The sequence below is a fragment of the Heptranchias perlo genome, chromosome 13 (assembly GCF_035084215.1).
Source record: "Heptranchias perlo isolate sHepPer1 chromosome 13, sHepPer1.hap1, whole genome shotgun sequence".
NCBI lineage: Eukaryota > Metazoa > Chordata > Chondrichthyes > Hexanchiformes > Hexanchidae > Heptranchias > Heptranchias perlo.
Genome location: NC_090337.1, coordinates 52,259,391 through 52,503,183, shown reverse-complemented (window position 1 = coordinate 52,503,183; position 243,793 = coordinate 52,259,391). Strand labels below are relative to the sequence as shown.

The following is a 243,793-nucleotide window of genomic DNA, read 5'->3' as shown; positions in this document are numbered from 1 at the left end:
TGGCTATATACCAGTATTTCTGTTTTTAATGCTTGAACAGCAAGCATAGAGTTCATGCGAGAGTTAGGATTAACCACCTACTCAATTCATGGAATTTTTTTGGTCAGCATACAGAAATCACATTACACAAATACAAAGAAACATAGCTTTGCTAAGACATTAATCTACCACGGACGTCAAAAAATTAAAAAATGTAGGTGCCAAAAAAGACAAGAAAACTGAAGAAGCATTTTCCACCATTTACTCTCATTATCAAAAATAGTTTTCAATTCTTCTTGCAAAACAAAAAAGGGAAAAACAAAAAATTAAAGTACAGACTGGACACAAAACATCACATTATTCCTATGGCTTCAAAACGCTACTTGACCACATTCACAGGAAATGACACCAGCTACACTATAAAAACAAAAAGGTGCCATTCGATCTCTTTCTGCATGTGAAAGTTTACCTGCACATTTACACTATGTGAGTAACCATTGTTGTGCATGCTATGTGCCAAACCAGAAGTGAGGCTGAGGAGTAATTTCATATACATCATTACAATGGTGGACAGTGGTACAAGCAGTTCAGCCACATTGACACATGTAACGGGATTAAGAGATATTATTAATGATAAAATACTGGATTTTTTAAAAAAAAGGGATGAGGGGGAAGAGAAGAGCACATGCACTAGTCCCCATTTCTGAAGTGCCTTAGTAAAATTTATGGTATTTATTCCTTTCAATTTTATATGAACATGTGGACCAAATTGCACATTAAGTCACAGGTGCTGGTTGTTTTGTTACTCAGCTGGGTTTGTGCCAATGTGAAACCTGAATTTGCCAATGTGGCTAAAACATATAGCATTTACTTTTTTCAGACATGCTGACATTTAACTGTCAGTTGCAGTACTAACTTTCTGGCACTAGAAGGCACGGGTGCACTTTGTAAATATAGTACTACACAATAAGTGCTATGCTACCCAATGGCAGATAGTCAGTAATGCAGAGGCACTGCCATAATATGCACATTTGGGGGTGAATAAATGTCATTCTTCACCGCTTTGCTTGTCATATCACCACTGGAGACAGTGGCGAGCTGTAGAGTGCATTCAGCGTAGTATCAAATTACACACCTCTGTAAATTCATAATAGAATTAGCCCCTCAGATATCGAAGAGAAATGCTTGCACAAAATATTTCTGGCCAGATTAGCAGACACTTGTGCACAACTCAGCCGACTCAATAAACTTCATCTGTACACACTTCCGTTTACATGGCTCCAACACCCTCTCCAATTGTAGGCATCTAAGTGCATGTGCAGGGTGGGGTGGGGTCTTCCAGCAACCACCATTCATGACAGAATTACATATTGAGCACCAGATGGTTCTCCTAATGAAACAGCAAGCAGACCTGAGGGAAGAAAATATATATCATGTGCGTCTAAAGTGTCATCCTCATTTCTACTTGAATCTGTGACTACACAGGTGTAATGGGAGTGTTTTGCTTTGTGCAACTGATCCATGCTAATGCAGTCATTAGAAAATAATGAGGCATTTTGTTTTAAATATATTCTTGGGTCATCTAATGACATTACCAAAATAAAACAAAACCAATGTTTTTTTTTTGATTTAGAGAACACAAAAATAATCTGCATATAAAAAAGTGACATTATATTCTACATGTAATTTTTAAACTGTTCGTACTGTAGTTCACCATTTTCTGCTTTTTTAAATTACACCTTAACCTTTTGCGATTATGCACAATGCATAAGCAGCAACAATGAGGTCAAATTTCTCTTGCCAAAGATCATTCAGTATAAACCACTTGCAACAGTTCATTAATTACATCTTATTCAACAAATTAACCTATTCTCCCTTTTTGGAGCCAGGCCTGATGATTTACATTTACTTCAAGTGATCTATACCCAAAGCACTACGGCAAGTTCAACTAAGATTTCCCCCCCCCCCAAAAACAGAACTATAGCTGCCTTAAAGTTGTAGCCAACCCCATGAACAGGGACAAGCCCAAGGTCTACCAGATCGATTCCAATCTAACACTCATATCTATAGTCAATAGTTTCATCCAAGCTTTTGTCGTCGTGTGGACTGGCAGCAAGGAAAGTTGGTATGGGCGACCCAGTTGTCACATTGATGACACTTGCGCTCGTGCTTGCATTCCGCACCGCATTGCTGATGCTGGTTAGGCTGATGCCCACAGTAAGCCTGGTCTGCTCCAAGGCCTTTTCGGGCACGGCAAAAGCCTCCAACTTTTTCTCGCCATTGGCCATGTATGAGTTCTGGCAACCACGGCAAATGCAGTCCAAACAGGCCTTGCGATTTGAGTAACAAGGGCAACGTTGCCCACGACACGTAAGAACACTTGGGTTTTGTGTAGCACGTCCACACTTGCACCCCTTCTTCTCTTGGGGTTTTTTGTATGCTATTTTTGATGGGCTACCAGGCATTACAGTACTGCTATGAACTTTCTCTTTAGTTTTAGATTTGGTTGTTCCCTGCTTTACTTTTGAGTGCGATTTCTTTGCTCCATGTTCTGCGTGCTTTTTAACACTTTTACTGGCCGCAAGCAAGGATTTGCCCACTTTTATTGTGCCCCCATTTGGCACTGTGACTACAGTTGCTGTGGACAACTTGGTCTCTCGTTTGGCAGGAACAGGAGCAGCAGCCCCTAATGGTGGGCCATGTATAATGCTGGAAATAGGTAGGGGCTGAATTTTTTCACTGTCACTCTCCGATCGAGATCGCTTCCGATTCACCCGTACAATTTTAGGTGTTGCTGCTACACAGGGAATACCATGAGGGGGTGCATTGCTAGAAACAAAAATACTGCTTTTAGGAGGCAAGGAGATGGGTTTGGCATCTATAAGAGGTCCATTGGGTACACTTGCCTCAGAAATAGGTTGTGAATAATTGCTACAGGCCTCAAGATTGTTTGCAACAGTTTCTAAGTCTTGAAATACATGTCCACCAGTAAATAACAAAGAACCAATAGGCTTTATGTCTTCACCATAACTACAAATGTCAACTCCCACTACATCGACATTACTACAAGAAACTGCTTCGTTGACTGTCTGCAAACTGTCAGAAATGTCTCTATTTTTGAAGTCCTCCCCAGTGCAGGATGTATTGAGCCTTTCTGAATTTTCTGAAGAAATAATATTTACAGTAAATTCACCAGCTGAAAGTCCATTGCAACCAGGCAACCCATTGATACTAGAGCAGGTCAGTTCAGCATTACTTGAAACTCGCTCACTGTCTTGAATGTTTTCAATGATTTGAGGTGTTGCTGCCATTTCCAGGTCACTGGTGGATTCCGAGGTTGAGGGGGTTGGGGAATTTGACAAATTTAAAGCACTGGCCAAAGCAGAAGTCCCCTGCCTCTCTTCGTCTAACGATAGCCCCTCTTGCAGCAGGGTTAAGATGTCAGGGGCACCATCCATAACCGTAGCTAGGTGCTGTGAAATTGGGGATTCAGCTACATATTCACAAAGTTTCTTGTAGCAGCACACCAGGATGCTCAGCTGTTTATTTTCCTCAAACTGTTCATAATCTTTGCACCAGCTACAGGAGGGCTTCATCATCATCTTTTTACCTTTACATGTTTTGCAGACATAGTGCTGGCAAGTGGAATTTGTAGGAGCAATTGGATCTTTCAGTAGGTTTCCTGTAAAAGAAAAAAAGTATTAATATCTGTAAACTACTGTTGATAAGACTACTGAAACTTCAGTAATGTATTTTTTTTTAAAGTTTGAAGCTTTTTCTTCAGTTTTGTTTCCCAGCTATTTTCAAGACAATTTATCTCTTGCGATTTTTTTTTAGCAAACTGCTGATACATTACTTCTCACAGAAACAATTCCCATGGCTCTATCTATTGGATAAATATATTTTCTCCCAGGGTGAAGGAAGAAGATAAAATTTTCTGAAATGTATTCATTTACATTTTGCCATTAAACAAAGTTGATACTTTTTTGTAGCTGCTGAAACATTTTTTAAGAATCTGCTGTCACTCAAGCAATTCTCAGCTCTATTCCAATTTATAGATTACAGCCTTCAGCATTATAGTGATTACAGTGCATGTAAAAAAAAGTCACAAACATTAATGGTTCTAGTGTGCCATGTTAGTAAGTGATTCGATGGGTAGACATGTGTAGTTCTTCAGTCAACTGTTTCCTGTACCAGAACTACTGTTAATGTCTTATAAGTGGGCTTTCATATCCACGATTACAATGCCAATCAGATTCCTTTTTAATAGGGTGGCAAGAGCTCATAACATTTGCCCTATACTCTTACTTCCTACTCACATTTTGCCTTCATTGATTGTGAATAAAGATCTCTTATTGTAGTTTGCTATGTCAAGTAATTAGCATTTTGCACCTGAAGCTATACTAGCACTTTGGAACTGGAGAGATAAGCTGTAGGTGAGAAGTGTGTGGGGAACATCCTGCTAATCATAGGGAAGGAAATTAATACCAGTACATGACCAACACCCAAGTGACAAACATTCAATTAGCACCCCATCCGCATGCTCACCTACAAACTATGCATTCAGTTGAGAACTTTTACAGCATTAGGCTAATTACAACATAGAAAGAGTGAGGAAGAGAGAACAGATGGGCTATTTAAATGCATAAACAATTCTTTTGTGAATAAAGCAATTTAAAGTCAAAAAGCTAATCTTTGCCTTTGCCCACGTTAAACATAGCCTTGTACATTTCTTTTCAGTGTCACCTGCTTAAAACAGTGGCAATTCAATAATGTACACTGGGTATCCATACATTTTAAAGACCACAAGCCCCGATTTGCAGAACTACTGAAGTCTGCAAAATATCAGGCATTTCCCCCAATAGCTTCAGTCATAGACGATTTCCAGAAAGTTGCTCAAATGAATCAATTAAACAAGAGAACGAGACCAATTGGTTGACTAGTATCACATCCATTACTTACTGCCATTCTAAAATGCCCAAGACTGCTACAAATTATTTAAATTCCAGCTTTAAGTTCTCAACACTTGTTTTGCAAAACTGATCTAATATGGACATAGAGTCAGAGAAAATAAACAGTTATTAAACGTGTAATGATGTGCAACATGATATCGAGCAAAGCACAAACTGACTGCAGCATTACATAATAAAGTTCAAAATTCAAACTCAATAGTACACCAGCTATTTTACAAGAAATGATAATTTAAATATAAAATTTGAAATTATTTTCTTAAAATGTATTGTTCCTCACAAGGGACAGAAATGTGCTATTGCTTGGCTGCCCAGTAAGCATAAGCAAAAACATCCCGGGACTTCCACATCAGCGTCTTGAGTAAACACATCAGGGATACATTAATCAATGTCTGATCATAGTGCAAGGGTTCAGTCAAAGTTAAAAAATAAGGAGTATCTGCTGCAATTTATAGAATATATTTGGAAGCTGACATTGAAACTAATGCAATAAGATGGAGCTGCTGAACATCACAGGCTAACTTTATGAAGTAATGCACGGACAAATCCATTTCTCGTTAAAGATGTAACAAAATTGTTTGGTGTTTGCACACTGAACTGAATTTCCGTTTCATTAAAACCAGGCAAATGAAAGAGATGGGATAGGCATGTTTTTTCTCAACTGATAAAAAGCTAAAGCATTTCTGCTATTGATAGTAGCACTTTGCTGGGTACATTTTAGAGCAGAAGATGGGCCAAAAAATTAAAAACATTTTTTTTTTTGCAGCTTTCTTATGTGGAAACCTATAGAGTAGGAAATGTGCCAGTAAACAAATTGTTACTACATTATCTTGTTTCCAAGCTGTCTTCTGTTTCCTTAGTGATAAAATCCCAAGCATTGCTCATCTTTTAACTCAACTTTGTATCACTGCCCCCTCACCAACAGGCAATATCTTCCAAAACCTGGTACAGCTGGCTTTGTCTGAAAGACGAGTACATACCTCCTAATAAAGCAAGTTAAATATGCACTATAAACACTTAACTCACTCATGACTGAAGACATTCTACTATTGCACAGTGAAAAGTCTGGCATCAGGTCTTTAGAACAGCGCTGTGTTGTGTGCTGGTAACTACCATAACAATGTAATCTCACCTTAATTGCTTTCATCTACAATTTTCTAGTTCAGGTGCTAGACAGTACAACAGAGTAAGAGTTGGCCACAAAACCTCAGAACTTCCTAGGTTCCTCTAAATAACTCTGAACCATGTAATAAAAAAAGAGAAACACATTAACAGTACAGCAGTAGGCAGTGCACCACACAGCTAAACCCAAAACAACTCTTTGTAAAAAGAAAATGATTGCACATACTGCTACATCAATCAACAACTACAAATTATAACTCAATTCTCAGATGTCAGTGAACACTGGCAGAATACCATCCAACTTCGAACTAAACTTTTGTTTTTCCAACTCTGAAATAGCAATTGCCAATCACTTGAAGATGCAAGGAGTACTGCGTTCAGTTTTGGGCACCGAACTTCAGGAAAGATATATTGGCCTTGAGAGGGTACAGCGCAGATTCACCACAATACCAGGGCTTAAAATATGACAACAGGTTGCATAAACTTGGCTTGTATTCCCTTGAGGTTAGACGGTTGAGGGTTGATCTAATAATCTTTAAAATGATAAAAGGATTTGTTTGGGTAGATACAGATAAACTATTTCCTCTGGTGCGGGAATCCAGAACAAGGGGACATACTCTTAAAATTAGAGCTAGGCCATTTGGGAGTGAAATCAGGAAGCACTATTTCACACAAAGGATAGTTACAATCTGGAAATCCCCCCACCCATTAAAAAAAGGCTGTGGCTGCTGAGTCCATTGAAATTTTCAAGACAGATTGATTTTTGTTAGGTAAGGATATCAAAGGAAATAGAGTAATGGTAGGTAAATGAAATAGAGGTAGAGATCAGCCAGGCTTGAGGGGCTGAACGGCTTACTCCTGTTTGTATCTTTCTAGGACCCTATTCCAGAAATCTTCAAGTAGTTTCATTTAACATTTGTAAACAATTTTACAACACCAAGTTATAGTCCAGCAATTTTATTTTAAATTCACAAGCTTTCGGAGGCTTCCTCCTTCCTCAGGTGAACGTTGTTGGAAGGAGGAAGCCTCCGAAAGCTTGTGAATTTAAAATAAAATTGCTGGACTATAACTTGGTGTTGTAAAATTGTTTACAATTGTCAACCCCAGTCCATCACCAGCATCTCCACATCATTTAACATTGTTACCCCCCCTTGGTAACAAAAATATGCTACAACCTATGATGTAATGCTTTTCACACGAGTCTCAGTAATGAAAACCAAATAAAACACCGTTTCTTCAATGGCTCACAAGATAGCCTCATTTCTATGGTACAAAGATGCGTTACAGATCTCATTTAATATTGCAACAAGCTGATCTAGTGAAAGTCTACTGCAAGTCTTGCAGGATTGTTAAATCAATTGTCTTATGTAAGGTATTTACTCCTAAAACAATATTGCAAAGCTAGGTGGAAAAGTAAGCTCTGAGGAGGACACAAAGAGGCTGCAAAGGGATATAGACAGGTTAAGTGAGTGGGCAAGAAGGTGGCACATGGAGTATAATGTTGGGAAATGTGAAATTATCCAATTTGGTAGGAAGAATAGAAAAGCAGAATTTTTTTTAAAAAAAGGTGAGAGACTAAGAAATGTTGGTATTCAGAGGGATTTGGGTGTCCTTGTACACAAATCACAGAAAGTTAACATGCAGGTACAGCAAGCAATTAGAAAGGCAAATGGTATGTTATACTCCTATCCCTTTGCAATAAAGGCTAAGAGTAAGGAGGTCTTGCTGCAATTATATAGGGCTCTGGTGAGACCACACCTGGAGTATTGTGTGCAGTTTTGGTCTCCTCACCTAACAAAGGATATTTTTGCTTGAGGGGCTGCAACGAAGGTTCACTAGATTGATTCCTGGGAGGAGAGATTGAGTTAAATGGACCCATATTCTTTGGAGTTTAGAAGAATGAGAGGTGATCTACTCCTGCTCCTATTTCTTATGTTCTTAATGTTAAAATGAACTATTTTCTGGTATTAAATTAAATGTTAAGGGTCACTTACATTTGCTATGACTGTCACTATCCTGTCATTGAGTATCGTGTCAATAGCACTGAAGGTACTTTTGTTTTCAACTTTCAAAATCTCAAATTTGTACCCAATCTTAACTTTTACTAATCTAAAAATCACCCAAATTTATATTTACATCCCAAGATTCTTAATATGAGCACTAAAAATATTGGGTAAATAGAATACTGGGAAATGTAGTAAGATTGGTTTAAAAAATCTCAACTGCAGGAAGTAAATCTGGATACATTTTCTCTTTGTCATTTCTGATTTGGACTAATTGCATACACATTTTGCAGATTATCCTTGCTATTTTCCCTAATGCATACTAAATGACCTGACTCTTGGCACTTTGCCCAGAGCTCGGCGCCCAAACAATGAGGCAGACATATAAACCATATCAGCCACCAACCAACTAGCCATCTCTTACAAAAACTGCTTATCCAATGTATGAATGAGAGAAGGTGGGAATTCTCCTCCAGAATTATTAAAAAATTAAATCTCAAAAACATTTTACTGCACTTGAACTCCAGCAAGATAATGTATCAAGGGGATGAAGTTTCTTACCTCACTTTATTTAAAGAAAAACTAGTGCTGTCCCCTGACATTGATCACACATAAAACGTAAAGGGTTTAAGTACGCAGGAATGTAGCACCTTATTTTGCTTTCCTTCCTCCCTTCAGGGCACAATGCACCCACCTCATGTTGCTCAATTCAGAAGCCAAGTATCTCTCCCACTGTTGACTTTGGGGCTGAAGCCCTTGTGCACACACACCATCCTCACACTTAGATAGGGCACCTGAGGGGGGGGGGGGGGGGGGGGTGGAGGAAAGAGAGGGGAAAAGGAGGAAAGGAGGTGGTGAAAATACCCCCCCACACACACTGCATGAGGGTCTCTCTCTGCTCCCCCCACGCCATGTAAAGTGGTGTCTCTTGCTTTCTCATCCAACACTGTCTGTCCCTCAAGTGGTTGGAGAGTTGGAAACAGGGCTTGGAGGTGTAACTTTTCTGCAACTCCCGATAGTTAAACCTTACTCACCTACCCCTAAAAAAAACTGCTCTCAATACTTCCATGAATGTAACAAGTTGAAGGAAATAAATCAAAAACCAGACATACTGCAACACAGTTACCCAAAGTATTATCTCACATACTTTATATGCATAGGCCGAAATCAAGAGCAATAGCCAAGGGTCTCACTGAGGATTTAGCAGCATGTCACTGTGCACCAGGATGGATCCAAGGGTAAAGGAAACAAAACTGACCATCGGGAACAAATCTCTGGCTTCATTCAAACAATACGCTCCACAAGCCTACATCCCAGAAGCCACAGTCCAAAAATAAACTAAACTATTCATAAACACTGGAAGCACACTCGGGGCCCAAAAACAATTACCTACATTAAAAGGGTGGTGAGTGTCTGGAACGAGCTGCCAGAGGCAGTAGTAGAGGCGGGTACAATTTTGTCTTTTAAAAAGCATTTGGACAGTTACATGGGTAAGATGGGTATAGAGGGATATGGGCCAAGTGCAGGCAATTGGGACTAGCTTAGTGGTATAAACTGGGCGACATGGACATGTTGGGCCGAAGGGCCTGTTTCCATGTTGTAACTTCTATGATTCTATGATTCTTCTATGACTACTATTTTTTCTTTAATTTGTCACTTTTAAATTTCCACCCCCTCCTTCTGGCCCTTTGGTAAAAGCTATTTAAAACTCACATTTGGATGCTCTTTCATCTTTGTTCAATCATTTGTATTTTACCGTAACCATTTACCAAAACTACTATTATGGTAATTGGGTGTTATGATACCACACTTTTCTTTCAACAAAACTATAACATACTTGCCTTTTCATATTTAGCTGAAACGAATGTCAAACACTAGGGAGTATTTATCACCACGGCCACTTAAATGCTAATAAAAAGGTATTTTATTACTATTTAAAAATTTAATTCATAATGGCTATATAGTAAATTCTACATATAAATAACATTTAAAAGAGAACTTTCCCAAGTGTGCCCTTAATTTCAGTACACTTGATGCAAGTAGTCTTTATCTTTAGATTGAACTGCAAGAGCCATAATGCAAGACAAAAAACACTTCTCACCCATGTAGAAAACTTCAAAACAGCCATCGTTGCTCTGCAGGGCTTTTATTCAAATCCACTTTTAAACACACCTTCCTCTGGCTTAAAGTGACATCTTTTGTGCATTAAAAGTGCCTAGATAAGACCCAATTAGTGCAATAAGGAATCAGCATCCAACATTAGGCAGTGTAGCAAGTTAGTATTCCAACAAACAGCCACTTGATTGTCAGGATTCAGGTGTACACCTACCGATCCCACACAACGAATCCCAATTTTTGTTTTGTGATCAGTAGAGTACCTAGCAGAGGCTTCCCTACAAGAACAAAAATGTTTCAAGCAGAGGGCAGGTCACCCTTGGCTGCTCTAAAAAGTCACAGAGGTGAAGAACAGATGAAAGGTTACTGGGAGGCCCAAATAGAAACATATTTGAAAAGATACATACAAATTTAAACATGAATTGAAAAAGGCCTATCGGAAATCAAACGGCATAATAATAATGGGAGAATTTTCCTCCTCAATACAAAAAGTTACCCTTCACGTAAATCAATGAAAGAATGCAGGAAAATAAATGGGAACAACTGTCAATATACACTTTTCGAGGGTCTATTTTTCTATACCTCAATCACTTCAAAAGATCAGTAAATACACCGTCTTATGAAGGCTGGGATACAATGAAGAGTATGACATTTATCAAACCATAGCTCAAGTTCCTCAAAAACTGTCAGATTAACCATTCTACACAACAAAGTCGTCCAAACTTTATAATATAGAGGACAGAGGTTTTAATGTAATTTTAGGAATTAAATCGAATATATGGACATTTAAAAAAATCAAAGGGGAGGGGGACGACTGAAAGTAATGGATCCCTATTAGGGAGCCGAGTTGCTCACTGGGTGAACTTGCTGCGTCTCTAGATCGAAGCCTCACACCAAACACGTGCGCGTGTTTACTTTTGGGCAGAATACAAAAGCGTCCCGGGATTGTGGGCCTATTCCTCTTGTCGGGCCAACTAATGCAAAATTGCAACTTTTAATAAAACAAGCTCAACGAAGATATCTCCACGATTGGTAACAACTGGCAGTGAATTACTTTAAACGATTCTCCAGTTTGTAAGCAAATTATAAAAGGAGCTAACACTCGCCGACGCAATGACGCGGGGATTTGAAACTACCAGGCTTCCCATTCAAATTTATACAAAACAACAGCTGGGGTCAATTGCAAAGAAAATGGGGGAAACATTTAAAAAAACATTTTCTTGGATTCTTAAACATGTCAATAATCACAGATTCATATCTAATTTAATGATGTTGCTCCACATTAAAAACCAAGTGAATCACAGATTAATAGAAATCATCTATCTAGAAACACATACTATTACATGGTAATGAAACCATCGATCTCCCCGAACACGTGGTAACTTTTGTTTTCAAGCCAGAGAAATGCAAATTACCAACCTACAATCTTTTTTCTTGAGATCTCGGATTACAACAGATAGAAATGCACAAAGAACCGGTACAAATGAATTGGGTGTTCGGTGAATAAAGGACACTCAAATAATAATGTCATCTTTATACTTACAGGCTTCTAGCAAAATTACAAATTGTGTTTGTGATCGATATTATAAAAAAGTACAGACCTGTTGCAACGAAAAACGATTAATCAATACAGTAACTGTTTAAGCCGCACTGAAGCCTCATAACCTCTCTAGTTTTAAAGGCATTTTAATACGGTCGAGTTATGGGTGAAAACGCTAAATTCAACAGCTTTGACAACACGACAGGCCTCTGCTGCGATGCAAACAGTGAAAAACACATCACACAAAGTGCAATTAATAAATGCAGCCTTCTTGTGATTCTGATAAGAACGATCCGATCGTACGGTGATCACTTAAAATACTGTATTGAATTAATCGCGAAAAAAACCAGCGTTTTCGGCAAACATAAAAACGCACGGTTGGGACCAACACTGTAAACAGTTCAGGCCTCTGCTGCAATGCAAGATAAATCTTACCCAGCTAGGAAGGGGAAAAAATAGTATATTCCTAAACACCAATGTACAATTGCACAACAACATTGATCTAATTGTGCTGCTTAAAGATTTGAAACTCAAGTCGGGTTTCTGCGATAAGGAACGCAAATTCCAGATTTGCTCCCCTAGTACTGTAAACGGTACAGGCCTCTTGCTGCAATGCAAAGGATACATCTCAACACAAGAGGAGGAGTGGGGTAAAAAACTACGCCGTTTGCACTCGAGGAGAAAAAGGCAGATCAAAAACACACACACATTTACTATCGAACTTGCACAATCTACAATTTGCATCGAAAAGCTTTTTAAAAATTCGAATTCAGATGTAGTTACGGTGGTGAGCAGAACAGGCCTCTGGTGCAATGCACAAACCCTCCATACATAATACACATGCACTAGAGATTAAAAAAATCAGACTTAAAAATACGAGAGGAGCGCACTGCTCGTTATATAATTTCACAGATCTCTCACCCCCCCCCCACCCCCCCACACACACTCCTTTTGCAATAAAAATAAAGACAGCGTGTGCCTTCGTTGCTTTTTTTTTTGCATTTCATTTTTATTTTGGTGCTTATAAACACTCACCGCAGACACAGCAGGAGAGGGACTGGCGCAGGTACGGCAGCAGTTTGTAGAGCTCGGAGAAGGAGCCAGGCTCCTGCGGCTCGCACTGCATGATGTAGCGACAGGTCGACACGTACAGGCTGGTGGCGTTGACCGGATTCATGGCGGCGTCGGAGCGGGCCAGGCCGTTGTGTCGATGCTGCCGCCGACGAGAATATTTCCGATTCCTCTTTCTCCGACGCCCAGTTTCAGCGGCGTTGCCAACGTCCATTTAATAGAGCGAGGTGTCAGCGGCGGCGCCGCTGCTGCTGTTGCTGTTGCTTTGCTCCTCGTCGTGCTGTAGTTTCCGGCGGCTCGGTTCCTCTCCCAGAGCCATAATAATAACAACGGCGGCGGCGGCGGCGAGCCTACTACCCGCGAGTGGCGTCCCCATCCGAGCTGCACTGGCTCCGGGCTCCGCGTCCCTCTCGCGATCGGCACCTACTGGTTAACTCGAGCACAGGGGGCCTTGGCCGCGCACCTCTCGCCATTCGCGAGAACTCGCCTCCGCTCCTTCTCTCTCTCTCTCCCGCAGCCCTTGGGCTTCACCCCCTCACCAGGGAGGGGGAAGGAAAGAGGGGGGAAAGGCGGGTGGGGAGGATAGAGAGGGAAAGCCGGGTTTGGGGGGGGGGGGGTGTGAGAGAGGAAAGAGAGCGTGCGAACGACAGAGAAGGGAGAGCTCAATCCCTCGCAACCCGCCCCGACATCGACACCATCCTCCTCACGGCGGCGGGCGGGCGGGCGGCGGCGGCTGTGCCCCTCTCTTTCTGTCGCAGGCTGCCCGCTGCCGGTTATATCCCGCCCCCTGTTTAAATTCTACCTAAGATTCGGGAGGACGCGCGAGAGGCAGTGGGAGCGGGCTGCGATTTTTTTTTAAATGGTGGAAACGTTCGTTTTAAGAGGAAAAAACGGAAAGAGCTCGAGCACCAGTCACGTGACTGGAAGAAAAAAGAAGGTAATACGAAGCGTCTTTGGAAATGCCTGATCGTTTTCATTTTTTTTTAAAAAAAACGTTGAATTGTTCCTGACAATTATATTCCACTTTTTCTCTGCAGGTTGAGGCACAAAAATAATTATCTTCGGTTTAAGTTTTATTTGCCTACTTTTGTCTTAATAAAGCCATGTTTTGAAACCGCCTCCCGTTCTTTGCACTCGCAATGCTTTTTGGATTTTATATGTCCGACTGGCGTTAATCCCTTTTTATATGGAGGCTGGTTGGCTCGTGCACAGCCGCTCAGCCAATAATGATGGTAACCATCGAGGTCCTTCGTGAACGGGCTGGGCTCGCTAATGAGGCACGCTGGGATTTGTAGTTTTCTTCGGGCGATGATGGCGAGCGCGATCATTTGAACGCTTCCCGGAGAACCGCAACTCCCAGAAGACAAGCCGCCCACCGTGTAAAAAAAGAACGCATTGCGCATGTTCGATTTACCGCCCTCGCAACCTATCCTGCTATCATTGAGCCCGCCTTCTTCTATTTCATTGGCTGAGATCGTCTCCAGCGACGCAGCTGAGAAACCGATTGGTTGTCCGGGGTGCCAATCAACTGATGTGCCGCAGATCGGAGGTGTGTTAACCAAGCCGGGAGCCTGAAACTCATTCAGGATCATGGCGGCCGGCATAGCGGTGTTAAGATGCTCTCGGCTGCTGACAGGCGGGTTGCGGGTTAGTAAATTCGTTTCATCTGTTTCTGCGGCGATCAGAGCTACCGAGGAGCGGAGGCGATGGTATTCAGTCAGCAACTTGACCGTGCAGGAGAGAATCGAGAGGAGGTCTCAAAGGGCGATGTTGGGAGGAGGTCAACACAGGGTAGATGCCCAACACAAGAGGGTACGTTCGAGATATCATCCGTGGCAGTGTTTTACCGGATTGGAACTGTTGGACAATTTAAAAAAACTAAGTTCAGCTTTTATCTTCTATTTAATCTGTGAACCTCGCCATTACAAGGAGCTGCGATGCAGTCCCCAGTCTGGTGGGGACCCTAGTCCTGTCCCACAGGCTGGACAGCAGGGTCACTAATCCCGGATTGCAGTGAATTATCACTTATATTTCAGTTAAACAATGTAACCCGTCACGATGGTCTTGCAGACCCCTTCTGTTGACCAAAGTGTGTCATCATGATCCCTAACAAAAGGAGGTGAAGGGTAATTAATGGGACAAACGAGTGGAGCTAAATCGTATTTAAATTAGTTTACAGCCTAACTCACCTTTTGTGGGGGCTTCGTTCATTCTCTTCCCAAGTGAGAGGCTATCCTTGGTGTGTGTGGAAGAGCTCCAAAATCACGTCAACTATTTTGTTGGCAAGTTAGAGGTTTATTGTGACCATCCACCAGATGATGGTGTAAACTAGATTTTAGTAAAATTCTGTGTGTTCAAGCTTTTAACATTTAATAAATTACACCTTGTTATACGAGCATTTTCTCCAGCAATAGGCCACATGCTTCACAAGATGGTTGCGTAACTTGTTTGCGAGTTTTAATTATGTTTATTACAAACTAGAAGAATTCTTTACTGTAATTCACATGCTTGTATTTCAAATTAAAAATGGAAATACAAGTTAAAGATTTTTGTTTTGTAGAGGCAGTAGGGTAACCAATGAGAATGTGCTCTGTTCCTGGTTGCTCCTAATATTGACTCCTGTAATGACAATTTGTTCCTTGCAAAAGTAAGGATGCCGTCTCTTACAATTGAACAGATTGGCTTGGTTGGTACTTTACATTCCTTTTTTCACTGCAGTTTTTCTGCAAGAAATTCCCTATAATAAATATATTTAAGCATCTATTCATTATTCACCCCATGTATTTTATTTTTTTGGTGCTGTGTTCAATCATCATATTTTCATTGGCTGTGCATCATACAGCAAATTTTAAAGAACCATAACATTGCAAAATATTCCTAGAGCTGCATGATTCAAAAATTTTTCTTAGTTCTGTAATGTAGAATCTAATAGTTTTTAAACAACCACAAGTTACTTTTGGCTGCTTTTTGTGGGGTGCCGCAAGGATCGGTGCTTGGGCCTCAGCTATTTACAATCTATATTAATGACTTAGATGAAGGGATCGAGTGTAATGTATCCAAGTTTGCTGACGACACAAAGCTAGGTGGGAAAGTAAGCTGTGAGGAGGACACAGAGTCTGCAAAGGGAATATAGACAGGTTGAGTGGGCAAGAAGGTGGCAGATGGAGTATAATGTGAGGTTATTCACTTTAGTAGGAAGAATAGACAAATAGAATATTTTTTAAATGGTGAGAAACTATTAAATATTGGTGTCAAGAAAGACTTGGGTGTCCTTGTACACGAAATACAGAAATTTAACATGCAGGTACAGCAAGCAGTTAGGAAGGCAAATGGTATGTTGGCCTTTATTGCAAGTGGATTGGAGTATGAGAGTGAGGATGTCTTGCTGCAATTGTACAGGGCTTTGGTGAGACCACACATGGAGTACTGTGTACAGTTTTGGTCTCCTTATCTAAGGAAGGCTATACTTGCCTTAGAGGCGGAGCAACAAAAGTTCACTAGATTAATTCCTGGGACGAGAGGGTTGTCCTATGAAGAGAGGTTGAGTAGAATGGGCTATGCTCTCTGGAGTTTAGAAGAATGAGAGGTGATCTCATTGAAACATATAAGATTATCAGGGGGCTTGACAGGTTAGATGAGAGATTGTTTCCCCTGGCTAGAGAGTCTGGAACTAGGGGGCATAATTACAGGATACGGGGTCGGCCATTCAAGACTGAGATGAGGAGGAATTTCTTCACGCAGAGGGTTGTAAATCTTTGGAATTCTCTACCCCAGAGGGCTGTGCATGCTGAATCATTGAATATATTCAAGGCTGACATGGATAGATTTTTGGACTCTAGGGGAACCAAGGGATATGAGGATTGGGTAGGAAAGTGGAGTTAAGGTCGAAGATCAGCAATGATCTGATTGAATGGCAGAGCAGGCTCGAGGGGCCGTATGGCCTACCCATGCTCCTACTTCTTATGTTCTTATACTCGATGGCAAGTCATTTGCTATTTAAAGCATGTGAGCGAGGAGGAACTGAATGACTTACAGTGCAAACTGAAGTGAAAAATGAGAATTTGAAAACAAATTGTAAGAGATATTAAGGTAAACAAGTTTTTGGGAGGATATATTTGGAAAATATTGAAGAACAATTGTAAACATTGCCTGTTTTCTGGTACCTGTAGGAATTGTAACCCAATTTTTAAAGATTAATGAAATTGTGATTATAAATCTGGAGCACTTGAACGTTTATAAATATTTGGAATAATGTGCCAAGCAGGTAGAGAGAAGAACATTAGGAATATTCAATATGTAGTTCAATGCTAAGGTGGGAGAGTTAGGGTACCAGAGAGAGAAGTTTTGATGAGCCAAATGGCATTTTCTCATCTTTTAATTTTTCTTATGATGTAACAGGAATGCAACCTTATGGAATGCAATCAAAAATGCTTAGATTTTTTTTTTAAAAGTGAATTCAAATTTTTACACCGCCATGGTGGGATTTAAACTTGCATTTTCTGGATTACCAGTCCAGTAACACAATGACTGCACTACTGTACCCATAGTTAGTAAAACAACATTTGGATGATCTCACTTTATTAATAGTGATCCCTCTACACTGTTTCCTGCTCTCAAATTTTCTTTGTTTGACAGCTGTAAAAGGGTTTATGTGAAATTAAAACAAGACAGTAAATTTGAACAAAGTTTAAACACAACCTTGTTCATACTGTTGTTACGTCTATCGCTGCTTCAAACTTCAGTTAAGCAGGAGAAAAGGCATGCTACAAATTTTCATGATACTATAGTGATGTTTGAAATCTAAAAGCAATGCTGCTGATCCTTGAAATTATAACAGTATATAGATTGCTTTCAAGTTGTGATATTTCACAGTGCTGCAGTTTAATGACTATTACAGTAGTATACATTTTATTGAGACTATTACCCTCAGTGTACTGGTAGGTTCAGAAAAACTATCTCTGTGTTGATTGGTTATGTAAGTTCTCAGTTCACTTTGCTGAAATTAACATTATATTACAGTATTAAAGCTACAAACATCAGGAATAGCATTACTATAATATTAACACTAAATTATTAAATCAAACACCAAAAACAATTTAATTTAAAAAAAGATCTTATTTCTTCCATTCTCTTTTTTAAAGTAATTATAATACTTTCTACTTATTCAAACCCTTTTTTACTTTTTATTTCAAAATAATTTGCATATCTTTAGATTGTTTGCCTTTCTGTCGCTTTTGGAGATGGGAGCAACTTTTTTTTTAATAAAAAGGGTGTAATTGGCTGAAAATCAACTTTAAAGTGTAGTTTCCTAGCTAATGGAAAGCCTAGACTTGGCAGCTTACCAATGCTTGGACAAGTAAACCTTGGGTGAGTGTGTGGTACTTTTTGAGGGTTAAACAATTGAGTTTGTGCATTGTTTTACAGCCCTGTGTTCTTTAGCCTGTGAATCACTAACATACAATAGTACATTTTTTATCAGTAACAATAAATAACCTTATTTAAAAATAGTTTTTTATATATAGTATAATCATTGTCTAATCTTCTGTCAGATTTGTAGCACCTTGTATTTCCTCTCTGGACCCATTTTAAAGAATTTTTATGCCTGAATAATGAATACTTAACGAATAGAGAATATTTCTTAATACTCAGTTGGGTGCTTAACAATTCAGTAGACCATTTTGCAAACACTAACATTACAATTCTTATGTAATTTACATTCCAACAGTTTTGAAGTTGTTGCTGTTTACTCAGCACCCTCTGCCTTCAATGTATCCAACCAGACCATCTTTACTTTGATGTTTGAATCTAGTACTGTAACAAATAGTATGGGAGGAATGTCAAGTGTTTCATAATGTACATATTGCTTTTATTATCATCCAGTAACACTTTTTCCACTTGGGTATGTATGTTTAGTGATTCTTCCCTCCTATCTTTCTTTCCAATGCTGTGTATTTGTGTGCTCCTAGGAGAGAGTTTGTATGCTGCTGCTGGTCAGGTTTGTACCACCTTTGCGCTGATGCTTCCTTGTAGAAATTACAAAATTGTTTAAATTTTTAGGTGGCCAAAGAAGAAAGAAGTTCCTGTTGAGAAGTGGGGAAACGCATATGACATTTTAAGTGGATAGCTTAAATAGTTTTAAGAGGGAATTAGATATTTTTCTGGAGAAGGAGATTTTGAAGAATATGGTGAGAGAGTGGGTAGATTGCATTGAATTAGTGAAAAAAGGATAGGCTTAATGGATCGACTGGTCTTTTCCTGTTCCTGATTGTTAGGTTGAATGGCCTTTTTCTGTTCACTTCTCAAATTTACAGTAATAGAAATAAATAAGATGACTAGCAATGGTGTGCTAATAAAAATAAGTTTATGGGGGAGTGATAAAGGGCTATATTGTTTATTGCACACCTCAAATTTCCAGTAGATAGTTTATGTATTTCATGGTGATAATGTACAATTGAGATCATACCGCACTGTGATGTCACTGGAACTATTCCACAATTCAAGTTTCGATTTGGTTGCTATTTAAAAACACTAAAGGATGTAGAAGAACAAAGGTATTTTAGGAATCTAGGTGTGTGACAGTGCAGCACTTACTTAGTACTGTACTGATGTGTAAGCCTAGATTATGTGCTCCGGTCTATGGAGTGGGCTTGAACTCACAATCTTTGGACTCAGAACTGTGATTCCTGCCACTGAGCCAAGGCTCATGCCAGAAGGTATGAAATTAGAATTTAAGAGATGGAGTTGCCATGGCTAACAAAATAGTGGAGCTGGTTTGATGGGCTGAATACTGCTGTTCCTGTAAAAACTTTAACTAATATGAGATTCTTGTCACTTTTTTTGAGAAAAGGAGGGGAAGAAATAGAGACACACAAGATTCAGGTCTTTAAAATGACGAAAGAGGTAGATAATCAAAATAACATATGTAAGCTGTAGACAGTCAGTGCAGAAACAGGACTGCAGTTGAAAATGAACAAATATTAAGCAGGTATTTTTTGTGCAGTACTTCCTTATATTCTCTTTGTGTATGATCTTGTATGTTACGCTTACATAAGTGTATACAAAAACGTATTACAATCAAAAATATAAGATCAATATCTTGCTGTATGAAGACCTCGGGGGTTAACCATTGTCCCACTGTTCCATGGTGGAGTGCACAAGTACACTGATATTGTGTACCGTTGGTCTGTTTCTTGCATTGTTTATAAATTTAGTTTTCTGTAAGGGATGGTCTTTTAAGCTCCTAATTGCATCTTCCACTTGAACAGTCCAGTTTCATTTACGATTTGGCAAAATATTTTTCTGAAATCCGCAGCGTACAAAGTGATGCACGCCATATGCACCAGCAACTGGAAATCCAAGTGTGGTGTCTTCCTGACACTTGGCTGATGTAATCACTTGCTGTCGGTTGTTTTATTTTACAAAGCACTTTAAATTTCCATACCTCCTGAGCTAATCTGATTCAGATAAACATCTTTTTAAAATTCCCCACATAAATTTTTTTCTCTTTCGTTTTTTTTTATTCGTTCATGGGATGTGAGCATCGCTGACAAGACCAGCATTTATTGCCCATCCCTAATTGCCCTTGAGAAGGTGGTGGTGAGCCGCCTTCTTGAACCACTGCAGTCTGTGTGGTGAAGGTTCTCCCACAGTGCTGTTAGGTAAGGAGTTCCAGGATTTTGACCCAACAACGATGAAGGAACGGTGATATATTTCCAAATCAGGATGGTGTGTGACTTGGAGGGGAAACGTGCAGGTGGTGTTGTTCCCATGTGCCTGCTGCCCTTGTCCTTCTAGGTGGTAGTGGGTTTGGGAGGTGCTGTCGAAGAAGCCTTGGCGAGTTGCTGCAGTGCATCCTGTGGATGGTACACACTGCAACTACTGTGCGCCGGTGGTGAAGGGAGCGAATGTTTAGGGTGGTGGATGGGGTGCCAGTCAAGCGGGCTGCTTTGTTCTGGATGGTGTTGAGCTTCTTGAGTGTGAGTGTTGTTGGAGCTGCGCTCATCCAGGCAAGTGGAGAATATTCCATCACACTCCTGACTTGTGCCTTGTAAATGGTGGAAAGGCTTTGGGGAGTCAGGAGGTGAGTCACTCACCACAGAATACCAAGCCTCTGACCTGCTGTAGTAGCCACAGTATTTATATGGCTGGTCCAGTTAAGTTTCGAGTCAATGGTGACCCCCAGGATGTTGATGGTGGGGGATTCGGCAATGGTAATGCCGATGAATGTCAAGGGGAGGTGGTTAGACACTCTCTTGTTGGAGATGGTCATTGCCTGGCACTTGTCTGGCGCAAATGTTATTTGCCACTTATCAGCCCAACCTTTCGGTTCATGATACTCTTAATGTCCTTGTTTTACCATATGTTCTTACATTGACTTTGTGTCCTCACAGTATCGCTTGTCCTTGTGTGTGTGGTCCTTATCTCCTTTTATGTGTTGCTTTGTTGTCCTTGTGTCTTTTGTTTTCTGTTTTAAAAATACAGTGTGTACTATGCTCATTATTTTGAGCACTCATGTATGTCATGGGCTGAAATTAAATACAGCCAGATGTATTTGACTTTTTTTTAACCCAGTGGTGAAAATTTTCATAATTTCTTTTTCTAACACTCTATCGAGGTCCATTTGATTGAGATTGGACTCCACTCCAATGCATGTTTTATGGTCAGGGATTTTTTTTTAATATCTGGAGACAATTGTAACAAAGGTAGTAAATGTCTTTGCAAATTTTACCTAACCTTTTCTGGGAGCACAGAGTCTTGGAGAGCTTGTAGTGGAGTGCCAAGGGACAAGCTACAGATTTACCATGGTCTAATAAACACAACCATAGCTTAGCAAGTGATGAATGAACTCTCGAGTTAGCACTTTCAAGACAAAGCAGGTCAGAACTCTTCTAGTCATTCCAACCAGATTCTATGGAAGTGGTTGCATTGAAAATATTTATAAGAACATCAAACTTCCTAAACTGATTTCCAATTGGGATGATACATCTAACCTAACTGAGTTAGAAGCTTAGAATACTATGGTAGTGAACTCTTGACGATGTAAGTGTCAAGAATCTTGACGTTACAACTGATTTGGCTGTATCCCAGGTCAATTGGATTAAATGGACAGTGGTAAAAGGTACAAAGGGAAAAGGTGCAAAACTGTATGAATAGCCATGTGGGCTAATGCATCCATGCTGTTGTCACTCTTATCAAATGTTTGTAGCTGAACAAATTTCTGGAACTCAGCCATCAGTTTGTCAGCAATACAAACTTTTTTTTTGAGACCTTAACCTTTGTGTATTTTTAGCACCACTTTTTATTTTGCCTCGGTTATTTTGAGTAATGAGGCATGTTTATAGATTACTATTACTGAACTGGTTTGCGCAACTTTTCTCAAACCACACCACATCCACTTTGCTGTGATAGTCATCTTTTTCCTTTTTTGGTACAGAGGGGTGATATGCATTCTGCCACAAAGCCACCTTCATTACCAGTTTGCTTCAGGTACTTGCCTTTCCCCGGGAGCACTTTAAGGTCAAGAAACCATCTTTTATTTTAACTAATGGATCTCTTGTGGCGTTGCTTATGAATAATTTGGGGTCTGGAGCACAGTTGTGATGTTTAGTTGCTAAAGTTGAGTTTTTTTTTCCTCCTGTTTTTTACACCTTTAACAAGGTGTAACAACTGAAGTATGAAGTCAAAATTATATATGAGAAAAGAAAGCCAGCAATTTCCTGCTGATTTACAAGTAGCTACCAATCTACAGAACTGTCCCTAAGAAATCAGCCTCTAGTTGATCTCAGGAAGTGCCTGTTTAGATCACTTCCCCACAGTCAGCACCTGAAAAGTTGCCTTAAAGGGACAGGCCAGGTTAAACACAACTCCAAGTTATCTCTTAAACATCACAATGATGCTTCAGACACAAGATTTTTTTATGGTAAACCTGTTGATGGAAGATCATCTAGTAAATAAATAAATAACATATGCAGGTTTATGGTGAGTTGAAAGTTACATTGTTAAGAAGAGGAGGAGGGGATGCACACGGTCTCTAAAAAGATTTAGAAATAGGTTTGTGAGAAATGTGCTGAGAGACAGTGAAGTAAGTGTTTCTGGAATGAAAATAAATAGCTTTTCCTTGCCCACTGCATATAGATAAAGAAATATATTTGTTTCCCTTACATACCACAGTTACCTAAATGTGTCACAGGGAGGAGCAGGCTTGTCCAATCTTCACCACAAAACTGGGCAATTGGCTTCCCATGAGGGTTCTCTGCACAATTTCTGTACTGGTTAGTTACATATCCTCACTGTTTCTGTGACTGACATTTTGTGCATCCCTTCTCCACGCACACACAGATGCACACATACACCCCGTGTGCCGTTCAGGCCCCAAGCTCTGGCATTCCCTCCCTATATCCCTCCATCTTTCTACCTCCCACTTTAAGGCCCTCAAAACCTGCCTCTTTACCAAGCTTTTGGTCATCCCGCCTTGTATCTCCTTCTTTGTCTTGGCATGCATTTTTGTCTGATGAAGCCTTAGAAGTGCCTTGGGATGCTCTTCTGCGTTAAAGGCACTATATGAATGCAAGTTGTTGTTGTTGTACTGCATGCTTGTATTGTTATCCAAGGCCTATATTCACAAAACATACTGGTGCTTCTGTAAGTTTTAATGTTCAACTGTCTAATTAAATTAGTTGGGGAATTGCATAGGGTTTTAGGAATACATGAAGATTACAATAGTTCATGAAACTTCTGTGGAAGAAGGGCTTCAGGAGTGACATCTAGTTGCCAGTAGTACCTGAGGATAAGGAGGTAAACTGCACCTTTCTTTTCTGTTTAGGGAGTGTCGCAAAAATATTACTATTAAAAAGGCTTCAAAGTGGATCTTAAGACGTGCCAAATTCTTTGTAGTTTCTATATATACAGCAAACACATATGTAACTTTTAGTTGCTCTTGTAAAAGTACATTGGATACAGTAGTTCTTTGTTTCCTTTTCCCCCTTTCCCTTTTTTGTATTCCTGGAAAGAGTTGTGTCTTTAATTAATCTATACAAATGACTGTTATTGATATTTATGGTTTTATCTACCTAGGGAAAGCTGACTGCCAGGGAACGTGTCCAGCTGCTCCTGGATCCTGATTCCTTTGTAGAATATGACAAGTTTGTGGAACATAGATGTTCGGATTTTGATATGGACACAGAAGACAATAAGGTAACGTCGGGGTGTGTGGCCATGGCATGGCCTTTTTTCTGTCTAGGAGTATAAGACCTGCCCTTTTTTCTTTAGGAGAAACAACAGTCCTGCCATAAATTTTGGTTCTAAAAACATCTGTTTTCTTGCCAACATTGAGTAGCATCCCCTTCCCTACCTGGCCACTCAGGTGATGTCAGTTACAGATTTTGTTCCAGAGAGGCAGTGGCTGTAACTTCAAACTGGCTTGAAAGTTGTCCAGGAGTTGCCTGGCCCCAGGAAACCAAGCTACTGCCTGAAGATGTAGATTTTTTTAGAGTCTTGCCTCCATGGCATCAGAAAAATTGATGCTTTAAAAACTAAAATCAAATTCATGGTACGAATATAATTTTCTTCTCTAAAAAATTGAATACTTTGAACAAAAAGTACCTCCCCCCCCCCCCCCCCAACCCCAAGCCTTTCATTCCCCTTTTAAGTTGTTAAACTTATTGATTATGACTTTATTTTCAGAATTCCATTTGTTACCTCTTGGAGAACAGGAGGGAACTGCACATGAATAAAGTGCTGAAACAGTCCTGCACTAAAATGTCTCTTTGGCTAATAAATAGGGAGCGATCCTTTCTGTGCCCTATAGCTGCAACTTGCAGTAAATGGTGTTGTGCTTTAGCAGGCATGCTCTAGAAAGCCTCTTCAGTCTGTCACTTTGTGGAATGCACTTGGAAGGAAATTAAATCCCAGCAATCTGATCACATTAAAGATGGTGTGTGTCTTTCTTTGTTGTGGAAATTTCTGTGTGTATTTGAACATTGAACAATGAGTGTGTACATTGGTAGTGTAGTAGTCATCTTACTGGAGAAGCAACCCAGAAGTCATGCTTTCAAATCAAATTCAGTAAATCTGGTTATTTTTGGACTGGCAGCAGTAAAATGAAGTCTGTGAAAGTTGCTTGGTTGTCATTAAAACCCAACTAGTCATGAAGGTCCTCAGGGAAGGGAACCTGGCAATCTTACCTGATCTAGCCTCTCGTATAACTCCAATTCCACACTGTGATTAACCCATAAGGTTTTCTGAAGTGGTGTAGCAAGTCACCCAATTGTAAGCAATCCTGATAGAAAATTAATATAAAAAAATAGTGAATTTATTTTGCTTATTTTTTATTTTTAAACTGTGGCCTTGGAAACCAGCTTTAGGATTAAAAAGTTCTTTGTAAAAATCATTTTGAATGTCTTGTAAAAGTTTTTAAGTACAGGATAAATCTTATTTTGTTTCTATTTAAAGAAATAGGCAATGGAACTAAAATCCATTGTACATATTCTGCATTGTAAATTCCAAATTTGTATGTTAAAAATGCAATGTTTGGCCCATTCATCATCGACTCATTTTTTGTAATATGTTCTTTAGGATTCAGAGCAGGGTTTGAAGGGTGGCTATGGTTCTTAATTTTGATCACCTATAATGTAACAGACCCCACTTAGATCTTGTTTGAAATTGGTTTCAAGTATTTTTTAAAACTTTTTTTGTTAAATTTGTGCTCGTTACAGTTGAGGATGTCGAGTGGGGTACAGAATGAAGCTCCTGTTACTCTGTTCATCAATGCATTTCAGTCTCAACTTAAGAAGAGCACCCTGTGCTATACTTGTATCCTGCATGCTAAATAGTGCCAAATTAGGAGCACTGTTATACATTTGCCCACAAGGAACTGGATTGATACTGCTCCAACTTATTTCACTGAGGAATTTTATAGCCAGCCGACGGAGGAGATTTTAGTCCCATTAGTTTAAGCTCAATTTGAACCCGAGTCCCAGAGGTGTAAGAACGGTATGTAATCCAATGCACTACTCACTTCACCTTATTCCAAATCTATCTCTTCAACCATGCCTTTGGTAATGTCGCCAGTCTTCTACTGCTACTGCCAATGTCTTTTTTTTTTTTACCTTTGTTATGGATCTTGAGATGTTAAAGGCAGTATATAATTGTAAATAATTGCAGGAATAAGGAACCGAAAAAGAAGTGAGCATGTAAAAATACAGAATTAGAACAGAATCTCTGCTCTGTGTTAGTGTTTTTTTTCTTTAATAAAATTACTGTCAGTTTTGGAGTTTTAAGCCATCACTGCTTCATAGAGGTACAGGAAATGCTGTTGATGCAAAGCAGTATTTGGGAGCAGAATGGCTCTACTTTCTGCATGGGAGAATCTGGTACTTCAGATGCTCATCACATTTACATTGATTTCCTTTACCACCAATAACTGACAGTAAAACAATGAAAACTGCAAGAACTGAATAATTCGTCAGCCCTTTTCTATAAAGCTGCATTTTGGAGCTATACAAAAATCATATTCTACCAAGGGTTAGTTTATAGGTTTATCTTTTGGAGAGGGAGCCAAGAGCAATGTGCGATACTGTGATAAACTTAACATTTAATTAAAAGCCCCATCCTTTCTCTAATTAGTATTTTTTAAAACTTGTATAATGATATCTTGTCTTCTGAGATGTCATGCATTCTGGGTAATTATGGAGGAATTTTTTGACCATTCTTAATAAAAGAAAATACCCAATACACCCGACTAATTTTAATTATTACATCTAAACATTCTAACTCAAAGCAGTCATTATGTAAAAGTTTCAGTGAGGGTTCTCCTTGCATACTAGTAAGTAGAGACTGCTCTTTTGCATATTTTTAAAAGTTTAGGTTTAAAATTATAACTTAATACTAGACTACCTTTTTAAAAATCGAACTTTTGTTACTGGCTGAATGCATTAATATAAGTTGAGATACCCATTAAAGTATGATAAAATAGGATATTCACAGCCTTTGTTCAGTGTAAATGTAGGCAATTTTAAAATGCAGTTATCTCACCTAAACCAAATATGTCAGGATTGATTGAAATACATCTTCAGGGAGTTGATAAGAGCTTTCGCAATTGTCAATACCGCTGAATGAAGACCTGAACTTATTCCAAAAAAGTGGTGGGGGAAGTTTATAGGGAGTTAATATACTGCCCTCTCTGAGAGAAAATTAACACTGAAACGTATGGCTGGCATGAGAAATTAAAAATAAAATGACATTGAGAAAGAGAGGGGATACTCTTCTGATGATGGGCTTATGGCACGTTGTTGGAGTAAAGTAGAAAAGAACTTTATTTCTGCATCCGACAGTCCTTTTCCTGAAATGGAAGTGCTTGATGCTGATGTATGGTGTGCATATAGAAAACGCTTTCCATTCACAGCAATGACACCCCTCACCTTGATGAGCACAAAAATGTAGTATAGTGCATAATAATTAACATATCTATCACTCTGCAAAAGCTTTTTGTAATGTGTAATTGTTTTTATTATTTTATTTTTCTTTACCATGTTCAATCAGCTCCTGAAATGGGATCTGGAGGATTGAAGAATCTGGGTGGGTGCTATCTCAGCCCTAAACTCTTGTGGCCCTTTACAAGATAGTTTGGTTGACAAACACCTAACTTCACTATGCCTATTATGACTATATTTTGAATGTTACTTCAGTGTTTTAGTTTCTTGTTTTCTTTTGCACCTTTTCTTAGTTTCCTGGTGATAGCGTGGTGACGGGTCAGGGCCGAATTAATGGGCGACTCGTTTATGTCTTCAGCCAGGTAATAAGATTTGTTTTAATTTGAAGGTTCTCTTCTTGAAGGAATTAAGAGTTACTGGAAGTACTACTCCCTTATGGGCCAAAACCCTGGGGGGTGGATTTTTCCCCATTGCGGTATACGGGCAGATGGCCAATGGTCCTACCAGGAGGCCTGGTCCATTTTGAGGACTGGGCCTTATTTGCATTGTGCTGGCGGGCTGTGACCAAAACTGATTGCCCCAGGGCAGCCAGTTGGCTCCAGTTATTTCTCCGCCCTCATTTTCTTGGCAATAAGATATTGGATTTCTCCTGGGTCGCTTTTCTTCACAATAATGTATCTGGGGGTCAAGAAGAAATGAGAATTGTTGCCACATTGCACTCCTGTATAGCATTGCATAGTACAGGATGAAGAACCTCCGCAAGGCTTTGCTTTAAATCTCAAAGCAACTTCATTTGAAGAATGACAATGAGAAGACCTAAAATGAATAATCTCACTGTTGCCATTTATTTCGCGATTGGAAGGGTCAGCAAAAGTGTCTAGCTTCTTTCTGGAGGTCATTGTGAGCATGAACTTACTAGTCTCCTTTTTGTCTGACTTAATTTCTTTTGTATTGAGATATTGAATACATTCCGTGGCTTAGTGTTAAGATTTAAATATTCTTCCAGTAACTTAGATTAATTTCTGCAACCTGGATCTGAATGATCACAAAGCTTTGACCTTTTTGACATCCTGGGCCTTGGAGATTCAAAATAAATTTTTTAAATTCTGACAATTCATTAAGTTCCCAAGTAATGCATAAGGTAATGTTAGAGTAAGGGTAGAGGATATATGAGAAATTACAGAAATGTACATTTTTACTGAAGTATTTTGAAAACTGACCAGTTAATCCACTAGGGAAATTTTTCTAATGCCAGCTTTTAGTGAAGATGATAGATTGGCAACCAAATAAAAATGGGACAATGATCTGTTTATTTAAAAATACATATACCCAACTTTCCCCCACATGGATAAATTCTGTCTTTTTAAACCCCTTTGCCTTACTGATTTATCCCTACTCCTTCCTTGCCCCTGTTAGAGTCTGACCACCCCCCCCCCCACCCCCCGATGAAGTGCCCTGGAACATATTCTATGTTATTAAAGCTAATGTGTAAGGGCAAGTTTTTCTTTTTAAATGTGGTGTCAAAGTGCTGCAGTATCCAGACTTACTAGTTATACAGTGTGAAAAGTAAAACAACTTCACATTTTTGTACAAAATTGATGCACATTGCATGTTGTTCACAATATGATTTTGTTTCCTTTCTTTTGGCAGGATTTTACCGTGTTTGGGGGAAGTTTGTCAGGAGCTCATGCTCAGAAGATCTGCAAGGTAAAGGGATAAAAGATAAATGACTGGAGGTGATATTTAGTTTGAGGGCAGGCCATTCAATCATGCCTGAGTGGACCCTAGTTGGTGGAGACAATGATCGAGAGGTGCATTCAACCGCAGAGAAGAAGTGCTACAAATATAGAAGTTATCTTTTAAACTGAGCAGTTAGACTTATCAAAGCAAAAGATACTAATGCTTTATGGTTTAATAGGATAGCAGTCTTGTTAAATTAAGGCTGGCATAGCAGATGTGATCTTTTAGGCCTCATTCTTTAGTTGTTCTGTTTACAGTTGCTTCTTGTTCCCAACCACCATTCTCCAAGATAGCCCACACCTACTTGCTTAATATAACTGCTACACATTTCTATACTTTGTTTTTAAAAGTCTTGATGTAGTTAAACTATCCCATATAATATGGGAGTAAACCAGGAAAAAATAACTTTCATGGGAATTGTCTCCTGCTGAGATTACTTTGTACCCACATTAATAAATATATAGCTCTAGTATAACCACTGAATACAAGAGGATGGGAATATTTGACCATAAATTTTAAACACACAGATTTATTAAATGTTATCTGCGTGACTTTCTAGATTATGGACCAGGCTCTGCTGGTGGGAGCACCTGTTGTAGGACTGAATGACTCTGGAGGAGCACGTATTCAGGAAGGTGTGGAGTCCTTGGCTGGTTATGCTGACATTTTCCTGGTGAGATTAGTAGTGTGAAAAAATTCATCAAAGATGGGGAAAGTCACACTCTTGTACTTTTCTGGGTTTGTAATCTGGTTTAATATTTTATTTAGAGTGGGGAGGGGAAGAAAATAAGTAACGTATTTATTATATTTCTAAGATGCTGGATGTTTGTTTTTATTCCACCTTGAAAAATACACTTTGTTGAACCATTTTAAATGTACAACAGAAAGCATATGCATCCAGGGTATGTTTACCTGCAGTTCTGACGGTTTAATCACTTGTAAATACAAAAATGATTGTCAAATAGCATCCATGTATTTAGAGCTGATTACCCATTTTTAATGCCCATTCTGAGAGCTCAATTTTTAAATATTCATTTTTGGGATGTGGGCATTGCTGGCAAGACCAGCATTTATTGCCCATCCCTAGTTGCCCTTGAGAAGATGGTGATCAGCCTATTTAAATGCTATTGCTTATTTCTTGTTAAAGTTGAAGTCTCTTGCCAAGGGTAAGTAGGTGATGTGCTTGCGGGTCTCTGCTAATGCTGCTCTGCCACCTGCCACTACAGTGGCCCGGGTAGATTTAGATTTTTGTTCCTCTGAATAAAAGACAAATTTACCCTGACTGGCCCGGGCTAGAACTTATCAAATAGGGAAGGGAGATGTGACTGGGAATACTACCACTTTGATATCTCTGCATTTGTCATATTTTCAGAACCTTTTTGCAAATATGATAGTAAGGAATAATTTGCTACCAGAGTTATTTGAGGGTGTGAAATTTTGCACACAAGCGGATGCCCCATGGCATTGCTTGCACCAAGTCAGATGATACACTGTTCCATAAGGACAGAAGTGTTTGTAATGCAGAATGTATTCTGCTAGTAATGTGGATCTGTGTCCCTTTAGGCTACAAAGTCTAATTGTTAAATAAATAGAGCCTTGGGTGATTAAGAAATTAATTGTTTAGTCAGGAAATGTTGAAAATTAAATGCAGAGCCTTATGTAATCGAGTTTAATTGTTGTTTGCTCAAGGAACTTTGCAAATTGGAATGTGCTTGTCAGTTTCAGGCTCCAGGTGAGAAGTGCAGAGCATTTTAAGGCGGTCTTGCCTCCAAAAAAGTGATGCCTGTGTGTGCTGGCATACCACTTCCAAAATATAAATAAAATGTACTTAATTCTGTTATCTTAGCCTGTTGCTCTGTATTTCCCTCCCCTCTTAAAAACAATTGAAAGAGTGGAATGGCACATCCTGTCTCTGGAGGCTGGTGTCAGTGTTGCTCCCTGGTTGGCCTGTGCAGGAGACATGTTTGAGTAATGCAGGAAGGGATTTCCTTTGTGACTGTTCTCTTTCCCTCTGCCAAGTGACAGATGAGGCTGGCAAACCAACCATGTACAATAATGTTTTGATCGTGGTTTGATTTTGATGAGCTTTGACCTACACCATGCTCTCTTGTCTTTGGTGTCTGTGAAATTACTACACTTCTGATTTGTTATGCAATTTATACAGTGAGTCACATTAAAATTTGCAACCATTTTTTAACAATTCTGATTAACTACTTTTTATATCATGGTGGGTGCATTTAACATAATAGTTTATAGATAGATAAAACTGATTTTATCAACTATAGCAGTGAAACATTCTTTCCAAGAGTGTTGATGGCTGTGGGATACGTAATGCTTAATTGATGTTCCTACAGGATAGATGGCTTGGCTTATTTTTGGACAAGTTTCCTATAGTAACGAGTGTGTTTTTAATATATGTTACAGAGAAACGTACTGACCTCAGGCGTCATTCCGCAGATCTCCCTTATTATGGGTCCTTGTGCTGGTGGTGCTGTCTATTCACCGGCCTTAACAGACTTTACATTTATGGTGAAGGTAATGTGCATTAGTTGGTGATTCAACTACAGAAATCCCTTGCAGTTTGCTGTGCCTTTAGTAGCCGAGAAGTCATATCAAATATTTCTACAACACACTCCTTGCTGCAGTGTTTTTTCTAAGCCTGCCAAGATGATTGTAGAAAGTCAGTTTGGGATATTTGATAAACAAATTGTTTTCTGTGTTAATTATGCACAACAATGAACCACATAATTATATCAGGCCTGTAGCTCAGCAGTCTGAAGGGGAATTGTTATCTGGGTTGTCACTGATTTTATTTTTCTGTAAACTGCTGTGGCTCTCTTGTGTGTGCTAGAACATGCTACCTGGTTCAAAGGAAGGATTGTTGAAACAAATGTGCTTTAGATAAATAAATAATCTGCATATTTGAAAGTTTTTGTGAAGTATGTTCTTTTGAAATGAAGTAGCCCTCCATCACATCCCCTTTGAAAGCAAAACTTGATTCTGCTCAGGTGTCCAAGAAGTTTGAATTGGTGGAAACTAATGTAGGAGAAGGAGAAAGACTTTAACAAAAAATCAATGGAGAGTCAATGTGAAGAAAATTTCAGTATTTCAGTTGATTTTTTTCCCCCGTCTTCAGATGGATGAATATTTTTTTATACAGTGAGTATTGTTTGTATTTGCTAAAACCATTCAAAATCCATTTCTTTGGTATCGAAGATTTACAAAATACAAATAATTTATTTGTACCCATCTTTCACATTGTCAATTTATAAAAGAGTTGAGGTTGGGACTGTGAGGAAGATATTGGTGAAGGAGCTGAATTAAATTAATGAACACAGCCTTGACTTAACACTGTCCACCTTAACACATGAAGAATAGTTACCACTGAGCAAGGTTACAAGCTGCTGCCCATGTAGCTGTACCCCAGCATGACTCACTGCCTTAAGGTGAGAAGGGGCGAAGATTGGAGGAGTAGAAAATTAAGGGTCACATAAAATTGCCTCAGCCCCAATCTCAACTTTTTTATGAAGTAAAAGAATGAAAGGTTAGTATAAATAAACTACTTGTATTTTCCCAGTCTCAAAGGTTTACAAATGGTTTTGGAAGATACCAAACAATCTTAGGTAATGTACATGTTTTTACTATGTTTGAATAGTCTAATTAATCCACAAGACAGCAGGAATCCAATTTAAACGGGAGGTCAGGTAAAATAAACAGGAGAAGTGAAGAGGTACGTGAACCAGTGGTGCTTTGTGAAAATGCGGAGAAAAATGAAATCTCCTTTCAAGTAATGGCTTAGTATTTGAATGAGAGCAAAAGCAGGATCAGAGGTTATTCGTGACTCAACTGACTTGCGTTATTGTAATGCTGCTCCCTAGACACTCAATGCTGATTTCCACATAAATGTTAACATGGGTTTGCTGCATTTACTGCTGCATGGGTGGTGCTGAGTTTTTGGTTTACAATTTGAGTCTGTATCTTCCATGATTGCTTTGTGATGCCAAACCAGAAGTTTTTTTTAAATAAAGTAAAATATGTGATCTCACTGTATGAGTAGAAGGCGCTGTTATTCACTAGCCTGTGTTTTAAAAACTGTCTGTACATTCATGCTGCCTTTCCCTTTATCAGAATTGACTCTAATTAGATTACAGTGGTGTGGTTTTGTTTCATGCTGCAGGATACCTCTTACTTGTTCATCACAGGCCCTGATGTGGTGAAATCTGTTACAAATGAGGATGTGACTCAGGAAGATCTCGGTGGTGCTAAGACGCACACTGCAGTTTCAGGTTAGATGGCATTCATTTACAGAGGAGATTTTTATTGGATGTATACTGTACTCTGAAGTGTCAACATGACACTGGGAGTCCTATATTATGGATCTAAAATATGCTGAATTCTTGGTTGCCATTTATTTCACACAGGTACTGGTGTTGTCACAGTCTCTCCCATGTAAGTGGCAAAGAGGGGGAGGAATTTTTGAAGTGTGTTCAGGAGAATTTTCTTGACCAGTACGTTTCCAGCCCAACGAGGAAGGAGGCATTGCTAGATTTGGTTTTGGGGAACGAGGCGGGCCAAGTGGAGCAAGTGTCAGTAGGGGAACATTTAGGGAACAGCGATCATAGTATCATAAGGTTTGGAATAGCTATGGAAAAGGACATGGACCACTCTAAAGTAAAAATACTCAATTGGAGGGGGGGGTGCAATTTCAGTGGGATGAGAACAGATCTGGCCCGGGTAAATTGGAATCAAAGATTGGCAGGCAAAACTGTAATTGAACAATGGGCGACCTTTAAGGAGGAGATGGTTTGGGTACAGTCTAGGTACATTCCCACGAGGGAGGGGCAACTAAAGACCGAGCTTCCTGGATGACAAAAGAGATAGTGTGTAAGATGAAGCAGAAAAAAGGGGCGTAGGACAAATGTCAGGTTGATAACACAAGTGAGAACCAGGCTGAATATAGAAAGTTTAGAGGGGAAATGAAAAAGGAAATAAGAGGGACAAAGAGAGAGTATGAGAATAGACTGGTGGCCAACATAAAAGGGAATCCAAAAGTCTTCTATAGGCATATAAACAGGTAGTAAGAGGAGGGGTGGGGCAGATTAAGGACCAAAAAGGAGATCTACTCATGGAGGCAGAGGGCATGGCTGAAGTACTAAATGAGCACTTTGCATCTGTCTTTACTAAGGAAGAAGATGCTGCCAGAATCTCAGTAAAGGAAGACGTAGTTGAGATACTGGATGGGCTAAAAATTGATAGAGGAGGTACTGGAAAGGCTAGCTGTCCTTAAAGTAGGTAAGTCACCCGGTCCAGATGGGATGCATCCTCGGTTACTGAGGGAAGTAAGGGTGGAAATTGTGGAGTACTGGCCATAATCTTCCAAATATCCTTAGATACAGGAATGGTGCCAGAGGACTGGAGAATTGCAAATGTTACACCCTTGTTCAAAAAAGGGTGTAAGGATAAACCCAGCAACTACAGGCCAGTCAGTTTAACCTCGGTGGTGGGGAAACTTTTAGAAATGATAATCTGGGACAGAATTAGCAGTCACTTGGACAAGTGTGGATTGATTAGGGAAAGCCAGCACAGATTTGTTAAAGGCAAATCTTGTTTTGATTAGGTAATAGAGAGGGTAGATGAGGCAATGCAGTTGATGTGGTGTATATGGACTTTCAAAAGGCGTTTGATAAAGTACCGCATAATAGGCTTGTCATCACAATTGCAGCCCATGGAATAAAAGGGGGCAGTAGCAGCATGGATACAGAATTGGCTAAGTGACAGGAAACAGAGAGTAGCAGTGAACGGTTGTTTTTCGAACTGGAGGGAGGTGTACAGTGGTGGTCCCCAGGGGTCAGTACTGGGACCACTGCTTTTCTTGATATATATTAATGACTTGGACTTGGGTGTACAGAGCACAATTTCCAATTTTGCAGATGACACAAAACTTGGAAGTGTAGTGAACAGTGAGGAGGATAGCGATAGACATCAAGAGGATATAGACAGGCTGGTGACATGGGCAGACACGTGGCAGATGAAATTTAATGCAGTGTAAATGTGAAGTGATACATTTCGGTAGGAAGAATGAGGAGAGGCAATATAAACTAAAGAGCACAATTGTAAAAGGGGTACAGAAACAGAGAGATCTGGGGTATATGTACACAAATCGTTGAAGGTGCAGGGCAGGTTGAGAAAGCGGTTAAAAAAGCATACGGGATCCTGGGCTTTATAAATAGAGGCATAGAGTGCAAAAGCAAGGAAGTAATGATGAACCCTTATAAAACACTGGTCCGGCCACAACTGGAGTATTGTCCAGTTCTGGGCACCGCACTTTAGGAAAGATGTGAAGGCCTTAGAGAGGATGCAGAAGAGATTTACTAGAATGATTGCAGGGATGAGGGACTTCAGTTACGTGGATAGACCGGAGAAGCTGGGGTTGTTCTTCTTGGAACAGAGAAGGTTGCAAGGAGATTTTATAGAGGTACTCAAAATCATGAAGGGTCTAGACAGAGTAGATAGAGAAACTGTTCCCATTGGCGAAAGGGTCAAGAACCAGAGGACGTAGATTTAAGGTGATTGGCAAAAGAACCAAAGGTGATATGAGAAAAAACTTTTTTACACAGCGAGTGATTAGGATCTGAAATGCACTGTCCAAGGGGGTGGTGGAGGCAGATTCAATCATGGCTTCCAAAAGGGAATTGGATAAGTACTTGAAAGGAAAAAATTTGCAGGGCTACGGGTATAGGGCGGGGGAGTTGGGACTAGCTGGATTGTTCTTGCATAGAACCGGCGTGGACTCGATGGGCCGAATGGCCTCCTTCTGTGCTGTAACCTTTCTATGATTTTATGTTGCAGGGTACAGTTCCTCCTATAGAAGTGAAATCATGCATGAACAAACTATATTCAGATTTGATTTCAGCTGGATTTAGATTCTGGTTTTGATTTGATATATGGACTGTGTGGCATTGAGCTATACAAATCACAAAAGTCCTGGGATCTCAGCAGGGTGGTGGTAGGAATGTTACAATTACCCTTTCTCACTGAATTTCGGGGAAGGCGGGAGGGGAAAATCAGCTGGTTTTCAGACTGGGGTTCCGAGATCCTAAGCCGTCTGTGAGGAGATTCTGAAGTTTCATAAGGACGTCTGATTTCTATTTTTGTTGTCTTACTAGCACATTGCTGCAAATTAATAACTTTTTCTACAATAATAGCACTGTTTTCACTTGAGTAGTTGATATTGTTTCTCGGAACTTAGGATGGGGGTCCACAGGAGTGTGCCAGCATTCGCAAAGGTTCCCAATATGAGTATTGAGATCGCATGCCCAACGACGGTGTCTATTACTCATTTTTTTATTTACGAAAATGTCAGATAGGAAAAGACCAGCTGCTCCATCTAGCCTATTCCATACAGTCATGATGCCTTGTGCATCTTAGAGACACTCCCAACCCGCCATAGAACCTCCTGAGAAGTGAAAAACCCAGATTAAAAATAAGAGACTAGATTGTGTTTGCGTGGACAAATTATTTCAACTGAACAGATGAGGGAGGACCAGGGATCACGCTTACTAGTTAGGCAAGGGCAGGGCTAAGTTGGATGTTAATCGATTTTTCTTATCCCAGAGAATAGTAGACCTGTGGAACAGGTTGCCGGCTCATGCACTGATTCGTTGTATATGTTCAAGAGGGTGGAAAAAATCTGGAAAATTCCTCTCCATCCCAGCCAGAAACACATTAAGCTCTCTCTTGAACATATACAACGAATCAGCGCATGAGACGGCAACCTGTTCCACAGGTCTACTATTCTCTGGGAAAAGAAAAATCGATTAACATCCAACTTAGTCCTGCCCTTCCCTAACTTGTAAGCGTGATCCCTGTTCCTTCCTCACCTATTCAGTTGAAATAACTTGTCCACGCAAACACAATCTAGTCTCTTTGTTATTTTAAGAAACCTAGATGAAATCGCCCGAGTTTACACTTCTCTTAATGTATAGAAACAGCTACGGCGTTTTAAACTGGGAATCAATCTTGTGGCCCTCTTCTGTATATTTTTCCAAAGCCTCAATATCCCCGACCATGTGAGGGGTCCAAAACTGGACACAATTCTAAATCAGGCCTAAGCAAGGTCAAAATAGTATGTTTTCTTTTGTAGTGGATTGTCCTGTGAATGCAACCTAGTATCCTGTTTGCTTGAGATATAGCTTCTCCGCATTAGTCATGAATCTTGAGAGTGATGCACTACAAGCCCCAGATCTTTTTCTTTCACCACTAGCTTCGATTCTGTTCCTTGTAGGGTGTATATATTTAGCATTAGACCTGTCCACGCACATACCACTACACTTTTCTAAGCTAAACATCATTTGGCAAACATGGGTCCATTCCTCCAATACATCGAGATCTCCTTGCAGTAACTTAGCTTTGTCTACAGACGAACATAGCTTTGTATAGTCCGCAAACTTGCGGATTTTCCCCCAGCATCTACATTTAGGTCATTAACGAAGATGGTAAGGAGCAAAGATCATAACATTGATCCCTGTGGGACATTGTTGATAACCGCTCTACAAGCAGATCCAAATCCACTGACAACTTTTTGCCTACGGCCATTCAGCCAATTCTTAATACGCCGCAGCACATTACTAATAATTGCATAAAATTCTATCATGTAGGGTAGCCTCTTGTGAGCAATCTTATCAAAGGCTTCCTGAAAGTCCAGGTAGACAATGCCTGCCGGATTACCATTATCCATTAACTTAGTACCTTCTTTAAACAATTCAATTAAATTAGTAAAACATGACATCTTTTTCCAGAAGCCATATTGATTGTCTCTGATGACACCGTCTCTATCTAAGTGGTAATACAGGGCATTTCTAATGATACCTTTGAGCATCTTAACTATTTCTGAAGTCAAACTAATGGGTCTATAGTTAACTGGCTTTGCCTTATCACCCTTTTTTAAAAAAAAAATTGGAGCTATATTAGCCTCCTTCTAGTCTAAGGGAGCTGTCTCTGACTCCAGCGAGTTACTAAAGATACAGACAAGGAGCTCGCATAGCACATGTCCATTTTTTTTATTAAGGACCCTGGGGTGGATATCATTTGGTCCAGCAGTCTGATCTATTTTAATGTTCCTTATTCTATCTAAGATGGTATCCTCATCCATTTTAATATTAACAATTGTACTGTTAACAGCATCACTTATTGCTGTCAGTTGAGCATCGTCTTCAAGAGTTAAAGACTGATGCAAAGGACTTGTTTAGTATCTTCGCCTGAGAGTCCTTTCTAATCTGTCCTAGAGAATCTTTCAATGACCCAATGGAGTCTTTGATGGCCCTTTGACTCTTAACATAGCTAAAAAGGTTTTTCCCATTACTACCACAATTGTCCATTATCCTCTTTTCATTAACCTTTAGCTGATCTAATAACAGCTTTTGTTTTCTATATTTGTGTGCGGTATTTGTCTTTGTTTTTCTGGGAATTATCTACTTTTAATCTATGAAAACATTTTTGTTTAGGTCTTATTTGTCTCTGTACATGATCAATCTATTTACTAATCAACAATGCAATTAGTTACATTTAGACTCCCAATTAGCCACATGTGGCTAGTGTCTGACACTGATCTAAAGATAGGGGAAAAAACTGTTTGGGAGGGGGGTGTATGATTTATTTCTTTCACCTTTTGTTTTCTGTGAAAGATAGATCACCTTAATGTGAGACTGGACAATTACAGGCATTAAAAATTGAAAATAGCTTTACTCTCATATTTCCTTGTGTTATATCTAAACTGGGTTTAATTACCCTATCTTATAATCATTGCCAAAGAGGCTGCAGAATTGCAAGACAAAATTTTGGTTATTTCATTAATAGTAAAGCAGTTCTTATCAGTTGCTTGAATTAAAAATAATGATTCTGATGTTTGAGCAGAAAATGTAGTTAAAATGTTGTCACAAAATTTGTGCACCCAGCCCAGAGTTCAGATCAGACCACTCAATTGTTGTCTCTGACTCTGCTGTCGCATATGAAGACCATCCTCTAAATAACGTTGCAGAAACATTCCAGCTCTTCGATCGCTCTCTCCGATGCCCCCTAACCTCACTTTAAGACAGTTTCCGCATCTGAACCAGGACAGTTCCTGTGGTGTTGGGTTTATTTTGGACATGAGAGAGACTCCAATAATAAATTTTGTGTCTGTACAAATACCTGCACTCAAGGTTGCTACCAGCTGAGCCCGAAGGTACACTGACCTGACACACTGAACTGATGAAGCATTCTCTTAAACATTACACATGCTGATTATAGCTCTTTCTGCAATAGAGAAACAACGTAAAACACTCATCCATGTAATGTGCCTCTCTCGATATTAACAGATGGTGATTCCCAAAGACTCTTGGTGTACAGTGGGGCTGATGCAGCATCGATTTTGTTCTGGTTTGATGTAACTGATCAGGCTGGTCCTTTCAGTCATAGATAAAATGTTCAATTATGAATAAAACTCTGACATTCCTGACTGTACTATGATTTCTTGATGGTGCAGTAATAACCCTTATGAAGTATCACAAATACCATGATATAAGATTTATTCCTGTAACTGTTTATTTAATTCACCTTTGTAGTAATAGTAACTAATTTGAAGATTTAAGCACCAGATTTTTAGTAATGCTAAGGTATGTTTATGCTGCAGGTGTTGCACACAGGGCTTTTGAAAATGATATTGATGCCTTATTGAATCTGAGAGAGTTCTTTAATTACATACCTCTGAATAACAAGGACCCAGCTCCTATCAGGGAATGTCAGGATCCATGGTAAGTAAAAGAATCAAGCCTCACATGGTACCCTACAGCCTGTATACAGTTACGGAAGATTTTGTACATTACACTGGTTTGTCAAACTGATTTCCCAGCATTTAAATTACAGCAATCCCCTACGTAATCATCTAATGTCCTGAATATTGATTATGGCTCATTCTCTGATAAACTACAAAATGCCCCTCACTGAGTACAAGTCATACTAAATCTTGCACTATAGATTTAATCTGCTGCACTGTCACTGAGCAGAAATATCCTTTCTTTGACAGAATACTGACCTTACTAATGGTTCCTTCCACACAGCCCATATGATTTGCATAAATTACCTCTATGTAATAACTACTTTGCATGTACAGAATATACAGTATATATATCAGTTTTGCATCTAGCATACAGCTGTCACACTCCAAATGCAACACTTTGTTTCAGATAAAAACAGCAATTGTCCTTAAGGTAGAGCGGTGTCCCTTTAGCAGCTGAATAGCTCATTATGTGGTATAATGCTCATGCTGTTATAAAATGGCGTATCTTCCGACTCTACTGTGACCAATACTATGGGGAGATTCGTCACTTTATTAATATTGTTTCCCAATGTTTGGAGGTGCACAACATGATGCATACCGTGAACTTAGAATGGGAGCAGCACTGTGGTGGCCTGGCTCGTCACATTAGTGTGTCACAGTATGCAAGATATGTAGGTTTTTGTCCAGGGTGTAAATTATGTATATGACTGACCAAAGAGAGAAAATAGATTTCAAGTAAGATGTGGAAAATAAAAACATAGTCAGGGAGGTTGCTTGCAGAGGTCACTAAATGCACAGCAATTCTACTGGGACTTGCCTATTCACTCACTAGTAAAATCTCTGGTGTTACTTATAAATACACATTCGAGCACTGACTGGATCTTCATTAGAGTAGTGGACTGCGCCACATAACTGGGTCAGTTGAAATTTTTAAGTCTGAGATAAATAGATTTTCCTTTTTTTGATAAGTGTTTTAAGGGATAGGGAGTAAAGGTGGGTAAATGGAGTTGAGGTACAGATCAGCCATGATCTAAAAGAATGGCAGAACAGGCTCGAGGGGCTGAATGGCCTACTCCTGTTTCTATGTAACTCATTAATTATACGATTCTAGTAAGTTTTGTGTAAAACTGGGAACTGTGGCTGATTTTCCCCCCTGCCTCTTGACCCAGGGACACTGAGGCATATTTTACCTGCCTTTCCACTGCACCATCTGAAATCACTAACTCAGCACAGGCCGAGGAACCTCTAGTCTGTATGGTTCAGCTGCTGAGTCATTGGAGAAACCTGTCTCAATGTTTGTAATAATTCTAGACGTGGCCATGTGTTCCAGATGTTCTCATTTGACAATGTATCAATGCATGTCTTACCTTTTTTGTTTTAATCCTCATCACATTTCAGATATTTTTAGTTTTATCATCTTAATGCAGTGTTTGTGCAATTTTTTTTCTGAATGCTGTTCACGTTCCTGGTTTCAAAAGGTACTGCAAACTAAAGAACTGAAGTTTTATGTAGAAAATTGAAGAGAAGCAGTCTGTTGCTGATCTTGTATGAAAGTGTTAGTATTCTGAGTAGCTTTCAAAATATTAAACCTGTGCTTTCAGGATGGCATCTTGTTAAATGTAGCCTGTACTTAAGTTTTAATATGAAAGTGATTGCTGCTGACAGTGGAATTACAATGTTTTAAGTAAGTACTAACGGTTTAGTTTTCATTCATTTTATTTGTCATTTATCGTGTGTTAAGAAAAGGATCTGACTAGATCATGCATGGCTTGATGTTTAGTCATGTTAACATGTTAAAAGTCTTGTACATTAAGCTTATGGGTAGCTTTTTTAGGAACTGACTGGTCTATGGTGATAGGTTGCCCTCTAGTGGCTGCTGGGGAAAACATTTCTCTGGCGTGTGATGGTGTGGTGCTGCCCCACCGGTTACAAGGGAAAGGATGTCATCTAGTGGCCATTTAGAGTTGTACATTCCTACCAGTCTGAAAAATTACCAGGTTGTGGCTGGAGTTTTTGTAGAATATACCCTTTTTAACTCTCCATATGAAAAACAAAGAATAATTTTGTAACCTTAGTGTATATACATAATGATTATTCACATTAAAGGAATAAATATTTTGATTGGAAATTTGCCATTTGTAACCAAGCTCTTACATTTTTACAGAGGCAGAGAAATGGTTTTGGAGAAACTCCTGTATCCGTGCTACATTTCCCTGTGTGTGGCTAACCATTTCAATTTGTCAGACCCTGAGGTTGCTCCTTCCAATTATGGTATCCCCTCCCTAATATTTAATGCTGACAGTTAAGTTCAGGAGTAATTTGTTTAGCTTTGCAAATACGTTAGTTTCCAAATCTTGTTGGAATTTTGGTGCAACCAGCTATGCTGATTAAAATCTGTTACCAGAACTTGCGAGAAATGGAAAACCTTTTATAACTGTTTAATGCTGTGGTTGTGTATGTGATTTAACCTGATGTGGTAGAAACCAGTAAAAATCCAACTGGAAGCTTTGCTCTAGGCGTGTGCCTTTTGAAATAGACATCGAATGACAGGTGCCTTAATAATATGCAAAGCCTATAACATGCTTTGTTCCCATATGCTCCTACGACATCTTTTCGGTTAATATGATTTCATACCCTGATCTACAACAATGGGGCACTCAATACATACACATGTGTGTGTTTTACATTTTGGCATGCAGTTAATTACTGCTGAAAATGTTGAGGTACTACATTGTAAAGCAATCAAGTAAGGTGGTAGCATTGTGATGAAGGAATTGGTTATTTTTGAAGTCTGTTTTCTTTTAATATCTTTTTGTGCATATAACATATAGTCTCCACTAAACATTATACGGTCCAGAATCATTGTAAATCCTAATCCAACAGCGCTCATTCAGGGTGATACTCGAACCAATGTTTGCTTGTGCTGTGCTTCCTGAGCTGCATTGCTTGCTGTGCTATTGAATGAAGTGTGAGAAATGTAGTATCACCAGTGCCATATCTGATCTTGTATTTTTATAGGTGAATCTAATATCTAGTTCGATTTAGAGGGGAAAATTGAACAGATGAACTGAATTAACAAAAATCAGTATCTTGGGCTAGTGATGGCCACTTTTTAAAGACCTGAATTTGTTTTTTTTTAAATCTTTGTTGAAGGGAGAGGATAAACCAGCTGTGGGCAAACTCTTAGAATCCATAATTCAATGTAAAATTAGTGAGCATTTAGAAATGCTTGGGTCATCAAGGACAGTCAGCATGGATTTGTTAAAGGCAAGTTATGTTGACAAATTTAATAGAATTTTTTGAAGAAGTGACCAATTGGATAAAGATTTATATGGATTTTCAGAAGGCATTTGATAAGGTGTCTCACAAAAAGACTGTTCGAAAAATTCAGGCATATGGTATAATAGGAAATCTAGCAGCATGTATTAAAAAGATGGTCATCAGACAGGAAACAAAGCGTTACAGTAAATGCATGTTGGTCGGGTTGGAGCAGGGTTGGAAGTGGTGTACCCCAGGAGTAAGTTCTGGGTCCATGTTTGTTCTTTGTATATTTAGATCATTAGGACTTGGGTATAGGTAACACAATCTCAAAATTGTAGTAAGACTTCCTCATTCTTGTACTTCAAACCCCTTGCAATAAAGGCCAACGTGCCATCTGCCTTCCTAATTGTTTGCTGTACCTGCGTGCTAACTTTTTGTGTTTCTTGTACCAGGATACCCAAGTCTCTCGGGACACCAACATTTAATAGTTTCTCACCATTTAAAAAATATTCTGTTTTTCCATTCTTCCTACCAAAGTGAATAACCTCACATTTCCCCACATTATACTCCATCTGTCACCTTGCCCACTCACTTAACCTGTCTATATCCCTTTGAAGACTCTGTGTCCTCCTCACAGCTTACTTTCCCACCTAGATTTGTATCGTCAGCAAACTTGGATACACTACGCTCGGCCCCTTCATCCAGGTCATTAATATAGAGGCCCAAGCACCGATCCTTGCGGTACCCCACTAGTTACAGCCGGCCAACCTGAAAATGACCCGTTTATCCCTACTGTCTCTTTTCTGTCTGTTAACCAATCATCTTTCCACGTTAGTATGTTACCCCCAACCCCATGAGGCCTTATCTTGCATAACAACCTTTTATATGGCACCTTATCGAATGCCTTTTTAAAATCCAAATTTACTACATCCACTGGTTCCCCTTTATTTACCCTGCTAGTTACATCCTCAAAAAACTCTAATAGATTTGTCATGGGGTTGGGGGTAATATAATATAATATAATACAGCATGGATAATGGATTGGTTAAAGGACAGAAAACAGAGAGTAGGGATAAACTGGTCATTCTCAGGTTGGCATGCTGTAACTAGTGGGGTGCCGCAAGGATCGGTGCTTGGGCCTCAGCTATTTACAATCTATATTAATGACTTAGATGAAGGGACCGAGTGTAATGTATCCAAGTTTGCTGATGATAAAGCTAGGTGGGAAAGTAAGCTGTGAGGAGGGGACAAAGAGTCAGCAAAGGGATATAGACAGATTAAGTGAGTGGGAAAGATGGCAGCAGATGGAGTGTAATGTGAGGAACTGTGAGGTTTTTCACTTTGGTAGGAAGAATCGAAGAACAGAATATTTTTTAAATGGTGAGAAACTATTAAATGTTGGTGTTCATAGAGACATGGGTGTCCTCGTAAAAGAAACACAAAAAGTTAGTATTCAGGTACAGCAAGCAATTAGGAAAGCAAACGGCATGTGGGCCTTTTTTGCAAGGGGGTTGGAGTACAAGAGTAAGGAAGTCTTACTACAGTTGTACAGGGCATTGGTGAGACTTCACCTGGAGTACTGCGTACAGTTTCGGTCTCCTCATCTAAGGAAGGATATACTTGCCTTGGAGGCAGTGCAACAAAGGTTCACTAGATTAATTCCTGGAATGAGAGAGTTGTCCTATGAAGAAAGGTTGAGTAGAATGGGCCTATACTCTCTGGAGTTTAGAAGAATGAGAGGTGATCTCATTGAAACATATAAGGTTATGAGGGGGCTTGACCAGGTAGATGAGAGGTTGTTTCCCCTGGCGAGAGAGTCTAGAACTAGGGGGCATAATCTCATGATATGGGGTTGGCCATTTAGGACTGAGATGAGGAATTTCTTCACAGAGGGTTGTGAATCTTTGGAATTCGCTACCCCAGAGGGCTGTGGATACAGAGTCAATGAATATATACACGGCTGAGATGGATAGATTTTTGGAATCAAGGGATATGGGGATTGGGCGGGAAAGTGGAGTTGAGGTCGAAGATCAGCCATGATCTGATTGAAAGAATGAATGGCAGATCAGGCTCGAGGGGTCGTATGGCCTACTCCTGCTCCTATTTCTTGTATTCTTAAGTGCGTGGGGCAGTGGGATTAATTTTGGATTGCTGTAGCAAAGAGTAGGTACAGCCATGATGGTTGAATGGCCTCCTTCTATGCTGTAATGTGACTGAAAGCCAATAAATCCCCAGGGCCTGATAATCTGGATCCCAGAGTACTAAAAGAGGTAGCCAAGGAAATAGTGGATGCATTAGTTGCCATCTTCCAAAATTCTATAGGTTATGGAACAGTTCCTGCAGTTTGGAGGGTGGCAAATGTAACCCCACTATTTCAAAAAGGAGGGAGAGAAAACAGGGAACTACAGACCGGTTAGTCTTGCATCAGTAGTGGGGAAAATGCTAGAGTCTATTATAAAGGATGTGATAACAGGACACTTAGAAAATATCAACGAGATTAGACAAAGTCAACATGGATTTATGAAAGGGAAATCATGTTTGACAAACCTACTGGAGTTTTTTGAGGATGTAACTGGTAGAATAGATAAGGGAGAACCAGTAGATGTGGTTTATTTAGATTTTTCAGAAGGCCTTTGATAAAGTCCCACAGAAGAGGTTAGTGTGCAAAATTAAAGTACATGGGATTGGGGGTAATATACTGGCATGGATTGAAAATTGGTTAACAGACAGGAAACAGAGTAGGAATAAATGGGTCTTTTTCAGGGTGGCAGGCAGTGATTTGTGGGGTACCGCAGGGATCAGTGCTTGGGCCCCAGTTATTCACTATATATATATATATATATATATATATATAACTATTTGGATGAGGGAACCAAATGTAATATTTCCAAGTTTGCTGATGACACAAAACTAGGTGGGATCGTGAGTTGTGAGGAGGATACAAAGAGGCTTCAAGGCGATTTAGATAAGTTGAGTGAGTGGGTAAATACATGGCAGATGCAGTATAATATGGATAAATGTGATGTTATCCACTTCGGAAGGAAAAACAGAAAGGCAGAGTATTATTCAAATAGTGATAGATTGGGAAATGTTGATGTTCAAAGGGACCTGGGTGTCCTTGTATACCAGTCACTGAAAGCAAACATGCAGGCGCAGCAAGCAGTTAGGAAGGCAAATTGTATTTTGGCTTTCATTGCAAGAGGATTTGAGTACAGGAGCAAGGATGTCTTACTGCAGTTATACAGGGACTTGGTGAGCCCACACCTGGAGTAATGTGTGCAGTTTTGGTCTCCTTACCTAAGAGAGGATATATTTGTCATAGAGGGAGTGCAGCGAAGGTTCACCAGACTGATTCCTGGGATGGCTGGACTGTCGTATGAGGAGAGATTGGGTCGACTCTGCCTGTATTCACTCGAGTTTAGAAGAATGAGAGGGGATCTCATTGAAACACATAAAATTCTGACAGGGCTAGACAGACTGGATGTAGAGAGGATGTTTCCCCTGGCTGGGGGTTCCAGAATGAGGAGTCAGTCTCAGGATACGGGGTAGGACATTTAAGACTGAGATGAGGAGAAATTTCTTCACACAGAGGGTTGTGAACCTGTGGAATTCTCTACCACAGAAGGCTGAGGAGGCCAAGTCACTACATGTGTATGTGTATGTATATATATAATATTTAAGAAGGAGCTAGATAGATTTCTAGACAGAAAAGGCATCACGGGGTATGGGGAGAGAGCAGGAATATGGTATTGAGATAGAGGATCAGCTGTGATCATATCGAATGGCGGAGCAGGCTTGAAGGGCCGAATGGCCTACTGCTATTTTCTATGTTTCTATGTAAACCTCTCTGAATCTAGGACAAGATTGTTGTTAGCACGCTATGCGATGAGGAAAATCCTTGTGTAAGACTTTGTCCTATGAAAATTGTGGTTGATAGTTTGGAAGGTAGATAATTGGAGCATGAATAATAAAAGTTCCACTGTAAACACAAATAATTGACATATTATAAAGTAGAATTCTACTTTTATTCTTTCTCGGTTCGTAAAGTGACCGGTTGGTGCCAAGCCTGAATACAGTGGTTCCTCTGGAATCTACAAAAGCGTATGATATGCTGGATATTGTCAATGCGGTAAGGAGATGTTTGGTTTTAATTTCTCAGTCTTAATGTGACACAAAATTTACACTCCATGCAGCATGCAGGGTTGTTTGCTGAAGGGATTGTACGCATTGCCAGATACCTTTCATACCAAGAGAGGGGACAGCCCAGCTACTGCCTTCACATTAGTGATTGTAAAGCCTCAAAGTATAGCTTATTTCAGAAAACTGCCAAACTTTGTTTTATAGAGAATGCACTGTGGAAAACAGTTGCTGTAGGAACTAGTCACTATTTCTTAGACTTGAGGGTTAATTGGAAGTGTGTCTTTCACATTGGGTGGTCCTTGTAGGATTTTGGGAGAACATAGGACATTAATTTAAGTGGAAGTTTAATCAGGCATTGCGGCCTACGATTTCCTGGCTACCACTCCCATGGAATTATCCCTAGAATGTTTAGTGTAATCCCTGTGATGAGTCATTATGTTCTCAACACATGGCCTTGTTTTGAGATTCAGTCAGCGCCAAAGTGAGCCAGCGAACATGTATCCATTTGGCTTTATTATACAGCACATTTCAAAAAATGCTTTCAAAACTCTTGTTTTAGATTGTGGATGAAAGGGAATTTTTTGAGCTCATGCCTAATTATGCAAAGAACATCATTATTGGATTTGCCAGGATGAATGGATGCACAGTGGGAATTGTGGGTAATCAACCTAAAGTGGCTTCAGGTGAGTGTTTTATTTGTGTTCCAGACAGTGATTGAAAATTCAACCTTTAATGAGATTGCAATATTGTTAAATATAACACAATTCAAGAGGCTAGACAAAACCCAGTGTGTCCTGCACCTCAATTCATTTTCTGTTCTTTTCCCCCATTCCCCAAGTTGATTGCAATCTATGTTGTGATGAAAATTGCTTCCTGCCCTTGTCTCTATACATCATTTATGGCCATGTTTATTATTGTAACTACTATATAAAGAGTCCTATTTCACCCCACCCCCACAGAATTTGACCAAAATACAATGGAAGTAATCACTGAAAAAGCCATTGCAGTGTCTCTTTCCACAACATACAAACATAAGAAAATGATGGATGGAAAAGAGCAGCTGGTCCACTGAACCTATCTCATACATTTTGTTGCAACTAAGCATCATAATCCCCAATGCCCACCACCCACCTACCAGCAGCCATGGAATCTCTTGGGAGCAGTAAAAAAAATTAAATAAACCCAAGGCCAATTCTGGAAAATTCCTCTCCAACCCTCAGAGGTGATCAAAACAATTTCCAAGTGATCACAGTGACCACGAGGCACATCACCCAATACTCCACCTACCTTTTGTACACTGATGTCAGCCTCAGCCAGCAACTTGTCCATCTCCCTTCTGAACAGTTGCAGTGAATCCGCAGTCACTGCATTAGCCAGGCCAATTGTTCCAAAAGTCCTTGAACTCTAACCTAGTTCTTTGCTTATGTAATTTGTATGCATGGTTGTCCTTAACCTATCTAATTCAAATAGTCTATCCACATGGGGACAGTCTAGTGCCTTCACTATTTTAAACACAATCAAATACCCCTGAAGTCTACGCTTGTAGAGTTAAAAAAACCAGCTCTCTTAAGCCTTTTGTGGTAACTAGGTATCTACGTATTGGCTCTTCTCTGAACCTTTTCCAAGGCCTCTATCACTCACCATGTGAGGGGACCAAAGCTGGACACAGTAGATAAGGCCTAACCAAGGTTCTTGTATAAGAATTTATAGTACTTTACATTTTATATTGGATCATTCTAGCAATACTGTCTAATACTTTATTTGCTTTTGCTATAGCTTTGTGACAATGTTGTGAACCTTGAGAGACACATGTACTAAAACACCTAGATCTCTTTCCCACTCAACAGACTTCAGTTTGGAACCCTGCAAAGTAGCCATTTAAAACCTCTGTCATGTCCTGGGAGTTCACATGAATCTGCCCTGAGGAATCCTTTAATGGCCTCTGACTCCTAACATAACTAAAAACAATTTTACTATTGCAGAACTGATTGAGGGTGAGGGGAATGCAGGAGAGTCTGAATTGTGGACACTGATAAAGAAAGGAAAACATGATTAGTTCCATAAAACAGCAGGGCATGATGGTGCAGTGTGATGAAGTATTTGTTTTTGTTCCTGCTGAATTCCCAATCTTGGCTGCACTTCAGCTGTGAGGAAGCTCACAACTGAGCTACTGTTGCATGCTTCCTTACAGCTGGCTAAAGAGCAGCATTAGCAGAGGCTTGAGAGCAGGAGGTGCAAGAGCTGAATTGGAAGAAAAAATGGGGCATGGCTAAGAGATGTCATACCCTGAATTATTGATACATGCAGGTCAGTGGGGATTACAATGGATTATGACTCTTTAGACCTGGTATGTTGACAGTGGGCTGGAGAATATTTTGCCCCCCATGAGGACTCCAGTGAAAATCCAATGGAAGAGTGTTTTTATAACTAAAGTCAGGGCTGCTGGGTATTTCTTATAACTGAGATAGCATTGTAACCAAGTGCTGTGGGCAGGCGCTACTTATTTGGGATATTTTCTTTGAAGAATATTTGATTTCGGTAACTTCACTGTAGTTGCCCTTCAAGGTGCCCAGTGTAATACTCTTAACAGTAACATTGCCATAATACATTAAAACTAATTCAACAAAGGGCATTAACTGGAGCTTCCCTCAGTTTTCTCTACCTCATTGGGCTTTAAACCTAAGCTTGTCGACACTTAAACATTGCTTCTTCTTTTACTTTTATCTTCTTAACTCCTTTCATTCTTGGTTGTATCCTGCCCTTCACTGAGGATTTTCAATTTTAACAAAAATACAGGAATAATGTGATTTATTTAGGACTGAGTTTTAATTTAATTTTGTTTTTTTTTAGGCTGTCTGGACATCAACTCTTCAGTAAAAGGAGCTCGTTTTGTCAGATTCTGTGATGCGTTTAATATCCCTATCATTACATTCGTGGATGTGCCTGGATTCTTGCCGGGTAGGACCTAAAAACAATGCCAGCAGTTTAAATCGTTAAAGTCCGTGTTCGACAGTGGTTCCAAATGATCGCACTTCCATTCTGTTAGTGCCAAAATCATAATGTGGTACTGTATTCAAATTCTAATTTGTGCATATGAATGCACTTGTCAGGGCAAGTCAAAGTGGAACATCTTTTGTACTTGATAATTAGCTAATTAGATACCAAAGTTTTATTACCCAGCATCAAAGCTCAGGCTCCTCAGCAATTTATTTTTGTTGTAATGTACAAATTTGGGATTAACTCCTTTGCTTGTATTATGAGTAGGTAACTAATGTTTTACTTTTCAGGCAGTTAGAGATACTTTGGACGCCTAAGTAACTTTACTTCGAGCACTGCTCCAATAAGTTATTTTATTGTTCCACTTACTGACTTGTAGCCTCGAAGAATTGTGGACAGATTGTTCAAAGCCTTTTTATTCAAAGGTACCTTTCTCCCCAGGCTGCAGGCCAACCTGGGAAGAAAGGTACCTGTGAATAGGCAGCCTGCAATAGTACCACACTATGTTGTTTACCTGCAGTGATGCAACAGCCATGAGTAATTCATTGTGTGGAATGAATATGTGTGAACCCTTGTTTTAACACACCAGTGAAGCACTATATTACTACACCATTGTAGAAGAGCAACTGGAACTTAAGTTGCTTCTATCCTCTTGTATGCCAGGTCTCGTGCTGCCAACGGCACTCGCAAGCTAAACTGGTCATATTTTTCATAACTGGCGGCCAGCAGCAGTCCTTTTTTAAACTGGTTCTGGTGGTAGCACAATCCCTGTTGTGACATCAGTACTTCGAGCAGGCATGATGGTCAAACTGCAGCAGCCAGTCTCCACATGCACAATGTACAGAGATCCACTTTGTAGCTGGTTCACATGGAGCCCTCCCTCTTATCTTTGGAATTTTTCTTCCCCCACCTACCTGGTATTTTTTTCTCGTGTACTAAAATGTGGAAATGCACAGCCTGCCAGCTGGCATCTGAATGAAAGAGATAAAAGACAATGTTTTTGGGTGAAACCCTTTGGCACTTCTGAATAAGATTCTCTAGCAGATGCTCACAAACCTGCTGCATATCTTCAGCATTTATTTTGCATTCATAACAGTTCATAGTTTCTTTTTTCTGCATTTGTTTCCTTTTCTGATGTATTTAATTTGAATGCACAGGAACAACCCAGGAATATGGTGGAATCATCAGACATGGTGCAAAGTTACTCTATGCATTTGCTGAGGCTACGGTGCCCAAAATTACAGTGATCACTCGAAAGGTAAGAGAAGGTGGGACTGCTGAGTCTTTATCGGAAATAAACTCTGCCCGGTCAACCTGGGTTGCAGTTACTACAAAGAAGTGCAATCCTGTGAGTTTCAAGTAAAGTCTAAAAGAATGCTGTGTTTCTGTACCTGTGGTGTTTATTTTATGCATGCCCAACTGAAGAGGTACAGAAGTACAGTAAAATGGATTAGGTGGTGCAGTGAGCTAGACTTTGCCCCTTTAACTCTGGAGCTTGGGTTCAAATCTGGTCCAGACTAAAGAGATGAAATTCTTCACTCTGTTGGATGTAAGGACAGTGCAGTCTAAATTGTCATCTAAATTGTCTAATTAGGCCCCAAATACACAACTACCCCATTTGGGAGAAACTGGCACAGGTGGCTGGTGTGAGCCACAGGAGAATTTCACATTGATACAGTAAATCTGAGGTGCCCAGTTCGATGGATGTGGCCCATTTCGGTGTTTCATTTGGTCCTCTGTGGCCTAAAGAGCAGCTCCTGGTTCTGTTTATTGTGCAATGTGCGCCTGATGAGCAGTTTGTGGTTTCCACGGAGGAAGAAAAGCTGTCGCTGGTCCCTCTCCTTTATATCCCCGCTTATGGCTACAGTTCTGTTACCGCATTGAGATCCCAGCAAACTAAAATCTGAAGTAATTCAAAATGTAGTATATTTAGCTGGCTTGTGACAGTGAGTGCATGGAATGGATCAAATTGGAACCAGGAGCGAGTGGTCCGTGCACTCACATTGACTGGCTTAATGTCAGCTGATAAATCAATAATATGAATTATTTGCCTGTGCGCGCGCGCGTGTGTATAAATACAGTCATCCTATTTTTCTTCAATTAGTTTTCCCTGCAAGTTTGTGGTTTTATTGTCTGGGTTTCTTTTATCTTTTTCACTGAATATTTTTGGCTTCAAAGATTTAGACAACTCTCAGGTGAGCCCCTTGTCCCAGAATGTGTTTCCACTTGCCCTAAAATCTAGGTAAATTCTGTCGCATGCCCAGGTACTGAACAGAAAACCTGTTTCAGATTATTTTGGATCTTAAGGATTCTCCTTGACTCAGAAGGTGGTAAAATAATACTATACTAGACCATGCTTTGGGCTTCTAACTGCCAAACAAATTTATTGAACAATAATAAGCAAATACTAGTAATCACACAACATAAATTTTTACAGCAGTTGTAAACTTTGCTAGCTTCTTGTATAGTTTTTTTTAAAAAAAAGTTAACTCCTGTGCTAAACTTGGATGTAAGTAATTTTCTTATAGTAATTCTTTTTCTGTTTCTCACCAATTACAAAAGATATCTTGCTTAATGAACCCTGTTGGGAAGTTCCAGATAGACTCACTGAAAAAGATAGGCTGATAAATACCATTGAAGCAGAATTTAAGTAACTACCAGTTTTGAGCAAATCTTACAATATTTGTATTTAAGTCGTGTGGCTTGGCCCCTTAGACACTGCAACAATGGTAGGCTGGGATATGATTTGAATGTGAGGTTGATTTTGGTTTCTTCCATGTACATAAGGATTTAAAAAACAATCTTAAAATAAAATGCTTATTTTTTGTCATAGTGGTGTGATTATTGAACTAGAAAATAGTCAGTGAGGAGCAATGAACATGGTGTTGCTAAAACTTGCAATTGGCTTGAGAGTCTAGAAATTTTTGCCATTTAAAAAAAAGTTTTTTGAATGCTTCCAAGCTAGTAAGTAACTTTGTGTGAATTGTGAATGTTTTTTCCAAAAAAAAAGAAAATTATAGGGCGACATAAATCAGGAGTGCTGAGGTAAAATTGGTTCCATGTAATAATTTTGCATTCTGAACAGAAGTGTCATGGATTAAGGATTTCTGATGTCTACTGGTTGCACGAAATGTCATTGTGAGAAGATGGATCATAAAATGGTTACAACACAAGGTGGCCATTCGGCCCATCAAGCCCGTGCAGGCTCTTTGTAAGAGCAGTCCAGTTAGTCCCATTTCCCTGCAGCTCTACAAATTTTTTCCCTTCAAGTATTTATCCAATTCCTTTTTGAAAGCCATGAATTGAATCTGCTTCCACCACCCTTTCAGGCAGCACATTCCAGATCACAACTAATCGCTGTGTAAATGTTTTTCCTCATGTCGCCCTTTGGTTCTTTTGCCAATTACCATACTCTGTGTGCTCTGGTTCTCGACCCTTCCACCAATGGGAATAGTTTCTCTATTTATTTCATCTAAACCCTTTGTGATTCTGAACATTTCTTTCAAATCTCCTCTTAACCTTCTCTGCCCCAGCTTCTCCAGTCTATTCACTTAACTGAAGTCCTTCAATCCCTGGAACCATTCTAGTAAATCTTTTCTGCACCCCCTCAATGGCCTTCACATCCTTTCTGAAGTGTGGTGCCCAGAATTGGACATCCTACTCCAGCTGTGGCTGAACCAGCGTTTTATAAAGGTTAAACAAACTTTCTTGCTTTTGTATTCTATGGCTGTATTTATAAAGCCCAGGATTCCGTATGCTTTTTTTAACAGCTTTCTCAACCTGTCCTGGCACCTTCAAAGATTTGTGCACATATACCCCCAGGTCTCTCTGTTCCTGCACCCCCTTTAGAGTTGTCCACTTAGTTTATATTGCCTCTCCTCATTCTTCCTGCCAAAATGTATCCCTTCGCACTTCTCTGCGTTAAATTTTATCTGCCATGTGTCCACCCATTCTACCAGCCTGTCCATGTCCTCTTGAAGTTTATTACTATCCTCCTCACTGTTTACAACACTTCCAAGTTTTGTGTCATCTGCAAATTTTGAAATTGTGCCCTGTACACCCAAGTCCAAGTCATTAATATATATCAAAAAAAGCAGAGGTCCTAGTACCAACCCCAGGGATAGATTTGCCATTGCAAGAAAATGCTCCTCCAATAACTGTGAAAATGTCCCACTCTAAACATGTTTAATATGGTGTTTAACCCTGATTTTTTTTTTTCTAACCCAAAAGCAACACTTAAATTATCGGTGGTTCATTCATTAGCTATGATACATGGATCTGGCTCCTTCCTCCAGAAAGCTGGACCCCTGCAGCGGAGGATGCTCCTTTAAGTTGGGGCTGATGTACATTGCTGAGACGGAGTAGGGGCAGCTTTACTCTGCAATTTGCCTTCTTCAGCATTAATATCTTCGACCTTTAAAAATACAATTCACAAACAAATGCTTTCATCTCAGCTGGAGATTACTACTCATATGCATCCTGTGGATCATATTCACTAGAACTGTGAATATACTTAGCTTTCTGTTACTGGTCCTTTTCAAGCACCGACACAGTAACAAATTAACAAAGCACTGGGCACTGCACGTTAGTTTTGGATGGTCCACTCAATTGTCCTAGTTACATAAAATGAAGAAAAATTCTGACTTTTTCATTGACTGTATGTAAGATGCTGCAATGTGCTTTTCTTGGTAGGCCTACGGTGGTGCATATGATGTGATGAGCTCCAAGCATATCAGAGGAGATTTGAACTATGCTTGGCCAACAGCTGAGGTTGCAGTTATGGGGGCTAAGGTAAGTGACACCTCTGTAATTCTGATTCTATTCATACTTCTAGATGTTGTATGGCTGGCTGGTCTTTCGTTACATGACAACAGGCAGTTCTCCTATACTTACAAGCAAGCCTCTGTGGGGTGTGGATGCAATTTGCAGAGACTGTGTGTGAAATTTAAATCCTTTGAAGTTAGGACAAACACATGATGATTAGTAGCATGAACTATCTAATTTGCTGAAGACTTATCTTCTACTTTTGTAGGAAAAACCTGATTTCCTGTAATTCTTGAACCTGGACAAATAGTGAAGCAAAGAAAGTCACCCTCACAGTTTTGTTAACCAAAAGTAATTATTTAATGTTATAATTCATACAAGCATTCATGAAGCAAAATCAAACCATATATATAACCTTCCTCTACCAGTTATACACTTGTCATTAAATAATAATATTGCAAATTGTTAACAATTCATACACACATCAAGCAACTCACATATATACAACCTTTAAACCAAGGATTTTGCATCATCAAGGCAGCTCCGAAGTGATCAGCTTCTTGTCTCGAGATTTTTGTCTTTGTTCCGGACATCCTTGTTGTAAGCAGAGCTTTCTTCCAAGCTTGCTCCTTCGACCAGAGAGAGACTGTTTTCACATGAGGTTCTCTTTTTTTCTATTGTTTTTGACCAATAGGATTTTTAAAAAAATTATTCATTCATGTGATGTGGGCATCGTTGGCAAGGCCAGCATTTATTGCCCATCCCTAATTGCCCTGGAGAAGATGGTGGTGAGCCGCCGCCTTGAACCGCTGCAGTCCGTCTGGTGAAGGTTCTCCCATAGTACTGTTGGGTAGGGAGTTTCAGGATTTTGACTAAGGGACAATGAAGGAACGGTGATATATTTCCAAGTTGGGATGGTGTGTGACTTGGAGGGGAATATGCAGGTGGTGGTGTTCCTATGTGCCTGCTGCCCTTGTCCTTCTATTTTAAACAATTTTATAACACCAAGTTATAGTCCAGCAATTTTATTTGAAATTCACAAGCTTTCGGAGGCTTCCTCCTTCACCTGAGGAAGGAGGAAGCCTCCGAAAGCTTGTGAATTTCAAATAAAATTGCTGGACTATAACTTGGTGTTATAAAATTGTCAACCCCAGTCCATCACCGGCATCTCCACATCTTGTCCTTCTAGATGGTAGAGGTCGCAGGTCTGGGAGTTGCTGCAGTGCCTCCTGTGGATGGTACACACTGCAGCTACGGTGTGCCGGTGGTGAAGGGAGTGAATGTTTAGGTTGGTGGATTTGGTGCCAATCAAGCGGGCTGCTTTGTCCTGGATAGTGTCGAGCTTCTTGAGTGTTGTTGGAGCTGCATTCATCCAGGTAAGTGGAGAGTATTCCATCACACTCCTGAACTGTGCCTTGTAGATGGTGGAAAGGCTTTGGGGAGTCACTCTCCACAGAATACCCAGCCTCTGACTTGTTCTTGTGGCCACAGTATTTATGTGGCTGGTCCAGTTTCTGGTCAATGGTGACCCCCAGGATGTTGATGGGGGATTTGGCAATGGTAATGCCATTGAATGTTAAGGGGAGGTAGTTAGACTCTCTTGTTGGAGATGGTCATTGCCTGGCACTTGTCTGGTATGAATGTTACGTGCCACTTATCAGCCCAAGCCTGGATGTTGCCTAGGTCTTGCTGCATGCGGGCATGGACTGCTTCATTATCTGAGGGGTTGCAAATGGGATTGAGTAGATTGAGAGTAGAATGATGGGGTGGTAATTGGCCGGATTAGATTTGGGGATTGGGGGAGTGTCATCTTGTCTAATTACCTCCCTGTTGCTAGGCCTTGATCATTGACCACCTCAATTATTGACAGTTTAGGCTTTGATCATTGGTATACCTCAATAATTGACAATTTTACAACACCAAGTTATAGTCCAGCAATTTTATTTTAAATTCACAAGCTTTAACTTGGTGTTGTAAAATTGTTTACAATTGTCAACCCCAGTCCATCACCGGCATCTCCACATCATCAATAATTGAGTTAAGTCAATTAAAACTAGGTGCAATGATCTTATGTGACAGGAATGTGAAGGCCCTACTTCTCTTGTGTGGAAACTTTTTTTTTTAAAAAAGGACTGTTTTCTCTAATTGTGTGTGGGATCCTCTTCAAATCCTTTTTATGTCCTTAATGTCTTGTTTCATGTGGTATTTGTCCCTTTCTTATCGGTCATGTTTACAAGCCAAAAACCTATTGGAATCTTCTGAAAGCTTTTTCAATGTTTCTTTTTGCAGGCTTATTTCATACTTCTTGTAGTTACGTGGCTGGCTCTTTATTGGATTACTTTTGTTAAATTCTATTTAAAAAGTGCATCATGAGCCAGATTTGACTTGTGCTAACTGGGGCTTACATGACCATGCATGCATCTGCCAGGGAGAACAGTGTTTAAATGAGCAATAGAACATAGTACAAACCACATAGAAAATGGAGAAGTATGCATTGTTTAGAAACTTTGTACAGTTAGTTAGCTTATAGTAGGGAGGACTCAATGTTTGCAAATTTTATCCCAGGAAGCTAGACCTGTTCAAATCTGCCCTTTGACCTTCCCAGAATTGGAAGTGACTGTTTTGCATCGAGGGTTATGGGAGAGTGATTTTATCTTTCTTGAAGCTGCTGATAGTTGAGTGGAAAAAACAGGAATACCAAAGGATTTCACAAAAGATGAGGGATCAAAAGAGATTGGAGTATAAAGTAAGAGACTACTAAAAATAAAGAACTGGATGGCTACTCACAAGGAAGAAAAGGATCACTTGTATGATTTATAATTAATGTTTGCTTTCTGAAATTGGTCAGACATTCCCATGATTACACAATAATATTGTTATTGTAAATTTGAGTCTTTATCGTTCCACATTTTTCTTTTTTTTTAAAAGGGTGCTGTGCAGATTATCTTTAAAGGGAAGGGGAATGAGGTCAAGTCGGAGGCAGAATATGTGGAGACCTTTGCAAATCCATTCCCAGCAGCTGTGAGAGGCAAGTACCAGAGGGAGGATATGTTGTGCATTTTCTAAAATATTTAATATTGTTTCTTTTTGAGTAATGAGTTCTGGAGTATCAATTTTAAATAACTTTTTTAAATAGATTACCTAATCAAAATTTTGCTGAGTGTTACGTAGCCTCCAATTTTATTTAAAATTCAGGATCTTAAACATAATAGACAATGAGAAGCAGCACAGTACTCAGGGCATCGTGGCACTATGTCTTGTCACCTGTCTGTGCTGGTAAGGCCAGGTGTGTCCCTTCCTCTCATAACTGAAGCAGAGTTCTGTTGATAGAGTTTATTGAGATCCAGTAATTGTAGAAAGTGCTTGATAGCCCCTGTAGTGCTACAGTGAATTATTGAGCACTTCTCTCAATGCTCAAGAGCTTGGGTAAGCTTTGCTTTGGATGGGAGAGGAGAGTAAACATAAAACCAGAAAGCTAATGTAAGGCAGGGTAAATATGGATATGAGCTAAGGTCTGAACCTGGTCTATTTTTTTGGACACTGCCCAATAAGAGTCAATTAAATGTACAACACTAACCTTTACACCTAGCTATTGTAAAATAAATCTTTTATATTGCAAAAGTTTCTGTTGTAATCTATTTTTTTGTGTTTTCTTCCATGTATTCTGTTTAGTGTTAATATGCAGTATCCAGCATTGGCTCATGAGAAATTTAGCTCTGGTTTCTTTGTTATAAAAAACAGTACTGATCTCTGCACACATCATTGCCATTAATTATTTTACCATAGTTTGTTTTTTGCTATTTCCCCCTTCCCAGGTTTAGGATAGTTAATGCTGTTTTTATACTTGAATGAGGTGGATTTAGCCTATAATATACTTAAGACTGATCTAACCTGCTTGTGTGTTCCATGCAGGTTTTGTTGATGACATCATCGAACCGGCAACTACTAGAATGCGTATTTGTCGAGACCTAGAGACGCTGGCAAACAAAAAACAGACTAACCCTTGGAAAAAACATGGCAATATTCCCCTGTAAAATACAAACCTTTTGAGGATTACAAGATAATGAATAGAATTTTCTTTCTGCCCCAAAAAACTTTTGAAAAGAATTGTTTCATTGCAGACTCTTAAATCATAATGCTATCTGGAATCCTCACAGCACTCAGCAAGAACCATGAAAATTTATTTTAGAAATAAATTTGGAATTAACTATTTTGTGAAGTCTTTATTTCTCTTTCCTTCATCAATAGATGAGATGCATTTAATTGAGAATGTATGTTAAATATCAGTGCATATTGAAATCTGCAGGTCTAAAAATTTGGTTACAATATTGTTTAAGTGCTGAGGTTAAGATGAGAAGATTTAATGCATGGAGAAATTGAGGCTAACAAAACATTTCGAAGAAAGCCGTTTTAGTTCATACTGCCACCTGAAAATAAATCAGAGATACAGAAAAATACAAGAATGATGAAAAGGAGAGACACCAGTAAATTTGACTGGTCTTGAACGTAGACACTCTTAAGTCCCAATTTTAACCTAACTCTGAAGTCAATGAAGCGTAAAACAGACATAAAAGTAAAATTGGGTAGCGTGTAAAACAGACGTTTGACCCAAACTCTGTTCCTGTTGGGCAAGTTAGGTTAAAATTGGGACTTGAAATTCAAGTCCTCGATAGTAACAAATTTGGCTAGTAGTACAGCATAGTAAGAACACCCTGAAAGGTCCATCACGAATTTGAGAAACCATGCATCAATTTTGTCACTATGAAAATGCAGTTAATGGGAATTAGACACTTCAAAATGGCACTTTTATGCCTTTTCAAAAAAGTGTTAGCTTTTAGTGTGTCAGTTTATACTTAAGACTGCCAGCAGCTCCACAAAATAACTGTCTCTCTGGACCAGACAGTATCAGCTCAGGATGAAGCTGCAAAAAAAACCATACTAATGTTCTGATAACTGGAGTAGCTGTGACAGTTTCCCTAAGCTAAAAACACAATTTTAATTGAAAAATGGTTCCAATCCCTCTTCTCCTTGTAACCCTACATTTGAGTTTAATTTATGTTTGCCCCGTCTGCCCTCTCGTGAACGTAAAAGATCCCACGGCCCTATTCAAAGAGCAGGTATCCTGGCCAATATTTATCCCTCAACCAATATCACTAAAACGGATTATCTGGTCATTATCTCATTGCTGTGTGCAAATTGTCTGCCATGTTTCTCTACATTACAACAGTGCAAGTTCTTTCGTTCTTACCTTCCTCCTTTCTAGTCTATTGTGGAGGTGAAAGGAATTTATCAGGGGTTCTACATCGACCTACAAACTATTAACCATTCTGTATATTGGTTCCTCAATGACAAATCCTGGTCAATACAGAGATCCTGAATAGAGCATTTTCCTATTCCTCTTGGTAACCAATAATTAGACCTGGAGAAGAAGAAAATTAATTTTAAAAAGTTTTAAATGATATCACACCTTCACTAAGGGATGAAAGCAGCAAATTTAGAATTGTATACACTTGCAAATGCTGTCCCTGTTCCCCCTTCCAAGCTTAATAATGCATACATTTATAAGGGGGGTGGTCTGGGAGCATCCCTTGAGGAAAATTTTACATTAAAATAGTGCATGTCAATTTTTAAAATCTAGAATAAATTATAGGAAAAATAAGTGACAATTGGGATTTATCAATATTCAATAGGCCAACCAATACATCACTTTCCCAAGAGCTACTTAAAATAACCACTCTCTTCCCCCTCGGCACTCTCCATTGAAGAAGAGAATTTTAACCGATCGTGACAATGTCGGACAGGCAATCTGACAGCACAAAAGTAGTCATGGGGAAGGTGGGGGAATCTGGATAACAAGGGAGATGAGGAAATGGTCACAGATAGCCTCAGTGATTGAGATCTCAGAAGAGGATGGCCCATGAGAGTTTCGAGGTCAAGGACGTGGCTGTGAATTTAGGTAGGAGGGTTTATAAGAAGGATAAGACCAAGTGAGGATCGAAGAGCAGAAACGTCAGATGAGAGGGAACAAAAGGAGCTTAACTGTAGGTTGAAATCACAGGATAAGAAGTCAATTGGTGCACAGGATTAAGGGAATATAGACAGAAAGCCCCCTCGGTTAGGATGCAAGATATAATCAGAGCCTGCTGGTGATCACAGGAAGTTGTTCATAAACCATTTGATTTGAGTAGTGTGGTGACTGATGTTCAGTCATGGTCATGTTATAAGTACTTAATAAAATATTAAATCTGTATAGTTAGTCAGAAAATCTGTTCCCAGTCTTGTCACATTGAATAGGCATCAATACCAATAAAGAAAACATTCATCAGCATCCTGAGATTATTTCCCAATTTTGTATACAGTCAGCGATTATAAAAACAATGAAAGTTGGACTTTTACCGCATATTTTTCTTCTACTCAGCACCAAAGACCACTCCTACAGACTGGACTGTGCCTTTACACCCCCCAGAATAGGACAACAATCATACCATAGCAAAGAGAAACATGTTTACATTAATGTACAAAACATAGCTATTTCACTTTGGAATATGGAAAACAACAGTTATGCCTTCTCCACTAAAACTCAGTAATACTGGATCTTGAAACAAGGTCCTGACCATAATTTGTGGGGGATTTGCTGCTCAACTTCCACAGAGCCTCCTGCAACCACCCACCTCGTCCCTCTCATGGCTTCAGAAAGACTGCTGAATTGGGGCAAGTCAACCCCAGACATTGTTTTTATAACACATTTGAAATTTCATTCAGAACAGAACAAAGAAATTCAAACTTGTATTTGACAAATAGCAACAGGAGTCTGAGCCAGCCAGAAATTTGTCTCCAAGGTGATAACTCAAGAAGCTGCTCAAATTTGACAGCCTGCATGTAGACAGATAACCAGAAATGCATGCAAATATCACCTAATTAAAACGCCAGGATGGACTATCCAGCTAACAGCTGCTGCAACAATCAAATTGTCACCTAGTTGCAGCAGCCCACCTCATAACTACGACGCTGGATACCAACACCTGTACCGGTAGTGGGCATTAGTATATCAAAACCACTTTTTGTTACATTGCATCAACCTACATACAGATCCTCTCCCTGTACCGTGCTCGTAACCAGAGAGAAGCAAATAATTTAATAGATCACAAAGAAAATCTTCCAATGCTCGAGCAGCTCCAGAGCAGCCCTCAGGCCAGTTTGAAGTCATGTCATCTGGTGCTTACATCGGAACCTTTCTGAACACGCCCCATAATTCACATCACTAGAATCTACTAGCAGGGAGAAACTGTACTTAAGATGTCTAAGCCAGGAGAAAAATTGATCACTAAAATAAAGTTTATATTTAAAACATCTGCATAGCCTATGCAGAGGCTTGGCATTCACCTTGAGGTCAATTCTTTTTCTGTTTTCAATCTTCCCCTTTGATCAATTCTGCACTTTTAATTAATAAAATTGTCAATAAAAAGGTCCCTTTCCCTCCTCGTTACTTGTTAAAATTTTATTTTTGTGTGTGGCTGTCTGTCTGACTCACTAGTGGACCACACTCCTACTGCCTCCTGCATGATGGTTCTCGCTGGACACCATTTCCCATTCCCTACTGCTGCTCTCTCCTTGCCACTCCCCTAGCAGGCCTCAGTGCTGTGCATGCAATCCATGTGTCTGCCCAATCAAACCACAGGTCACAACAACCCATTCAGCTAATTAGGCAATTTGAATACAAAGAACAGAACCGCATTTCAGGAATGGAATAGCCACACGTTGCTGGTGAGCTAGCCATTCCTGCTTTAGAAAAGTTCTATGAATTGTTACGAGTATCTGTTAAATTTATTCCAATCACTAAACTAATGATACAACAGAAATGTTTGAGGTCAGAGAATTTTTTTCAGCACTTATCTTTCTCATTTCCATAGGGAATACACTGCTGCTCAATAATTCTTCAGATGATGTCAGGCTCAATGCTTAATTATTTCCTTCTCCATCAATAAATCAGCTGAAATAGAAAAAACCAAGCAAAGTTAATACATTATCTTAATTTAATTTCGTAGGAGTTCTTACGAGGAAACCCCCTCAAAATAGAATTTGATTTTATTAAAGTTGATCTGAGGCAGTTGTTAACTGGAACATATAGTTGGGCAAAGTCTGATAGTACCTGTGAAACAACATCTCAGCAAGAATCACCACTGTCTTCTATGCAGGATGTATCCTGAATACATGCAGCTTTATTGACTGTTGACATATTATTGAGCTACTATGTTTAGTCATAATTTCTTTTCATTTGTGGCATTAATTCAGTTATTTTCCTTGGTGTGAAATATGAAGCTGGGATGGCGGCGGGGGAGGGGGGGGGCGGGGGAGAGCAGGGAAGGAATGTGAAAATATTATAAAATAATTAGTTAACATTGATTAGCAGAGGTTTAAGAACAGTTTTACAACCCTGCAGTATTTCTGTATGCTAACAGTGACAGATATGGATAGTTTGCATCTCACTATAGAAAGGATATTCATGGAAAGGGTACAGTGAAGAATCACTAGACTGATACCAGGAATCAGAGGTTATAGTTATGAAAAGTTTTAAAAATGGGGCTTTTCCCATTGGAATAGAGATTAAGGAGAGGATCCAATAGAGGTTTTCAAAATTATTAAAAACTTTAAATGAGAATTAAATATTTGAAAAGGATACAGCGAAATAATATTCCAATAGGTAGTTGAACAGCTAGTACCAGCACAGGCACGATGGGCCAAATGAGTTCCCTCAGTGCTATAACTTCTACAATTCTATTACATCAAACTGATGGGGGTGGGGTGGGGAGATATAGTACATTTACTCAGCAAATTCACTAATTTCTTTTTAATACATTTCAGTGCTATTACTGTTAAGTGAAATGAATCCACACTGACAGTAGCATTGAAAAACAACTTTCTTGGTATGATAGAAATGCTGCCGTCTCCTTTCTAGCCTCGGTACTGTTTCTTCTGAGCACTCAATCCTAATTTGCCTATTTGTGGCTGTTACCAAGTCCTTTTTAAAAAAAAACTTTACTCCCCAATTCCTTTTGTATTTTCCAACTCTATCCCTTGACTGCTTTCACTTTCTTTCCCACACATATTAAGGATTTAAAGCTGCGTAATGCCTACTGCTTCAAAATACAACTACTGACTCCCAGGAGATATAAAGCACATTAACCAATGAGTCAACTACTGAACCTTGCTGGTTTTCCTAAAATAACTTTTGATATGTAAAGGATGTCAGTTTATTAAAAAGCGACTAGGTGACACACTCAAGTTATTTTCAGGTAAACCTCTGAGACCTGTCACTTACCTGCAACATCCGAGAGTTTTATCCATCAGACAGGATGTAATTCTGAAATTAAAAACCTGCTTGTTGAAATTCTACTTATTCTGGAAATATTTTACTGAAGATTTTAGAAATAAAAGTATAATTGAAGTCAAATGCTGGTTGTCAGAATATAAATTAAATTTCATTCCAATGGTGATATCAGTCACCTTGGTCTCCTGGAGTTTACATGATTGTCTTTAGGGGTTGGAGTGGAATTTCCCTGAGTCTTTTTCTAAATTGCCCTAAGGTTTTTTTCTGCCTCTCCCATAAGATTACATGACTGTGAGGTGGGGAATGGAGGCTAATGGTGTGTGTAGGTTGCACCATTTTGGGTTGGGTCAGGCTTGATGGACCAGCTGGTCTTTTTCTGTTCAGTTACCTATGTTTGTATTAAAGGCTAGTCTATACACATGGTATGAACAATGTTAAATTAGGCAAAGTGATTTTTATTTTAAACATATTGTCACATCTTCTATAAATTTGATTGAATCGAACTTTATAAGTTCAGTTCTGACACAAAGGTATTGAAAGATTTACTTGGTATTAACAACACTACTTTAATATCTATTTTCAATTTGCACAAATAACATGTAATAGGGATTTCCAAATTAAGCAATCTGTAGGTTTAAAGTGGCTGGAGTATTTAACAGCTGCAGCAAAAACATTTATAGTTATAGATTCAGTCTGCCTCCTTGTGCAATGAAAACTATTTTAAAAGTGGAAGATGCATTGCCAATGTTCATTCGCCCATAACGCATTGTAGTGCTAAGACTCAGACTTTAAAAAAAAAAGGGTGGATAGTCTTGTGTAATACTCTCCTATCTACTGTTATAAAAAAACAGATGATCTATTTATATTGTACCCACAAGGGGTCTTTGTTAATTCCGAGGTTCAAAATGGTGAATCAAATTATCGGTTTAAAGAACCCATTATTAGCAACCAGGAATCAATCTACATAAAGTTATTTCAGTTTTAAAGAACAAAGAAGGTCTGTAACCAATTCTTTCAAACAGTTTATTAAAGGAAAGGTGAAGCATCAGCTTTAAAATGTACAAAAAGAAATTTTATACTGAAAATGTACAATTTACAGTATTACTAGTAAAACCGATCAAGGTAACACTCAAAATATAAAACTTATTAACTTCAAACTCAATTTCAAGCCCAGCGTGGAGGTACCCAGACATGAAACCATCGTTTCACATTCTGCTACAATACTGCCGAAGAATTCAGATTTAAATAGTTGACTGCACAGCGTAAGTTGATGCAGAGATGGTTCTAACCATGCAGTACCTATCGTCGCGCCACTCAGTCCACAGAACTATTTTCAGATCATTGACAATTTAGTCTGAAAACTGTACAAAACTAACCAATATCGCATATTTTCACAACTGCTTACTAGCACTACCAAAAAGTCAAGACCTTTAAAATCAGATTTTCTGTTCATCTAAGTTACTTATTGGTAGATTAGTAAATGACTCGTATGACCTTAGAATTTAAGATCTAAAGTTATAACTACTTTCAAAATGTGAGCAAAAGTTAAAATTTATAATGCAATATTCTTTCCATTTACTACTGTAGCTTTCAAATATTTTCTGTGAACAATTTCACGCAACATTTTTTGATTAGTTTTTGTTTTGTGAAATTGCAGGTGTCAAATTGTCAATTTCTACATTGGAAACTGTCCACTGACCAGCTAAATTAAAATGATTAAAATGTTAAAACTGTAGTTTGTGAAATTAATTTGTTTCTGACACTATCTTAAATATATGATTAGATGGAAAAAAATGGCATTAAAACAACATTTCAATTCTGCAGGTAACTAATCAGAAGCAAGACAGATGTAACACACATTCTAGCACATTGGGCTAATCCTCCATTTAGTCAATTACGGAACTCTGTTTTGTATAAAATTAACATTATCTGTAAAAGTACATTTAAACAATTGTGAAAGTCAAAAAGTGGGCATTCCTCACTACTGTATACAGTAAATCTGGAATCAAGGGCAATTGCGCACCAAAATTTAACTGTGAAATGTGCTCTCGACCTAATTTTTACACTTCTGGGAGTGTACGGCATTGATTTATACAACCTTTTTAATACAATGTACTGTATTGTGAAGTGTCTTTTAATAACAAACACCTCTCAACCAATTGAATTTTAGGAAGCTATCCCAAGCTTCTAAATTTCATCTGCTGGGTTCTGAGCATTAAAACTAAAAGCAAAATGCACAGGACTATGATAAGAGTGTACATCTCAACTCTCTGCTGAAGTCAAACTTAAAGCAGCTAATGAGTAGTCTTCACAGTAAATAAGGCAGCTTTTATTATGAAAGGAAGTAGCTTGCTGTAGACATATAAGACCTTAGTAATAAAAAGAAAGGAAACCTCTGGATTACTCTGTTACCTGTGATTTGCGGCAGCAATATTTCACATTCCTAAAAAGCCCCCGCAGAACCTACTACCCATTTATACATGTACTGTATATAAGTTTTTGCAATTGATTTCCAGTTACCCATCCCACCCCCTCAATAAAATAAATGCGTACCACAAAGAAACCAAACTCCAGTGTGAGAAAATTGCCTTGCTCCTAACCTAGTTTTTCAGCATCGCTGCCTTCTGAAAAATTTATAAGCTTGAATTAAAAAACATAACATAAACTGCTGATCTCAAAAGTTCTTCTTTATATTAAACTGTACAGCAGAAAAAAATTACAAAAACTCAGGGATCTAATCTGTACTTTTGGTGTCATCTGCTGTATGTGCCACCCTATCTTTTTAAATATGCCTTCATGGTTTTAATACAATTTATTCCTGGTTGATATATATAATAATTTTTTTAAAATCCTACTGTTAGCACTCCTCAGCAGTGGTACAGTCAGTTTGTCAGATCAATTTTAAGGGGGAGGGGGTAATTCTTCCCAAGAAGATGCCACGTTTTTCGGTCCATAAGAATAATCTGTCTCAGTAACAGACCATTATAGTGCTTCCTCCTTCAGGCTTCCCCATTTATCATAATCAAATCTTCATCAAGTTTATCCTTTGATAAAAAATAAATCAGATCTTGAAAATGTAAAATTTAGTTTAAAAGTTGCTGTCACAGTATTTAGATCTTGGATTCTCTTTAGACGATGGAGTTCTTAAAAATATAAAACTTCCAGCAGTCTCTCAGAACATAGGCATTCCAAAGCCCTAAAGGAAAAAAAATAAAAAAAATCCATCTTCAGACTTGTGGGAGGAAATAAATCTAAGCAGTACAGAACATTTCTCAAATATATCAATTCAAAACATTTGATGTGATAATCCATGTACAAGTGGAGTATGTGGTAGTACAAAAACTAAATTTACAAATGCACTGTTATAAATACAACATTTAATACAGAACAGATAACAGACCTCCAAAGCAGGATAACTAACGGTACCCCCATTGTTGGTGAATAATGAAGTGTTAATCTTGAGCACATCAATTTAATAGGTTAGCATTTCAAATGTGACCCACTAAATAGCTCAACATTTAGAAATCTTCACTATGCATAACAAAACAGTACAAAAAGGTGTTTAAAGTTTATATATAAGAAAGAAGCTCCATACTTGAAAAAGTACATTTAAGAGTGCACGAGAACAGACTAACAGAGGAATAAATAGAGATGGTAAAATTTGAGATTGCTACTTTTAAAAAAAAGTACACAGTGAACACAAAAATAATTGTGTCAACGATTTACAGAACTGGTGTCAAAATCAACTTTTAACAGACAGTGAGGAGAAGGAAGAATTCTGACTTATTAAATACTTAAAATACAAAACATAACTATTCCAAGATGCTTGGTTATGGGAAGATGGAGTTGTGGCACTTCCCACCCCTGGGGAAGGGGAAGAGCCAGAAGTCCAGATTCTCAAGCCCAGTCCCCCAGGATTATTACAATTTACACTTAAATGGTGTACAGTCTTAGTCAAGAAAACAGTTCATCAGTCACTTTAATATATTAACATTGTGACAGGAAATGTTTAAGGAAAATATTACAAAAAAGCATAACTTCACTGATTCATTATTAGTCAGCTGTAGCTGTAAATATTTAATCCTTTGAGGACTGCAATTGCATTTCACCACCAAATTAGAAAAAATTAAAACTTTTTAGTTTAGTTGTGAAGTCGTGTGAATAAAAAATGTTCCTGAGATCTTTAACCTTTTCCAATTATATTATGTATTCAGGTTTGTTTGTAGCTGTTATAAATATTTTGACAGCTACAAGGGCATGAGTACTCAAAAGCTTAATTCATCATGGTTATTTGAGGATGTATCATAGACTGAAGTATTCCTTGATACACACCGAATCATCTTCCATTATGGCAGTGGAGTCGAAGAAATCTGGTCTGAGTTCAGCTCGTTCACGCCTGTTTCGTGACGGAGGCTGTAAAAACAGTTCACTTGGTTATTGTAATCGCTGTTCAATCACTTCTACTCTCAAAATTTATGAGCATAGACAAGAACCCTTTTTGAGATCAAGGATGTAAACAAAAGCAGTGTCAAATCGCTTCAGTTGTAACAAGAGAACATAAATACTGAGCAAATTTGGGAAGTGTAATGGTAAACTATGGGCCTGAGGTTTACAGGCACTGCTTAAAAACTCTGGGGTCAATTAACTAATGATAGTCTAGTTTCCATCAATATTTGGTTTACTATATCCTGTAGATCAAATTAAATTAGAATACAAAATTGATGTTCAATTCTGCTGAGTGCAGGATGTAGTGTTCGGTTTTGTCACCTTCACAGACAACACATCTACTTGTAAGCCTGGTGTCATCCACTTAAATTAGCAGAAAGTTGCAAAAATTTCCCATTGAGCTGTTTGGTCAAAGGAAATATTAATTATATCTTGATTCATAAAAATTTTGAGTAAAATTTGGGCAATCCCAATGCTTCATAGCCAAGACTGGTTATAGCAGACAAAACATAGTGCTATCGCCAGGTATGGCTTTTGCCTCCAAGTATGACGAGCATATTAATGTAACAATCCCACTGTATAAATGGTGAGGCTGCTTTGAAATCACTCTCTCCATACTAGTGATTTCCCAGTAATGTTTCAGACTCTCAATATATTCCAGTGAACTCAGCGTGATAGTGCATCATTGCTAACATTGATTAATTATATATAAACCTCTCAAATGGCTCAATTTTGAAATGGTGGCGTGTAGGCAGTGGGGGGGGGGGGGGGGGGGTGAAGGTGCACGTGGCAAACCTGAATAAACAAACCTTACCGTTTCCGACGCAATCGCATTGTAATTGATGATTAACATGCTCTCTGGGTTTCGCATCAGGAGCTGCAACGCGGGGGGGGGGATGGTGTGGAGAGGAGAGCGAGACGTCATCCGGCGCTAGAACGGAACATCGGTGGGGGGAGGGGAAGAAGGTACATTTAGCTCTTTAACTATCATCCTGCCAGCTTTAATTGCCGGCAGGACTTCCGGATTTGGGACGCCTGCACGCACACAGGTGCATCCGTGGGGAATTCGGACGTCGGCGGGTTGGAGCTGGCTTCCGAACCTGAATTCCCCGATTTTCGGAGCCCCCCGCCACCCAACACACCCGCAATTTATCGGGAAAATCGAGCCCAAAGTGTCTAATTCTAATGAACCTTAAAGTTGTGCTTCATAGTGCTGCAAGCTAAAATTGCTACCTAGTTCATCATAAAAATTAAGACATACAATTACTATTAGGCAATGAATTAATCAATATTTTCACAATTTGGCAAAAGGATATACATTACTTAGATATAGCTGTATATAAAAATGCTGCCTGACCGGCTAAGTATTTCCAGCATTTTCTGTTTTTATTACTTATGTACAGCTATTACACTTATAAGCAGTAAATATAGATGCGGTGTAAATGAAAATCTCAGTCACAAACAAATCAAAACACTGATTGTGTGTTATGACAGCTCTTTCACTTGTGTCAAAAGCAAAATATAAGCTGCTCACACTCATAAGTTGACTTATGGGTTTCTTACATTCCCAAATGAATTCCTCGAATGGACTATTCCCAATGCGTTATTCTTCCCTGATATTAGATATTTAATGCACATCAATTTTTGATAAATATATAAATGACCACTGACCAGATCAATAACCATAGTGTCTTCAAATTCTTCATTCATATCCTCCAACTGACCCCTTGATGACATCATTACATCTTCAAAAATTGGTTCAGCATCATCCTCCATTAAACTGTGGCTGCGGCTGCAGAGGCAGGCAAAGAAGATTAAATAATAAGAGGCTAGAAGGCAGGCTACATCCAACTATTCCCTCTTAGATTTAGTGGCAGTAGCACTTTTAAAAAAATATTATTTTCAGCAAACCCCAAAGCCTGGTGTCATCCCAGTGCCCCCTACGTCATGAAAGGACCTGTAACACAACACATCCCATGAGCCTTGCAACTGATTTTAAATAGATCTATAAAGGACTGTTGTACAGGTAAATAAACATCACTCCTTGCAATTATCCCAAGTTACCTTGTTTAAAGTAACAGGTAGCCTCAGGTCCTGAACTCGTATGACTTACGGTAGTGCACACCTTAACCCAATGATTGCTTTAATCTGAGTGGAATTCCCCACAATAGTGGCAAATGTAAAACAATTAGGAAAAATATACTTGGCTATTGAATTAAAATATCAGATGCCCCAAGAACTCAAAATCACATCTACAGAGATTATCTTCACAGGGACAGAATTATAACACGCCAATATATTGGTACATCAATCTTTATTGATGGATTCTCCATGTGAGCCTCTTCAAGCAGAAAGGAGATACCTTGTGGATTTCTCAAAAGTTACCAGTTATGCTACTTTGAGTGGTAGGTTCAGTAATTTACAGAGGGTGAGCTCGGTGAGAGCATTTTCCCACTATTATTCATCACCCTTGGTTGAAATGACCAGTATCGCATGGCTTTTATCAAGCAGACCCGAGAACAGATAAAACTCAACTGAGACAAGTATGTTCAAGTGACAGGCACTCAAGCACGTCATGACTTTCTAGTCAGGAATCAGTTTCTCAGCTATTTGTTCTAAAGAGCTGCCATACTCAAATTCAAACAATTTACCAGCACTTTTCTACCAATGATAAATACAGCTTCAATCAGAGGCTGATTCTATCGAACATTCTGTAGTTTAACATATCCATTGTAGTCAATATATTGACCATGTTAGAGACTCTGGTGTAAAAAGATCCTTAACTGTGCCCCACGCCTTCAAACTGCAACCTAAAAGGGATTAACCGATTTTACATCAAAGCAGTATTTCATTAAAATCTTCTCAACAGTTCAAATATAAGAAAAATGTATCAATAGTTACTGTCAGATATTACTGCAATTCATCTGGAATTGTGGCATCACCATTAACAACATATACCTGCAACTAATATGGCAACTAAAATTCACCGAAAAACAGTCTATGAACTTACACTGATTGCCTTACACCACCTCTCGCTTTCATGTAGTTCATGGCCACTCTGTCTTTTCGATGTGCCTCCTCCAGCTTGTGTTGGCCCAACCAAGACATTTGCATTTGAGGGCTAAACAGAAAAGAGCTTCACTTTAAAAAAAGATAATTTGACATTCCATCCCAAATCTGTAAAATTCTATACAGAATCTCTCAAATCATTTACAGATAGATTGAGAAACAAGAATGGCAAGTTGTATTTGAAATGTTAAAAGCATGAACGTGGCCCACTCAGTATCGCACTTTCCCCTTTAGTGATCCATGCTGCTAATGAACTAAAGTTTTGGCCATAAGTAAAGTTCACTTACTTCTGTACAAAATCAGACTCAGAGCCCCGTTCAGATTCCTGATCCTCCATGTTGTGTTCTGTTGCTTGTCGAGGGTTTTCCCGCATGACTGTGGAAGTTAACTGTGGGGCATGCAGGACTCCTGGAGTCTGAATGGTGTCATTCCTGTTCAACCATGAGCCATCCACATTTTCTTCTACAAAACCAAGCAAAAGAGCATGTGGCCATCAATGAATAAAGTTAAGATTTCTGCTGTATTCTGTTTTTGAGTAGTCCAATTCTGAATTCATACTTTGGAGGCCAACTTAGAGTGGAAGTTCAACACATCGCCATGGGGCCAAATTGTGCATGGAATGATGAAAAGAGGCTTTTACTGAAGTGGTATATTTGTACAAAGACATAATTTTGAAGAAAAGGTACTAGAAATTTGCTTTGCTAATTTTCACCTCTCCTGAGGCTGATGTAGGGTTCCATATTAGCCCTCCAATACTTTGCCCCAGTGCCCATTCTTCATGTCTGAGCTAATAGTGTTAGCAGACAATGCAACTATAGAGGTGGAGGCAAGGCGAAGGAAATCAGGGCTGAATTTGATGTGGACTTTTCAACTGGGGCAGCTGGAAAGCAATTAGGCGCAGGAACTTTGGCAGTCTTTCGGCCCCTCCCCAGGCCAGGAGCACGCACCATCTGTTGCCCTGAGTGAAATCAGCTAATACAACACAGACTGGCAATCAAACTCAAGAGAGTCTGGTCTGCATGACTCTGTTACATGCTGCTTCTACCAACCATTGATGAAGCTGATATTGAATAGGTCATTTCAATGTTAAATGTTCAGCTAAGTTGACAGCAGTCTGAAATTTCATGCTCCACACCAATAGGTTTTGAAATGTAAGGCACCTTAATATGTTATATGTAAAGACCAATAGATTTTCAATAGAATAAAAATATTACACCCTTATTTCTTTAATAGAGCTAAAGACGTGCCTGCCATTCCCTACACATTTAAATTTCCTAATCCAAATCATGTCATCAAGAGCTGTTGGCAGAGGCAAAAGTCGGAAATATCTAAAGTCAGATGAACAAAGCTAGATACAATATTCTAACAACGACCTGACTAATGATTTCTTTAGGTTTAACATTACCTCTGTTTTTCTACCCTTCTTTATAAAATCTAGAATCTTATTATATTTTTCTATGTTTATCAAACTTTCTTCCCATTTTTAAAGATTTGTGCATCCTAAGTCTCTCTGCTTCTCTTTTCCGTTTAAAGCTTTACCATCTAGTTTGTCCTTTCCTTATTCTTCTTCCAAAAATATATAAACTCACATTTGCCAGCATCAAACTTCTTCAGATATTTTACTGCTTAATCTATTAACATGTTCATGTCACCTGAAGTCACTTACAGTCCTTTTTACAGTTAACCATGCTTTACCTTTTTTGTGTCATTTGCTAATTTTGATAGTGTGCCTCCTATACTCAAGTCCAGATAATTTATATGTATATTGAGAACAGTAATGGTTCCAACACTGACCCCTGGTAGGCAGCAATGTTTACATCCCTGAAGTCTAAAAAAAAATCCATTAACTACTACTCTCTTGTTTTCTGTCTTTCAGCCAACTTCCTATCTATGCTACCACATTCCCTTCAATACTGTGCACCTTAATTTTATCAACAAGCGTCCTATGCAGCACCTTCTGAAAAACCAAATACACAGCATCCGTAGGTTTCTTTTGTTAATACACTGCTTTATTTCCTCTAGGAACTATTACATTTTTCAGACATGACTCATAACTACAGTCTATACCTTATAGTTTTAAAAAAATTACTGCACTAAATAATTTTTCAGAGCAGATATGATTCACAAAGATGTAACACAAAATAAGTTCAGAGAGAGTCAAAATACCAAGCCAAAACTGGAAAAAATGTTTACAAAATATACACAAATTGTCTTGTTTAGCATTTGTACTCATTAGTAGCCCTAATGGGATTGTTGGGGCTGGACTTGCCAACAGTGCAAGTATATATAGACTTCAAAAGCATTGTGATGTAGACAAAAGCAGCATTGTGAAGCTGACTTCTCAGCTATGTAGAAATTATAATAAAGAAATAACCTATTAAAACTACAATGAGAACACTTGCAATTTAGAACCTGTAAAGTAAATGTCCTGAATTATTGGATGAAGGATGACAACACTGAAAAGTTTCATTATTTACCTTCAGTCCGCCTCTTGTTAAGTGGTGGACGTCCTTTCTTACTACGTATCGTAGAAGCTTTACTGCTGCTGCCTCCACTGATCACTGACATCCTGTCGTCTTCACCACCAGTAAGCAATGAGTTGCGATACGAGATCAGGGGCAGCCAGATATCCTCTCTTCGCTCCATCATCTGTTCAGACATGAATTTCTCCAAGTATGCATGACTAAAGAAAACAAACACAGTACTGTAACAACTAGGCACACAACTAAGGAAAACACATGAAAAATTCTATTTCTGACATTACTACACATCCATGCAGAAGCACAGAGAGTACATTTCCTTTTCGTTCTATCTTCATGCAGACCCAGGTCTAATCTCCAACCACTACACAGACTCTGGACTCTCTTATCTCCACACAGATCCTGGATTATTTTCAAACCTCCTGGCCAACCATGCCTCCCATCTAGTCAAAGCATTTCCTGCTCTAACCTTCGCACCTAAACTGCTGTTCCATGTTTATGAATACTATGCAATAACTCAGAATATATAGCCTCGTGTATAATTTAAAGAGAAATATGCATTTGTGGTACCTTGGTTTCTCAAACCTTTTTATTCTTAAAAAAAGTAATTTAAAACAAGACTACAGAAACCAGCACTAAATGCAAGTTATTTATGGAATATTCTACTTACACAGTTTTTTTGTCTTGTCGCAGAAGCTTAGATGAGAATTCACCGAGAATCTCAAGGAAGGCAAGATTTGACGGAGGGTAGTCTGGTCCATTTGGGTTTGGATATTTAAATGCAAATTCTATGCCATCCCTGTTAGAAGAATAGACAAATACGTTTTAGAGACACTGTACAGGGCCCGATTTTGAAGCAATTAAAACCAGGTTCTATAATTAAAGTAAATCACCTCTATATGATAAACTGTCAGAGGACATTTCTGCTTTCCACCTAATGCCCATTTTGCCAAGCATGCAAAGTACATTTTGGGGAAAAAGAATTGTGAAAGGAAGTAGAGCTTAAACAGTAAAATTCGTAACACTGGAGGAACTGAGTGTTTTAGGGGAGCAGATACACAGATCTCGGTGACAGTTCAGGTAGAAAAGGCCATAAAAAAGTCAAATGGGATTCTGGGTTTTATACAGAGGGGAACTGAATATAAAAAGGAAGTGTTGTTGAATTTGTACAACATTCATGTCATGTTTGCTGTTTCATGTACCCCATTATGGGAAAGATATTACAGCATGAAAAGCAAACAGGGAAGATTCTCCAAAATTATACCAGGAATGAGAGGTTATGGTTATGAAGAAAGGCTAAAAAACCAGGGTTTTCCCCCCACTAACACAAAGAAGGTTAAGGGGGGGGGGGGGGGAAGGGGGAAATTCAATGATCTTCAAAATTATGAATGGTTTTAGAGGCTAAACAGTGAAAGACCATTTCCACTTGTTGGCAAATCAGAATGAAGGGGACGCAGACTCAGGATTATCACTAGAATTACCAAAGGGAAAGTTAGAATTTATTTTCTCACAGAGAAAGTTTTAGAACATGGAATGCTTTAATCACAAATGGCTACTGAGGCAGAAACCATACTATTTAAAATGAAAGTGGAAAAAATATGAAAGTTATAGGGAAAGGCAGGGAAATGTGGATTAGATCAGATAGTTCCAGTTGAAGAGCTAGCACCAGTATACTGGCCCAAATGCTGTACTTCCGTGCTGTTCTACGATTTTACCCAATGTATCAAGTAAAAGTCAATGGTCAGCCAAGTACCGTTTTTCCTGCTTTGATAATTTTATGCATTATACAGCTCGCTTTAAGAATGGGGATAAAGAACGCTATACCAGAATGCACACATTTGGAATTAACACTGGAAAAGACAAGTTTCTAATGATAGAAATTTCAGTTTTCTTGTTTAAAAATTTAACTTGTCCACAGCTTGAAATTTCTATTGTCTAAACATATAAAATTAAACCTGCTACAAATAGCATCAAAAATGTCACATTCTGGCAGTGCTTTTGTGAAGTATGAATGCTGGACTGCTACTCACTTGTGTAAGGTAGCAACAGCTTCTCTTGTCTTGATCTGATCCAAACCAAACGTAAGAGCAAACCGACGAGCAAGCTCTTTAATACCACTGACATGGGAAGATGACCTGTCAAGATTAGGACCTTGCTCCTGGACAAGCTCATTGAAGAGCTAAAACAAAATAAGTGAAAGTTAGCATTTCACTTAACTTAATTTTGTTCAAAAATAAGTTGCTGTTATTGAACATCAGAAATTTCTCACCTGCTGTAAGCTGAGAATAAGGGTCTTGGCACACTGAATTTTGTCGATTTGTCTGGTTTTACTCAACGTCTCTTTTATGATGTCACCGTAGTCATTGTAATACTGTTTTAAAAAATACATAAACAGGACAATATGCTGTTTTCTTGGATGCAGTCCTTTTGTTATTGCTAATTGTTCTCTAAGATATATACAATTTCAAAATTGCCATAAACCCAGCACTTACATTTCCTCAACAGCAGTGCGTAGACTAAGACTGCATTACCTGGTGCAGCTGACTGTTAATTCAACATGCTTTGTATAAATTGTACAAGTTAGCTTTTAAATAAAACCTCAGTGGCTCCCCTGAAGTCTACTGGGGAGAGGCACAGCCTAGTGTGATACTAAGCCCTACAGACTAAGTGGTAACAGGTTCTATTCTCAGTCTGTGCTGAGTTAGTTGCTCTCAATCAGTGTGGCAATTGGCCTCATTGCTCCTGGGATAGAGAGGGAACAATCAGAGTTCCTGCTCTTGACTGCTATCCAGTAAATTCTGTTGTAAAGTGTGCATGGGGATAAGAGGTTAGGGCAGGATCAGGAATGGATGTGACGCCATCATAGTCAAAGATCCTGCCAGCACATTGCCTGAGCTCACACATGAAGCATGGTGCTTAGGCAAGGAACAGGAGGACATCCATTGCCTTGGAACATACCCCAAGCAGAAATAAATGCCTACAAGAATGTTCTTCACAGCTCCGCATGCAGTCAAGTTAAAAAAAAATTGAAGCTAAATTCATATGATATACAGGGTACTTAATTCTACTTTGAAAAAAATAACTTTCTCTTCCCTAAAATTACCTTCATATAGTGCTTGAAAATGTCTGCAGCAGCATTCATATCCACAACGTCATAAATGATAAGTTTGCAAAAACCTGCCAGAAGGTTTCTTCTTTTGTGGAGGGCCTCAATCTTGTTGGCTTCATCCTCCTCATCTCCTTCTGTACATTAGAAAGAAAAGCATTATTAAAATTTACATATATTCACAATGGTGCCTTCTCAAAATATTCTTCATTAGGAATGCGGCGTCACAGTTGCTGGATCTTATAGTAAGAGAAGGAGCTATCTACTACAACTATACAGTTAACAGTACAGCACAGCACATAGGCTTTTTCCAGATTAAAATTTTAAACTCACTTGAAATCTATTGTAACACTTCCACTGCTGGAGTGTTGTTGATACAGATTATTTTTAAATGTCATCTATGTTATATGGTCCGTATTGATGAGTGTTGCTGCTCATTACAAAAATAAAAAAATGGCACCCACGAATAACATTATAATCTAGATACTGCTACATTGAGTAGATTAGAGAGACTGAAGTACACCATAAATTATGATATATGGGCAACTGACTACCATAAAACCCTGAACACTTCCCAATACACCAAATCAACTAACTTACTTTAGGTGAGTGCAGAAATTTACTTTCACGTGGACAGCCTTACCCATGCTCTGGTTCTCCTCATCTTGATCAATAAATACGTGATCCATTACAAAGCTAAGCAACTCTGATTGTAGCCCAGTGTCTGGGGTGTAAACAAGTGGCTTGAGCCCATCCCTGCCACCAGTTGTCAATTGGTGACTGAATATCATTAGGAGATCACAAAGCAGCATGAATGCCTAGAATGTGACAAAAGAAAACTTGAAAATACACAGTTTTACAGTTCATAGTGTCGAAATGGCATAGTTTGGAATCAATGTTTAAGCTAGATTCAACACATCTCAAAACTTAATTTATTTCTGTTGAAAATAATTGCTGCAAAAAAGAGTAAACTTAAACAAAATCTTCACAATTCAAATGTGAAGAAGCTTTCGAAGCACTAATTTTAATTTTTATTAGGGAACTTCAGGGAAAATATTAATTGAACAATGTTTAATCATCCACCAATTTACCAATATTACCTACTGATAAAGTATCTTACACACAACTATTTGATGGAATTATCTACCTGCTCTTTGACAGAAGGGTTGACATTTGTCAAACAGTGCTGACAGATGATACAAAATGCTTTCAATGTTTTTCTCAAACCGATTAATTCTTCCTGAAAGAGATAATTTTTTAACATCTGTATTTATTAATTTGTAACCAAAGGTAGAGACATTCAATTGTGCAAAACAGCCACAGCTAAAGGCCAATAAAAATGACAATTACATTAGATCTATTCTTCCTATTTTGCTAGTTGTATTACATTGAAATTACACATTCCACATGGCTATCAAGTCCCTATCAATACAGAAAACACAAATTGTAAACAGCTAAAACATATTTTATTCCAAGATTTTCCCCCTTTATTCCTCTCTTTCTTGCCTCCCCAACTCCTCCATCTGTTTCCATTTTTCTCTCTAGTTACCATCAGTAGCACAAGCATGAAAATGGCTCGGCTGCAGGCTTTTCTACAACCAGGGCATATCAAATTAGAAAGACTACCACAAAAAAAATTGATCAACAGTTACAGGAACAAAAAATGCTTTTCTCCCCTCTCTTCTGAAGCACATGCACCCCAGAACATATTCCTGTTAGTTGTTGTTCATTCTGCTCCTCTAGTGTTCTCCCTACTAGTTTTTAAATCACTCCCTCCTGATTTTAAACCTCCTGTCTACCCTGCTGGTCTGTCTCCCATTTTAAATCAGCAACAACAGCCAGGACTGAAGCAGGCAAGGATAATTGCCATTTATATAATCACAGCACTGGAGAGTAAGAGTGCATTTAGTACCAGCTGTTGTACTTGGTATTGCTCCACTCTGCTCTTCTAGCATTGTGATAGTTAAATGGCATCACTTGCTTCCAATTTCAGTCCAGGCTCCAGTTGCTGACTTAAAATTGAAAGTAGTCAAGCAAAAAGAGATACAGGAAAAGAAGATTTAAAGCCTGCAATGGAAGAAGGGACTGCAGTGTTGCCATATAAATATTACAGCTCTGAAATGGCAGGGCGCATATAATTTATAACTTTAGTCATGCACATGTGTGTGGGGGCGGGATGTGGGTTACACCACTGACCAGTCAACTAAAACCACAACTGAATGCCAGTGAAACAGGGTCTACGTTTTCCATTCCATGAGAAAGTAGAAGGCAATAAAAAAAGACTTGGAATGACTCATTCTTTCCCAGCACCTCAAAACTGTGGACTTTCCCACCTCATTCAGACTTTCATTCCTCAGGCTTTTAAAATCTAAGCCCTCAATCACTTAATTACTATTCTTGACTTACACAGTCTTGCTTTTTACCGTTGTCAACCTTGGTGGTGTGCTGCACCATGGGCCCTGTCCCTTAATATTGATTTCTCAAAAAAAAAATCAATTTTCCTTCAGATCACATCTCCCACACTTGTGAGTAGACTCTCAACCCAAAGACGACTATAATGACTAGTTAACCTCTAAGGGAAGAATCTCAGAGGTTCTGCAATGGAATAACATAAATTGCAGACTATCATCATATGGCTATAGTCACTTCTAAAACCACTTTTCCTCAACATGATTTGAGCAAGATTAAAGTTACATTTTAAGCAGTTACCTGGTTAAGACCCTGTGCAAGTGCAGCCACCACTGTAAATGAGGAAATTGTCCCTTTAGTAGAGTGATGCCAATATCTAATGCATAAGATTTACAAACTAGAGAGTTGTTTAATGATAGGATAGAATTACTTCCTTATAGAACATGAATAATGAACTCTTAAATGGTGGAGATATTTTACAATGTAAAAACATCCAAAAGAAAAACAAAGAATTGAAAATCCTTTCCAAGCAACCTAGAACAATACATCCCATGGGGAATTGGAGGAGAAGAAAGTAAACTACTACTTCCAATCTGAAGTACTTCTTCCAGAAAAACCACTGATCTAAAATCTATTTACCAATCTTAGAAGTCAGTACCACAATGATTTAACAGAATTCGACCTGTCACCCCACAGTATTAAGTTATACATGTCATGTGCACAATCAGTATGGTTTCAGAACCTATTTACATGTACAAATTTCAATCACCAGAAATAACTTTCAACAGACGAATTCTAATTGAAAAAATTGCCATACCTTCCAAGTTCTTGTGTCTTGCACAATCCCAGTTCTTTTAAATTTGCAAAGAATTTTTTTTAAACAATAGCATTAATATTGCTGACCATTATATTGTTTCCTCACCTTAGTTGGGGAACCTTCTGCTATCTTGACAAGCTGCCACAGAATTGAGTAGTGACAGCACTGGAGTGCCTGGACCACTATCTAGACCAGTAAAATAAACAGAGTAGCAATTACACTTGAACATTCACAGGCCAATGGACAGGAAGCAAAATGGCATCAAGAACATCTTGAGAATTTCCTCTTTAGAAAATTGAATGATGGACTATATAGGAGAAAAAATGAGGCAATAGAAGTCTAAATAAACAGAGGATTCATTAAACTCAAAATCTTAAAGGATGAGCAAATGTACACACTGTTTAAAAGCATTACAAGTACATTTCTGCCAGTTTTTTTTGTTGTCGATTCGTCAAATTCAAACTTGGTGCTGCACGCCTGATTTACTTTTGAACACTTTTTAAGCTTATGATAAACAATAAGCAGATAAACATGCAACTATTTTAAACGATCTGAAATAAATGTGCATGGGAAAAGCAATAGTTTTGATAAATTAAGTGCATGGGTAAAGATTTTAAAAATGTTCTGGAGAAATTCTTACCTGTTCTGGCATAGATCCAAGTTCAATCCCATTTTTTAGAAGCCTGTAACAGTTTCCAAACAGTTCCCATTTTGTAAGATCATGAGCACTAAAAAAAGAGAATTTTAAATTACTACAGAATTCTCTCATTGAACAGTTTTTTCAGGTTCAGTCTCTCTAGTAATATTTCATGCAACAAAAAGGTTAAAAATAAACATACTCTCTGTTTTACAATGGAAAAATCTGATCTAGGCTTTTGTAGTTTACAAACATCATAATTGGGATTTACCATTAGTTACTCAATATACAATGATTGGAGTTAAAAAAGCATCATGAAGCCTCAAACATGTAAGTACCACTTCACTTCTAATAAACTAACAATTGCATCAATGGTGTGAATAACTTAGACAAAAAGGGAAAAATTTCATGAAATAAAATCACATCAAACTATTTCCATCACAAAATACAGCTTTACATTTTCAAAAATGTGCTACAGGAATTAAAGTAAACACATAAGACATACATACTACTAAAGATTTTTTTAAAATTAACTTGAAACGACGTACAAACAAATCTTAAAATGAGTAAGTAAATTTTTCCTATTTATTCCACTCATTTCAGATCTCTATAACTGTAACTTCATTATCTGAATGCCCTTTCTGTATAAAATAGTCTCTAAATATTTGCTCATTTCAGAGGACCATGTCCTTAATGTTAATTTTGTTACCGAATACTCCAGATTGCGACTTATTTTTCTCAAATCTTCCCACACCACCCATTTTTTTCAGCTGAAATTCTGGGCTAAAGTCTCCCTTTCAGGGGTCCAAGTAATGCCACTCTAATGCCAGTTACTGGGTGGTCTGAAAGCAGCCCATGGTGTCTACCCCTCCAATTTTTCTTCCCTTTTTGTGGGGAACCTAGCTTTTGCACAATACCTCTCCTTGGCAACACAGTTAAGATGACAGCTCACCATTTGGAGAACTGTTGAGATAAACCTACATTCTACCACTCTATGGCATAGTGCAAAGGAGTTCCAATGCACTGCGGTACCATGTCATCCTAACAAACAAAATGCTTAATATGTAGAAGAAACCGATTTGTACATACTTGTGAAAGGCGGTTAACCTCTTCAAAGTAGAGAGAACATTATAAATGTCATCATCATCTGCTTCTTCTCCCTATGTAGATAAATTTGATGTAGTATTAAAAATAATTTCTTATACAATATAGCCAAATAAAGACAAGAACTGCAGTATAGCCCCTTATAAAATCATCCTGCATTTTAACAGATACTAAAGTCATATTTCAAGTTCATATTGATACAAAGCTTTTTATAAAAAAATGTAATGCAGTGAAAACCTTCTCAGAATTTGTGATCATTACTCATTAGAACAGTTTATGTTACAAACAATATACTGTCAATGTACTTCTTTGATCTACATAACATGTGGTCATATCAAACAAGAACATTGCACATTATTAGTGAAAATGCAGGCATGTAAAGCAACCTTTACAATGGATTGGATACAGGTGGAAGTCTTTACATTTCTACCACTCTGAGCTGATGATTTAGTTATTGATGTATTTATTGATATAGTTTGCACTAACCTCCTGTAATAAGTCTTCAACTGACTGGCTGAATCGGTCTACCAGTTCGTCAATCATCTGACTGCGCGCAATGTTAACGCGGTTCTGGATTGTGTATTCTTCACTGCACAGGACGTTATATGTTTTGCTGCATGATTCTAAGACATCTGACTCTATGTGCTTTTCAACAACAAACTTGATTTGTTTTAACAATGCATCTAGGTGCTGGGTGGGGAAAAAAGACAAATAAGCATACTTGTTTTTCATTAAAAACAGATTATTTCTTAATGACAAGGTAGGAACATGAAGTTTTCTTTCAGCCTATCTAGTCATTCAAGTTCCCATACAGGATCCACAAAGTAATCATCTTTCTTCTGCTTTGGTAGCAATTCTCTAGAAGTACTTTTCCCTCTTCTCTTTTCTTGGGATACTCGAACATATCTGCCTCACTCACTCTTTGAGGGGAAATGCCTGGCCTCTACTCAGCATCTCCCTCTGCTGGCATGGTTGAGAAGTGAAACCACATCCTGCCACTCAGTGCAGCGAGTTAGAGATCCAATGTGTAGCATTGCTACATCACTTTAAAGAACTTAACCTAAACTTCATCAGCCTTGCACTTACCACACAACTTTCTTCAGCTGGGGTGATAAGATATTTTGGGCCAGAAACTACTTCAACTATTCTAAATAACATTCAATGAATGAGAGACAGGAACTTATAGATGGGTTGGTCAGATGGGCGGAACAGTGGCAAATGGAATTTAACCCGGAAAAGTGCGAGGTGATGCACTTTGGAGGGACTAACAAGGCAAGGGAATACACAATGAATGGGAGGACCCTAGGCAAGACAGAGGGTCAGAGGGATCTTGGTGTGCAAGTTCACAGATCCCTGAAGGCGGCGGAACAGGTAGATAAGGTGGTAAAGAAGGCATATGGGATACTTGCCTTTATTAGCCGAGGCATAGAATATAAGAGCAAGGAGGTTATGATGGAGCTGTATAAAACACTGGTTAGGCCACAGCTGGAGTACTGTGTGCAGTTCTGGTCGCCACACTACAGGAAGGATGTGATCGCTTTGGAGAGGGTGCAGAGGAGATTCACCAGGATGTTACCAGGGCTGGAGCGCTTCAGCTATGAAGAGAGACTGGGAAGATTGGGTTTGTTTTCCTTGGAGCAGAGGAGGCTGAGGGGGGACATGATTGAGGTGTACAAAATTATGAGGGGCACAGATAGGATGGATACTAAGGAGCTTTTTCCCTTCGTTGAGGGTTCTATAACAAGGGGACATAGATTCAAGGTAAAAGGCGGGAGGTTTAGAGGGGATTTGAGAAAGAACTTTTTCACCCAGAGGGTGGTTGGAGTCTGGAACTCACTGCCTGAAAGGGTTGTGGAGGCAGGAACCCTCACAACATTCAAGAAGCATTTGGATGAGCACTTGAAATGCCATAGAATACAAGGCTACGGACCAAATGCTGGAATATGGGATTAGAGTAGACAGGGCTGATGGCCGGCGCGGACACGATGGGCCGAAGGGCCTCTATCCGTGCTGTATAACTCTATGACTCTAACTTCACTTGCACCAGAGGGACCTATCCATTTTTTCTCTTCCAAGACATTACCCCCAAAATATGATGTTCAGTTTCATTACACATACTACTTTGACATGACAAAAGTGAAATTACTGTGCTGAGCTTCATTTTTAGTTATCTGCAAACAATCGCTTCATGTTGTACACATTTTCCTACACTCAAATAAAAATTTGACATCTGGCCGAATTTCAAAGGAAACCTTTTTGTTAAGTTTTGTGCAGGGCAATCATTTTGAAGCAGAACAGGTTGTTCCAGTAATTTTGGGCTACTGCTGACTCAACACAAACAGCTTACAATACATAAAGTACTAAATGGAGGGGAGTTTAAAGTAGTAGGTCTATCCTGGGATTGAGAAAACACAAATGAAATGTTCCAGCTTCACTCTCACAGCTTATGACATCTCATCTGAATCAAGAGATGGAATTGCTGCCTTGTAAGTCACTCACAGGCAGCTATTATTCCATATGTGATTCTGAGGTAAAATAGAAGACAAAATGTATTACAAAACAATTCTAGTCACCACTTACCTTTTCCATTCTTCCTGTACTGTAGAGTTCCAAGTCAAAGAACTGAGGGATTTGCAATAAGTTTGCCACTTTCTCAGAATCAGCCGAGTACTAAAACACAGAATAAATGTCTGAATTCGATGCCATTTACACTCACACATATTATGAACCATTACCATCTTGAAGCATATTAATTCTCATCTGAACACTCACAACAAGGAACAAAAATGTCACAAATCAGTTACCTTTCCCAACATCATAGGAAGTGCCACTATGAACTGTTCTGTCAATTTAGTCCGGTCATCTATCTGCGTTTTTCTCTCCTTTGCAGTCAAGACCTGTAACAAGTTTGGATTGCAACATTTCAAATGTTAGCCATGATGGTCCAGCCATCATGGTGTGGGGCAGGCTTGATGGACCAGCTGGTCTTTTCCTGCCCGTCAATTTTGTAAGTTCATAAATTGAATTCATTAGCAAGAATTTATGTTCACATAGGCAGCTGTGGCACAGTTAAATGTCTAGGTTGAATTACAAGCCATACAGCAACAACTTTCATACGTTAAAAAAAACAAAAACCTAGACAATTTTGTTTAGATAATCTGTTGAATCTAATCTACTCCTAAAGAAAGGCTGAAGACTTAATGCCAAACTTTAGTAGCGGGGAGTCCAACACAAAAATCAAGGAACTTGCAGCTTGTGAAAAGCAAACTAACATTACTGTACAGGTTCTGTGAGTGGAAGCTGACGTGTGCCATTGTCTATCCACAATATCATCATGATATTTTCACGTGTATGTTCACATAGTTCACCCAGAATGTATGAAGCTAAGTTACTCCTATGGTGTATGAAGGCTGTAGAATGAAGAAGAATCAAAATGATTTATGGCAGATGTTTACACCTGCAGGATTCTACTTTTCATTAATTTCAACTGAGAAATGCAGTTTTCTTATTTTAAATAGGGCCACTGCTCGTCACCAGTAATGGAACCTCACTTAGTTTCGATAATATAAAAAATTTTAGAGCTATTTTGCATTAAATAAATAGGAAACAGGAAACGGGCATTATTTTTTACATCAACTTGATTTTTAAAAGATGATTCCTCTTTAGGGGGTAAAGGATAGTAATACATACCCTTTTGCCTGTTCCTCTTCCAACTGGAGGGTGTGCCTCTGCAGCTTGCCGAATTGTACAGACCATAAGCTCTATAAGTGCACTCTCCTGCCTGTCAGTCATACCTAGTAAAGGTTAAACAGTTTTAAAATTACAGAATGTTCTTGTTAATCACCTGGATGGGCACTAGTTAAAAACATATTACCAGGAACAATTAAAAATTGCTATTTTATTTTGCCCTTCAATATATTATCCTTATAGCATGTTATCCTTTCAACATATTATATGGTAATGGCTGTTTTCTTCCAATTGGTTTGACCATTATGTACCTTTCAGAGTGGCACTTGTGCTATGTGACATATGTAATTAAGGTGGCACAACAGGCCAGGAATGGAGATCAAATCATTGAGGAAATTTTCCGAATTCAATCTCAGCAAGTAAATAATTGTTTGGACTGATGTATCTTCCGTGGCACATCACTTTCAGAGTTGTGGATCAGGAGTTCCATGTTTCTTCACCAGAGTGGGTGATGCTGCCAAGTATTTCTGACGTCTGTTAGTCGAATAAGACTTCAAATTGTTCTGCTTACTGTAATCTTCCAAAAACCACTGGTGTAATGCTTGATTACTCACATGAAAGTAAAAACTTGTAAAGTGCATTCTCAAATTAGAACACTGAAAATCAACTCTATATTGTATTTAGAGAAGATATAAAGCCCACTGCACCATTAAACTCTAATACTTTACGGTAATATATTTTTTCCATAATTAAAGACTTAATATTTTAAGAATTCCCAAAGTTACCTTCCTCTCCTTGTATAGGCTCTTCTAGTAGCAGTTCTACCATACACTCCCAATCCTTGAGAAGTTCTTGAGAGCTTTCCCACAGACTATCCACCAGATAGGCTGCATGCTCATGCAACTGAAAGGTTACAATTTGGAAAACAAAGGGCATTATCAATTGGACTAAACTGCTCGATTAGAAAACGTGAGTTCACAAATTTCACTTTTACATAAGGGGTGTTACATCTGGGATAAGCAGCAAAATTAAGAGACCACAATTTCGTATTTTTTAAAAATAGACACAAGATATCAGTGAAAATGAAATGTCCATTACAATGAATATTATACTTTCATACATAAAAATATAATCAATATTTGCCATAATTGTTAAATGCATACAAATAAGCAATCAAAAAACTAAGAGTTTATTCATTTCGGGGGAGAGCAGAAAGGACAGGCAAAGGAGACTGAGAAACACTGGAAGTGTTTGTCCCCATGATTGGTGTAAAACCACATTTCTCTACAAATTTTCGTTCCTCCGTGAAACTAATGTCAGACATCATCGGATTGTATTAGATGCTACAGTCTTTGCTGAAGTAAACTTCTTTAAAAAAATTATTACAATTTTTTCTGCATTTACATTGAATATAGTCCACTAGAACATGGTACTTAAACAATTTGTGGATCTGATGTTATGACACATTTGTGGATTTAATCACTGTAGTATTACTGATCAAGTTCACATCTTGTGCATTTATCACATGGTACCATGCTCCTCTGATCATCTCAGCCATCATTATTCCTTTTGCTGGCTGATCACAAAATCCCCACCCTCCAGCCACAAAGGGGTCCATGGCACCAAGTTACCTACTAATGGGAGAAGCAAAGTATGAACACAGCTTTGCAGTGATATTATTCTTTGGATACTTTCTCACAACTGCTCTATTCCTTTCCATTAATAGGTCACTTTTCTCTTGAGTATTTTATTCCATGATTTCAGAATCTTACCTCACTTTCTAGGAAGAAAAGTACCAGCATTTTAATAAGATTTCCATTTGCACTATGCCTTCCTCTACTCTTAGCGTAGGCTTCTTCTGCTTGTGGATCATGTCTGCTGAACAATCTAAAAATTAAAGATTTTGAGATGTCATAATCTAGTCTCCCACGTGCTTCACAATAGGAAGATTACATTCCCTGTCCATTTAAAAAAGCAATTAAAAGGTCATATGGCATATCATTTCTAACAGTCCAAATAATATTTGTCCTCATTCTACATAGACAAAACTGGCTTTAACAACAGCCCTTTTCTATATGTAGTGGGGGAGGAGGAAGGCTGACAGAAAGCACGTAAGCGTCCCTGAAATCTTTCACAGCACACCCTGTAATAGTAGGCAAATAATATGCAAAGAGAGACGAATTGGTACAGAAAAGGTCAAACGGACTGTGTTAAAAGAACATGATGTACCACAGAAAAGCTATGTGGCTAACTCAACTATCACCTTTATTGGTCTGAAGCACTGTGTTGCAGGACATTATGTTGACACAGTAGTATGTAACCAAGTCATAACACAATCAATTAAACTCAGAGCTAGCACCAATGAATTTACAGATAAACTCAGATGACACTTGAGTTTAAGGTGCAGATGTCAGAAACAGCATCCCTGCAGCTCAATAGATTCTACAGGGTCTGTTAAAGTCTAATGACAGTGCACTGTCACTATTAAGCATCATATTTTTGACTCAATTCAGTATTCTTTTTTAAAAATGAATTGTACTAAATGCTGTTGTAATTCCTAAAAGACTGAAAACCAAAGTTCCCCTCCACCACCCCCCCCCACATTATTTTCTGTTCAAATGTTTTCACTCAATGTTGCCACCCGGTGGACATTGCCCAATGTTTCTTTCATTCAGTGCTGACACCTGCTGTACTGATTTCACATTGCAAATGACTGAATTCCCAGCAAATAGACTAATTGCGACGAATGATCTTGGATTTATAGAATGCCTTTCATGACCTCAAGATGTTCCAAAGCGCTTTACAGCCAATCAAGTATTATTGAAATGCAGTCACTGTTTGAGCACAGCAAGGTCCCGCGAAAAGCAATGAGATAATGATGACACTGTTTTTTAGTTATGTTGGTTGAGGAATAAATAATTGGCCAGGTCACTGGGAGAACTACTCCGCTCTACTTCGAACAGTGCTATGGGGTCTTTTACGTCCATCTGAGAGGGAAGATGGTGCGTCGTTTAAACATCTCATGCGAAAGGCAGCACTTCCTACAGTGCAGCACTCCCTCAGTACTGTAGTTAAGTGTCAGCCTATATTATGTGCTCAAATCTCTGCAGTGGAATTTGAACCCACGGCCTTCTGACTTACAGAGAGTGCTACCACTGAGCCAAGGCTGATATCAAGGTTGAACTGTAAGAAGCTATTTTTAATGACAGTGAAAATTACAAAGGAAATAAACTTTTACAACATACAGAACAAACCATTATCAAGAAAACCTTATTTCAGCAAAACGGTTTAAAGCAGTTATTCAAACTTGCAACTCTGCCACATTATTCAAATTAACTATTCAATGCGCTATTTGACACAGTTTCCAACCTGGCTCTTGGTCCAATAAAGTTGAAATGTAGGTGTATGCTTAGGTTAAATTTTTCCTTGCCAATAAATTTGAATGAGATATTTGATTACGCATGGTTCGTTGATAATGTGCAGTTATTTGAACAGAATCTCATACCTTATTGAAAATTAATAAAGAAAGATACGGAATATGCAAATATGTTACTTACTTTTTGTTTAGGAATTCCCCAGCTGCCACAGCGACAGGACGATGTGCAGAATATACCAGGTGGTACACATTCTCACAATCTTCATTGGACAATGCCTCCTCACTTCCCCTAAAGCAATCATGAAGCCAATGAGACTAAACTTATATATTGCAAAATTGCAACAATATTATTGGATTAATCCATAGGTCTCCATGAGGATCAAAACAATATGAATTGTCACAATCATCTTTTCTTCTCAGGTAAAGAAGATATAGTTGTTGGCCAGGGACTGCAGAAACTACTGAGTTTATTCCGAACTGCTGACACACAGGCAAAAGCAACTTTTGAACTGAAGTAATCTGAGTTCAGTCGCTGGCCTGAGCTGGCTGGAACCGGTTTGAATTAGCTAAGTTTTGTGAAAGACAAAGGAGATGCGATAAGACACAAATCCTTATTTAGAAAAGGAGTAATGAGGTAATGCTACCTAAGTCCTTGGGACAGAGCCAATGAGGAGAAGACACAGACTAGGCGAGCAAGCCTAAACCAAAGGGAGAGAGAGGCAGCACAGCTTGAAGAGATAAGATTCGGAATAAGAATGAAGAATCTGGGGCGTGGAGCCAGAGCGAAGACTCCGGAGACCAACCATTGCAGGAGTGGAAGAACCTACGTCAGGGACATAGAGACGACACTGAGAGAGAGAACGGAACGCCTGGCCAGCGTCAGCTCTCCTTTTCGGGTATTATCCTTTATATTCTGTGACCAGTCAGGGAGTGTCAGAGAAACCTAGTGGGTGTGCATTTAGATCCTAGTTTGGATATAAAACTGTATAACCTGGTGCAAACTGCATGTCTATATCTAACCAGACGAATAAGCTATATATGAATATGATCTAACGACGTGAATAAAGCGAATTGAGAGTTAAGAGAGAATTGACTCTTCTCCTCTTTGTACTAAGCCAATAACTGCAACATAGTCAAAATGTTACAACGTTCACAGACAAAAAAAATGCTGTAAAGAATGTAGTGCAGCATGTCAACTTCTGGTAATTATGTTAGTATAGATTTTTAGAAAAAAAATAAAAATAGCATTCCTTTTAAGAGCACAACTACTCAGGAACTGGATATCTAGTTCTCACAATAGGAGAGTTAAGAAAATAGGTCTTAACGCAAAATGGAAGAATAAAAGCTTTACTCACTGTAATATCAAAATGACCAATCGGATAGCTTCCACAGCAACATCATACTCTTTGTCTAATGTCATAGACACAATACGATCCTATAGAAAGAATTCAAAGAATAAGCTCAATGATTTACATCACTTAACAGGAATTTTGTGTAACAGATGATTTGTGATAAAAAAACATTAAAGGCAACGCCTACACCAATTTCCAAAAATGTAAGAAGAACTAGCAAATCCCAACAATTACTTTAGATTCTTTTGCAAACAATACCTAAACTTCAGCTGTAGGAAGCTCTGATCTTTTAGATATTATGTTCAACTCTTGCCTCCCACCAGATTTTTTTTCTTCAGCCAGAAAAGCAGCACAGTTTGGGCCACAGACTTTGCCACAGCAGCAGTTAAGGCCACGCTATGATTGGCCACTAACTGGAGATACACACCACTCCTCTTTTCATGGTCAAACCAAGGACTAGTGAAAGTTATCCAATAATAGTTTCGTTTGAATGCCAGTCAAGGCTAGGATTCAAACTTGTGACCCTCTGGGTTGGAAGTCAAACACTTCACAGTTAAAACTACTGAACCATCTTATTTGATTGAAATTACGAGAGAACAGAAATATAATCCCAACTATAGATTAATGCTGCCCAGTTGGTGTTTTATAAAAACTTAGAACAACAGATCATAAATCTGAAATGATCAGAAATCTAATCCCAATTTATGTCCCATGCAAAGAAAGCAAAGCACACATAAAGAGTCTTGTACAGCACTCTATTATCCAATACCAAACAGCTTCTGCACAGGAAACATCAGATAAGTTTTAAGATAATGCAGGGCAGAGAGTTCAATATCAAAGTAATTTTCTCCTTAAAAGGCACATGCAGTATCTATGTTTAAAGCTAAACTCTACATATTCACTCATCAAACATGATTACTACTAAAAGTATAAATATTCTAATACATTATTGCACCAATATATGCTGAGCGGTGCATCTCATAAGTAATGGTTACCATTTTCTAGACAGAGACGAAAAGCTAATCAATATAAAAGGAGGTTAGCAGCTTACAGATGTTGGCTTTCTAAATGACATTATGCTGTTTTTTTAAAAATACCTATCAAACCTAAATTATTTTGTAAATATACTACAGGCACTCGTCTCAAACATGTAACTGAATAGAGTGGCATGGGGTGGCAAAATAAGTTATACTGCTGCTCTGCTGCCCACTCACTGGCTGGGTACGTTTTTAATGAAAGGAGATAATTGACACTGGCATTTTCTATCTTGGCTTTAGCATGGTCAGGAATCACATAATTGACCTCACTCTCAAGTTATACTGCCTTTCCTGTATCAATTCACATTCAAAACTGCTTTGCAATGATGCAGAAGAAATGCAGTAACTGTTCAATGAGTGACCTTAGATTTGAACTAAATACGTACTTGTCCATGTATTCTGGATTTACAATGTTCTACTACAGAGATATTGAAAGGGGCATCATACTTTCATTAAGCCCATTAAATGTTAAGACTGTACCCAGTGTACAAAAAAATTCCAGAAAATGAATGCTCAAATATACTTTATATACCCAATAAGTTTTCAATTCACTTGAACAAGGACTTTCTTACCTTGAACCTATTAGTGAAGAGCTCCAGTTTAGGAAAGAGCTCCTTATTAGTGTAGAGTGATTGCAGAGCTTTGAGACATTTCAGCCTCACCTCGCCTTGCTAAATGCAAATGAGATAAAGCGTATTTAATTAACCGTACAAAAACAATGAAGGAAAACAATTAATGCAAACTATGTCCGTTCTTTTCCTCATCCCCAAAAATATTACATGCCTGAATTGGAAACTGTAGGTAGGAAAGTGCAAAAGGATACTGATGACTTAACAGTAGCAGCAATACTATAGATTTGCTGCCATTTCTATTTAAGATGAACAATCATGAGACAAAATCACTCATCAGTGACTGGGAATCCCAAGTGTTCCCCCACTTGTGCACAAACCAAATCAGAATTCACCTGCAGAGCTCGAGAGTTAGGGATCCTTTATATCCAAAAGAAGTAGTGTAACTCACTGATGGGAAACATTTCATTAATCAGTCATTTGCAATTTTAATGAATTTTAATGAGGCTTTTAAGAAAGAAACTCAAGTTAAATATAACAGGAAAACCTTTGCTTTTGTAAAATTGTTGAAAAGCAGACTAATTTTATTTAGTATTTATACTTCAATAATGATAGACCATAATAAGACCAGAAGAGATAGGAGCAGGAATAGGCCATTCGGCCCCTCGAAACTGCTCCGTCATTTAATGAGATCATGGCTGATCTGATTTTTACCTCAACTCCACTTTCCTGCCCTTTCCCCATATCCTTTGACTGCCTTGCTGATCAAAAATTTGTCTAACTCAGCCTTGAATATATTCAATGATTCAGCCTCCACAGCTTTTTGGGGTAAAGAATTCCAAAGATTCACGACTCTCCGGGAGAAGAAATTCCTCCTCATTTCCATCTTAAACGGGCGACCCCTTATTCTGAGACTATACCCCCTAGTTTTAGATTCTTTCATGAAGGGTAACATCCTCTCAGCATCTACCCTATCCAGTCCCCTCAGAATCTTGTATGTTTCAATAAAATCTCCTCTCATTCTTCTAAACTCCAATGAGTATAGACCCTACCTGTTCAATCTTTCCTCATAAGACAAACCTTCCTTACCCAGAATCAACCTAGTGAACCTTCTCTGAACTGCCTCCAATGCAAGTATGTCCTTCCTTAAATAAGGGCACCAGAACTCTACGCAGTACTCCAGGTATGGTCGCATGACTTTCCTGCTTTTATACTGCATCCCCCTAGAAATAAAGGCCAATATTCCGTTTGCCTTCCGGATTACCTGCTGCACCTGTATGTTGACTTTTTGTGTTTCATGGTTGTGTTTCATGTACGAGGACACCGAGATCCCTCTGTACCGCAGCATTTTGTAGTATTTCTCCATTCAAATAATATTTTGCTTTTTTATTGTTCCTCCCAAAGTGGATGACTTCACATTTTCCCACATTATATTCCATCTGCCAAATTTTTGCCCATTCGCTTAACCTGTCAATATCCCTTTGCAGACACTTTGTGTCCTCATCGCAATTTGATTTTCCCCCTATCTTTGTATCATCAGCAAATTTGGCCACAAGACACTCTGTTCCTTCATCCAAGTCATTGATATATTTTGAAAATAGTTGAGGCCCCAGCACTGAGCCCTGCGGCACCCCACTAGTTACAGATTGCCATTTTGAAAATGACCCTTTTATCCCGACTCTTTGTTTTCTGTTAGTTAGCCAATCCTCTATCCATGCCAGTATATTACCCCCAACACCATGAGCTCTTATCTTGTGCAGTAATCTTTTATGTGGTATCTTATTGAATGCCTTTTGGAAATCCAAATATACTGCATCCATTGGTTCCCCTTTATCCACCCTGCCCGTTACTTCCTCAAAGAACTCTAATACATTTGTCAGACACGATTTCCCCTTCATAAAACCATTTGACTCTCCTTGATTGTATTATGAGTCTCCAAATGTCCTGCTACTACTTCCTTAATAATGGATTCTAGCATTTTCCCAATGACAGATGTTAGGCTAACTGGTCTATAGTTACCTGCTTTCTGTCTCACTCCCTTCTTGAATAGGGGTGTTACGTTTGCGGTTTTCCAATCCGCTGGGACCTTTCCAGAATCTAGTGAGTTCTGGAAGATTACAACCAATGCATCCACTAGCTCTGTAGATAGTATTAACTCAAGTACTGGAAGGTTTTCACATCATGCAAAAAATGATGTTCTTTGACTGAATATGTACAAGAAAGATTTCTTGTATTTTTAGAAGAAAATTGGAGAAATGCATGGAACATATGGAGTTTTTAAATCAGCTTATTTTTTGGAATAAAATAACGTTTTATTTTGTTCCAGAAAGCTACTATAAGCAAAAGTTCAAATGTATATGGAGCTAGTTCAGACCAGGGATTTTCAAAGTATCAAGAGTAGAGAGTTAACGCAAAACATTAAACGGTATTTACATTTTTAAAAATCTGTAAAATGCAGTGATTGTTGAACAGGTTTAGTAGAGTTGTAAGCAGATAAGTTTTATCAAAGTGACACTGTGACAATGTGCAACAGTTAAACCAGTAATTAAAAAAAATACGCTCCTTGCTCTCGAACAAACTGAAGAGGAAATAATACTGCTAAAATCGTAGCTAGGAAAATACTGTTAACTTGAGAAGGAAATTACAACAGACAACACAACTTTAATCTTCAATTGCAAAACTGTTAAATTAAAAAATTGACTTTCATAACAAGTCTCAGGAGCCAAATTTTCTCTTAAAATCAAATGAATAAGTTCAAAATGTAGTTTTCTTCCTTCAACCTGACAACACAGAGGGTAATGATCTCATTGCTGAATCACCTTAAGTTTAAAAAAAAGCATTTCTAATCATTTACAATTCCATAATAAAGTCTCCTTTAAGTCAACATTCATTGCGAATGGAAACTGAAAATCTATTTTCCATCTATGCCAAATGTATTCAGCCTGGTTAAGTGAATACATTTCAGTTGCAAACTCTTCAAATGGTAAAATGTATAATCTAATGAACAAGTAATCATTTCTCCTACCCAAGTTAAACAGCCTATTGCACTAAATCCAAGATATAAAAAATTTGAGCGTTCTGCACCTGTAGTGGTAATGGGTCATCACAGGGATGCAGTCCCTTTAGCCACCTCTAGCGTTTAGCGAAGAATACAAAAATGCCACTAATTGCTAGCACGAATGCTGGGTAAACTCAGCTGCCAGTGTTGAAGCAGTATTTCCCCAGAGTATAGTTCAACGTGCGGCCACCTAAAGGGCACTTACAGCACAGCACTACAGAGCTTCCCAAAATACAGGTCAGAATGACGATTCTCACCCGGTCATGTAGTGTCCATCCCACATACTTTAAATAACTGTCATTGAGGAAGGCATCACTGTAACTCTTCATCCACACACCAATTTCTTCAATACAGATGGCTCGGATCTCCGAAATCGCATCACTAGGAAACAGTATAATCCAATCTTAAACTCTCAAACTTTCTATTCTAAGTTTTTCTTTAAAATTTACACACTTGTTCTACAGAATATTTTTAAACTGGTTTCATATGTAAACATCTCATACATGAAGAGTAACTGTAAAAAAGACAATGCCAAGCAAGAAGTTAATTATTCTTAGAACTGTACTCAATCTCAAGGATTAAACAATAAATTTGTTTCAAGTTCCTTATTTACAAAGATTGGTTGTAAATCAATCTTGACTTGTACACATTCAGTTAAAACAATGACAATACAATGACTTATTACTGCAACAAACCCAATTATTTCTCAACCCAGTTTTGCAGACATTATCACTTACCGATATCTGTGTACAAATATACCCTTAAATACAGAGTTCATCATGTTTTCTATCTCATCCTGATTCTCTTGAAGCTAAAAGTAGACATAATAAAAGATTCAGTCAAGCAAATGAACTAAACAATATGTATTTGAACAGAAATAAGAAAGTAATCACAGTTTAAAACATAGCTCAACAAATTGGAACTATAAAAATGAAGTCAGAAGGTAAAGAAATATTTGGAATGAACTGTGAATTGTAATATGTAAAAAGTGTGAAAGGTGAAAAAAAGAGTTTGATGAATACAAATGTTTTGCCAAGCATACAGTTTTCTCCTCCAGCTTGAGGAAAACTACCTGAATCCATGATGTATGAGGAGTTACTTTTATAGTATATTAAGGACAAGCCAATAAGCCATGTAAATCTAGTTATGTATTTCCAACTATTATCAAGAGAATCATCAGTGTCCCAGAGCAACTGCTGAATGGGTCAGATGCAATAATTTACCACACAGGAAATTCAGGGTTTATGATAGTCATTTGAACTAGACACAAGGTAACAGCTTTTGAAATCAGTCCAATAGCAATACATGTTGAGTTGGCAAGAGGTATTTTTACTTCAGTTTTGCTTTTTTAGCGGGTGACAAGTGTAATGGCAGAATAATGGCCAAAATGCTCTATGCATTTGATACGTGGTGATGTGTTCCTTCACTGAAGAATCAATTATGCTGTAATCATGGCAACTTTATTGAATTATCTGCAGTTAATTACCAGAAATCAACAGTTACATTACAAAATTGTTTATTCACTGCAGGGGAAGAGGAAGATACTGTTTATATTGACCTTATTAAATCTTAAAAAGCTTTCTTTTTCTGTGCTCATCGAGGTGAGGGATATTAGTGTAGAGGATGGAACACTTTCCATTTCAGCCACCCAGTGTCAGCATCAAGCGCTCCCAGCTCAGATACAGTACAGCTAAATGCAAAGTAAAGCTCTCTCTACTGTGCTCCAACAACATGCCTCATCCCCAATCTCAGAAGAGCACCCCTACAACATGGTTGTGGTATTTATCCATTTTCCACACCAGCATCCTGCAGCCCTTGAGTGTGTGCCCATTCGTACTGAATTAGGGGCCGTTTTGTGCTGTAGGTCCAACTAGGAAGTGGATTGAGGCTACCCAAGCTCATTTCACACAGGGCAGTTACAACCAACAGACAAATCTTTCATGTAGGCTGAATTTGAATCCAAGTCCCAGCGGTCAAAAGCCTGGGTCCTATCAAATGTGTCACCCAGTCCCTCTGAAAAGTTTAACAAGTTGTTCAGGCTTTTGGTACTTGACAGGTTCTCTGTCCTTCCCAGCTCACAGCTTTGCACCATAATCAATTATGCGTGAATAAGACAAAGTGTAATGATGAGCACTTAATGAACTTTACATCTGTGCATCATATATTCTCATTAGGGCTGTCAAGTGATTAAAAAAATTAATCGCAATTAAAAATTTTAATCTCAGTTAATCTTGGTTTTAACTGTGTATTTAATTAATGCAATTACTGCATCCATCTCATTCAAGTTCGCTTTATTACTGGATGCTATTATAATCCAAAAAACAATCCAGTATAAAAATCCTCTTTTCCTATTTCTGAACGAGCAACATAAAAATAAATGGAACTTGTTCAGGAAAATGTGTATTTGGAGGGCACGGACTTGGGCAGGGATGGGAGGGGGGGGGGGGGGTGGCACGGACTCTGGCTTTAAGATCCTGTTGGGATGGTCATTCTGCCTGGTGTGAAGTTGTTGGAGTATCAGGTGGCCTCACTCACTGCATGGCCGTTGCTCCCATCTCAACCTAGCTCGTCCTCTCTCTTCGCACTGGCCCCTCGGGCTGTCCCATCGGATAGCTGCCGCTCCTACCTCAATCACACTCAACGCCTCTATTTTCTACCAGAGCGCCTCCAGCTGTACAAGCGGCATTCCACTCCCACCGCCAGGGGCAGCCGCTGTTCATCCTATAGAGGATAAACACCAATAAGCATCCTGCCTTCTTCCCTCAGAGGCCTGGCCTGCCTGCGCACCGCCAGCCCCTAATAACATGGCGGTCGCTGCCTGGCAACCAGTGGTGTCGGCGAGGCTGGCGTCAGCGTACAGAGTTTTTCTACCAACACTCCCCTGATACCAAGGCTGGACATACGAGGGGAGAACAGAGGGAGCGCGCGATTCACAACTGACTTCCAATACCAAGTCAATTAGTAGCTGAGCTCTTTTTTTCCCCATGTCGATTACTCTATTTATCGGGACAGCTCATCCAACGACACTTCCAGGATTAATGCACGTTCGAAAAATCATAGTATCATAGCCGTAGTAGGTACAGCACAGGAGGAGGCCATTTGGCCCATAATGCCTGTACCGGCTCTTTGAAAGAGCTGTCCAATTAATCCCATTCTTCTGCTCTTTCCCCACAGCTGTGTAAATTTTTTCCCTTCAAATATTTATTCAATTCCCTTCTGAAAGTTACTATTGAATCTGCTTGCACCACCCCTTCAAGCAGTGCATTCCAGATCATCGCAAGTCGCTGCATTAAAAAACATTTCCTCATGTCGCCTCCGGCTCTTTTGCCGATCACCTTAAATCTGTGTCCTCTGGTTACCGACCCTTCTGCCACTGGAAACAGTTTCTTTTTCTGTCAAACCTCTTCATGATCATCTCTATCAAATCTCCCCTTAACCTTCTCTGTTCTAAGCAGAACAAGCCCAGCTTCTCCAGTCTCTCCACAAAATTGAAGTCCCTCATCCCTGGTACCACTTCAGTAAATCTCGTCTGCACCCTCTATAAGGCTTTGACATACTTCCTAAAGTGTGGTGCCCAGAACTGAACAGCAGAAGCCCAACCAGTGTTTTATAAAGGTTTACCATGACTCCCTTTGTACTCCACGCCTCTGTTAATAAAGCCCAGGATCCCATATGTTTTTTTTTTAAAAAGAGCCTTCTCAATTTGTCCTGCCACTTTCAAAGATTTATGTATGTGCACCCCCAAGTCTCTCTGTTCCTGCCTCCCCCCATTTTAAAATTGTACCATTTAGTTTATATTGCCTCTCATTCTTCCTACCAAAATGTATCACTTCTCTACGTTGAATTTCATCTGCCAGGTATCTACCCATTTCACCAGTCTGCCTATGTCCTCCTGAAGTCTGTTACTATCCTCCACATTGTTCACTACATTTCCGAGTTTCGTGTCATCTGCAAACTTTGAAATGAAATCCTCTATACCCAAATCCAGGACGTTAATATATATAAAAAAGAGCAGTGGTCCTAATACCGACCCCTGGGGAACACCATGGTATACTTCCCTCTTGTCTGAAAAAGAACCGTTCACCACTACTCTCTGCTTTCTGTTCCTTAGCCAATTTTGTATCCACGCTGCCAATGTCCCTTTAATCCCATGGGCTTTAATTTTGCTAACAAGTCTATTATGCTGTACTTTAGCAAATGCCTTTTGAAAATGAAACTCTAAATAAATTAAAGCGTTAATCACAGAAGTTAACTGCGATTAACTAACAGCCCTAATTCTCATGTCCAAAATAGTCTCACCTGACTTTTGTTTAGTTTAGAGTTTTCTTAACATATGCTTTAGGAATTATGCCTTTGTTAATAATATTTCCACTGACAGTTCTCCAAATACTGAAATTGTTAAAAAGGTGTTAATTGTAAAACTGTAGTAATCTGTCCGTTGCCTTCAAGTAAAGCAGGACATTTAGACTGTTGCCTAGCAGAAAGAAAAATCTGATGACATAGGGGCTTTAAAGTATAATTCTGCCAGTTGCCATCTCTCAGTAGCCTCTGTTAACAGATCACATCCAATAAATGAGATTTTATGCAAGTAATTCATCACTGTTTTCTCCATTGGGGTTTAAACAGTAAAACTGAAGATGATAAATTCCTCAGCAGCCGCCGTGTAAACACTCTTGCCATCAAAAAGCCGATTTAGACAGCCAATAAGAGAAGTCAAATCTCTTTAAGTGCTGCCACTGCTTTCTTTCTCTCCTCTCAACTCAATGGGATTGAATTACTGGTTCTGCACAATGAGCGAAGTTATATGCAACCATCAGCCAATCTTCCATTAATCATGCGCTCCTCTCAGACTCCAGTTCTTTAACCACACTGCTTATCCTTGCAGCCATTTCATTAACAGTCTCGCCCTCAGACTGCTTCCTTAACTATGTCTAATCTTCGTTAATCCCAGTTCTTCAACCCACGCTTCATGTTTCCTTTAATTTTCCCTTTTCACTTCTATGTTTTAAAATTGCTGAGAATGCTTCAAACTACAATGAAAGGGGGTACAGTGGAAAGACTCGACAGTGAACAGAAGGAAAAGCAAAAGTGAAACGTGGACTAATGAAACTATAAGCATCTTTGTTAAGAACAACTTGGACGTGGAAAAATAAATACGGAATGGATGCTAAATCATAGAAGGCAAGGTAACCAAAATTTTGGTCAAAAAAATGGGTCTCGAGAAGGTTTAAAAAGGTGGAGGAAGAAGTGGAGAGGTTTAAAGAGGCACAGCTAGAGAGAAGGGCAGAGGCGGCTAACAGCTTTGCTACCAATAGTGGGGCAAAGGGAGGGCAGGATGCAGAAAAGGCCAGTGTCAAGAGGACGGAAGGGTGCAAGAAGAGACAAAAGAGGTTGCAGAGATAAAGTTGGAAGACCCCATGAAGAGTTTGAAGACGAGGACAAGAACTAAGATTTTAAATCAATTGCATTGAGGGTTAAGAAGCTAATACAGAATAGGAGTGATGGGCAAGTGAGACAGTGTGGGATATGGGCAGCTGAGTTTTGAACAAGTTGGCATTTATAGAGGATGCAGGATGGTAGGCCAGCATAGAATATCAAAGAGATTTGAGTCTAGAAATGAAAAAAGCATGGATAATGATTTCAGTGACAGTAGGTTGAAGTGGGAGTGGAGGCAGGCAATGATGCGAAGGTGGAACTAAGTGGTCTTCGTGATGAATAGGATGTGGATTTGAATTTCAGCTCTGGGAATGGGTGCCAAGGTTTTGTAGGACTGGTTCAGTCTGAGTGAATTGCTAAATAGGTGGATGGAGTCAATGAAAAAGGACCACAGTTTATGGCAGGGACTGTAAACAATGGCTTCTGTTTCCTGAATTTTGACTCATCATGGCTTGATGTCTAACAGATAGTCTGGCAGCACAGAGGTGATAGTGGAGTTGAGGGAACTGGTGGAGAGATAGAGCTGGCTATCATCAGCATACCCATGAAAGCTGACTCCAGATCATACTGCAAAGGGGCAGTATACAGTCGAGAAGGGGAGGAAGGTACCAAGTATAGATCCTTGGGGAACTCGCGAACTGACCGTGCAGGGGCAAGAAGCAAAGTCAGTGCTGGAGATGCAAAGGTGCATCTGGGCCACACACAGGTAGTCTCACAGAACTGGATAATAGAGGAGATATGATGAGAAAGGAATGTTAACCATACAAAACACAGCAGAGAGGTGGAGGAGGAGGAGGAATAACGCACCACAATTTTGATCACAGAGGATGCCATTTTGTTACTTTGACCAGTGATCTCAGTGCAGTAAGCAAGGCTGAAGCTGGACTGAAGGGATTCTAACAAGGTGCTTTGGGAGAGATGAAGACTGAGGTGTAAGGCAATGATATGTTTGAGGACCTTAGAGAGGAAAGGTTAAAGATGGGGAAGTAGTTGTATAGAACAGATGGGTTGAGAGTGTTTTATTTTAAGGGGCGGAGTGATTGTGGTTTTGAAAGGGATCAGGGATTTGAGCTAGAGTGGGTGGGAGACTAGGGATGAAGATCAAAAGCAGGGGAAAAGAGGAAGGGGAGACCATGGCAGAGGTAGTTGGATGGATGGTCTCAATTTTTAAAATGAAGAAACCCGTGGACTCCTTATACTTGATATTGGTGATGAGGTGGGGGGGGTAGGGGGTGGGAAGGGGTTTGAGGAGGCAGTTAAACACGAAGAAAACGGACTTCTGGCTGCTTTCCATGATAACTCTGGAGCAAGAAGAGGCTTTTGCTGAGTAGAGCAAAGTACTACAATGGTCAAGCCAAATCTGAAAGAATGGCAACGTTAGTTGTGTGCTAGATATACTTCAGTTTGCTGCCCTCTAATTTAAAGGAACAAAGATGGTGACTGTCTAGGGATAACAGAGGGTCAGGAGAGCGATTTAGTGGTAACAAGGGTCTCAAAAACAGAGGGGAGGGAGCAGTTGAATAGGCTAACAGCTGCAGAGGTGCAATGGGTGAAAGGCCAGATGAGCAGTTAGGGGAGAGGGGGTGGATGAAGATAGGGTGGTGTGGGTTGTAAGGGAGATGAGGAAGTGATCAGAATAAACTTTGTCAATGATCAAGACCGTAAGAGCATGACAGAGGACAAAAATGAGGGGGTGTAGGTGGGAGAGTATATTTGAAGGGTGAGATTGAGAGAGAATAAGAGGACAGATACACTAAAGGGTATTTACGTGTAGGTTGATGTCACTGAGGATGAGTTATTGCTCTGCGCGAAGGCTAACGGAGGAAAGAAGGGAAAGAGATCTTGGTTGCGGAACTCAATATAGGGCTTGGGTGTACAGTATCCAACAAGGATTTTGAGTGAGAGATATGAGGGATGGAAAAGGGCGGGATGTTTGAATGAGGAGAAGGTATTAGAGGAATGGGGGAAAAGAGGTAAAAGTGGAACTTAATGAGAAGGGCTACTCTCCCATTGACAATATGACAGGGCACATGATGGAAATTACAGCTAGGAGGTGAGACTTTGGTGAGGAGGAAGGAGTCGCCACTTTTAAGCTAGGTTTCCACAAAAACTAGGCTGTCGATAGAGGCATTCACAACAGACAGATAGCGAGATCCTTATTTGTGAATGAACTTCTGGAGGGCGTCACTGAAAGAGGCAGAGATTCATATACACCAGCAGGGCTGTGGGGGGATGGGGAGACAGTTGAAGAGGTAAGTGGGATGGGGGAGCTTAGAGAAGTTATCCCCAAAGAACGAGCATCTAGCGCTCCATTAATACATTATCATTTTTAAGTGCTGTAGTGCTGGATCACTAAATAATGGCCACACTCATCTAATACATGGCACAAAAAGTAAAATACTGCAGATCCTAGAAATCTGACACAAAAACAGAAAAATGCTGGTTCTGATGAGGGGTTATATACCTGAAATATTAACATTTGTGGAAAAAGGAAAAAAGTTAAGTGACCTGCTAAATGTTTCCAGTGTTTTTCTGTTTTTGTTTCCGATTCATGGCACAACTGCTTGCTAACTAAAAGTAAACTATCAGCTAATAACTTCTAACTTTTATTTCTTACCCAAGCAACTGTCATGTTCTTAGTTCAAACTAAAATACTATTTTGTCACTCCGCCATGGAGTTACCGAAAAAGCCTTATTCTCTCCGCTGCCCTGACCGCACCCCCCCAACCCCTCTGGCCAGCATTGTGGTCTGACAAAGGGCCTACACCCAAATGTCAACCACCATTCTCTCCCAAGACAACAGACCCACACTATCTCACCAGCATGCGCTGATGTAAAGGGAAGAGGATATAGCTAAGGTCTGAATTTACTAAAATCTATTTTCAGGGCAAATGGCTGCAAAGTGCGCAGGAAAGGATTGAGATACTAAACTCTGCATTGCAGTGTGGTAATTCAAAGCTAGAGATGTCAAAGTGAGAATGGAAGTGGGAGGTTAATGTGGCACGTCACAGGGAGGTCAGGGACACAGAGATGGAATGAAGATGTTCGTCAGAACCTGTTTTTTCTTATTTTCCCCCCGAACTGGCGGACCCAATGTGCTTTGCTAGCATTTTTGTTTTATTTCAGACCTGTTGCATTTGCAGATTTTGTTCTTTCTTCCATTTTTCTATTTTCTCGCTTTGTTTGTTTGCATTGGCCTCTCCCATGTTTTTTTCACATTCTAGCCTATTTGAATATTCTTGTTATTCTTTCTATCACCTCACCAATGATCTTTTATGTCATTGAACAGTTTTCTATTGAGCAGTTTGCAGGTCAATCAATCCACTAGCTTCCTTTCAGAGATTGGAGTATTTGTTGATTCTCTCCTCTCTTCCTCTTTACCCTCTCTATTTTTCCAACCTCACTAAAATACTTCCTTATCTTTTAGTCTTCAGTTCTGATGAAGGGTGTACACTCAAAACTGAAACTTGTCTTTTCTCTTTACAGATTTTGCAGGACCTGCAGTTTTCAGAATTTTTGGGTTTTAATTTAAAATTTCCAGCATTTAGAGTTTCTTCTATTTCCAGTTATTATTGGTTAAGGTTTATTTCATATTGTAAGAACAAGACTTCAACCACATTGCCATGTTAAAAATGCACAAAGATTAAACTGGTTTAGGAAATAAAATACTACCAAAATGTAGCCACCAGCTTATGAAAGAAATCAACTGGTGCAGTTTGATTGGTTAAATTGAAATATTTTTCAACTTTAGATGAATATTTGCTTACAGATTCATAACTTCTAGATCTACACAAGTCTAGTTTTTCATGTCGATCAATCATTTTACAAAATAAATGCAGAAAGCTTAGTACTTACATATTAACATTAGTATATTATTCTTAGCTATGGATTTATTCTGAGTCAATTATTTAACATGATTACAGCATTTTTTCAACTACAAAAAAAGTACACTTTCAACTATTTGCATATTTAAATACTTTCCAGGAATTTGAGTTTGTTACTACGTATGCCCAAGTGTAAAACATTTGCAAAAGCAATAAAGAACACCAGCAGCCTTACCTCCTTTCTCTTTTGTAAAAGCAACTCCAATCTATCATTAGCTCGTTTGCCTATCATTTTGTTCCTCTCAGCCTCATACTGTCTTTGTGTATTATCCTGATGTATACTTAAGTTTAAGGCCACATTCACCAATGCAGTCATCAGCTTCATAGCTGTGAGCAAAAAAGTAAAAATGTCAACTGCAAAATAATGCAATATAGTAATGTGCAAATGGCCAAGCTGAGTCATATTTATATCTCTGCAGTGTAGGAAAATACCATATTTTATGTAAGGCAAAGTTTAATAGAATTGTTTAAATAACACCTCTAAAAAGAACTGCATATGCTTATGTTGAATTTGGGCTGAACATTGAGCTCTTGTCTGCTTTTTTCTTTATTTTGAAGTTCTTTGCCTGGAGTTCCAAATACAGCAACACCAAACCATAAACAATGGCTGAATAAGTCCTCAGTAAACAAAAGAACTATCGCCATAAAACTGCTCAATAAGCTGCTATTTTACATTGGGTGAACACCAAACTACATTTAAGTAGCCTCAACCAAGTCCACTTTTAACTCGTATGAATATACTTTTAGTTTGGTGGTGTAAAAAATCCATACATGAAACAAAGCCATTTTTAACAATTGGAATTGTCGCAAAGCCAATTGGATGCAAGTCGCTAAGAACACTTAGCACTTGACGGAATGCCAGATCAAATGTTGAAGAAAATGTAAAGCAATTGAAAAGTTTAAATGCACATTGACTTAATCTACATCCTAGGTTTACTTTATTGCTGCACTAAATTTGGGGCACTCAGTATTTAACCCAAAATGTTTCTGTTAAAAGCAGTGAACAGATTTTTAGTACATTGCTGGTCGGCAAAGGTAAGCTCAAAAAGGGATAACGTCACAACCTGACAATTCAAGTACTATATAATTCAAGATAGGAATGTGTAAGATTGATTACAATCCAATAGACAGGTTCAGAAGATGTCCTGAGAGAGCAAATGGTCTGTAACAGTCACAAAATCACATCCAAGCATTCATTACTTGTGCATGTAGCTTCAATTTTTTCTGGTTTATTCAGATTTGGTCATCTTCTGTACTCGCAATAGCATCGCATTACATGATTTTGATGCACAATGACATTCACATACTTGTTTAACAATCAGAATGTCAGCGCTACAAGTCTATTGAGATATGATCATCTACTGCTGACTGGCAATAAATTGTATGTCACATATATCATGAAAAAAAGACCAACTAAGCTACCCTTGCAGCCTGAATGAAACCAGTTTCTTTTGAATTGTGGGCAGTTTTTAATCTGTAGGACTCAGACTCGCTGAGAACTGTGTCAAGACTGCACAAACATATTTCAGATAGGTATCTTATAGCCAGCTGACAAAACCAACTTTCAGCTGATCAGTCCTGGCAGAATTCAAATTGAGGCCCTGCAACAAGTTAAAACAATACACTAACTCAATCTACCATCCAGCCTCTTTTAGTCAACATTTTAGTTGTTAAAGAATTTGAAGGTAAATTTAAAGGTGCTAACCCCCCCCACCCCCAAAATCTGTATTTGAAAATCTGCTCCTGAAGAGCACAGGAGAGATTAATTACATGTTTGAAAAATTGAAATGGCTAAGTTCTAGTGGCATCAGCAAATGGAGTGCATCTATTAACCAGCACTGACTCAAGTCTAGTTGTTTTCTAGATTGATAGTCACTTTCAGACTTGACTATTCCAATGCTGTAGTGGCCGGCCTCCCCATTCGCCTCACCTATCACACCCCTGTCCTTGCTGACCTACATTGGCTCCTGATCCCACAATGCCTCCAATTTAAAATTCTCATCCTTTTGTTTAAATTCCTTCATGGTCTCACCACTCTCTATTTCTGTAACCTCCTCCAGCTCAATCCCCGAACTCTCCACCTACCTGTCCTCTTTTAAGAGCCTCTTTGACCAAGAAATATCACCTGCTTTGTCTCAGCGGCCATTTTTGTCCGATTGCGCCTCAGACATTTTTCTACGTTAAAGGTGCTATATAAATGGAATTGTTCTTGTTCTGCTCAGGAAGTGGTGATTTGCTTTAAACTCCAAACCTGCTGCAAGGTTCATTGGGACCATAATTATATTAAAAAAAGATAAGCTACACCCAAACTCAAATACAGAAGTGTTGCATGTGTCAGATTAGGGCTTGAAAATAAACCCATGTAGTCATTTAAATGTAATAAAATGTTTAGTGTGCGCAAAAATAACTACAATTACAGTCCTAAATAATTTATATTGTGCGTCATACACCGCATAAACTATTCAGTGCACAGAACTATATTTTAATTGTAACATTCAGCTGGCTAACCAAATATATACAGTTCTGTACATTAATCAGGGCACAACAGAATCAAATTATAAGTCCAATAAAATGTTTAATACAGCAATCAATAATGCACAACAGTTCCTTGGTGTCCACTTACCAGCCAATGTACTGGTGTGCCTGAAGGCTCGAACTTGGGAATCCGAAAGTCCAGTTAACAGAGAAATCACTGTATCCATCATGTACTCATCATAAATAATACTGTACTGACACTGCCGGATCAGCACGCCAATGAACTCACAGAAATTTGATCGGAATTTCTTCCACTGAGGACCAGGCATAGTAAGAGGGTAATCTCCACTGTCCTGTAAATAAATATACTCCAAACTATAATCTTAACTGAATGTCATTAAATGGTCTGTTAATTTACTGCTGTGGAGCACTACAGTTTTATTTACTATATACACAGCAATCTTTTTTTTCTGGCAAGTCGTGCTTGGCCCACATTCTTGGCAAAAGGCCAATTACAAACATATTTGTAAATGAAGTCCAATACAGCATCATTCCATTAATCAAGCTGCCAAGGGAACGTACAAAAACTCAAAGAGGATTGATCTAGTTAAAAAAACTTGTTTAAAATCATTTATAGATTACTGTATCAGAATACCAGAGAACTACATTGCAACATGAAATTAAAAATGTTTACAAGATGCTTAGTAAATGGTTTCTAATTGATTGATTTCATTTCATAGAATCATAGAATGATACAGCACAGAGGGAGGCCATTCGGCCAGTCGTGCCTGCGCCGCTCTTCGAAAGAGCTATCCAATTAGTCCCACTCCCCTGCTCTTTCGCCACAGCCCTGTAATTTTTTTTCTTTTTAAGTATTTATCCAATTCCTTTGTGAAAGTTATTATTGAATCTGCATCCAACAGCCTTTCAGGCAGCGCATTCCAGATCATAACAACTCACTGCATAAAAAAAATTTTCCTCACGTCAACTCTGGTTCTTTTGCCAATTACCTGAAATCTGTATCCTCTGGTGACTGACTTTTCTGCCTTTGGAAACAGATTCTCCTTATTTATTCTATCAAAAACCTTCATGATTTTGAATACCTCTATCAAATCTCCTCTTAACCTTCTCTGCTCTAAGGAGAACAATTCCAGATTCTCTAGTCTCTCCACCTAATTTTCATCCCTGATATCAATTTTAGTAAATCTCCTCTGCATCTTCTCTAAGGCCTTGACATCCTTCCCAAAGTAAAGGATACAATACTCCAGATGGGGCCTAACCAGTGTTTTATAAAGTTTTAGCATAACTTCCTTGCTTTTGTACTCTATGCCTCTATTTATAAAGCCATGGATTCCGTATGCATTTTTAACAGCCTTCTCAACTTGTCCTGCCACCTTCAAATGGAATTGAGCATTGTGAAATCATCAGCAAACATCCCCACTTCTGACCTTATGATGGAGGTAAGGTCATTAATGAAACAGCTGAAGATGGTTGGGTCTAGGACACTGCCCTGAGAAACTCCTGCAGTGATGTCCTGGAGCTGAGATGATTGGCCTCCAACAACCACTACCATCTTCCTTTGTGCTAGGTATGACTCCAGCCACTGGAGAGTTTTCCCCCGATGCCCAATGACTTCAATTTTACTAGGGCTCCTTGATGCCACACTCGGTCAAATGCTGCCTTGATATCAACATGGCAATTGAACAAAGTATTGGCTAAACAACCTCACTTAATATAGTCTTGCCTCCAATTAATTACCTGGCTTTCAGTCGACTGCAGTAGTTTTAATTCTTGGGAAAAAAGTACGAAAACTCAGGATTCACAGATGCCCTTGAATTTCCAGCAATATGAAAACTAAGTAATTCACTTTACTTCGGTGTAAAAAAAAGGGAATTTTTTTGCCTCACTAGTGAGCTTTTAAAAACAGATTTTGGACTTCCACAATCTATGCAGGAGAGTTTACTGCACCCAATATTCAACTTTACTGCAAAAGAACATTAACAGTTACAACATATAACAACAGACCAGGGATCAAACCTGGGACCATCCCGATTTGTATGTTCAGCATGGTGTATTTTATTCACTGAACTACTGGGGACTCACCTCATCAAACTCTTCAGTCATTTTCCTAATTATTTCTGTATTCTGCATATTTCGAAACATCTCAATTCTTACAGTGCCTGCAAAGGAAATATAAACAAGATATTATAAAGAAAAGATCAGTGTTACAGATAGGTCTCTGCATATAATAATGACAGTGTAAAAAGCACCAGTGTAAATTCTACTCAGGCAGTGTACAGTGCAAACATGCCAAAATAAAAAGTTTAGATTTCAAGTCACATATTTGGGCACAGACCATGTCTTGAAAAAACAAAGCAAGTCCAGCTGCTTCATTAACAACAATAGCAACTTGCATTTATATAACGCCTTTAATGTAGTAAAACGTTCCAAGGCGCTTCACAAGAGCACTATCAAAATTTGACACCAAGCCACATATTAGGACAAAAAAAAGAGGTAGATTTTAAGGAGCATCTTAAAAGGGGAGAGAGAGAGAGAGAGAGAGAGAGAGAGAGATGGATGGCACGGCCTCTAATGGCAGAGTGATTAATTTTGAGGATGTGCAAGAGGCCAGAATTGGAGGAGCGCACAGATCTCAGAGGGATGTAGGGCCAGAGGAGGTTGCAGAGATAGGAAGGGAAGACGTCATGGAGGCATTTGAAAACAAGGATGAGGATTTTTAAAATCAAGGTATTGCCGGACCGGGAGCCATTGTAGGTCAGTGAGCGTAGGCGTGATTGGTGAACAGGACTTGGTGCGAGTTAGGATACGGACAGCAGAGTTTTGGATGAGCTCAAGTTTATGGAGGGTGGAAAATGGGAGGCCGGCCAGGAAAGCATTGGAATAGAGTCTAGAGGTAACAAAGGCATGGCTGAGGGTTTCAGCAGCAGATGAGCTGAGGCGGGGCGGAGACGGGCGATGTTATGGAAGTGGAAGTAACGGTCTTGGTGATGGAACGGTTTTGTGGTCGAAAGCTCATCTCGGTCAAATAGGACGCCAAGGTTGCAAATGGTTTGGTTCAGCCTCAGACAGTGATCAGGGACAGGGATAGAGTCGATGGCTAGGGAACGGAGTATGTGGCGGGGACTGAAGACAATGGCTTCGGTATTCCCAATATTTGGTTGGAGGAAATTTCTGCTCATTCAGTCCTGGATGTTGGACAAGCAGCGTGGCCAATCCAATGGAGGGGTCGAGGGAGGTGGTGGTGAGGCAGAGTTGGGAGTCGTCAGCATACATGTGGAACCAGGCGTCGTGTTTTCGGATGATATCACTGACGGGTGGGATGTGGATGAGAAACAGGAGGGGCCAAGGGTAGATTCTTGGACTTCAGGGGTAACGGTGTGGGAGCGGGAAGAGAAGCTGCTGCAGGTGATTCTCTGGCTATGACTGGATAGATAGGAATGGAACCAGGTGAGGACAGTCCCACCCATCTGGACGATGGAGGTGAGGCTTTGGAGGAGGATGGTGTGGTCAACCATGTCAAAGGCTGCAGACAGGTCGAGAAGGATGAGGGCGGATAGTTTACCACGGTGACAGTCACATAGGATGTCACTTGTGACTTTGATAAGGGCCGTTTCAGTGCTGTGGCAGGGGCGGAAACCTGATTGAAGGGGTTTAAAACATAGAGTTGCAGGAAAGATGGGTACGGATTTGGGAAGCGACAATACATTGAAGGACTTGAGAGGAACGGGAGATTGGGCAGCAGTTTGCAAGGGCAGAGGGGTCAAGGATGGGGTGATGACGGCAGATTTGAAGGGGAGGGGGACAGTATCTGAGAAGAGGAAACCGTTAACAATATCAGCTAAAATGGGGGCCAGGAAAGGAAGTTGGGTGGTCAGCAGTTTGGTGGGAATGCGGTAGAGGGAGCAGGAGGTGGGTCTCAAGGACAAGATGAGCTCAGAGGGGGCATGAGGCGAGATGGGAGAGGAACTACAGAAAGATGCGTATTCTGGGCTAGGGCAGGGGGGAATCTTAGGGGAAGTTTGGCTTGGTGGGATAGGGGATGGGAGGGAAGCAGCAAAGGCAGCTGAACGGATAGTCTCAATCTTAGTGACAAGGAAGTCCATGAGCTCCTAGCACCTCTTGTTGGAGGTGAGGGTGCAGGGGGCAGGAGAGAGTGGTTTAAGAAGCGGTTTGTAGTGGAGAAGAGAAGCCAAAGGTTATCTTTCCATTCTAGGATGATCTTGGAATAGTGAGCAACTTTGGCAGAGGAGAGCAGGGCCAGACAGTGCTTCAGGTCGTCCAGCCAGATGTGGCAATGAATGGCTAAACCAGTTGTCTGACATAAACGTTCAAGTCTGCATCCCTTTGACTTCAGGGTGCAGAGATAAGGGCCGTACCAGGGTGAGCTACCAGAGAGTAATGGTTTTAATGGGGACAAGGGCAAAAGTGGAGGTGATAGTGTGATTGAGCAGATCGGTAGCTACAGAAATGTTGTGGTAAATGGAGGACCAAAGGCTAGACAGTTGAGAATTTGTAAGTGACTCGGGGGAGCATTTTTTCCAGGTGCGGACACAGGAGGGAGTGGGGTTGGGAAGGGGAAGTGGGATGTGGGTGGAGAGGGATACAAACGATCAGAGATAGTCTTATCCGTAGTTGACATGGTGGGAGTAGAGAGGTCACGTGAGATGGCAAAGTCAAGGGGGTGGCTGTGAATATGGGTAGAGGTGTTTATATGGAGGGAGAGATTAAAGGAGGATAGAAGCGCAGTGAATTCAGAGGGGAGAGGGCATGATGAATTGAGATGGAGGCTGAAATCATCAAGGTTGAGAAGTCGCTCGGTGCAGAGTCTGAGGGAGGAAAGCAGTGAAGTTATCTCTTGGCACTGTATCTGGGTAGGCGAGAGTACGAGGATTTTAAGGGAGAAGCGAGAGAGGCGGAACAAGGTGAGATGCTCAAAGGATGAGAAGGTGCCAGAGGAGTAGGGGAACAGACCACGCTGTGATTTTGTGATAAGGTCACAACGCCACCGCAGGAGTTGGGGCAGGGCAAGTGGTAGACGGTATAGCCAGGCAATGAGGCTTCATTAAGAGGGAAGGTGGCATCACCCATCAGCCAAGTTTCCGTCAAGGCCATGTAATCATCCACAATAAGCTCATGGATGGCAAGGGCCTTGTTCGCAAATGAACGGACAGTCCGGAGGGAGATGTGGAGGGGGACAGTGATAACTGATCTGCTGGCTGAGTCCACAGGGTCAGAGCTGGGAGGGGTGAATGGGATGGGAAGGAGAGTGTCAAGATTAGCCCCCAGCGGCCGCACTGGGCTGAAAGGTCAGTGAGAGGGTAAGATGCGGCAGTTGGGGTTGCTGCTCGTAAGGAAGCAGCGACGAGTGCCTTGATGGGCCCTTCAGAGGATGCCAAAAGAGGCAGAGAGAGAAGCTGTAGGCTCATCCAAGAGGGAATCAAGCTTGAGATGGCGGCAGGAGAGTAGGACGGTCGAAGAGTGTTGATGGGTTGGGAAGAGATTTTGGGGGGGGGGGGGGGGGGGTGCAGAGTATCCGAGAGGGGAGAAATGAAAGGAGGCATGACAGCAGGAGAGGGGTGCTTAGGAGAGGTAAAGAGAAAAGAGAGAGAGAAAAAAGGGAGGGTAAGGGAAATGAGGTGACGGGCTCAGGTTTGAAGCAGCAGCCAAAACACGCAACGAATGGACACAGGGAAACTCAAGTTACTTAGACATGGTTACATAGCAAGATTAGGGCAGATATGTCCTGGTAATAAACAGGGAATAGAGAGGAGACAATAGGAGGGTGTCTAAAGTTGAAGTCAGAGGTCCCATGGTGGGATAAAATTGATGTGGATCAGGTGGAGTCAAGCTTGGAGTATCGACAAACTGATATCCAGGTTTGGAGACAGGTGTAGCGGGCGAGCGAGTCCAGAAGCTATTTGAAGGATAGAGTATCGGAGGATGCACTGTTTGAGGTTTTTTTTAATTCGTTCATGGGATGTGGGCGTCACTGGCGAGGCCGGCATTTATTGCCCATCCCTAATTGCCCTTGAGAAGGTGGTGGTAAACCGCCTTCTTGAACCGCTGCAGTCTGTGTGGTGACGGTTCTCCCACAGTGCTGTTAGGTAGGGAGTTCCAGGATTCTGACCCAGCGACGATGAAGGAACGGCGATATATTTCCAAGTCGGGATGGTGTGCGACTTGGAGGGGAAGGTGCAGGTGGTGTTGTTCCCATGTGCCTGCTGCTCTTGTCCTTCTAAGTGGGAGAGGTCGTGGGTTTGGGAGGTGCTGTCGAAGAAGCCTTGGCGAGTTGCTGCAGTGCATCCTGTGGATGGTATACACTGCAGCCACTGTGCGCCGGTGGTGAAGGGAGTGAATGTTTAGGGTGGTGGATGGGGTGCCAATCAAGCGGGCTGCTTTATCTTGGATGGTGTTGAGCTTCTTGAGTGTTGTTGGAGCTACACTCATCCAAGCAAGTGGAGAGTATTCCATCACACTCCTGACTTGTGCCTTGTAGATGGTGGAAAGGGAATGAAGAGCCAGGAGGTGTGCAGAATTGATAGTGGGGTAGAAAAATGGTGGCAAAGTTGGCAGTCACTATAAGATCCAGAAGCAGCGTAGAAATGGACTTCGGCCCAGGAACCACACTAGCAAAATAAAGCTGAGAAACCAGGACAGTTATAAGCTCAGCAGGTAACAGCAGCGGTGTGGGATGGGCTGTAAGCTAGACAAAGTTACCTTAAAACTTAAGCAACGATTTAAAAATTCTCATCCTTGTTTTCAAATCCCTCCATTGCCTCGCCCCTCTCTATCTCTGCAACCTCGTCCAGCCCTACAATCCTCCGAGAACTCTGCACCCCTCCAATTCTTGCCTCTTGCGCATCTCCGATTTTAATCGCTGCACCATTGGCGGCCGTGCCTTCAGCTGCCTAGGCCATAAGCTCTGGCATTCCCTCCAAAAACCTCTCCACCTCTCTCTCCCTCCTTTAAGACGCTCCTTAAAACCAACCTCTTTGACTAAGCTTTTGGTCACCTGTCCTAATGTGGCTCAGTGTCAAATTTTGTTTCGAAATCACTCCTCTGAAGTGCCGTGGGACGTTTTACTACGTTAAAGGCACTATATAAATGCAAATTGTTGTTGTTGTTGTTGTTTTGATCATTAGAGTCACAGCAGCTAAGTCTTAGTGTAGTCCAGTGGAGTAGCATACTCTTGACAGCAGAGAACTCAAGGAATTTGTAAGCCAAATTTGAGCAAAGAACATTTGTTCACTGATGAAAACAAACAGCAAGCATGGTCAGGAGATAGGCAGTGAGCCCAAGTAACTTTAAACTTGCAGTTTGAACTTGTAGTTAGGTCTAAAATGCACCCACTATTAGAGCCAGGGGAACTTACCATACAGTAGAAAAAAGGATATTGGGGGAGAAAGGAAAAAGGATAGCAACGGATGGCCAAAGATAGAGTTGCACAGCAAAGGAACTCCCATGGGAACAGCCAGCCCAGTGGCCATATATGTCACAACACCAAACACTTAAATAGCTGATGTAACAAACCACAAAATAATTGAGAAAAATTAGCACTACTTTTAGTACAAGAAACTGTATAAAACAAATCTGTACTTCTGCAGAGTTAGAAGTACTTCCAACTATGGTAATTTTCCCCACAACATGGCACAGTTCCCTTACCTTAACGTTTATTGTTTGCACTGGAACAAAATTTGCACCTCAGTGATCAACTGTACCAAAGAGTTGCCAACCAACATTTCCGGTTCATTTACTTTTAAAAATCCATCAATGTGCAACTTATGTACCCAATTTTACGTTAATTCACTGTGTAATAAATATTTGTATAATACTACACCTAATATTCTATGATAAATTCTATCACCTTTATTTCACTTGGCAGTTAAGTCAGGATCAGAAAATTATTTTTGCTGCTTAAGAAAAACTGTCAACGTGAATGCATTTAAAATCTATCAATGGAAAATTGATGTATTTGGTCTGAAAAATACTGAAGTCACAATCTTTTATGAAACAGGACTTATGATTGAACATGAAAAAATATCAAGCAATAGTTCAAAAAAAAATCAAAGACTGGAAAGTGACTGAAAAGACTCCCAATTATATATTAGTTATTGATTTCTCAAACTGCCACCTTTTCTACGAAGACTACTTCAATTTGTGTAGAGCTCTTTTGTCTACATTACATAGGGGAGCTAGTGAGTCAGTTTGAGCAGACATTGCTAATTGAAACAAATATATAGCTGTGTTCTGCTGTTCAATGCTAAGTTTCTCATACAATATCAGATAGAGCTTGATGAGTATCCAAAGAAAGTCAGTGATTAGGTATTTACTGTAAGGTAATGTTACTTTCATGATTTACTGTTCCTGTAAAAAAAAATTCTATATCTTATACAAAAATACAACTAGGCCTCAAGGTGTAAAAAAATGTTACTTAGTCGAAATAAACCACAAAAAATATTCCCTGATGCAATGGATTTTTTATGGCATAGACATACTACAACTCTTTGATGAATAGTTCAAGGCCTTCAGATTTACCTTTACATCCTGAGCACTGGATGAAAAAGTTGATTAGGTCCAAAAGTGCGATGTCCCTGTCCTGCTTGTATGATTCTATCCAGTCATCAACCACAGACTGTTGAGAGAAATGTTACTATCAATTCATTACAAAAGGCTGGATAAACCTATCAGGTATTTACAGCAGCTGATACTCCACAGCTTCACTGCACGACTGTTCAGCGTAAAACACTCCACAACTTCCTCCAGCAAGATTTTGCTGTGGTTGGGCATTATGGAGTAAAATGCAACACAGATCTCACCGAAAACACTCTGATCTGTACTTGTACTGTGAGGTCACTGTCAGTATGTATATTAGTGCATTTTCAAATGAACCACTTCTGTCAGCCAACTTAAAGGCCAAGTATGAGCAACTGAACGCTAGCCTCCAAATCACACAATGATATATGGTGAGATATTTTTAATTTAATACACACAGACACACACTTACTTTCAGTTAGGAACAGAAAGTTTCTAAAGAACTTCCCCTTAAGATACATCTTTACCATTCTGCTCATGACATTGGGAATAGGAACAGATTGCAGCATTCCCCATTCAAAATATAAACTCTTGCAGCATGTCCTTTTTTGCTTCATTTTTAGATCCCTAGAGCAGGATGGAGAAATCCACTCCAAGAGCACAAGATAATGATTTGTTGTTAGGTCTTACCCCATTTCTTTGCTCACATTTTTTACTTGACTAAGACTAGGAACTCATTGTCTAAGGAATCACAGGGACAAACTGTTGTCCTAATCTTTAGTGCCACAGTAAATCTTATCCTATTATTTAAATCTTACAGCCTTGCCTGAAGAGGCAGCTCCATTTAATATAAAAGAGGCTGCTTTAACATATTCCATCAGGGAAGGTCTGCTACCCGAATGGCAAGGTCACAACTGCAAATTTACTAGTACAAATCTTGCACATTCACAATGTTATGTTCAAAGTTGCTGAATCTGCACAGCAGTATAAATGGGGGTTGATTGCCTTAGCTAGTACTACTTTGTCTCTTGTGAATCCCTGATGTTATTAACAATACTATTAAAAGAGTCTTCTAAAACATAATGGTAGGACAGCATAATTTGCATCTTTAAAAAAAAAGTGGATTGCAGATAATGAAGTGGCTCTTGAAAAATAGTTTTTCTTAAAAAAAAACTTTACCTGAAAAATAAACTGTGATTAATGAACTACTGTATGGGGCACTGTAGGTATCTCCACTTGTGGTCTAACCAGAAAACTTGGAAGTGAATGATTAGGTCAGATCCCAATTGGAAATATAAATCCTGCCTCGTTGCCCTTCCAAATGTAGAATCGTCAGGACTGCATGTAAATGGATTTGACTTTTTTTTTACCACTCCTGTAACATGCTTATAACTTAATTAGCAAGGGTCAGAAATAGTTTGCTTGTTCTTTCCATGAAAAAGGATTGAAGGGAAGGGTCCATAAGATAGTTTATTTTTCATTTACCTGCATGGCACTCTTTCCCATTTTCACCACCTCAAACAGTGTGACTGGTTCAACTTCTCCATTTTGCTGATGGTGACCATTAGCCTTTCCCTGACTTGCTCTGCCACCTGTTCCTGCACGACTTTTCTCTCCTGGAGTACGTCTTGCCTTCTTAGCAGTCTTGAAAGAAGAACAAAGAGGTTTTTTTTTAAAAGTTAAAAAGGGCACATTCATAATTTGTGAATTTTCACTTCTTCATTTTTACTTAGCTCGGTTATTACTAAAATTTCAGGAAAGGCCAATATTTCAAAGGACATTAACTAGCTATTTCCACCGTGAGCTGGAAGTAAAAATTCATGAACGGAGATCGTTGCACCTAATGTGAACAGTTTTTCTTCAAGTGACCTTATCATTGCTGTAAAGTAATTAATTAATTCAACCATGAAACCAAAGGCACCCTGTTCCATAATAAATTTTGGTCAGAACACATACAAACTAATCTTCCTTCACCCATGTAAGATTGCCAGCTTATTTGGCCTTGCTCGACAGTAACAGAATAATAGCATCAGGATTCCTCCTCCCTTGAAGATAGTGTCTCAACCATATGGTACCACAGCAGCAATTAGGACTCAAACCCAGAACCTCGCTATCTGGTGTGGCTCTGCACTACATCACACTCGCACATATTGAATACTGCAAATTTTTTATTTTCCAAAGTTCCCTTTCCCTTTCTCAGCTGGGTTACCAAACATTGGTTCGAAATATCCATCCACTCACACCAATGGATGATCTAAAAGTGGCCACCTTAATTGTATTGAAAGGCCAACCCACTTCCCATCCAAATTTCACAGGGATCCTACCAAATGCAATTGTCCAATCCTACATTCCTAGATAGAAATTGCTTACAGATTTCCTACAGGTGCCCAAATCAATCAGACGCCTCTCTGCATTGATAAAAAATATATTCCAGCCCTGCAACATTAATTAAACAAGCAACCATTCCAACATGCTCGTGTTTTTTCTTTTGAATGCCATTTACTAGTAACCAGATGTTTGGCAACCAGAAAAGCAATCTAACTATTTCTTTAAATCTTGCATCAGTCCATGTATTGTCGTGTTCCTTCGCTTCCATCAGATTGCAGAACCAGAGACCACTGTATCTTCAACCAATCACATCTCAGTGGACTCTCCACCCTTCAATTCTGTTCATTCAGCCGATCAAATTCCGTAAGTAGGAACCAAAGCAGAGTCCTTAACCATTTGGCTACTGCCACTTCTGATTTGGTAGAAAGGGATTAGCTTAATCAAACAAATTTCTGGGGTATACAGGTCCCCTAAAAGTAAACTTGCACATAACACAATTTAAAAAGCAACAAAGGTATCCATAAGCTTTCCCATTCCACCTTCCAATCACTCCAACGTCTCTCTTCCACGACCCTGCAACTTAAAATCAATAACCTTATCCACAAGTACACCCTCCCCCACGAGCAGGCAGCACTACACTTACCCACACCACTGCACTCCAAAGCCTGGCCCAACAGGAATGTAACAGCATGTGCATCACACCAAAGGCATATGCATGCTGATGAATCTTCAGTTCCCCATCCTCTGCAGCCGCTGTCTTCAGTCACTTTACACCCACTCAGTTCTCCACTTAGTTCTGTCGTTAGCTGTCCCTTGCTCAATACCCCCTCCTGAAACTCCACGCAACGTCATTATGTAGTCCTGACACCTGTGGTTCTGTTCCCAGGCTGTCTTTGCTCCATTCCCCAGGCCTAAGCCCACTTCTAACCATTTGAAATGAGAGAGAAAGCTCCTGCACCACAAAAAGCCATGATCTAAAAGGCAGTGACATTCAGATCCACAAGATAAGATTCACTATCCTCTCCCAGGCAATCAATGCAGGCGAGAAATAAAATAGCAAAAATATATATAAGGCACTGCGATGAAAAGTAGGGCTAGGAAAGGTTGCAGAAGTAGAGAGAGCCAAGTCATAGAAGAACCTGTAAGTGAGAATACGGTATTTGAATTCAAGATGCTGGGGGACATGGAGCCATTGAAAGTTTGCAGGACAGGAATAGCAGGAGAGTGGGACTTAGTGCAGAATAGGATGCAGCAGAGTTTTGGACAAGTTGGAGTTAATGTAAGTTGGAACTTGAGTAGCTGACAAAGATGGTTGGAGTAATTGAGCCTTAAGTTGACAGAGGTGGTTGAGGGTTTCGATGGCAGTGGGGTGAGTTGGTAGCAGAAGCGGATGATGTTACAGAGGTGAAAATGGGCAGTCTTAGTGATGACTGGGATGTGGGGTTTAAAGCACAGTTTTGGGTCAAACAGGGCACTGAGGATGCTTACAGTCGAAGTCATATTATTACTTTGGCATGTTGCTGGGAGAATCACATTTGGGAGGTGCTGCAAAGAAGCCTTGGTGACTTGCTGCAGTGCATCCTGTAGTTAGTACACACTGCAGCCATGGTACGCCAGTGGTGGAAGAGGTGGATGTAAAGGTTGGTTGATATTTAGTTTAGTGGATGGGGTGCAGATCAAGCGGACTGCTTTGTCCTGGATGGTGTTTAGCTTCTTGAGTGTTGCTGCAGGTGCAGCCATCCACGCAAGTGGAGAGTTTTCCATCACACTCCTGACTTGTGCTTTGTAGGTGGTGGAGAGGCTTTTGGGAGTCAGGAGGTGAGCCACTCACCACAGATTACCCAGCCTCTGACCTGCTCTGATGGCCACATTTATGTGGCTGGTCTAGTTGAGTTTCTGGTTAATGGTGACCCCCGGGATGCTGATGGTGGGCAATTTGGTGATGGTAATGCCATTCAATGTCAAGAGGAGATGGTTACGTTCTCTCTTGTTGGAGATGGTCATTGCCTGGCGCAAATGTTACTTACACTGCACTGCAACAAGTCGTCACTGCTTCTTCGGCAGCACCTCCTGAGTTTGCGACCTCCACCACCTAGGACAAGGGCAGCAGGTGCATGGAAACACCTCCAAGTCACAAACCATCCCAACTTGGACATATATCACAATTTCTTCATCATCACTGGGTCAAAATTCTGGAACTCCCTACCTAACAACATTTTGGGTGTACCTTCACCACATGAACTGCAGCAGTTCAAGAAGGAGGCCCACCATCGCCTTCTCAAGGGTAACTGGGGATGGGAAATAAATGCCGGCATTGCCAGCAATGCAGAAATGCTACTTCAGTGCACAAAGGGTTACTGAGGTGTAGAGAACAAATGGATCATTCCAACAAGCAGGCAACATGGGAAAGCAGACTGTGATTTAGTACAGAATTAAAAACAATGAATGAGTGCTGTCAAAGGCCAAAAACTACAGTTTTAATTTGGTGTAGAATGTCAAAATATGAAGGTGTTTCCTCCATTTTTGTATATATATAATATTCGGAATGCTGTGCCCTTTGTATGAATTGAATTACTCTGGTGTTTTAATTGATAGATTTATCCACTTTCTTAGCTCTGGGTACCTCCAGCATAAGTTTACTAATGCAAAATGCACCAATATGATGTTTTTAATGACACAATGAAAAACACTATTTAAAAATCCATACCGGGGGTCTGCCAGGACCTCGAGCTCTGCGTTTCCGCCCTTTCACCTCTGGGTCATCGAATTCACTAGTAACATCGGAATGAATGGTTGTTTCATTGGTTGACTCCCTGAAAGTTAAGGATTACAAAATATAATTTCAAATCAAAAGAAATACAAAGTGAGACTATATGCGCTCGAATTTATATTTCAATTCTTCCCATAATCACCACCACGCAATGGACAAAGCAAAAATCTGAGTTATCAGTGCTATAGAATTAACTATATTCTATAATATAAGTTATTTGGAATTCAGTGTAAGCTTATCTATACAAAGCAGGCACATTTAAAAACTAAAGACCTACACAGCATGCTTATTCTGCCTCACGTCTTTCTAATAAGTTGTCATACAAAATAAGGACACAATTTGAAAGAGTGAAGCATCACAGTTGAATGACGAGCATAATGTCATACTTCTCATATTATTTTAAATAGCAACTATAAAAATCGAAGTTACAAAGAATCAGATGGAAAAGGGTAAAATACTGCAAATGTTGTTAACTACTTATTCCTAGATGTGCTCCACATTGAATTTAAGAAGCAAAAATACTATGAAAAAATTGTAATTAAGGGTTCCTCTGTGGAAGCCAGTACAAACAATTCATGTGAAAAGTGAGACAGTAAACCAAAGAAGAAAACGTAATTGAGTAATGTCAACGCAGGGGATCCTCATAAGTCCATTCTGTTTTTGCACTAGCATCAGTATGATCAGTCTGCTTTCAGACTGATAGCAAACCTTTTTTTTTAAAAAACTTAATTTCTTTTGAATTTGGCAAAGGCAGTATTTAATGCACTGAATAAACTGACACCAAAGCTAGGAAGGTGATGCATTCCTTGGCCAGCATGACCAGAGCACATTCACTTCAATTGTTTCACACAGCAAACTAATTATTCACGTTAATCAATGATGGAGCCATTAAAATGCAATTTTCACATTGCATTAAGAGAAGGCTACGTGGGGACATGAGTATTTGGTATATACAGTACTTGAGTTACCTTCTCTTAACTTTTGGAATTTTTCCTGTCACAATAGAAAGATTAATGAAAATCAAGAGAATTGTCCACGTAGAGGTACTGAGCACAACGGTGTTACAGCACTTAATTAACATCAGTAGAAACAGTCATTAACACAAGGTGCTTCAATTTCTACTGAGTACATTAGAGCGAATTTTCACTACAGCTATCGTGTCAGTGCAAAGTTGTTTTGCTTCACATCAACGATCAGTAAAGTGTAAATTCAGCTTGAATTCAGTATCAGGGTCTGACCTGACACGAAGAGGTAGCAATCTCACTATGCTTCACTCTGGAGTCAGGTCAAGCCTTAACTCTGAACTTACTTCGCGTTTAACTTATAGCATAAATGGATCCTTAAATTGAGCTGATGTAATCCAAACAAGTTTCCTTCATGTAGTAGTGAGCGCTCATTGTTTAAACAAAAATATTCAGAACAGAAAAAAAACATATTTCACAAACCAATTTGCGAAAGAACAGAATCTGATTCTGTGTAATGGTCAGATTTTTAAAAATGAATACTGATGAAGCCAATCGTACACAAGCCAAATTACATGCAATACTTTTACAATTGGAATTCATCAATTTCCTTTTATAAATTAGCTTTCATTAAACATTTTGAATGCTATATGTTTTTAGTAGCTTTTAAAATACCAGTGATGAAACAAAATAGATTTCAGTGCATTTTGGATGCAAAATATAAACAAAATAAAAGAATGTACAAAATATTTTTTCATTCACAGTAGCTGTTGTTGTTCGCAGGGACAAAATATCACTTTTTTTTATTTTAAAGAAATACTACTGCAGTCCTCCATGGATTTGTGCCCTGAGCTGAAGAACATGTACTCTGGAAACATTTGTTTCAATGTTCTGATCATCTAAAATTGATGTACTTACTGTAACACTGGTATCTCTGGAGTGATCATCTCTTCAGCACCGTTGCCGTCCACAAATCTGGGCTGGAATTTTGCAACTTCCTCCTTTTGTTTTTAGGTAATCTTCCAATTAACTTGATTATGTGAAAAGTGTTTACTTCTCCCTTTTTTTGATTAATCTTTATGAAAGACATATTTGGGCAAATTCTAAAATGAAAAGTGATTGCAGTGTTAGAAAAGAATACCTGAACTGTTTTTGAAGAAAACAAACATATTACCATGTATTATTTTTTACAAATTCATACATTTCTAACAATACTTCAAGCTACAGTACCACGTTTTGGAACCTTTGCAGGGGTGGCCTATTGCTGTTAACCCAAGCCTGTCCACATTCTACCTTGGCTACAATTGCTTTCAGTGCAGATCAAAGTTTTATAAAGTTTCTGACCACTACAGATTACAAGTGAAATACTTGTAATCTGTAGTGGTCAGAAACTTGTAACACCCCTCCCCATATCAATTAGCTATATATAACAAAATGAGATGAATTAGAAATTGCTCAAAGTATAAAAAGTCTTCATATTTTTGTCTGCTTGTAATTTCTTCAAGAGAGTTGATTAAACATACAGATTTTACTGATTAAAATATGACTGTTCTGCACTTTTTGCAAATGCCAACATCTATTAGCAGAAATATACATGGCAGTATTAAAAGTTGAATTTGATCAAGAATAACTTCTTTTGGAAAACTGAATTTTATCACAAAGGAATTGGATCACAGACTTCCCTTAACTATATATTTTTTTTTAAAAGTTCAGCTGATTTTTATTGCAAGTGTAGGTTTGAAATAGGCAGAACTGAGTAAAAAGGCTCTTTCTGCTTTGTCCACTCTGTGGTTTTCAACCCACTGTTACTTAGTTTTATGAAATCACTAGGGAAAAGAGACACCCACAGGAATACTTCTGTATTGCACACTGTAGCATTTGCCTCAATTCTGTATGTTTACACCTACAGTAATACATTTTATTTTGACAAAGCATCATGATCACAAAAGATAAGGAGTCAAAATCCCTTGCAAGATGTATATAATATAATGTGGCTTGTTCTAAACTACTTGAAATAAAGCTCATCATCTTTGGTTAAAAAGATTAATTGAGAAGTATTTTCATAAAATAGTGTTCTTACAGCATTTCCATTACATGTTCCATCCACAGATATCACTTTTAAAGTATCCTTTAATATGAACAAGGAGCTAAGCTATTTGAATTGGGAAGAATTTGTAAACTGTGATCTTGTGGTATGGTCTCTCCCTCACCCCTATTTAGCTTGCACTTTCATATCACCACCAGGGGCAGTATTATCCACAAGCTTAAAATGATAAAAAGCATTAACCCCTCAGTTACTTTCTTCAAAAATTAAAGTCAAGTATTTCAACATCTATTCTACATGTAACAAAAAGGACATTTATAGTCTGATTTGTTTTGCCTCTTCTACCTACGACACCACCAGAATTACAAAAAAAAACTTAGAACATTAAAATTATAATTAGTTAGGTCACAATAGGGGGCACTCTGGAAATATACACAAAAAGAAATCTACTGCTGGGTAACAGAGTTTCATTTCTACACAACTTATTAACAGTTGTTAACAAACCCTGGAGTCACTACCAATTTTATATATTTTTTTAAGAAAACCATTTGATCTTTAAACTCCTTAAACATATACCTGATTTAATAATGTTCTATTTTTTTTAAAAAACACAAATTAAATAACTTGTTAGCCTGCCACTAGATGGCTGCATTGCAGATAAGCTGGTATACAGTTTGCCTAGACCCAACAGCTGTGGTGAACTCTTAACGTTGTGAAGCTACAGCCTGCAACCTCTAATTTCTGCAACTTAGAGTGGTACGCATATTGTTTCTCAGACACACTGTGTGCAGCATGTTACCAGCAGAGGGTTCTGCTGGATAATATGAACAATCTCACTCACAGATCATCAACATTCGAGTCAGAACTACAATAAGCATTACAACTCAATGAAAGAAAATTTCTTAAATCAGAACCTTAGAAGCCTGCAGTTCGTAACCTACAGCATTAGACATGCTCTTCTGCTGGACTGGCTTTAATCTGACTTGGAAAATTGACAGATGCCATTACGTACTGTTGTGCTTGGCTCAGTATTTTTTGGGTTTCAAATGGTTTTGGCATTCTTGCATGCTCCCTGGACAACAGAAATCCTCAGCTGATTGTTTCTTATCTGACAAGCCTGGCAACACAGCTGTAAACTGCAGCCAATCAATGAGTAGTAACACCCATCCCCCACCCTGTTACCAATATGCTCAGAGGATAGAAAAAGGCAAGACAACGGAATTCTTTTTATTACAAGCTAAATCAATGGATATTTTATTGCACATTTTCAACAGAAACAAAACTACTTTGAATTCTTGAAAACCTACAAAGAAAAATCATAACATTGATTATCCACATTACTTTTAGTCACCCATCCTAATATCTCCTTCTTTGGCACGGCATCCTGTGAAGTGCCTTGGGACATTTTTCTATGTTAAAGGCACTATATAAATGCAAGTAGCTGTTAACAATGGTATGATTTAATTAGAAAACCCCCAGCACCTCAAGAGGAACTAAAATCTTGTAACCAATACCATAACTTTATTTTATGCACTTAAGTATAAAGCTAATAATCAAGATATTCCTAAACTGTCGAGCATCCACTAAACTATAAATAAATACACCAGATAACACCTCCATTTTACCAGTTTATCATTTTTAGAAAGCTTGCCACCTACTAAGTAATCAAAGTACTGCGCAGCACCAAAGCATTGAATTAACATTGAAATGTTATTACTGAAAGCCAGCATTATGCAATATAAATGATCGACATCTTGAATGCAATATGCCAAACAATTATGTCATTAGAAAGGTTGCAGACAATGCAATGAATCCACTTCAGGCACATCTGCCTTCACAATCTATGCACTAGAAAGCCAGTTGTAGTATCCAATCCGAGAAGTCGTCTTACTTTTAAAAACAAACTTTCACACTTGCTGCTATCCTTCAAGAGCAAAAAACAGACGGAATTTAATTTTTTTTTACTTAAGTGTGCATTAGGGGAGGGGACTGTAGCACTTTGAGTTTTCAGTTATTTAGGGAGAACGAGAAAGGGCTACAAAACAACATTCCTTATTCCTGCAATAAAGAGTGAAGAGGCACCCATCATTCGTCATTCCCCTTAACCACAGAAATTGACGGTCTCTCCTGCATTTCTTTTCCATCAAACCCCTGACATTGAGTACTCCTAGAAAGTAATATAGTAAAAAAAATACAATCAGCAAAAAGAACAGCAACCAGGAATTCCAAAGAGCAGCCTATATGGAGTTAGCTGATCTAAATCATACGGCAGTAGGTGCTCTACAACTGGCCTTAGCACTCCAGGTTAGGATGGAGGGGCAAAAATAATCAGCCAAGATTCCAACTCCATTAACTGGTGACCCATGCTGGAAGTATACATGAGGATATTGGATGTGAACAAACTGGGCTTAGCTTTAGTGCCCCCACAACTGAGTAACCTACCAATACTTAATTACTTTCTAAGCTCACAGGTAAAGAATGGTGCGATATTGACATCTGATGACCATGGAACATTACAAGAAGCCAATGCATTCAGGAGGAGGAATGGAGAAGGTTAGAAGAAAAAATAAAAAAGCATACTATGTCATTTTTAATGGCTTTGGTTTCCTTAGATCACATCACTATTTGTGATCTAAGGAACAAAGACGTAAAAAAGGTAAAATAAAAAAAACTTGCAGTTGTATAGCGTCTTATTACACTTAAATCTCTCGCAGTGAATTACTTTTTGAACTACAGAGATTTATGTAGGCAAACGAGCACACTACTTATAAAACCATTCATCCAGATTTTGGTTTAATTTAAATAACTGGTCTGGTTTTTTAACAGAAACTGTAAAACAAATTCAAAATGGGCTGCTAAATCAAAACGGATGTTTTCGGAGGAAATCAAAAACAGTGTCTTTGGACATTTCACCCCATGAAAGATTTCTCCAGGGCTTAAATACTGAAGAAGCATTTCATGCGCCTGAGTACGCGGGAAGTACAGGTGGCTACATATATTTCCATTGTGACCACAGAATTATCAAATCTATGTATTTTCTCAGTATGATGTGGTGAAAACTTTGATCCATTTGGTAAAAAGGCAACTATTTGGAGCCATACTTCTCTGTTAAGTATTTGGCAAGCAACATTACATCACCTTTGGAAGATCACTTTTTGAGACTTTATCCTATCACTTCTTTGCAAAAAAAGTTGTCTAATTCTATTCAAAATTATATGAATATATTGTTAAAAACTGAGACTTGTGCCAAGTCTGGTAACAAGTTTTTTTTTCCAGAATTCAAATCTGATATTTGCACATCAAATGACAACTTAACTTATTTTAATAAATTGTTAAAAACATCTTCAAATTTACACCCATTGGCCATAAATTACACCCATTTAATATAAGTTTATATCCATTACAAATATAATTTACACCCATTGGCTGTAAATTATTTCTCCAGCAGCAGTAAAATACAATGAGTAGATTATTTAAAATATTTCTATACATTTTTTTCCTTTCCCTATATTTAGACAACATGTTGCTCTGTTGTCAAAGGCTAGGTAAAGTCGTAAGTTTGGTGAATGGAATACCAGTTAATTGTTAATTTACGTAAAAAAATGTAGCTGCAGTCCAAGAGCACTTACACGTTTATCTTTTTTAATTATCCAAGTCACATTACACAGTAAGCAAATGTTAAAGCCTTATTATCGACTACAAGCTTTGACATGGCAGCACGAACATCACAGACTGATTACAAATACTTTCCATATGAACTTCGAGCATTCAACATCATTTTAATGGGGCTCCGTTGTATTTAAATCAGAGTATGCTGGGGTTGTACAAATTTTGTACTCCATTACGTTGTTGACCAGGTTAGAAAAACATGAGAAACCTCTAATGGAGAAGGCCACGAGGCTCAATAAATCCATCCTTTTTGATTGATCTCAATACCACTTAGCCACTTTCTCACCATATCTCTCAATCACTTCTCTCTTTAGAAACACATCTATTTGCCACACAAGTGCATTATTTTAGAGTCAAAATATTCTACCCGATTACTGTCTTCACTCGTAATTTGTATCCCTTATTATATCAATTCCATGTTGTAATGAACTTGCCTGAATCAACTTTGTCCATCTCCTTCATAACTTTCCTCATAAGTTTAAAAAATTTTATTCGGCCACTTCTAACTCATTTTTATTTTTGAAAAAGGAACAAGACCAACTTATGCAGCCAAATAATTTATGCTTCCTGATAAATTGGATTAGCTCAGATTTATTTTTAAAATGAAGTTCTTTCCATGCTCACTAAACACATTTATCTTAGAAAGCAATACATATGCTTCTGTGGCACTCGTGGTGGGTGAATGCTGGCTAGGATTTATGCCAAGCTCCCAATCCGCTCTGTACAAACTTTACAATTTATTCTAGTAAAATAGAAACAAAGAAAATCTAAGTGTCAGAATTCATGGCATACTAAGACAATTATGGCAAGCAACCCTAAAGCTATAGACTCAAATAAGATGTCAGCAAACAGTTCTGAACAGCACCAAATCCAAATATCTGCTATATCAGGTCTCAATTTCCATAAAAACGAATTGTATTAATGTGCATAATTTCCAATTGTCAAAATGACCTTTGGGTTATAAATTATGAACACAAGTAGAAAACATAAATTAGTTCTAAATTATTAAAAAAATATAAGCATAAAAATAAATTAGTTTGAAATTAATCAAAATGATTTACTGAATCCCCACTAAACAAAAAAGCATGTTTTTCATTGCTTTTCCCAGCAAAAAAGTGTGCCCAACTAATTTCATTCTTTGGTAGACATAAAAAAAATTGATATGAATCCAAAAGCATTGTTAATTGTATCCATGTGATTTATATCAATTAGTGTTATTTGCATTCAGGTGGCTTGTATCAATTGGGGCTTTCTTGTATCCCTATTTAAGAGAGCTTATCTAGGGTGTGGTGTGTGTAATCTGGAGCTCTGTGAATAAAGGCTTGGAAGCAACTGAAGACCAGGCTCTAATATTCTATCCTTCATCACCGGGCTATCCAACTTATAACAAGCATCTCCAGGGAATGAGGAAAGAAAGGTGAATGTTTCAAAGTCTAGGTCTAGGACAAAAAAATGTACAAAACCATATAAACCCATGTCATATCATCAATTAAAGGGGGAAGTGGCATAGCATTATTTGAAAGTAATGTGATAAGAAATTGGACAACCAAATTAATAAAAATGCAAAACATTGTTTCTGGATTGCTACACAGATACAGATTCTTGCCACAGGCAAGAGAACATTAACCCAACCCGTCTAACATTCCTATTATGAATATATGGCTGGGCTTATGTTTGAAGTGATTCCAGAACATAACAGATGATGTGCTGTTAAAACAAACTTTGCATCACTTGTGCGGTGGATACAGCCCATGAAATAAGCATGTAGGAACAACTCTCTCCTCTCCCCTCCCAAAAAATAAACAGACATTTGGCTACCATTTGGGAAATCTTCAGGTTATTGTTAGTGTATCAATACCTTTCTCCTTTGTTGAAAATAAATCATTAACATTAGACTTCCACCCTGACAACTCATGTACTGTGTTGGTTTCAGACTGTAATGCACGGTTTGAGCTCTGCAACTGTCAGAAACCCAGTCCAAAGAACAAGAGGTCTGCAGCCTATGTGCAACTAACTACATTAGAGAGAGAGCACTGTTGCAAAAGCTAAATATCTTGATACTCAAATGGTGTGATGAACATTTCTGGCCCTCCCCAACATTTACCTCTGCTGTAAATAGAACAAGGTTCCATTGGACTGCAATCTTAATTCCCATATATACTAATCAGACAGCAAGTGCAGCGTCTCTCATTTTACTCAAACCTGCTTTGGTATGACACTGCAAAAACAGATAGCAACTGCTACACATGTAGTTGTAGAAGAGATTATGTTGAACAGTCACACATTCTGCCATTTTTGTGTGTGCTCAAGGTGAGAGACTAACATTAAGCACTCCCAGATGACATATAGAATTGGGGCAAAGCAAAGTAAAGCTTTCTCCAAGCTGTCTAAGGATGTGCCTCAAACTTAAACTCAGAAAAAGCATTGCCAGTTTGATTGTGGGTAGATGGGGATGGAAGAAATCATCATGGCCAAGTCTAATCATGTTCGCACCCAACAATGGCACATGCAAACTTTGCAATAGAGGTCACTACAGTGCACTGAAGTGCAGGAAACTTGGCCATTTTTTAAAAAAAGCTCCCTAGCCTTGGGACCAGCTTACTCAACACAGATCACTGAACGAGCCTAAGGCCTTTTTGATCTGTATGAATCAGTAAAACCTACTTACTGCTCTGAGGCATCAAAGAGCCGCAGACAGCAAAAATGCAACACATTTATCTAGGATAGCTTCATGCAAAGATCTCAGAAATTAAAATACAATGCATCAATTCATATACTATCCAATATCCTTGTTATTTGTCTTTGTCTTAAAAATTAGGCATGGCGAATTCAAACGTTTAGGACAGTGACTCAGTGCTGCAAAACAATAAATATCACATCCACATATCCTAATTATTGACCTTATATTAAAATGGTTTCTCAAAATAAGTACTTCTACTACACTTTCATCCAAAACAATCAACGTACACTTAAAAAGTGCCTTTAAAGTACCAAAGTATTTCACATGTAAGAGTGAGGAAAGATATAGGGGAGGTGAGTAAATACATGGTTGAAGGGGTAAATTTTGAGGTTGTTGAAGATGGCGAGATGGAACATGGCAGAGAAGTTTAAGAGGAGAATTCTAGAGTATGGGTTGATGGCTGTAGACCCAGTTGCTGATGGTGGAGTAGAATGGAAGTGAGGAGCCAGTGGAGGTTGGTGAGGACAGAGGCAATAGGTGAGTAGGAATTGGTACATGATAGGATGCAATAAGTGGAGTCTCTATTCACATTTTAGTTTGTACAGGGATGCCGGCAACGAGAAGGGTGGATCGGTTGAGCCTGGAAGTAACAGTTGCATGGATGAGAACAATGTCAACATTGGTGGAGGTTTTGTTGGGCGTGGGGGGTAAGGATGGATGCAGGTAATGCCACAGATCGAAATAGTCGGTCTTGATAATGTATAGGGTACAAAGTTTGAAGCTCAGCTCAGAGCCAAACAGGAAATTGAGGTTGCATATCGACAACCTGAGCAAGCATCTAGGGAAGGGGAAACAACTAAGGAATAAGGTCTGGAGTTTTTGGCAATAGCCGAACTGGATGGCTTTGTTCTTGCAAACTTCAAGCTGAGAAAAGATGTGGCTCATTCACACTTAATATTGGACATGTGTTGTGCATAGCAATAGTTGTGGAGTTCACTGTGGTTACAGAAAGATAAAGCTGGAGGTTGTCGGTGTACATGTGGAAGCAGAACTCACCCTTGCAAATAATATTACTCAGATGAGAACAAGCAAGGGGCAAAGATGGATGGAGATGGCCTTGTGGCCAAATCCAGACCAGAAGAAATATCTTCACTGGAAGACACAGGCACATTGAAAAAGAAGCCCGCTAACTACTAGTTGAGAGCTGAACTCTCAATCCTACACACATGAAGTCAAGTCTGAAAAAATACTGGTCACTTAAATTTGCTTGACATAAGAGTCATTTCTCAAATCAAACTGTTAGTTGGAACAGTACAGAAGCAAGCTGTTCCATTTCTCAAACAAAAAACTGACCTCATCTGATTTACCCTGTTCAAATTGCATCTCATCCAGTCGTCGTGAATTGACAAGCAACTTGGAGATGTCCATGACTACACTGCATAAACTGCACAATAGCAGCCTTGTAAATCTCCAGCATTCTACAGTTAGCCAGCCCATCACCCACATCCATTGCACTAAATGAACTTGCGGAAAAGTCCTTTAATAAAATAAAATCCTACACTTTGTGAGTGCAAACAAATCAAATATTTATTCTAAAACAAATTACACAGGTTGTGGCTTTTCTTCAGCTTAAATTCATTGACATTCAACCACATTCACCCTTGAGATCAATTTCTCTACAAAAGCAAATCTCATTACATATACAAATTGGAAAACTATCTTGTTAAAATTCAATTGTATTTGAATTATAACAGATCTGAATCAAACAGAACTTGGACTCCACTGGACATGGTTCAAATAACAAACCTCTGAAGTAACTGCATTTACATTTCCTCAACTCAAAATTGCTTCATATACTGGAGACAAAACATCGTGGATTAACAGCCGATGGATTAAAAGCCCCTCCCCCAACCACACTTGCTTTTCATACTTAGTTACAGGCAGCAGCAAAATAATTAGACAGTCACCTATCATTAGAATCCAGGCTGCAAAATAAGTAGTTGTACTGTAGAACAATGCAATGTAAATAAGAAAACAGCATTAAAAATTCAGATATTTAACCACTCCCAATGCAAATTATGGTGCATCTGTTTATATATACTCGTCAAACTGCCAAATAGGTTTTAAACCTTAGTTTAAATGAAAATCATTCTGAACACTGTTCATAATGAACATTAGTTTTGAGGCAATGAGATTCAATACGGTCTGGTCCGAAGTATTCTTGCCCATTATAATGGAATAGTTTTCATTCATTGTGCTGTGTCAGGCAGCTTGGATAAACGAGGCATACAGGTGCTACAGGACTGTTTTGTTTTCTCTCTCTGGAGGATGAGTGTGAATCAGTGAGACACATACACAGGCTTCAGAATGTCAGAGTGAACTCATATTGCTTATAACCTAAATCATTACCAGTTAACTTAGTTTGTAAGAGAGCTGCATAGAATGGAGGAAAGTCTGAAAGATAGGAGTGGAATCCGAGGATAGTAGTGCCAAAGGGATGATCTGTGGAAGAGACATTCAAGGAGGCTTGAGTAGTCTACAGTATAAAGTAGCTCAGAGGCCAAGAAGGATGAATAGGGACAGAAAACTGTGGTTATAATCACAAAGGGCATTGTTGATGACTTTGATCAATGTGATCTTGGTAATATAGGCAGCACTTTGATTGGAGGACTTCAAATAGGGACTGGTGGGAGAGTTGGGAGTGTTATTGCAACATAACTATCTATTCCAGGACTTCTGACAGGAAGGGAAGGCTGAGGATGTGGCAGTAGTTGGAGGGGATAGAGGAAATAAGGGTAGGTTTTTTTTTCCAGGAGGGGTTAATGCCAGCACTTTTGAAAGATGTACGGTTTGAGACAAAGAATAGAGACAGGTTGACGATGTCGGTGATCATGAGACTGAGATGGCAAAGTTGGGTAGTTAGGAGCTGGGATGGGAGAAGGTGAAAGGAGCAAGTGGAGGGCTTCATGGATGAGGCAAATTTAGTGGGGGAAGAAATGAGAGAAAAACTGTGGTCTAAGAGAGTGATGTCAGGAAGGGTGGTGGGCAGGGGAAAGTTTGGGAGGGGGGGGTGGGGATGTTGGTGGAGGCAGAGGCAGCACTCATAAGGAAAGAGTACTTTTAAATTGTGGCAATTATTTATTACGAAGGGGGGGGGGAAATCAGTTGACCCAAACTGCAGAAAATCTACTGCTGTCATATCTAGTTGCTGCTGTTCCTCCTTTCTATTCTCCCAACCCCTGGAATTCGCCAAGCTCTCCATCAAAAATGCAGTCCAAATTGCCTGTAACTAGGCTCTATATTCCCAAGCATTAATCTGAACAAAATGAAACTGGAATAAACTCTCTATTGCCAAACAATTTGGGTAATCTTTTTCTACCCTGGAAATTTTTTGCTATATTTGAACACTATGGATGGCAAAGGATTGGACATTTTGGGTGGCACACGGTTAAATATTTATCCCTGGTTCAATGTTGCTAATGGAGGCTGGAAATATATGACAACAAAGAGATAAGAATTTAAAGCACACAAGCCAAGTGAATGGAGGGGAGGTGATAGTATTTTATGTGCACATGACAATTTCACAGTCAACAGTTAAAACGAGCAAAATATGCAATCGCTTACTTCTACAACTATATATTGCTCCTTCTTTGTTCATGTTAACAAAATCTCTCTTCTGCATCTTTAAAAACAAAACTTAACAGGCACCAACATTTGCACAAATGAGTGTTCTCACATTTTACTTACGTGAGATAATTATTTGTGCTGTGAAGCTGTCACTTAGGCACAGAAGTTAAAACGTGCACAGGAAAGATGGACTTTATGTTCCCCATCAGTTTACAAAACTGTTCCAGAATGTAAATTGAGCAATACCACAAATATAATGTGCTATCTCAAAGTGTTCAGAACTGAATTCCAGCTTCAGATCTTTGTCAATGAGGTACAACACTTGTTTCATTTCGCCATTCAGTAAACTAGTCTGCAGAGGATCACTCAGGCTTGGATTTTCAATCTTCAACCCATCAACTTAGTTTCCTACCTTTTTGAAAAAAAAACGGACATTTCGACAGAAAGAAAAGAAATGAACATTAAAAAAGGTGGTACGGGTGAAGGAACTGCTGCAGAGGTTTGAAATGTTAGTAACATTAGACACAAATGTGACCAATACCTGTAGGATGGGAGCCCTGTCCAAATCAACTACAAATAATTTGATGTCCCCCTCCCTCAAAGCTTTCCCCCATGGCATGTATTTTTCATGACCACATTAACATGGTTTCCGGCCAAGCTTATGCCAACATTGCCAAACTCAACATTGGACTCACATTTCTATATTGCAATTTCAAATATGCACCCCACCCATTCTTTTCAAGAAATTCCCTGATGCCACGTAGAGTTAACTTGGAACAGGCCAAGTTAGTGTAAGAAAGACCAGTATTTCAGGAAATGCATGATGGAATATGTGCAAAGTGAACAAGATGGTTTGAAAGTGGTTTTGGATTCAAAGTTACATAATCCTCTAGGGTGTAAACTCAAAATTTATTATTCTCCATATTCCCTGTTACAGCAGGTACAAAACCTGGGTTTTGGACTGGAGGCTGTTATTTGTTCAAATCTGAACTATACAATCAAATGACCATTTTACAGACTTACTGCCAAGTTCCATTGTTACAGAGTACAAGGAGAATAAACCAATCAATCTTGCGTTGACAGAGGACAATGAGGATACTACATAGCAGGTTGATTGCATTCTGAAAAGAGCAGAGATAGAGTATGCGGCAACGCATATGACTATATTAATGAAATCCGCCTCCAAGGATAAAATGAAGAAGTGATTAGGACATTTCAAAATAGATGAAGGTGAAAACATCTGGGCTCCTTCCAGTAATATTAAGTAATGAGAGACTGACCACGATAATTGAAAGAATATGGCAAGGTAAATACTGAAAGATTATTTCCACTGGTTAGTGAATGGATAACAAGGAGATATAAATTTAGAATTAATACAAGAAGCACAAAAGGGGAAGTTGGAATTTTTTTCAAGCCAAGGGTTATTAAAATAGGGAATGTACTATCATAAGCAGCTATTAGAGGCACGTCCATCACAATATTTCAAAAGAATAGAACACTTGAACAGAAACTTAAGGGTATAGGAAAAATGCAGAGAAGTAAAATCTGAGTCAATCGCCCCTATGCAGAGCTAGCACTATCCAAGCACGAATGGTCAAATAGTCTTGCGAGGAACTTTCTACGACTCCATGATAGGCAAATTGTGTTTAACTAACCTGATAGAGTTTTTTGATGAGGTAACTGAGAGGGTAGATGAGGGCAATGCAGGTGATGTGGTGTATATGAACTTTCAAAGGGTGTTTGAAAAGTAATGCATGATAGGCTTGTCATCAAGTTTGCAGCCCATGGAATAAAGGGGGCAGTAGGAACATGGATACAGAATTGGCTTAGTGACAGGAAACAGAGAGTAGCGGTGAACGGTTGTTTTTCGGACTGGAGGGAGGCATACAGTAGTGTTCCCCAGGGGTCAGTGCTGGGACCACTGCTTTCCTTAATATATATTAATGACTTGGACTTGGGCGTACTGGGCACAATTTCAAAAACTGCAGATGTCATGAAACTTGGAAGGGTAGTGAACAGTGAGGAGGATATCGATAGGCTGCAAGAGGATATAGACAGGCTGGTGGCATGGGCGGACACGTGGTAGATTAAATTTAACACAGAAAAATGCAAAGTGATACATTTTGGTAGGAAGAACGAGGCGAAGCAATATAAACTAGAGGGCACAATTCTAAAAGGGGTACAGGAACAGACATCTGGGGGTATATGTGCACAAACTGTTGAAGGTGGCAGGGCAGGTTAAAAAAGCATATGGGATCCCTGGGCTTTATAAATAGAGGCATAGAATACAAAAGTAAGGAAGTCATGATGAACCTTAATAAAACACTGGTTGGGCCTTAACTGGAGTATTGTGTCCAGTTCTGGGCACCGAACTTTAGACAAGATCTGAAGGTCTTAGAGAGGGTGCAGAAGAGATTTACTAGAATGGTTCCAGGGATAAGGGACTTCAGTTACGTGAATAGACCGGAGAAGCTGGGGTTGTTCTCCTTAGAACGGAGAAGGTTGCGAGGAGATTTGATAGAGGTATTCAAAATCATGAAGGGTCTAGACAGAGTAAATAGAGAGAAACTGTTCCCATTGGTGGAAGGGTCAAGAACCAGAGGGCACAGATTTAAGGTGATTGACAAAAGAACCAAAGGTAACATGAAGAAAAACTTTTTTACACAGCAAGTGGTTAGGATCTGGAATGCACTACCTGAGGGGGTGGTGGAGGCAGATTCAATCATGGCCTTCAAAAGGGAACTGGATAAGTACTTGAAAGTAAAAAATTTGCAGGGCTACGGGGATAGGGCAGAGGAGTGGGACTAGCTGGATTGCTCTTGCATAGAGCCGGCGCGGACTCGATGGGCCGCATGGCCTCCTTCCGTGCTGTAACCTTTCTATGATTCTATTATAATTGGTCTCAACCAGAATAGATTTCATCAATCAATCGGGTAGGTTATACGATAGAAATTTCTCTGGAAGGAATCAATTTCACATTAATCTTGGTCTACTGCTTAGAAGCAGCTTTATAAAAAACTTTCAAGATTATTTTGTGCAGGGCTGCAATGCATTTGGGTGACCATATTTCAGTCAGTAACGATAAGATGCACAGTGCAATCCCAACCTTATACAATTGTCTTCCGCTCCAGCTATATCCCAAAATGTCACCATAACCACTTCCCTCATCTAGTTTTACCCTTAAACCAATCTCTATTCCCTCGCCAAACAATATGAGGAGAAATTATACATTTTTCATATACACATAGCCATAGTGATACTTTGCTTTAGCTAGTATTAGATTTATTGACGCGGTTTCTATTTTAGGTTTTTGTAGAACCATTGTCTCGCTCAGCAACGTCTATAATTGAACCTTGCCCACTATCATCCAGAACCTGAATGTTGATAATTGGCTCTTAGCAAAGGTATGCAACCTAAGGATTTACAATTATCCTACTTGCAGTAGCCTGCCTAGTGGATTAAACACAGTATTGTACTATGCCAATAAACACTCTGATTTGGTAGATATTAAATCAAGACCAGATTTCATAAGCTAAAATGATATATTTTAGCAATAAATGGAAATATGAAGCATTAAAGTTCAATAAATGAAAGATGCAGGTGAAAAATGCTCATAATGGGTCAATTACTCTCAAAATTTCTTTTGTCTGGGAAATAAGTCTCTTCAGTTTTTAAAGTCAAAATCCTAATGTTACAATTTCAGGTGTTAAACATCTTAGACAGAAATTATTTTGTTATCAGCAATTTCTGCAGGTGGACCTGATCTCTTACAATTCAGCATCAAATTTTCTGTGATCTGTCCTTAGAGTTGCATGGCTTGTAGGATTAACAATTATCCTATTTGCAGTCATCTGTGTAGTCAATTCAATGTAGTCTTAAACCAAATCACTTTGGAAATGCCAAAATAATAAACATGAATCAGTGTTTATTTAGTCAAAATATGAACCATCATAGAATTTGGCAAATATGACAGAGTACCAATATTAAACACATGAGCAAGTCCACACGTCTGCAACATCTGGTTACTGGCATGGAAAGCTTAGTTGGTTCCATCTTCTCATAAAACTTTTTGTGCAACTGCATAATCACATTGTACCATATTCTCAAATAGAGAATTCAAAGAGAGTCCTTGTCTGAATTTATCACACAAATTTCAGAAGAATTCCTGAACTGTTTTGAACTTTTCACTTCTCAGTTCTTTTGAGGTCATATTTTCCAATGAACATATACAATGCTATATACCAAAATATTCGTACAATAGGTAAATATGGAATTGGATAAAATTCACATAATCTACAGCAAGATAATACAATTTTGTCTGCAAAGGTCCACTCAATTCATGAGTCCAAATAGCTACGTGCAATAAGTAATTCACATTGGATAATCTGCTATTTCCTATTACAAAATGCTATTTACACTGAAGCAGCCATCAGCAATTTAAATCAACAAATCAAATTGATTTAGGATCAAAGGCCTTCAATCTGATTTTCAATTAAATATAAAACAAAATTATTGACCGATACCTCATTTAGTAGTCCCTTAAGATCAGTCAGCCTGATACCTCCAGAAATTGTTAAAAATCTACTCATATGTGATAACTATGTCATGTTTCCCCATGGAGTAGTAGTTGTTCTGTCTTTATATTATCTTATAGCAGCAAAATAATTAATTATTTTATATACCTTAATTAGTCCCAAATTTTAATTTTCACCATGCCTAATCCATGTGAAGATAGAATGGTGTATCATGGAAGCATGAGCCAACAGGTCTTCTAAAGCAGCAATGATGCAACCTAACTGATAGCTAGTCTAATAAAAATCAACTATTTTAGGGAGAGGTGATGGGGAAGAGAGAAGACAACAGTCGGTTTTTGGTGGTGTCCACATCAGAGCACTTGGGTATACAAATATTAGCTTTAGCAATGAATCAGAAACAATCTATAACATCCTGGTAGAGAGTATTCAGTCGGAAGCAACCTTATTCTAATCAGACTGGCCATATTGGTCACTGATGCTAAGAAATGTAGAATTATGTATGCCAGACATTCGAACAGCAATCTTGAACGCCACAAAGATAAAACCTGGTTTAAAAATGAAATCAATTGTGAAATTGCATTAAGAGAAACTATAGAGAAATGTTTTTTGTGAAGTTGATTTAGTTTAAATGAGATCCGACTGGGAAGCAAAGGAGACAATCTTGCACCTTGCCAAGCAGCCTGAATTGATTGGTAAAACAAAGCAAACAAAAGAGTTAAAAGCAAAGGAATGACAGATTAAATCAAGACAGCAGACAATAAAACAAGAATGCAGGATGAGAATCTTAACATACATTGAAAACAAAATAATGTTTGGTTACGTTCACCATGGGCAGAGAATAATTTAGGGAAAATGGCAAAACTGTAGAGGATCCTACAAATAATATAAATAGAACAACATAGTGGTGTAAAAAGAGAATGAACAGGTAAGAAACTTAAGGAATCAGAGTACTTCATATTTGTACCTAATTGTATGGATGGAGGCAGGTGGCCGGGGGGAAGAAAGCTGTTCATAAAATAGTGAGGTAATGAATGAGTTGTACAGAAATCTTAACAGACCACTGACAACAGTTAAGATACTGCACCAAAGGAGTACAAAGTCACTGATGTGGCTCCAATTTTTAAGTAAATGGCAGATATAGGATTGCCCATTATAGCTCAGTTAGCTCATTAACAGCAACAAAACCACGTAAGACAATTCAGCATCTAAAAGCAAAATGATTGTAAGCACCAACATACAGGAATTTTTTCAGAAGCTTGTTGGACTTTATTCAGGATATAATTATGTTAGTAGATAGATAATGGTGATCCAATTGATTTTTATAGTAACAGTTTATTAACTTTCACAAGGCTTTCAATAAAGTGTTGTTTTGCTGCACCAACCAGCACAATACCTACTGGAATTTGAGGAAACAGTGAATTTTATAGTGAATCATAATATATCAAACAATGCAACCGCAAATAAATATTACCAATTAGCAAAATGTCACATGGTTAAGTCCCTTCTGATTCTTTTTTCCACAATTTTCATAAATGACCTCAAGCTGAAGAACAACATGTGAGCTAATACCTGGTAAATGGTAGATAAGTACACGGTAATGAACATACTAGCATAGATACAAAAATATTTGCACATGCCAGAATAACTCCCCATTCTTCAATATTCATTTGAGAAAGACAGCCAATAAGCAATGCCTGTTACTTGTGATTTTCATGGAAAAATGTATGGAATCGCTGAGTACTATTTCCAAAATACCGATAAAAATCTGTCAGTCCACATGATAAAAACAGAATGTGACTTATTTGGTCATAGTAAACCAATAAGTCTAGTTATGGGAAGTGATTCCCACTACACCTGCAAAGATCCCAGAATCTTGTGCAATAAAAACTTATTCAGTCACGTGGAAACAGCAGCCCTGCCCACAAGTGATTTTAAAAAATGGATTGTAACTGACCTAATCAGGGTTGTCATTCTCACAACTTTGAGGCTAGATACTGAAACATGATGCAACACCCAGCAATCTGTGGTGATCTTTGACATCAACGGATGGCACTGGTAGTCAATCATTGGTGAAGATTTGTCTTGTTTCAGGGCTTAGCCCCAGCAATAAGAGAATGATGGTGGTTTTGATGAAGAAGCCCAACATTTTTTGCTACGTTATGATTTTTAAAAAATAAATTCTACCTTTTCTTTCTGATTATTGAGCTGTTTTGTCAGATGAATTCTCAAAGTTAATACTACTGTAGGATGAGTATGCGTTTAATTTTAACTATGATGAAGATGGAACAGAAAATAATTGACATTTATGGAACAAGACCATATGAAAATTCCTATGCAGTATGTTGCAGTACATGTATGTCTCAACTCAATGCCACCAGTGTGATGTAATTTTAGGGTATTTAAATGAGCCTCTCCATCTTGCATGGTTTTGTCATACTCTCCCCAAGTAAATCTTGCTTCCCATCAAACCAAAAGCTGCAGCTTTCAGTTTCAATTCTAGATCGCTACTACTCACTGCAGCTTATTTCTCTCCAAGCCAATCTGGAAGACAGAATTATTAACAAATGACACTCAGACTTGGTTTACATTACAAATTAACTAACTAAATTTACAAAAATTAAAATGAGTGAACACCTACAGAACAGCTCAAGATTCTGTACAACAGCTGAAATAAACAGCCAGACCTTCTAAAACTACACTCTATTCCTAACATCAGTGAATCTCTTGACCAACAGTTTGTAACACACTCCAGCAGTCAATTTCAGTTCTGTTTCATCCATGTTTCTACATTTTTATGACTCAGTCTTTCTCAATCTCCAGAGACCCCTACACCAGAGGCTTAAATGTAACATTTGCCTTTCAAATTCATGAACTCCACAGTGCATTCTAGGCAGACATAAAATAATGCAGAATGAAGTTACAGACTTGTCCGCATAACAGTTCCTCTGACAATCCCACTTCCAGGTTGCATGAACCACGGGAGGGTCTAATTAGCAGTGATACTGTTCAGTAAACCAAATAAAATGCCATCTCCAGAAGACATTGGAGTCAGGTGACCATTTTAGAACACTCCATCCTTTTAAATTTATACAAAGACCAATATATTCATATATATTTATACAAATTAGATCTGACTATTTTTATACAGTGACAATATTTTAGTGTATTAGCATTGTAAGCTTACTATTAAGTTAAGCTGAATGATAAGGTAAACTACTTGCTTGGCAGTGTATCTGATGTGCAAAGAGGCTGTGTTCACTATTTTTCCCTCCTTTCTGCTTCTTTCCTGTACTTTTTTTTTCTTGGCAATCATTCTCCCTCTTCATGACCTTGGGTCACCAGTCTCATTTTCCCTAGCATCTTCCCACTTCCCCCACACACCTGCTTCAAGCTCTGCTGACTTTCTTGGACCTTCTTCCAAATCCCAACTAAATCCTGTGTAAAATCTATTTCTCTATATGTGTGGGGCAAGTAAGAGGCCAGCAAGATGTGACTAGGGCCTGGAAGCACTTGGAGCTCTAGGCCACAGGATAAGATGGCAGCCAACAGACATAATCTTATATCTGATTAATAAGCACACACTTAGCAATCAATATGAAGGAACCTACAATGAATCGAGGCTCAGAATTAAGTCACAGGATAGCCACAGACCAATTATATTGCGCAAATCAATCAGACTGGCCATACCTGGGTTCCACGTACTTTTAAAGATGACAATTTGGCACAAGATTCAGATGTGATGTGAGTTAGAAGATATGAGAAAGTCAGCAAAACTAAATACAGGAGTTTGGAGGGTGGGAAGACACTGAAGAGAGTGAAACTAGTGACCTAAAGCCATGGAGGGGAGCATAATTGGTAAGGGGAGGAAAAAAAAGCAAGGAGAGGGTGAGAAAATAAATGTAAAATTTGCTTTCCTATTTATTTTAATCATGTCTACATTTGTTCCTAGTGTTCTATAAAGCTTACTGGAATTCAAGCTACAATGAATGGCAACATGAAATTGATATTGAAGCATAGCCATATTTTCTGTTCCATAATGAGGCTAAGGTAAATTGATTACATCTTTTAAACTGTAGTTTACAGATGCTTTTATATTTTTTTTATATTCGTTCATGGGATGTGGGTGTCACTGGCGAGGCCGGCATTTATTGCCCATCCCTAATTGCCCTTGAGAAGGTGGTGGTGAACCGCCTTCTTGAACCGCTGCAGTCCGTGTGGTGAAGGTTCTCCCACAGTGCTGTTAGGAAGGGAGTTCCAGGATTTTGACCCAGCGAAGATGAAGGAACGGAGATATATTTCCAAGTCGGGATGTGTGACTTGGAGGGGAACGTGCACTAGAGATGCTTTTATATTACACCAGTAACACTAGTTTCCCCGACCAGAAGTCTTGCATGACCAACTTCAAGCCAAATGTAAAACTGCTAGGTCTCGTCTAGACTGGTGGCCTGGAAGACTCACAAAAACAGATTTTCCCAGCAATCACACTTAGGGAGTAGTGATAATTTTGCATTCGGCTTGCAGTCAGTCGCACAAGACTTACACTTGAGAAAGCTGGTGCCCCCAGTGCCATATAAAAGCATTTCCTCAAGGAGGTGCACTAATTATTTCACAATATTTTGCGTTGTAATCATGGGAACTCTGAAATAAAAATGGTACTGGCTTCCATTTCCAAGCTCAATTGCACCACGTAATTCAATCTTACCTACAATTATGCACATGACCTGTACCATCTTGATGTATAACATGGTCACGGAGTATAGATATATTTTCCAAACAAAACCAAACTAATATACTATATAGATGGCTCATGAAGAAATCTAAATTTGCTTCACTTCTTTCAAGTCGAGTCAGCAAAATTTAACTGAAGCTTTCAAGATTAAAACTTAATGTTATGCTAATTTGTTGGGTGCTCCTCATATAAAAGTGCATCTCAGGATGCTTTACAAGGTGGAGAGTTAGACAAGTAGGAAATGGAAGAATGGAAAAAAATTACTGAAGGCATGGTTGAAGAAATGAGCTTTATTTGGCTTTTTGAGGTAGCAAGTCAAAGTTGATTTGAGAATGAGGCGCCAGGGCTTAACGACCGAATAATCAGCCACCAATGATACAGCAAAAGGACTAAGGAACAAGCAGTAATTCAGAATCAGAGGAGTGGTCGATGCAGGCAGAGATGTATAGCTGGAAAGGATCATGTAAGTTGAGTGCAGTAACGCCATGGAGGGATTTGAAGAGACCGAAGACCGCAGTGGAGAGTCTGGGTGTCAGACTGCATGAGGAAAAGCTGATCCTGTGCTTCCAAATGAAATTGCCAAATGGTAGTTTACAAATGATAAACAGGAACAGTCCCGAGACACACTAGCAGTATATCAAGTAATAAAATCAGCTTCACATACATTGCACCATATCAGATAATAATTTAGAATTGTTTCTACATTTTCAACCACTTTCTAAAATCTGATCCTGGCGATAAATCGGTTGAAGTTAGGAGGGATAGAATATAAGTTACATTGAAGATTGCTACATGATTTAGAAGTAAGAATCCCTAGGACCAAGACCCAGGTACTTTGTTTTAAAAAGGCTAAATTTGAAGAAATGAGAGAAATAAAGCAAATCATTTTGGGAAGGTTGTTCAACAATTCTTCAGAAGACAAATGGAACATCTTTAAAGTTTTAATGCGGAGCATGCAGGATAAATACATTGCCAAAACCAAAAAGGTCAGACTGAGCAAGTGTAACCCTAAATGGATTAACAAACAAATTAGAAGTGAAATAAAGAGGGAAATGGCATGCACACATCCTGCAGGATTAACACAAGGAAATGCAGCAATATATTAAAAAGGTGATCAGAGGGGCAGACAGAGACCTGGAAAAAAGTATAGTAGCTGAAGCTAAGCAAAACAGTTAAAAATTGTTTCACTGCAAGAGCAAGGCTGCAGTCAATGATGTGAAAACCATAAAAGACGCAAACAGACATGAAACTGAGCACCAAGTTATAAATATTCTGAACGAATATTCACACAAAAAAAAGAGCAACATGCCCTCTCCAAAGATATTCCAAGTAAAATCATTGACTTCAGTCCCATTACTGAGATGTGGTTGCAAATGGACCAAGGTTGGGAACTAAATATTCCAGGGTACTTGACTTTTTGAAAAGACAGACAAAATGGAAAAGGTGGGGGGTAGGGGAGCGCTGATAATAAAGGATAACATAAAGACAGTAGTGAGAAAGGATCTTGGCTTGGGAGATCAGGAAGTAGAGTCAGTCTGGGTGGAGATAAGAAATAACAAGGGGCAGAAAATACTGGTTCGAGTGGTTTATTGGCTCCCTAAAAGTAGTTATACTGTTGGACAGAGTATTCATCAAGAAATAAGACCACCTTGTAACAAAGATAGTGTAATAATTGTGGGGGACTTTGATCTTCATATAGACTGGGCAAATCCAATTAGCAAAAGTAGCTTGGAAGACGAGTTCATGGAATGCATTTGAGACAGTTTCCTAGAATATTATGTCGTGGAACCAAACAGGGAACGGGCTATATTACATCTTGTCTTGTGTAATGAGACAGGGTTAATTAGTAATCTCATAGTAAGGGATCATCTGGGGAAAAGTGATCATAATATGATGGAATTTCACATCGAGATCAAGAGTGAAGTATTTAAGTCCAAAACTAGATATGGGGATCGGGCGGGAAAGTGGAGTTGAGGTTGAAGATCAGCCATGATCATATTGAATGGCGGAGCAGGCTCGAGGGCCGAATGGCCTACTCCTATTTCTTATGTTCTTATAAATGTGATGGAAGCCCGAGATAGGCTAAAAAGGCTCTAAACAAACAAATCCCCAGAGATAGATGGCATCTATCCCAGAAAGCCACAAGAGAACAGATAAAAGATTTGTGAAGCACTGATAATCATTATGAGAGTGTCACAGGACACTGGAATGTACCAAAAGATTGGACAGGTTAATGTGGTGCCCATTTTCAAAGGGCGACAAAAGACAAAGGCAACTACAGACCCATTAGTCTGACTTCCATATAAAATAATGGAACTGATTATCAGGAGTCAACTTGAAGGTCATTTGTACAACAATAACCTAGTTAACAGCAGTCAACATAGATTCAGAAAGGAAAGATCTTGCCTGACCAACCTTCTCATCTCCTTTGAGGAAGTCACAACCAAAGTGGATTGTAGCAAGTCCTATGATGTTGCGTATCTCACCTTCTAAAAGATTTGTGACAAATTTCCACACAAAAGGCTATTACTTAAACTTGACGCTGTAGGAATGCAGGGTAAATTTGGGGAATGGATAAGAAACTGGTTGAGGTGTAGGAAACAAATACATATTAAAGGAGTTCTGTCTGAGGAAATATCATGTGGGGAACCCTGGGGCTTGGTGCTGGGACCATTATTGTTTCTAATTTACATAAATGACCTGGATTCAGAAACTCAATGCAAAGTGATAAAATTTGCAGAAAATGGTAAATTAGGACAGTCACCTTCGAAATTACAGAATGAGTTGGACAAGAAATCCATGGGGACAGAATAATAGCAGATGAAATTCAATGCAGACAAATGTAAAGTACTAAGATATAGGAAGAAAAAAGTTGACACACATACTTCATGAATGGCATTGAAATAGCTAAAGATGAAGCTGAAAGAAACTTGAGAGTCTCCGCAGACTTGAGGCTAAACATGTCCAGTCAATGCAAAGCAGCAATCTACAAAGACAATAGGATGTTGAACTGCATAGCCAAAATAGTAGAATAGACGACACCTTAAATACTGTGTCCAGTTTTAGTCACCAAAAAACAAGGAAGACATTCAATCTGTGGAGTTGGTGCAGAGAAGCGCTATGTGGTTGATCCGAAGTGTCAGACTGGAGAAAGTTAGGTCTGGAAATGAGACACTAGAGAGGTGATCTTATAGATGTAAAGATTGTTATGGGTATGGGAAAAGTTAAACCAGAATACTACTTGAAATTAAATTGTGGGAGTAAAACTAAGGGATTAAAAACAGAAAATGCTGGAAATACTCAGCAAGTCAGGCAGCATCTGTGGAGAAAGAAAGAGTTAACGTTTCAGGAGCCTTCCAGCATTTTCTATTTTTATTTCAGATTTCCAGCATCTGCAGTACTTTGTATTTGATGTAGAACTAAGGGACACAGGTTCAAACTAGAGATGGGTTGGAGCCCGTACAATACATACCCAAGGTTAAACCTGAGAAATTACGCATTAACTGTCCATTTTAAAACAAGGAGTGTATTTGTAATTTCAAGATTAGTCTCCTGTTATGAGCACAAATGGATTTCTCATTGTGGAGGAACAACTTTTTGGTCATGAACAGCCATTTATACGTACATGTTGAGTTAATTCAGCAGATTAAGGGATACACATCCAGATGCAGTCTCTCAAAACTTGAACGTGTCCCTTGCATAGATTTCCTGTGAAAATAATGAGTGCAGAATACTCCACAAGTGAATTTCAAGAAGTTTTGCAAAAGATTATTCTTCTATTTCAGAGAACGCTATCCTCTTCATCATTTGAGTATATTGTTAAAACCCGTTGCTTTGATTATTGAGTTTTATGACTGCTATCAATACATCATAAAAATGTTGTTTAAATAACCACATATTATGAATGATCTCAGACAGAAAGGTTTCTTTGTGCTGAAGTAATGCTATAATAATTTAATGGCATCACTGAAGGTGCTAATCCTCTTGGCAGCTTTAACCCACAGAAAAGAACCTTGCCATTGGCACCTAGTAAAATACAATAACCTATGCATCAATAATCAATTTCTCTGAAATAATTTTACTCAAGATTTCTACAGTACTTTTAGCTGCCAATCTGCTACTGGAAATTATTTTCTACTTTAACATGCTTCATTTACATTGGTAACATTTGTACAATAAACTGGCGTAGAGGACACAAGGAATGAAGCACTGAGTGCTGGCAAAAATTCTAAATAGTGTGATGTGTAAAGTCAGGATCAGTTCATCATGCTAACTGCAGGCTGCAGCTGTGCTCCAAAATAGAAAGCACAGCTAGGAGTTAATTTCCAGGATTTATCTACAAGGATACGTTATACCACTAAAGTTATGACAACCAATCTGATACTCCTTTAACCACTGAAAGATCAAAATATATATTTGGAGTATAATATTGTTTGTCAGACTACATTTTCAGTTAATATAGGTCATGTGCCCAGGAGATAAAAATAAACCTGCTTCTGTGTTTGGCTTGCTACCACAATGTCACTAGTCTTTGTTCAGCAAAATCTGAATAATTAAGTATGTGTAAACTACACCTTGCCCATACAAACTTGATAAGAATAGTAAAATTGAAATTATTCAACTTAAAATTTAGATAAAGTACCTGGGCCAGCCATGCATACACACATGTATAGATACACACATACATGAATTGGAGGATACTGTATTTTATAATAACAGGAACATTACTTCACATAACACAAGGCATTATAGGTTAATTGATTACCCGTGGCATTGATCATGAACAGATAAAAATTATCTTCTGTAAGATAATGTCACTATTTCTTTCTCACATTCTTTATGCATAACTCTCCGTCTTGCTTTCTCTCTCTCGCTGTATGGCTGCTACACACTTTTCTCATTGTGGTGTCTATATCATTGTCTGACTCTTCTCATTTTTTGTTTTACTTTTTCTGCAAGTCATTCCCATTGCCTCATCTCTCTTCCATATGTTTCTAATGACTGTGTTACAGACACACTTCCATTTACTGGTGTAAATATAATTCTCATCTATTTTAAGGCTGTGAGCACACAGGAAGATGAAAGGCAAAACATACTGGCATGAGGATGAGTAATGGCTACATGACATGGATAGTTGAGAGAGAAGGTGGTATTGAGGGCCTGCTTTGAGGAAGGAGTGGGGAGTGCAAAGAAAGATGTAGGGAATGAGATATGCCAGAGTTGGGGTCTAAGAACACTTTGTAAGATTGCAGGCTGAAGCCTGGTGGATTTCGGAGGAGCATGGGCTCTGGCAGTACTCAGCAATTGCATGGGGATGCAAGGACCCACAGGATGGAGTGCAGGTCCCGAGAGCACCGAGGAGGGCCAGGGAATACTCAGGGGAAGATGAGAGCATTCAAGGGGGAGAGTGGGAGAACTCAAGAGGTTTGGACACTTTGAAAATAGGGGGATATTGGGATCTGTGGACAGTTAGGCAAGGAGTTAAGTAGTGGGACCACTAGGGATCCCTGGGCATGGAAGAAGTGGGAGGAGGTGAATTGGTGGAATTTGGGCTTGGTTGTGGCAGCAGGGAGAGGGTGGCTGGGAGAACAGAGGAGGTTGGGTGGTGTTGGCCAGGGGGACTGAAAACAATCCATGACTCAGGCCTGGACCCAGACCCTTGGCTCCGATCCAAGAGTGTCCAGACTGAATAATGGAGCACAGGCATCAGCTGAGAGCACAATAGAAGTCTGTGGCATTGTTCATGGATTTTAAAGAACCGTCTCTCCTTGACCATATAACCTAGGTCATTCCTCCAGTACATCAGTGCTGAATTGTTGAATGTGTCAACCTTCAAAGGAAAATATTGAACTGAGGTCCTGTCTGCTTATTTTGGGGATTCAGGAGGATGTTGAAGATCCCACGGCACAATTCAAAAAGAAGCAGGTTGTTATTCATCTCACTGTTCTTTGTGGTATCGTTGCTGGTGTAGAATGTCGACTGCATTTGCCAATTTGACTGCTACTGGATATCAAATATAATTCATCCTGTGTGAAGCACTTCAACACGTTTCAACATGCTGAAGCACTATAAAAATTCATCCTTCTCTGTAACCATTCCTTTACCTTTTCCCTACTCCAGTTATTTCTTTATCCTCTCTCTATGTTTGTCTATTTGTATGCCTGCACACTTTTTTCATTGAGGTGTCTGTTGGTGTCAGAGTGTGTGTTTTCTTCCCAGTCTCTCCTTCCCCCTGTCTCCCCTCTCTTTTGTATGTCTCCTAATATCTCTGTATAACTCCTGCACGTTCCTTTACTACTGCACTCAGTTTCTACACCATATCTTCATTAAAGACAACTGGTGGCATCAAGCTATAACAGCTGGTGCAACACATACAGTTGAAAGCAGGGCTAGAGATTAAGCTGTAGAGAAAATGAGAAGAAACAGTGCTAAGGCCTGGAATTGGCATATGGAATGCAATGGGAGGCTGGGTGAACGTATAGGTGGCCTGAGCTGGAAAAGCTTGACAAGAGTGGACAATCTTTGGCCTTGTAACATAGGAAAGGAGGGACTGAGACTTTCACAACATTCAGAGAGTGACGGGCAAAAGATTGGGGCCTGGTTGGACTCTGGTGGTGTTGGTGATGGCACAGTTCTAGGACCACTCAGCAACAGGAGGTTGGAACTTTAGATCACCCAGGATGGGCAGGGGCCTACTAGTACTGGAATGTGGAGTGGAAAGAGGTATGGCAGCACAAGAAACAGGAGGGGATCCTTGGCTTGGCAGCAGTCGGGGGGGGGGGGGGGGAAGAGAAGAGAAGAGCAGTGGATATTTGAAGGCCCCAGGCCTGTGTTCACTCTCCACATGGCACCCTCCCCCTTTAATAATGTGCTGGCTAAACAGAAGTGCTACCTGAAAAAAGAGCTGGAAGTTTGTACAGCTCAACTTTATTATGGCTGCAGAAATTTCAGAAATAAAAGCAGGTTGCACAAACTCCATAATTTATTTATATAGTTATTTACTGCAGCAGCAGAGAGTAAATCCTTGAAAGGTAGGTGTATGCCATTTTTATGCCTGGAAAAATCAGTCACCAATTGCCACAGGCCAGAAACTAATATAGAGCATGCTCAGAATCTGGAAACTATTGGCAAGAAAGCCCATGCAAACACTGGGAGCCCAGCAAAACTCCACCCCTCCCCCAATGGGGTAGGCCTGAGCAGAGAAAAGTTGCTATAGGGATTTGTAAGACAAAACATGCAGGTTAAAGTTAAGTTTCATGATTTCTTCAAGAACATTGTATATTTATTAAGTCACAAATTTAACCTTTAGACATATATTGTCTGTGGCTCAAAAAGCAACAAGAGTGCCAAGAAGATGAAACAAAATTGTTTAAACAATTTGATCGCCAGTCTTTCTTACCTTCCTACTGAATCAAATTAGTTTTTGATTGACTAAATGCAAACCAATCAGCAAGGCTAACTTGTCAGAAACTAGGTTATATGAGCCAATAACAATTTTTTGCCCTCCAGACACGGTGCCTTTGGGGTGTGGCAGTATAGATGTACAGCAGATACAAAATTTAATTTTAAAAGGTAGCAGCAACAAAAAGATTTCAAATATGTAAAAAGTGGTAGAAATCCAGTTCTAAAATGGTTTCCAAACATTTTATTGAAAACTGAAAATGGCTGCTTGAATAGGTTTTGATAAGAGATGTAGTGGACATCCTATATATTCTCCAATAAGCAATTATCACAATCGAGGTAATTATTAGACTGGGGCTCTGCTAATTCAATGCAACAGAGAATAACAATGCAGGTTTCAGTTCATAAAAGACCCTATCTACTTGTGGAAGCCGTCAAGCCATGTGCACAAGGGAACAAGCGATGGAGAAAAAGAAATGAAAATGCTGGAGATACTCAGCAGGTCAGGCAGCATCTGTGGAGAGAGAAAGAGTTAACGTTTCAGGTCGATGACCTCTTGATCAGAACTGGAAGTAGTCAGAGATTTAACCATTTGTAAGCAAGTACGGCGAGGGAGGGGGGAGGGGCGAGGGGGCGATTGGGGAGGAAAGGCCGGGGGGGGGGGCGGGGCAAGGGAGGCAGAGGGCGGGGCAAGGGAGGCCGAGGGGGGGGGCAAGGGAGGCCGAGGGGGGGGGCAAGGGAGGCCGAGGGGGGGGGCAAGGGAGGCCGAGGGGGGGGGCAAGGGAGGCCGAGGGGGGGGGCAAGGGAGGCCGAGGGGGGGGGCAAGGGAGGCCGAGGGGGGGGCAAGGGAGGCCGAGGGGGGGGGCAAGGGAGGCCGAGGGGGGGGGCAAGGGAGGCCGAGGGGGGGGGCAAGGGAGGCCGAGGGGGGGGCAAGGGAGGCCGAGGGCGGGGCAAGGGAGGCCGAGGGCGGGGCAAGGGAGGCCGAGGGCGGGGCAAGGGAGGCCGAGGGCGGGGCAAGGGAGGCCGAGGGCGGGGCAAGGGAGGCCGAGGGCGGGGCAAGGGAGGCCGAGGGCGGGGCAAGGGAGGCCGAGGGCGGGGCAAGGGAGGCCGAGGGCGGGGCAAGGGAGGCCGAGGGGAGGGCCTGAGTGGAGGGGAGGGCCTGAGTGATGGGGAGGGCCTGAGTGGAGGGGAGGGGGTGAGTGGAGGGGAGGGGGTGAGTGGAGGGGAGGGGGTGAGTGGAGGGGGGTGGGGACCAGGAAGGGGAGGGGCAAGAAGGGGGGCAAAAAAAAGTGTGGGGTAAGAGAAGGACAAGGGGAGGGAAGAGGGGGAGGACAAGCATGGAGGGAAGGGTGGGGGACAAGGAAAGGGTGGACGGGGAGCTCGAGGGGTGGGGGAAGAAGAAGGGTGGAGTGGGAAGAGGACAGCGGGGGACGGGGTGGGGGGAGGGGACGGGGACAGCGGGGGACGGGGTGGGGACAGCGGGGGGACGGGGTGGGGACAGCGGGGGGACGGGGTGGGGACAGCGGGGGGACGGGGTGGGGACAGCGGGGGGACGGGGTGGGGACAGCGGGGGGACGGGGTGGGGACAGCGGGGGGACGGGGTGGGGACAGCGGGGGGACGGGGTGGGGACAGCGGGGGGACGGGGTGGGGCGAGGGGACGGGGACAGCAGGGGACGGGGTGGGGCAAGGGGAAACGGCGGGGAAGAGGGCAGGGAGGTGGCGGGAAGGGGAAGAGTACAGGGGAGAAGTGGAAGGACGGGGGGGAAGGGAGAGGGTGAGGGGAGAGGGGGAAGGAAAGAACAAAAAAGGTATGTGATCGGGTGGAGGGCAGGAGAGGTTAAATGACAAAAAGGATGATGGTGCAAGGCAAAAGGGGGTGGTAATGGGAAAAGTAAAGAAACAAAAAGGTGGATCTAGAGGAGCTATAAATGGCAACAAGAGAACACTGCCAGCACCTGCTTTTGAAAAAACGAAAGCAGTGGATATGATCTGAAGTTACTGAAATCGAAGTTGAGTCCAGAAGGTTGTAAAGTGCCTAATCGAAAGATGAGGTGCCAATCCTTGATCTTCTGTTGAGCTTCACTGGAACAGTGTAGGAGGCCAAAGGCAAGAGGTCAGAATTGCAGTGGGATGGATTATTAAAATGGCAAGCAACCAGAAGCTCAGGGTCATGCTTGCAGACTGAACAGAGGTGTTCAACAAAGCGATCACCCAATCTACGTTTGGTCTCCCCAGCGTAGTACAAGTAAATCATTGCTTCACCTGGAAGGAATGTTTGGCGCCCTTAACAGTGGGAAAGGAGAAGGTGAAAGAGCAGGTGTTGTATCTCCTGCACTTGCACAGGAAGGTGGCGTGGAAAGGGGTGCGGGTGATTTTTAATTTTTTTTATTCGTTCATGGGATTTGGGTGTCGCTGGCGAGGCCGGCATTTATTGCCCATCCCTAATTGCCCTTGAGAAGGTGGTGGTGAGCTGCCTTCTTGAACCGCTGCAGTCCGTGTGGTGAAGGTTCTCTCACAGAGCTGTTCGGAAGGGAGTTCCAGGATTTTGACCCAGCGACGATGAAGGAACGGCGATATATTTCCAAGTCAGGATGGTGTGTGACTTGGAGGGGAACATGCAGGTGGTATTGTTCCCATGTGCCTGCTGCTCTTGTCCTTCTAGGTGGTAGAGGTCGCGGGTTTGGGAGATGCTGTCGAAGAAGCCTTGGCGAGTTGCTGCAGTGCATCCTGTGGATGGTACACACTGCAGCCACAGTGCGCCGGTAGTGACGGGAGTGAATGTTTAGGGTGGTGGATGGGGTGCCAATCAAGCGGGCTGCTTTGTCCTGGATGGTTTCCAGCTTCTTGAGTGTTGTTGGAGCTGCACTCATCCAGGCAAGTGGAGAGTATTCCATCACACTTCTGACTTCTGCCTTGTAGATAGTGGAAAGGCTTTGGGGAGTCAGGAGGTGAGTCACTCGCCACAGTATACCCAGCCTCTGACCTGCTCTTGTAGCCACAGTATTTATATGGCTGGTCCAGTTAAGTTTCTGGTCAATGGTGACCCCCAGGATGTTGATGGTGGGGGATTTGGCGATGGTAATACCATTGAATGTCAAAGGGAGGTGGTTGGACTCTCTCTTGTTGGAGATGGTCATTGCCTGGCACGAATGTTACTTGCCACTTATCAGCCCAAGCCTGGATGTTGTCCAGGTCTTGCTGCTTGTGGGCTCGGACTGCTTTATTATCTGAGGGGTTGCAAATGGAACTAAACACTGCGCAATCGTCAGCGAACATCCCCATTTCTGACTTTATGATGGAGGGAAGGTCATTGATGAAGCAGCTGAAGATGGTAGGGCCTAGGACACTGCCCTGAGGAACTCCTGCAGCAATGCCCTGGGGCTGAGATGATTGGCCTCCAACAACCACTACCATCTTCCTTTGTGTTAGGTATGACTCCAGCTACTGGAGAGTTTTTCCCCTGATTCCCATTGACTTCAATTTTACTAGGGCTCCTTGGTGCCACACTCGGTCAAATGCTGCCTTGATGTCAAGGGTCACTCTCACCTCACCTCTGGAATTCAGCTCTTTTGTCCATGTTTGGACCAACGCTGTAATGAGGTCTGGAGCCGAGTGGTCCTGGCGGAACCCAAACTGAGCATCGGTGAGCAGGTTATGGTGAGTAAGTGCTGCTTGATAGCACTGTCGACGACACCTTCCATCACTTTGCTGATGATTGAGAGTAGACTGATGGGGCGGTAATTGGCCCGATTGGATTTGTCCTGCTTTTTGTGGACAGGACATACCTGGGCAATTTTCCACATTGTCGGGTGGATGCCAGTGTTGTAGCTGTACTGGAACAGCTTGGCTAGAGGCGCAGCTAGTTCTGGAGCACAAGTCTTCAGCACTACAGCCGGGATGTTGTCAGGGCCCATAGCCTTTGCTGTATCCAGTGCACTCAGCCGCTTCTTGATATCACATGGAGTGAATCGAATGGAAGAGTGGACCAGGTGTTGTGGAGGGAACGGTCCCTTCGGAATGCTGAAAGGGGAGGGGAAGATATGTGTGGTGGTAGCATCGCGCTGAAGGTTGGGGAAATGGCGGAGGATGATCCGTTGAATGTGGAGGTTGGTGGGGTGTAAGGTGAGGATAAGGAGGACCTGGGAGGGAGGGGGAACGGGTGAAGGCAGAAGTGTGGGAAATGGAACAGACACAGAACAAATCACAGTGGGGAGGGGGAATCTTTGGTTGAGGAAGAAGGAAATACATATCGGATGACATGAGGACAGTGGTGAGAAAGGATCCTGGCTCAGAAGATCAGGAAGTACAATCAGAAATAACAAGGGACAGAAAACACTGGTGGGAGTAGTTTATAGACCCCCAAACAGTAGATTGATACTGTTCAACAGTATAACAAGAAATAAGAGGAGCTTGTAACAAAGGTAATGCAATATTCGTGGGAGACTTTAATCTTCATATAGACTGGACAAATCAAATTGGCAAAGGTAGTCTGGAGGACGAGTTCATGGAATGCATTTGAGGCAGTTTCCTTGAACAAAACGTTGTGGAACAAACCAGGGAACAAGCTATTTTAGATCTTGTATTGTGTAATGAGACAGGGTTAATTAGTAATCTCATAGTGAAGGATTGTCTGGGGAAAAGTGATCATAATAGAATTTCACACTGAGTTTGAGAGTGAAATACTTAAGTCCGAAACTTGAGTCTTACCTATGTAATTGGCTTTATTTAATTGTATGAGGGATGAGTTGGTTAAGGTAGATTGGAAAATTAGATTAAAAGGTATGACGGTAGATAAGCAGTGGCAGACATTTAAAGAAATATTTCAAAATTCTCAACGAATATACATTCCATTGAGAAATAAAAATTCTACTGGAGAAGTGATCCATCCATGGCTAGCTAAATAAGTTAAGGATAGTATTAGATTAAAAAAAGAGGCTTATAATGTTGCCATGAATAGTAGTAAGCCTGAAGATTGGGAGAGTTTTAGAAACCAGTAAGGGATGACCAAAAAATTGATGGAGAGAGAAAATAGAATGAGAGTAAACTAAAAAGAAATATAAAAACAGATTTTAAGAGCTTCTACAAGTGTGTAAAAAGGAAGAGAGTAGCAAAAGTAAACATTGGCCCTTTGGAGGCTGAGACAGGAGAAATTATAATGGGGAATAAGGAAATGGCAGATATGTTAAATGAAGATTTTTTTAAAAATCTGTCTTCACAGTAGAACACATAAAAACATACCAGAAATAGTAGGGAACCAAGGGGCTAATGAGAGCGAGGAACGTAAAAGTAATTAATATCAGTAGGGAAAATGTACGGGAGAAATTAATGTGACTAAAATCCGACAAATCCCCTGGTCCTAATGGCCTACATCCTCGGGTTCTAAAAGAGGTGGCTGCAGAGATAGTGGATGCAACGGTTGTGATCTTCCAAAATTCCCTCGATTCTAGAATGGTCCCAGCAGATTGGAAGGGAAATTTAATACCACTATTCAAGAAAGGAGGGAGAGAAAACAGCCAATTAGCCTGACATCAGTCGTTGGGAAAATGTTGGAATCCATTATTAAGGAAGTGGTAACAGGGCACTTAGAAAATCATAATATGATTAGCCAGAGTCAACATGGTTTCATGAAAGGGAAATCATGTTTAACAAATTTATTAGAGTTCTTTGAGGATTTAACCAGCAGGGTAGATAAAGGGGAACCAGTGACTGTAGTATATTTGGATTTCAAAAAGGCATTCGATAAGGTGCCGCACAAAAGAGTGGAACGCAAGATACAGGCTCGTAGGGTTGGGGGTAATATATTGTAGCATGGATAGAGGGTTGGTTAATCGACAGCAGAGAGTAGGGATAAATGGGTCATTTTCAGGTTGGCAGGCTGTAACTAGTGGGGTGCCGCAAGGATCAGTGCTTGGGCCTCAGCTTTTTACAATCTATATTCATGACTCAGATGAAGCGATCAAGTGTAATGTATCCAAGTTTGCTGACGATACAAAGCTAGGTGGGAAAGTAAGCTGTGAGGAGGACACAGAGTCCGCAAAGGGAAATAGGCAGGTTAAGTGAGTGTGCAAGAAGGTGGCAGATGGAGTATAATGTAGGCAAATGTGAGGTTATTCACTTTGGTAGGAAGAATAAAAAACTTTTTTTTTTAAATGGTAAGAAACTATTAAATGTTGATGTTCAGAGAGATTTGGGTGTCCTCATACAAGAAACAGAAAGTTAACATGCAGGTACAGCAAGCAATTAGGAAGGCAAATGGCATGTTGGCCTTTATTGCAAGGGGGTTGGAGTACAAGAGTAAGGAAGTCTTGCTACAATTGTACAAGGCTTTGGTGAGACCACACCTGGAGTACTGTGTACAATTTTGGTCTCCTTACCTAAGGAAGGCTATACTTGCCTTAGAGGTGGTGCAACAAAGGCTCACTAGATTAATTCTGGGATGAGAGGGTTGTCCTATGAAGAGAGATTGAGTAGAATGAGCCTATACTCTCTGGAGTTAAGAATGAGAGGTGATCTCATCGAAACATATAAAATTCTGAGGGGGCTTGACAGAGCAGATGCTGAGAGCATGTTTCCCCTGGCTGGAGCGTCTAGAAATAGGGGGCGCATAGTCTCAGGATAAGGGGTTGGACATTTAAGATTCAGATTAGGAGGAATTTCTTCACCCAGAGGGTTGTGAATCTTTGGAATTCTCTACCCCAAAGGGCGGTGGATGCTGAGTCGTTGAGTATATTCAAGGCTGAGATAATTTTTTGGACTCTAGGGGAATCGAGGGATACGGGGTTCGAGCTGGAAAGTGGAGTTGAGGTTGAAGATCAGCCATGATCTTACTGAATGGCAGAGCAGACTCGAGGGGCCTATTCCTGCTTCTATTACTTATGTTGTCATGCTCACTGGTGTGGAAGGTGGCATCGTCAGAATGGATGCGACAGAGATGGAGAAACTAGGAGAATGGAATAGCGTCCTTACAGGGAGTAGGGTGGGAGGAAGTGCAATCAGGGTTGCTGTGGGAGTTGGTGGACTTGTAGTAGATATCGGTTGATAGCCTATCCCCAGAAATGGAAATAGAGAAGTCGAGGCAGGGAAGAGACAGAGATGGACCATGTGAAGGCAAAAGTGGTGGGGGGGGGGGGGTGCAGAAATGGAAGCAAAGTTGATGAAATTTTCCAGCATGGGGCGGGAGCAGGAAGCGCCACCGATACAGTCATCAATGTAACGGAAAAGAGGTGAGGGAGAGGGCCTGAGTAGTTGAGTGTTGGAGAAAGCCTGAACTGTGATATATAGTTCAATGAACTAGATTTAATTGTTTTTTTTCCCAGTACACTGTGGATTTTTATTGGAGCTAGTGTACTTATTGACATCCTTTTTCTCTTATAATATGTCATGTTTGGTCAGCTCCCTGGGTAACAGGAGTCACACAGTGGTTGATCATTTGTTGTACTGAGTCAGGTGGGAAGTTTCACGCTCGAAAATATAATTTACAAAGGAATCCATAATGCTTATGGCTTGTTTGAAATGCCTATAACCCTGATGATTCTATGTCAGGATGAATCTACTTCATCACTTTGTACACATAGATCAAGTAACACCCTTTCCTTATCCTTCAGTGTACTGTTAAGAGAATGCTGCATGATTGGAGGTGCTGTCTTTCAGATAAGATGTTAAACTGAGGCTCCACCTGCCCTCTCAGATAAATGTAAAACATCCTATGACTATTCAAAGAGGAATGTAAACAATCTTACAACACCAAGTTATAGTCCAACAAATTTATTTGAAAATCACAAGCTTTCTGAGGCTTCCTCCTTCGTCAGGTGAATGTCCATATTCAAAGAGGAGTAGTTGAGTTCTCCTGGTGTCCTGGACAATATTTATCCCTCAACTAACACCACCATTAAAAAAAAGTATCTCGTTATTTATTTCATTAGTTAGTGGGACTTTGCTGTATGCAAATTGGCTGCCTTGTTTCCCTACATTACAACAGTGACTACTTGAAAGTACTTCATTAGCTGTGAAGTGCTTCGGGATGCCCTGAGGCCATTAAAAATGCTATATAAATGCAAGTTTGTTGTTTCTTTTCTACACTTCTTGCTGTCCATTGCTGTGGTTTTAAACCTGGCTTTCTTGCTTTCGCCCTCACTGATACTTTAGGATCCTGTTCAGGCATTGTCAAATCCACTAGAGAGTGATTTGTGCTGACATATTTAAATTCCATTTCAAATTAAATTGGACAGAAAAGCAGCCTGCTGCCATTGCACACATGGTGTTGCTCACAGAATACAGTTGCCGGAACAAAGAGTCAACAGAATACTGCCTTTGTTGCAATAAGAGGCAATAATCAGATCCAATTATTTGACAGGAATCATGTCTTGTGGGTATTTGTCCTTCAGGTACAGCCACAAAAATAAAAATACTTGCATTTAATGACTTTCGCACCTGAACATTTTAAAGTTTTCACAACAACAACTTGCATTTATGTAGCATCTTTAACATAGTAAACATCCTAAGGTGCTTCACAGGAACGTTAACAAAATTTGACACCGAGCCACATAAAGAACTAATAGGACAGGTGGCCAAAAGCTTGGTCACAGAGGTGGGTTTTAAGGAGCATCTTAAAAGGAAGAGAGAGGTAGAGAGGCGGAGAGGTTTAGGGAGGAAATTCCAGAAGCTTAGGGCCGAGACAGCTGAAGGCTCGGCCGCCAATGGCGGAGTGACAGAAATTGGGGAGGCTAGAACTGGAGGAGTGGAGAGATCTCGGACAGTTGTTGGGCTGGAGGAGGTTACAGAGATAGGGAGGGGCAAGGCCACGGAGGGATTTGAATATAAGGAATTTTAAACTCGAGGCCTTACTGGACTAGGAGCCAATGTAGGTCAGCGAGCATAGGGGTGATGGGTAAACAAGATATGGGCAAGTTAGGATAAGGGCAGCCAAGTTTTGGATGAGCTGAAGTTTACGGAGGGTGGAAGGTGGAAGGTCAGCCAAGATAGCATTGGAACAGTTGAGACTGGAGGTAACAAAGGCATGGATGAGGGTTTCAGCAGATGGGCTGAGGCAAGGGTGGAGACAGGTGATAATATGGAAATGAAAGTAGGTGGTCTTGGTGTTGGGAGAGGATATGAGGTCGGAAGCTCAGCGCAGGGTCAATTCGGATGCCGAGGTTGCGAACAGTCTTATTCAGCCTCAGAGGTTATGGAGTCGGTGGCTAGGGAACGGATTTTGTGGCCGTCAGCTAGCATGGGGACCAGGAAAGGAAGTTGGGTGGTCAGCAGTTTGGTGGGAATCAGGTCGAAGGAGCAGGAGGTCGGTCTCATGGACAAGATGAACTCAAAGAGGGCCCAAAGGGAGATAGTGAGAAACTAGAGAAAGATGTGAGCCCACAATTGGTTGAAGTGCAGTGACCATTAATTAAATAAATACAGCTGACACTCTGACAACATTCTATGAACAATCATGTCAATCTGTTAAGGTGGGATCAGGAGAAATGTTGACCAAGACATTGGGAAAATGTTCTGTTCCTCAAAGAAATACTGTCATCAGTTCTTAAATTACCACCTGAACGACCAGAACAGAGTGGAACAATTATATTTAAATCAAAAGTCTCATCTGAGTAGTTCACTACAATGACCCACTGATCCATCATTCACAAGCAATGACATATTTGTCGGTCACATTACACTGGAATGGACAACACCTTCTGAACAGTTCTGTTGCAAATTCTATCATGAGGAATGTTCGGACAGACATAATGCTTGGAAAGCCATCAATAAAAAGGTACAGATGGAACAAAAGCGGAATCCACAAAATAAGATTAGTCAGTGCAAGGAAAAGTACAACTCTGCAAAACTGCATATTTATTGGTAGAGTTCAATGCAGCAGCACTTGGTAAAGGTTGCAGATTGCTTTGTTTCTTAACCTTAAGAGCACAGAAAATGGGAAAGAAACTGAAGAGTATCACCTAACTGGCACTGACACAGGGCAAGAAAGTTATGGAGTACTAGTCTGAATTTTTAAAAATATTTTTTCCTTGCAAATGTGTTCTCTCCCGAGGATCACACAGGGAAACCACTCCATGAGCACTGGTGCCTTCTATTACTTTGCCCTAATGCCTATACTTTATATGTGAGCTAAGATAGTGACTGTCAGCAGGCTATTCAGCCAACCATGAACCTGCCCACACATTCCAAGTGACTGCACAGCATTTGAAAGTGTTGAATCCTGACTGCAATCTTCTCTTTTCTAGTCCAGGAACACTGAAGCCAACTTTAGTCCTCCTATTACCATCCTGGGTGACGTCAGCAAACTCAGTACCAGTGAGGAATTGCATGGCCCAGTTCAACATTGAATCCAACCAACTAAACCATCAATCTGAATTTATTTCCCCCAAGAAAGACAGCAATCCCACCAACACTCTCAGTTGGATTTGCTGTTTTGCCAATGATACAGGGATAATGGCGCAACATTGTGTAGATGTAGGCTATCGTCTTTCAAAATCTGGTGCCATCCAACAACATGGAGGTCACACAACATTTATTCTGGTATGCAACTGGTACGTCTATGACCGCTCTAAAGAAAACAACGTATATTCCATGAAGTCTCAAATCATCAGATGATTGAAAATACAAATTTAACACTTTCCCATATAAAAAAAACTTTCACGTGATATCACACATTACAAGTTAGATCCACAGGCAAGATGAGCGATATGGGAGATTTCATTAGTATTCCTTAGAGATCTTTTGGACTGATGCGGAATATGTTAAAGTACATCTGCCGCAGCTCATATGTTACGAGTAAAAACAGAAAGCCTGGGATAATGCTAACACACCCTGTGGTGCTGCTCTGATCATGATTCTAATAGCATTTGTTTGGCGTTATTTCACTAGAAAGTGCAAAAGATGTCGGAATCCCAATTCCAGGCAACATCCTTCAATGTGGTAAGCCAGCAATATAGGTATAGAAAGGTAGATAACCAACAGAAAAGCTGTACTTTCCAAGAGACAAAGCCTGAAACAAGAAAAGTTCAGTAAAAAGCAGGTAACAAATATGCGTTTCCATTCTTCCTACATGCCAACCAACTTCTCGATCCAGAAAAACGTCTCGTCAATTGTACTTTAATGTTGTCGGCAAGTGAATAGCCCAGAGTGATTGCCATTCGATTTCCATTTCCACTGTCCCTACAGAAAATGCCTGGTAACCCCTCATGGCATCAAAATTGTCATCAGAAACTCAATTTGCAAAACTGTGCCTTCATTTCATGACACACCATGCATTCTGGAGAGTAACCCCTAAGCCTCGAGAAAAGTTAGTATCGTTATTCTAATCTGTGCAATGAATAATTTATTATAATTATAGTCCAGACATGACAAATATGGAACTGTAATGACAGTTCCCCTGAAAGTAGGTCTAATACATTGCCTTGTATAATACACCATACAAACATGAAAGTCCCAGTCTAATCCCCAATCTGTATTGATCTCAGGCTGGGCAGCAGCAGTAGCCCAAGAACTAGCCTCAGCACCAACGACCTAGGAAGGAAAAGAAAACATATCAGCCAAGATTTTCAATTCTCACCACCATCTAGTGATGATCTTGAGATGTAAGCATGTTTGGAGGTTGGGTGAGAACGAGATCAAGGTATTTTGTGATGCCCTCCACAGTTAAATAGCCTACCAACGCTCACTGCTTAATGTCACCCAAGAAGAAAGGTCACTTCGACATGGTACTGAAAGATTGCAGGCATCCCTGCAACCGTATCTCAGTATGACTCAGCAATCGATAAAGAACTTGTGGCGACGCCTGATCTCTTCCATTGTTAAAGGGAACAATTCAAACAGGATTTCTTTAGGTTCTTAAATATTAAATCTATCATACACCAACACAACCCTCAAGTTGAAAAGGCATATTCTAGAGAAAGTTACAATTTTGTGTTTTTCATAGACCTGTTTTTCTCAATATTTTCAGGTCAGTAACCTTAAGCAGGCCTTGTCCTACATAATCCAGAAAGTCTACATTTTCAGTAATCTTCCCTTAGTTGCATGATCCAGAAAGTTAACCACTGCCTTATTTAAAATATCTGCAGTGTGAGGAGGATGCAAAGAGTCTGCACAGGGATACAGACAGCTTAAGTGAGTGGGCATGAAGGTGACAGATGGAGTATAATGTGGGGACATGTGAGGTTATTCATTTTGGTATGAGAAATAGAAAAACAGAATATTTTTTAAATGGTGAGAAACTATTAAAATGTTGGTGTTCAGAGGAATATGGGTATCCTTGCACACGAAACACAGAAAATTAACATGCAGCTACAGCAAGCAATTAGGAAGGCAAATAGTATGTTGGTCTTTATTGCAAAGGGGTTGGAGTACAAGAATAAGGAAGTCTTGCTGCAATTGTACAGGGCTTTAATGAGACCACATCTGGAGTACTGTGTACAGTTTTAGTCTCCTTACCTAAGGAAGGATACCTGCCTTAGAGGCAGTGCAACGAAGGTTCATTAGATTGATTTTTTTTTTATTCGTTCATGGGATGTGGGCGTCGCTGGCGAGGCCAGCATTTATTGCCCATCCCTAATTGCCCTCGAGAAGGTGGTGGTGAGCCGCCTTCTTGAACCGCTGCAGGGATGAGAGGGTTGTCCTATGAGGAAAGACTAGGAATGGGCCTAGACTCTCTGGAGTTTAGAAGAATGAGAGGTGATCTCATTGAAACATATAAGATTCTAAGAGGGCTTGACAGGGTAGATTACTTGAGAGGATGTTTCCCGACTGGAGAGTCTAGAACTAGGGGGTATAGTCTCAGGATAAGAAGTTGGACATTTAGGACTGAGATGAGGAGGAATTTCTTCACTCAGAGGGTCATGAATCTTAGGAATTGTCTACCCCAGAATGGTGTGAATGCTCAGTCATTGAGTATATTCAAGGCAGAGACTGATAGATTTTTGGACTCTAAATCAAGGGATATGAGGATCGGGCAGAAAAGTGAGCTGAGGTCAAGGATCAGCCATGATCTTATTGAATGGCAGAGCAGACTTGAGGGGCTGTATGGCCTACTCCTGCTCCTATTTCTAATGTTCTTATCTACACAGGATGTCTTTTGTTACGTATTACACAAACGTTGATAGCACACAATACAATCAACAGGAAAATAATATTTGTGCATGCACTGATCCAAATACCCGTAACAATTTCCATTAATCACTCAATCTATTTTTGAAACAAACCACTTTGAACACAGCTTGAACATCACTGTCTGCTTCTTTAATTAGAAAAACAAAGCAATCTGTGACAGAACCAAATCATATTCCTTTCTACCTCGTGCAATCGTGAAACAGGATTCACTGAGCTGACTAAACATTTCTGGCAGGCATTCTAAAGTACTCTATTAGCTTGTGAATTAATTATATCTAGATGTTGATAAGATCATACCCAAAACACAGTTCAGATCACACTGTACATATTTTTCCCTAGTTGTCACTTGTATATCCTATCACTTTTAATAACTTTTAAAAAGAGCAGCAATACAGAAATGCAGAATATTGCAAAAGTGTCACACACTCTTTTACATGCCTTACAAATGTGTGGATGTTGCCAAGTTATTTTTTAATTAAAGGACAGGTGATGGCTTATCAAGAAATGGGGAGCAAGAATCCTTTGGTTCTCAAGTCAAGATTGTTTCACGGACTTTAATTGCAGATGGATGCATTTGATGCAAATAGTGGTGGTTCTTCTACTTGTACTTTGTTATCTGTTTGGAAAGCTCCTAGTGATAGACAGTGATAAACTACATCTGAAAATCTGTGGCAAAGTAAGAGCCGCACAGATGAAAACATGTTTTCTGCTCCATAATTTGTGAATTTTGTTCAATTCCATAATTTCATTCATGCATTCTATTCAGATATTTTAGTTTGTTACAGTGACGTATTGTATATATAAATGCAAATATGTCATTTGCCTGGAAATCTGACATCTGGGGAATTAAGTGGATAAACACAGAAACTTGCTGCAGTTCCAGTTCTGTTTGAACAAATGACAGGCGCACTTTTAACTCTCTACTTGTGTGACATGATACTGACAGTGGCACAAGAAAACTGAAACTCAATGGGAGTTGTTTTACCAGAACTAGGACTTTGGTTTTCAAAAACAGAAAAGGCTCTGTTTCTTCAGAAGTATACAGTGTGGGCAATTAACTCAGAATGGACTTAATATATATATGCATTTTCCAGGTATGTTTTATATTCAGACTTTGCAGAATTGGTGGAATGTTTTGTGTTTCATATCTCTAATCTATTGATATACACATTCATTAACATAGTTGGTCGGAGTGCAAGAGATTGCTTAGTCCAGTATGCAGATTACAGCAAATAGGACTATTCTACTGAGGCAAATTACTGAAAAACACAGCTTCTGGATTGCAGAATCAAGATGCGCTTACAGGAATTAATAAGCAACTGTCGAGCGAAATGGACCAAAACCCAAAAAGATTAACACATGGAACAAGTCACTTTTCAATGGACTTCAATTATGTTCATAGACATGGGTCACTGCGCAACTGATGGTGCTGTAGATTTATATCCAAAGGATGCATTCACATATCTTCGACTACAAATATAACATAACTGCAGAGAATATTTCCAAAGTTCACACTTCCTTTTATTTTCAGCCAGATGAGTAGGCTGACAAGTGGACATTCTGTACCAATTAAGCTATATAAGAACTGTTTAGCATAACTGCTGTTTAAGAAATGCACATGTTTCAAAACTTTTTTTTTGCCAGTTTCTTTCCTCTGCTCCTCTTCTGATGTTATTAACTCCTTGCTTGGGTACAATTGCATGGGCTCCGGTTGCATTCAATACTTCATCCAAATGGCCATTCTTTATGTGTCAGCTTTGATGCTAAGTGGAGGCAAACTATTTATCTGCAAGGAACATCAGAGCCTATTCCTTGCTCATTGTCACCTGCGGTCCATAAGATCCACACTCAAGCACTTCCTGCTAGGGTCACCGGCATATCTGGCCAATGTTCTGTTCCCTAGCCTAGGAACAGTGAAGCTAATTATAGCAGTCAATCCGTGAGTGAGATCAGCAGTCTGTATGGCTTGAATAACTCACTGAGTATCTATAAAGCTTTTGGGCATGGTCCTGTTTCAAACTATTGTGAACATGTGGAGTGTGATGGAAAATCAAATGGGCAAGTGTGAAAAAAGTAAGATGAGACAGCATCATGCAAGGTATGCCAAGGTGCTGCAAGTGTTTTTTTGCTGCATTTACTATACTCTATACACAGTCAAAAATAACATTTAGAACAAAATACACAGGAAAAAAAACTGTTCTGGAAAAAGGAATGTCAAAATTCACCAAAAGACTTATACATCCTATCCTAAAATGAACCTGTGTGCCCACACAGACTTCCCTCTGAGGGGGGCTTGCCTTCTGCTCCATGCCTGGAGCTGGGACACAAGTTGGGCCCTTCCCTCCCACTATCAATGCCCTATGCATGTGCATTACCCCAGGGCATAGCCTCTCAATGATTTAACTGTTTTACATATGTACTAACTCAGTCCTCTCTCCTCCAAGAGATGAGACAGCCACATTTAATTGCGCTCCAAGAAGAGGTAAATCCCCAACCCACTTCCAACCAACAAGACTTAAGCAACAGTGCTTCATCTGCTCTTTGTCAGCTCCTCTGGTATTCTCTGCACCCCCACATCGAATGAACAACAATGGCAGCACCTGTGATTTGATCCTGAGCCTGGCAGGGTACAGGCCGGTTGGAATTGCTGAAGATAAAGTAGTTATTACCAGCCTTAAAAACTGAAGACCAGAAAAACATTAAGCTTGGCAGGTGCAGGATTCAGTTGCGTGCAGACATCCCCCTCCTATACCCTACCCTAATCAAGAATGCAGAGAAGTATAGAGTGGAAGCATGCAGTCATCGAACCATAGAAAAGATACAGTACAGAAGGGGGCCATCATGTCAGCGCTGGCTCGAACAACAACCAGGTGCCCATTCTAATACCACCTTCCAGCACCCGGTCCAGAGCCCTGCAAGTTACAGCACTTTAGGTGCAGGTCCAGGTACTTTTTTTTTTAAAGTTGAGGGTCCCTGCCTCTACCACCAATTCGGGCAGCGAATTCCATACACCCACCACCCTCTGGTAAAAAAGTTTTTCCTCATGTCCCCTCTCATCCTTCCGCCAATCAGCTTAAATCTATGTCCTCTAGTTCTTGAACTCTCCGCTAGGGAAAACAGGTACTTCCTGTCTACTCTATCTAGGCCCCTCTAATTTTGTACACCTCAATCAAGTCTCCCCTCAGCCTCCTCTGCTCCAAGGAAAACAACCCCAGCCGATCCACTTTCTCCTCGTAGCTGCAATTTTCAAGCCCTGGCAACATTCTTGTAAATCTTCTCTGCACTCTCTCCAAAGCAATTATGTCCGTCCTGTAATGTAGTGACCAGAACTTCGCAGTAGCATTCTTTTTCACAGGTAACCTTATCTTTTGGGATTCTGTCCCAGATCAGTGGTTTTAAAGTGATTATCAAGGTCAGTACAAGACTGTTACACATCTAATAACAGAAATTCTGACAAGTGGGCACAATGCAGCAGCAAATCTTAACTGAATTCTGTGGGACAAGAGCCACACAGCCCATCAGACTAAACCCGGCATTCACCAGCTCATCACATTTAAAAAATGGTGTCCCCTTTTAAAATTGTGTTATTCCTGACAAAGAGTTTTTACAAGTCTGTATAATTAAAAATACCCAGCCTTAGTCATTTCCAAACATGGGCCTGTACTGAAATTCAACTCTATGTTCTGCCTTCCCACTCCCTCCAACCTCGCCAAATACCAACCCAAAGTGCTCCACACACCAAGTGTCCTGCAATCTGAGTGTACTCCCAGTCTTCAGCTCAAGTGCTGTCAGACCGTACCAAATTAGCCTTAGACACAGAGCTCCCAAAGCCAACCCCAATCACTTACTTTTAGTCACAGCCTTTTCTGCAAACTTCCTGGTCTGAGCAACCCCCTGCCCTATTTTCTCTCTCTCATTACCGCATGTTCCACTACCCCTCCAGGAACATCTCCCCACCTGATGTCAGCATCCACCTCAAATCCAGTCTATGCTGCTTCCCTTCCCTTTAAAATGAGTAAGCAATAGAACATCACTAAATGGGTATGGGAGAGAGGGAGAAACAGGATAGACATATAGACGGATGGTGAGGAAATATATTGAGAAACAGACACCACAATGGGAAAAGGGTGTTAGAGCTATACAGACAAAAGAATATGGAAAGGCAAAGACGGGGAAGGCAGAGACGGGGAAACAAACAATTGCAGAGTAGGAATGAAGTATTCGATAGATTTATAGGAAGAGAGAATTTTCCTTTCTCAGCACCACAGCTGATATAATAAAATACCTACACATATATCACAGTAATTTTGTCAATGCTTAAATCCCCCATCATATTGGCCGGAACATGTAGATCTAAGAATAATTTAGAATTTCCTCTTCTGTTTTTGTGATAAAGGCATCTATGTTGATCCTCAAATCTTCAGCACAATGTCATAACAAGGTCACTTCAAATTCAAGTCAGAAATTTTTCCCATTTAAAAAAAATTCAATGTTTAGAGTCAAAACTGAATTGGCATGCCTACTAATTCACTCCAAAGAGTCAGGTACTGAGAATGAATCTAACAACTTGCATTTATATAGCGCCCTTAACACAGTAAAACATCTCAAGGTGCTTCACAGGAACATAAGAAATAGGAGCAGGAGTAGGCCACACGGCCCGTCGAGCCTGCTCCACCATCCAATAAGATCTTGGCTGATCTTCGACCTCAACTCCACTTTCCCACCCGATCCCCATTATCCCTTGATTCCCGTAGTTTCCAAAAATCTATAGATATCATGCCTGAATATACTGAACGGCTGAACATCCAAAGCCCCTCTGGGTTAGAGAATTCCAAAAATTCAAAACCCTTGGTGAAGAAATTCCTCCTCATCTCAGTCTTAAATGGCCGACCCCTTATCCTGAACGTTATGAAACAAAATTTGACACTGAGGCACATAAGGAGATATTAGCACAGTTGAATAAAAGAGATAGGTTTTAAGTTGTGTCTTAAAGGAGGATAAAGGGGTGGAGAGGCAGAGGGGTTTAGGACAGAAATTCCAGAGCTTAGGGCTCAGGCAGCTGAAGGCACAGTCAAAAATGGTCGAGCGATTAAAATAGGGGATGCCCAAGAGGGCAGAATTGGAGGAGAGCAGGGATCTCGGAAGGTTGTCGGGCTGGAGGAAGTTGCATAGATAGGGAAGGGCAAGGTCATGGAGGGATTTGAATACAGGGATGAGAATTTTAAATTAGAGGCATTGCCAAACCAGAAGTCAATGTAGGTCAACGAGCACAGGGGTGGTGAGTGAACAGGATTCAGTGCAAGTTAGGATACAGGCAGCAGAGTTTTGGATGTGCTCAAGTTTATGGAGAGTGAAAGATGGGAGACCGGCTACAAACGCATTGAAATAGTCAAGTCTAGATGTAACAATGGCATGGATGAGGGTTTCAGCAGTAGATGAGCTGAGGCAGGGGCGTAGACGGGCGATGATACGTTGGTGGAAGTAGGTGGACTTGGTAATGGAGCCGATATGTGGTCAGAACCTCACCTTAGGGTCAAATCAGACGCCACCGTTGCGAACGGTCTGGTTCAGCCTCAGACAGTGGTCAGGGAGAGGGATGGAGTTGGTGGCTAGGGAACGGAGTTTGTAGCGGGGACCAAAGACAATGGCATCGGTATTCCCAATATTTAGTTGGAGGAAATTTCTGCTCATCCAGTACTGGATGTCAGATAAGCAGCGTGACAAATCAAAGCCATTAGAAGTGTTGAGAGAGATGGTGGTGAGGTAGAGTTGGGTATTGTCAGCGTAAATGTGGAATTTGACGTCGTGTTTTTGCATGATGTCGCCGAGGGGCACATGTAGATGAGAAATAGGAGGGGGCCAAAGGTAGATCCTTGGGGGACTCCAGAGGTAAGGGTGCAGGAACGGGAAGAGAAACCATTGCAGGTGGTTCTCTGGCTATGACTGGACAGATAGGAATGAAACCAGGCGAGGGCAGTCCCACACAGCTTGACGGCAGAGGACAGGCATTGGAGAAAGATGGTGTGGTCAGCCGTGTCAAAGGCTGCAGACAGGTTGAGAAGGATGAGGAGTCATAGTTTACCACGGTCACAGTCACAAATGATGTCATTTGTGACGTCGATAAGGGCTGTTTCAGTACGTGGCAGGGGCGGAAACACGATTGGAGAGATTCAAACAGAGTTGCGGGAAAGATGGGCATGGATTTGGGAGGCGACAACACGTTCAAAGGACTTTGGCGAGGAAAGGGAGGTTGGAGCTAGGGCGGTAGTTTGCAAGGACAGAGGGGGTCAAGGGAGGGTTTTTTCAGGAGGGAGGTGATGATAGCAGCTTTGAAGGGGAGGGGCACAGTATCGGTGGAGAGGGAACCATTAAACAATATCAGCTAAATGGGGGCCAGGAAGAAAAGTTGGGTGGTCAGCAGTTTGGTGGGAATAGGTTTGAGGGAGCAGGAGGTGGGTCTCTTGGACAAGATGAGCTCGGAGAGGGCATGAGGGGATAGAGGAGAGAAACTACAGAAAGATGCGAGTTCAGGACCAGGGCATGGGGGGAACCTTAGGGGAAGTTTGGCTTGGTGGACTGGGGCAAGAGAGGGAAACAGCAAAGGCAACTGAACACATGGTCTCAATCTTAGTGGCAAAGAAGTCTATGAGCTCCTTGCACTTGTTGTTGGAGGTGAGGGTGGAGGGAGCAGGGGAGAGGGGTTTAAGAAGACGGTTTGTAGTGAAGAGAAGCCGAGGGTTTTCTTTGCATTCCAGGACGATAGCTGCCAGACTGGGCCTGCAGTAGTTGATGAGCGAACCAACACGAGGGAAAAACCTACTTGACCTCGACCTCACCAATCTACCTGTCGCAGATGCAGCTGTCCATGACAGTATTGGTAGGAGTGACCACCACACAGTCCTTGTGGAGACGAAGTCCCGTCTTCACACTGAGGACACCATCCAACGTGTTGTGTGGCATTACCACTGTGCTAAATGGGATAGATTCAGAACAGATCGAGCAGCTCAAAACTGAGCATCCATGAGGCGCTGTGGACCATCAGCAGCAGAATTGTATTCCAGCACAATTTGTAACCTCATGGCCCAACATATTCCTCACTCTACCATTACCAACAAGCCAGGGGATCAATCCTGGTTCAATGAGGAGTGTAGAAGAGCATGCCAGGAGCAGCACCAGACGTACCTAAAAATGAGGTGCGCCAACCTGGTGAAGCCACAACACAGGACTACATGCATGCGAAACAGCAGAAGCAACATGCTATAGACAGCAAAGCGATTCCACAACCAACGGATCAGATCAAAGCGCTGCAGTCCTGCCACATCCAGTCGTGAATGGTGGTGGACAATTAAACAACTAACGTGAGGAGGTTCTGTATACATCCCCATCCTCAATGATGGCAGAGTCCAGCACGTGAGTGCAAAACACAAGGCTGAAGCGTTTGCAACCATCTTCACCCAGAAGTGCCGAGTGGATGATCCATCTCGGCCTCCTCCTGATATCCACACCATCACAGAAGAGAGTCTTCAGCCAATTTCATTCACTCCACAAGATATCAAGAAATGGCTCAGTGCACTAGATACAACAAAGGCTATGGGCCCCAACAACATCCCGGCTGTAGTGCTGAAGACTTGTGCTCCTGAACTAGCTGCGCCTTTAGCCAAACTGTTCCAGTACAGCTACAACAATGGCATCTACCCGACAATGTGGAAAATTGTCCAGGTATGTCCTGTCCACAAAAAGCAGGACAAATCCAATCCGGTCAATTACCGCCCATCAGTCTACTCTCAATCATCAGCAAAGTGATGGAAGATGTCGTCGACAGTGCTATCAAGCGGCACTTACTCACCAATAACTTGCTCACCAATGCTCAGTTTGGGTTCCGCCAGGACCACTCGGCTCCAGGCCTCATTGCAGCCATGGTCCAAACATGGACAAAAGAGCTGAATTCCAGAGGTGAGGTCAGAGTGACTGCCCTTGACATCAAGGCAGCATTTGACCGAGTAAAACTGAAGTCAATGGGAATCCGGGGGAAAACTCTCCTGTGGCTGGAGTCATACCTAGCACAAAGGAAAATGGTAGTGGTTGTTGGAGGCCAATCATCTCAGCCCCAAGACATTGCTGCAGGAATTTCTCAGGGCAGTGTCCTAGGCCCAACCATCTTCAGCTGCTTCATCAATGACCTTCCCTCCATCATAAGGTCAGAAACGGTGATATTCACTGATGACTGCAGTGTTCAGTTCCATTCGCAACCCCTCAGATAATGAAGCAGTCCGTGCCTGCATGCAGCAAGACCTTGACAACATCCAGGCTTGGGCTGATAAGTGGTAAGTAACATTCGCACCAGACAAGTGCCAGGCAATGACCATCTCCAACAAGTGAGAGTCTAACCATCTCCCCTTGACAATCAATGACATTACCATCACCGAATCCCCCATCAACATCCTGGGTGTCACCACTGACCAGAAACTTAACTGGATCAGCCACATAAATACTGTGGCTACAAGAGCAGGTCAGAGGCTGGGTATTCCATGGCGAGTGACTCACCTCCTGACTCCCCAGAGCCTTTCCACCATCTACAAGGCACAAGTCAGGAGTGCGATGGAATAATCTCCACTTGCCTGGATGAGTGCAGCTCCAACAACACTCAAGAAGCTCGACACCATTCAGGACAAAGCAGCCTGTTTGTTTGGCACCCCATCCATCACCCTAAACATTCACTCCCTTCACCACCGGCGCATCGTGGCTGCAGTGTGTACCATTCCCAGGATGCACACCAGCAACTTGCTAAGGCTTCTTCGATAGCATCTCCCAAACCCGAGACCTCTACCACCTAGAAGGACAAGGGCAGCAAGCACATGGGAACAACACTACCTGCACGTTCCCCTCCAAGTCACACACTGTCCAGACTTAGAAATATATCGCTGTTCCTTCATCATCGCTGGGTCAAAATCCTGGAACTCCCTACCTAACGGCACTGTGGGAGAACCTTCACGACACGGACTGTAGCATTTCAAGAAGGCGGCTTACCACCACCTTCTCATGGGCAATTAGGAATGGGCAATAAATGCTGGCCTTGCCAGCAATGGCCACATCCCATGAACAAATTTTGAAGAAAGATCATGGAATAGTGAACAGTTTTGGCAGAGGAGAGCAGGATCTTTGTGAGTGCTTTAAGTAGTCCAGCCAGATCTGGCAATGAATGGTAAGGTCGAGGGGGTGGCTGTGAATATGGGTGGGGAAGTTTATATGGAGGGAGAGATTAAAGCAGAATAGAAGGGCAGTGAACTCAGAGGAGAGAGGGAATGATAAGTTGAGATGGAGGTTGAAATCACTGAGGATGAGAAGTCTCTCAGTGCAGAGGCTGAGGGAGGAAAGCAGTGAAGCTATCTTGGTGACAAACTTGGCGTGGTACTTGGGTGGGTGGTAGAAAATTAGGGTTTAAGGAGAGGCGAAGGGGTGGAACAGGGTGAGATGCTCAAAGGAGTAGACAGTGTTAGAGGAGTAGGGGACAGATCAAGGTTTGATTTGACGATAAGGGCCACACCGCCACCACGGCAGTCAGGGCAGGGCAAGTGGTGGAACGTACAGCCAAGCGGAGAAACTTCATTAATGGGGAAGGTATCATTACCCGTCAGCCAAATTTCCATCAAGGCCATGATGTTGATGCAATCATCCACAATAAGCTCATGGATGGCAAGGGCCTTGTTCATAATTGAACAAATCCAAAGAAGGTAAAGAAACAATGAAAGCCAGACAAAAGATCAAATAACAGCCCCATGGGACTTCATCAAATCAACATCTGAAAATATGAAGTACCTGTACTATGGCTTTTGTGACCCCACACACATGTTGTATGTAGGAATTGAGGTGAGAGAAGGAGACAGTGAAGTGCAAATGCCCAGGTACTCTCAGTACCTTAAGATTCATCTATTTCAGAAAACAATTGTGTCCACAAAAATACTCTTAGGAATTTCAATATGAATCCATTTTTTGATCATTTACTCTTAATAATTTATTATATATTATGCATCACATACACACATATACAGACTTTTCTGTAGAGAAAGCACAACTAATTTTATATACTAAGTCTGGTATCTCAAATCTAATGGTAACCCTGCCCTCCCCCCAACATCTTAGGAAAGTGGAAGTAAAGAAAGCGTCATTGGAGCTCCAATACACCCATTAAGACTCCCCATCAAAAATATAACCTGCGGTGGACATCCTGTCACAAATCAGCATTTATTTTTGCAAATTTAACATTTTAAATGCAAATCTAATATAGGCAATAAGCTTCAACTTTTTGCCATTTGTCCTCGATTCCACGACTATGGTGCCCTCTTCATGCCTAAGTTAAACTTTAAAACTTTAAGCCCTGTATCCAGTCTTCAAACCTCAAAATCCCATATTTCCATTTCTGCAATATTTCCCACCTTCGCCCGAATTCAATCCCACCATGAATAAAACCCTGTTACAATTTGGGACCTCTCCCAACACTATTCATTCTTGCTCAAACAAAAGGCTATTTTCACGGGCTGGCCCACACTTCCTATGAACCAAAACATAACGTTATGCACATAATGAATGGGGTGCAGTTTGACTCAAAGACTATCCTTTTTATCGATGAATTATATTGGAAATAGTGTGAGGCATCCACAGAACGCTCTTGATTCTAAAAGGCAGAAAATATATTTCAGATTAAACTATGAATTATTTATGAGAAAAAAATATACAGAAGCAAGTTAAATCAAGATAGAAGATAGCTGTACTACACTTAACTCTGATGCTTTAAATTGTTTTTGGAAACCAAAATATAAAGACCTTACAACAGCGGCTTAGAAATGTGCAATTGAAGCTTCTCATCACAGTGGCTTGAAAATATGGCACAAACAAGTAAACTAAAGATGAAGCGCTATCTCAAGGCCTTTCTACAAGAAGCTTTTCATGCCGCAGGTGCAAACTTTGAGACAAACAACTTCCCTAGCAGGATATCAAAAGGAACAGTCATTACAGACAATGTGTCTGTCTATTTCATACAGCAGCAATCTTGCAAACATTGAGGAATTAATGAAATCTATTCTGTCCTGATAGCCTGTCTGCGAGTACTTATTATAAACAGAGTTGGACCATTCTATCAACCGTACACATATTCCAGACAAAATCTAATTGCCCCACCCCCACCCTCTACACACATAAAGACAACAGAAATCCGTCCAGAATGCAGTCAATAGAAACCAGTTTAAATTTGTCCTTAATATATAATGACTCCAAACAAGAGATGTATACTCATGATACTTACAGGCTTTCAAGCTAGACGGATAAAAGAATAAAAATCCACAGCCTACATCTTATGCTGCACTCTACTCATCTATCACCCCTGTTTTTGTAAACTCCAGTGCTTCCCATCCTCCAACTCAAACTCCAAAATCGTCATCTACAAATCCCTTCGTGGCCTCGCTTCACCCGACCTCGGCAACCTCCTTGCAATCCTAGATCTACTTGCATCCTCTGTTCTTCTAAATCTGGGCTACTATGAGCCCTTGCCCCTCGCTGCACCATTTGTGGCATAGCTTTTAGCCATCATAGCTCTACTCTTAAACTCTCTTTATAAACCCTTCTGTGCTTCATCTCTCCCTACCTCGAAAAGACACCCTAAAACCAACCCATTTATTAACTCCCCTAACTTTACTCCCAATTTCTGCTCAGTGTCTGAACGTCCCCCTCGTGAAGCCCCTGGGATGTTTCACTACAGTTAAAATATTGTATAATTGTACTTCACTTTTGCTTGGCTCTCAGAAATTTCAGCATCCACTTCACTTTTTTTTAAAAGCTTTTTTGAAACTGCAGGAGTTCACTTTTCTTTTTAAGTGGCAGGGTCTGCTACAGAAACTGATTAATCGTTTCACTGAATAGCAGTGATAGCAAATCAGTCCTCTACTGTTTTAACACTTTACTTGCATTCTTACTGTGTTAAAATGCCCGAGTTGTGATTCAGCATGACTTTTTTCAGCAGCTGCAAGATTATAATGGATGCCTATTAACTTTCATTCTTGCATTTTAATATAGTAAGAAAATAAAAAGGTGGTTCTACTACTGCAATATTAGTTAAGTGATTAATCAATTACAAAGCACATAACGAGGAGGACTTTCAGAGGACGACCTTTGAAATTACTCTGATATGACATTTTTCTGGGAATAAGTTACAGCTTGAAAAAATGCAAAAAGGTATAAAAAAGGAAGCAGAATCAAGAAATCTAAATGCTAGTAACAGGTTATGAGACATATTAAAGTTTTGGAATTAAGGCACTTCCCGCCTGTTGCATAAAAATAGCGGTCATATAATATCGTACAAGATGAAACTTACTAAGCTACCTTAAATTTGAGTTCCTTAAGACAGAACTCAATAATTATTAGATGTTCAATAATTTGGAGCAAGTCTGAAGCAATTTAATTCAAACCACAGTAAAGAAAGAAACATATTTGTTTCTCTTCTCTCTGAAGATTTTGTGCATTTTGTTTTAGAATTCAAAATATGACAATTAGGATCAAAAGTTAAACATGTTCGTCAAGGATATGAGCACGCATGAGTGCAAGTATACTTTTGCTCCAGGACTTTAAGATTTTGCACCAAATAAATTTGGCGCGCCTACACCTGATAAAAAATACCATCTCATTTACAGATGTGTTTATGTATATTTAATGACATCTTTAAGAGACAGCCTGCAATAATTTGAATATTTCAATTACATGAGGGATAAGATTTTTCCCTATAGACTTGTTCAACCCGTAGTAGATTATAGAGCCTTACAACATGACATGCTCCCTTTCCTTGTCAATGACTATAAAAACACCATCTAACCAGTTAATCGCTAAACAAGCCACATTGCAAAATAAAGTCTGGAACATAAAAGACATTCATATAATAAATCATTGCACAATTGAGTGGATTTTGAAGTTTCTATCATTTGCGTGAAAAAGCCACTCAATCTTGTCACTTAAGATTTCCAAGTCTTACAAAATGATTCTGACAGTGAACTGGTAATTTTTTTAAAAATTGCCCACACTGAATTGTGGACTGTGTTATTTTGAATCTAAAACTAGATCCAAGAACTTGCTTGCCATCACCAGTAAGAAACCTCTTTGGAATGTGGGAAACCTCTTTGGAATGTGGTGATCCACTGAAACTTAGTGCTGTGGATACAAATATGCCATCAACTAGAAGTCTATAGTTCAATCAAGGCTCAAGACATCAGCAACTGCATTTAATATCTGGTACTTAAGGACAATTACAATACAGCTCCTTTTTAAAAAAAAGCCAAAATCAGTTTTAAAAAAAATTAGACGTATACTGTCATAGGTTCATAAAAGGGCAGTACCGTGGCAAGAGCTCTACGTTTGGTTTATAGAGTACAGATAGTATATATGGGGCTATTATTGCAAATACTCTATAAACACTTATTAGATGTGCTGGTTGGTTTGTATTTCCCAGCTTTTCTAATTACATTATACTTTAAACAATTTCATTTCCATTTCAATAAACAACTCTAGGATATTGCTTAGATTTCACAACTACAAATTAATATCCAAATTAGAATAATTTAAAAGACAGGAAGAAATTGCAAATATTTTTTGCCACACCTGCATTATCTCAGAAGCAATAAATTGCTTTAAGTTAATGGACTGATTCATAACCACATTTAATGGTTAACAAGATCACATTCAATATTTTACAAGGAACATTGTTAATAGCTCAGGAAGCAACATTAAGTTTCTGTTTTTTTGGCAGCTAAATCTGTTTGAAACATATTTGACAGAGTCTTAGACAAATGAAGAGGCATGAAATCAGAGCTACATTTTGTTCTGTGCAGAACAAAGCAGAGATGAAGTACACTGTTTTACAGCTGTGAAAAAAGATGTGGATTCAGTACTGCATACAATTATTTATCTTGATTAGAATTCAGACATTAACTGATAACATTTTCTGTTTACTCTGTATTAATGGCCAAAGTTCTGTAACTGTAGTTGTTCAGCCTCTACATTCATTGTTATATTCCAGAATTGAAAAAACACTCTCCTCTTAAATGGATATTTTAATGGCTCAGATAGTTCCTCAGAAGAAGAAAAATACATTTCACTATGTTTTTAAAGTTAGGTTTGATTTAACCACATCTTTCTGCCCTCTCTGTTCAATTAAAATTCAATTCCAGACTTGACCTTCTAAAATCTGGTACGGCTCCCATTAGATCCACCCCACAATCCTTCTGCATATTGATTTTCAATAGAGGTCTCTTGGATTTTTTTAATCCATATTCTTAAAAGACCTATATTCCGAAGGTACGTCACAAAGCCAATGTTAGCATTATTGTTAAATCAGGTATAGACGCCAAAGACAACTCCGGATACTACAGTATATCCCTTGCTAATTAATGGAACAAATTAATGGAGTAATTAATACAGGCAGAGATGCAGTTTTTCACTCATTGTCCTGTAGTGTTTCCCCAACTACTGAGATGGCCAAGTGGCCAGAAACCAAATTGTAAACTGTAACTTTCAAGTATGCAGTTGTCCGTTGCTCCAGTGGTTCGACTCCACCCCATAATATTGAAGCATCGATTCCAGTCTTGGTTCATAAGGCAACATAAAAGAGAGAGCTAGCTTATTAAATGAAGAACAATTGCAAATGTAGTACAGCTAATGCATGGACAGAATATAAGAACAGTCAAGTAACTTAAAACTCCCAGCCTAATATCCAATTGCTTTTGAACACACCTCATGCTTGTTTCTACCATTTTTTGGCAAATTAAATATTTATCAGTAAAGGAAATGTGCTAACATTTTTAAAAAATTTATTTTTCACCAATTTAAATGTATATCCTCTAGTATGCTGATGTCACTTGCTTGGAAACAATATGCTAGGTTTATCTTCTCTCTACCATTTAAGATTTTGTATAGGTCAATGAGGTCCTCCTTTACTTTATCTTCTCTTCTGGTCTCATGGTCACTGCCTCTTCATTGCTTTTGGTTTAATTATATGCCTTTTACGTAAAATTTTGTCAAAAGCTTTTGGAAATGCAAATAACTACGGAGTTAACTATTGACTTTATTTGTAACATCGTTTGTCAGGCAGGATCTTTCCCTTCAAAATCCACTCTGACTGCTTCTTGCAAGTTCACAAGACAAACACAAAAAGAAGTCACAAGTCCCTGTTACAGCATACAACTGGCTCCTGAATGACCAAGATTTTTCCCTCTGTTAACTTATTTAGTGTATTGATATGTATTGATCTTTGTGTACAAGGGATTTTCCCTCACATCAGTCCTAAGTTTGTCTTTCACCAGTTTGAACGTATGCCTCCTTGTTCTACTGTCACAGATTACCTTCAAGTATTGCTCCAAATTGCCCTTGTCTATGATAAGCTTGATATTTTATTTACTTGTGTAAAATTCCTTTTCAGTCACTGTCTTTCAAGTCTAAAGAGCCCCATTTTCTCTGATTTCCCTGAAAGCTCAATTTTCTAATGCTGGGAATCAGCCTTGTGACTCCACTCTGTACCAGCTCTTGGGCTCGAATGCTTACCCTATTGTTTGGTGGCCAAAACTGGACAACACTCAAAGCACCAGTGATTTAGCATTGCATGTTACATGTTTGCTGCTCCACAGTGACAATATGTTAAGTGCCAAGACAGCTTCTCTATGCTAATGACACCCAGTTTTACAATCTCCATCAACCCATGGTCACTTCTGTGCTCAGACATCAACCTGTGGAGGAGCCAAAATTTCCTCCAACTGAATATTGGAAAGACCAAAACCATAGTTTTTAGCATCCTTCAAAAACTCTGCACCATTGCTATTCATTCCATCCTTTCGCTTACCACTCACTCAACTGAACCAAACTGTATGAAACCGTGGCATTCTGTTCGGCCCAGAACTGAGTTTCAAACCACACATCCTATTCATCACCAAAATTGTTCACTTCTACCTCAGCAACATTGCCTGTATTTTCCCCCATCTCATCCCCAGCAGCATTGATACCTTCCTTCATGCTTTTATCATCTCATAACTCTATTTCTCCAATGTTCTCCTTGCCAAAATTCAATCCTCCATGCTCCATAAACTCCAAATTGCCCAAAACTCAACCACTAAAGATCCTGTTCCACATGAAGTCCCGATTGCCCACCTACATTGGTACCCTGCCGCAACACAGTGAATTTGAAATCATCCTCATCTTCAAATCCCTCCATGGCCTCACACCACCCAATCTCTTCAACCTCCTCCAACCTCACATCTCCTCTTGTACCCTTCACGCCACCAACACTGGGCCGTTTGTGCAACCCTCTTCCTTCACCCGGCCACTGGTGGCAGAGCTTTCAGCTCCCTTGACTCTACTCTATGGAATATCTTACCTAAACCTTTCCACTCCAGTGTCCACCTTTAAAAGTTTTCTTAAAACCGATTTTTTTGACCAAGCTTGCAATCACTTCTCCTAACTCTCCCACCATGGCCCGTGTCCATTCCCTTATCCGCATTATCTCTTTATTGATCTTTTTTTTCTTCCCTCTTCTAAAGCATCTTGGGGTGTTTTCTACGTAAAAGGTGCCATATAAATGCTAGTTTTTGTAAACGATACAGTTGGGATCCCTCTCCGACCTTCGGGCACTTAATTCAGAAATCTTTCGTCCATTCAATCACCACTCCCTTTAGCCAGTTTATCAATTTCTTAACTTTACCCTGCACTTCTTGAAGTTACTGCAGCATCCTTTCATGATAAATTTCGTCAAAGCTTTCTGGAAGCCCAGAAACACCTTTAGCAGCCCATCTGGTTACATCTTCAAAAAAAGTCAATGAATGATATTTATTGGAGCAAATGGTTTGGTTGTTTCCTGGATCAAATTTGTCATCTTTTTTGAATATGGGTATTGTTTCCAATCCAGTGTAATCTTCCCAGTATTCAGTAAATCTCTCATTATGACTGTCATCAGTTCACAAAACATATGCTTTGCCTTGGCACAATGGGATAAATACCATCTTCCCCATGGGACATGTATGTTTTTGAGTCCCTTTAAGTCTGCCTACAATCTTTAATTCATGAATGTCAAAGTCCATAAATATACTTGGATTATCGGATTGAGTAGGGTATGGTACTAGAATTTTCTTAATGAGTATTTAATTACTTCAAAGTAGTCATTAAGTATTATAACTATCCTTATTTCATCCTTCATTTGCCCTGGTAAGTATCCTTTAAAGCTGTCACTTCTTTGACAGTTTTTTTGCTGATGTCGTACTGCAAGAATTTCTTGTTTAGCTTTCTGATTTCCAATTTCTCCTTTATCCTTCTGACCACTCGCTTAGCGTGTTTCTGAAAATTGTTGTACCCTTCCCAGTGGACCTCACACCGACTGGACAAGGCACAGAACCACAAACTCCTCACTTGCGCTTCCACATTGATGTTGTCCGCAGAGATCAGTCATCTTTGTCCAGCTGAATTCCCCATGTGCCTCCAAATCCGAGAAGTATAATAGGTAATTGCGTGTGAACTACACACGGAACATCTATATCTGCCAGCTCTCTTAACACGCTGTAAGCAACAACTTTGTTATTGACAATAATGATATTAATGGTTAGCGCTATTTATCCGATTTAACCAATTGCCCGATTTAAACGTGGGCGGTTAAAATGGTGGGGACTTAGTCCTGTTTGTAAGAACATAAGAAATAACAACAGGAGTAGGCCATACGGCCCCTTGAGCCTGCTTCTCCATTCAATAACATCATATCTGATCTTCTACGTCAAATCCACTTTCCCGCCTGAGCCTCTTATCCCTTGATTCCCTTAGTGTCCAAAAATCTATTGATCTCGGTCCTGAATATACTCAACAACTGAGCATCCACAGCCCTCTGGGGTAGAGAATTTTGAGGATTCTCTTAATGAAGAAATTTCTCATCTTGTTACTAAATGGCTGACTCCGTACCTTGACACTATGACCCCTAGTTCTAGACTCTCCAGCCAGAGGAAACAGCCTCTCAGCATCTACCCTGTCAAGCCCGCTAAGAATTTGAGACTTTCAATGAGATTACCTCTCATTCTTCTAAACTCCAAAGAATATAGGCCCATTCTACACAACCTCTCCCCATAGGACAACCCTCATATTCCCAGGAATCAATCTAGTGAACCTTTGTTGCACCCCCTCTAAGGCAAGTATATCTTTCATAAGAACATAAGAAATAGGAGCAGGAGCAGGCCAATCGGCCCCTCGAGCCCGCTCCGCCATTCAGTAAGATCATGGCTGATCTGATCCTAACCTCAAATCTAAATTCATGTCCAATTTCCTGCCCGCTCCCCGTAACCACTAATTCCCTTTACTTCCAGGAAACTGTCTATTTCTGTTTTAAATTTATTTAATGATTTAGCTTCCACAGCTTCCTGGGGCAGTAAATTCCACAGACCTACTACCCTCTGAGTGAAGAAGTTTTTCCTCATCTCAGTTTTGAAAGAGCAGCCCCTTATTCTAAGATTATGCCCCCTCGTTCTAGTTTCACCCATCCTTGGGAACATCCTTACCGCATCCACCCGATCAAGCCCCTTCACAATCTTATATGTTTCAATAAGATCGTCTCTCATTCTTCTGAACTCCAATGAGTAGAGTCCCAATCTACTCAACCTCTCCTCATATGTCCGCCCCCTCATCCCCGGGATTAACCGAGTGAACCTTCTTTGTACTGCCTCGAGAGCAAGTATGTCTTTTCTTAAGTATGGACACCAAAACTGTATGCAGTATTCCAGGTGCAGTCTCACTTATATAACTGCAGCAATACCTCCCTGTTTTTATATTCTATCCCCCTAGCAATAAAAGCCAACATTCCGTTGGCCTTCTTGATCACCTGCTGCACCTGCAAACTAACTTTTTGATTTTCTTGCACTAGGACCCCCAGATCCCTTTGTACTGCAGTACTTTCCAGTTTCTCACCATTAAGATAATAACTTGCTCTCTGATTTTTCCTGCCAAAGTGCATAACCTTAGGTAAGGAGACCAAAACTGCACACAGTACTCCAGGTGTGGTCTCACCGAAACCCGATATAATTGCAGCAAGACCTCCTTACTCTTATACTCCAACCCCCTTACAATAAAGGCTAACATGTCACTTGCCTTCCTAATTGCTTGCTGTACCTGCATGTTAACATTTTGTGATTCACGTACAAGGACACCCAAAACCCTGACTATCAACATTTCTTAGTTTCTCACCTTTTAAAAAATGTTTTGCTTTACTATTCTTCCTACCAAAGTGGGTAGTTTCATATTTCCCCACATTATATCCATTCGCCACCTTCTCGCCCACTCACTTAACCTGTCCATATCCCTTTGCAGACTCTTTGCATCCTCCTCACAGCTTACTTTCCCACTTAGCTTAGTATCGTCAGCAAACCTGGATACATTACACTTGGTCCCCTCATCAAAGTCATTAATATGGATTGTAAACAGCTGAGGCCCAAGCACTAATCCTTGCGGCACCCCACCAGTTATAACCTGCCAACCTGAAAATGACCAGTTTATTCCTAATCTCTGTTTTCTGTCCGTTAACCAATCCTCAATCCATGCTAATATATTACCCCCAATCCCATGAGCCCTAATCTTGTGTAACAACCTCTTGTGCGGCACCTTATTGAATGCCTTTTGAAAATCCAAAAATACTACATCCACTGGTTCCCCCTTATCTACCCTACTAGTTGCATCCTCAAAAAACTATAATAGATTTGTCAAACACTGTTTCCCTTTCATAAAACCGTATTAACTCTGCCTAATCATATTATGATTTTTTAAGTGCCTTGTTACTACATCCTTAATAATAGTCTAGAATTTTCCTACTACTGATGTCAGGCTAACTGGCCTGTAGTTCCCTGTTTTTTCTCTCCCACCTTTCTTGAATAGTGGGGTTACACTTGCTACCTTCAAATCCACGGGGACTGTTCTAGAATCTAGGGAATTCTGGAAGATCAAAACCAATGCATCCACTAGCTCTGCAGCCACCTCTTTTAAAACACTAGGATGTGGGCCATCAGGTCCAGGGGATTTGTCAGCTTTAAGTCCCATTAATTTATCCAGCACTTTTTCTTTACTAATCTTAATTACTTTAAGTTCCTCCCTCTCATTAGACCTTTGGTTCTCGACTATTTCTGGTATTTTTTTTGTGTCTTCTACTGTGAAGATACTTACAAAATATTTGTTTAACGTCTCTGCCATTTCCTTATTCCCCATTATAATTTCTCCTGTCTCGGCCTCTAAGGGACCCATGTTTACTTTCGCTAATCTCTTCCTTTTTACATACTTGTAGAACCTTGTACAATTGTTTTTTTTATATTTCTTGCTAGTTTACTCTCATATTCTATTTTATCCCTCTTTATCAATTTCTGAGTCATCCTTCACTGATTTCGAAAACTCTCCTAAACCTCAGGCTTACTATTTTTGGCAACATTGTAAGCCTTTTCTTTTAATCTAATACTATCCTTATCCTCTAAGATCACACTTACTTAGCCGAGGCTGGCTGTTCCTAAGTGTATATTTATCCCACAAGCACTTCAGTGTGTCTTTAAACGTACCTTGTATTTAATTTGTCTTCAACTGAGCTGCTAATTTCCGAGTCAATCTTTCCAAATTCTCCCTACATACCTCTGAATCCAAGATTGTATCAAACTTGTTCATGTGGTTATCACCCATTGTTTCACCTATTATTGATGTTAGCCTCATGGACCGTAGTTGCCTTGATCGGAACTGTCGCCCTTTTAAAATATAGGTACTGTATATTGCTTATAGTCATTAGCTCCAATGTTTCTGTTGAGATGATAACCAGTGCCCAAAGATTTCTTCCAGAGTCTCAGCACTCTAGGATATATGCTTTGGTGTCACAGGATTTGTTAGTTTTCAGTCTCTTTAACCTGGTAAGCACCTCGTCCTCACTGATTTCAAAATTTTATTGTGCGTTTGGCATAGTATGAAAATCGGACAGCAAATTACTATTAGTACGTACTTAGAAAACAATGACTATTTTCTCCTCAATCTCATCGCCACTTTTGCCACCTTAGACTTTTAACATCCTTTCTTGCTACTAAAACATTTAATAGGTTTCATTATTAACTTCTGGGGCCCTTTTTGCACGCCTAATACCGCAACCTATTTTAACATATTTCTGTACACTTCCCAAAGCTCTTTCCCCTTTCCTTTTGCCTTGCAGGTTTTGGAGACTACTTATTTAGGTTACAGGGAGCCAGATCGTAGAAATATTGCAAAACAAACGGGATTTGATTAACAGGCAGAAATAAAATGAAGTTGTGAATTGGTCAGTTGGCTAGTGAAGTTTCTTTTTGTTTTATTTCATTATATGCTTTCTCATGTCATTGTAGAGCACGGAATATATGCTGTTTTGTAGGTAATACATTACTTACAAATACATTGAAGGTCACGTACACGTTCGCAGTTATTCATTCTACAGCAGGGACACTTGTAGGCTGGAACAGGATCAGTCTTACATAGAATGAACAGCACAGAAACAGGCCATTCGGCCCAACTGGTCTATGCCAGTGTTTATACTCCATACAAGCCTCCTCCCTCCCTTCTTCATCTAACCCTATCAATATATCCTTCTATTCTTTTCTCACTCATGTGTTTATCTAGCTTCCCCTTAAATGCATCTACGTTGGTCGCCTCAGCTACTCCTTGTGGTAGCGAGTTTGACGTTCCACACGGTCTCCGGTTAAGAAGTTTCTCCTGAATTCTCTACTGGATTTATTAGCGACTATCTTATATTTATGGCCCCTAGTTCCACCGCAAGTGGAAACGTTTTCTCAATGTCTACCCTATCAAACCCTTTCATAATCTTAAAGACCTCTATTAGGTCACCCCTCAGTCCTGTCTTTTCTAGAGAAAAGAGCCCCAGCCTGCTGAATCTTTCCTGATAGGTATAACCTCTCAGTTCTGGTATCATCCTAGTAAATCTTATTTGCACCTTCTCCAGTGCCTCTATATCCTTCTTATAATAGAGATCAGAACTGTGCACAGTACTCCAAGTGTGGTCTAACCAAGGTTCTATGCAAGTTTAACATAACTTCTCTGCTTTTCAATTCTATCCCTCCACAAATGAACCCGTTTGCTTTTTTTATGGCCTTATTAACCTGCGTTGCTACTTTTAGTGATTTGTGCAACTGTATTCCCAGATCCCTCAGTTCCTCTACCCCATTCTGACTCTTAATGTCCACGCAGTATGTGGCCCCCTTAAACTTCCTACCAAAATGTAACACCTCATACTTATCTATACTGAAATTCATTTGCTAATTACACACCCATTCTGCAAGTTTATTAATGCCTTCCTGAACTTTGTGGCAGATCTTGGTATTAACTACACTCCCCAATTTGGTGCCATCGGCAAATTTTGAAATTGTACTTCCGATTCCCGAGTCCAAATTGTTTATATAAATGATGAACAACAGTGGTCCCAGCACCAATCCTTGTGGAACACCACTTCCCACCTTTTACCAGTCTGAATAACTACCTTTAACGCCTACTCTCTGTTTTGTTTTGTAGCCAGCTTGCTATCCATTCTATTACATGTCCCCTGACTCCACATGCCCTGACCGTAGTCATTAGTCTACAATGCGGTATCTTATCGAATGGCTTTTGAAAATCCAAATATATTAGGTCGACGACATTACCCTTGTCTACTTTTTCTGCTACTTCTTCAAAGAATTCAATAAGGTTGGTCAAGCATGACCATCCCTTTTGAAATCTATGCTGACTATTCTTTTCGGTTTCGAGATGATTTTCTATTACATCTTTGAGTAAGGATTCCATTATCTTTCCTACCACCGATGTTAAGCTAACTGGTCTACAGTTCCCTGGACTGGTTCTACCTCCCTTTTTAAATATAGGAATCACATTAGCTGTCTGCCAGTGCTCTGGCACTATTCCCTTTTCTAATGAAATTTTATATATATGTTTTATATATAGCACCTCTGCTATCTCTTTCCTAACCTCTTTTAATATGTGTGGGTGCAATCCGTCTGGACCAGGGGTTTTATCCTCTCTTAAGTTTGATTAGTTTATCAATTATCTCCCCCCCCTTTCTATCTTAAATGTCTTCAGATCTTTGTTGGTCTCTTCTTCTAATGTCATGCCCACCATGTTAATCTCCCTGGTAAATACTGAAGCAAAGTAATTATATATTTCTGCCATTTCACTGTCATTACTAATCTTTTCGTATTCCCTTTTGTCATCCTCTCTTTTGTTGTCTGTGTACTTAGTGTATGCCCTTTTCTTTAGTTTCAATTTTGCCCTGATTTCTTTATTCATCCATGGTGTATCACTACTGGCTAGTTTATTCTTGCTTTTTAGTGGGATATATTTCTCCTGAACCCTATTGATCACCGTTTTAAATGTTTCCCACTGCTGTTCTACTTTTGTTTATCAATAATTTTTTCCAGTTTATTTTCCCTAGTTCCAGTCTCATCCCCTGAAAATCAGCTTTCTTCCAATTTATTCCTTTGGTCTTTGTCCTTCTCAATCTTTATTTTAAACCGTATAACATTGTGATCGCTATTGCCTAGATGTTCCCCTACTCTTCTCTTATCTGTTCTGGTCCATTTCCCATTACTAGATCCAGCAGTGCTTCTCCTTTTGTGGGGCTTTTTACATACTGGGTAGGAAAGGAGTCCTGCACACAATGTAAAAATTCCAGTCCTGTCAGGAGGCTTACGTCAGATGGGGGAGGGGGAAGCAATAGATCTTGTTGCCAACGGGTTGGGATGCACTAAGATCTTGTGGGCTGAGGAAATGTCGGAGTAGGGATTTGTTCCTTCAATGGTCAGCCTAGGGTTCCCTTCAGTTGCGGAAAACACAGGTGGGTAGGGGTGTACCTACAGGGAAGAAGCACAATACCTCCTTCCGGTTACTATTGGCTCATCATTCATGCTGCTTGGCAGATTTCCCACAAATTCTTTGTTCACATTTGCTGTGGGGAACGCTGTAGTGAAATTTGTCAATGCTGAAAGGTGCATTTCCTCGCTGCTTGGAGTGAAAGCTGAGTCTGCGAGCAGAAGTTCCTTGGACTGCTGGAAGCGAGCCAAGTTGGCAAGAGATTGATCTGAGATGGTAAAGCTGGTCACGGCAAGACTTGTGGCTTGTGACATTCAGAACATCTGCCCAAAAGGGTTGGAGACAGAGACAGGACTAGAATTTGTGTTTAAGAAAGCCCTTATTGTCACAGTTCCACGAGCACACATCTGATCAGGTCAAGTGGAATTTATGGAGTGTTTATGGGGTAAGAGTCATGTGTGATGGAGGATTCTGAACATTTATCAGAATGCATTCACTGATTCAAATGTTCATTTTAGCTCCTGCAATAGCTACACTGAGAAAGAAACAAATTGGGATTAGGCTATTTGTGACTATATGCATTAAAAAAATGTTGATGACTTGAGAAGCAATATATTACTGTCACCACAAGGGATGTTACTCCACATTTATTCCTACATTACAAGAGTGATTACACTTCAATAAAGAACTTCATTGGCTGTAAAGCGCTTTGGGACGCCCTGAAGTTGTGAAAGGTGCTATATAAATGCAAGTCTTTCTTTTTCTTTTTGACAGTTTACAAATAGATTTTGCTTCCTGGTCAACAAAAAAAAACTTTTTCAACCAGTTTTAAAGGTTGTGAATAATCCATGAATCTCTTCCAAACCATTGCAAACATCCCATTAAAATCAATGATTTGAATTTTTTTTATATAAAAGTGAAAGAAGAGCAGAATAGTTAAGTAATTAAAATTGCTGCAACAATTTTATATAAAATCAGCTGGGTAATGGTCCATCTACCCATTTGAACACAATCATTAGGAGACCTGTAGACAAAAATCACAAAAAGAAACATTAAAAAAATGAAAATAATGAAAACATCAAAGATAATAGAAAAATAGTGCAATAAAAACTAACAGTTTGTGCTATTTTGTTTAATATTTTATGGTTTAAAGCATAAAACATTTTACATAAACAGAATGCTGACTGAACTGAGAGGAGGATCTGATGAAGGTTTTCATCGGGACCAGAAAACTTTGTATATTCCATGGTTCAGTTCATGTTTTTGTAGCTTGTATATTAATGGTTTTATTTTTTTTTAAATGGTGATGCATCTCTATCCATCCTGACAGTATGCTTAGTGTGAAGAAGTATTCGGGAAGCAATCCTACACATCAATTATCCTCACCTCCTGCACCTTATTTCTAGGCCAGGTTGGCATATAGTGCAACGACATTAGCACTGCCTAAGAACATCAAGTTGCTGTTCAAGCGTGGGAGCCACTGAACTTGCCCTCACTCAACATCCACAAGCATGCATGCTTCCTCAAGCCGAGGACACAAGCCTGTTCAAACATGCTCATATTTCCTCACTGTCACTTTTAAGATACTAGTTCTTCACCATCACCTTGGTTGATTCATTAACTCAGCGAATTAGCGAATCTCAGCAAGATCCGCAGGGTGGCAATACTCAATGTCACACCACACCAAGCCACTAGCAGGAGGGGAAGGAAAGAAGATAAGATCAATTAGAAAATATAAACATTCTTTATTTTATTTGGCGGGAGTCAGCTTGGCTCAGTTGGTAGTACTTACAATTTTAAACCAGATGATTGTGAGTTGAAGCTTGGGACGACATAATTCATGCCAATGCTTCAGCGCTGTACTGAGGGAGTGTTATAGCAGTGGAGGGGTCATCCTTCAGATTAAATCTTAAACCAAGGCCTAATGGTTTGGAAGGATATTAAAGTTCCCATGACGCTATTTGAAGTGGTAAACAAGCAACCCACAAAACCAACACTACCAAAAACTGATCAACTGGCTATTCACCTCATTGTTATTTGTGCGACCTTGCCGTGGGTGTGGGCAAAACACATGTCGCAATCACCTGCATTAACAAGTGACTGCATTTCAAACTAATTCCAGATATGTGAAGCACCTTGGGCATCTCTGAGACACGCGATAAGTCTTTTCTTTCAAATTTTTACTTGTGGAATCACAATATTAGCAATTGTACTAACAACACAAACAATGCCAAAGCAGGTAAGCACACGGTGACGTTGTACTGAGCTATACAAACCAGAAAAGTCCCAAACCTAAACCTTGGCCTGTACTGTTCAACTTATCTCAGCTGGGACATCACTGGCACTTTCATATTATCGTCATAGGTTGTAGTCTGAGTCGGATGACCTCTGTGGACCATTTCTGCTCCTTTTACACTGCCATGTTATTTTCATCTCCATGTGGCAGGTGGTGAGCGAACCAATACGAGGGAAAAACTTACTTCACCTCGTCCTCACCAACCTACCTGTCGCAGATGCATCTGTCCATGACAGTATTGGTAGGAGTGACCACCGCACAGTCCTCGTGGAGACGAAGTCCCATCTTCGCACTGAGGACACCATCCAACATGTTGTGTGGCACTACCACCGTGCTAAATGGGATAGATTCAGAACAGATCTAGCAGCTCAAAACTGGACATCCATGAGGCGCTGTGGGCCATCAGCAGCAGCAGAATTGTATTCCAGCACAATCTGTAACCTCATGGCCCGGCATATTCCTCACTCTACCATTACCAACAAGCCAGGGGATCAACCCTGGTTCAATGAGGAGTGTAGAAGAGCATGCCAGGAGCAGCACCAGGCGTACCTAAAAATGAGGTGCCAACCTGATGAAGCCACAACTCAGGACTACATGCATGCTAACTAGCGGAAGCAACATGCTATAGACAGAGCTAAGCAATTCCACAACCAACGGATCAGATCAAAGCTCTGCAGTCCTGCCACATCCAGTCGTGAATGGTGGTGGACAATTAAACAACTAACGGGAGGAGGAGGCTCTGTAAACATCCCCATCCTCAACGATGGCGGAGTCCAGCACGTGAGTGCAAAAGACAAGGCTGAAGCATTTGCAACCATCTTCACCCAGAAGTGCCGAATGGATGATCCATCTCGGCCGCCCCCCAATATCCCCACCATCACAGAAGCCAGTCTTCAGTCAATTCGATTCACTCCACGTGATATCAAGAAACGGCTGAGTGCACTGGATACAGCAAAGGCTATAGGCCTCGACCACTTCCCGGCTGTAGTGCTGAAGGCTTGTGCTCCAGAACTAGCTGCGCCTCCAGCCAAGCTGTTCCAGTACAGCGACAACACTGGCATCTACCCAACAATGTGGAAAATTGCCCAGGTATGTCCTGTCCACAAAAAGCCTGACAAATCCAATCCGGCCAATTACCACCCCATCAGTCTACTCTCGATCATCAGCAAAATGATGGAAGGTGTCATCGACAGCGCTATCAATCGGCACTTTCTTACCAAAGCTCAGTTTGGGTTCCGCCAAGACCACTCAGCTCCAGACCTCATTGCAGCCTTGGTCCAAACATGGACAAAAGAGCTGAATTCCAGAGGTGAGGTGAGAGTGACTGCCCTTGACATCAAGGTAGCATTTGACCAAGTGTGGCACCAAGGTGCCCGACTAAAATTGAAGTCACTGGAAATCAGGGGGAAAACTCTCCAGTGGCTGGAGTCATACCTAGCACAAAGGAAGATGGTAGTGGTTGTTGGTGGCCAATCATCTCAGCCCCAGGACGCTGCTGCAGGAGTTCCCCAAGGCAGTGTCCTAGGCCCAACCATCTTCAGCTGCTTCATCAATGACCTCCCCTCCATCATAAGGTCAGAAATGGGGATGTTCACTGATGATTGCACAGCATTCAGTTCCATTCACAACCCCTCAGATAATGAAGCAGTCCGAGCCCGCATGCAGCAAGGACTGGACAACATCCAGGCTTGGGCTCATAAGTGGCAAGTAACATTCGCGCCAGATAAGTGCCAGGCAATGGCCATCCCCAACAAGAGAGAGTCTAACCACCTCCCCTTGACATTCAACAGCATTAGCATCGCCAAATCCCCCACCATCAACATCCTGGGGGTCACCATTGGCCAGAAACTTAACTGGACCAGCCACATAAATACTGTGGCTACAAGAGCAGGCCAGACGCTGGGTATTCTGCAGCGAGTGACTCACCTCCTGACTCCCCAAAGCCTTTCCACCATCTACAAGGCACAAGTCAGGAGTGTGATGGAATACTCTCCACTTGCCTGGATGAGTGCAACTGCAACAACACTCAAGTAGCTCGACACCATCCAGGACAAAGCAGCCCGCTTGATTGGCACCCCATCCACCACCCTAAACATTCACTCCCTTCACCACCGGTGCACAGTGGCTGCAGTGTGTACCATCCACAGGATGCACTGCAGCAACTCGCCAAGGCTTCTTCGACAGCACCTCCCAAACCCACGACTTCGACCACCTAGAAGGACAAGAGCAGCAGGTACATGGGAACAACACCACCTGCACATTCCCCTCCAAGTCACAATCCATCCCGACTTGGAAATATATCGCCGTTCTTTCATTGTCGCTGGGTCAAAATCCTGGAACTCCCTTCCTAACAGCACTGTGGGAAGACCTTCACCACACGGACTGCAGTGGTTCAAGAAGGCGGCTCACCACCACCTTCTCAAGGGCAATTAGGGATGGGCAATAAATGCCGGCCTCGCCAGCGACGGCCACATCCCATGAACGAATAAAAAAAATGTAGGCTCCAAGATCAGTTGGTGGGGGTGAGGGCTGGGAACATACCCATTTAGATATGCTGGATAGCAATAAATCCTTTGCAAGCACTGTGGACTTCAGTGAAAGTAAGACTTCCTTATTGTGCAGGTACACAGCTAAGTAATTCCATGACATAGTCAAAACAATCAGAGGAGCTTTCTTCCTGAGACAGCAAGAACTGTTATAAGGCTTCCAATGCGCCACCACAGTGCAAAAGTAGGAATTTAAAGTGAACTCACTTGAGGACCATTGAGAGTACAAATGCACATAACCAGTATCCTGTATTTACTTTGCTGCAACCAGAAGCTCTAACCTGACAGCAAATTCATGCACCTATATTTCTGTTAGTCTTCTTGTCACTGGCTCACTGAACATCACGTCACGTACATTAAAGAGTGCAGCTGACAAAAGAAGAACTGCATGGCTGCCACTAACCATCCTCTAATGCAAAAGCAGCTTATATTTGGCTTTGTCACTCCTTGGCTAGGGATTACTATCCATTAACCACTGACGCAACTATGCATTTGTGGACATTTCTGAGGACATGATTGGGCTACACTGTAATGCCCCTAGCAACAGTCAAATAGCCTGCTGACAATTCTCTAGACTTGAACATAAACATGATGTGGAGATGCCGGTGATGGACTGGGGTTGACAATTGTAAACAATTTTACAACACCAAGTTATAGTCCAGCAATTTTATTTTAAATTCACAAGCTTTCGGAGATTTTCTCCTTCCTCAGGCAAATGTTTCAAGAACTCCTTGAAGCCTACGCATTTATACATATAGAACAATACATGGTGTTTACAGACTGCCCCTGCAACTGCCCGTTGCCAAGGCAATCACCGTGTTCAGACAGAGAGGTGTCACCTGCAGAACCCCCGAATACACATTCAACAAAAAAACAAACAGGGAAAAAAAAAGAGAAAAAAAAAACACAGAGAGAGGCAGAAACATCCGGAAGGCAGAGAGAGCCAGCAAATGACCCATTATATTAAAAACAGATAACATTTGTTCGCTGGTGGGGTAACGTGTAGCGTGACATGAACCCAAGATCCCGGTTGAGGCCGTCCTCATGGGTGTATATGTATAAATGCGTAGGCTTCAAGGAGTTCTTGAAACATTTGCCTGAGGAAGGAGAAAATCTCCGAAAGCTTGTGAATTTAAAATAAAATTGCTGGACTATAACTTGGTGTTGTAAAATTGTTTACAATTGAACATAAACAGTGGCCAGTCAGGTAAGGCACAGCAGGGCTGTCAGTACCTGCAGAACTATACCCCAGCACAATTCAACATATTCAAGAAATGTGGGGAAAAAAATAAACAAAATGCCAAATGAAGATTATAGAACTTCTTTAACCCTTCAAAAGTTTACAGTAATGTTTTATTTTTAAAATACCCATTTTAAGTACATTTGCAATAGTTACTTTGAAAGGTATAAACAATCTTTTTTGCTACATTCTTGACATTTCTGTGAAGATAGAAACAAAATCCCATTGTTAAAATTCCTAATTCCGAGTAATATTTGAATGCCTACATCATAGGACAAATCCAGTTAACATTTCCCCAAGGGTTAAGATTACTTTTATAGCCCAATCTTTCAGGAAATGTGGTTAAGTCAAAACGACAACTAATGCAATAATTGTTCAATTTGAAAGTTATCAGTTCAAATTGAATTTTCAAAGTTTTTACTTTCAAATATCCACTTATCGCAGTCCCGCCAACGCCCCCCCCCCCCCCACCTTTCAAACCTCAACTAATTGGAATTCTACTGCCCAAGGAGTCTTCCAAAGTCCCTTACAGCAATTGTCATGCTCTTGCCCAGCTCCACTGGCTCCCATTATCACAGGATTACTTGTCCAGTAACATAACCACGATACTACTGGGTACGGTAGCATAGTGTTATGTTACTGGACTAGTAATCCAGAGGCCTGGACTAATAATCCAGAGTCATGAGTTCAAATCCCGCCACGGCAGCTGGGGAATTTAAATTCAATTAATTAAATAAAATCTGGAATTAAAAGAAACTAGTATCAGTAATGGTGGCCATGAAACGACTGCATTGTCACAAAAACCCATCCGGTTCACTAATGTCCTTTAGGGAAGGAAACCTGCCATCCTTACCCGGTCTGGCCTATATGTGACTCCAGACCCACAGCAATGTGATTGATCCTTAATTGCCCTCTGAAATGGCCTAGCAAGCCACTCAGTTGTAAAATCTCACTAAAAAAAGTCGTAAGAATAAAACCGGACGGACCACCCAGCATCGGACCACGAGGCACCGGACACAACAAAGGCAAACCAAGCCCAGTCGACCCTACAAAGTCCTCCTCACGAACATCAAGGGACTTGTGCCAAAATTGGAAAAGCTATCCCACAGACTAGTCAAGCAACAGCCTGACATAGCCACACTCACAGAATCATACCTTTCAACCAACGTCCCAGACTCTTCCATCACCATCCCTGGGTATGTCCTGTCCCACCGGCAGGACAGACCGACCAGAGGTGGCGGTACAGTGATATACAGTCAGGAGGGAGTGGCCCTGGGAGTCCTCAACATTGACTCCGGACCCCATGAAATCTCATGGCATCAGGTCAAACATGGGCAAGGAAACCTCCTGCTGATTATCACCTACCGTCCTCTCTCAGCAGATGAATCAGCCCTCCTCCATATTGAGCACCACTTGGAGGATGCACTGATGGTAGCGAGGGTACAGAATGTACTCTGGGTGGGGGACTTTAATGTCCATCACCAAGAGTAGCTCGGTAGCACCACTACTGACCGAGCTGGCCGAGTCCTGAAGGACATAGCTGCCAGACTGGGCCTGCAGTAGGTGGTGAGCGAACCAACAAGAGGGAAAAACCTACTTGACCTCATCCTCACCAATCTACCTGTCGCAGATGCATCTGTCCATGATAGTATTGGTAGGAGTGACCACCGCACAGTCTTCGTGGAGATGAAGTCCCATCTTCACACTGAGGACACCATCCAACGTGCTGTGTGGCACTATCACCGTGCTGAAAGGGACAGATTCAGAACAGATCTAGCAGCTCAAAACTGGACATCCATGAGGCGCTGTGGGCCATCAGCAGCAGCAGAATTGTATTCCGGCACAATCTGTAACCTCATGGCCCGGCATATTCCTCACTCTACCATTACCAACAAGCCAGGGGATCAACCCTGGTTCAATGAGGAGTGTAGAAGAGCATGCCAGGAGCAGCACCAGGCGTACCTAAAAATGAGGTAACAACCTGGTGATGCTACAACTCAGGACTACATGCATGCTAAACAGCAGAAGCAACATGCTATAGACAGAGCTAAGCGATTCCACAACCAAAGGATCAGATCAAAGCTCTGCACATCCAGTCGTGAATGGTGGTGGACAATTAAACAACTAACGGGAGGAGGAGGTTCTGCAAACATCCCCATCCTCAATGATGGCAGAGTCCAGCACATGAGTGCAAAAGACAAGGCTGTAGTGTTTGCAACCATCTTCAGCCAGAAGTGCCAAGTGGATGATCCATCTCGGCCTCCTCCCAATATCCCCACCATCACGGCCAGTCTTCAGCCAATTCGATTCACTCCACATGATACCAAGAAATGGCTAAATGCACTGGATACAGCAAAGGCTATGGGGCCCAACAACATACCGTCTGTAGTGCTGAGACTTGTGCTCCTGAACTAGCTGTGCCTCTAGTCAAACTGTTCCAGTACAGCTACAACACTGGCATCTACCCAACAATGTGGAAAATTGCCCAAAAATGTCCTGTCCACAAAAAGCAGGACAAATCCAATCCGGCCAATTACCGCCCCATCAGTCTCTTTCAATCATCAGCAAAGTGATGGAAGGTGTCGTCGACAGTGCTATCAAGCGGCACTTACTCACCAATAACCTGCTCACCGATGCTGTTTGGATTCCACCAGGACCACTCAGCTCAGACCTCATTGCAACCTTGGTCCAAACATGGACAAAAGAGCTGAATTCCAGAGGTGATGTGAAAGTGACTGCCCTTGACATCAAGGCAGCATTTGACCAAGTGTGGCACCAAGGAGCCAGAGTAAAATTGAAGTCAATGGGAATCAGGGGGAAAACTCTCCAGTGGCTGGAGTCATACCTAGCACAAAGGAAGATGGTAGTAGTTGTTGGAGGCCAATCATCTCAGCCCCAGGACATTGCTGCAGGAGTTCCTCAGGGCAGCGTCCTAGGCACAACCATCTTCAGCTGCTTCATCAATGACCTTCCCTCCATCGTAAGGTCAGAAATGGGGATGTTCGCTGATGATTGCACAGTGTTCAGTTCCATTCGCAACCCCTCAGATAACGAAGCAGTCTGTGCCCGCAAGCAGTAAGACCTGGACAACATCCAGGCTTGGGCTCATAAGTGGCAAGTAACATTCGCGCCAGACAATGACCATTTCCAACAAGAGTCTAACCACCTCCCTTGACATTCAACGGCATTACCATCGTCGAATCCCCCACAATCAACATCCTGGGGGTCACCACTGACCAGAAACTTAACTGGACTAGTCACATAAATACTGTGGCTACAAGAGCAGGTCAGAGGCTGGGTATTGTGTGGAGAGTGACTCGCTTCCTGACTCCCCAAAGCCTTTCCACCATCTACAAGGCACAAGTCAGGAGTGTGATGGAATACTCTCCACTTGCCTGGACGAGTGCAGCTCCAGAAGCTCAACACCATCCAGGACAAAGCAGCCCGCTTGATTGGTGCCCCATCCACCGCCGCGGTGCGCACTGTGGCTGCAGTGTGGACCATCCACAGGATGCACTGCAGCAACTCACCAAGGCTTCTTCGACAGCACCTCCCAAACTCGCGACCTCTACCATCTAGAAGGACATGGACAGCAGGCACATGGGAACAACACCACCTGCACGTTCCCCTCCAAGTCACACACCATCCCGACTTGGAAATATATCGCCGTTCCTTCATCGTCGCTGGGTCAAAATCCTGGAACTCCCTTCCTAACAGCACTGTGGGAGAACCTTCACCACATGGACTGCAGCGGTTCAAGATGGCGGCTCACCATCACCTTCTCAAAGGCAATTAGGAATGGGCAATAAATGCTGGCCTCGCCAGCGAGGCCTACAACCCGTGAACGAATAAAAAAAAATCAACTTCAAGATCCCCATCCTATTCTTCAAAATACTCTGTTGCATAATTCCACCTTACTTGTAAAATCTTCTCCAGCCACACAGGCTAATCTGGTCATCTCTGTTCACTCCCCTCTGTATAAAGGGGCCAATTTCCCTAATCAGAATATGCCATTTGCGCCTGTTTCCAGAGCGTCACAAGAGGAAAATTGGGCAAAGACTTGCAACAGTGGGTCTCGGCCCGCTAGCACAAGACACGCATTTCCCACCGGGTGGAAAATGGAAAGTTCCTGCCAAAAAAGGAAGATAGCTTGATATCAATATTTATATGATGCAAAAGCACTGCTCTGAGGTGTATCATGTCTCTTTCCTCCCTTTACATTCTAAGAATAGAGAAATCACACATTGTAACTGGGCACTCAGCAGTGTTGGATGATAAGCAGTGCAGGATGATAAGCAGTGCAATTAAGTAACTATAAAGGGGTACAATTTTTCTTGCTAGTTTGAAGCCATTTTTAGTCAGATTTTCTTTATCGTTGAGTATAGGTTTTCATCTGCATTTGCACCAACTGCTTTACTTCATTTCCAAAGCCCCATTACAGTCATCAAAGCAAATGCCTGCTGGGGGGTGCTGAGAACAAGAGGATGACAACTAAGTCATGATATATTAGAGGTGGTCTGTGCCCATCCACTGATACTTACACACCCGCTTCTGCAAAGATAGGTGACTACACCTTGCTGTGGCACAGAATTAGTGCAAGAGGAGGCTTCAACTGTTTCGGTTGTGACATCAGGCAGTGCATTCTAATGCTGGATGGTCCTTTGGAAGGGTTTAGGGCAGCAGAACCAGATTCAGAGCTGTGCCATCTCCTCTAAGGCACCTGCTGCTAATATGCACCAACGGGCTGGCACAGCAAAAGACAGAATCGGTCAGCTGTGGCCTCAAGTTTATACATAAGGCTTCCTTTATAATCATTTTTGTCACTTCTTAATCTCTTCCCCATCAGCAATAATAAAGGCTGATAATGGTTTAATATGCCTTCAGAATCCTTTTGAAGGCTTTCAGAATTTTTGTCCTCAAATGGGGCACCTTTAATTGTCCCCATTCCTTTAAATTTCACTTATGCACCCACACCTACCATTAATATATTCCTTACACTTGACCTGGACTGCAACTGGACCTGTGCCTAATGATGCATATGAGCTGACCCAGGAAATTTGAGTGCTACTAACATACAACCACTCAGGCAGAGATGCACCATTTTTTAAACTTCGGATATGGTTTGCAGCAATTCAGGAAATGCAGCCCCCAATTCTCCTATCCATGAACAAAATATAAAGTTACATTTTTTCCTTGTGGCCAAGGCAGGTACAGTCAATCAATAAATTAAACCACCATAGTTTTACACAACAAAGGAGCTTATTTTAATAAACTATGCAGAAATTTTCCAAAAAAATTTAAACGCCATTGCATTAAGATTTAAAATAGTTACATTTGCTATGTTTCCTGTTGTCATTCACAACTAAAATTCAATGCTAAAATACTACTGCAACTTAATAGAATGGAATGTTTCTAATCTTGATGTTTAATCTCTAACACAAATCATGCTTTCTCACATAGTTGCTTTGACGTAAAATCACTTCACAAAATAAATCAAAATATGTTCTCAACTATTAGATACTAAAGAAGCAGCATAAAAATTGTAACCTATTAAAAATATTAGGAAGTATTTTGGTAATTTAATGTTTATTTGCAATTATGGATCATGTAGCAGCTGTTTATTTTTTTAAAAATGACTCAAAGTATTTCTACTATTTTTAAACAATGTGAAGAGTAGATTAAAGGAACTGGAATGAAATACAGAAGATTAATTTGCATAAGTCTCCACAATTTTGAGAAATTAAATGCAGTGGAGCATATTATCTACTGTAATGGAGGGTGTCAGCAACGGCTCAGATGGTAGCACTTATGCCTCTGAGTCAGAAGCTTGAACACAAAATCTAGTCTGATACTCCAGTGCAGTACTGAGGGAATACTGCACTGTCGGAGGTGTCGTCTTTCGGATGACATGTTAAACCAAGGTCCATTCTTCTCTTCTCAGGTGGATGTAAAAGATCCAATGGCACTATTTTGAAGGAAGTTCTCCTTGGTATCTTGGCCAATATTGATCCCTCAATCAACATCACTAAAACAGATAATCTGGTCACTATCGTATTGCCGTTTGCGAGACCTCGCTGTGTGCAAAATTGGCTGCCATATTTCCCACATTACACCAGTCACTACACTTCATAAGTACTTATTTGGTAGTAAAGCGCTTTGGGACCTCCTACGGTCATGAAAGGAGTTATATAAATGCAAGTCATTCTTTCTTTCCTATTTTGTGTCCAAAGAACATTATGCAAGTGAATAATCAAGAGTCTTCCAAATTTTGTGTTGCACGTACAAATGGCTCAGTAAAACCTTAAGGAAACAAAGAACTTGTATTTATATAGCACCTTTCACACCCTCAGGACGAGCAAAGAACACTTCATTGCCATTGAATTACTTTTGAAATGTAATCACCATTAGATAGGCAAACATGGAGTCAGTTTGCACACAGCAAAGTCCCAGAAACAACAATCAAATGAATCAATGACTAGTTAATCTGTTTTTGTGGTGCTGGCTGACAGAGGAATGTTCATCGGGATAGTGGGAGAAATCATCTGTTCTTCAAATAATGACATGGGATCTATTATGTGCATCTGAACAAGCAAATGGTTCAATGTCTCATCCAAAAGATGATACCTCCAGAAATGTGGCACACCCTGATACTGCACTGAATTCTCAGGCCAGGTTGTGCGCCCAAGTCCTGGATTGGAACTTAAACCCACAACCTTCTCGAGCTCGGACATTTATTTGACAGGAAGAAAATGGTGTCTGTCGACTGCAACGAGATGCTACCGCACACAAAGCTTTAGCTGGTATCAGTAAAAGTTACCATGAAGCAGTTAGATTGTCATAAAAACCCAACTGGTCATTAATGTCCTGCAGGGAAGGAAACCTGCTCCCTCTGGCCTATATCAGATTTCAGTCGCAGATCAATGTGGTTGACTCTTAACTGCCCTCTGAAGTGACCTAGTAAGCTATTCAGTTGTATCAAACACCTATGCAGCAGTCCAAGCTGGCCTACCACCACCGTCTCAAAGCAACTAGGGATGGCTAATAAATTCTGGCCTTATCAGCAATGCTCACATCCCAAGAAGACAATTTTTTAAAAAATCTTTCAAAAATTCTGGCAGATAATCAGATCGCACACAAGATACTCTCCATAAATTTCAAGGACGAAGTTTTAAACAGAATACACATACACATATATACATATAACTCTTAATCTTCTTGGCATACATCTATTATTACAACAGAAAATATAGAGATACAAGCTTTAAAGAAGTTGGTCTGTTAAGATCTTGGCAGTAACAATTCATAAATTTATGAACTATGTAATTTTTTGAAAATGTTCCTTCTACAGCTAATGGCTCAACAGATCAGACCAATCTGCCAGTATTATGTCCTACTTCACCGTGATACTCAGTCAGTTTAAGTAGATTACTAATGAGCAGATCTTTGTTGTGTGCTCAAGCCTGAATTCCAAATCATTATTATACAGTAGTAAGACAAGAAGCAGGTCAAAAGAAACACAGAACATAGGAGAAATGTCGATGTGGGTGTCCGGAAGTGACCTCATGATGCATGTTTATACTTGCATCTGCCCCTTCTTTGAAATTTTTTTGGCAATTTTTAAAAATATTATTGGATATCTCATTCTACACATCTAGTCATGAAAACCAAATACGTAGCAGCAAAATAAACTGCAAGAATTGTTTCTTTCCCTTATATTTTATACAAAAGAAACTTGTGGCGCTCTCTATGTCTTTTTCTTCCTGCCAAACTTTTTTCTTCCCTCCGTCAAATTTCATGAGTATAAGTCACTACCCAGTATCATGCACGTGACCTTTGACAGCAAGTGTCAGCAGGCCACCTTTCACAGCTAAGCCTGAACTCGTTTCTCACATGCAGATTTCAATCAAGACATACTAGGTAGTAATGAGGAAAACAACAACATTAACCTACGTTTACTTTCCTAATCCGATTGTAGGAGCCCAATTCTTTCTCTGGCTGAAATCAGGCAATTCAGCACAGACCAGGGATTAAATCTAGAATTTACTTGTCTTTGAGGCTCAGCTTCTTACTGGATAAAGTCAGCCACTGAGGGAGTCATCCATGTTATCTTGTTCTAAATTAATGCTGTACACATACCTGGTCACAAATGTCTCATTTTGTTACTCGGGTAAAACATTTAGATTAGCAGCAATGCAGCACTCTTATTTTTCAGAGTCCTATTACTTTTACTATTGCACTACAAATCGTGGGCTTCCATGTACCACAAAGCATTCCTTGTTTGGAGGGTAGGTGAATGATCTGCTTCTCGGTCTGTCAATGCAGCTCTAAAATTGGCCACTACACGGTACACAAGTCTTGTCCAGGGTGACCATCCAGACATTCCCTTAAAGGTTCCACCAATACTTCAATGGATAAATGGCTCCCACTTGGAGATTAGCAACTCACCACATGGAAGATCATAAGAGAAAATCCACTTCCCACACATTATCCAGGCTCCTTTGAACTACCCTTTTGGTACAGCATTTTACTTTCTCCCTTCCCCTCTCAAACATCCCAAACATGCTCCCTACCAAGATGACAAACAGGCTGTCTATTGCAAAGCTTCTGGTTTTGCTACTTTGTAACTAACTGGAAGGTCTAGGACTACTCTCCCTCAGATTTTTCCCTCCCTACAAAGATGCATTTGCCTTTCCAGAATAATACCAACTGTGGTGGTGTTCATGGAGAGTCAGAGGATATACTATTTTATAACAGGAGTGTTATCAACCAAGTGTTGCAGGAAGTATGATAACTACAGGAAGTGCGTGCAACATTACAACAGTGACGACATTTCAGAAATACTTCATTGGCTGTAAAGCACATTAGGACGTCCTGAGGTCGTGGAAGGCGCTATATAAATGCAAGTCTTTTTTATATGCAAGACATACACGTTATATGAGCACATACATATATTAAAAATCTTGCAATTGTGCATACTGTCTACGAACATTACTTCCTCTAATGCTTAAGTCAATATCTAAAATAGAAAAAACATAGGTGGTCAACAGAAGGAGTACAATTTCAAAATTTGCAGACAACACCAAATTGGGGGAGTGTAATTAATACAAAGGAAGAATGTGTCAAAATGCAAGAGGACATTAATTAACTTGCAGAATGGGCATGTAATTGGCAAATGAATTTCAATATAGATGTGTGAGGTGGTACATTTTGGCAAGAAGAATAAGGCGGCCACAAACTGCTTGGGTAATACGAGTCTAAAGGGGATAGAAGAGCAAAGGGATCACGGGGTACAGAGACACAAATCACTAAAAGCAGCGACACAGGTTAATAAGGCCATAAAAAAAACAAATAGGCTGGGGCTTTTTTCTCTAGAACAGAGAAGGGTGAGGGGTGACCTGATTGAGGTCTTTAAGATAATGATAGGGTTTGAAAGGTAGACAGAGAAAATGTTTCCACTTTTGGAAGAGTACAAAACTAGTGGTCATGAACATAAAATTGTCGCTAATAAATCCAATAGGGAATTTAGGAGAAACTTCTTTACCCAAAGAGTGGTAAGAATGTGCAACACGCTACGACAAGGAGCAGTTGAAGCAAATAGCATAGATGTATTTAAGGGGAAGCTAGATAAACACATGAGGGAGAAAGGAATAGAAGGGTATCCTGATAGGGTTAGATGAAGTAGGGAGTGAGGAGGCGCGTGTGGAGCATAAACGCCAGCATAGACCAGTGGGCCTAATGGCCTGTTTCTGTGTTGTAGTTTCGAAGTAACTCGATGTAACAGGTATTATCCGAAAACCCTGTATCAGCACATCAACATTTCACTGTTATGGTTTATTGACAAACCAATCTAATCACTCAAAATGCTTTTTGAAAAAAAAATTACCTACCACTTTTTCCTCAATCCAAAATAAGGTTTTAAACAAAATTTAATTTTTTTTTACATATTTCACAATAATATGATTGCATTTATACAATGATTTAAATTTTTACTGGAAATCCTCACCGACCCCCAAAAGCCTAGCCATAAACTTTGTTTTTGCTCAGTGGTGATTATTAGTTGAAGGCAGACCTACAGTCTGAGCATGTGCAGTGTGTGCAACTTCCAAAGTGCAGTCAGAATATTTAAACTAACCAACTGATAGAATAAATTGAATTTTGAAAACAATCAGAAAATGTCAATATTTTAATTACTGACATATCTGAGGTAGAGAGGAGCAGACAGAGAAAGAGACAAAGAGAGATACACTTCCAGGAACCAATTACAAAACACCGAATGTAACGTGCTACAGAGATCTCTCAAAGATACAAACGAGTGTTGCCAGTCCTAGGACGGCCACACCACCATCCATGCCCTCCCCTTCTCCTCACTGCTGATCAATACCAGGAATCCACCAGCGAGCCAAACTCCACATTCCATCCCCCAGTTCTATCAAACCTCAGGTCCCCTCGCACAGTGATGTCAGGCCAAAGGATCCCTCCCAAGCAGCCTCACTGCAGTGCTGCCAAACTCCAGGACCTGCACTGCAGTTCTGTTAAAGCCCAAGATGATCCGCTGGTTATGCCAAAACCCAGTACTGTCTCCCAGTGCAATCAAAGCCAAGGACCACCCCTCCCCCAGTGCTACCAAAGCCCAGGACCATCCCCAATGCAGCTAAACCCTACTCCACTACTACTAAATAGCAGATAAGTAACTCAAACTGGTACACCTTGCATGTTATTTTGCAGTGTATTCACACCTTCAAACTGGTAAAAGGTTAAATAAAATCAAAAATTAGTATATGTATGTATAAGCCACTCATTTATAGTTTTCACAGAAAAATGGACTGAATAGTGGAATTCAAATCCAAGAACTAGTAAAAATCCCAGAATATTATTTAATAAAAATAGTAGACTTCAGTTACTCTAAATCAATGGCCTTGATTTTGTCCCCTATTTGGCATAAGCAACCCGATTGTTATAAAACCTCACATCCTTCAATCACGTGAACAATAGCAAAGGAGATGATAGTATGTTTAAAAAAGGAAAAAGATAAAAGTCCTACAAGGAGTGCAATATACAGAACTCTAATGCTTTGACGGGAACATTAGGTCAAGCATAATTTTAAGATACTTAGATTATTTACTTTGTTTCATTTACAAATAAACAAAAGTGCATGGAAGGCTGACTCAAACAGAATTTCAGTTCATAGCATACTAATACAATTTCCACTGGCAGTTTGTTCAAACATCGAATCCAAAATGTGTCAAAATTGGCTAACAATTAGGTACGTAATATTTTTCATTTTCTTACATTTTAGCACCAAATTACACAGTGAACATTTTTTCCTCTACGTATACACAGTAAAAATTTAATTAGATTTAAAATTATGGACATAATAGTATGTTAAAACTTCTACCAGATTTTGTAATGAACAAATTTCCCTGTCTTTGAATATACCTTTCATAAAATGACCATTAAACCAATGCTTATTACATAACTTTTCTTACTTGAGATCATTTATTGTTGTGAAGGGGGAGAACAATTAAGTATATTTATCATATCAAATTTATTACAACTGTAAAATTTATTACAACTACTCAAGATAGTAGATGCAGGGAGGTAGCAGGCAGATCTTAAAAATGTCACTGGCAACAACTCTGTAGCCATTTAATTTTCTAACCAATTGGCAAATTCTGCTATAGAGTAATATAGAATGTACAGCGATTGTGGTAGGTTATGAAATTAACTCAATGAGAAAAGCCAATTAGAATGCTGAAAGACTGAAAATACTGTTTGCTCACATGTAATGCCAAAGAGGATATGAAAGATCATTTTGAGTCAAAACTGCAAAAAAAAACATTAAGATATTTTTGAACACAGCAGTGAGCACCAAGACTACACAGCCAAAACATTTTGAATGCCATATTGGGAGGGGGACAGAGAGAAACTGCACAAAATTCAGAAATGGAAGATTAAGGAAGAATGTGTGGAGTTTTTTGGGGGCATGGAAAGCTAAAAGATTTATCAGGCAGCAAATCCAGAGAAAAACTTGAATGTCACAAGCCATCGAGAGTAGGAGCCCTTATACGAATTTTTAAAAATAAACTAGTATGGCTGCTTCACAGCTGTGCACAAGAATATTTCGTTAATTATTCCATACCCCATAAGATTTTTAAGTAAGGAATGAAATGTGAAAAAAGCCAATCAAAAGCCCATACTAACATGTACTCAATGTGCAATCTTCATTTTGATGGGACACTCAATTAATCTCCTGAAAGAATCACTAGCTACCAGCCAGTAAAAGCGCTAAAATATCATATAGAAGACATTAGAGGCTACACCAAGGCTCTTATGATAAAAGACAATAACAGTTGTAGTGGATTATAACATTTATCGGTTATTATACGGAGAAGAACGAACTTGCAATTTATATAGCACCTTTCATGACTTCAGGTTCCAAAGCACTTCACAGCCAATGAAGTACTTTTGAAGTGTAGCCACTGTTGTAATGTAGGAAACACGGCAGCCAATTTTCACACAAGATCCCACAAAAAGCAATGTTTTAGCAATGTTGGTTGAGGTATATTGGCCAGGACACCAGGGAGTACTCCCCGGCTTTTCTTCAAAATAGTGCCATGGGATCTTTTACCTGAGGGGGGCACACAGGGCCTCAGTTCAACGTCTCATCCGAAAGACAGCACCTCCAACAGTGCAGCACTCCCTCAGTACTGCACTGAAGTGTCATCCTGAGCACTATACAGTCTTGTAATACTACCCAAACATTTTTAATATTTTTATTTTGGTTCTGTTTGCATCTTCAATTACCATTGCCAAAGTTTGTTATGCATGTCACAGAAGCATTAAAAAAATACAACAATGCCACTAGTTCAGGGTTGTAACACAAAGAAAGCACTATAGAAATACACTAACAAAGTTAACACTTAGATATCACACTGCATTTCATTTTAAAGACTTCCTCCAATTGAGCTAGAGCTTTGATCCAACTTTTATCGATGATGAATTTATATTAATGACATTAATGAAATGTTAAAAAGTTGTACTTTTCAATGCCAGTTACATTTTTTTCTTCAGAATTACCTCCAATAATAGATATCAAGGAGTCTTTAACAGGCAGCAACCTCAGAGGAGTTCAAAAGTTGTCAAACTGTGACAGTGAATTTTGAACACCTTATAATAGTCATCAGATCCTGAAATGACATTGTCTGGGAACTGCTCCACATATCTATTAAATAGGTGGACAGACAGTTTCTAGCAGATCTCCTGTCGCATTACTCATAATGAGTATGCTATTTATCCAATGTAATGTACAATCAGGAGCACTGATTTATGTTGATTGAAAAACAAAATGCATTTGACTTATTCAGAGTAATTAGGGAGTCAGTGCTATTTTCAAGCTTAAATTCCATGACTGTGTTCATATTTATATATAATGTGTTGTTTGATAAGGAGAGAAAGATTGTGCAGTTAAGTGGAGAATGTATGATTCTTCTGGCATATTTGAGGCACTGGGGATAAAAGGTATTCTAGTTTGAAATAAAGAAATAAATGTAAAATAGAGTAAAATCGTAGAGGAATTTTATCAACATTAAATGAATATAATTGAAAAATATGAAAATCTCTATTGGAAGTTTTATATATAAATGTAAAGGTTTATGAATAATGGGAACAAAAGCTCAAATAAATTGTGAAGTATATGTATAGATGTAATGTGTAATGTATTCCAAATAATTGTTTGGAGTATACTGCACATTTAGGTATAATAAAAATATTTATGTACAATTTTATATTTTTGAGACTGTCAGTTTAGTGAAGGAAGGTTGTTCATGTTAGCGAGTGTCTAACAGTGGGTCTGTCATGAGACAGGAAGTTAGGGCATGGCGCTTAATCAAATTATTTGTTTTCAAAGGAAATGGTGTTATGTTGGAGTCCCTCAAGTGAAAGCGAAGTTGGATGTGATGAGTGGGGGAAGGCATGGGGGAGGAAGAGGATAAAGAGTTTGGGTTCAGTGGTGGGGAGATATAAAACGTATAGGGACAAAGGAAGAGGAAAAGAATGGGGTTGTGGAGAGGTGGTGGCAAGGTGGAAGTTTGGGTTGAGTGATGTGGAATGGTGAAACAATGAGAAGGAAAGTTGGCAGCTGCAGAGTGTATGGTGATTAACGCTGAAGATTGGTAGGATGAAGTGTGAGCAGAAAGGGAGATATCACGGTGATGAATGAGAGAACTGAGTTAGATATATACACTGGGGAGGGGAGTCTCATTTGCAAAGGGGATTATAGCTGTTAAAGATGTTGGAAAGTTGTTTCTGGACTATGGGACAACTGGATGGGGTCCAGGGATATATGAGTAGTGGGAGAGATGGCCCAGGGTCTGGGATATGTAGCAATCGTGCAAGTGTATAGCAGATGTGGAACTGATATTTTGGAGTATTGGAGGTCGTATCACAATGAGAGTAATGAAGAGGGGGTTATGGGATATGGTACCACTGAGGGGCTGGGTTGTATGAATATTTGGGGAGTGGTCCCAGAGTATAAGAGAAGTTGGACAGAACTCCAAAGATTTGTAAGTAGTGCAAGATTAGTCCGGTTAAGGGAAAGGGGCGGGCAGTGACAAGTTGTAGAGGATTTCTTTAAAATATTCCACAGCAATGACTTAGGAAATCTAAGTTAGTTAAAATAAATGTTGTGAACAATGGGAAGGGAATTGTCAGGATGTGATATGAGTGAGAGGAGATGCTGAGATATGGGAGTAATGGGGTACGTCAGATTACTGAAGGAGTCCTCCAGTGTGGGGACACTAAGATGGCAGTGATTGGAAGTGGGGGTAGTGGGAGAGGATTCCAAGTTCTGGGAGTAGTGTATCTGGTATGGCAGTGGTAGGATCAGAGTTCTGAGTTGTGGTAATACTGGGAGGGTAGTGCTGGAGTGCAATAATGAGATCTCACAGTGCTGAGGAGGTGGTATGAGGTTTAGTAGTAGCTGGGAGGACTCAGTGCAAAATCAATAGAAATGTGGGTGGGAACATTGGGGCATGCACTAATTTCCTGTCTACAAAAGCCTATGTCCTGGCTGCACAATTATTGTCACACTTTTATGCTAACTTTTTAATAAATTCACATGTCCACATTTACAATAGAAAACACTTGTATAAATGGGCTGTCACTATGTAATTGTAAACTCTGGCTACTATGTGGTGCTGTATTATCTTTTTCCCACAAATGATTCAATACCTTTTGAAAGTTTTTCATCTGTCACTTTATCTCCGTAATTAAATGCTTTTTGTCCATATTTATGTTCATTTACATAAAATTTTGAAATTTCAAAAATTACATACTTCCCAATAAGATGACTAAATGTATCCAATGTATTGTGTTTTGTGTCTTTTAATGCATTCAATCAAGTTTTTATTTGAAAGCCTCAGCCTCTTGCAAAAGCCTGGACTTGGACTGGATGGTATTACAACTCAGGGCAAAACTGTTAGCTGAATTGAGAGAGAGAGATATCGGGAGATCGAGAGATAGAAAGAGATCACTCCTGACCTGTGTTTCTTTTGTAGTCATTAGAATGTTTACATTTTTACAGCTGTGGGAAAGAAGAGACAATTACACAGATAGACCTCCAGGAACCAATCATAAAAGAGCAGATTTAGTCTTTGCCGAGATTCTTTGGAAAGTCACAAACCAGTGCTACTACACATATAATCTCACCCCATCCTCCCCCCTCCCACTGCTGTCAGGTCCATGCTCTCCCTTTCCCCTCATTGCTGATAGAAACCAGGCATCCACGAGAGCCAAACCTCACAATTCAACTTCAGTTGTGCCAAACCACAGGTTCACCTTCCACAGTTTTGCCAGAGACCTGATTCCTTCTCTACATGTTTGGCATATCAAAGGACACCATGCTGCCAAACTCCAGTAGTCCCACTACAATAGTCAAACTCCAGGACCCCCATTCCAGTTCTGTCAAACTACAGGCCCATTCCCCGATTGCTACCAAAGCCTAGGACCATTTCCAAATGCTACTAAAGCCCAGGAATGCCTGCACTGCTACCTAAACCCAGGACTGCCCCATAGTGCAGCTAAAACCCACTTCCCTTACCCAGTACTGTGAAATATCAGATTTCTAAAGCCAACAAGTACATCCTGTATAGCACCTTTGAATATTTGCTGCTTTAAAAATGGTATGATATAAAATTAAATAGGTAATGGAATATAAGTGAAATAAAGACCATTCATTTACGATGTTCACACAATAATGGACAGACATGAAATTCAATCCTCAACTACCAGTAAAATCGCAGAATACCATTTAACAAGATGGATTTGAACTTTGTCACTATAAATTAGTGACCCTAATGTTATTCCCTACATAGCATAAATACAGACTATCTTCTCACTCACAATGAGCTACACTGTGGGAGATCTGCTGGTTATTTAAAATAGATACTGCTGAGTACTTATTTTAAATTATTTGGGAAAGGCAGCATTGGGCCTGGGGCCTGATTTTGGTAGCTTCAAGGTGAGTGGCAATATGGACAATGGTGCTGGAGACAGAGATGGGAGGTCTCATAAGAACATAAGAAATAGGAGCAGGGTCTCAGAGTTAAGTAAGCAATTATACCACCTACCTTAGAGGTCAGAGGTAAGTAAAATGAACAGGAAAGTTTAATTGTGAAAAGAGAGAGATAGGTGTCACAGAAAGGTGTTATAGGAATTAGGTGATACACTTGCGTTATACTCAAGACAGTTTTATTTTGGTTGATGACTGAAAATGCGTTCACTGCAAAATTAACAGCTGTGGTGCAATTACAACAAATGTAAAGAATGAACAAAATTACATTGTGGAGTGCTTTTCATGACCTCAGGATGCCCCCAAAGTGCTTTAGCCAATGAAGCACCTTTGAAGTGTCGTCATTGATGTAATGTAGAAAAATGTGGCAGCCAATTTGCATACATCTAGGTTCTACAAACAGCAATGAAATAATGACCAGATACAGAAAGGTACTTTTTTTTGGTGGTGGTGGATTGAGGGATGTTAGCCATGACACTGGGTGAACTCCTCAGCTCTTTTTCGAATAATGCCACAGGACCTTGTACGTTCACCTGAGAGAGCAGTTTAACGGCTCATCTGAAAGACAGTAAAGCACTCCCACATCACTGCAGTTCAGTGTCAACCTAGGTTATGTGCTCAAGTCTCTGGAGTGGGGTTTGAACACACAACTTTCTGACTTAGAGGCGACAGTACTAACACTGAGCCAAGGCTAAAAGCAGTATTTACAGCAGATCAGCAGAAAACAGTCCGTATGTATTAATGGATAAATTCATCTAATTTTGAATCTGTGCAGTATATAAGTCATAGGTTACAACGCTGAACGCGCCCTGTCTCAGAATTAGTGCACCCCACCACCATGTGACAGCTTTCCACCCTAACTGATGGAGAACAATTAACTGAATAAGGAAATTCCCTCTTCCGAACTCAAAAATCATGGTTCACAGAACATATCCTGTGATTGGGTTCAGTTGCCTAGGCCTGAAGCTCTGGAATTCCCTCCCTAACCCCCTCTGTCTCTGCACCTGTCTCTCCTCCTTTAAGATGCTCCTTAAAGCCTACCTCTCTGACCAAGCTTTTGGTCACCTGTCCTAACATCTCCTTATGTGGCTCAGTGTCAAATTTTGTTTGAAAATCGCTCCCGTGAAGCGCCTTGGGATATTTTACTACGTTAAAGGCACTATATAAATGCAAGTTGTTGTTGTTGTGTTAGTGATTTTCCATTTTTCCTGTGAGAGTCCCTTCATTATTGGCATGCTTCCAGGGAACCTAGCCCTAACTTCTGAAAGATAGTGTCAGTTACCTAAAGGAAAACAGTGCTTTGAATGCAGAAAACATTTCTTTATTAACATTCAGAAAGAGAATCATACAGAAATAGATAAATTCTGTAAACAGTATGCTCATGATGTGTAATATGTTCAGTCCCAGACAGAAAGCAGCCCACATGGAGTCCATGGGTCCTAGTTTGAAAACCTATGCTTTTGAAGAACAATTAGTGGCCAGTGTTACAGCCAATTCAGAATAAAATTTACAGATTTTTTTTTGTTTTTAACTATACTTAAATATTTAAATTGGCAACTTATGAGGTAATGGTATATACTGGCTAAATGAAAAATACACTATATTTGCTTTTTTAGAGTACTAACAACATTGCATTTAATAAGTTTTATCCATTAAAACCACCTGTTTTTTTTACCTCTACCTGCTTTCAAGTTTGTAAAATCTGAAAAATGTGCTTTATTTTTGGGAAATCGAAACATGAAATGAACAGAGAAAAAAGTTAACATTTTCTGCAGTGCAGAATACCCAAAGTACAACTTCACACCTTATGGTGGTATTTTCATCTGTATTACCTAAAATAAAGAGTACATATGCATGCCACAATGCCAATTGGGAATCTCAAATAATAATTCAAAAAAATATGAAAAATTGTAATACTCCTTCAATTTAACTTGACATTGCAAGCTGTATTTCAGACCGAGCATGATATCTGAACTTCAGCTGTCTTATGTTACCCAGTTAAACTGAATACACCCCCACCTAAAACATCTACACATTCATTCTTCTGCTTGACGAAATAAATACAACACGTGCTTTGTAATGTATCCAACAGTAAATGCTCTATTTGTGAAATGCGAAACATCTTAGCAGATCTTAAAAGTCAAAACCAGGGACTTAATTTCATCTATTTCTTTTAATGTAAAATCTAGCAGAGATACTAACATTTAAAAAAAATCTAGTCTCTCACCAACTCCCGCCCCAAAAACCCACTCATTTTTCTTTCCAGAATATAATTTTCTACTGTCAGCCAATCAAATACGCCAAGCTGGCTATGACCTACCAGGGGGTTACCATGGTAACATCTGCCTTCTGGAATACATGTCATGCATGTTAAGTGCTTTCCGGACACACAAACAGTATAGGACTGCACCAAAATATATTCATTGACTGATCAAAAACACATCTAATTAAAAGGATTTCCAAATGTGTATTTTCTGTTACGGTCAAAATAATTCTGTACAATATTTCATATTTTAAAACTGATTGCTCTTGGAATGAGAAATTCTTGCTCCCATTTTATGCAGCTGATCAAATGGTACAGTCCGGTATGCAGTCCTGAATTAAGCTCCTGATTGACGATAAAAATAGCTCATAGCAATGTGTAGCTTTACCTAAGACTGGAAGGTACTCTTGCTTACTACAAAATACTCACATGGGCAGCACCATTTGAAGTAAATGTATGCATTTTGTACTTGTAATCGACGCATAAAAACAATGTCACCTCTCTATTAGCTCTCCAAAATTTATAGACTTCCACGACTACTACTCCCTACCCCCCCCCCACCAACCCCCATCTACACCCAAATGTAACATGAGCTTTAAACAAAGCAGCAGCCCTCAGGCCATTTAACTGAATTCTTTTTTTTAACAATGTGACAATTTATAACCAACAGCATATTCACTGGTAAAAACCTGCCAAGAAAATTCTGCTAAAGCCGTTAGCATCAGCTACATAATGATTCCCCTCCCCCATTTAATCACTATAAAAATCAATCAACTAAACAACATGGAAGTAATCACATAAAACTCTAGTAAGGATCTTTCTTTTTCCAATAAAAAACAGACCATCCGCGTACTTCAAATGAAAATGTTAAATATTAACAATGTTCATGTCTTTTCCATGATATAAAATTCAGGCTAAACGATATAACCATTACCAGAGAGGTGACTTGGGCACTGGCAAGCCAGTTTACAGTTACCAGTGTAACATTGGCCCAGAGAACAATTGGGACCTGAAGTAAGCATGTAGACTTAAAATATTCCTTTGTTAATGTGAAGGTTTCAAACTTGGTAGCTAAATCAAACCTTAAGACTTTTTGTTGAAGTCCAGCTGCAACAAAGAATATATTAACTGGAACAAGGAATGGAGCACCATAACACCCTTTGATTACGAACAAATTTATAATTAAATGATACTTTATGCTAACAGTTTTCAAAGGATTAAAACAATCTGCCAATTTTTATAAGATAGATAACGTGACTGAACAAGCCTTTAATTAGTAAATGGAATTTGTTTTTCATCTTCAATTGTTCTAAATCTCTTCAATTAAAAGAAAAATTGTTACTAAGATTAAAAGCTAGAGTTAAGGACACTCCAGAGATCTGTACGGCAGGTTTTTTTTGCACCTTCCAAAGCATGATCTTCCCATTCTTGCATAAAAGCCTACACAATAGGCATGTTTTTGTCACATTCTTGCTTTTTTTTGCATTTACCACTTGTTATTCTCATACTTTATGGATCCTATTAGAAAGTATTCAATCTCTAAATTGCAGCAACTGGGAAATGTTTTGACTAAGTTTGCATTTAGGTTATTGTCTGGGCCTCCACCACAAGTTCCGCACCCTTGCCACCAATTCCATCCCCCTCCTAGGCCACTATCTCAGGCTGAACCAGACTATTTGCAATCTCTGCATCCTATTCAACCCCAAGCTGAGCATCCGACCCCATATGCCCTCCATCACAAAGACCACCTACTTCCACCTACGTAACATCACCTCACTCCAGTCCTACTTCAATCTATCTGCCACTGAAACCCTTAGTCATGCTGCTGTCATCTCCAGACTCAACTATTCCAATTCTTTCCTGGCTGCCATCCCAATTTCCAACCTTCATAATCTTCAGCTCATCCAAAACTCTGCTGCACGTAACCTATCCCACACCAAATCCTGCTCACCCATCACCCCTGTCCTCACTAACCTACACTGGCTCCCGGTCCCTCAATGCCTCAAATTTAAAATTATCATCCTTGTGTTTAAATTCCTCCATATCCTCACCCCTTCTATTCTCTGTAACTTCTTGCAGAACTATAACTGCGCCCCACTCAAGCTCTCCACTCTTCTAATACCAACCTCTTGTGCACCCCCCTTCCTTCACCTCATTGGTAGCCATGCCTTTGGCTGCATGCTCAGGAATTCCCTTCCAAAACCCCTCCATCTCTGCTCTTTGTTTAAAACCCAAATTAAAACTCACCTTTGACCAAGTTTTTGGTTACACTTCCTTATATCTCCTTCTTTAGCTCAGCAACTATTTTTTTTTTATTATGCCTCTGTGAAGCACCTTGGAATGTTTTGCTACATTAAAGGCTCTATATAAAAGCAAGTTGTTCTAGTAAATCTCAAATCAGTGCTAAATAAGAAGGTCACTGCCAGAAGCAACAACAGTAATATACTAAAATCCTTGAAATGTTGGGTGCATTCACACATTGATTGTAGTATCAATACAAAGCAGTTTGGCTTTGAACTGATGCTGCGGTTATAGTGTAAATGCAGCATGAATTTGGAGCCAGGAAGTTGTCTCACTCCACTTTGCTTCAGTCAGTTCAGGCTGAATAACATTAGCAAGAACTACATTCATAACGCATCTTTCACAATCCTTAGGACATCTCAAAGCGCATCACAGTCAATGAATACTTTTGAAGTGTAGCCACTGTTTTAATGATGATAAATGCAGCAACCAATTTGCAACAAACAGCAATGAAATAAATGACCAGCTAATCTGTTTTGGTGAAGTTGCCTAAGGAATAAATGCTGACCAGAACATACAAGTTTAGCTTCAATATGAAGCCAAAACTACTTAGCCCCAACACCAAACTTGTAGTGTGAATGTGCCATTATAAAAAGCACAAATCAGTATGCATCACTTTCTAAACAATACTTAACAAGTTAATTTTCATAGATTGCTACCAACACATTTAAAAACAATTCTCCAATTTGCCATTCTTCACATGGAAGCAGGTTATTCATGAGGGGCATCGCAACCAAAGTTATTCTGCATTCACACACACACACTTTTCAACAGGATCATTTGACAGTGATCACCAGCTGAGATCAGCTGAATTAGCACAGGCTGGGGATTGAACTTGGGACATTCCATATCAATACTGCACAACAGGCAATGCTATTCACTGAGCTATCAGGCAGCCATCCAAAAATATATGAATTTTGAATGTTCACGAGGGTCCTTTCAATTAAGTTCATGAAATTAAAATCTTGCCAAAGTAACAAGGTGATTTTCTACAAACAGATTTTTCCTTCACTGATGACGATCTTTACAACTTTCACTGGAACTGTAAAACAATATTACTAGAAATAAATTTTACCTCACAATTTTTAAGAACACAGAACCATCAGTATGAAGGTAAGCGTACAATAATTTAGGAGATTTGTTCATCCCTGGCAGCTTCAGCACCCTGATTCCAATTCATGATATTTCATACCACACCAGCCAAAAAAGGTTGCTGCTACCACTTTTATCACATCTTGGAAATGGGATTACAAGTTTCAGCACTTTGGTATTATACAGATCTAAAGTTTAGACGGTACAATTTTAAGTTCATCACAGCCTTAAAAAAATAGCATTACAAATGTAACATTCAAGCTGGACTCCAGTCACACCATAATGAAGTCCCAAAAGCAAAATACTGTGGATGCTGGAAATCTGAAATAAAAACAGAAAATGCTGGAGAAGCTCAGCAAGTCAGGCAGCATCTGTTTCTTTCTCCACATATGCTGCCTGACTTGCTGAGCTTCTCCAGAAATTTTCTGTTTTTATTCCATAATGAAGTCTGTTGCTAAGCCAACAATATTCATCGTAGACCATTCTCTCAAGAAGCTAATGAGGTCATAAAGGCTCCCTCATGAATTTGCAATGGCTATTACACCTGTGATGAATAGGCTGGATGTCATTGCATAGAATTGATTAGAATTCCAAACTTTTAAAGCAACTGTCTGCATGCTTTGCACTTGATTCAACATCTGTAATTTATGCTCTAATCATCAGTACAAAGTCTTTTGATATACAATACTGTGAGGGGAGGGGGTGGTGGTGGTAGTAGTAGTTAGCAGCCAAAGCTTTGGTACATATGTGTTTGCAAGAACAAAAACAGGACTGGAGAAAGTTTATCAGGTCAACAGCATTTATCTGAATCAATCCTGGAACTTCAAAGCCTTGTTGCAATCCTAGTTGTGGAGGCTTCAGCACAAAGTTAATCACGGTAACTACACGAGGAAGACCATTTGGCACATATTAGTTCATCCACTGAGAAGCACTCTACAGTTTCCGCCATTGCAACATCCAAATGTTTCTTAAATTCATCCAGAATTTTTGCCTCCTTCACTCTACTAAGTCCATTTCCAAATGTTAATCACCATGCAAAGAACTTCCTGATATCAGTGCTAAAGTTACCCATGTCTCCTTGTCCTACTCCCATAATTTAAAGTAACATCCAATACCATTCACTACCTTGTGAAGTCTCTTCTCTTCATTGCTTCCAATGCTTGAATGTCTCCCTCCCTTGGCAACCAGAACCGGAACAATAGTCAAGGTGTGGTCTGACCAAAGCACTGTACAGTTTGATCAGACTTACTATGACTGTTGTGGCTATGTGGTTCAACATTCTGTTGGCTTTGCTGATTGGACATGCATATTTATTGTCAAGTCTACGAAGTCTCCTACGTCTCTCTCCACTTCATTTTGAGCTAATTCAACACCATTCATGGAGTACGTGTGTTGCTTATTTTTCCATCTTATGTGCAGTACTTGCACTTGTCTGCATTAAATTTTATTAGCCACTGATCAGCCAACATAGTTACTTTGTCCAACTCATTCTATAATCTCTGAGCTGTTTCCTCCAATTCCACTGCCCTACCCAATTTATCAGCAAATGTAACTATTTTACTACAATGAATTTATGAGTCCAGGTCATTTATGTAAATAAGAAACAGTAGTGGGCCCAACACCAAGGCCAGTCTATTATCCATTTTCAGAATTTATTTACCCTGAATCTACTCAGCTTTGAGTTTGACTAATAGTCTTTCATGAGGGACTTTGTCATATGCTTTTTGGAAATAGGTACAAAGACAAAAAGGAAAAGGGACATAAAAAGCCAACTTTAAAAAAATGTTTGCAGAAGTTAGGTCAGAATGGTGTGGGTATTACTTTCCATACTTCAAGGATCATCATTTCCTTAGGGCTTCTGAATTGTGACAACTTCAAATTATTTGACTCTGCTAGCCTGGACTTAGATTAAGTGCAGCAAACTTAAACAGCAAAAATTGGTAACTTCGGACTGCTATCTTGGGAGTTTATATTTCAAACAGCAGAGTCAAAGAAATAGCCTTATACTAAATTTACCTGGTATAGAACCTGGATCATAAATCTTTCACAGTGAAACAATGTATTGTTAGGTAATAAAATGTCACTATAACTTGAGGGTGCCCATTTTGAAAGACAATATATCGTGTAACAACTTAATCTGACAAGTAGTACTTGCCTTTTAAATTCGAAATAGCTACACACCCTTATCTTTCACGCTGCCAAGTTAAATGGTTATAGGGCATAAAATATGAACACAAAGGTTCTATGCTGGAATAGAGAACACAGAGCTAATTGTCAGGAAATAAAACATGTCTTAATCAGTACGTGATCCTTTATTTTTCAAGAACATTCTTGGACCAATTATTTGTAGAAAGTTTGGGCCCCACTTCCTTCAGGGCTTTCTTGAAATTTATCTTATACCACATGTTACTTCCATTTAGAACAAATTGTACTGCAAGAAGTAGGTCACATTGGTGTGACTGAAATCAGTCCACAATCCCCACAGTAATATAACTGACATTTAAAATCATTTAAATTTTATATATAATTTTAATTATCTAACTATATGGTATAAACTGACGGCACAATGAAGACCCACACGATACAACTTATGCTATATATGCCCACTCACACAACACAAATCCCACACATTTTTAAAAATGTAAATAGATTAGAGTACCATAAGATATGATATCATTTCAGTAACTTGCAAATGAAAAACTATAAAAAGTTTTTAAAAAACCATTTTAAATGTAGCTCAGCTAAATATGCTATACAGATAGCCAAACCTGTTGGGGTTCATCCATAAATACTCAAGGATATATTGCTCCCTGTATGCAAAATCAGGATTCATCTTTGAGAGGGAGAAAGATTATTTGTCTGAAAATTATGAATAGACATTTACTAAGCAAACTTTCCCCATATTTTCCTCTCAGTGCTGACTTGTGATGGGGTAAGATTCCAAGGGTGCCAACAGCACTTCAGTATCACACTCAAATGACCAGTTCTTAATGAGTGAGCCTATTTAAATCATGGAAGACATTAAAGCAGAGTCGGATCCTATTCTCACCAAATAATCACACATACACTTTCAAGTAGGGTCACTGGATACTCTGGCTGATTATTTTTCCCTTCCATAGAAGCACCAGCCAATTGGAGTATTCAAACTGCTGCCATGGGCAGCACCAACTAACTCAAAAACAGACTGGGACTTAAACTGGGTCTCCTGGCCTATGTGGCTCACTATTACACCAGGCAGTGCTTTTATCCTCTAAGCCACTGAGGAGTGAATTTTAAAAATTTCAATTGATCGCAATTAGAGATAATAATAGCAACTTTCAGTAAGCGACTAGGAGGCCCAATATTCTGGATTAAAGTATAAATTTAAATTTCTAGTCAAGTATATGAATGCATTTTACCATAGGCTATTTCAGCACACAACAACTTGCATTCATATAACTCCTTTAACATCGTAAAATGTCTCAGTGCACTTCACAGCAGAAATTTTCAAACAAAATTTGACACCAAGCAACATAAGGAGATATTCGGACAGGTGTCCAAATGCTTGGTCTAAGAGGTAGGCTTTAAGATGCGTCTTAGAAAGAGAACAACGCGGAGAGATTTAGGGAAGGATTCCAGAGCTTAGGGCCTAGACAGCTGAAGGTTCATCCGCCAATGGCGGAGTGATTAAAATCGGGGATGCCCAAGGATTGGAGGAGCGCAGAGACCTGGGAGGTTAGAGATAGGGAGGGGAAAGGCCTTGGAGGGATGTGAAAATATTAAAGAGAATTTTAAAATCGAGGCGTTCCTGGACCGGGAGCCAATGTAGGTCAGCGAACACAGGAGTGATGGGTAAACAGGACTTGCTGCGAGTTAGGATACGGAGTTTATGGAGGGTGGAAGATGGGAGGCCGGCCAGGAGAGCATTGGAATAGTCAAGTCTAGAGGTAACAAGGGCATGGATGAGGGTTTCAGCAGCAGATGAGCTGAGGCAGGGGCGGAGATAGGCGATGTTACGGAGGGGGAAGTAGGTGGGCTTGGTGATAGAGCGGATATGTGGTCGGAAGCTCATCTCAGGGTCAAATAGCGTGCCAAGGTTTGAACGGTCTGGTTGAGCCTCAGACAGTGGCCAGGAAGAGGGCTAAGGAACGGAGTTTGTAGCAGGGTCCGAAGACAATGGCTTCGGTCTTCCCAATATTTAGTTAGAGGAAATTTTTGCTCATCCATGTCGGACAAGCAGTGTGACAAATGAGAAACGGTGGCGGGGTCGAAGGAGGTGGTGGTGAGGTCGAGCTGGGTGTCATAAGCGTACATGTGGAACCTGAATCGTGCTTTTGGATGATGTCCCCAAGGGACAGCACATAGATGAGAAACAGAAGTGGGCCAAGGGTAGAACCATGAGGGACTCCAGAGGTAACAGTGCAAGAGCGGAAAGAGAAGCCATTGCAGGTGATTCTCTGGCTATGACTGGATAGATAAGAATGGAACCAGGCGAGCACAGTCCCACCCAGCTGGACGACGGAGGAGAGGCGCTGGAGGAGGATGATGTGGTCAACCGTGTCAAAGGCTGCAGACAGGTTGAGAAGGATGAGAAGGGATAGTTTACCACGGTCACAGTCACATAGAATGTCATTTGTGATTTTGATAAGGGCCCTTTCAGTACTGTGGCAGGGGCAGGAACCTGATTGGAGGGATTCAAACATGGAGTTGCGGGAAGATAGGCACCAATTTGGTAGGCTAACATGGGGGTCAGGAAGGCAAGTTGGGTGGTCACCAGTTTGGTAGGAATAGGGTCGAGGGAGGAGGAGGTGGGTCTCATGGTCAAGATGAGCTCAGAGAGGGCATTAGGGTAGATAGGAGAGAAACTACAGAAAGATGTGAGTTCAGGGCTAGGGGAGGGGGGAACCGTAGAGGAAGTTTGGACGGTGGGCCAGGGGAAGGAAAGGAACCGGCAGAAGTAGCTGAATGGATGGTTTCAATCTTAGTGACAAAGTAGTCCATAAGCTCCTCGCACTTGTTGGTGGTGAGGGTGGAGGATGCAGGGAAGAGGGGTTTAAGACTATTTGTCGTGAAGAGAAGCCGGGGGTTATCTTTGCATTCCAGGTTGATCCTGGAACAGTGAGCAGTTTTGGCAGAGGAGAACAGGACCCGATATAGCACAAGATGAATACATAAAATGTAAACATCTGGAAATTGATTTGACCAAGCTCTAAAAGGATAAATAACTAACAGAAGGACAGAGTTGGCTCATCCCAGACCCACCAAACTAAAGTGATCCTAGCTCTGCTATTGAAAATTTTCCACACCTATTGTCTCTGCTGGGATCGCAAAAGTTGATACTTGTATAAAGTCTATTACTTTATATTCTATCAACAGAACTCAGCATTAAATACTTGATCGTTATGTGATTGGAATTACTCGGGCACAAATAAATATTAATTTTCAAGTCCAAGGAAATACATTTACCAACTAAGCCAACAGCTACTGAAACCAGGATTTTAAATGCTCATGAGCTACACCAGTGTAACACTGTCAGGATATTCATTTTTTAAATTGAAACACAAGCTGATTTTTCAAAATTACAATTTTCATTAAAAATATGTAAAGACCATTTTCCAGGCTGCAATTTATTGAAAGTATCAGCTGCACTTACATAACTAGTCTACTCTTAATAATTTAGTCTCTTTGCATTAAAAAAAAATGAATTATCCGGTAATTTGAACTAACCATAAATAACACATAGTGGGAACTTAGTGTGCAAAACAGTTGAATTTTCAACAATTCAAATTATATGACTTTGAATTGAGAGTGGACTGTATTAAAGCATAATGACATACCAGTTTCTTTTAAACTTAATTTATTTGGCTGATAACTGTTTCCTCCACTATCTACAATTCATTCCTCCCATGCAAGCACAATACCTTCCACATTAAATTATTTTTTCCAAACCATACAATTTATAATCATTTCACAATATAGTGCTATGATTATATAAGAAGTTTTAATAGAGGTTTTGAAAGCACAGGGAAGAATGCAACATTTTTTCTGCAGAAAATAACCAGACCACATAGCAATTATATGACATTTCTACATTATACATTAGATCATGGATGTTTGAGCTTTTCTCTTCCTCTACCCTCTCCCATTGAAGCCTCAAGACATATCTTTCATCCTAGCAGAGTCCATCAAATCCTAATAAATTGTCCTAATATAATTTTCACAACACAATCACTGGCAACTAACATGTTATATTAAAGTAAATTAAGAAAATATGCCAGTTGTACTTTATGCTGATCTTAAAATCTATATATTGCAGAATCACAGATCCTCAAAATGCTCTAACATTTATATGACACATTTGAAGATTGTAAATAAAAAGGTCTAATTCACTTGGTGCTTGTTTTCTGCAAACAGTAGGCTAAGTTTATTTTATAGCTTCAAAAAAATGTAGATCAATACCGCGTTTCAATGTAAAAACATCCTTGAAACAAAGGATATCAAACAACACACAGTTTACACCAATAGATTTTTTCTCATATATTCTTAGATTGCATAGGAATTCTGAATTTCCAAGAACTGAGTATTGGTTTTGAACTTCTCACATATTGTTTATAGTATACTTGCAAACGGAATACTGCCTGTTAAAGCCACACACATTTAAACCTCTTGCCTAAGAGTGGGGGAAGGGAAGAACAGGACATGGAATTTTCCAGAGCATGGTTTTACTTAAACAAGATGTGGAGATGCCGGTGATGGACTGGGGTTGACAATTGTAAACAATTTTACAACACCAAGTTATAGTCCAGCAATTTTATTTTAAATTCACAAGCTTTCGGAGATTTTCTCCTTCCTCAGGCAAATGTTTGCCTGAGGAAGGAGAAAATCTCCGAAAGCTTGTGAATTTAAAATAAAATTGCTGGACTATAACTTGGTGTTGTAAAATTGTTTACAATTACTTAAACAAGGAAGCAGACAGAGATTAGTTTTTTTTGGTGAAGAAGTGAGAACATATCCAAATTCCTGAGAATAATTTTGAAATATGCAAACAGCTTCGTACCTTAACAGCAGAACAGAACTGACTTCAGGATTTGCCAGGAGCACCAAAATATTGCAACGTAACATGCAAATAGAAAAGGACCATCTGACAAATATTCAACCTATTGGATTGGTATGGTTTCCTTAAATAATCAATTCGGTGTATCCATTACATTCTATAAATTACCACGACGCTAAAATACTGAACAAAAATCATGGCGCAAAAATTTGAATCAACTTGGACTGGAGTCCAAAAATAATGAGACCTGCTGCAAGAGTAACTTAAGCATGTAGACAGCGAATGCACTGTCTACTTTTACAATCAGTATGTTTAATTTTGCCACACCCACAGAGCAGCAGTCAATTTTGATGAGTGTTAAATTTATAAATGAATAGGTAGTGTAGAACACTAAGTGCCAAATTTTACCCATACAAGTTATTTGTCATTGTCACTTACTTTTACGAGGACAACAGTATTTCCCTTCTGGTCTGACTTACCATGCAGATTGCAAATGTAAATATTTGTTAAATGTGACTACTTTTAAAAATCATGAAAATAAATGCAGTGAACACTTCACATAAAAATTAATACAACGTTAACTAAAGTAACTGCTGCTTAAGTTGAAAAAACTGTTTCAATTTGAAAACAGTCTCATTTTTAAAACAACCAAATCGGGGTCATAGGCATAAAGTTACAACTCATTACAGGAACCTGGAAAAATAGTTCCTGGTGGTTCATCTGCCAAAATTAGGGATTCCTCTGCAGATTAATATCCTATGCTATACAAAATTTGTTGCAACCAATTTAAAATAAGTATACTGTTAATGACTCAGCAAATTTGAAAATAAAAACTACCTCTTAAGTAAATACAGAAAAATGGAAACGTTAATCTATGCCATTTAATTTTCAGTTATAGTTCTCGTATCTTAGTTTCTTTGGAGACATTTATTCTTGTGTATCAGGACAAGAAATTAAGGGATTAACAAGAGTAAAAACCATTAGTTCACCAACACAAAACAAAAACTGCTTCTATCTTGTAATGCACTCACTCCTCTGCCAGGCCACTTATACTCACATGGTCACTCATCCACTGCTAAATGTACCAGGCAACCCTTGTATAATATTGTGTGTTCTCTGGTTAACCTGGCCATAAAATTAATCATTTTCTGTATTAAAGATACCTAAACATTAGCAATGCTGCGTCCTTTCATTTGTCAGATCAATTTACTGATGGCTGGAGGGCAGAAGTTGCAGTAAGAAAAAGATTTTTTCATTTTGAAAGCACTAAATTTATTGCCAGGTTAAGCGCTTACACTATTTGAAAAAAAATCGTAGTGTAGAATATTTCAGCCCATTTTGAGTCGCTACTCAGATAACTCTGGTTATTGTATTATACAATCCATATTCCCATCATAGAACTATATTCATCACAGAAATCAATCTCCAACATTCAAGTTCCCTGTCCCAAAGAGTCCTAACTGTTCACAGACTGAAGAACAACAGTCCAGGCAGCCTAGGGCATCTCTCCATAGATGTTGACTGACCTGCTGTGTCTTTCCAGCATTTTCTGTATTTTTAAAATATGCCAATGATTCCTAGCTTTGAATGGAGCACGTCAAATTTGCTAAGTCATTAACGGTATGCTTATTTAAAATTGGTAGCAACAAATACAATAGGAACTTATTTGTCATTTATTCCAATGCTCTGAACCTGCCTTTAACAAAGGCTGCTAGTTGTTCCCCGCACTAGAGTCCCTCCTATTGTGTTGAAAAAAATCAGAAGTGACAAAGGTTGGATGGTTGACAAAGGAAGCTCATTCCTGCACAAGTGGACCAATGTACGATTCAGGACATATAAAAAGCAAAAAACTGCAACTTATGATACAAAAACAGAAAATACTACAAACAGTTCTGACGGTGATCACACCTGAAACGTTTACTCATCTGGTCTCCACAGATGCTGACTGACCTGCTGAGCATTTTTCAGCATTTTCTGTTTTTGTTTCATGAGTTATAATTGTGTCATGTGATCTGAGAACAGTTATTCTAATGCATTTATAGCATGGTACAGATATTTGCATGTCAGTATACAGCTATCTACATGGCTTTTACTGATATAAAAGACTTTATTTTGGGTTGTTGTATATCAAAGAAATGACTGACAATGACACAGGCACAATAGTTGATCCGTGAATTTTAAACACTTTCCCACAAGACTATTGCTTGAGTTTTGTAACTGATTACAAGTGAAGCACTTACATCAGTAACTATGGTTGCAAAGAATGAGTCCCTCCCTTTTCAACATGACAATACTCTTGGCATTAGTAACTTACTTTAGCCTGCTTCAGCTCAGAGTAAGAGAGCCAATTTAAAGAAACTAAAACCATGTTGTTCCTGAAGCCACACTAATAACGGTCTTGACCGTAAGTCATTCAAAAGCAATTCCCTAAGAGCATCCTGATCGCAAGTTACATATCTGGATGTTCTATTTGCTAATACCACCCCTTATTCTTAGAAATCAATCATAAATAGCACTAATTGAGGGCGTAATCAATTCCAAATGTTTAGCTCCAATCACTGCAGTAAAGGGCAAGCAAGTACAAAAAAATTACTTGGAGGTGAACACACCTACCTGACTGTCCAAAGAAGTTGCATAGTTTATCTTGCAGCTGAAGTTGGTACAATATTTTCTTGGTTCAAATCATGTTTTCCACTGGTCTAGTAAGAAATCTTCCCTCATTTGTTCACTTGGGAATTTCAGTCCACACCCACGACACTCATTAAGATTATTATATAAAATTTAAGGTCAACAAGATAGAAAGATGTGGAAAATCTGTACTGTGGCATCAGCAGGCAGGCCAAAGCTTTCCTATTACAGTGTTAGAAGCACCATTCTTTGGTTGAAATATTATACAAAGTCTATTTTACCTGACATCAGTCACAAAAACACAAGAAATAGGAGCAGGAGTAGGCCAAATGGCCCCTCGAGCCTGCTCCATCATTCATTAAGATCATGGCTAGTCTTCAACCTCAACTCCACTTCCCCGCCCGATCCCCATATCCCTTGATTCCCCTAAAGTCCAAAAATCTATCGATTAGATTTGTTACAGCTAGTAAAACTTCATACACAACTACAAGACTTTATCATCTACTCAGAGTACCCTGTTTAAGACTATAAATAAAGAGAACATATTCTTGTTTGCCAATATAGATCTGCTCAAGGAATCTTAGCACCAGTGCACCACAAGAATGAAATTTTAAAAAGCTAAGTCTATTTCATACAACAAACATCCATAATGTCTCCTACTGCATAATATAAACTTAGCTGTAATTCACCTGCATCTCAACAACAGTTTTCCCCCTCAATTCCTGAATCAGCTGGAGCACTCAATCAGTCCACTACCCCTACTGGGACAATCTTCTTTCCACCAGTAAACCTACATTTAATATACTATGCTAAAGTAACAATTCTTAAAATTATTTGACAGCACAATTCTACAACAAATAATAGACTGACACGAGTATTATATAAGTCACCCTGTACTGGTAAGTAGGAGCCTGCATAACAAGAGTCCGACACCTGTATTTGTGGGCAGCACTGAGAGTTTGTTCAGCAATAGTGAAGAGTTCTGCCAATATTGTTAAACATTTGCAAAATCCACAGTTAACATCTTAAAAAGGATATATCTCCAGAATCAGTAATTACTTATTTTGTCTCCAAAGCACAATTACAATAAATTGAATTTTCATATGAATTATAGTTGCCATGTGAAAGGACCACATGGAGAAATCTGATCTCAGATCTGTCTAGGTCCAAATATTTCTGGACAGTCTCTTGCCTAGCAGGACCTAACAAAGGATACATGGGAGTGAATTTAAAGCTATAATATACTAATCATATGAACCATATCAAATGGAAACATTATCTGAAACCAAAATTAATTCCAAACATCCACTTATTCCCAGTACTCATTTGCTTCCCTCTCCTGCTTTGCTCTGGGGAAAGGGATAGAGAAAAATGTGAGAGTACATTAAATGTAGCTGCCAGCGAGTGGTGTCCCTGACACACAAGGTGTGCATAAAAGAATATCCATGCCTTATCTCAAAACAACAACTTGTTTTGGTTTAACTGATCAAAATTTACTATTCTTAGTTTGTACATATTCTTTCCAACACTCAACAAGTAGCATGAAAGTAAATCAGGAGTGCAAATAAGCTTGGATTTCCAAATATGAAGCATACCCCACAACAGATTTACTTTGCATTATTTCTGTCCACTTTTTGCACAGTAGCATTACAAACCATCTCTTCATATCCTCAATTGAATCTATACACTCAAATGTTTTATCATTCATATTACACAAGTATAAAATACTGTACATCCTCAGCATATAAACAAACTACAGAACTGGGTTAGACACTGGTGTAAAATGTTCCCACTCCTCAAAAAGCAAAATTCAGATATTTTCAAATTGTAAGCTCAGCATTATAATTTGAATTACTTCAAATTTGGACTTTCCCTTTATCTTATTATCCTAATATTTACAGTTACCCTGTTCAAAGTTTATATTTAATTTCATGTTTTAATGATTTCAATGGCAGACAAGTTACTGCACTTTGCCCAGGCATTTCAAGTAACACAGACCTCCATTTAATATCATTGAGCCAGCGCCTTTTGTAAACAAATCTCCCTATCTCTATATGATTTTACAACAGAAAAATGTACAGCTTTCTTTTTTTAAAAAAAAGGTTGATATGTACTACCGATTTCACATCATCAAGAAAACAGAAGATGAAAACACAGTAAATTTCACCCTTCCCCCATCTCAAATAATAAAATTTTTAAAGAATTTCTCTCTCTCTCGTACTTGTAAAACTGGCTGCTGGGCGGATGGATTGCGTGAGAAAAACCAAGGACAGTCATCAGCATGTCGTCACCTGACTCCACTCAGAATAGTGTACTAACAAAAAAAATCGTGAGATCATATACTGAAGGCTACAAACCGTTTTTTTCTTGTTTACTAAATTAACTTTGTTTTCCAATATATCAAAATCCAGTAAGTATTATTCTTTTATTTGCAAACAGTCGCTTCATCAAACAAAAATAGCGAAGTGAGAAAATAAAACACACTCCAGCTTCCTACTCAGGCTTGTCTTTGTATCCCTGCACGTCCTTCGTCTGCTTGGCAATTAAACAACATTTGTATTTTAACCTTTTTTTTATATGTACGTGCAATGAAATGACGCGCAAACGTTCAAAATCCACATTCCACCGAAAATTAAACTTTAATATAAATTTCACCACTTTAACGCAGAGAACAGTAAAAAAATAAACATAAAATCAACAAGGAAAAGAAAGTCTTTTTAAAAGATGTGAACTCGAACTGAAGCCACATTTCCCGCTCCCCTCCCCCAAACACACACTATCCCAGTCCCGTCCTCCATCTTAGATCTGCACTTCGGTCGCCTTTTTTCACTTAAAAAAAGAATAAAAGTTCAAAAATACTGACCGTTCCTGCCCATTTTGGAACCGTTTTTCACTTCCCGTTCGACTGCGTAAGGAAATATCGAGTTTTAAAATTGATTAAATTAAAAATGGGAATAGTTAACACCGCGTCTTCACAGGACGAACAATCCTAAGCCGCCATCTGGTGGCATTTTCCACAATCGAATGGCGCAATGCAAATCCAGACAAACATTGCCCTCTGGCGGCCACCGTTCGCTGTCTGACTCGTGACCGCGCGCGAGAGAGAGCGACCGTTGCAAGAACATCGCGGGCGCGCCCACGCGCGCTTCGAAGATGATGGGGCGGGTGGCGTATGTACGCACGCGCTCTTCCTCCCGCGCGCGCGGTATAATGTACGTCATTACGTCGTACTATTGAATCATATAAAGGCCGGGCTGGGGGTGGCGCTCGTGATCTGGCTTGTTTGAGGTAGAGTTTGTTTAAGTAATTGATTAAAATGGCAGGCGGTGTTATTTGTAAAAAGCGTAACGGCCAAGAGCCTCATCGAGAAAGTGATTGAGGGATGCCCTCGCGCCCTTTTGTTTTGGAATATTTTAGTTTTTGTCTGTTGGCGCAGTGTTAGCGAGCGGCCATGATCTTCTAACCAAAATGCCGCCGCCATCAGCGGCCGTATCAGTGACCACGGGTGGAAACCGCGTAATGGCGGCGAGGCAGCAGGCGGCACAGAGTTATTCGAGATACAGTGCGCTGCTTGAAATTACGAGCTTTACAGCACAAAAAATGCACGTTAAAGGCAGGAAATTGCCTTTAAATTTAACGTTTTAAATGCTGTTTAGATGGGGTAGGAGGTGTGTGAGGGCAGCAATTTCAATGGTAACACAGTAAATTCGCTTACAGATGCGGGCGTTTTTTTCAGCACGAACAAACTAATTTCCTCGTAAAATCGTCCTTTGAATGTCACTTGCCCCATTGGAATGGTTCAATAGCGGGCCCTGTTTCCGTGAGATGTTATCACAGCAGGCAATAAATAATTTCCCATTTTTGGAGTAGTGTTTGCCACAACTAATACAGGAACTGCATTCATTGGTGTTGGGCGAATAGTGATTCAGTCATGTTCAACTTAAATCTATTGGCATTTCTTGCAACATTTGGGCCAGATCTTGTTCTCTTTTACAACTGAAAGCATTGGTTGAGGCACTGTCCACCCAGGCTAGAAGGACTGAGTGAGTGCTGTGTGTTTTATTGATATTCTGTATACCTGTCATGATTGGGCAGAGAGGCTCCAACTGACACTACACCAGAATCTAGGAGCTAAACCTGCTGCTTGCAGCTGAAGTGTGTACCTGTTGGACCCGTTCACTCTACTGGCCTTACCTTGCTCCCCACTCTTACAGGGAACAAATGACTACAAGCCAGCAGCTTTGGTGGGAGTAAGAGGCCTTGGGTACTTGGGCAAATCTCAGAAGTCAAAGGGGTGTACACAGGTTCCTCTAAAATGGGTCAGTGGATCTATAATATTGAACTGAAGATGTATTTGTCCCATAATTGTGGAGTTTACTAATGGGACATTGTGGAGCTATGAATAGAGACATGGAGCTCAGGGTGGTGCTTGCAAATAACGATAGAGACTATTTGGGACTGTTTTTTGCTCCAAGGCCCGCAAGGGTATACCATGCTAATAGTTGATGAGGGCCGTGCAGTTGATGTATATATCGGCTTTCAAAAGGTGTTTGATAAAGTGCCACATAATAGGCTTATCAGCAAAATTGAAATCTATGGAATAAAGGGCAGTAGCAGCATAAATACAAAATTGACTATGTGACAGGAAACAGAGTAGTAGTGAAGTTGTTTTTTGGAATGGAAGAAGGTATACAGTAGTGTTCCCCAGGGGTCTACTAGGACCACTGCTTTTTTTGATATAAGTGACTTGGACTTGGATGTACAGGGCACAATTTCAAATTTTGCAGGTGACACAAAACTTGGAAGTGTAGTAAACAGTGAGTAGGATAGTAATAGACTTCAGGAGGACACAGACAGGCATAGGTGAACACATGGCTGATGAAATTTGAGAAGTGCAAAGTGATACATTTTGGCAGGAAGCATGAAGAGAGGCAATATAAACTAAATAGTACAATTCTAAAGGTGCAGGAACAGAGACCTGGGGGTATCTGTGCACAAATCTTTGAAGATGGTAGGGCAGGTTGACAAAGCGGTTAAAAAAAGCTTACGAGATCTAAGGCTTTATAAATAGAGGCGTAAAGTACAAAAGCAAGGAAGTTATGTTGAACCTTTATAAAACACTGGTTCGGCCACAACTGGAGTATTGTGTCCAATTCTGGGCACCAACCACACTTTAGGAAGAATGTGAAGGCCTTAAGAGAGGGTGCATAAAAGATTTACTAGAAGGGATGAGGTACTTTAGTTATGTGGATAGAGTAGAAAAGTGGGGGTTGTTCTTGGAGCAGAAAAGGTAAGAGGAAATTTGATAAAAGTGTTCTAATTTTTTAATATTTGTTCATGGGATATGGGCGTCGCTGGCAAGGCCAGCATTTATTGCCCATCCCTAATTGCCCTTGAGAAGGTGGTGGTGAGCCGCCTTCTTGAACCGCTGCAGTCCGTGTGGTGAAGGTTCTCCCAAATGCAATTAGGTAGGGAGTTCCAGGATTTTGATCGAGCGACAATGAAGGAACGGCGATATATTTTCAAGTCGGGATGGTGTAAGACTTGGAGGGGAGTGTGCAGGTGATGTTGTTCCCATGTGCCTGCTGCCCTTGCCCTTCTTGGTGGTAGAGGTTGCAGGTTTGGGAGGTGCTGTCAAAAAAGCCTTGGTGAGTTGCTGCAGTGCATCCTGTAGATGGTACACAGTGCACCGGTGGTGAAGGGAGTGAATGTTTAGGGTGGTGGATGGGGTGCCAATCAAGCAGGCTGCTTTGTCCTGGATGGTGTTGAGCTACTTGAGTGTTGTTGGAGCTGCACTCAGCCAGACAAGTGGAGAGTATTCCATCACACTCCTGACTTGTGCCTTGTAAATGGTGGAAAGGCTTTGGGGAGTCAGGAGGTGAGTTACTCGCCGCAGAATACCCAGCCTCTGACCTGCTCTTGTAGCCACAGTATTTATGTGGCTGGTCCAGTTAAGTTTCAGGACGATATTGATGGTAGGGGATTCGGCGATGGTAGTGCCATTGAATGTCATGGGGAGATGGTTAAACTCTCTCTTGTTGGAGATGGTCATTGCCTGGCACTTGTCTGGAGCGAATGTTACTTGCCACTTATCAGCCCAATCCTGGATGTTGTCCAGGTCTTGCTGCTTGCGGGCACGGACTACTTCATTATCTGAGGGGTTGCGAATGGAACTGAACACTGTGCAATCATCAGTGAACATCCCCATTTCTGACCTTATGTTAGAGGGAAGGTCATTGCTGAAGCAGCTGAAGATGGTTGGGCCTAGGACACTGCCCTGAGGAACTCCTGCAGCAATATCCTGGGGCTGAGATGATTGGCCGCCAACAACCGCTACCATCTTCCTTTGTACTAGATCTGACTCCAGCCACTGGAGAGTTTTCCTCCTGATTCCCATTGACTTCAATTTTACTATGGCTCCTTGATGCCACACTCGGTCAAATGCTGCCTTGATGTCAAGGGCAGTCACTCTCACCTCACCTCTGGAATTCAGCTCTTTTGTCCATGTTTGGACCAAGGCTGTAATGAGGTTTGGAGCCGAGTGGTCCTGGCAGAACCCAAACTGAGCATTGGTGAGTAAGTGCCGCTTGATAGCACTGTCAACGACACCTTCCATCATTTTAATGATTAAGAGTAGACTGATGGGGCGGTAATTGGCCAGATTGGATTTGCCCTGCTTTTTGTGGACAGGACATACCTGGGCAATTTTCCACATTGTCGGGTAGATGCCAGTGTTTTAGTGGTACTGGAACATTTTGGCTAGAGGCGCGGCTAGTTCTGGAGCACAAGCCTTCAGCACTACAGCCGGGATGTTGTAGGGGCCCATAGCCTTTTCTGTATCCAGTGCATTGAGCCGTTTCTTGGCTGAAGACTGGCTTCTGTGATGGTGGGGTTCTCGGGAGGAGGCCGAGATGGATCATCCACTCAGCATTTCTGGCTAAAGATGGTTGCAAACACCTCAGCCTTGTCTTTTGTACTCACATGCCTGGCCATCATTGAGGATGGGGATGTTTACGGAGCCGCCTCCTCCTGTTAGTTGTTTAATTGTCCACCACCATTCACGACTGGATGTGGCAGGACTGCAGAGCTTTGATCTGATCCATTGTTTGTGGAACTGCTTAGCTCTGTCTATAGCATGTTGCTTCTGCTGTTTGACATTCATGTCGCCCTGTGTTGTAGCTTCACCAGGTTGGCACCTAATGTTTAGGTACGTATGGTGCTGCTCTTGACATGTTCTTCTACACTCCTCATTGAACCAGGGTTGATCCCCTGGCTTGTTGATAATGGTAGAGTGAGGAACATGCCGGGCCATGAGGTTACAGATTGTGCTGGAATACAATTCTGCTGCTGATGGCCCACAGTGCCTCATGGATGCCCAGTTTTGAGCTGCTAGATCTGTTCTGAATCTATCCCATTTAGCACGGTGGTAGTGCCACTCAACACGTAGGATGGTATTCTCAGTGTGAAGACGGGACTTTGTCTCCACAAGGACTGTGTGGTGGTCACTCCTACCAATACTGTCATGGACAGATGCATTTGCGACAGGTAAATTGATGAGGACGAGGTCAAGTAGGTTTTTTCCCTTGTGTTGGTTCGCTCATCACCTACCGCAGGCCCAGTCTGGCAGCTATGTCCTTCAGGACTCAGTCAGTAGTGGTGCTAGTGAGCCACTCTTGGTGATGGACATTGAAGTCCCCCACCCAGAGTACATTCTGTACCCTTGCCCTCAGTGCTTCCTCCAAGTGGTGCTCAACATGGAGGAGGACTGATTCATCAGCTGAGGGAGGGTGGTAGGTGGTAATCAGCAGGAGGTTTCCTTGCCCATGTTTGACCTGATGCCATGAGATTTCATGGGGTCTGGAGTCGATGTTGAGGACTCCCAAGGCCACTCCCTCCTGACTCTATACCACTGTGCCAGCATCTCTGGTGGGTCTGTCCTGCCGGTGGGACAGGACATACCCAGGGATGGTGATTGGAAGAGTCTGGGACGTTGGCAGAAAGGTATGATTCTGTGAATATGGCTATGTCAGGCTGTTGCTTGACTAGTCTGTGGGACAGCTCTCCCAATTTTGGCTCAAGTCCCCAGATGTTAGTGAGGAGGACTTTGTAGGGTTAACTGGGCTTGGTTTGCCTTTGTCATGTCTGGTGCCTAGTGGTCCGATGCTGGGTGGTCCATCGGGTTTTATTCTTGTGACTTTCTGTCGCGAGATTGTACAACTGAGTGGCTTGCTAGGCTATTTCAGAGGGCGATTAAGAATCAACCACATTGCTGCGGGTCTGGAGTCACATATAGGCCAGACTGGGTAAGGACGGCAGGTTTCCTTCCCTAAAGGACGTTAGTCATGATGAATCATGAAAGGTTTACATAAAGTAAATGAAGAGAAACTTCCCATTGTGGAAGGGTCGAGAACCAGAGGATCTATTTAAGGTGATTGGCAAAAGAACCAAAGGCAACATGAGCATAAACTTTTTTATGCAGCGAGTCGTTATGACCTGGAATGCGCTGCCTGAAAGGGAGGTAGAAGCAGATTCAGTTGTGGCTTTCAAAAAGGAATTGGATAAATACTTGAAGGGAAAAAATTTGCAGGGCCACAGGAAAAGAGCAAGGGAATGGGACTAACTGGATTGCTCTTAAAAAGAGCTGGCATGGGCCAAATGGCCACCTTCTATGCTTTTTTAAAAATTCGTTCACGGGATGTGGGCGTCGCTGGCAAGGCCGGCATTTATTGCCCATCCCTAATTGCCCTCGAGAAGGTGGTGGTGAGCCGCCTTCTTGAACCGCTGCAGTCCGTGTGGTGACGGTTCTCCCACAGTGCTGTTAGGAAGGGAGTTCCAGGATTTTGACCCAGCGACAATGAAGGAACGGCGATATATTTCCAAGTCGGGATGGTGTGTGACTTGGAGGGGAACGTGCAGGTGGTGTTGTTCCCATGCGCCTGCTGCCCTTGTCCTTCTAGGTGGTAGAGGTCGCAGGTTTGGGAGGTGCTGTCGAAGAAGCCTTGGCGAGTTGCTGCAGTGCATCCTGTGGATGGTGCACACTGCAACCACAGTGCGCCGGTGGTGAAGGGAGTGAATGTTTAGGGTGGTGGATGGGGTGCCAATCAAGCGGGCTGCTTTATCTTGGATGGTGTCGAGCTTCTTGAGTGTTGTTGGAGCTGCACTCATCCAGGCAAGTGGAGAGTATTCCATCACACTCCTGACTTGTGCCTTGTAGATGGTGGAAAGGCTTTGGGGAGTCAGGAGGTGAGTCACTCGCCGCAGAATACCCAGCCTCTGACCTGCTCTCGTAGCCACAGTATTTATATGGCTGGTCCAGTTAAGTTTCTGGTCAATGGTGACCCCCAGGATGTTGATGGTGGGGGATTCGGCGATGGTAATGCCGTTGAATGTCAAGGGGAGGTGGTTGGACTCTCTCTTGTTGGAGATGGTCATTGCCTGGCACTTATCTGGCATGAATGTTACTTGCCACTTATCAGCCCAAGCCTGGATGTTGTCCAGGTCTTGCTGCATGCAGGCTCGGACTGCTTCATTATCTGAGGGGTTGCGAATGGAACTGAACACTGTGCAGTCATCAGCGAACATCCCCATTTCTGACCTTATGATGGAGGGAAGGTCATTGATGAAGCAGCTGAAGATGGTTGGGCCTAGGACACTGCCCTGAGGAACTCCTGCAGCAATATCCTGGGGCTGAGATGATTGGCCGCCAACAACCACTACCATCTTCCTTTGTGCTAGGTATGACTCCAGCCACTGGAGAGTTTTCCCCCTGATTCCCATTGACTTCAATTTTACTCGGGCTCCTTGGTGCCACACTCGGTCAAATGCTGCCTTGATGTCAAGGGCAGTCACTCTCACCTCACCTCTGGAATTCAGCTCTTTTGTCCATGTTTGGACCAAGGCTGTAATGAGGTCTGGAGCCGAGTGGTCCTGGCGGAACCCAAACTGAGCATCGGTGAGCAGGTTATTGGTGAGTAAGTGCCGCTTGATAGCACTGTCAACGACACCTTCCATCACTTTGCTGATGATTGAGAGTAGACTGATGGGGCGGTAATTGGCCGGATTGGATTTGTCCTGCTTTTTGTGGACAGGACATACCTGGGCAATTTTCCACATTGTCGGGTGGATGCCAGTGTTGTAGCTGTACTGGAACAGCTTGGCTAGAGGCGCAGCTAGTTCTGGAGCACAAGTCTTCAGCACTACAGCTGGGATGTTGTCGGGGCCCATAGCCTTTGCTGTATCCAGTGCGCTCAGCCGTTTCTTGATATCACGTGGAGTGAATCGAATTGGCCGAAGACTGGCTTCCGTGATGGTGGGGATATCGGGAGGAGGCTGAGATGGATTATCCACTCGGCACTTCTGGCTGAAGATGGTTGCTGAAATCCATTCTATGATGGGGTAATGAAGCAATTGTAAATGCTTGCTGATTCCACTTGAGGATCTACTTCTTTCAGTACCTGTTGGTGCTGATACTGAAGGATGACATTTTCCTCTTCCTGGATGATGCCTTTTGTACCAATTGATCCAAGGCATCTTTTTGATTGTATGAACCAAAGGGAGAGAAACTGGGAAAAAGTTTTGACCCACAGCAGTGGGGACATCACCAAAGCATATGTCTCTACTGAGGAGGAACTTCAGATTAGGCTAAATTACAAGATAACTGAATGAAAGCCAATTTTCACATAATGTATCCATCCAGAAAAATCCAAGAGTCCTCCATTTCAGCATCCATTTTTTTTCCTTCAAAAGACTCTTGGGCTTTGCCTCCACTAATATTCCTATGGCACAAGACATTAAATACCCATTTGATAGCTCTTCAAGTAAATTTCTGTGTAATAAACAGTAGTATGATCATGATATATGCACACTCACTATTGATGCGTCCACATCACATTATGTTCCACTTTAGCCAAATTTCCCCTCAGGTCCGCCCTCCCCAGCCCTGAACTCGCATCTTTCTCTAGTTTTATATGCCATCTCCGAGCTCATCTTGTCCATGAGACTCACCTCCTGCTCCCTCGACCATATTCCCACAAACTGCTGACCATCCAACTTCCCTTTGTGGTCCCCATGTTAGTTGATATTGTTAATGGTCCCTCTCCCCTTCAAATCTGCCGTTATCAACCCCCCTCAAAAAAATCCACCCATGACCCTTCAGTCTTCGCAAACTACCACCCCATCTCCAACCTCCCTTTCCTCTCAAGTCCTTGAGCACATTGTCGCCTCCCAAATCTGTGCCCATCTTTCCCAGAACTCCATGATTGATGTCCTCCAATCAGGTCTCTGACCTTGCGGCCCTTATCAAAGTCACAAATGACATCCTATGTGACTGTGACCATGGTAAACTAATCCTCCTCAACCTTCTCGACCTGTCTGCAGCCTTTGACACGGTTGACCACACCATCCTCCTCCAATGCCTCTCCTCTGTCGTCCAGCTGGGTGGGACTACCCTCACCTGGTTCCATTCCAAAAATCCAGTCGTAGCCAGAGAATCACCTGCAATGGCTTCTCTTCCTGCTCCCGCACCGTTATCTCCGGAGACCCCCAAGGATTTATCCTTCACCCCCTATTTCTCACCTACGTGCTGCCCTTCTGCGACATTATCCGAAAACACAATGTCAGGTTCCACACGTACTCTGATGACACCCAGCTCTACCCCATGACCCTTCCACTGTCTTTGATTTGTTACACTGCTTGTCTGACATTCAGTACTGGATGAGCAGAAATTTCCTTGAACTATATATTGGGAAGACCAAAGCTATTGTCTGTGGTCCCCACCACAAAACTCCGTTCCCTAGCCAACGACTCCATCTCTCTCCCTAGCCACTGCCTGAGTCCATGCCTTTGTTACATCTAGACTTGACTATTCCAATGCTCCCCTGGCTGGCCTCCCATCTTCCATCCTCCGTCAACTTGAGCTCATCCAAAACTCTGCTGCCCGTATCCTAATTCGCACCAAGACCTGTTCACCCATCACCCTGTGCTCGCTGACCTACGTGTGCTCGCTGACCTACGTTGGCTCCCGGTCTGGCAATGCCTCAAATTTAAAAATCTCATCCCTGCATTCAAATCCCTTCATGGCATCGTCCCTCCCTTTCTCTGTAACGTCCTCCAGCCCTACAACCCTCCGAGATCTCTGCGCTCCACCAATTCTTGTCTCTTGCGCATCCTCGATTTTAATCGCTCCACCATTGGCGACCATGCCTTCAGCTGCGTAGGCCCTCAGCTCTGGAATTCCCTCCCTAAACCTCTCAACCTCTCTACCTCTCTCCTCCTTTAAGATGCTCCTTAAAACCTATCTTTTTGATTAAGCTTTTGGTCACCTGTCCTAATATTTCCTTATCTGGCTCAGTGTCAAATTTTGTTTGATAACGCTCCTGTGAAGCGCCTTGGGACATTTTACTACGTTAAAGGCGCTACATAAATGCAAGTTGTGGTTTAGTTAGGATATTTTCTCGGTACGGAATGATATTGTTGAACTACCAAAAACAACACAACACAAAATGCAATTTGCATCCTTGGGATTTAACAGCAGAAATAACATGTTCCATCTGACAACAGCAATCCAGGTCTCCAGCTGTAACACAACATTTGAAATGAACTTTGCAAACCTCATCTTTTGCCTGGATTTGAATTTCATATAAAGCTTATTTACATTGACACAGTGATGAATGGTAGCTTTATTGTTTCTGTAACTTCTCACCTTCAGTACAAACAATATAGTTTCTGATTGTAGGACACAAATGGCAGTATTTGACATCGTCTGCCACTGGATGGTTTAGTGGGTCAGAACACTATCCATTCACCTCTGTAACCTGGGTTTGAATCCAAGGATAATAAAAGGAAAGTGCCCTCCCCTCAGCAGTTGTATGGATCCTAATTGGATAGTCTTAGTTCAGTTCCTATTGGGAGTAGGCCAGAGAAGGAACCTACCTAGAATTTGGAAATATTTGGCATTAAATATGTAGCTTAACTCAAATTCCCTAAAGGCTTAGTTTATCAATGTATTGCCCAATGTGAAACTGAGCTTTGCATTCCAGGAAGAACCAAGGTTCAACCATGAATCTGCAGAGTACACTAATTACAATGCAAATGGTAGCAGAGGCACTACAATTGAGCCCAGGAAAGAAAAATAATCGATCAAGGTTTTCATTCTTGATTGCTATCCCAGTTACTCTTGCTGGAAAGTGTCATTTGAGAGTAAATGAAAATTCCCCATCGGATTTTCCCTTCTCCCAATAAGAATCTCCCTGGCCTCTGTTGGGCACCTTCCCACAGCATATGGCTGAGATCTGAAACTCAACAGAAAATTTTGAGAATGGAACTGTCTCCCATCGCTCCCTGTCACTCTATCAAAAGCAAAATACTGCAGATGCTGGAAATCTGAAATAAAAACAGAAAATGCTGGAAAAGCTCAGCAAGTCAGGCAGCATCTGTGGAGAAAGAAACAGAGTTAACGTTTCAGGTCGAAGACCTTTCGTCAGAACTGGAAGATGTTAAAGAGTTAAAGTTTTTAAGCAAGTACAGGGAAAGGGTGGGGAGGGGAGGAAAGAACAAAAGGGAAGGCCCTCTACCCTATCACCGACCTTCCCTTTTGTTCTTTCCTCCCCTCCCCCTGCCACTTTATGTTGCTGTTCCATTGTGCTGTGCCTTCATTTTTTGTTACATTTCTAATGAAAGAAATAACTTGCTTCTATATATCATTTTGTCACGTCTCTCAGGCTGTCCCAAAGCACTTCACGTACAATGAATTTCTTTTGAAGTGTTGTCAGCTGTTATGTAAACCAACACAGCCGCTATTTTACACTAGCAAGGTCCCACAAACAACAATAAGATGAAGACCAAATAATCTATTTTTGATATATTACCGTGGGATCTTCAATGTGCACCTGAATAGGCAGGCAGGGCCTCTGTTTAATGCCTATCTGAAGGATGGCACCTGCAGTAGTGCAGCACTCCCTCAGTACTGCAGTGAATGTCAGTCTTGATTATGCGCCCAAGTCTTGGAGTGAATCTTGATCTCACAAACTTCTGATTCAGAATGCGGCCAACTGGAGGCAAGCTGATACTTAATAGCGAGCACACTTTTAATGAGTTTTGTGCTCAGCAAGAGGAACAATGTTAGTTCTGCACTTCCAGCTCAGGGATAGTATGGGATGGATGCTTTGCCTAAATCCAACTCCATGAGATTTTCCTTTTGGCAGCAGTGTGAATGTTTCCATTTCTCACACCAGCCATCCTTAAGGTACTTCTGAGCGAGAGTCATAATAAGTCATTGCTAGTGTCTTCTGCAGTGGTTGGAATGGACCTTAATACCGTGGCTTGAAAATGACATTTCAGAGCATCCCAGCCCAATTTAACCTAAGTTATAAAAATAAAATTTATAGATCATTGACTAATCATTTTTTTTGCTCAGCGCAAGGATAAGTTTAGTAACAAGCACTTTCTGATGTCCGATATCCACTTCAATTTCCAATGAATATGACCACTACCTTGACTTTTTATACCAGGACAACTCCTAGGTAATATCTGTAGGTTGCCAAACATTGAATAGATTTATCAGAGTACTGTGGTCCTCATTAATGGAATAGGACAACATCTCACATCACCCACAATCAGTTAAAGAAATGCTACCAAGCTGCTCATTCGTCCAGTATTTAAGGAGCAAATAACTACCCACATTCCTATCAAACAACATAGGAACAGGAGTAGGCCATTTAGCCCTTGAGCCTGTTCCACCATTCAGTGAGATCGTGGCTGATCTGTGACCTAACTCCATATACCCGCCTTAGCCCCATATCCCTTAATTCCTTTGGTTAACAAAAATCTATCTCAGATTTAAAATGAACAATTCAGCTAACTTCAACTGCTCTTTGCGTGTAGAAGTGTTTCCTAACTTCACTCCTGAAACTCCTGGCTCTAATTTTTAGGCTGTGCCCCCTAATCCTAGACTCCCCAACCAGCGGAAATAGTTTCTCTCTATCTACCCAATCAGTTCCCCTTAATATCTTGAAAACTTTGATCAAATCACCTCTTAATCTTTTAAATTCCAGGGAATACAACCTTAGTTTGTGTAATCTCTCCTCGTAATTTAGCCCTTGGAGTCCAGGTATCATTCTAGTAAATCAACGCTGCATTCCCTCCAAGGCCAATATATCCTTCCTCGGGTGCGGTGCCCAGAACTGAACACAGTATTCCAGATGTAACCAGTGCTTTGTATAGCTGTAGCACAAATTCTACTCCCTTGTATTCTATTGGCCTTTTTGATTATTTTTTGTACCTGTCCATGACTTTTTAATGATCTATGTACATGGACCCCTAAGTCTCCTTGGATCTCCACTGTTTCGAGCTTTTCACCATTTAGAAAGTACTCTGATTTATTCTACTTATGTCCAAAGTGGATGACCTCACACTTGCCTACATTGAAATCCATTCGCCACAGTTTTGCCCATTCACTTAATCTATTAATATCTCTCTGTAATTTTATGCTTCCATTTACACTGCTTACAATGTTGCCTATCTTTGTGTCATCGGCAAACTTGAATATGTGGCTCTCTATCCCCTCATCTAAGTCGTTAATGAATACAGTGAATAGTTGAGGCCCCAACACAGATCTGTGTGGGACACCACTAATCACATCCTGCCAATTTGAGTACCTGTCCATTATCCCTACTCTGTCTCCTGCCACTCAACCAATTTCCTAACCAGGTCAGTAATTTGCCTTCAATTCCATGTGCTTCAACTTCAGCTAACAGTCTCTTATGAGAGACTTTATCGCATGCCTTCTGGAAGTCCATATAAACAACATCCATAGATATTCCCCTGCTCACTACTTTCGTCACCTCTTCAAAAAATTCAATTAGGTTCGTCAGGCATGACCTACCCTGTTCAAATCTGTGCAGGCTCTCTCTGATCAGCTGAAAATTTTCAAGGTGTTCAGTCACTTTATCCTTAATTATAGGCTCTAGTAATTTCCTGACAACAGATGTTAGGCTAACTGGTCTATAATTCACTGGTTTCCCTCTCTCACCTTTCTTAAATAGCGGAGTGACAGGTGTAATTTTCCAATCTAAAGGAACCATTCCTGTATCAAGAGAACTTTGGACTTCTAAAAAGGTCTCGTGAAGCATTTACCCATGTCTATCACAGGCATCACATATGTTAGGCCAAATTTGCATCACACATGCACCTGATTGGTTTAAATTTCATATGCATAAAAGTGCAACCAATTATAACTGAACAGATATGGAATGTACCAATCAAAAGCAGGCAAAATGAGTTTGTTAACATTCAATAAAAATGACTAAAAATCTCTGAAAATAATCAACGAGCAGTCCACAAAAGCTGATAAATGAAATCAGTCCATATATTTTTGATAATCCTTTCAGCTGCCAATTTGAATTCTCAATAAACTAATAACTAAGTATTGGCAATAAGGCTTGTAACATGACAAAAACGTTTACAAGAAAATGATTAAATCTAACTATACAATAGCATTTTCTTTGTTTAAAATGTGGCCACCAAGTTTTGCGACCAGAATTCTGAGGCTTTACTGTCAGCTGTAGAGACTCAACTAGGTGGCAGGCTACAATTCCCAGCATAAATCTGTACCTGCAACTCCCATATTTTTAATGTTTCGAGACGGACTGGTTATTTACAGAGCATGCCAGGACTTACTGGTCCCAAAATTACATGTGATGACTTGTGTTGGATTTGTGCCAATGCTCTACAGGATGGTGTGTGCCAATGCTCAACAGAGCTGAATCCATTAAAATTTAATGGATCAGCTTATTTGCATATTAAATGGAAGATTGCCAGCACAAATACCGTGTAAAAGGGGAGCAATGTGCTGGGGTGCTTGGAAATTAGAGTGTAGCCCTTAAAAAGCCAAGTTTGGCTGAAGATGGCAGCAGCAGGCTGGGGGAACAGCAGGTAAATAGGAAACTGTTTGGATCACTGAGTTCACAGTCAGGCAGCTGCAGGAGGTGAGTCATGTCTCATTTTGGCCCACTTGAAAATGTCTTCCACTGGACGGCCTGGCTCTGCTGACATCCAAAAAGAGACAAGAGCATGTCAAGAAGGAACAGAAGAAAAGCTCACAATTTCAGTGAGAGTGATCTTCTCAAGGAGACTGACCACAGAAAAGACAAACTGTTGAGTCTGCATGGGAGGAAACACCACAACAATGTCTCTTGTGCCATGTGGACGGAAGTGGCACTGAACGCCAACTCTCTCACCCCCAGGCCTGCAGACGAGTGTCTCAAAACTTAATGACCTGCTCAGGGCAGGCAAGGTAACGCACCAGCCTCTCTTTTTTTCCTTGGATACCACTTATAACCCTTCTACAAATACATAAAGGGCAAAAGAGTAACTAGGGAGAGAGTAGGGCCTCTTAAGGATCAACAAGGTCATCTATGTGCGGAACCACAAGAGATGGGTGAGATCCTAAATGAATACTTCACATCGGTATTTACGGTTGAGAAAGGCATGGATGTTAGGGAACTTGGGGAAATAAATAGTGATGTCTTGAGGAGTGTACATATTACAGAGAGGGAGGTGCTGGAAGTCTTAACGCGCATCAAGGTAGATAATTCTCCAGGACCTGATGAAATGTATCCCAGGACATTATGGGAGGTTAGGGAGGAAATTGCGGGTCCCCTAGCAGAGATATTTGAATCATCGACAGCTACAGGTGAGGTGCCTGAAGATTGGAGAGTAGCAAATGTTGTGCCTTTGTTTAAGAAGGGCGGCAGGGAAAAGCCTGGGAACTACAGACCGGTGAGCCTGACATCTGTAGTGGGTAAGTTGTTAGAGGGTATTCTGAGAGACAGGATCTACAGGCATTTGGAGAGGCAGGGACTGATTAGGAACAGTCAGCATGGTTTTGTGAGAGGAAAATCATGTCTCACAAATTTGATTGAGTTTTTTGAAGGGGTAACCAAGAAGATAGATGAGGGCTGTGCAGTAGACGTGGTCTACATGGACTTTAGCAAAGCCTTTGACAAGGTACCGCATAGTAGGTTGTTACATAAGGTTAGATCTCACGGGATCCAAGGTGAGGTAGCCAATTGGATACAAAATTGGATTGACGGCAGAAGACAGAGGGTGGTTGTAGAGGGCTGTTTTTCTAACTGGAGGCCTGTGACCAGCGGTGTGCCTCAGGGATCGGTGCTGGGTCAGCTGTTATTTGTTATTTATATTAATGATTTGGATGAGAATTTAGGAGGCATGGTTAGTAAGTTTGCAGATGACACCAAGATTGGTGGCATTGTGGACAGTGAAGAAGGTTATCTAGGATTGCAACGGGATCTTGATAAATTGGGCCAGTGGGCCGATGAA

General features: G+C 40.3%; 3 protein-coding genes across 4 annotated transcripts; 1 reads left to right on the top strand and 2 right to left on the bottom strand.

Annotated features, from left to right (window-relative positions):
• Positions 1-227: 227 nt before the first annotated feature.
• Positions 228-13,748, bottom strand: LOC137331597 (E3 ubiquitin-protein ligase MSL2-like). The gene is made up of 2 exons (XM_067995500.1): positions 12,765-13,748; positions 228-3,661 (listed from the first exon to the last, which is right to left on the bottom strand). Exons 1-2 carry the CDS (start codon positions 13,012-13,014, stop codon positions 2,031-2,033), a joined length of 1,881 nt encoding a protein of 626 aa, XP_067851601.1. The 5' UTR covers positions 13,015-13,748; the 3' UTR covers positions 228-2,030.
• pccb (propionyl-CoA carboxylase subunit beta) lies at positions 13,451-59,157 on the top strand. 2 transcript variants are annotated; one of them, XM_067995502.1, is made up of 15 exons: positions 13,451-13,737; positions 23,874-23,993; positions 27,523-27,591; positions 28,880-28,936; positions 29,529-29,642; positions 31,394-31,504; positions 33,147-33,255; positions 39,639-39,759; positions 47,094-47,175; positions 47,746-47,869; positions 50,037-50,144; positions 51,341-51,441; positions 54,876-54,974; positions 57,876-57,975; positions 58,860-59,157. In XM_067995502.1, the coding sequence occupies exons 1-15, from the start codon at positions 13,660-13,662 to the stop codon at positions 58,979-58,981; spliced, it is 1,515 nt and encodes a 504-aa protein (XP_067851603.1). In that variant the 5' UTR covers positions 13,451-13,659; the 3' UTR covers positions 58,982-59,157. The 2 variants fall into 2 exon arrangements, with proteins under 2 accessions (XP_067851603.1, XP_067851602.1); XM_067995501.1 differs by lacking the exon at positions 13,451-13,737 and adding an exon at positions 14,343-14,612.
• A 6,127-nt stretch (positions 59,158-65,284) lies between these two features.
• LOC137331596 (cohesin subunit SA-1) lies at positions 65,285-228,467 on the bottom strand. The gene is made up of 34 exons (XM_067995499.1): positions 228,321-228,467; positions 122,749-122,933; positions 120,806-120,911; positions 117,256-117,414; positions 115,774-115,870; positions 109,321-109,397; positions 107,366-107,570; positions 104,918-105,069; positions 96,160-96,233; positions 95,680-95,803; positions 92,368-92,466; positions 90,762-90,841; positions 89,588-89,695; positions 87,803-87,917; positions 86,816-86,933; positions 86,034-86,137; positions 85,148-85,240; positions 84,924-85,013; positions 82,830-83,033; positions 82,329-82,399; positions 81,243-81,330; positions 80,708-80,788; positions 78,524-78,616; positions 78,020-78,194; positions 77,374-77,513; positions 76,540-76,641; positions 76,301-76,449; positions 74,941-75,069; positions 74,268-74,473; positions 72,078-72,252; positions 71,732-71,842; positions 70,393-70,513; positions 68,608-68,688; positions 65,285-67,471 (listed from the first exon to the last, which is right to left on the bottom strand). The coding sequence occupies exons 2-34, from the start codon at positions 122,775-122,777 to the stop codon at positions 67,448-67,450; spliced, it is 3,780 nt and encodes a 1,259-aa protein (XP_067851600.1). The 5' UTR covers positions 122,778-122,933; positions 228,321-228,467; the 3' UTR covers positions 65,285-67,447.
• Positions 228,468-243,793: the final 15,326 nt, after the last annotated feature.

Bases quoted from the DNA above. Each gene is read 5' to 3' on its own strand.
- LOC137331597 (XM_067995500.1), bottom strand. From the start codon at position 13,014: ATGGACGTTGGCAACGCCGCTGAAACTGGGCGTCGGAGAAAGAGGAAT. The intron at 3,662-12,764 runs GTGAGTGTTTAT...TTTCTTTTACAG, and splicing joins CCTCTCCTGCTGTGTCTGCG to GAAACCTACTGAAAGATCCA.
- LOC137331596 (XM_067995499.1), bottom strand. From the start codon at position 122,777: ATGATCACTCCAGAGATACCAGTGTTACA. The intron at 81,331-82,328 runs GTATGTACAAAT...CTCTTTTTTTAG, and splicing joins AGGTTAACCGCCTTTCACAA to TGCTCATGATCTTACAAAAT. The intron at 67,472-68,607 runs GTGTGTATCAAG...TTTTTCCTTTAG, and splicing joins CCATAATGGAAGATGATTCG to GGCTTTGGAATGCCTATGTT.
- pccb (XM_067995501.1), top strand. From the start codon at position 14,391: ATGGCGGCCGGCATAGCGGTGTTAAGATGCTCTCGGCTGCTGACAGGC. The intron at 14,613-23,873 runs GTACGTTCGAGA...TTATCTACCTAG, and splicing joins TAGATGCCCAACACAAGAGG to GGAAAGCTGACTGCCAGGGA. The intron at 28,937-29,528 runs GTAAAGGGATAA...GTGACTTTCTAG, and splicing joins ATGCTCAGAAGATCTGCAAG to ATTATGGACCAGGCTCTGCT.